The sequence below is a fragment of the Hyperoodon ampullatus genome, assembly GCF_949752795.1.
Source record: "Hyperoodon ampullatus genome assembly, chromosome: 9".
Classification (NCBI taxonomy): Eukaryota; Metazoa; Chordata; class Mammalia; order Artiodactyla; family Ziphiidae; genus Hyperoodon; species Hyperoodon ampullatus.
The window spans coordinates 95,538,598-95,782,525 of record NC_136922.1 but is presented as its reverse complement, the minus strand read 5'-3'; the positions used below and the strand labels follow the sequence as shown (position 1 = coordinate 95,782,525).

General features: G+C 40.2%; 4 protein-coding genes across 8 annotated transcripts in view; 2 read left to right on the top strand and 2 right to left on the bottom strand.

Annotated features, from left to right (window-relative positions):
• Positions 1 to 9,262: 9,262 nt before the first annotated feature.
• BRAF (B-Raf proto-oncogene, serine/threonine kinase) lies at positions 9,263 to 163,292 on the top strand (the record flags this gene model as incomplete). 3 transcript variants are annotated; one of them, XM_079710945.1, is made up of 20 exons in its annotated part: positions 9,263 to 9,385; positions 68,643 to 68,744; positions 80,562 to 80,825; positions 95,172 to 95,275; positions 96,131 to 96,233; positions 105,339 to 105,487; positions 106,417 to 106,536; positions 109,036 to 109,192; positions 116,356 to 116,392; positions 120,162 to 120,298; positions 121,284 to 121,401; positions 123,529 to 123,613; positions 124,628 to 124,804; positions 140,029 to 140,075; positions 140,879 to 140,997; positions 144,750 to 144,881; positions 150,934 to 151,068; positions 154,880 to 155,033; positions 155,858 to 155,882; positions 161,062 to 161,098. In XM_079710945.1, 20 exons carry the CDS (start codon positions 9,263 to 9,265, stop codon positions 161,096 to 161,098), a joined length of 2,325 nt encoding a protein of 774 aa, XP_079567071.1. The 3 variants fall into 3 exon arrangements, with proteins under 3 accessions (XP_079567071.1, XP_079567070.1, XP_079567072.1); XM_079710944.1 differs by lacking the exons at positions 155,858 to 155,882; positions 161,062 to 161,098 and adding an exon at positions 163,243 to 163,292; XM_079710946.1 differs by lacking the exons at positions 154,880 to 155,033; positions 155,858 to 155,882 and having other exon boundaries at positions 161,062 to 161,118.
• A 9,368-nt stretch (positions 163,293 to 172,660) lies between these two features.
• On the bottom strand, positions 172,661 to 181,513 carry NDUFB2 (NADH:ubiquinone oxidoreductase subunit B2). The gene is made up of 4 exons (XM_079710974.1): positions 181,373 to 181,513; positions 176,263 to 176,407; positions 174,924 to 175,022; positions 172,661 to 172,739 (listed from the first exon to the last, which is right to left on the bottom strand). The coding sequence occupies exons 1-3, from the start codon at positions 181,468 to 181,470 to the stop codon at positions 174,948 to 174,950; spliced, it is 318 nt and encodes a 105-aa protein (XP_079567100.1). The 5' UTR covers positions 181,471 to 181,513; the 3' UTR covers positions 172,661 to 172,739; positions 174,924 to 174,947.
• Positions 181,514 to 186,540: 5,027 nt separating this feature from the next.
• On the bottom strand, positions 186,541 to 202,039 carry ADCK2 (aarF domain containing kinase 2; the record flags this gene model as incomplete). Its single annotated transcript, XM_079711293.1, has 8 exons — positions 186,541 to 186,950; positions 190,346 to 190,399; positions 191,239 to 191,367; positions 192,739 to 192,990; positions 195,881 to 195,976; positions 196,981 to 197,109; positions 199,254 to 199,400; positions 201,107 to 202,039. The coding sequence occupies 8 exons, from the start codon at positions 202,037 to 202,039 to the stop codon at positions 186,810 to 186,812; spliced, it is 1,881 nt and encodes a 626-aa protein (XP_079567419.1). The 3' UTR covers positions 186,541 to 186,809.
• Positions 202,040 to 241,846: 39,807 nt separating this feature from the next.
• DENND2A (DENN domain containing 2A) overlaps positions 241,847 to 243,928 on the top strand; it is a gene marked incomplete at its 3' end in the record, with an annotated part of 74,066 nt that continues 71,984 nt past the window's right edge. For all 3 annotated transcript variants that reach the window (XM_079711929.1, XM_079711930.1, XM_079711928.1), the window contains exon 1: positions 241,847 to 242,895. In XM_079711929.1, the coding sequence (XP_079568055.1) occupies positions 241,862 to 242,895 (1,034 nt within the window). In that variant the 5' untranslated portion in view covers positions 241,847 to 241,861. The remainder of the gene's footprint in view (positions 242,896 to 243,928) is intronic.

Genomic DNA, 243,928 nt, shown 5'->3' with positions numbered 1-243,928 from the left:
CCACTTGGGGGAAACTAAAGAGCTCATGCCTTAAAGCCACTATCTTCTCTGTGAAGTAGGAAGCAAGATCCTGTAGAAAGGTTTCTATACCTAAGAATCAAAGACAAAAGCAAAACACAGATTTGAAAATCAGCATTAGAGACATTAAATACCAAAAAACAGTAATAGAAGTTCTGATGTCTCTAATTTTGGGTATTATTAGAGATTTGCTTTTTAGCAATCTACTGTATACGAGGCTCTTTCCGAGCGATGGTAAGTGTTAAAACAAACAAACCAAAATCTAAGACTCTCATTAATGTTCAGATTACATAAAAGCCTACTGCAGTGTTTGGCACCAAGTAGGTATGCAGTAAATATTTGTGGAGTGAATGAATAAATGAAGATATGAACTATGAGACATCATAAAAATATCTTAAGAACAAGAAGATACTAGGACAGGTTTTGCTGCAAATATTTAAAATAAAAAATATGTACTCCAAACACACACACAGATTAACATAACAACATTTAAGATGTGAGAAAATTCTCACTTGATAGGTAGAGGTATGTTATAGGGTCTTATTAAAACCTGAGCAAGATACAGCAGAACTTTGTTTCATGACTCTTATTGTCTATAAATCATGATACAAAATGGTTTAATTCCAGTGTAGCAGAAAATAAAAAGTATTATCAAACTAGATTTATCAGGAATAATCCTAGGCAGGTAATGTAAGAAGGTAAAACTTAAAGTAATATTATTAGATACCTTACAAGTTTTTAATTGCCTGAAAAAAAATTCCTTTGGAAACTTACCACAATGTTTTATTACCATAGGTAGGTATTCCTTTTATATAGAAAATGTTTCTTCCAATGTTTTTGGAAAAATTTCAGATGTACAGAAAAGTTAAAAGAATAGTATTACAAACACATTACTATATCCATCTAGGTTCCCCCTTTTCTTTATCTCTATCTCCATTTTTTTCTGAGCCATTTTAAAATAAGCTGCAGATATAATGACATTTCAGCCCTAAACACTTCACCACTCATCTCATAGGAATAAGAATATTAACACTAATTAAATTAATTAACTTAATTCACAATTACCATTTCATATATAGCCCATATTTAAATTTTCCCAACTGTCCCCAAAATATCTCTTATAGTTTATTTTCTTATCTGGGATTCAGTTAAGTTTCATGTATCGCATTTGGTTGTTGTATCTCTTTACTCTGTTTTAAACTAGAATAGTCCTCTGCCCTTGACTTTTTTTTTGTTTTTCACAATATTGAATTTTTAAAGAGTTAGAGTCAGTTGTCTTATATAACGTCCCACAGTCTGGATTTGATTGTCTCCTCATGATTACATTCAGGTTAAACCTATTTGGGCCCAAATACTACATAGACTATGTACTGCATCAGGACTTACATAGTGTTGAAGTGTTCTCCTATTGGTGGTGCTAAGTTTTATTACTTGGTTAATACAGTGGCTGCCAGATCTCTCCACTGTAAATAGACACTTCCCCTTTATAATTAGTAAGAGGTCTGTGCGGTGGTGTTATGAAACCATGAGACGGTCCTGTTCCCCAACAGTCTTTTACCCAATAATAGTTTTAGCAACTATTCATGGTCCTGACTTGGAGTAATGATTACACTGGTGGTTGCAAAATGGTAATTTTTCTAATTCTATCATATCCTTGCTCTTGCGTATACCAAGGCACGTCCTGTGCAAGCTCAATTTACACACTTACTTCCCTAGATCTGGATCAACCATTTCTTAAAGTCCATGTTACTTTTCGTGGAGAATGGCCTTTCAAAACCAAGCTCCAGGCACCAGATAGACTTACTACTACTCCTAGGCACTTCTTTCAGCAGGCAGAGCTAAGAACCTATGAATCTATATCTACGTCTATATCTATATAGACTATATATAAACACAAGTATTTATATATTATACTATTTATTATTTATATTATTTTAAATATATTAAAATATGTAATTATATATTTTATATAGTATATATATTACAATAATTATAATTATTATATAGTATATATATTTTTAATTTTTATTTAAATTTTTTTATTTTTTTAAATTTTTGGCTGCGTTGGGTCTTGCGTTGCTGTGCGCAGGCTTTCTCTAGTTGCGGCGAGCGGGGGCTACTCTTCGTTGTGGTGCGCCGGCTTCTCATTGCAGTGGCTTCTCTTGTTGCGGAGCACAGGCTCTAGGTGCGTGGGCTTCAGTAGTTGTGGCACGTGGGCTCAGTAGTTGTGGCTCATGGGCTCTAGAGTGCAGGCTCAGTAGTTGTGGTGCACGGGCTTAGTTGCTCCGCAGCATGTGGGATCTTCCTGGACCAGGGCTTGAACCCATGTCCCCTGCATTGGCAGGCAGATTCTTAACCACTGCGCCACCAGGGAAGCCTTGGATATATTTTTAGTACATTAAACTAATATATGAATGATATATTATTTATATTATTTTAATATATTAAAATATATAATATTATATATAATATAACAATACATTATTATATATAATATTATTTATATTATTATTTATAATACTGCTGTTATGTTGGCCAAAACGTTCGTTTGGCTTTTTCTGTTAAAAAAATATATTATATATCTACGTAAGTACATACATAATACTTAAGTACTTATATATATATATACACACACACATAAGTAGTTATGTAGTATACACATACATTCTACATAGGTATAGCCATAGATACAAATATATAGATTATATACTTATAAGTATGTACCGTTGACTTCTTTTGTTTTCTTTTTGGCCGTATGGCATTGAATGCAGAACTTCCCAGACTAGGGATCAAACTTGTGCCCCCTGCAGGGGAAGTGCAGAATCTTAACCACTGGGCCACCAGGGAAGTCCCTACAGTTGACTCTTGAACAATGCAGGGGTTAGGGGCACTGACCCGCCTCGCAGTTGAAAATCCATGTATAATTTACAGTTAGTCCACTGTATACACAGTTCCTCCATATCCGCAGTTCTGCATCTGTGGATTCAACCAACCTCGGATCATGTAGTACTGTAGTATTTACTATTGAAAAAGACCTATGTATAAGCAGACCCATGCAGCTCCAACCTGTGTTATTCAAGGGACAACTGTATACACTCTTATAGCATATGTACTTATATAGTACATACGTGTCCTTAACGCAATATATATACTTATTAGTATGTATTTTCCTAATTGTATCATTCCTTCTCTGTATATTAACTAGCATATATTCTTTTAAAAATTATACAGTATGTCTAGGTGTGTGTTTGTGTGTGTGTATATTTATAGTATGTGTATATATACATATATTTTTCCCCCTAAATCTTATGTTAATACTGCTACTTCCAATTCAAATCCAACACCAAGAACCACAGGGTTCTTCTCTAACTTCCCCTGTTCCATATGTATTTCTACTTCTTCCACAGAAAGAACCCCGATTCCCAATATCAACATATGTACTCATTTGCTCTATGCCACAATAATGACAAATTGTTTCAGAATTACAAAACCAAGATGACTACCAATAATAAATCTAAATAAAATTGAAGATTTATTTGTAGTTAATTTTGCTTTTAGAATCTATTCCAGTCAGTATGTAATCAGAAGCAGAAGCCCTAGGAAATGTAAATAACAAGGAATTTACTATAAGGATTTGATCTTATGCAGTTGTGGAGGTGTTTAAGCAGTCTCTGTGAGGCCGGTGTTTCTGGGTCTGCTGCTGGAACCTGTGGGGAGGGACTGCAGTATAAGTCAGACTCTCACTACCTGAGGTTCTCATGGCAACTCCAGTGATGCGGGTCCTGCAGGAGAAGCCAGTGCTCACCACCACAGTTAAAAGACCACTCCACCAAAATGGTATTGCTTATTGGCAGTTCTGTCTTACGGAAGGGAATCACCACAGAGCTCTAAGAGTTACCCTCACAAATCCATCTCTTACATCTTTGGTGAAGAGAGTGTGTTTTGGACCCTTTCATGGGATATATTTAAGGAGATGGTGAGCAGGTCTTACAGGATGGAAGAGGATTCTGGGAAACAAGTCCAGTTTAGCTAATATAACACAGTGTAAATCCACCATAGTCTACAGTCAGAAAACTATATTCAGAAGCTACTTGAATTAACCACTTTCTCTGTGTAGTTATGTTATCAATTTGGTGTACAATTAGGTTCATTTAGTTAGATTTTACTTTTTCATTTATTTACATGTCTTATAAAGTAAAACTATATCAGAGAAGTCTCACTCCCACACTATCTCCTCCACCCTGCTCTAACCCATCCCTTATCAGGTACTATTTTCACTATATAGATATACTTTTCCATATATATATATATATATATATATATATATATGGAAAACTACACCTTGAAATAAAAGCAAACTTTAAAAATTTAATACCCCAAATTACCAAATTCACAAAGAATATTTCAAAGAATTCTGTATCTTATTAACACACCCAAGGATAGTATAAGCAAGATGTTATAAGATGAAATAACATATTGATATAAACATCCTTTGGTAAATGTTAGAAATGTAATATCTAACAAATTTTGTGAATTAAAAACAAGGTCTTCCTTCAAGAATTAAAGTCTGAGAAATGTGAGTTCAGTGGAAGAGATGTCCAATGCTAAAAAGACTGAAAATTTAGACTTGATACACCAGCATTTTATTTAAAAAACAACAAAGGTTTTTTGTTCACTGTAACCTTCATATGTATCAATAATGGGTGCTTATATGATTTTTGATTATATTAACAAAAGCATGGTTCCTAGGTTATTGCAATGAGAGATTCTATCTTTGTTAGTTGGATCAAATCTGGAACAGTGTTTAATTCATGGGACCACGTTTTAACAGGAACATTGAAAAGAGTACACAGAAAGATGAGAAAATGCTTTGAGAGAACTCGCTTCAAATATCTGAAAGCAGTTACACAGAACAAGAAACAGACTCATCTTGTGTTCCTCTATAAGGCAAAACTCAAATCAGAATATAGATGTCATAAAGAGGAGGATTTCAATTTAACTTCAGAAAAAAAAAGTTACAGTTGAATGTACTGTATTAGTGAGGTCCCTACCACTAAAGTATTTGGATAGAGTTTAAAATTCCACAGAGGAGATTCCAAGTATCTCCCAGTGGGAAGATGGTGGGGAATCAACTCTATGGTTCTGTTTTCTATTCACACTTAATAGCTTCTGAGAGTAGCCCACTATTAAACAAGATAGAATGTGTTATTTGTAATGACGACCTTGATTCATAAAGAAAATATTAAAGTGTGATTAGCTCTACAGCATTGAACATGGTTGGAGCTATAGAAGCTTCCTAGAGGCTGCTTACCTGTTTTCGAGTAGTTGACCAATTCATATGGGATCAGACCTGACTGGGCAAGTCTGGCTGATGGGTGGGACTATCAGTGGCTATAGAATGCAGGATTCAGGTTAGAAACACCAGTCGGAAATACACTTATCTCCAGGGAAGAGAGGGTCAGGCCTATCAGCAAGGCTTCATAACAGTGTCTCAGCCATCATCTGGAGCAATGTTCGGAGTAGCGCTTCTCACCTAGATTTGTTTTCCAGCTTCCTGTGAATACATGAATGCCCTAGGGGAAAAGGGGATGGTAAGAAAAAGCTAAAAGAACTGTGTTGACTAAAATGTCTGTAAGACTTTAAAATGCAAGATAAGACTGCTTTGATGCCCATATGGCATGCTATAACACAAAAGGGAGGTGTTATTTCTGTTTCTGCTCAACACAAACTGGCTTGGCTCATTACAGGCTCTAAGAACACAGTGCCACTGTTTTGTGTAGAGGATTTCAGCACATCAACACTACCAAATCCCATCAGCATTGGGATTTGGGGGGAAATGCCCAAGAGGAGAGAGTTAGGATGTGTCCAATAGCCAAGGACCTGCATTTAGTTTTGCAGGCAGTGGGGGCCCCAGAAGCTAAAGAAAGAAGGTAAGGCCTTCTTCTGTACCATACTGAGATATGTCTTGGTGATTCTCAGTAATAAAAGGGGGAGAGTTTCAGTGTAGAATCCCCTTGGGAGAAGGTGAGGATAAGAAGCCATTTCTACAGAGTAGCTAGTCCATCATTCTAAACACAGTCTGTCTGTACGTTAATATGTCTGTAAATTCTTTGACACGTCTTTCATTGAGAGGTGGGTTCTATAGTCTCTCTCCATGAATTTGGGCTGGACTTTGTGACTTACCTGTATCCAATAAAATGCAGCAGAAGTGATGCTGTGTGACTTAGGAAGCTAGGTCATAAAATGCAATACAGCTTCCACCTTGCTTACAGGAACCCTAGTATATGGAGCCCTCAGCCGCCTTGTTACAAGTCTGACCACCCTGAGGCAGCCATGACAGGAGGAAGCTCAGGCCACGTGAAGAGAGTATTTAGGCATCCTGGCTGACTGCCTTACCTGAGGTCCCAGCTTCAACCACCTGATATATGAGGAAATCAGCCTCCAGGTGATTCCAGACCCCCATGACTGAGACACCTCCAGGCATTCAGTCTTCTCAGCTGAGGTCACAGACATCATGGAGCAGAAATAAGCCATGTCTGCTATGCTTTGTCTGAATTCTAACCAAGAGGGTAACTTTATATTTCACAAAGGGCAAACCTATAATGTTTGATCCTCACAATGATACAGATAGATAGGACTGGCATTATCACTTCCCTCGTTTTACAGATTGAAACAACAACAAACAGGCATTTGTGCTTACCAGCCTTGAGATTATATAGCCAAGATGTGGCGTGGTGACACTAAAATCCTGATCTTTGGAGTCCAAAGTTTATGCTTTCTCTGTATTTTCCCATGTGGATCCTGTGGGTCTTTAGAATGGCCTAGGGAAATCAGTAAGATGTATCCAGAATTTGAAGACGAAGTCAGAAAATGTTTTATTTATTTATTTGGCTGCGCCAGGTCTTAGTTGAGGCGTGCAGGATCTTTGTTGGAGCATGTGGGCTCTTAGTTAAGGCATGTGGGATCTAGTTCCCTGACCAGGGATGGAACCCAGGCCCCCTGCATTGGGAGTGCAGAGTCTTAATCACTGGACCACCAGGGAAGTCCCCAGAAAATGCTGAATAAATGAAAGCTAACAAGAATCAATATTAAATTGATGAGATCAGCCATCCTGTGGAGAAAAAAATCATGTAAAATATTGTGGCTGATAAAGAAAACTATACTTGTGGATACTACAGAATCCTTGCATCCTTGGGATAAATCCCTATAAAATAGATAACTAATAAGAACACAGGGAACTGTGTATAGCACAGGCAATACTCTACTCAATACTCTGTAATGGCCTATATGGGAAAAGAATCTAAAAAAAAATTTAAAAAGAGTGGATATATGTATACGTATAACTGATTCACTTTGCTGTATACCTGAGGCTAACACAACATTGCAAATCGACTATACTCCAATAAAAAATTTTTTAAAAAAAAAGAAGGCTATACTTTAAAATGAAACCAATGGAATAAAAATCTTAGGAGTTTTAAATGTTATGAAGAAGTGTTATAATGATATAATATTTCTAGGGGCTGATTTTTAGAAAATGAAGTAGGACTGTTAGGGAATTTTAAAAAACTCTGCTAATTGTATTTCTGATGGTATCACGGGGAAAAGGTGCCATGACTGGCTGCTGGTTCTATGTTTGTCTGCTTAGATTTCCTTATAGTGAAGAAGGGTGCTTCAGACTAGGATATCTTGATGACATTATCCCTTAGGATAATCTTCATGTACACTACTTTTGTCAAGCCACCTTTTGATTTAAATTTAGTGCCTCAAGGTGACTTCTCTACTTGGAAGGGAAAGTATAAAGAAATTAACAAAGCATACCATGCTCATTCTATAGGTGGTATTTTGTATTTTTCAAGGTAGGGTAATATTAATATCCTGATTAAACAAGCAGTCTCATACACAACTCCTTACCTTGGGAGTAAGGATCTGCTCCTGGGCTCATGGTAACTCTATCCTTACACAGACATTCTGCTTCAGAAGTCAGTAGAACGGCTTTCTATCTCTTGAATCATGGTGAATACAAGAAGGTCACTGGTGACTTTCCCCCTATGGGTGGTACACTTTAAGCTTCTCAGGACTTGATGTTTACGTTACTTTGTGATTAACTGCACACTATCTGGAGCTCACAGTAACTTCCACTGTTTCTCACTCCTATTTCTCCCTTCCTTAGATTTTTTTCCCTTTCCTTTCACATACATGTGTTTTTAATAATAAATTGGGTTTCTTTAACTAATTCCATTCTGTAATTGGGCCTCTCAAAGGTAATTTACCTCTCTTCTCTTGTTTTCATGCATATTTGGCATAAAGAAGTCCTTGGAATATTGTTTATGAGCAGGACAAAAGTATTTAAAATATTTTGAATGATTTTCTTAAAAATAAAAATGATTCAAGTTTGGATGCTTCAAATGTCTAGAATGCTCCATGCTTTGTGCAGGCCCTAGAACATAGAAAGCCACCCACTGACATTTGTTGAATGAATCTGGAAAATGAAAAATAGACTAAACATTTTATTCCTGAACGATGAAGCAAAAAAAGCTTTTAGACTTCTATTTAGACCCACTTTAACAGGCCAAATCCTTTAATGAAAAGGATCCAAGCATCATTCTCGTAACTTGGCTTTGCCTAAATACATTTCTATCAAATTCTGCTTGACTATTGCTACCTCGGGGTTTCAAGTCTTATTTTTATGACACGGAGACGTTCGTTATAATGGAAATAACACAAGTAGCATGGGCTTCCCGTCTTTCTCCCTCTAGGATTTCAACTTCTTCTCGAACACCGTCCTCCTCTTCTAGTAAATCCTACATTACAGAACAGGCTTAGGACGGAGGAGAAGAGAATTAATCGGAGCCATGGAAACGGCCGAGCGGAGGAAACGTGTGAGCTGGGAGGTGAGCAGAAGGGCAAGGTACCCTCCCGTGACGACGGCGCCAGGGCGCTCCGAGGATCACGTCACGCACCTCAGGTGACGTCACGACCGTGACACGCGGGTGACGCCGTTGCCGCGGCGACTTCTAGTCGTCTCCGCCCCCTGCCCCCGCCCCCCGCCTAGCGTCCTCCCCCCAATCCCCTCAGGCTCAGCCGCGCCGGGGGCAGCAGGCCGGTTCCCGAGGTGGCCCAGGCGTCCTCCCGCCGCAGGCGCCGCCCGGGCCGTCCCTCCCCGCCGCCCCCCGCCCTCCGCCTCCGCCTCCCTTCCCCCTCCCCGCCCAGCAGCGGTCGCTCGGGCCAGGCTCTCGGTTATAAGATGGCGGCGCTGAGCGGCGGCGGCGGCGGCGCGGAGCAGGGCCAGGCTCTGTTCAACGGGGACATGGAGCCCGAGGCCGGCGCCGCGGCCTCTTCGGCTGCGGACCCGGCCATTCCCGAGGAGGTGAGTGCCGGCGCGCCCTGCACCCCTCCCGTCTTGGGGCTCGGCTGGCTGATGTTTATTTTGGGGAGAGAGGTGGCGGTGGGGGCTCTGGTGCCCTCAGCCACCTTCCCTTCTGGGCGCTGCGGGCTGGGAGACGGGCATTCCCCTCCTGTGCCTCTCCGTCATGCAGCTCCTCGCTACGTAAACACACACAATGGCCCAGGGGGTTTTCCCTGGCCCGCACTTGGGGCTTGAGGGATTCGGGCAGCGGTGGTGGAGCAGGAGGCTATCAATAGGGGGCGAGACTCAGGGTTGGTCCGAGAAGGTCACGGCTGGCTGAAGGTAGCCAGCCTCGCGTCTGCTGGATGTTTTCTTTATTTTGGGTGGGGGGCGGGGGAGGCTGGCGGCGGCATCTGGGTGGAAGATGTCGGTCAGTAGCCGGGGCCGGGACCCCAGCCCGAGTTAGCGTTGTATGTAATTATTACACGGTCACGGTGATGATGGGGCGATCGTTCCCTCTCTGCTCTCCCTGACTCTGCCTCTTTTCAGGCCGCTGCCCTCTCTTACACTTCTCTACTTGTTAGGGGAGATTGCTCTTCACCTGTTTTAACCAGCGGATGGTCTTTACTTTTTCAACCCTAAATGCTACTGTTTACGTTCTTTCTCCCATCCCGGTCTCAGGCCCCTGATTCCTAATGTTTGTCAGTATTCTGTCGCCGACCGGTAACCCCCATCCCGGTTCCATCTGCTGCCCCGCTCCTTTGCCAGTGGTCGGACCTGCCTGCCTTCTAACCTCAGCTTCTACTTAAGACCATTTTTGCACTTCTCTTATCTTAGTCCTGTTGAGGCCTTCTACTTCATTTCACCGCTCGCTAACGTTGTTATCGTCACAAATCCTTCTGAACGCTTTGGAGCTACTTACTTTCTGAATCGTGAAGCTGTCAAGATCCCGTCAGGTTTCACTTGCACTTCCATTGTGCATCCACACCTCTTTGTTTATTCCTACCCTTTTTTTTTTAAATACGTGTGATTGATTTCTTTCCGTTGTCTTCCTTTTTGTCCCAATTTTTTTCTTTTACTTTTTCGTCTTCAGTCCTTGCTTCTCTCAGCCATTATTTAGCCTCTTATCACCTTGTCAAATGACTTTATTTACATTTTGGTTTTTGTTACGTAAAATTTATTACATTTAGTGTTTGGTATTGTATTACATAAAATAATACACTTCATTGTACTTTACAAATAATGAGATAATATATGGTATAATAACTGTGCTTTACAATTATTGATTAGATAATGTGACTTGCTCTGTTGACTTTGCTCAAAGTTCTTTCCTTTCTACTACAGTACTTACATTTTGTTTCCCAATTCTCATAACGTCTCGTTCTTCTGTCAATGCAATTCTCTTTTTCCTGCTTCATCAACTTTACTTTGGAAATTCATTAGATATGGTTGCTCTATTCAGTATCAGTTTGTTCACAATAATATTTGTTTTTCATTCTCTTATACCACTTCCATCTATGCCCAAGATGTGTTCTGTACCATCATTTGATCTCATATACATTTCTCATGTATACATACATATATATATATATATCTTTTATGAATATATATATCTTTTACACCACTTTCCGCTTACTTTTCTGTTTGCATTTCTGCTCAGATCAGTTTCCTCTAATATCTGTTCATTTCCCCCAACTTCTTGGATTTTAAGGATAGCAATCTTTCCTTCTTCCATTTCCTAGTTTATTCTGTTTTCCTTGTCCCCAGTTGCCATTCATTCTGCCTTGTTTCCTGGCTTTTGGTACTTACTTGCTGAAGCTTCCTCTTGTCTTCCCCACACCTCCACATTCCTTCTTATTTATAAACAGCTTTGTTCCGTTGACATGGAAATTTATTTTTAGGATACATTGTTTTTAATGGATAAATACTAGGGGTCACATCTGCTGTCTATTTTTTCCATGAATCGGATATGCCTTTGTCTTACTCTGCACAGGTGCCTCTAGGCTTGCTGTACTCTGTAGTGCATATGTGGTTTTATTGAATTGTATCTAGAAGAATGGGTGAATTAATGGGCATGGGTTATGAAATCGTAATTCTCTGATTATAACATTGTTTTCGTTGAGAACTTTGTTTCAGAGTTATTAGAACAGTTTGTAATGATATAGAGAAGCCTTTTGTTAAGTACAATGTCCGCTATCTTATTTGAAAGGGCCGGATTATATGAGCTCTACTGTCTGAAGATTCTGATTCAGTAGGTGAGAGCTAGGGCCATGAGTTTCTGTTATTTGGCACACTTCCTGGGCAGTTATCATGTATCAATACTTGAGAACCTCGAGGCTAGATGAATTTAAACCTCAAGTTTAAATTGGCAATAACTGGAAAGCATATTAGTATCTCTTGAAACCATAAGGATACTCAACTAATTTTAATTACTTAGAAGTGTTTCCCACTGCCTCCTCCACCCAGGTTTTAACGGTTAATGATGAGTAGTAGTTTTTCCTCCATATTTTCTTACACGAACTTATAATAAATGTATTTGACTGGGGGAAGGGGGAGTAAAGGGTTAAAAATGAATCTCTTCCTAATATAGATATCAGTGTTATGGATGGTAGAATAAAGTACTCCAAGAAATAATTTAAAGTTTGAAGTTGGTATTTGTTTATCCACTGGAAACTGAAATGTACTGTGGTCTTTCAATTGAACTGTCTTCTGTGCACTTAAAGAGATATAATTGTCAAGTGCATGGAAAGAAATGAAAAAAATGTGTCTGAAGAATTACCTTACTTGACAGTAAAATACAGGTTTTAAAAAGTTTCTCAGAGTAAAAGCACATTTATTATTGAAAAATTAGAAAAATGTAAGTACAAAAAGTTTTAGAAAATTATCTGTAATCTTGCCACTAAGATATAATTACTATAAACATTTTAGTGTATATCCATATACTCCTTTTTTATGCTTGTGTAATGTATGTGGTTTTGTAATATTTTTAAACTTAGCAAGGTAGTAAAACATTTTACTTATAAGATACACTGTGATTTTTTTTGTTTTGTTTTGGTTTGTTGTTGTTGTTTTTGCGGTACGCGGGCCTCTCACTGTTGTGGCCTCTCCTGTTGCGGAGCACAGGCTCTGGACGCGCAGGCTCAGCGGCCATGGCTCACGGGCCCAGCCGCTCCGCGGCATGCGGGATCCTCCCGCACCGGGGCACGAACCCACGTCCCCTGCATCGGCAGGCGGACTCTCAACCACTGCGCCACCAGGGAAGCCCTACACTGTGATTTTAACAATTTTTTTATATTAGGTTGTTTCTAATTTTTTTTATTCTTGTTATCAAACATCTTGAACACAGAATGTAGATTTAGTTTTTAAAATTACGTTGGTAAGTGAATAAATTTCAAGTCCTGTATTTGTAAGTATTACTTTGTAGATGCTCAAAATAGAATATTCTGAGCTTATTAAATGACAGGAGCTTATTAAATATTTATCAAATAAATGTGCTTATACTTTTGGCATTAAACATTTACTTCTGACCATTTATATTTCCTTGATGTTACCTCCTTTCTGTGACAATATGGTATAATAAGGGACAATGTGACTATACGGTATAAAAATACATTTATTGAAAAAAATGTGTTATGCCAGGGTGTGATGTTTATTAACTGTTCTTCTTGTATTTTTGTAGAAGGGTGCCTCTTAAAATTGCATTACAATTAAAATTGTATTGTTTTCAAGATCTCTTATCACCAATCTTAGTTAAGCTGTATAATTATAATAATGCATCGACTAAGTAGTATTCTGGGATGGAATGTCCTTTATAATGAGGTCCACTGTATTAAAACACATCTTTCTGAATCATGCCAAACCAGGTTGGAGTACATTATGCTTTTAAAAAGTGGTAAGCCCACTAAACTTTGTGTTTCTGTAGTTCTGGCTATTGCTGTTAATACTTGTTAAGATACATTCAAAGGTGAACAAAACATGCCTGTTAGGTAAAACCATAAAATAACTGTGTCTTTGGTGTTTCTAGCGTTCCCTCTCTGTAGTCTTTCTCTCTTATCATTTAATAAACTCCCTCCTTTAGGCATCTGCTCACCTCTTCCTTTATTTAGAAATTTTTCTGATATCAGTCACATATATATGCTGACTATTAAAGGAATTGATTGTCAGTAAACGGATTAAGAAAGGAACGTTGGAACTGAGTACTTGAATCCTTGAATGTAGTAGAACCTGAAAGCAAACTTGATTGAATTGTATTTAGATAATAGGCCAGAAAAATTATATTAAGATAACAGGCTAGAGAAGTCTGATTTATCTTGATTCCCTGTCTCTGGCTTTCCTGTTTAGGAAGCTGATCAGGTCTTAACAACTGGAAACCTATGTTCTGTGAGTGGTAGGGAAGAAAGGGAGGGAGCAGGCTACATTGCTTTGCTAGCATTCTCTAAGACTTGACGCTTACCTTGTTAAAGAATGCGACAGCTCTTAAGTGTTCTTCGTGTTTCTCCAGCCATAAAGCTGTTTTTCTCCTTTAGAAATGCAAACGTGCATTTTTAAAATTTGACATCTTGATATTAATTTAGCTGAGCACTTAGTGGACATTTTGTGTCATAATCCTCTTTTATGAAATTCAGTATGTTCCTATGCTTCCTATATTTCTGCCTCAAATTATCTTTGAAATAAGCCTTTATAGTCAGTGGCTCTTACTGGACTTTGTTTTCCTCAAAAGTTGAATTGTTTTAAGTCCTTCACTCATTCTTTGTCCAGTTCATCTACATTGGTTATTCTGTAAAGTCAGGATCAGAAATAGTTATACAACTTCTGAATTCAAAATAGATGAGCCTGTTTAGGAGCTTTTCTGTTTCGTAAGCAGTGCTTTCATAGTCATAGTGTTGTTGATACTTAATATAAGAACCAAAAATTTAGCTTCATTTCTTCCATTCCTTCCTTAAATGTTTGGTGGAGAGACATTGACATGTTCTGGGAGGTAGTTTTTATTTTTCAGCTTTCTTTTGTCTACCAACCCAATTTACTGTTACGCATAATTAGCAGGGTAGTCAGAAGAAACTCTTTAATACAGCCTCCACCCTAACAGTAAGCAGTTATTTTTTTTCCCCTCTACCCTCTGAGATTATTTTGGTTTCCATGTTTTCTCTTGGTCTTAAAAAACTATTATTCTTGTTCCTTCCCATTCAGAACTATGCTTATAGAGGGAAAGTGATGCTCAATAACATTACATTTCTTTCTGGGTCCTGGGAATGCCCTTGATAAAGAATATAAAAATTGCTCTGAACTTAATTAACTTTATATCTTCTGGAAGCTCTGTAACATCAAATGAAACATCATTTTCATTCTTGTAATGTAGCTGCAGTTATTGACAGCACTTTGGGAACAAATGTACTGTAGGGCGGTGGTCTTCCAATTATTATAGAGCTTTAGCACCGTTTTTAAAAAACACATTAGCACTGTAAGAAATACAGATTTTGAGTTGCTCTAATACCTATATACATGAAGCAGTTTTTGTCTGTTTTGTACATTTTTTTAATCCTCATCTGGCACATACATACTCAGATAGTTAGTGAAAGAGTTAATGTGTACAAAACAGAGAATATAGCCAATATTTTATAGTAACTTTATTTATTTATTTTAATTTTTTTATTTTTGGCTGTGTTGGTTCTTCATTGCTGCACGCGGGCTCTTTCTAGGTGCGGTGAGCGGGGGCTACTCTTCGTTGCGGTGCGCGGGCTTCTCATTGCGGTGGCTTCTCTTGTTGCGGAGCACGGGCTCTAGGCACACGGGCTTCAGTAGTTGTGTCTCGTGGGCTCTAGAGCACAGGCTCAGTAGTTGTGGCACACGGGCTTAGTTGTTCTGCGGCATGTGGGATCTTCCCGGACCAGGGCTCGAACCCGTGTGCCCTGCATAGGCAGGCAGATTCTTAACCACTGCGCCACCAGGGAAGCCCTATAGTAACTTTAAATGGAGTATAATCTGTAAAATTTTTCCATCACTATGTTGTACACCTGAAACTATAATATTGTAAATCAACTATACCTTAGTTAAAAAAATTTTTTTTAAATAATTAGTCAATGAAACCCTATTAGATATGGTGCACTCTGATTTTTCTATACCATTAAGTTCTCTTTTTTTTAAAGCTACTCATAAAATCAATTTATTAAATTGACAACCACCTAGTTGCAACAGACAGTTGCAAAAACAGTTTTGAGGCTATCAAGGACTTTCTTCAGACGTTACCTCAAGGCTCTATTTAGTCCCACTACACCTTAACTATTGAAGTTCTTCATTTATCTGCATTACATGTTGGTTTCCTTGGGAAAAAAAAAAGGCTTAATGGCTGTAAATATTTTAGAGCTACTGTGTGTGGAAGGGAGATTTGTGCTGACATGAATCTTCCTAAGTGTAATAATCTGTGTAGAAAATTTCAACAACTTGTGTTTAAGGCAGTGGTCAGCAGACTTGTGTAAATGGTCAAGTGGTAAATATTTTAGTTATTGTGGGTCTAACTGCTCTGTCTCTGTCACAAGGACTGAACAGACTCAAAAATGGTATTGCAGCGTAAAAGCAGCTAATAGACAATATGTAAATGAATGAGTGTGACTGTGTTCCAATAAAACTTATTTATGGACACTGAAATTTGAATGTGTCATGAAATATTCTCTTTTTTTTCATTTAAAAATGTAAAAACCATTCTTTTTTTTATTTTTTATTTTATTTTTTTTTATTTTTTTATTTTTTTTTGCGGTATGCGGGCCTCTCACTGTTGTGGCCTCTCCCGTTGCGGAGCACAGGCTCCGGACGCGCAGGCTCAGCGGCCATGGGTCACAGGCCCAGCCGCTCCGCGGCATGTGGGATCTTCCCAGACCGGGGCACGAACCCGTGTCCCCTGCATCGGCAGGTGGACTCTCAACCACTGCGCCACCAGGGAAGCCCTAAAAACCATTCTTAGTTTGTGAGCTGTACAAAAAACAGGTGGTGGGCCAGATTTAGTTCATGGGCCAAAGTTTTCAGACTCCTGGTCTAGGGGAGACTAAGTATATCATATTTGAGGTTCTGAAATTAAGGTGTGGGTTAGAGTTCTATAGAAAGTTCATAACTGCTTTTTAAAAATCGGGTTTATTGGGATATAATTTACACATACTATAATGTACCATTTTAAGCACACAGTTTGACGAGTTTTGACAAATGTATATAGTCATGTAACTACTGCCACAGTCAAGAAATAGAACTTTTGATGGAAAAGTTCCCCAGTTCCTCTTTGCATTCATTTTCCTCCCCACCCCACCTCCAGCCCCTGGCAAACACTGGTCTGATCTCTAGCTTTGCCTTTTCCAGAAAGTCATATACATGAAAACATACAGTATGTGGTCTTACGTATTTGGCTTCTTTCATTTAGTTTGATATTTTTGAGATTCACCCGTGTTGTTGCATGTATCAGTAATTAGTTTCTGTTTATTGCTGAGTAGTATCGTGTGGATGTAGCATGACTTATTTCTACATTTACCAGTTGATGAGTAGTAGGGTTCTTTCTAGTTTTCAGCAGTTATTAAGGTTGCTATAAGTGTTTGGGTTCGGGTTTTGTGTGGACACTCATTTTTATTTCTCTTGAGTAAGGACCTAGAGCTTGGACTAGTGGGTCGTATGGTAAGTATATATTGATATTTAACTTTATAAGAAAGTGCCAAACTTTTCTAAAGCAATAGAAACCATTTTGCGTTGCCACCCACAATGAATGAGAGTTCCAAACTCTCTCCTTGTCATGTCAGTCTTGTTAGTTTTAGCCATTCTAGTATGTATGCAGTATTGTGGTTTTAATTTGCATTTTCCTAATGACTAATGATGTTGGACATCTGTATATATGCTTATTTACTACCCATATATTTTCTTTGGTGCAGTATCCATTCACATCTTTTTATTCAGTATTTACCTTCTTATTATGGAGTTGTAAGAGTACTATATACATATTCTAGATACAAGTTCTTTGTATCAGATATGTGTTTTGCACATGCCTCCCAGTCTATGGCTTGTCTTTTCGTTTTCCTAAGTGTTCTTTGAAGAGTAGAAGTTTTATTTTTGTTTTTTTTTTTTTTTTTTTTTTTTTTTTTTTGCTATACGCGGGCCTCTCACTGTTGTGGCCTCTCCCGCTGCGGAGCACAGGCTCCGGACACGCAGGCCCAGCGGCCATGGCTCACGGGCCCAGCTGCTCCGCAGCATGTGGGATCTTCCCAGACCGGGGCACGAACCCGTGTTCCCTGCATTGGCAGGCGGACTCTCAACCACTGCGCCACCAGGGAAGCCCAGAAGTTTTATTTTTGATGAAATCCAATTTATCAATTTTTTTTTTTAGGTTTCATGCTTTTCGTGTCTTACCCAGTATATCTTTTTTTTTTTTTTTTTTTTTTTTTTTTTTTTTTTTTTTGCATTACGTGGGCTTCTCACCGCTGTGGCCTCTCCCGTTGCGGAGCACAGGCTCCGGACGCGCAGGCCCAGCAGCCATGGCTCACGGGCCCAGCCGCTCCGCGGCACGCGGGATCCTCCCAGACCGGGGCACGAACCCGCGTCCCCTGCATCGGCAGGCGGACTCTCAACCACTGCGCCACCAGGGAAGCCCTACCCAGTATATCTTTGCATAACTTAAGGTCATAAAATTTTCTCCCATGTTTTCTTCTAGAAGTTTTACAGTTTTAGCTTTTACATTTAGGTCTATCATCCATTTGGAGTTATTTTTTATATGTATTGTGAGATAGGGTTAAGGTTTGTTCATTCTTTTTCGTATGGATGTCCAGGTTCACCTTTCTTGAAGAGACTAACCTTTTTCTGTTGAATTACCTTGGCACTTTTATTGAAATCAGTCGATGATGTTTGTGAGTTTTATACTCTGTTTTATTGACGTATATGTCTCTCCTTTGGCTGGTACCACACTATCTTGATTGCTTTATAGTTCAGTCTTTTTTTTTTTTTTTAAATTTGTTTATTTATTTATTTGGTTGTGCCACGTCTTAGTTGCAGCAGGTGGGCTCCTTAGTTGCAGCTCACTGGCTCTTTAGTTGTGGCACGTGGGGTCCTTAGTGGTGGCATGCGAACCCTTAGTTGCAGCATGCATGTGGGATCTAGTTCCCTCACCAGGGATCGAACCCGGGACCCCTGCATTGGGAGCTCGGAGTCTTATCCACTGTGCCACCAGGGAAGTCCCTATAGTTCAGTCTTAAAATTAGGTAGATCCAGTTCATAGGATTTTTAGAACTTTAAAATTTGATTTTTACAATTTTTTGTGCTATTGTCTTTTGAAAGGACAGGGTTCATAATTTGCTTCCAGTTCTCAAAGTTGTCTTCTACTCAAAAAAAGCTTAAGACTTACCATGGTATATAGTTAACACACCCCTATCTTGAATCATTTGATGGAGAGGTTGTGAAAAGTGGCAGGTAAAGAAACATGTTTCATCCAAAATTAATTTTTTTATAAGAATTGAAGGCAATATCCTAATAGGTGGCACCAAAAAGTCAATGTCTTTTTCTTCCACCATATTTCAAAAATGTTAACTGTAATCAAGATACGTTTAGGTGAAAGTGAATATGCTAAGATGTTTATTCACCCAAAAAGTCATGGAAAATGTCAATCAAGTGGTGGGGGATACTAGTTTATAATACTAGCTGTGTCATTTTCCATCTTCAGCGTGAGTTTTTCCATTTGAAACCTATGTCATGTTCTGTGATGTTCCAGAATTAACACCTTTATTACTCTTAGAGGCATCATTAAATTGTTGTTACTAAGGATAAGCATATGATGGTTGTTGGTCATATTTCTGCCTTTTTCATTTGGACCGATAGGACCCTTTACCTTGTTTTAAATTACAGTGGTAGTAGCTTTTCACTGCTTAGCCTGGAGGGCTTCCCTACCATATAAAATGATATTTCTAGTTATGATTTTTGCTTAAGAATTATGAACATGTTTCCTGATTTTTTTGTTTTTTAAGTTTCATTATGAAGGAAGAAAGACTTCAGTCTTAAAAATGAGCATAAGTCTTGAATATCTGACAAGTACAGGGTCATGTGACAGTTGGGAAGGTAGATACTGTTCAGGCTTTTGTTCATGTTGTAAGTAGTAGTAGTCTAATTGTATTTGGCTACCTTGCAGATTTGGAAATGGCACTTACAGGGAGAGAGAACCATAACATTTTGGAGACTATTTTCAACTGTTCTTCCAAAATTAGTGTGTTTAAAAAAAAGTATGCATCTCCTTATTGTAAAAGATGCCTTGTGTGTTTTTTTTTTTTTTCTTTTTTCTTTGCAGTACGCGGGCCTCTCACTGTTGTGGGCTCTCTCGTTGCGGGGCACAGGCTCCAGATGCGCAGGCTCATGGCTCACGGGCCCAGCTGCTCCGCGGCACGCGGGGTCCTCCCGGACCGGGGCACAACCCGCATCCCCTGCATCGGCAGGCAGACTCCCAACCACTGCGCCACCAGGGAAGCCTGATGCCTTGTGTTTAAATTAAGAAATACTCTACTCTTCTTTTACGTTTTTTCTTTCACTAAATATATAACCTTTAAGTTAATAACACCAGAAAAATTTGACTTTTTATTTCCAGAACAGCTTAAATTAAATAAAAATTTAGGATGCTTTGAATTAGTCACTTACCTTTAAACAGGTAAGTATTTTGAAACACTTTAAAATACTGCTTGGGGTTGTTCCTCCATTGACCTAGGATTTTTAAACTGTATTTACTACATTACAGAACTTATTTTGCAAAGTAAATTTCTTTTTTAAAAAAATTAATTAATTTTTGGCAGCATTGGGTCTTTGTTGCTGCGCGCGGGCTTTCTCTAGTTGCGGCGAGCGGGGGCTACACTTCGTTGCGGTGCGTGGGCTTCTCATTGCGGTGGCTTCTTCTCTTATTGCGGAGCACGGGCTCTAGGCATGCGGGCTTCAGTAGTTGTGGCTTGCGGGCTCTAGAGCGCAGGCTCGTAGTTGTGGCATACAGGTTTAGTTGCTCCGCGGAATGTAGCATCTTCCCAGACCAGGGCTCGAACCTGTGTCCTCTACATTGGCAGGCAGATTCTTCACCACTGTGCCACCAGGGAAGCCCGCAAAGTAAATTTCTGTTTGAGTTTATAGAGGTGCTCTATTAAAGAGGATTACTAGGCCCAGCAGTAACATTGTAAATAGTTATTAGAACCTCTGTTTTTTGCTTGTTCGTTTTGTTTTGTCACCTTGGATCTAATCCCATTTCGTCTGTTTTAAAGTTTATACTCTCTACTTAGAAATCTGTCTGTAGCATAGAGGGAAAAAACTCCAACAGTTACTAATTTGAGAGTTTTATTTTTAAAGTGTTCTTATTAGCATAATTTCTGGTAATGTTGTATGAAGGTAATTTAATTCCCATTTATTATTTTTTAAAAATCCTATCTTTCTATGAATCCCAAACAATTATTGCCTTTGTAACTTTTTTTTTACTATAAAAAGTTAAAGAACTATTGTGAATTGTTCCTAAATAACTCAGAATTCATTTTTTACACATTATATTAATATAGTTCCATGGGAATGGTGTCAGAGAACTTCAGATAGTAAAGACATTATGATTCAGTATAGTCCTTACATTCCTGTTTTACAACCACTGAAAATGTTCATTTCATCTTAGTTTTTACATGCTTCTAAGATTTGAAATATTCTACCCATATATTCTTCCTGCACATGTCTTCTCATGTTAATAATAAATTACACAATCTTAAGTCTCATTATACAAGAATTTAGTTCATTGTAACTTCTGATAACTCTATTGCAGATGATTTTCTACTACTGAGTTTGGCACTTTTTAAGTTTCTATATGAATTTATGAATCAAACTTTTGGTTATTGGTTATCATGGATGGCTATTTGAGAGAAAAGTTTAATCATAAAGTCATAACTATTCTATGTCATAGCCATTCATATGCTGCTTGCTTTTCACTGGCAACTCTTGATCCTTCTCCTCCTGCTGCTAGGTTAAGTAAGATTAAGAATTTATCACTCTAATTAGGGTATTGGTGGTATTGATGCTTTACACAAGAAGATGCTGAGAGAGATATTCGATTGAGTGATATTAAGAGAGAAGAGGAGGGGAAATGAAGATAGTGAAGACTTTTCCTATAAAGGGAAAAGAGAAATGGGGCCATAGGTAGTGAAGGAGATGGGGTCAAGGAATTTTTTTTTGATGAAAAAAATAAGGGCATATATTGTAAGAATGAACCATTAGGGAGTAAAAATGTGATTTCAGGAGAGAGAGAGAAGAATTGCTGGAGCAATGTCTGAAGGGGCAAAAGGGAGAGGGATTTGGTGTACAAGTGGAAGGGTTGGCTCTCAGTAGGAGCATAGACACTTTATCTTTGATAATAAGTGGTAAGGCAGAATATGTAGAATAGTGATGCTGATAGGTAGATAGATGTGATGCTGGGAATCTGTACATGTTCTCTTCCAGTTGCTTCATTTTTTTCTTGGTGAAGTAAGACTCAAGGTTATCAGTGAAGAGTAAGTCTTGGGGATGTGGTGTTGTAAGGAGGAAGATGAAGGTGTTAAAAGTTGTTAGGGAGCATGTGAGAGTGAATGGACTAGGAACAAATAGTGAAATTGATAGGCAATATTAGGTTATGTTACTTAATATTTACTTGCTGATGTCCACACAGCATTGTGGGCCTCCTAACTTGTCCTCAGGTCAAAGTTCATTGTAACTTGCCAAAGCAATTTAATAATTGATATGAGTCATTCTCATTTTGACTCACAAACATAGAAGCATTGGGAAATAGAACATGAATTATTACTTCTTCATGAAGTATCTGCCATTATCCTGCTATGAATGTAAGCTAAATTTGGAGAGGTCTGGTTGCTAATTTTCTCTTTAAAAATAATTCTTTCTTTCTTGAAATTTTTTTGAATATTTATTGTTTTGTCTATATAGAATAGCATCCCCACCATTGTAGTCTAATTTTTATACTGTATAGTGAAGCAATTGCTATCCTGTTATTTTCTTTTAAAAACTCTCCAAATTTGACCTGTCTTTGCTCATGCTTTTCCTGCTGCCTGAAATATAGATTCCTTCCTCGTACCCATCCCCCAAACCTTTCAGACTTAGTTCACTTATTGTAGGAAGCCTTCCTTAACCTCTTTCCAAGGCCTAGTTAGGTGCTTCTACTTTGTGCTTTTATAGCATCCTGAGGTATACCTATATCATTTTACTTTCTACATTGTATTATAGGTTTTTTGTTGGTATCCGTCTACTCCCTCTAGACCAGCACTGTTCAGTCAAAATATCTGTCATCATGGAAACGTTCCCTGCTGTCCAGTATGTCCACATGTGGTTCTTGTGTACTCAAAATGTGTATAGTAGGACTGAGGAACTGGCTTTTAAATTTTATTTGATTTAAATTAATTTAAATTTAGTCACACTTAGCTAGTTGGCTACCTTGATCAGTACAGTTCTAGACCTTTTAAAAGTCAAGGCTTACTTATTTACAAAACAGAAACAGAGTCACAGACATAGAAAACAAACTTATGGTCACCAAAGGGGAAAAGAGAGGGGGAGGGAGGGATAAATTAGGAGTTTGGGATTAACAGATACACACTACTGTATATAAAATAGATAAACAACAAGGACCTACTGTATAGCACGGGGAACTATATTCAGTATCTTGTAATAACCTATAATGGAAAAGAATCTGGAAAAGAATATATATATATTATGTATATGTATACACATACACACATAACTGAATCACTTTGCTGTATACTCGAAACTAATACATTGTAAATCAGCTATACTTCAGTAAAATAGATAAGTAGTCAAGGCTCGTGTGGGATTCATATTTATTTTCTCACTGCTTACCAAGAGTACTTAATCCTACTTAAATGATTGCATTCTTTTTCAGTGCTCTTAGTCCAGATAGCTCTCGCTCACCTGGAATATGGCAATTTTCTTCTCTAGACTTGTGTTCTTAACCACAGCTTTCCAGTTTGTTTTCAGAATTATTTTGAAGCCCTAAGTTCTTCAGTCCTGTAAAACTAGGGTTTTTTTGGTTTTGTTTTCCTCTTTAGAAATGAACACCTGGGTGCTATAAGGTTACCTCAGAGACTTTCTCAGGGGTGGGGAGTGTGGCAAGGAAGAGCTCAGTGAAAGGTTTGGGGTGTTAGGGAGGCAGTTTCTGCTGCGGCCAAAGTAGTTACACTTCGTAAGTTAATGTATTGGAATTGTGCTTAAGATTCCTTTTGGAGGGAAAAGAAGACTTCTAAAAGGTAAGAACACTCTTAACTGTGTGTGAGGGCATGCACGTGGCATTATGTGATTAAGTGTCAGAGCGGGTGATGGAGAACAATAAATGCAGGAGGAGTTCAGACATGGAAGGTTATTATAGGCTAATAAGGTCTTGATGGAAGTTAGTGTTTAACCTAGGCAGGTAGAAGGAAGGAAAACGGATGTAATAGGCAGTGGGAATAGAATTTGAAAAAAATTAGAGATGGAAATAGATAAGGTAGTTTTGTTGAAGGAACAGAACAATATGAGTATAGTTGGGTGAATTGTATGAAATAAAATTTGGCTAAATTTGATGGCACTGGATTGTGGAAAATAGTGATAGACTGAAAAAAATTTTAACTTTATATTGTATGCCATGGGATGAAAGTGGAGATTTAAAATAAAAAATGATAAAAGCAGTGTTTGAGGATGATTGAGTTGGTAAGTGTTTGTAGGGTAGATTCAAGATGGGAAGAGGTCAAATAAAAAATGTTTAGAGAAAGACTTGGTAGTCAGACGTTATACTAGGCCGCTGTTGGGGGTTGGGTTCTTTGAAAGCAGATACTGAGACATTTTTTGCAGTGCAAGATGTTTATTAGGAATCAATACCTGCGAGAGGAAGAGGCACGGTGCAGGATTGAGTGGACAAAAAGTTGTATTGTGACGCAGGCTTCACAAAACCTTTGCCTATCAGCATGGCGCTCTGGAGTGAGAGATTGCCTATCAGAGAGTCCCACATTGAGCCAGAATGGCTGGGCCTTTATACCTCTGCTTGTTTGGTCACTAGATGTGGGCTGCAGTTGAGGTAGACCTTGAAGGAGGTGACATTTGGAGGCTGTCTGCTGACTGTACTCACAGCTGGGCAGCAATTCCTTCCATGAAGGGAGAGCTTGGTGGTACATCTCTGTGTTTTCTATAGCCAGAGGGTTTGCATATGGGCAGTTCTTCCCCAGAGGAAAGGTTTTAAATACTTGGAGGTGTTTTGGTTTTTACAAAGATGGGGGAAAAGGGTACTTACTAGCATTTAATGAGCAAGGACCAGGGAAGTCAGCCATCCCACACTGTTCCAGACAGTCTGCACATTTAAAAATTGTTCAAATGAGCACATGACTTAGAATGAGTTGCTGGACTTTGATGTAGGGAAAAAAGTGATCATAATGATCTGAGCTTAGAAACTAACTTTGTTTTATGTATGAGGCTTTTTTTTTTTTTTGAGGCATTATTTTCATAGAGTACACCAGAAGCTTCAGGAATTCAGTTGTCACGTAAATTGGAGGAATATTAAAGTTTTCAATCAGAACTTTATCAAGAGTTCTTTACCACTTCAGAAAATCACATAATTGATGGCAGTGCCACTCGTACAGTAATTGATGACTCAAACACTCTTCCCCTCAGTCTACAGTTGTAACCACCACAGTCACAGTGATTCTGGGTATAGACGCAAGCACCTGATGCCCTCATTGTGTTGTTTATTATAGTAATTGCTTTCACATTTTGAAGTAAATATTATTTATTATAAATTAATTTCTTTAATAGGATTGAAAGTACAATTAGGGAATTATATTGACTTAAAGTTGTGCTTATGTACGTTATCACTGAATTTCAAGAAGTATTACAAAATGGTTGTCATAAAAGGGGGAAATTGAATTATTTTCAGTAATGGTGGATTGGGTTATTTGGACAGACTCTTTTGATGAAAACAACTAAAAATCTTGGAAACATTATTTTTAAAAATCTTAAAGAATGAAGAGCTGAAAAGATGATGGAGAGTTGCCAGGCCAAATTATAGAAAAAAAACAGAAACCCAAAGAAATAAGTAGATGATGAAGTAGCTTTTGCCCTAGGGGCAGTTGCCAGTCTGTTTGAATTTGGGCTTTGGTTTTGGTGGACTTCATGGGGGTGAAGAGGACAGAATTCAAGGCCTAGAGTTCATCCAGAATGAGAGTCAAAAAGAGAACAGCTCCATTTGAAGATGGTACCCAAGAACTTCATCATTAGGTGAAGGGTGAAGGAGAACTGTCCACCAGTTCCAATATCTAGGGGATTGTAGGGTTGATTGGAGAAGGGCAAGAAAAAGGAAATTAATTAAAATAAACTCTTCAAGTTGTGACCACAGTTTTAGCCCTCACACTGATTGGCAGTTAGATTTGTCCTGCCTGGGTGATCCAGGGACCCTGTTATTATGGTTCCTGTTTCCGACTGGTAGTACTCCCAAGGTCTGGCAGAAGGAAAGGCAAATCATCTGTAGAGAAAGTCCCCTTCATTCTGAGGGAATTGCCACCAGTAATTTTTCAGGGACAAAGAACAGTCAGTACATTGTCACAAGTAACCAAGCATAGTTAAAAAAAAAAAAAAGAAACCAAAACTATATGAAATATGATGTAGAATTCAAGTAACATAGTTAAGATTTGTGTAGTTTTAAAATTGAAATATAATTGATATATAATTGTGGTTTTTCTTTATGTACATATACCTCGAGGTAAGTTTTTTATTTTTTAAATTTTTCATAAATTTATTTATTTATTTATGGCTGCGTTGGGTCTTCGTTGCTGTGCACGGGCTTTCTCTAGTTGCAGCGAGTGGGGGCTACTCTTCGTTGCGCTGCACGGGTTTCTCATCGTGTGGCTTCTCTTGTTGCGGAGCATGGGCTCTACGCGCCCGGGCTTCCGTACTTGTGGCACGTGGGCTCAGTAGTTGTGGCTCGCAGGCTCCAGAGCGGAGGCTCAGTAGTTGTGCCACACGGGCTTAGTTGCTCTGTGGCATGTGGGATCTTCCTGGACCAGGGCTTGAACCCATGTCCCCTGCGTTGGCAGGCAGATTCTTAACCACTGCGCCACCAGGGAAGTCCCTTGAGGTAATTTTTTTAAAAAGAAAAATATAGTAACATGCATGGAAATGGCACTGTGAGTAAGAACTAGAGAGCATGAATGGATCCACAAAATTCTCAGATATCGCAAATTTCGGAGTTAAAACAGTTGCTTTTTGTTATGTTTAAAGAATTAAAGACATATTTGAAGACAAGCAGGGAACGAGAGATAAAAATCAAATAGAAATTTCAGAAATGAAACTATGCCAAATATACCTAAGGGGAAAATTTAACAAATTATGCCTAGCTGAAGGAAGAATTAGTTACCTGGAAGGTAAGGCAGAAGAAACTTTCCAGAATGCACCACTGAGAGTCAAAGATATGGAAAATATTGGAGAGGTTAAGTGGCGTGCAAGACAGAGTGAGATCTAACATAATTAAATCAGGGCTGCAGAAAGTGAAGAAAGAGATTGATACCGAGGTAATATTTGTAAAGGTATTTCTGGCTGAAAAATTTCTAGTTTTGATGAGAAACCAGTTGATAGATTTAAGAAGCTCAGTGAATTTCTAACAGTATAAATAAAAAGCAGTCTGCACCCAGACAGATCACATAGTGAAACGGCATAAACCCAAATACAAAGAGAAAAACCTTAGAAGCAGCCAGAGGAAGAATTTCTTTCAAAGGAGCAACCGTGGACTGACAGCTGACTTCTCAACAGAAAATCATATATATTCTCAAAATAACTGCCAGTTTATACTTATAAATTCTATACTTAAAAAAAAATATCCCTCAAGGATGAGGGCAAAATAAACATCTAGTTGAACAAAATCCATTAGCCCTTTGTAAAGAAAATTGAAGGCAATTTAGTTTCCTACTTTAGGCAGAAAGATTCCAAATAAAGGTCTGAGGTATAAGATGGAATGAAGAGTAAAGAGAGTGACAAATATGTGGATACATTGAATTAAACATTGTATAAAATATTAGTAAGGCCTTAATTAAAATATATGACAAATGAAGGCTGTGTTCTGAGATCTGTTTTCTGGGAGAAAGACAGTGTATTAATTGACTTGACTGATAATTGCATGTTTTAATTTCTAGGCTAAATATGAGTCTAAAACCTAGACTTATAACTTCTAGGAGAGGAGAAACATGGAATAAAAAAAATCTATCCCAAAGAAAGCAAGAAAGGTAACAAAGAGCAGGTAGGACAAATAGCACAAAGTAAGATGGGTAGATTTAAATCTGAACATAGCACCAATTACATCAAGTACTAAATGAATTAAATGCTTCACTTAAAAGCCGAAGATTGTTAGACCAAATTAAAAAAAAATTAGTTATGTGGGGTTTATCTGGGACCTAAGTAAAAGTTGTAGTAAGATCATGCATATTTTAACAAAGTGAATATGGTACGGTTATATTAATATCAGACAAAGTAGACATTAAGGCAGAAAGCATTATTGGCAATCAGGAGAGTCCCATCAAAATGTAAAGTGAGCGATTCACTAGGAAGATTTAATAATCTTAATCATATAGGATAGCCTGAAATATAGCTTCAGAATACATATAGCAAAAATTAACAAAACTACAAGAAGTAGACAGATTTATAGTCTTAATGGGATTTTTTAAACATTTCTCTCATTACTTGATACAAGAAGCAGACAGGTTAGGTAGGATTTAAAATATTTGAACAATGCAATGAACAAACTTAACCCAGCTGATGTATAGAACCTGTTGCACCCAGTGGTAGAAGACTACACATCATTTTTCAGGCACATATGGATATTTGGGGGGAAAATTGTATACTAGGTCTAAAACAAGTTTCAACAAATTTCAAAAGATTGAAATAAAAAGAGCATCTTTTCTTTCCATAATGCATTTTTATTAAAAATTGTCAGTAAGGTAATTTTAAAAGCATCATGTGTTTATAAATTGTGTAACTACTTTGAATTAATCCATGCATCAAGGAAGAAATCACAGTGGAAATAAGAAAGTACCTTGAACTGGATGAATACAAAATTTTGATGTCAAGTTGTGGAATTTGATTAATCTCAGATCATTAAAAATGGGATAATCAGACGTTATGTTCCTCACATGTAAAGGATCTTGACAAAAAAAAGAGGTAGGAAATACCCAACACCAGGCTATGAAAGATTCTTGATTGGAAAAAAAAAGATTGAATCTCATCAAATCTTTAGATCAAACCTCTAGATCTTACTGGCTTATGGGAAATACAGGAACAAGGTAAGTGACCCATGAAAAAGCAATCAACCAAACCCAGAAAGTGGGACTTTCTACAGTATACATGATTTTTCCTAACAACTCAATGTCATAGTAAAGGAAAGAAGGACAGGGAAAAGGAAAAGGAAAGGATGGATAGGTGTACTATTAGAATAAAAGTTTTGATAAATATAACAGTCACTCCCACCAATGGAAGCAAAATTAAAAAGTTATAGAATGCAGCTAAATAGTGCATGGGGAGAAATTCAGTCTTAAATGTGTACAACTACAAAATAAGAAATCTCATTAATTGTCAACTTCAATATCCATTTATCACAGGAATTTAATTTTGACAAACACCTGGAAAATAAAGGAGGAAACAAATATTGCAGAGGAGAGTCATACAGTAGAGAACATTATCAAAGCCAGAATTGATTCTTTAAAAAGAAGAATGGATAAATCTTGAATGAATAGTGATCAAGAAAAAAGTCATAGAATAACCAAGAGCAAGGAGCAAAAAAGAAGGGGGCTCGGGGAGAACATCATTACATACCCTAAAGACATTTTAAAAGATCATAAGACAGAATTATGAATGGCTTTAAGCCAACTAATTAGAAAACTTAACAGAAATGGACAAATTCTTAGAAAAATAACACCAAAGCTGACTCTTAGAATATTCAGAAAACTCGAAAGTAGTATCACAGCTTAAAACCAGTAGTCAAGGGAGTCCAGTGGTTGGGACTTCGTCTTCCAGTGCAGGGAGTGCAGGTTCAGTCTGTAGTCGGGGAGCTAAGATCCCACATGCCTTGCAGCCAAAAAACATAAAACAGAAGCAATATTGTAACAAATTCAATAAAGACTTCAAAAATGGTTCACATCAAAAAAAAAAATCTTAAAAAAAAAAACAGTAGTCAAAGCTTTACCCCAAAGAAAACTAGTAATTCTACCATTCATTCAAGGAAGAAAATTTCTGTCTTGCATATGTTCTTCCAGAGACCAGCGAGAGAGAAAATGTTCTCAACTTCTTCAAAGTTAGCACAACTTTGATTCCAAAGCAAGACAAGAAGAAATGATAAAAGAAAATTACCAGGTTACTTCCATTCATGAACACAGATGTAAAATTTCTAAACAGGATATTAGGATATCTGTCTATCTAAATAAAACAATAGTGCATTATGACCAAGTTGGATTTATCCTAGGAATGTAAGATTTAATACTAGAAAAATAAATTTATGTTTGTGTTGCCATCTTAACAGGTTAGAAGAGAAGAAACATATGATCTGCTGAATAGTTGCAAACAGTGCTTGATGAAATTGAGCATTCATTAATCATAAAACCTGAGACAAATCTAATGTGATAAAGGGTATCTCCTTTAAAAAAATCAAGTTTCATAATTAATGTTGAAATATTGAAAGCTTTCTCTCTGAGATTGGGAGAGAGACAAGATTGTCCATTATAACTACTTCTAGTCAAAGTTATACTAAAAGTCGTGACCTTCACTAAAACAAGAAAAAGAAATTTTAAAAACCTGAGAATTGGAAAGGAAGAAATAAAACTATCACTATTCACAGACTTAACATGAGTGTGTATTTAGAAAATCTAAAAATATGTACAAATTGTTAAAAACTAAGAGTTTAACAAGATTGCTGATTAGGAAAATGAAAGATCATTTTTATTACTATATTCTAGCAAATAGGAAAGGAAAATCTAAAACAGTATACTTTCACAGTAGAATAGAAAATATGTACTCAGAGATAAGTCTAAAAAACAGTCTAAGACTTATAGGAGCCTTGTTGAAATAAATTATAGAAGACCTATTGTTTGGAGTAAAATACCATATATTTACATGGTTGATCAACTTGATATTGCATAGATATTATTCTCCCCAAATGGATTTATATATTACATTTCCAATCAAAACATTAGTAGGGTTTTTGTTTGTTTCGGTGGAACTTAAAAAACTGGTTCTAAAATTATATGGAAAATCCAAAAAGGGCCAAAGTAGCCAAGACACTCTCAAAGAAGGCAATATGGGAGGACTAACTTTTCCAGTTTTTGAGACATTACAAAGTGTAGTAATTAAGACATTGTCATCAGTAGTCTAGTGATAGATGGAGGACCAGTGGAACAAAACAGAATAAAACCTATACTTATAGGTTACTTGATATATGACAGATAGATGTTGGAAATTAGAAAAGACTGCCCTTTTCAATAAATGGTGCTGGAAAAATAAATTTGGATTTTTACCTCACAGTATTCACAAATTCTGGGTAGATTAAATGCATGGATGTGAAATGCAAAAACATAAAGATTTTAGAAGGTAATATGATAACATGTTTTTCTTTGGAGAGCTTTTAGAGCTTTTTTTTAAAATTTGGGAGCTAAAGTTACATTTTTCATTAAATTTAAGATGTAATTGATTCTTAGATTCACCATTACTTTTGCATTTCTGAAATAAAATATTGCTAGTTAACCATGATATGCTATTGATTGTAAAATGCATCCCAATTTTCACTTTTTCAAAATGCTTTAACATCTTACAAATGATGAAGTACAGTGCATTTCCTGAACTCCCTCCCATCAAATGTGGATGCAGTTTAGGTTCTTTCAGTTAGATGAATTCCCACAATTTGGAAGCCAGATTGGACAGGGAAGCTTTCTTTTTGCTGCTGTTCTGGCTGGTTAGCAGAGTTATGAAATCTGAGTAAATAGAACCAGTTGAGGTGTCTGGACTGAGCATTCCTGTGTTTACAAGCTTCATGGATATGTAGAGGCAGTAGCAGCAAACAGTTTTTGGACCTTTGACTTGCAGCGTATCTTTTAACTCCTTAGTTCAGTGGCTGCTCCTTATTCCCAGTCCTTCCATATGTTGAATGATAGGCATCTTAGTCCTTGTATTTAATGCTTTACTGGTTGCAATATCTAAGTGATATGTATTTTTTTCTTTTCTGCATTGGGTCCTGATTAATGAATTTTTATTGGCTCAAGGAATCATTTAATGTTTAATGTTTTAAAAATTTGTGTTAGCATATACATAACATAGTATTTGTCATTTTAACCACTCATAAGTATATATTTCAGGGGCATTCAAAATACTGTATCACCATCATCATTATCTATGCCCCCAGTTTTTCATCATCCCCAACAAAAACTACCCATTAAAAAATAATTCCTTCATTCTCCCTTCCCAACCCCTGGTAACCTCCATTCTACTTTATGTCTTTATGGATTTGCCTATTCTAGGTACCTCATATAAGTGAAATTGTACATTATTTGTCATTCTGTGCCGGTCTTATTTCACTAAGCTTAATGTTTTCAAGGTCCATCCTTGTGGTGACATATATCCAAAAAACCGCCAAACTTTTCCCACCAGCATTCCATTTACATTCTCACCAACAATGAGAATTCCAATTTCTCCACATCCTGTAAGCATTGGTGGTTCAGTGGTAGAATCCTTGCCTGCCAATTTTTCCACATCCTTACCAACATTTGCTATTTTTCTTTTTTTTAATCGTGGCATGTGGGATCTTAGTTCCCTGACTAGGATCAAACCCATGCCCCCTGCAGTGGAAGTGCGGATTCTTAGCCACTGTATCCAAAGGATTATTTACTTTTAGAATTAGATGATAATGCATCTAAGGACTAAGCATATTATTGTGCCCAGCACATAGAAGGTACTCAATAAATGGTAGTCCCTGTCCTTTAGAGGCTTATAGTCTAGTGGTAGAAGCAGACAAATAAATCAAGAATTAATGACAGTATACTATGTTTAAAGTGTGCCCCCGGTGCAGAGGAATCACAGAAGAGGAACATATAATCCAAAATGGTTGCGGGGGATAGAGGACAGAAAGATTTTCAAGAAAAGGAGATACTTAAACTGAATTCTAAATATGTAAGATGTGTAAGACCTTTATAAAGACAAGTAATTAAACTTTATTTAGAGACATAAAGGAAGACCTAAATAAATGGAGTTACATACCCTATACTGAGGATGGATTGGAAGACTGGATGGTAAAACTGTCGGTTTTTCTCAGATTGATCAGTAACTTTATTGAAATCCACACCTCTGTAGGTTTTTCTGTGGAATTTGACAACTTGGTTAACAGTTTCTATTGAAGTAAAAAGAGGCAAGAATTGCCATGATATCCTTAAAGAACAGTAAGATGAGACAACTTCTTTAATCCATTTTTTCAGTCAACAAATTTGAATGCTTGCTATACGTGACGCACTGCTGGGCCCTGGTTATTACCCTGGTGAATATGACGTGTGGCTCCCACCAAAGGTCACATTCAAATTTACTTCTAGAGATATCTGGGGGTTTTAACAGACCACTTCCTAAAATATCAGATGAGTGCCAGGACTACCAACAAACTTATCACTCTAATTTTAGTATCTGGTTTTTATATTTAAAAATTTTCCTCGTTGTATATGTTTTTTGTTTATATTTCCTTTTATTAATTTCTTTTAGTGGTAGGAAGCCTAGAAGTAGACAGGTTTTTCTTTAAATAGATCTTTAAGAATGTCAATTGGATTACAGTCTTGTTAGAAAGGCAGGAGAGGATGGGGATCTGCTGCTGAGTGATGTCCAGAGCAGTTACCTGACCTTGGTGAGCAAGGGAGAGTGACTTTGAGGGTTCCACAGGCGTGGGTTTTGAGGCCTAGCCAGCGGGGTGTCTTAGGAGCCTATAAGAAGAAAAGGGAAGATGAATAACAAAATGACAGATGATACTATATAAGTAGAGGTTGCTAATGAATTTTATATGCTTTTATGGGGGTAGGTGGGTGGATGCATGCTTAATGGCAAATTAGTTGCTTATTGTATTAAATAAATAAAGCTGTACCCCCACCTCTTAATATGCATAAAAATTAATTACTAGTGGACTGAAGGTTAAATACAAAAAGACAAACTCAGAAAGCTTTTTAAAAGAGGGGGCATACTTTTATGAGCTCAAGGCAGGGAAGGATTTCTTAAGACTGAAAAACACCATAAAAATTGATGAAGTTTTGACTATATTAAAAATAGAAACTCTATTGAGATCCCTGTAAGAGTCTAAAAGGCAAGGCACAGATGGAAGATATCTGCAAGACAAGCAGTAGCTACCTACTGCTGTGTAATAAACTATCCCTAAAGTTAGCAGCTGAAAACAACAAACATGTATCTCTCTGTTTCTGTGGGTCAGGAATCTGAGAGCAACTTAGCTTGGTGGTTCTTGCTCAGGGTCTCTCATGAGGCTGCACTCAAGGTGTCAGCTGGGCCTGCAGTTATCTCAAGGCTGGACTGAGGGAGGACCTATTTCTGGGATCCCTCACGTGCATGTTGCAAGCCTCAGAAGATCCACTTCCAAATTCACTCATGTGGGCCTCTTTATAGGGCCACCTCATAACATGGCAGCTGGCTTTTCCCAGAATGAAAGATCCAGAAGAGAGTGAGAGAGACTTTCTAAGGTAGAAGCCACAGTCTTTTTCTTTTTTTTTTTAAATCTGTATTCCCTGTGCTGATCAATATATCCTTGTAGCTTATTTATTTTATACATAATAGTTTGTACCTCTTAATCCCCTACCTCTATTTTGACCCCTGCCTCCTTCCCTCTCCCCACTGGTAACCACGAGTCTGTTCCCTTATTTCTGTGACTCTGTTTCTGTTTTGTTATATATATTCACTTGTTTTATTTCTTAAATCCCACATATGTGATAACATAGAGTATTTGTCTTTCTCTGTCTAACTTATTTCACTAAGCATGATACCCTCCAAGTACATCCGTATTGTTGCAAATGGCAAAATTCCATTCTTTTTTATGGCTGAGTAGTATTCCATTGTATATCTATCTATAGATATCTGTAGATATCTATATCTATAGATATAGACATACCACATCTTCTTTACCATTCGTCTGTTGATTCCATTGTATATCTATCTATAGATATCTGTAGATATCTATATCTATAGATATAGACATACCACATCTTCTTTACCATTCGTCTGTTGATGGACACTTAGGTTGACGGTCTTCTTAAAACTTAATTTTAAAAGTCACATCCCATCACTTCTGCCATATTCTATTCAGTAGCAACTCAGTAAGCCCAACCCACACTCAAGGAGGGGAGGTTGTACAAGGGCATGAATACCAAGAGGTGAGAATCATTGGGGCCATTTTAGAAGTTACATACCACAACATATAATGAATGGACAACTGTTATGAATCACTAAGGCAAAGAACACCAAGTAGAAAAAGGGCAAAAAAGTCTGAGAAGGCATTTGATGATAGAAGAAATTTAAATGACTGGTTAACATATGAAAAGATCGTTATCCTCATTAACAGGAGAATAGAAATTAAAACCGCAAGAGACCATTTTATACAGACTAAATTGACAGAAATAAATATGTGACAGCATCAAGCATTGGTAAAGATATGGAGCAGTGGGAGCTCTTCCACTGCTGGTAGGAGTGTGAATTGGAAGAATCACTTTGGAAATTAATAGTTTTCTACAACCTGCAATACTACTAGGCAGTTACCCTAGACCAGTGGTTGTGAGACTTGAGTGTGTATCAGAACCACCTGGAAGGCTTCTGAAGACAGATGGCTGGGCCCACCCCCAGAGTTTCTGATTCAGTAAGAATGGGGTGGAGCCTGGTAATTTGTATTACTATCAAGTTCCCAGGTGATGCTGGTGTTGCTGGCCCAGGAATTATACTTTGAGAACCAACCATTGTCCTAGAGAAATGTGTCAGTATGTGGACTAGGAAGCTTATGTATAGAAGAATGTTCATAGCAGCATTTCTCCTGTTAACCCCAAAATACACAGACACAAAATTCAGATGTCCATCAGTAGTGGATTGGATAGATAAATCATGGTATATTCACTTATGGAATAAAAACATTGTTCAGATAGATTAGAAAAAAACCACAGACGGTTCCTGCATCAATCTGTGTGAATCTCCCAAACATAATTTAGTCAAACATTAGAAAATCACAAAAGACTACATGCAACATGATTCTATTCATAAACAGTTCAAAAACAAATGGAATTAACTATATTGTTCAGGAATGCAAATTGTAGATACTAGAATTATAAGGAAAATCAAGGGAGTAATCACAAAAATAAAGAGTGATAGTGATTATTTCAGGGATGACAAAGTGGATGCGATTGAGGAGGACGCATGGAGGCTTTTAAGATACTAGCGGTGCTCTTCTTTGGGTTCTGATTATGTAAGGTTTGTTTTAATTTACAGTTATTCTTTAAGCTATAGATATGGTTTGTAAACCCTTCTCTACATAATTTTATAATAGAAGAAAAAAATTTATAATTTCTATCCCTGATTATTACTGAGATTGAGTATGTTTTTATATGTTTATGTGCCTTTGGATTTTTTCTTTTTGAATTATTTGTGGACATCTTCTGCCCATTTATGTATTGTGCTTATTTTGTTTTTAAAATTTATTTTTAAATGTTTTGTTTTTAAAATTTATTTTTAAGTGTTCTATTTTATATTATGGATATTATTTTTAATCTATTATATGTCAAAAATATTTTCTTCCAGGCTTTTGTTATGAAGGAGTTTGTTGTTATTGTTTATGTGGTCGAACTTATCCATCTTTTCCTTTTTTTTTTTTTTTTTTTGCTTTCTTGTCTAGAAATCTTTCTGTACCCAGGATTTAAAAAGATATTACCTTATTTTGTCTTCTGATAAATCTAAAGTTTTTAAAATTTTTGTAGGTATTTAAGTGGTCTGGTATTTATTATGTGGTGATATGAAGGTATTTGGGGGGATATAATTATCCAAACACCATTTACATACATGTGCATGGTCTTTTTTCCTCTTTCTGTTTTGTGACGCCATCTCTAATATATACCAGTTTTCCATGGGTCTGTTTCTGGACTATCTCTTGTTTGTCTGTAATAGCACTAGGTCTGCACTGCTACTTTATACTGTATCTTGCATTTTGGTAATGCTAGTCTCTTCTCTTTGTTCATTTTGTGCAAACATGCTCATTTACTCTTCCATGTGACTATTAGAATCAGGTTGTCAAGTTCTATAAAAAGTCCTACTGGGATTTTGATAGTGATTGTATCAAATTTATATATTAGTATAGGGACATGTATATTAGATATTTACAAATTGAGTTTTCCAGTTCATGAACATGGACTTTATCTTCATTTATTTAGGTCCATTATTTCCTTAAATAAATGTTTATAGTTTTCTCTATAATGTTCTCATACTTTGGGGAATGGGGGATTAGTTTTATTCCTGAGAATCTTTTGTGCTTTTGCAAATGGGATAAAAAAAAAACTTATTGTTTGGTATGTAAGGAACCTATTGTTTCTTTTGTACATTGATTTTTGTATCTGGTTCTTATAGAACTCTTGTTACTTCTCAAGTTCATCAGTGGATTGTCCTGGATTTTTAAGTAACAATCATATGTACGAGTAATGATTATTTTACTTTTTCCCTTCCCATGCTTATGTCTTTTTTTTTTTTTTTTCTTGTTCTAACACACTGCCTGGGGCCTTCCATACAGTATTTGATAGTTGTAGTGATCTGTATCACTATATTTTTATTTCTCCTGTCTTTAATGGGAATGCTTCTATATGCTTGTTGATTGAATTTCTAGTTTGAGAGGTTTGTGTTTTTGTTTTTTTTTATTACCATAAATGGGTATTGAATTTTGTCAGATATTTTTTCCTACATCTGTTGAGGTGATTGTAGGGTTTTTTCTTCTTTCTTCTACTAATGTAAGTAATTATATACACAGACATCCTAGTTTTGAGAAACTCATTGTTACTTATGGAATACATTTTATCACAGTGTGTATTCTTTTAATTTGTTGTTGAATTCCATTTGCTAATACAGGTTTTTATTTAGGGCTTTTCCATCTGTGTTTATAAATGAGATTAGTCTGTAGCTCTCTTGTGCTGTTCTACCCAGTTTTGGTATCAGGATTATTTGTGTTGTTAGAAAGAGCTGATTAGTTTTCTCGGATTTTTTATGGTCTTGAACAGTTTTTATACCAAACCAGAGAAAATGTTTCTTGAAGTAAAATGGTTAAGGTTTTATCATTGCTTATGATTCCCTGATTTAACTAACCTTCTCAATTAACCAACTGTTAGACTTTATTACATTGAATAAAGGGGCTTCTCTTGCACCCACTTCAATATTACAATTGTGATGATTTACTTTGTAGAGTTGGGATTACAGTTTCTCTCAGCACCCTACTTTTCTGGTCATCTAAACTCATAGCTGAATTATTAGACAAAAATTTTTCAAACTTCCTCTTTTGGAACGGCCATTTACTCTCTCAGAACCTTAACTTCTTCCTTGCTACCCTGCAGGGTTGTGGTGGGATATTAAATTGATCAGCAGTAGTTCAGACTCTCCTTACTTCTTGCTGATAATTGTAGCACGCTTTTCATGGGACTCTCTGCCTCTAGTACCTCTCTGACTTGTTAGTTAACCTAAACATTGTTGCCAGAGTAAGCATCCTAAAATATATGTCTAATCAGATCAAAATCCATTTATAACAACAAAAACTGCATTTAAAAAATTACGCTATGTGCTGGCTTAGATGTAGTCTCTGCCATCAGCTGTCCTTTACAAAATTATTTTTAAAATACATATATACACATAAATTCTGAAATGTGATTATCTGCTGTGAGAGTTTGAGTATCCAATATAGATTGGGAGGAGGGTAATGAGGAAAAGCCTCTGCGAGGAAGTGAAATCTAAAGATCTTTTCTATCTGAATAAGCTGTGCTAGTTTGGAAAAGTGCTGAGCAAAGAGTTTTCCAGGAAGAAGGAATAGCATGTGAAAAGGTTTGCTGCTGGAACTCCATTGTGGTTGAGTTTATTGAATAAGGGATGGAGAGAATAGTGCCTGATGAGGCAGGAGGTAGGCAGGAACAAAATCATTTAGGATCTTGTATTCTTTGCTAAGAACTTTAGGTTTTATTCTGAGTCATTGGGGAGCCCTTAAAGGTTTAAGCAAGGAGAATGATGCGATCAGATTTGTGTTTTAGGGATTTCACTCTGACTGTGGAGAATGGATGTGAGAGGAATGGAAGTAGGGCAAAGGAAGTGGGGCAACCAGTTAGGATGCCTTTGTAAGTAGTAGTTCAGGGAGAAAGGATAATAGTTTAGAGTAATGATAGTAAACAAGGTAACACATGAAATGATTGTCTCATAAAACCATTAAAATAACCTATGAAGTAAGAGCAGAATAAGATTTGGAATAAATTGATCCAAGCCCATCTAGTAAATGGTGGTATAGAATTGAAACCAAGGGTGTTGACCATTTGGCCTTGTCTTTAAAATAAAAGCCAAACTCCATTGTAGATTTTTCAGCCTACCTTTATTACCTTTATCTCCTCCTAAACTCTTATTCATTTATGCTGTAGCCAAACCAAACTGTTGCAATAGTTATCATTAACATACCTTGTACCTTGATGCCACTGATGATTGTTTACTATGACTGGAATACTCTTACCCCATATACTTAATAAAATTCTAACTATCCTTTAGGATCCAGGTCAAATATGAAGGCTTCCAAGTGTGCCTCCTGACACATGTTGTCCTTTTACTGTTTGTTTTTTGTTTTTCGTTTTTTGTTTTGCGGTACGCGGGCCTCTCACTGTTGTGGCCTCTCCCGTTGCGGAGCACAGGCTCCAGACGCACAGGCTCAGCGGCCATGGCTCACGGGCCCACCCGCTCTGCGGCATGTGGGATCCTCCCGGACCGGGGCACGAACCCGCGTCCCCTGCATCGGTAGGCGGACTCCCAACCACTGCGCCACCAGGGAAGCCCTTACCTTCTTTTAACCAGAGTAGTTTCTTTGTATTGTAGTATGTTAATTCAACAGATTTATGTGATGACTGTGTGCTGGGCACTATGTGTATACATTGTGGACGTTGAACAAAATCTGTGCACACATATATGTAATTATAAATCTTGAAAAGTGATATGAAGGAATAGTAAAGGGTGCCTGTGGGTTCTTGAGACCCTTAGAGGGTCCTTGAGGTCAAAACTATTTTCATAATACTAAGACTTATCTGCCTTTTGGCTCTCATTCTCCTGTGAGTATACGGTGATGTGATGTGTGATAGTGCAGCAGATTGAATGCAGAACATGATATGAGAATTCAGATGTCTTCTGTTAAGGTAGCTATTAATTAATATTGTAAAAAATGCCACTTTTTATTTTCACTGTTTTTTATTTTTTTGGAAAATGTAGTTATTTTTTCATAAAAAATAGATGATTTGTGTTAATGAGTTTGTTGTAATTTTTAAATGAACTAGGTATAAAATTTTCTTGGATATAATTTTTAATATGATGAATATTGATAGCTATAACCTGCATGAATAAAGGCTCTGTGACGTCCTCAGGAAATTTTAAGACTATAGAGGGATCTTGAAACTGGGAAGTTTAAGAATCTCTGTAATGGGGACCTGACTTAAATTGGCAGCTTCTGGAGAAGTAAAAGTTATCTTATGTCTCCTTTTAAATTCTCATGTTTTTCTAAAAAGTAGAGTCTGGTTATCTCCATATTTCTAAAGCCTATAGTTATTTGCATATAATGGGTATATTGGTTAAATTTCATTGTCAAGGTCTCCTGTAGATGGTCATTCTTTATTGGATTTGTGATTTGTCTGAAGCCTTTGTTGAAATACTGTCATTTCTCATTACTAAAGGAGATGGATCTGCATTCAGATCCTTCTTGTTATGAATATGGGCAAGTTACTTAACCGTGATGAACCTTACCACTCATCTGTAAATTGGAGTACATATTATCTTACTCTGTTGTAACAGTTTAATGAGTTAATGTATGTAACCTGATTAGTAAGTGATAGTTACCATTTTATTGCGTGCCTCTGTGCCTATTTTTATTTTACATAGCACATACATACTGGGCTTAGCTTAGTTAGTAGGGAGGTCTGTGAATAAATCAGTATATAAATTAAAAAATCACCATTTGAGTACATATAACAATTTATCAGGAGGGGAGAAAGCCAAAATAATATATTGTGTGGTTATTCATCTCTTTTTTAAAAAAATAAATGTATTTATTTTGGGCTGCATTGGGTCTTCATTGATGCGGGCGGGCTTTCTCTAGCTGCAGCGAGCAGGGGCTACTCTTCGTTGCGGTGTGCGAGCTTCTCATTGCAGTGGCTTCTCTTGTTGTGGAGCATGGGTTCTAGGCTCATGGACCTCAGTAGTTGTGGCACATGGGCTTCAGTAGTTGTGGCTCACGGGCTCTAGAGTGCAGGCTCAGTAGTTGTGGCACACGGGCTCAGTAGTTGTGATGCATGGGCTTAGTTGCTCTGCGGCATGTGGGATCTTCCAGGACCAGGGCTTGAACCCGTGTCCCCTGCATTGGCAGGCAGACTCTTAATCACTGTGCCACCAGGGAAGTCCCGGTTATTCATCTTTAGAAAAGGGAACTGAAACAAAATGTGGGCTTGGAATAGTTTAAGAAACTCCCTTAACACTATAAGGATAGGGACAGTGCCTCACATTTACGGAATATTTGAACAGTATTAAATAGCTACAGATACTTAAGAACACATTTTAGAAGCCTTGAAAAATATGTACTATAGATTAAAGGTTAAGCCCTGAAATATCGCACATGGCTGACTGGAAAAGTAAATAAGTACCATGGAAGAAAAATAGCATTGCCCTGTGGGAATAATATGATTTACAAGATGTAACTAAATACGATCTAGTAAAATAAGAGAACATAGGACATCCTGCCTGTGGTGGAATCCAAATTCGGTGGTTAAAATCCTAACTATATTAAAGGTAGGCTTCTTAAGATAACAGTGCAGAATGTTTGCCAAGGGATGACCAGGAAATAGTTAGGAAGATCAAGTGACTGCTTTGCTTTGCTTTTCATAGCAGAAAACTATAGGAAAATTATCCTTTATAGTATCCTTTGAAGCAGATAGTTCAGTTGTGCTTAAAAATGAAAAAAAAAGAAATAATACAGTTTTTTCTTATATGAGATAAAAATTTAAGTTGGTTTAAGTTCTAGGTTTGGACCTAGAACTTGCTTACATTTTAAATAAAAAGGGTTGTAGACATTCTGTTCTTTGTACAACTGTGAAGCTTTCTAGGATACGTGTGTGTGTGTGTGTATCCTAGATATACACACACACACACACACACAAATGTATTCATAGTATTTCTTTCTTGTTTGAAGATTTTATCAATTTAAGGTTTATTTGATTTTTCATTGATTATTGCTGTGTATTATCTCCATAGTTGTGATCTTTGAACTTACAGTCCATTAGGTTGTGATGTCATTTGTATTAAAAGCAAATGAGGGCTTCCCTGGTGGCGCAGTGGTTGAGAGTCCGCCTGCCGATGCAGGGGACGCGGGTTCGTGCCCCGGTCCGGGAAGATCCCACATGCCGTGGAGCGGCTGGGCCCGTGAGCCATGGCTGCTGAGCCTGCGCGTCCGGAGCCTGTGCTCCGCAACGGGAGAGGCCACAACAGTGAGAGGCCCGCGTACTGCAAAAAAAAAAAAAAAAAAAAGCAAATGAAAAGCTATCTTGCTATTTACGTTTGCCATTTAAGTTGATGCTTATATCATGCATTCAGTGCCAGTTAATTGAAAAAGGTTGTTAATTGAAAATGGTTAAAATGGAAAATTATTTAAGGAAAGAAGGAGATACATATTTCATCTTAATTGAAAGCATATAAATATATTCTCATATGACTATATTTTGATATAGGGCTTAGGTTTTTTGCTTGATTAATGGTACTCTGAGTGGAGTTACATGTTGTTTTTAATGCCACAACCATACCCATAATGCATTATCCACAATTTCTTGTTTTCTTTTTCTTTTCTTTCATTTTTCTTAATAAATTTGTTAATTAATTAATTAATTAATTAATTTTTGGCTGCATTGGGTCTTTGTTGCTGCACGTGGGCTTTCTCTAGTTGTGGCAAGTGGGGGCTACTCTTCATTGAGGTGCGTGGGCTTCTCATTATGGTGACTTCTCGTTGCGGAGCACGGACTCTAGGTGTGCGGGCTTCAGTAGTTGTGGCATGTGGGCTCAGTAGTTGTGGCATGTGGGCTCTAGAACACAGGCTCAGTAGTTGTGGCACATGGGCTTAGTTACTCCATGGCATAGGGATCTTTCCGGACCAGGGCTCGAACCCGTGTCCCCTGCATTGGCAGGCGGATTCTTAACCACTGCACCACCATGGAAGTCCTCTTTTTATTTTAGTCATCTGTAAGTTCAGTGAACAAATCGGTGGAGATTCTGGGGGAGAGATGATGGTAGTTTGGACTGGAGTGATAGCAGGGGAAGTGGTAAGAAGTCATCTGATACAGGGTATATTTCAAACATGGAGCCAAGATAATTTTCTCTTGGACTAATTTCCAAATGTATAACTTCTGAAGACAAACTGAAAAAGAAACCACTGCTCAGAACAGAATTTGTGTTCTGGAAGACCAAGTAAAATATTTTTTTCTTCACGTTCAAAATCTCTTCCAGTGAGTGCCATTGGCTCTACCTTTGAAATACCTCTTGAACCAGATCAGCTCTCACTATTTTCTTTGCCACCATCTTAGTCCTAGCTACTGTCATCTCCCCAGTTACTGCAATAACGTTCCAGCTGGTCTTGCCCCCTTATATTTTGTTCTCTACATAGCAGTGGGAGTGATTATTTAAAATGTAATTTATATTATGTTATTCCTTTGCTTAGAAAACTACACTTAAAACAAAAGCCAAACTTTAAACTATAGTTTCAAGGTTTATGTAATCTGGCCCCTGCCAGCCTCTGTAACTTCATCTTCTAAACCAGTGATTCTCAAAATGTGGTCCAGGGGCAGCTGGAGGTCCTTAGGCCTCTTTCAGAAGAGTCATAAGGCCAAAACTATCTTTATAATAATAGTGGGATGATATTTACCTTTTTCTTTCTCATTCTCCTGAGTGTAGAATGGATTTTCCAGATGCTACATTATATGTATCATTGCTACAGGTTGATGTAGAAACAGATATGAGAATCCGGCTACCTTCTGTTAAACTAGTCATTAAAGAGAATTGTAAAAATGTAAAACAGTGCCATTCTTCTCACTAAATTCTTTTTTTGTTTGTTTTGGACGGTGGACTTATTTTTTTATTTAAAAAGTTATTTGTGTTAAACATAATGGATTTATTATTAAATTAATACTTGAACAATTTCTCAGTCTTATTTCTTAATATGGCAAATATCATTAGATACAGCCCACGTAAACAACAGTTTTGGGGATCCTCAGTAATTTTTAAGAGGGATCCTGAGAGCAAAAAGTTTGAGAGCTGTTGTTTTGCACTATCTGCATTTTCTTACTTCACATCAGCTACACTGGCTTTCTTGTTCTCAGAGTACTCCAAGCATACTTGTAACCTAGGGCTTTTTTTATTAGTTGCTATTTTTTTTCTGCCTGGAGAATATTTTCCCCAGCTTTCTCACTTCATTCTTATATCTGTTCAGATGTTACCACCTCTTTGACAAGACCTTTCCTAACCACAAACTACTCTTTCTAAAAGAGCCTTCTTGGGACTTCCCTGGCGGTCCAGTAGTTAAGACTCTGCACTTCCACTGCAGGGGGCATGTCTTCGATCCCTGGTCAGGGAACTAAGATCCCACATGCCGTGAGGTGCAGTGTGGCCAAAAATAAATAAACAAATTTTAAAAATAAATAAAATAAAAGCCTCCTTCCTACTCTCTGTCTTTTACCTTGATTGAATTTTCTACAAAGCATTGATCACTGCTGGAAATTATACATTTGTTTTCTTGTTTGTTTGTTCCCCTAATAGAATGTATACTCCATGAGGGCAGGGACTTTGTTACATGCCTAAAGCCTAAAATAGTGTGTTTGGTACATAACCCGTTAATCAGTAAAAAAAGAAAAATACACAGAAATGGAATTCATTAGTAAAAATGTAAGTGACTTAGAAGATAGACTCAGGAACTCTAACACGAATTAACAGGTTTCTAGAAGGAAAAAAGAAGCAGAGAAGTAATAATTAATTAAATAATAGAAGACTGTATCTTGAGCTGAAGAAAGACTTGAATCTGTATATTGAAAGGCAGAATAACAAGCAAAAGTTACATTTCCTGGTGAAATTACTGAGTATTAGGGATAAAGATGATCATAAGCTTCTATATAGAACAGAAAGGAGAGATAATCAGGTGAACAGTGGCAACACTGAGAGAAAAATAAAGCTGTGATTAAGAATCCCATACCTGGCCAAGGTATTTTCAGACACCAAAGGAACCAAAGTATACATATCACCCCTATACACTATTTGTACATTCAAGAGATACGGTTAATAAAACTGGAAATCAACAATATCTATTGAAAACTGATCCCATATCCTTTAACATAGCTTTTTAGAAATTAAGAAACATTCTTTTAAATAAATTGTTCTCAAAGTGTGGTACCCATATCAGCAGTGGCAGCATTACCTGGGAATCTGTTTTAAAATGCAGACTCTACCTTAGACCTACAGAATCAGAAACTCTGAGCATGAGGCTCTGCAGTCTGTATTTTAACAAGCCCTCTGTGTGATTCTGATGCATATTTAAAGTGAGTTACTTGTAGACACCGTGTATTTAGGTATTTTTTCATCCCTTCTGATGATCTTTGTCTTTTAATTTGTATCTGTAGACCATTTACATTTAATAGTTATTGATAAGTTTGGATTTAGGTTGACCAGTTTAATAGTTTGTTTTCTTTATTTTCATCTGTTTTTCATTACTCTGTTTCTCCTTTCCTGCCTTCTCTTAGGTTATTTGAGTATTTTTTTACTATTCCATTTTAAATTTACCTAATGTGGTTATTTTCTTTAAATATGTCTCTCTATCTTTTCTTTAGTGATTGCTCTGGAGATTACATTATATGTATATATAATATACATACTAAAGTTTTCACTCTCTGCCTAGAATAAATTCTCTACTCCCTTAAGTGGATTATAGAAATATAGTTACCACTATATAGGTGTCTTTATCCCTTCCACCCCACCCCTTTCTGTTATTCTTGTCTTGCATATTACATTTTCCTTTATGGAAAGCCTCATTAGGAAATGTTATAAATTTTCCTTTCAACTATTAAACATATTTAAAGAATGTAAGAAGAGAGGATTCGTGTATTATATTTACCCAGATATTTACCATTTCTGTTGCTCTTCATTCCTGCTCTTTCAAGTTTTCTTCTGATATCATTTCTCTTCTGTGTGAAGAATTTCTTTCAGTAATTCTTTTAGAGCAGGTCTTGTTGGCAGCAAATTTCCTTAGTTTTCATTTATCTGAATATATCTTTATTTTACTTCATTGCTGAGAGATATTTCACTAGATAAAATACTAGGTTGACAGTTCTTTCAACACTTTGAAATGTTGTGCTACTTCTTTCTGCCTTCATGGTTTCTTTTGAGAAATCTGTAGTCATCTGAAATGTTGTTACCTTATAGTTTATGGGTCATTTTTCTCTGTCTACTTTCAAGATAATGACTTTGTTTTTAGTTTTCAACACTTAATGATGTGTGTGGGTGTGTATTTCTATATATTTATCCATTTGGGGATTCACTGACCTTTCTGAATCTGTAGTTTTATGCGTTTTGTCAAATTTGGGGAGATTTCAACCAGTATTTCTTCATGTATTTTTTATTGCTTCACTCTCCTCTCCTTTTGGAAGTTTAGTGACACAAATGGTAGACCTATTGTTGTCCCATAGAACCCCGATTTTTAAAAAAAATTTCAATCCTTTTTCTTTCTGCTGTTAAGATTGGATAATTTCTATTGATCTGCCTTCATAGTCACTGACTCCTCTATCTTCATTCTGCTGTTGAGCCCATCCATTGAGTGTTTAAATTTCTGTTATTGTAATTTTCTGTATCGTCTTCTCTTGCTTTGCTGAGACTCTCTAGTTTTCCATTTGCTTCAAGATTATTTTTGATTGCTTGTTGAAGCATTTTTATTACAGTTGCTTAAAGTTTTTGTCAGATAACTCCAACATCTGGGTCATGTTGGGGTTTGTAACTTTTGCTTGTCTTTTCCATGTGAGTTGGAGGTTTTCTTGGTTCTTTGTATTCTGAGTAATTTTGAATTGTTTGCTGGACATTTTGAATATTATGTTAAGAGAATTAATCTGACTAGGGAATGATAGTCATATAAGTTCACAGTGAAGCTTAGAAATGCTACTCAGATATTCATCACTGCCTTTCCATGCTCAGATGTGAAGATTCACATACAATGATGATTACTCTTCCCTTCCCTTTACCCTTCACCTCTGTCTTCCTCTCTTTTTCTTCTTTTTTGGTTGAATCTGTGTAAATGAGATCTATTGAATATATCAAGTTTCAGTGAAAGTTACCTTCTTGTGTTGAAAGTTTTGTCTTTTTTTTTTTTTTTTTTTTTGCAGTACGCGGGCCTCACTGTTGTGGCCTCTCCCGTTGCGGAGCCCAGGCTCCAGACGCGCAGGCTCAGCGGCCATGGCTCACGGGCCCAGCCGCTCTGCGGCACGTGGGCTCCTCCCGAACCGGGGCACGAACCCGCGTCCCCTGCATCGGCAGGCGGACTCTCAACCACTGCGCCACCAGGGAAGCCCCAGTTTTGTCTTTTTTAACGTATACTTGGTAACTTGATTATGGCTACTCGAATTTATAAGGCTTACTGCTGATCAGATTTTTAAAAATCATTAACACAGGTAATTTCTGTTCGGTTCATGTTGAATAGAACTAGTTATATAACCTTTTGCATGATCAGAAAGGAAAATTGGATACCTCTAGCATATGGATATTTCTTTCATATGTTTATTTTTCAGTGTTACTCAATTTGAGTCTTTTATCTGGGCTTTCTAGCCAATCTCAGAATTCATTATGCAGCCTGGATTAGATGGGCATGTTTGTAGCCAGATACATTTCTTCCTAGTTTTCATGCCATCTACAGGGAACCTGTTCTTCTGGTGTTCTTCAGCCAATGGACACTGAAACCAAATTCTTCTTTTAAATATATTATTTGGCAAAAACAGTGTTGGTCAGAACAGAAACTTAACTCAATCCAGCTTAATCAGAAAAAGGGAAATTTATGGGAAGTATACTAACTAGTTGAGCTGCAGGAATCAGTCAAGGCAGGACCTTAGATTGTCAAACACCAGTGGTATTCTATTTTCCACCTTTCTTTGCTTGTTTCTAAATATTTGCTCCTTTTTTTCTTTGTAGATAGGTTTTCCCCCGTGGTGGGGAGCATGGCTGTAAGTAGCCCTAGATTCATTTGCTTCCACTTACGTGACTATAGTCAAATGTATATAGCTAAGAACATATAGTCACACATATATAGTCAGGAAAGCTAAATTTCAGGAAAATTCCTGGGAAAATATTTAATTGTTTATGACTGGAATCATTTGCCCAATTGCCCAGTCTGGTGGGTTGATGTACGCGATTGGTCCATCCTGTATAACATGTCCTTCCTGTGTCCAGGTGGCAGTGTCTGTTATCAGAAGTAAGGTGTTACAGAATTATTATGGATCTCAAGGAACACCCTAATTTATATTTATAATTTCTTCTTTATAGATAGCCGTTTTACTTCCTAATTTTCCCTCTTTTATCATTGGGAGAAGAGAAGAAAACAACATTAAATTTCAAATCCTTCAGTTTCCTGGCCAAATACTGGAATTTAAAATTATATCCCAGGGGCTTCCCTGGTGGCGCAGTGGTTGGGAGTCCGCCTGCCGATGCAGGGGACATGGGTTCGTGCCCCGGTCCGGGAAGATCCCACATGCCGCGGAGCGGCTGGGCCCGTGAGCCATGGCCGCTGAGCCTGCGCGTCCGGAGCCTGTGCTCTGCAACGGGAGAGGCCACAACAGTGAGAGGCCCGCGAACCGCAAATTAAAAAAAAAAAAAAAAAAAAAATAAAAAAAATAAAATTATATCCCAGATTTCTTATGATTGTATTGTTTGTTTCTATATGAATCAGCTTAAGTATGTGCTAATCAGTGTGTTTGGGGCTTACACTTTTTGTTCACATTAAAGACTTTAGGGGAGGGACTTCCCTGGTGGCGCAGTGGTTGAGAGTCCTCCTGCCGATGCAGGGGACACACGTTCGTGCCCCGGTCCGGGAGGATCCCACATGCCGTGGAGCGGCTGGGCCTGTGAGCCATGGCCACTGAGCCTGCGCGTCTGGAGCCTGTGCTGTGCAACGGGAGAGGCCACAACAGTGAGAGGCCCGCATACCGCAAAAAAAAAAAAAAAAAAAAAAAAAAAAACTTTAGGGGAAAAAAACCTAGTTCCCTATTTGACTGTATTGTGGAATGGTGTGGGTAATGGAAGAAAAGACTGTTCTAGCAGAAGGGATGGAGTATTCAAAGACCATTAAAATGTGGATAGTGTTTGATAGATGGAATGCGTGTCTTCATTTCTTCCATGACATCTAGTAATCATTCTTTCTAAGCCAAAGTCTCAGACGGTTTTTCTACAGTTTTCTTGTATCTATGGATTTCTAGATAAATTAGCCTTCCCTGGTAGTCATTTGTGCGCCTTACCCATATCCAGCTTTCCTATTCTGATCACACAGAAGGCCATGTGACTAGTTCTATTCATTGTGCTATGAACAGATATGACCTGTGTCACCTCATGTCCTATGTCTAATTGACAGTGTCAGGCCCTCCAGAGTTTTTTTTTTCTATCCAGCCTGGTGATTGGCATTTTAAAAAATAGTGACTGCTGTTCTATCAACCTGCATCCTGCCTGACTACAACAGGGCTTCCCTGCCTACCTGAAATGGACATATAGCATGAATGAAAACTAAACCTTTTTTTTTTTTTTTTTGCGATACGGGTCTCTCACTGCTGTGGCCTCTCCCATTGCGGAGCACAGGCTCCGGACGCGCAGGCTCAGCGGCCATGGCTCACGGGCCCAGCCGCTCCGCGGCATGTGGGATCTTCCCGGACCGGGGCACAAACCCGCGTCCCCTGCATCAGCAGGCGGATTCTCAACCACTGCGCCACCAGGGAAGCCCCAAAACTAAACCTTTTTTGTTTTAAGGCAAAGAGACTGCGGAGTGTAATGTAGCCTTCCTGGCTGGCACACCTTCCCTGGAAAATGGCCCATTGATGGAACTTCTGTCATAAGCCTTTAAACATTTGATGATAACATAATTGTATTTTCAATTATGTCTTAAGCAATCTGCTCAGTGCTTTATAAAATATCTTACTAAATCCTAGCAAATTTCCTGTGAGGATAGAACTATGATTAGGTAGGAACTTGCCCTATCTCTTCTTTTCTCTATCTACTGTCACTTCCCTGGTAATCTAATTCATTCTTGTGATTTTAAATATCATCTGTCATTTTTCACTGAATTTAAGATACTGTTGCTTGTAAGATGCATTGTTGCTTTATGTACCACCAAAAAGTAGTCTATTTTAGTGCTTATTTTCACTTAACATTTTTATTTCATACTTAACTGTTGTAGCCTGTTGACTGATTGACGGAAGTATAGTTGATTTACAATTTTGTGTTAGTTTCAGGTGTACAGCAAAGTGGTATTCCTTTCCAGATTCTTTTCTGTTATAGGTTATTACAAGATACTGAATATAGTTCCCAGTGCTATACAGTAGGTCCTTGTTGTTTATCTGTTTTATATATAGTAGTGTGTATCTGTTAATCCCAAATTCCTAATTTATCCCTCCCCTCCAGTAACTCTAAATTTGTTTTCTATGTCTGTGAGTCTGTTTCTGTTTTGTGAATAAGTTCATTGGTATCATTTTTTAAGATTCCACATATAAGTGATACCATATGGTATTTGTCTTTCTCTGTCTGACTTCATTTAGTATGATAATCTCTAGGGCCATCTGTATTGCTGCACATGGCATTATTTCATTCTTTTTTATGGCTGAGTAATATTCCATTTTGTGTGTGTGTGTGTGTGTGTGTGTGTGTGTGTATGTGTGTATATATATATATATATATACACAGACATACACACGCACACATATATACCACATCTTCTTTATCCATTCATACGTTGATGGACACTTAGGTTGCTTCCATGTCTTGGCTATTGTAAACAGTGCTGCGATGAACATTGGGGTGTATGTATCTTTTCAAATTAGAATTTTCATCTTTTCTGGATATATACCCAGTAGTGGGATTGCTGTATGATACGGTAACTCTATTTTTAGTTTTTTTTTTTTTTTTTTTTTGCGGTACGCGGGCCTCCCACTGCCGCGGCCTCTCCCTCCGTGGAGCACAGGCTCCGGACGCGCAGGCCCAGCGGCCATGGCCCACGGACCCAGCCGCTCTGCGGTACATGGGATCCTCCCAGACCGGGGCACGAACCGACGTCCCCCGCATTGGCAGGCGGACTCCCAACCACTGTGCCACCAGGGAAGCCCTATTTTTAGTTTTTTTAAGAAAGCTCCATACTGTTCTCCATAGTGACTGCACCAATTTACACTCCCACCAACAGTGTAGGAGGGTTCCCTTTTCTCCAAACCCTCTCCAACATTTAGTATTTGTAGACTTTTAAAAAAATATATTTATTGATTTATTTATTTGGCTGCATTGGGTCTTAGTTATGGCACGTGGGATCTTTGTTGTGGCATGCGGGATCTTTCATTGTGGTGCATGGGCTCTTCGTTACGGTGGGTGGGCTTCTCTGTAGTTGTGGTGCGTGGGCTCAGTAGTTGCGGTGTGCGGGCTCTCTAGTTACAGTGCACAGGCTCTAGAGCGCTTGGGCTTAGTTGCCCTGCAGCATGTGAGATCTTGGTTCCCCAACTGGGGATCAAACCTGCATTCCCTGCATTGGAAGGCAGATTCTTAATCTGGACCACCAGGGACCACCAGGGAAGTCCCTTGTAGACTTTTTGATGATGGCCATTCTAACTGGTGTGAGGTGATACCTCGCTGTAGTTTTGATTTGTATTTCTCTACTAACTAGCAATGTTGAGCATCTTTTCATGTGCCTGTTGGCCATCTGTATGTGTTCTTTGGAGAAATGTCTGTTTAGGTCTTCTACCCATTTTTTGGTTGGGTTTTTTTTTTTTTAATATTGAGCTGTATGAACTGTTTGTATACTTTGGAAATTAAGCCCTTGTCAGTCACATCATTTGCAGATATTTTATCCCAGACATAGCCTTTTTAGGCTTATTTGCTTTATCAATATCAAATTTATGCTTGGCATCTCTATATGTCTTTCTGCATCTATAATAACTTTTGTTTCAGTATGGAGTCATGTTATAATCTTAGTGGCAGTTAATCTCAACATATGCAATACCAACAATGCACATAACTTAGTTGACTGACAGCAGTGTGAATAGCCTTGACCAAATTGTACATCCTCAGGCAATGGTAACTATATCATGCCCACCACGTGGGCAACAGCAATTTTAAGATGTCATCAATCATAAGATTGCATTCTGTTGTTATAATGTGCATGTGTGTGTGGTGAGGGGTGGTCTCTTAGAATGAGTGAAAAACATGTTATTTCTCAACTTCCAAATTTGTATCTCCAGCCCAGACATCTTATTTAATTCTAGATGTGAATACCCAGCTCCTATTTAATGTGTTTACTCTGGTTGTTTAATAGGCATGTCAGGATGTTTAAAATAAAATTTCTAATTCCATATGTGCCTTTTTCTCCTATCCCCAGTGTTCCCTCTGCAGTCTTTTTGATTTGGGGCTCCTATATTCTTTGACTTAGGTTAAAAACTGCAGAGTCAAAGATGATTGCTTTCCATCATACCCCACATTCAATTCATCAGCAAATCCTGTTGACTCCACCTTTATACTATATCCAGAATCTGACGCATTTTACCACCTCTGCCAGTATAAATTTGGTAAAAAGCACCATCATCTTTCCTTTGGCAGTCATCTCCCATCTGGTTTCTTGGCATCGACTCTTGCTCCCACTGTGGTCCATTTTCAATGTAGCAGCCATTTAAAAAATCTAAGTGATCATGTTACTTTCTTTTTAAAAAACTAATCTCTATAGATATATAGTTCACATACTATATTAATCACCCATTTAATGTGTAATTCAATGGCTTTTCATATGTTTACAGACTTGTGCAAAAACCCTCACCAAAATCAACTTTAGGATATTTTCATCACTCCAAAGAAGAAACCCACACCTTTTAGCTCTCATCCCTCAATCCCTTTATTCTCCCCAGTCTTAGGCAACCAGTAGTCTAGTTTCTGCCTCTGTGGATTTCCCTATTCTGGACATTTTATGTAAATGGAAATACACAATTTGTGGTCCTTTGTAACTGGCTTCTTTCATTTAGTATTTAAGGTTTGTTCATGTAGCATATATATTTATTGCCAAATATATACATTGAATGGATATACACCACATTTTATTTATTATCAGTTGATGAATGTTTGGGTTGTTTCCCCTTTTGGGTTATTATGCATAATGCTGCTATGAACATTCACATACTAGTTTTTGTATGTGTTGTTGTATGTCACTGTTCCTCTAACACAATGTATTATCTATTGTGTCTCAAGCCACCCCAAAGCTTAGTACTTAAAACAATCACTATGCGTCTATGAGCAGTCTTACTTTGGCTAGACTATGCTTTTATGACCAGCTGGTGGTTCTAGGTAGGCTGGCTGGTCTAGGATGGCCTTGAAGGGCACTTGGTTCTATCAGGCTAGCCCACGCATGTTCTCATAGCAAGGCAGGGGTGTAAGAGCAAGTTCAGTTGTGCAGGAGGGCAAGAAGAAGTGTATATTTGCATTTTAAGCCTCTGCTTGGATCATGTTTGCTAATAACCTGTTGCCCAAAGTGAGTCACTTGGAAAAGCCAAGGGTCAGAGTGGGAAGGGGACTACAAAGTTATGACTCAGAAGGTATGTCTACAGGGAAACCATTAATTGGGGTCTTGAATGCAGTCAGCCTGTCTATCACACACAGCAGTTTTGCTCCTACCTTAATACCTTTGCCTTTGTTTCCCCTCTGGTCTCCTTTTTATATAGCTGCATGGTGAGCTTGCTCCCTCACTTTTTCAGGTCTCTGTTCATACATCATCTTATCACTGACACATTCAAGTCTGACTACTCTCCAAAATTCATAGCCACCTACCTCTCTCCTGTTTCCTGGCTCTATTTTTCTTTGTAACTTTTTATCACCATCTGATATATTATGTATTCTCTTTGTTTAGTGCTTGTCTTCCCTCAACTAGAATGTATGCTCTGTGAGGTCAGGGACTTTGTTTAATTGCACTGTATTCATTGCCTAGAACCCTGCCATATAGTAGGCAATTATTAAATATTTGTTGAATGAAGGAATGAATCTACATTGAACCACTTTTACTTAAATTCTAATTTTCTCAAAAGTTCTCACCTGCCTTATGTTGGAGAATGTGTAAACGGTCAGCTGTTTTTGGTTAGAATATCTAATGATGGAATATTTCTTCTGCTTCTTATAAACACATAGACTGTGCAGTATATGAGTAGTTTTGCCACTTATTAGCTGTCTGTCCTGGGCCAGTTTTTTTTTTTTCATCTCTGTTTTCTCATCTGTAAATTAAGGATAACAATAGTTTCAATCTCATTGAGGCGTTGGGAGGAGTTGAACAATGTAATATATATAAAGTGTGTAAACAGTGCCTTGTTCACCAGTTACTGCATAATATTCCTGTCACCCACTTGTTATGTACATGGCACAGGGAAAATGGAACGGGAAGCTGGAGAGATCTTACACTGATGGAGAATTTGTGAGGTCTTTGAAAACTGGCAGTATATTTTTTTGGAAGTGGAAAGCACAGCAGAAAAAATAGCCGGGTGATATTTTTCCAGCGTGTGTATGGTTACATTGTATTCTTAAAACATTCACATACCACTAAGTGCTCTTCACAGAATATTATGTTTTGTTCCAGGGTTTACAAAAAAAATGCCTAAAACTAGTGAGCATTCGTTTTAACTCTTGTCTCACTTGGGAGTCTTCTAGGTACCATTCTAGATATATCGGAAACAGGGTAGTTCATTACTAACACTGGATGCCTTGGGGCATGAGAACTTAATTCTCTCATGGAACCCCAGCTGAAGAAGAAAGAAAATATCTTGACTAAGGTGGCTCCTACTTCTCTGACCTCAGTTGAACCCTCTTGAATGTGATTTAATCAGTCTGCTCTGAGCTTACCCAGAATATAGAGTTTTTATATTTTCGTGCAGCCAGCACCTATAAAATACCTGCTTCTTGCCAGTATACTTAAGTGCTAGGAATAAAACAGTGATCAATGTGTTACAGATCTCAACTTTACTGAACTTCCAGCCCTAATAGGCCATTATGGCCCCAGTTATTTACTTGTGACAGTGTTTTTCCACAAATCTTTGTGACAGTGATTTTAGAATTGTAGGATGTGGTGCTCAGAAGTGTTTCCCATGGTTTTGGAAAACAGAGAGTGACTTGGGATAGGAGAATACAATGGAAGAAAATTATGACCCGGGGGTTGTACCAAAATTAATAGCAGGAAACATGATAAGTTCTTAAGATGTGTAAAAATATTTGTAACTGAAAGTCCTGAACTGAAAGTCCTGAATCTGTACTGCATCTGTTTCACATGATATAAATCTGCACTTTCATCCAATTTTATTCCTACTCCAAATACAGTTCTGTTTAATTCAGTTATATGTATGTGACAAAAATTTGATCTGTTTACTGAAGACCCTTTTGAATAGTAGTGGTGAGTAGTTGAATTTTTTTAAGTTAAGTAAATTTAGTGGACAATTTTATGGACAGTTTAAAATGGTTCATTTATGGTGCTGTTTTCTTTTGTGTTTTGTCAGGATCCTTGAAATGTTAGGATTTACTTGCTCTTAACCAACCAAAAGAAATATTTTGATCCTCTTATTCCATTTCAGATAATTTTAGATTAATTTCCAAATTTAACTCAAAGTCAGGATATATTCTGTTATTGATTTCTTGAGTACCACTTTCCTATTTTTATTTATTACTGTCTACTGGCCAAAGTAATTGAACAACGATCAACAAACTCTTAAATCCTCAGCCTCTTTCTTAACCTGAAAGGTTCCAGACACTTGTCTGGCCCTTGATTATAGCTGTTCTTCAGCCTTCTCAAGTAAAACTGTTTCTTCACAACTCACAGACTTCAGGACTAAGATATTAGTAAGGAGTGACTATAAGAATTAATAATATCCTTGGGGAGAGGGTGGAGGAATTGGGAGATTGGGATTGACACATATACACTATTGATACTATGTATAAAATAGATAAGTAATGAGAACTTATTGTGTAGCACAGGAAACTCTGCATAATGCACTGTGGTGACCTAAATGGGAAGGAAATCCAAAAAAGGGGATGTATGTATATGTATAGCTGATTCATTTTGCTGTACATTAGAAACTAACACATCAACGTAAAGCAACTATAGCCCAATAAAAATTAATTTAAAAAAAAGAATAATATCCTTGACTCTCTAGTCCGCCTCCCCTTTTATGGGCAGAATAAATATTGATACCAGCTGCCCAGCGTCTCTCTGCCTGCACTCAGGCAGTTGAATGTACTGCTCTAAATTTATGCCGTGAACCTCAACAGGGCTTCAACAGTGTCTGGCAGTGCTGCTCCTTCTTCACTTTCCCTATTAAGACTGCATTTTCACTCATTGCAAACCTCTCACAGCCCCCATTCTCATCTGTGGACTTCACCTCAAACTTTATTGAGAAATTGGATGCGGCTTTGCATCACCATATCTGCAGACCTATCTGCATTGGTCTTCATGTTCTCAGTCTTCCTTTCTCTTGTTATCAGAGACCTTCCATGACAGTCTAATTCCTCTTCTTGTGACTCAGGTTCCATCTCTTCTTACTGTCTCTAGGGCTTCCTTCCTGCAGTTAGCTTCTCTTTTCCACATCATGAATTTCTCTCTATTGGATTTTCCCTTCAGCCTACAAACATACTCTGTTATCTGCCAGCCCTGATACATATGCAAATATATGTAAATATGACGATCAAAGATGTACAGTTATATAGATTTCATCCTTCCTAGTGTCTTCTATCCACTATTTCTTGTTCCTATCCTTATCCAGTAAATTATCTTCATTGAATAGTTTTTCTCCTACCTCAGTGTCTGTTTCTTCTCAACCATTTTTGTGGACTCTGTTCTTTACCAATCCTCTAAATATTGGTGGACTCTAAGGTTGAGTCTTCTTTGCCTACACTCTCTTGGAAATTTGCTTATTAAAGTACTGTGACACCCAAATGTATCTCTTGCCTCATATCTCTTCCTGAGTACTAAAATGCATAGCTAGCTTGCCTCCTTGATCATTTAATTATCCTCTCTTGTGGGTGATATAATACTTGATTTCTTCTCCTCGAGATTCCCCACTTCAGTAAATGGCATCACTGTCCACCCTGTTACTTAGTCAAAATCTTGGGGTGAGCCTTGATTCTTATTATTTCTCTCTCTCACCTTTCTCCCATGTCTAATTTATTAGTGAGTTTCATTTTCCTACCTCTAAAATATATACCAGATTCACCAGTTTTTCTCCATCTCCACTGCTTCCACTTTAGTGCAAGCTATCGTCTCTTGCTTAGCCTACAACTGTAGTCTCACTGGCCTTCTCTGCATCCATTCTTGCCCTTCCTATAATTTCTTCTCCACTAAAGTGATATTTGAGGCACTATAATATATACTGCTTTGGATTTACATTGTCTGGAATTAAATTCTGACTTCATTGTTTACCAGCTTTGTGGCTTTGAGCAAAATACTTAACACCTCTGTGCCACAATATTCTCATCTATAAAATGGGATGATAATTGTCAATAATAATAAAATATCAATCAGGTTATGTCACACACACACACACACACACACACACACACCCTTCCACTTTTGAAACTTTGAATTCTCATATCTTAGAATAAAATCAAAGCTACTTACCATGGCTTTCAGGATGCTTCATAACCTGGCCCTTTGCCTAATTGTTCTGACCACTTTTTGTTATCATTCTTGCTATCTTTAACTCTCTACTTTGAAACATGACTTTTTATGGAATATCTTTTTTTTGGTTGGGGAGCAACTTGGGTTTTTGTTTTGTGTTTGTCTTGTTGTATGTAAAGATAGTGCCAAATTTTTAAAAATCAGTTGATGTTTTTTCACCTGGTGAATCATTTATCTTTATAAATAGACCTACTGTGTTTTCTAGTTTTGTGGGAGACTGGTAAATTCCTAGCTAAGTCAAAAGATAGGAGTGTTTTCAGAACTATGAGTCCTGTTGAGGTAAATTTTTGAGACCTTACGTGACCAAAAAGTTTCATTACCCTCATGCTTGATTGGTAGTTTCCTGGAGGGTAAAATTCTAGGTTCAAATCATTTTTATTCAGGGCAATGAAAACATTATTCCATTGTCTTTTCTGTTCAAAGCTTTATTGAGATATAATTCACATATCATAGAATGCACCCATTTAAAGAGTACACTTCAGTATTTTTTAATATATTCCCAGAGTTGTGCAGTCGTTATCACAATCCATTGTAGAACATTTTTATCACCCCAAAGAGAATCCCCCAGATAGAATTCATTCCCCATTCCCACTAACCCCCCAGCCTTAGGCAATAAGTTAATCCATTTTCTGTTTCCATTCTCTTTTCATGTTGCTGATGAAAAGTCTGATATCAATTCTAGTTATTCATTAGGAAACATTTAGGGTTTTCTTCTCAGCTTTGAGTTTCTGAAGTTTATTCATGGAAACTAGGATTTATTCAGACATGAGTCTTTTTTACTCATCTATCTTAGCCCTCACTGAGCGTTTTCAGTCAGAATACTGATGTTTTTCCTTAGGTCAAAATATTTTAAAATTTTTATTTCTTCTATTTTCATCATTTAGAGTTTTTATTAAATGAATTTTGAACTTCCCGGATATGTTCTTAATATCCCAACTATTTACTTGTGTTATGCACCTCTGTTTTTTCCTTTGTTTTGCTTTGCTTTACTTTCTGGGAAGTTTCTTTAATTTTATATTGCAAATCACTGCCATGGTCTTTACCAATGCTCATTCTGTTATTTACCCCTTCTAAATTTTTTCCCCAATAATAATATTTCCATTTTCTCTTTACCCAGTCATTCTGTTTGTTCATCATGATCTTTCTCTTTCTTCCTGTTGGATTTTCAGTGTTTTTTAATTGAGATATAATTGACATATAACATTATATTAGTTTCAGATATACAACATAATGATTTGATATTTGTGTATATTGAGAAATGATCACCACAATAAGTTAGTTAACATCCATTTTCACACAAAGAATTTTTTTTACCCCTTAGGATGAGAACTTTTAAGATCTACTCTCTTAGCAACTTTCAAATATACAGTACAGTATTATTAACTATAGTCACCATGCTGTACATGTCTTGTGAATCTTGACTGTCTATTCATACTTATGAATAAAAGACTGAGTTAATTACAGTAGAGAACTTTGTAGTTATACAGATCTAGACTTCTTTTCTAAATGGGAAGTCTGATCGTGGATTTTCCATAAGTCTTTTGTGTTCATTGGTTGGTTTCTTTTAGGGCACAGGGATTGGAGTAGGCGGGTTTAGGGCTGCCCCAGTTACAAAAGTAAGGACAAGTTTAGTGTGGAAGGAGCTAACCAACTTACCAGGTCAATTTATTTATTTCCTTCCTTCTTTCCTTCCTTCTTTCCTTCCCTTTTCAAGCATATAGAAAATTGTAGAGAATAATATGACCATCCATGTATCCATTACCCAACTGTGTTGAATCATGTCTTTTTTCATATTTCCTTCAGATTTTTTTAATATATAAGAAAATTATAGAAACAATCATCAAAGAGATCATATAGAGATAATCAAAGATTACCTTTGAATCTATTCCCTGCCCTCTCTCTTTTCAGAGGTAACCATTATCCTGAATTTAGTGTTTATCATACCCATGCATGTTTCTATATTTTTGCTGTGGGTATATATCCATAAACAATGTCGGTTCTATGTTTAAAGCTGTACATACCCTGGAATTTGCTTTTTTCACTCAGTATTGTGTTTTTGAGATGTGTTCTTGTTGATATATTTAGCTTTAGTTCATTTTGACTTCTATCTAGTATTCCATTTCACAAATATATTGGAGTTTGCCCTTTTTTCTCTTAGGGAATATTTGACTTGGTTCTAATATCTTGCTATTATAAACATTATTGCAATGAATATGTCTTGTGCCTATGTTAATATATAATAGCTAGATGATAGCTTAATGCCCATGTTCAACTTTATTAGATATTGCCAGTTTATTCTCAGACATTTACATTATACCCACCTGTAGAATAGAAGAGCATCTATTGCTGTACATGGTTGGTGCTGAATTTTTTGCCAGTCCCATGGGTGTGAAATGGTTTCTCATTTTAATTTTCATTTCTTTGATTACTAATGAGGTTGTTTATTTTATCATGTGTTTATTGGATATTCTGAATTCTCTTTAGTGAACTCTTATTCATAAACCCTTTGCTCTGTTTTCTTTTGGATTATTTGACCTTTTCAAAAGAGATAACCAGTTACCCCAGCATTATTTATTATACAGTTTTGTTCCCCACTAAATTATAATGCCAACACAAACCATATGCCATGTATATAAATACCTGTGCCTACTCAGCCATAAAAAAGAATGAAATAATGCCATTTGCAGCAACATGGCTGGACCTAGAGATTATCGTACTAAGTGAAGTAAGTCAGACAAAGACAAATATCATATGATATCACTTATATGTGGAATCTAAAAAAAAAAAGATACAAATGAACTTATTTACAAAACAGAAATAGACTCACAGACATAGAAAACAAACTTAGAGTTACCGGAGGGGAGGGATAAATTAGGAATTTGAGATTAACAGATAAATACTGCAGGGACTTCCCTGGTGGCACAGTGGTTGGGAGTCCGCCTGTCGATGCAGGGGACGTGGGTTCGTGCCCCGGTCTGGGAGGATCCCGCGTGCCGCGGAGTGGCTGGGCCCGTGGGCTATGGCCGCTGGGCCTGCACGTCCAGAGCCTGTTCTCTGCGACGGGAGAGGCCACGGCAGCGGGAGGCCCGCGTACCGCAAAAAAATCCCAAAAAACCCAAAAAACAGATAATTACTGCTATATATAAAATAGGTAAACAACAAGGACTTAATGTATAGCACAGGGTACTATATTCAATATCTATAATGGAAAAGAATCTGAAAAAGAATGTGTGTGTGTGTGTATAAAACTGAATCACTTTGCTATATACCTGAAACAGTGTAAATCAACGATACTTCAATTAAAAAAAAATCCATGTTAAAAAAAAAATCCCTGTGCTTCTGAGTCCTTTATTCAGTCCATTTACTCTGTTTTTCTATTCCTACCATACTATTGCTTTATAAATCTTGCTGTCTGGTAACACCTTTCTTACTTTCCTTATTATTAAAAGGCTATCTTTTTACAGTGCTTCCATAAGAATTTTAGAGTTTGTCACATTCCATGGGAAAAAAATCTCTCTTGGGAATTTATTGTACTGCACTGAATTAATTTGGGGAAAATTGAGATTGTTATGGCATTGAGTCCTCACACACACACACACACACACACAATTTACATATTTGTCAAATGAAGAGGGGGCACACACACACATATCATGTAGTGTCAATGTGAAATCAAGTCTGGTGGAGAAAAGTATGTACCAGAATACACACAATCCCCTGAGCTCTTTTATTTCCACATATTTGTGTTCTTAGGGTAGACATAACTAGAATTAATTTACCATGGAAAGAGCTCCTAGGTAATAATTGGAGCTTTGATGTTGATGAAATGGCCTTATTAGAAAAGGATCCTGAGCTCTGTAGCTGTCCTCAGCCTCTTCTTGCATTGAGTAAACTCAGGCTGTTGAGTCAGCTTCTTGATAGGCTATAATAAGAGGGGAGGCAATTAGCCTCCAGAGCCATCTGAGTTTGTCTCTTATCAATATTCTTTTATGCACTTGTATATTATTTTGTTGTTTACGCCACAAAGATCTTGCAGTCTTTTGTTAGATTTATTCCTGAATTCTTTACAGTTTTTGTTGCTGTTGTGAACGGCATCTTTTTTTAATTGCCTCTGGCTGATGCATTGGAACACTATGTAATATTTGTATCCTTGATCTTACATCCGCCAGTCCCAGGCTTGCTGAACTCTTACATTAGTCTTTATAATTAATAGTTATTAGCCTAACCGTTTATAGAGTCTCTTGGGTTTTTCTATAGATAGCATGTTTTCTACAAATAAATTTTTATCTCTACCAGTCCAATTCTGAAGTCTCTTTTTGTATCGTATTTCCATGCCAATAACTGTAACGTCTTCTATATCACAGCAGTGATAACAGGCACCCTTATCTTATTCCTCATCTTTCACTGTGGTATTTTGCTGCAGGTTATTCTCAAATGAGAATAACTATGATTTTTCCCAAAAAGGCAGGATAAATGCATAATTCTTTTCCATTAATATTTACTTTTCTAAAGATGTCACAGTTACCTAAAGTCTCCCATCAAACACTATTTTTATGGGCTAGTGAATTTTTATTTTTTTAAATGTATGCAGTCTATTATAGTTAATTGTAGTCTTTACTCTTTTTGCTGAAAACCTCCCAAATTTGACCAGTAGGAGTCCCTTCAGGCTAGCTCCTGTGTTGTTTTCACATCTGTCCAACACAACAAGATGTTCCAGAACTCCTCTTCTTGAATAATAGATGGACCTTAAAATGCTTTAGTGCTGGCCATTTCTCCCATTAGTTGTAGTCATTGTTTTAGTTGTTATTTTATATAGTCTATGCTTATTTATATATACTGTCATGTTTATAGTTTCTAGGTTCCCCATTTGTATTAGTTTGCTATGGCTGCAATAGCAAATTGCCACAAACTTGGTGGGTTACAACAGTACAAATTTATTGTCTTAGCAAGTCTGAAATAGGTTTCACTAGGCTAAAACTAAGGTGTCAGAAAGGCTGTGCTCTCTCTAGAGCAATTTCCTTGCCTTTTCCAGCTTCTAGCGTTGCATTCCTTGACTCATGGCCCCTTCTTCCAACTTCAAGGCCAGCAGTGTAGCATCTTCAAATCTCTCTGGTAGGTCTCCTATTGCCTAATGCTCTGTAGTAAAATCTCCCTCCAGTTCCATTTTATAGGGACGTGATTACACTTAGGGCCCACCCAGATAATCCAGGAAAATCTCCCTAACTCAAGATACTTAATTACATTTGCACAGTTCTTTTTGTCATATAAGGTACCATTTATAGGTTCTGGGTTTCAGGATGTATACATCTTGGGGGATGTTAATTAGCCTGCCATACTGTTCTTTTATATTATTCTGGGTTCAGTTTCCTTCTTCTAGGTTGTTAGCTATTTTCTTTTAGCACCTTGAAGTCAATTCATTATCCTCTGGCTTCTTTTACTGTTCTTAGGAGTATGACATCAGTCTAATTTATCTTTCTTTTCTTTCTGGTTGACTTTAAGAACTTTTATGCATTTTCACTTCAACCTGGATGGTTGTGGATTTAGTTTTATCTGTCATGGCCAGGACTCATTTTGCTACTTTTTTTTTTTTGCGGTACGTGGGCCTCTCACTGCTGTGGCCTCTCCCGTTGCGGAGCACAGGCTCCGGACGCACAGGCCCAGCGGCCAGGGCCCACGGGCCCAGCTGCTCCGCGGCACGTGGGATCCTCCCGGACCGGGGCACGAACCCGTGTCCCCTGCATCGGCAGGTGGACTCCCAACCACTGCGCCACTAGGGAAGCCCATTTTGCTACTCTTGAGTATTTTTTATTTCCAACTGTTTTGGAAAATTACAGCCATCTTCTTTTCAAATATCTCTCCCATTTTCTGTTTACCTCTGCATTTACTAATTCTGTTCTTTATGTCTTTCATGTTTTCCTTTCATTTTTCTCTGCCTTTTGGCTAATTTTCTCTGAATCATCTTCTAGTTCTTTAATTCTCTTTTCAACTCTATTTACTTATACTGAGATTTTTTTTAATGACTATATGTTTCTAAATTCAGTCTTTGTAGTTTCTTCATGCTTCCTTTTTATATGTATGTGTTGTCTTTAAGCTTTGAGATCTTCCAGACTTATTTCAGTAGGAACTTCCAGTTTATTAGCTTTGATTTTTTTTGGTCAAGCTTGATTATATCTGTATTATTTTAGAGGAATTACTCAGAATTTTTTCCGGTGAATGACAGGTGTGCTAGTTTTCTTGCTTTCAGTACCATGATTCTTTTAACAATTTTCTTGGAATTTTAGGACAAAGTCTCTACTTTATTATTATTTATTATTTATTATCTTTGGTAATAATAATTTGTGTTTTGGCATCTATTAGACTAGTCCTGTAATTTTCTCCTTTGACCTAAAGTATTATGTTACTGGATTCCTAATGAATGACTATCCCCACATTAAAAAATACATATATAGTACTGAATTATGTTTAAGAGTTTGTCTTTCCTCACAGATTGGATTATTTTGTGGCTTTATTTTTTTGTCTTATCTTTGTCAAGGTTTGACATCTAGATTTTGCTAACTTCATAAAATGAATTTGGAAGATTTTCTTTTTTACATATATTATCACCTATGAATAACTGATAGTATATTTCCTTAAAGTTTTGATAGAAACCAATAATTTGGATCTGATACCTTCTTATTGGGAGGAGGGGAGTCAGTGGCTGTAGTTTTTTCTGCCTTTGCTACCCTTCAATTCCTCCCATAGCAGTTTGTCTGCATTATATTTTAACTTGGCTTAAAAAAAAAATTCAGTCCTTTTTTGGAGAGTGAATTTTGCCATTTTTAAAGTTGCTAGAAATGATAAGTTGTTTACTAGTATTGCCTGGTTTTTTTTTTTTTTTCTTTTTTTTTTTGTGGTCCGCGGGCCTTTCACTGCTGTGGCCTCTCCCTGTGCTCCAGACGCGCAGACTTAGCTGCCATAGCTCACGGGCCCAGCTGCTCCGCGGCATGTGGGACCTTCCCAGACCGGGACACGAACCCCTGTCCCCTGCATCGGCAGGCAGACTCTCAACCACTGCGCCACCAGGGAAGCCCGTATTGCCTGGTTTTAATTGCTGTGTTCTACTGAAGAGATCAAAAAAGGATAGGAAATCTTCTAGTACCTTTCTTGAAGTTTTTTGTTTTTAATTCTTTCATTTCCCTTTTAGAATTGTTGTAACCGTTTTTCTTGTTTTTCCAAGAAGACATTTTAAGGCCAAAGCTCTATGTCTACTGTTAACTTTATAGTATCTTATTCTACTTTTTAATATATCATCAAAGTATAAATATCATCAAAGTTTTTTTTCTTACTCTTTGGGGAAAATCTGAAAGAATTTCCTGTCCCAGACTCATCTTTTCTAATTACAACTAGGGCTCATAGTGATTTTTCTTCATTCTTCGGATATAAAGTTGCTTTTGTTTGGAAGTTAAGAAACCTGCCTTTCAGGCATTTGTGGTCAGGCCCTGCATTTTCTACCTCCAGCAAGAAAATTTAATTCTAATCAGTTCTAATCAGCTCAGTCTCCTCATTTCCCCCATGCTCTTTGCCCTCTCTAATTTTTTTTCTTTTCTCTTTCTCCCATTCTTTGGGGGAATGGTTCTTTACCCTAACTGCACATGAGTTTTATCTGTGGAGCTTTAAAAAAAAAAAAAAAAAGGAATGTACTTAATTTCCTGGACTGGAAAGAGCCGCTGAACTAGGATTAATATTTCTCTCTTATCCTATTCTGAAGACAGCTTAAATCTTAGCCTCCAGTACTAATTGAATACATATTATGACAAAGACACACCAAGATAAGTGATGGGGGAATAAAAGATGAATAAAACATGTTTCTGATCTCAAAGTAGCTAGTAGACATGAAAAACATAAGCAATTTTAGGATATCAAATTTTGACTATAAAGCAGTTCTGCCTGGGTGGTCAATGAACTCATCATAGAGGGAGTTTGTCATTTTCTGAGATGAAGAGACTTTAAGAAAAACAAGTTTTGAAGGGGCTCTGGGGGACAGATCAAAAGTTGACTTTTGAACATGTTAAGTTTGAGATGCTTATTGGTTATCTTAGTAGAGATATTCAGTAAGCAGTTGGACAAAAAGTCTGGAGTTGAGAGGATAGAGTTGGGTTTAAAAATTTGGGTTTCATCATTTCATATTTGGCATATAAAGCCACAAGATTAGGTGAGATCACTTGGGGAGTAAGTGTAGCTAGAGAAAAGAAGATATCTAATACTTGTTGTGGATATGAGAAATTAGCAAAGGAGTCATAAAGGAAAATATTGTAATATCTGACTGTAGAAGAAATTAGAAATTTCTGTCATTTCTTCTCAAACTTTAATAAGGATCACTTTGTTAAAGTTCGGTAGGTCTGAGATGGGGCCTGAGATTCTGCTACCCTAACAAACTTCCAGAAGATTATGCTGCTGGTAGTCTATGGACCGTGCTTTGAGTAGCAAGACTTTCTGTGACTACAGAGACATAAAGTAAAAAGAAGGAAAGACCGCAACGTTTGTAGGAGAATAAGGATTAATACCCAGAATATCCAGAATAAAGAGTATCTATAAATGAACAAGAAAAAAATAAATGGGGAGAAAGAATACAGATAGGGAATTTTCCATAAAGAAATTAAAATGGTCAATAAACATGAAAAATGCTCAACTTTCTAGGAAATACAAATTGAAACAACAAGATCATCTTTCCCCTTAAGATCAGGAAAAGTTTAAAAGTTTGAAAATATCCAGTGTTGGTGGGATTGTGGGGAAAAGGGTGGACTGATACCCCAGGAGGGTATCTTGGTACCTTTTTCCTTTTGGAAGACCATTTGGCATATTAACTTTTTAAATGTGCATATCCTTCAATCCAGGAATCCTTTGCCTTAGTATCTAAAAGGAAAACTTGTACCTTTGCCCAGAAGGGCATTTCAGAGCTATTCACTGAATTGTTTGAAGTTGAGAAAAATGAAATAATCTAAATGTCCTCTAGTAAGGAATTATTAAATAAACCAAGGGTCCTGAAACCCTTTGCTCACTTATTCTCCCTTGTACATTTTAAAATTGTCTCACATTTTTGGGACTTCCCTGGTGGCTCAGTGGTTAAGAATCCGCCTGCCAATGCAGGGGACATGGGTTCGAGCCCTAGTCCGGGAAGATCCCACATACTGTGGAGCAACTAAGCCGGTGCACCACAACTACTGAGCCTGTGCTCTAGAGCCCACAAGCCACAACTACTGAGTCCACGTGCCACAACTACTGAAGCTCACACACCAGAGCCTGTGCTCTGCAACAAGAGAAGCCACCGCAATGAGAAGTCTGTGCACCGCAATGAAGAATAGGCCCCTCTCACCACTAGAGAAAGCCTGTGTGCAGCAACAAAGACCCAATGCAGCCAAAAAATAAATAAATGAATAAAATTTTTTTAGAAAATTGTCTCATGTTTTTTCATTATAACTTTAATAGTTTAAAAGACCATAATTTCTAGTATATGTTAAGTACGTTTTGGTTACATCTTAAAATTGCAGATTCAAATCATTCAGTTTATAGAGAGTATCATATACCGTATGATAATTTGCAAAGCAGATTCTCACACCACTCAGATAAATTGAACTCATTTTTCATTAAGGAAAAAAAATCTGACTTCTTATTTATCTTAAAATAAACATGTAATATGTGCCTGTATTATGACTTCTGAATTCTAGACTTTGAATTCTCAGCTGGCTGAGACTTCTGAATTCTCAGCTGGCTGGCTGGTTAAATGGATGAGGCTTGGAGCCTTCCCAAGAATGTGTTTCATTAATAAAATAAGGTCTTGCTCTTAATTTTCCCCCCCTTTTTTTCAAGGGATTTTCCTTCTTCTTTTGTTTGTTAGGTGCTTTGAAGTTTATACAGCTCAGAACAGTGCACCTTAGTAGGATTTGAGATGGATAAGAACTTTGCCTTTCTTTTACAAAGTGGAGAATTACAAAGTGGTAATTTTAAAAGGAGAGGAAGAAAGGAGAGCTAGTTCTAAAGCAGATCAATTAGGAAGAGTACAGATAGACATTGAGGATCTGGAAATTGATTCTCCTAAAATCATCCATGTCGACCTAACCTTAGGTTACCGTTGAAGTTTGAAGACCGTTGAAATAAGCAGTGCCATAACAATATTTTGAAATGAATGTTACCTATCTATACTTAATTCAGCCATTTAAAAGGATGCTTATACAACCCTTTAAACGGAGTAAAATACATGTGTATTGACATGGAAAGAATTCTGAGGCATGTTGTTTGGTGAAAAAAGCAAGTGTTAAAAATATTTTAATATGTAATATTTATATTATATATAGTTGTATATTTTATATATGTATATATTTATGGTTTTTTTAGAAGATGTTGGGGGTAGGAGTTTATTAATTTATTTATTTTTGCTGTGTTGGGTCTTCATTTCTGTGCGAGGGCTTTCTCTAGTTGTGGCAAGCGGGGGCCACTCTTCATCGCGGTGCGCGGGCCTCTCACTATCGCGGCCTCTCTTGTTGTGGAGCACAGGCTCCACACGCGCAGGCTCAGTAGTTGTGGCTCACGGGCCCAGTCTCTCTGTGGCATGTGGGACCTTCCCAGACCAGGGCTCGAACCCGTGTCCCCTACATCGGCAGGCAGATTCTCAACCACTGCGCCACCAGGGAAGCCCTATATTTATGTTTTTTACTTGAGTGAAAAGGAGACATGGAAGAATGTATATCAAACTGTAAACAGCACTTACCTTTTTGGCAGGGGGCCCAGCAATGTGGGGAAAGTGAAAAGAGATTTTCATTGCTTGTTCCTGAATACTCATGTATTACTTAAATCTTTTATAGTTGAGAATATATTGTGTTACTAGTGTAGGAGAAAATTTAAAGAAGTTTAATAATAAAAGGGAAAAACCACTATACTAAATGATCTCTAAGGTCTCTAAGCTTTAAATTTCAAGGAACACTGACAGTTACTGCAATATTTTAATAGAAATGTTAAAATATTTCTAATTCATATTCTAAATGATTTGTATTCAAATTCTTTCAAAATATTTTTTAGGTGTGGAATATCAAACAAATGATTAAATTGACACAGGAGCATATAGAGGCCCTACTGGACAAATTTGGTGGGGAGCATAATCCACCATCAATATATCTGGAGGTAAGCTTTTGAGTATCATATATGTAGTAATTTTGAAAAGGAGAAAATGAACTTATAGAAAAGCATTTGTACTGGTAATATTGGTTATTTTAGGGAGTGGGATTAGAAGTAGATATGGGAAGAGAGAATTAGCTTTGTCTTTATTGTACTTTTTAATCTTGTTTCACTTGTTACAATAAATATGTATTATTTTCTAATTTGGAAAATATCAAAACTAAAGGAGAAGTTGTATATAAGCTTCAAAATATCACCCTGGTTTAAAAAAAAAAAAACAGTGAAAAAAAGAGAGAGAGAAAACAGTCTTTTCTGGAGGTCAGCAAACTAGTTACCATATTAGAAAATGGGGAGAATTTTGTGAAATATCTTTTTCCCAGAACAAATCCCCACAAAATAGGTTTTTGCTTCCTTACGGATAAAGTCTACAGTATTTAAATAGCTCAAAATTGCTTAGCCTTACTGTTTGATAGTGCCTTCAGGCTTTTGTATCAAGCCTTTAACATAATTGTAAATTTATTGATTAGTCATTGTTCTTACTCCTATGAGGTAGTAGTTACTGTTATAATCACAGATAGGCTTTCTTGGCATTAGTTTCCTATGTAAGTCACTCAGGTTCCACAGCTAGGAAGCTGTTATGGAATCTAGGCAGTCAGGCTCCACAGCCCACACTGCTTACCATTACACTATACTGGCTGTCTCTATAAAAGCTGGCTCCAACTGTAATCACTAGTCATACTGGGAGATAACCCTAAATTACAAATGATCAGGACCCTAAATTACAAATGATCAGGTTACCATTTGCCTTCAAATGCCAGAAATTTTTAGGCATGGATTGACAGACTCCTAAATGAAAATTCTAATTTAGTAATCTAATTACTTTTAAAGGGTAAGTTAAATCTTCAGTATTTCAAGAGAAAGTAAGCTTGCATTTCTAAAATAAACTTGGAAGTTTGGAAATAACTGCTAATAAACTGTTCTCTTCTTCATATGGCTTATCACAGAGCACACTGCCAGTTAGTATCGGTGCTAGGACTAGAATTCATACCTCTGAATATAGTTAGTGTACTTTTTCACGTCCCATGCTGTCTGTTTTACTTGTATGTATGAGGAGAACAAACAAAGGAGTCATAAGGAGGCAAATAGTCCTGGTGAAAATAGTAATTCTTTGTTAATCAGAATTAGACAACTTAACCAGCAGTTTTTCTGCCAACCAGTTTGTGTCGGGAAACTTGCCCCATCCTCAGATGTAATCCATTTGCATCGATCACCATGTCTCACTGTTGCAGGGATTTACTTCGCCTCCACACACATACGCTTCAGGCTTTTTACTATTTGAATTACATCTAACAAGGACGGTATACAGCAGACTGTACCTCATAGGTTATATCATTAGCACGTAGATTCTTACTCTCAGGGACTAACATTACACAATTTCTCTGTAGAAGGCAATATAGTATAGTGGTTCAGATGAACCATGGAGTCACACACACCCTGTGTTTAAACTCTGGCTCTGCCTTAATTTATGCAGACAGGTTACCTAACCTCCTTATACCTCGCCTCATTGGTAAAATGGGACTGTATCACACATATGGTAATTTAAAGATTAAATTGAGTTTATAATTATGAAATAGCATAGTTCCTGACACATATTAAGTGCTCCATAAATCTTCGATTCATTTGTTCAACAGATAAGTTTTGAGCGCCTGCTGATATTTGTACTTGTCTAAGCTCAGGGGATATAACAAAAAACAACCCCGCCCACCCCACCCCCAGCCAAATCTCTGCCTTCAGATAGCTTGTATGTTAATCAGGGGAGTGGGTTACAGAAAATAAACATAGAAATAATAAAACATTGAACTTACCACCATTTGATATACTGTGAAGAGGAGCCTGGCTGCAGATGACAGTATTCTTCCCTGAGGAAAGTTGACCAGGCCCAGGGAAAAGACTTGTGGGTATTGCTATTTGAAGGCCCTCAAGTGGGTAATCTACTGATCACCCACTGAGACCCACCATCCTCCTTTCTGTCTCTATGAATTTTACTACTCTAGAATGTCACGTAAGTGGAATTCTAACATATTTCCTGTAACTGGCTGATTTCATTTAGCATAATGTCTTCAAGCTTCATAGCATGTGTCAAAATTTTCTTCCTATTTAAGGCTGAATAATACTCCATTGTATGTATATATCACATTTTACTTATCCATTTATCTATCAATGGCTACCTTCAGTGGTTTGTTGTTTCCACCTTTTGGTTACTGTGAATAATGCTGATTTTACTTCTTTTGGGGGTGTATACGCAGAAGTGGAATTACTGAATTATAAGACAATTCTATATTTAATTTTTTAAGGAGTTGCCATTCTCTTTTCCATAAGCAGCTACATTTTGCATTCCCACTAACAATCCTTTATATGCTTGCCAAGACTTATTTTCTGTGTGTGTGTGTGTGTGTGTGTGTTTAATAATAGGCATCCTAATGAGTGTGAAGTGGTATCTCATTGTGGAAATGCAAATCTCCAACTTTGTTCTTCTTTTCTTCTTTTTCAAAATTGTTTTGGCTATTTGGGATCCCTTGAATTTCCTCATGAATTTCAGAATGGATTTTTCTATTTCTCCAAACACATTGCCATTTTGGTAGGGCTTGCATTGAATCTGTAGATTGCTTTGGGTAGTATTGACATCAAGAGTCCTTAACTCTTAAATATGAATGGACAGTTAAGAATAACCAGATAGGGACTTCCCTGGTGGCACAGTGGTTAAGAATCCGTCTGCCAATGCAGGGGACATGGGTTCGAGCCCTGGTCCAGGAAGATCCCACATGCCACGGAGCAGCCTGTGTGCCACAACAACTGAGTCTGTGCTCTAGAGCCTTCGAGCCACAACTACTGAGCCTGCATGCCTAGAGCCCGTGCTCTGCAATAAAACAAGCCACCTCAGTGAGAAGCCCGCACACTGCAACCAAGAGTAGCCCCCACTCGCTGCAACTAGAGAAAGCCAGCGTGCAGCAAGAAGATCCAATGCAGCCAAAAATAAAATAAAGAAAGAAATAATTTTAAAAATTTTAAAAATGATTAATAAGTAAATAACCAGATATTTAAAGAAAGCTATTAACAGGAAAGATAATGGCAGAAATGGTCAAAAGGAACTCAGAAACAGTGCAGAGAACAGAAGAAAATTTGAAAATAACTATAATTAACATCAAAGATAAGAGAAAATATAGCAATCTGTTCTTGTTTCATGGTTGTACTAAAGAAGCAAAAGTAATAGAGAATAAGAAAGAGCTCTTGGAAACTAAAATAGTAAATTAAAATGGCATAACAGAAAATTTAAATGTGTGTATCTGCATGTGCATATAAACAGACAAACAAACAACTGCTATAAAGTTAAAGACGTCTTCCAGAAAGTAGAAAAAAACAAAGATGGAAAATATTAAAGGAAAGATTGGAAAAATTAGAGAATAAGTCTAGGAGATCTATAAAAATTACAAATGTTTTTAATCTGCAAAAAACAAATAACAATTTGTCCAAACATGTAGGGGTTTTAATTTCTGCTCCCATAACAAGAAACATGGAGGTAAATTATTCAAAGATTGTTCTACAGCTCAAGGTTGTCAGACACTGGGGTAGATTGCTGTAGTCCTTTTGGTTTTTCTGTCATAACTGCAGCACATCTGAGAATCGTACTCTAACACAACACGTCAAATCAGAAAGAAGGGATCACAGATGTTCTCTGGTGTACTGAGCCCTTGCAAGGAGGAAAACCTTCCCCCCCAAATCCCTTACAAGTCTTTACATTTCACCAACCAGAATGGGGTTACATACACCCCTAGACTAGTGCCTGTGCTTACATTTCCTGAAATAAGAGGCTAAAAAGTAAAATTTTCCCAGTGTTCATAATTTGGCTTCAGATTAGTTTGTGCACTGGCAGGTAGAAGTTGTGCTATAGCATTTCGAAAGAAACCCCTTTGGTGTTTTCATAGAAAGATAAACCTTTACCTATCTCTCCATTTCTTCCTTTTAGCAGAACAGAATGGAATCACTTATATCACCATCAGAAATCCTTGTGGCTTTCTTTTTTCTATGTACTAATTTATTTAAAAACGAGCTTTTAAGTTCTAGATTTTCTTCAACTGGCATATGAATAATAATTAACATTCTGTTGATTCCCTTGATGATAACTGCAGTGAAATGAACTATTGTACTCTAAAGAATTTCAGGTTTGTCTTTTCAGTCTTTGGTTCCAGTCTTTTCTTTTTACCATCATACAGAGGAAGAAAAGATGAGTTTCCCCTAAAAGTCATTTCCCAGAATTTCTTATTTTTCTCCCAATTCTTCTGTATTTACTTATCCAATAAATTATTTGAATGCCTTCTGTGAGTAAGATATAATGCTAGATGCTTTTCTAGTAGTAGATTCTTCTTTCTAGTCCTGATATATTGGATTCCAGAGGTGAAGGGATAAAGTATCTCGAATAACCCTACATATCTAGTGTTAACACACTGAATCCAAGCTACCACCGAATTTATATGTATGCTGGAGTCCCCTGCAGACAGACAGATGATGACAGTAAAGCTCCTAACATTTATTGAGTGCTTGCTGTGCCAGGAACTGTTCTAAGCATACAGTAGGTCATTTAATCCTCAGCCTGCCCTGTGAGTTATATTTAATATTCTTATTTCCATTTTATAGATGAAGAAGCTCAGGCGCAGAGGATTTTAGTAATAACATGACAAGGATTACACAACTAGTAATGGGGTAGCCAAACTTTGAAGCCAGACATTCTGAATTCAGAACCTGTGTTCTTTTTCTTTTTTTTATGAGTCTTCTAAAACTGCTTACATTTTCCCCACGTGTATGTCTTCTTCTTTTTTATCAGAGCCTGTGCTCTTAATTGCTATATCATTATTATGATGCTGACAGCCTTTCTGATCTGTAGTCTGTGTAGAACCCAGAATAATGCAGAGACATTTATCAAAACAAATACTGCAATGAAAATAATACTGGGACTCCCATGGTGGTCCAGTGGTTAAGATTCTGTGCTTCTAGTACAGGGGGCACAGGTTCAATCCCTGGTCAGGGAAGTTCTGCATACCACTCAGTGTGCCCCCCCCACCAAAATCTGCAAAGAAAATAATACTGGGAGCTAGGTGCTTCCTTTGGAATGCAGAACAGTTCATTAATTATCACTCCTAGGCAGTTTGAAAGATTTCATTGTATCTTGTAAGATTAAGTTCCAAAGAATAAATATAATGAACTCTAATGATAAAAATTTTTTCTTCCACTGCCTTTTCCCATTATGTTTTAATTAAGTACGTCCTTAATTTTCTTCCCATTTTTATTTTTTTATTTATTCTTTTTTTAAAGTCTTTATTGAATTTGTTACAATATTGCTTCTCTTGTTTATGTTCTGGATTTTTTTTTTTTTTTTTTTTTTTGCGGTACGCAGGCCTCTCACTGTTGTGGCCTCTCCCGTTGCAGAGCACAGGCTCTGGATGCGTAGGCTCAGCGGCCATGGCTCACGGGCCCAGCCGCTCCGCGGCATATGGGATCCTCCCAGACCGGGGCACGAACCTGTATCCCCTGCATCAGCAGGCGGACTCTCAACCACTGCGCCACCAGGGAGGCCCTATGTTCTGGTTTTTTGGCCATGAGGCATGTGGGATCTTAGCTCCCCGACCAGGGATTGAACCCAAACCCCCTGCATTGGGAAGCGAAGTCTTAGCCACTGGACTGCCAGGGAAGTCCCCATCTTCCCATTTTTAATTGGGAAATAATTCATATACCATAAGATTCACTTTTTTTAAAGTGTACAATTGCATAGTTTATAGCATATGCACAGAATTGTACAGTCATCACCACCATCTAATTCCAAAACATTTTCATCACCTCAAAAAGAAACCCTTTACCCATTGGCAGTCGTTCTCTCCAGCCCCTGGCAACCACTGATCTACTTTTTAAATCTATGGATTTGCCTATTTGGACATTTTGTGTAAATGGAATCATACACAATGTGGCCTTTTGTGACAGGCTGCTTTCACCTTAGCAGAACGTTTTCAAAATTCAACCATGTTGGGCTTCCCTGGTGGTGCAGTGGTTGGGAGTCCACCTGCCGATGCAGGGGATGTGGTTCGTGCCCCGGTCCGGGAAGATCCCACATGCCGCGGAGCGGCTGGGCCCGTTTGCCATGGCCGCTGAGCCTGCGCGTCTGGAGCCTGTGCTCTGCGACGGGAGAGGCCACAACAGTGAGAGGCCCGCGTACAGCAAAAAAAAAAAATTCAACCATGTTGTAGCATGTAGCATTCATTGTAGCATTTATTCCTTTCTATGGCTAATATTCTATCATGTGGATATGTCACATTTTGTTTATCCATTAATCAACTGATGGACGTTTAGGTTTCCTCTTTTGGGCTATCATGAATAAAGCTGCTATGAACATTCATGTACAAGTTTTTGTGGTAGGCATATGTTTTCAGTTCTTTTAGTTATGTACCTAGGAATGGAATTGCTGTGTCCTTTGGTAACTCTGTGTTTTAACTTTTTGAGGAACTACCAGACTGTTTTCCAAAGTGGCTACACCATTTTACATTCCCACAAGCAATGTGTGAGGGTTCCAGTTCCTATACATCATCACCAACACTTGTTATTTTCCATTTATTATTATTATTGCCGTCCTAGTAGGTGTGAATTGGCATCTCATTGTGGTATTTTGATTTGTAATTCTTTGGTGATTAATGATATTAAGCATCTTTTTCATGTGCTTGTTAGCCATTTGAATATATTCTTGGGAAAAATGTCTATTCAAATCCTTTGCCCATTTAAAAAACTGGGTTGTCTTTTTATTACTGAGTTGTAAGAGTTCTTTATATATTCTTGGTAGGAAATTCTTATCAGATATGATTTGCAAATATTTTCTCCCATTCTGTGGGATGTCTTTTTTTCACTCTTTTGATAGTGTCTTTTTTGTGTGTGTGTGTGTGTGGTATGCGGGCCTCTCACTGTTGTGGCCTCTCCCGTTGCGGAGCACAGGCTCCGGACGTGCAGGCTCAGCGGCCATGGCTCACGGGCCCAGCCGCTCCGCAGCATGTGGGATCCTCCCGGACCAGGGCACGAACCCGTGTCCCCTGCATCGGCAGGCGGACTCTCAACCACTGCGCCACCAGGGAAGCCCCTGATAGTGTCTTTTGAAGCACAAAAGCTTTAATTTTGATGAAGTCAAGTTTATCGACTTTTTCTTTGGTTGCTGTGTTTTGGTGTGTCATCTAAGAAACCATTGCCTAATCCAGGGTCATGATGATTTACTTCTATGTTTTCTCTAAGAGTTTTCTAGTTTTAGCTCTTACTTTTAAGTGTATGATACACTTTGAGTTAATTTTGTAATATGATGTTAGGTAGTGGTCCAACTTCATTCTTCTGTATGCAGATATTCAGTTGTACCAGTAACATTGTCAAAAACCAGTTAACCATAAATGTAAGGCTTTTTTTCTGGACTCTCAATCTATTGTGTTTTTTTATATGTGTATCAATATCATGTGTTTTGATTACTGTAGCTTTATAGTAACTTTTGAAATCAGGAAATGTAAATCTCCAAACTGTTCTTTTTCAAGATTGTTTTGGTTATTCCAAGTACTTTGTACTTCTGTGTGAATTTTAAGATCAGCTTGTCCATTTCTGCATAGAAAGCCAGCTGGAATTTTGATAAGGATTGCATTGAACCTGTAGATCAATTTGAGGAGTATTTTCATCTTAATAATGTTGTGTTCTTACATTCTTTTTTAAGTTCAAAAACAAATGAACTATACTTCAGTTTGAAAAAAGAATCCAGTAAATGAATGAATGAATGAATAAATAAATAAATAACATGAGCTGTGCCCTCAACTACCTTATAGTTCAGTAGAGTCATTTTGAGAACTCAGCAAAGTAATACAGTAATAATGATAAGAACTAGTACTACTTATTACTACTAATAAAAGTATTTATTGGGTTTTTGCTGTAATAACTTCCTCTGCTAGTATTATTTCACTTAATGCTCACAAAGTTTTTTCACAAATGATTGTTTAAAAAGCCATATAAAGAAGAGTGTGGTAATACTCCAAAGGAGGTGAAAAGAAAATACCGATTTTGGATTTTTACCAAGCAGGTCTTTGAATTAAACTTTGAAAAATAAGTAGGATTTTGATGAGAAGGAATAGGGTTTTGGAAAAGCTGCCTCCTGAAGAAATATCTGGCTTCTGAAGCTTCTTGAAGCACCAAAGGAATTTTGTTGATGGTGGTAATGGTGCTTGAGGTGTATGTTTATGTGGGAGGACTTGCTCAAGTTTGTAGGGTAAGAAAACAGAGAAAAAGGGAAAGTTGGAAGATATGAGAGAAAATGGAGATAATGATGAACCAAGGCCTCCACAGAAGAGGCTCTAAACACCCAGTGTTAATACTAAATTGAGAGCAAAAGAAGGATGGGGAAAGATGGAGAGAATTGATTGGACAAAGAAAGAAGAGGAAGCTTTTATTTGATGGCTTTGATCTTCAGAGTAAATTTGAAGGTAATGCTATTTTCTTGAGTGAATTAAAGGTTGGGGGATGAAGTTAGGATCCAGAGAAGCATAGGAAAGGTGGGAGTAAGTATTGTGAGAAATGTAATACGAATTAAAAATAAGTACAGGGGCTTCCCTGGTGGCGCAGTGGTTGGGAATCTGCCTGCCAATGCAGTGGACACGGGTTCGAGCCCTGGTCTGGAAAGATCCCACATGCCGCACAGCAGCTAAACCTGTGTGCCACAACTACTGAGCCTGTGGTCTAGAGCCTGGGAACCACAACTACTGAGCCCACGTGCTACAACTACTGAAGCCCGTGCGCCTAGAGCCTGTGCTCCGCAACAAGAGAAGCCACCGCAATGAGAAGCCCGCGCGCTGCAGTGAAGAGTAGCCCCCGCTCTCCGCAACTAGAGAAAGCCCGCGCGTAGCAACGAAGACCCAACGCAACCAAAAATAAATAAATAAATAAATAAATTTAAAAAATAAATAAATAAGTACAAATTTTCATATAGTAGTGTGAAAGACTAATTTCCATGAATTGTTAATGGAACCAGTTGGCCTTGTTTTATTATTTTCTTCAGTAATGTGTGGTAACCTGAGAGAAAGAATGGAGTAATTGAATGATAGAATTTACCCAAAGTTGGTATTTTGACAAGCAAGTTGGTAAAAGAATAAGAAGAATTAACCAGACAATCTAAGATGTTACCATTGGCATTGTTGGAATGGTGAGCCACAAAGTATGGGAAGTAAAACAGCAAAGAAATCTGAAAAACCTTAAGGGATTAATGTTGACAATGAACAGATTAGTGTGGTAGTGAGGGTGACATTTAAGACAGTGGGATAAGTGTGTGTGCATAGGGGTATGGGAGGTTCCCAGTTGAGATCTTGTCATCATTTGGAACTCTTTGGTAAAGAACTGTTTGTATCTCTGGATCTTGAAGTTAGAGTAGAAACAAATGCCTTTATAGATACGAGGTTTAGAGAACTTCAAGGCAAGAGTGTTGTACGAGTAATCAGCATCCACACGGAATGCAGCAGGGATAATGGGGTGAAAAGAGTCAGACCAGGTTCAAAACAAGGTAGGCAAGTACCTTGGTAGATTGCAGCTATGAGGATGGAGAGAGGTGGAATAAGTAAATGTTTTGTACTTAAGGAAGAGTTATTGATAAATGCAGTGAAATAATAGATTGTAATCCACAGTGGAGAGAACAATATATTTTTAAAAATTAAGGCTAATATTTTGGTAAAGAAATAACATTCAGAAAATTTGTTTACATTTATTACTTTTCCTAAGCCTAACTTTGTGTAGTAAATGTACTTGCCCAGGTGACAGTAAATAAGAATATTTCATCTACGCAAGGAGGAATTTTTGTCTCCCAGGCTGCATGTACATAATCTTCAAAGTGTAGGAATTGTGTTAGTCTTCATTTTTGTGGTTTGAGCCCAAACACTACTAGGTACATGTGTGCTCAATATATATTTATTGAATGATCGAAATCTCAATAAGTGGATCATACTGAAAAAGATGCCCTTAAGTAATTAATCGAACTGAAAGCTAAATAGAAATACAGCTCAGAAAATTTTGGACTGATTTGGTTATAATGCCTGAGATGCTGTGAAACATTTCATGGTCAGCGTTGGACAACTATTAGATTGTAAAGGAGAGGGCATTTTGGTGTAGTTTAGGCCCTTCAGTAGCTCATTTTAGTATTTTCCCTCCCCAAGCCCCCAAACATTATATGGTAGTATCAAGCATATCAGGTGTGGCCTATATTGAAATGAAATTTCTCCTTTATTCTCCTCTACCTTAGATAATTCTCCCTTGCTTATAAAATGAAGTTCAGGCTTCATAACATAGTATATACATTCTCTACAAGCTGGTCCGTTACCCACTTTTCCAGTCTTATTATTTGTGTTCCTGTTCTTCACTTACATTTCACAAACATCTGTTGATCCCTTGATATGTCCCAGGTATTATATGACGTTCAGCTCTACTAGTCCATAGTTTTCCTCTATGTCTTAAAATTTCTTACCTCCTTACTCTGTTACAAAATTTCTTCTGTGCTACACAGTACTCTCTTCTCCCTACTTAACTCCATCTATCTAAATGCTAACCTTTTAAGACCCCCCTCTTTCCTTACTCTTGTCTTGTATCAAGAACATTCTTTGTTTATTTCTCATGTACAATACTTGCACAAATAAAAATGCATCCATCTGCTTCTTTGTAGCCTAATAAGTGATGGGAAATGCCATTTTTTAAAATCTTTGATTCTTTTAAATCTTTTTCAATCTTTGTAGCCTTTCATAAATCTTTATAGTGTTGCATCTATTTGGGGTGGTAGGGAGACATGGTGGATTATAGTGTGGGGGAAGGTGATTACTACTGCCTCAAAGAACTATGGACACATACATTCCAATTCATTCCATCTCTTTATTTTTGGTATCATTCTGTTTCCAAGATTCTTCCTACTTTTAGAATATGATATCTTATGTGATCATTTGACCTTATAGCTTTAGTAAAATAAAACGTCTAGAAAGATACCCTGATGGATAATGGCCTCAAAATTTCTTGACTGCAGGGTGTAAACTACCTTTTCAAACAAAATTCTATTCTCTAAGCAGTATTTGATGGGAAAGAGGAGGTCATAAGATATCCATAGTGAGTAAAAGAAGGTATTTTAACTAATAGCTGTTTCAGAAAAAAAAAAAAAAGTGGCAGTTATACATCCTCTAATCCCTGTTGAGGTGATTTTGGTGGTAATGGTGAGATCTGACACTGTCTACCTTAGTCTTGTTTTTTGACAGATCTCTCTAACACCTCATCTCCTCCTCAACCTCTCTCTCAGTTCTTTAGAGAGAGAGAGTCAGAGAGAAGTATAAACCTTATAATGCCCACAACTTTTCTGGAAAAACAATTAATAGAGAGGGTATTCATCGGTGATGTATTAGTATTTTATCTTATGTTAGATATGTAGTTTGGAATATAAATTGTGATTTGGCCAGAAAATTGCAAATACTGGTTTTTTTAAAATTAATATTCATTACTATTATAGACATATATGTGTGTGTGTGTGTCAGTTTCTAGATGTAGTGTCTTGTAACAAAAGATTTATCAATTTAAAGGTAAAAGTACTAATTTACAATACTTCCAGCACTTATTTTGTAATTTGTAATACAAAATCGTGTTAGCTAGGTTATAAAGAGATTATAATCAAAGACTTAAATTTCATATTTCCTTTTGTTACTGTCAGGAAAAAGTCCAGATTCAATGTAAGTCTACTTTATTTTATAGGCCTATGAAGAATACACCAGCAAGCTAGATGCCCTCCAACAAAGAGAACAACAGTTATTGGAATCCCTGGGGAATGGAACTGATTTTTCTGTTTCTAGCTCTGCATCAACAGACACCGTTACATCTTCTTCCTCTTCTAGCCTTTCAGTGCTGCCTTCATCTCTTTCAGTTTTTCAAAATCCCACAGATGTGTCACGGAGCAACCCCAAGTCACCACAAAAACCTATCGTTAGAGTCTTCCTGCCCAATAAACAGAGGACGGTGGTGAGTCAACTTTAATATCATCATTGCTTTTTCTTTGTATTTTTCAGAAAGCCTAGTTGTTGAAAATGAAATGTGATACCCAGTGGTCATGCAAATGTAAGCATCCGTTTCAAACAAGAATGGGAAAGACATAATTATTTGGTGCCTAAGTCTGTGTTCCTTAACTGGAACAAATTGCATTGTTTTTAGTGTCAGATTTGACATTTATACCTGTCTGTCAAACTTGAACCACACTCAAGTCTTGAGTCCTAGTGCCAGGGCTCCAAATAAAGGTTAAAGTTTCCCTTGTGAATTCTTAACTATAGACCTGTTCTTATCATAGCGTGTGGGGTTCATAATTATATTACCTGTATTATTCAGGAATTCTTAACCCAAGAAATTAACAACTGCTCCTGAAGTGGTAATAGCATTCAGGCACTGGGCAGAAACAAATGCAAACCCTCCCTTAGCCCATATAGGTCTCGTGGAATTCACATATGGAAGGCCTCAATGACAAGGTCAAAATCATAAGTTATAATATGCAAGGAAACAGTCTACCATCAGTGCATTAGAAGACTTAAAAATAGCAGGATTAGATTCCTAAGAAGGAACCAAATAGAATTTCTAGGTGGCCTTAAAATTTAAAACTCAGTGGATGAGTCATCATCTCTGAAGTATTATTACTAAAAATGATTGTGTTGAATGTTAAGCTTCTGGACTTTCCATTTTATAATAAACACGGGATAAAGGGAAAAGTTAAGCACCATGAGGGAGCAATTAGACAAATTCAGAAGGTGGACATTCTATAACACAAACCGCCTGGACTCAGTGTTGTGGAGGATAAAAGGTTGGGGATTATTCTACACTGAGTAAGACTAAAGAGACAAAACAGACAAATGCGCTGTGTGATCCTGGTTTGGGGCCAGGGTGGGGAAGAGCTGTAGAAGTCCTTCTTGAGATAGGAAATGTTGCGTGTTGATTGAATATGATGTGTTCTTATGGAATTATTAGTTTTCTTAAGTGTGACAATAGAGATATTTTTATGTAGGAGAATGTCTTTATTCTTAGGAAATACATGCTTAAATATTTAGGGGTAAATTGTCACGATGCCTGCAACCCCCCTCCCACCCCTTTTTTGAAATAAAACTTACATATAGTAAAGTGTACAAATCTCAAGTGTACAGCTCAGTGACTTTCTACATGTGTAAGTGCCTTGCAGACCAAGATATAGAACATTTCTAATGTGAGTGTTCTCTTGTGCTCCCTCAATTCAGTGACCACCTTCAAAAGTAACCACTATTCTGAATTCTATCTCAATCAGTCAATTTAGAACTTACTTTCACATGGTATGATGCAAACAAAATGTTAAAGAGAGAAAACAAATATGAAAAAATAATTTTAGGATCTGAGAGAACTTGGATGTTAATTGTACCACTCCTAATTTTCTGTGTTTAAAATTTTTCGTAGTAGAGTTGGAAAAATTCAAAGAACATAGAACAAAAGAAAAATAGAAAGTTAAAAAGAAACAGTTGCCACTAGGAAAAAAAACCTGATGAACATATTCATGCTGATTTGAGGAAGTAGCAACGGTTTAGAAAAGAACATTCATAAGGTTTTTAACTTTTTTATTTAGGAAACTTACTTATATGGAAAAGTATAAAGGACAATATATTAAACACCTGTGTTTAGTCACCTACAATGAACAAGTATTAATGTTTGTTATATTTGCTTCATATTACACACACAGACACACACACACACATACATATATAACATATATCCGTACATACATATATATATTTAGGTTCCTCTTACCTGTCCCATTCCCTTCCCAAACATCCTTCATCCCACCTTGTCCCCCAAGAAGTAGCCACTATGATAAATGTGTGGGGTACATTCAATCGATATTTTTATATTTTACTACATGCATATGTACCTATAAGCATTTTTTTAATATATAAAATAGTATGATACTGTATGTAATGTTCAACATCTTGTCCTTTTTATTCAAAATTGTAATTTCAAGGTATACATACGTATGTGTTGATACATATAGGTCTGATTCTTTTCAATTTAACATAGTTTATCCTGACAGACATCTAGGTTATGTTCAGTTTTTTTGTTATTACTAACAGTGCTAAAATATGAACATCTTTATACAGGACTCTTTGTCTACAAGTAATGGGGTATTTCCAAGTTGCAGACCTGTAAGTGGATCTCTCAATGGGAAATGCAGATTTGGTTCAAAGGCTGTAAATACCAGGTGTCTGAAAAAAAATATCTAAAACTACTAAATTAATTTTAACATCTGTGGGGAGGAAGCTCTCAAAGCAGCTTATCTTTTTTGATTTCCTCTGTGTCTAACAATTAATAGGTGTGATTGCATCTAACATAATGAAAAGAAGGACAGTGGGAACAGATAGGGCAATGTTGGATCCTTCAAAATCATGCCTTGGTTGTGTGATAATTAAAGCAAGAAATGTTTATGGAATGGAAGAGATAAGGAGAAGCTAAACAAGCTGTTCTCGTTTTAGCCAGTTTGAGGAAAAACATGTAAAGAGCACAAAAACGTGTAGGAAACTCTAACTCTCTTACTAGCACAAGTAAGTAGTTTTAATGGAATAGATTGAGTAAAGGGACATCATTAGAGTAAATGCTAGAACCCCAGGGAATACCCTCCCTCTCCCTTTGTTTTTAGCAAAAGCAAAGCAGAAACCTCTAAGATCTGCAAGTGATGAAAGAGAGTTACACATTCCACCCTTTTGTAGACAAGAAGAATACCTGTTGCATAGTGGTTTACAGTTTGTAAAAATGTTCCACCATACTCTCATTTGATCCTCATAGTAACTTTGTAAGACAGAGTACTATATGCAGCAGTATTAACTCATGTTGATAATTAAAATACTGTGTTTGGGCTTTCCTGGTGGCGCAGTGGTTGGGAGTCCGCCTGCCGATGCAGGGGACACGGGTTCGTGCCCTGGTTCGGGAAGATCCCACATGCCGCGGAGCAGCTGGGCCCGTGAGCCATGGCCGCTGAGCCTGCGTGTCCGGAGCCTGTGCTCCGCAACGGGAGAGGCCACAACAGTGAGAGGCCCGCGTACCGCAAAAAAAATAAAAAATAAAAAAATAAAAAATACTGTTTAATTTTAATAAAATAGCTGTGAAGTCTGGGACATTCTTGACTCTTCATAAATTCTATTAACTTTTGCCACAGTGAAAGGACTTAATCTGTTGCTAGATAAGTTTTCCTCCTTGGAGGTCTAATGAGGTAATTGATTAAATTTAGTTTTGGTTTTCGATTTAATTGGGACCAGCAATTTAGGAGTAAAAGACCTACCACCTTTATCACTTCTTCTTTGTCAGTTAAATACAACTTGACCAGGAGGCATACTTAATTCTAAAATCGCTTTCACTTTAGGAAGTTTTGGTAGTATATATAGTCAGCCTCTTTTTACTTTAAAAAGACCATATTATAAGCAGATCATATTAAGTTTTTCCTTTTATTGTGAATTGGTTTAACAGTCTATAATAATAAACTATATTATGACTGGTTTAACAGTCCTAAAAAAGGACTTGACATCAAGATAAATTATGATAAAATCAGGAAGCTATAAATTTAGGTTTATTTTAAAAACTCATATGTTAGCATGTATAATCTGTGCCAGTTTATACAAGGAGATCTCAGTGTATCATGAAGTTTACTTAAAGCATGTAATAAAGTCTGCATTGTAAAGAATTTAAACTACCAAATTGATCTACTAGCTCAGATAATTAAACATGTAGTAACTGTGATGGCCACCTGAATTTTGATGGCCACTCCTTTAAGAAGGAGTTCTTAAGGTTTTAAGAGAACATTTTATATGGAAAATTTTAAACATACACAAAAGTAGGGTAGTGTGGTGGACCATCATGAATCCATTGATAAAAGATGATTTATATTCACTTTAAAAACTGGTATGTTACAGTTTAGACTGATACATTTTGTTTTGGCCTAAATTTTCCTTTGGCAAATATTCAGATGATTACATTGACTATAGATCTTTGTTTGTTAAGGTAGGATGCTTGTTTTTAAATTATTTTAGAGAAAAGTTATTGCTGCTTTGACAGCCTAATCAGGGACATTTAATTTTGTAATTTGGAGAAGAGGCATTAACCTGGTTCTTTTGAAAATATCTTTTTAGTCTTTTCAGTCTTAAAATTTGAGACAGTGCTCCCATTCCCCTTCTCCTTTTTGAATAGGTAACTCTTTTTTTTTTTTTTTTACATCTTTATTGGAGTATAATTGCTTTACAGTGGTGTGTTAGTTTCTGCTTTATAACAAAGTGAATCAGTTATACATATACATATGTTCCCATATCTCTTCCTTCTTGCATCTCCCTCCCTCCCACCCTCCCTATCCCACCCCTCTAGGTGGTCACAAAGCACCGAGCTGATCTCCCTGTGCGATACGGCTGCTTCCCACTATCTATCTACCTTACGTTTGGTAGTGTATATATGTCCATGCCTCTCTTTCGCTTTGTCACAGCTTACCCTTCCCCCTCCCCTTATCCTCAAGTCCATTCTCAAGTAGGTCTGTGTCTTTATTCCCGTTTTACCCCTAGGTTCTTCATGACATTTTTTTTTAATTCCATATATATGTGTTAGCATACGGTATTTGTCTTTCTCTTTCTGACTTACTTCACTCTGTATGACAGACTCTAGGTCCATCCACCTCATTACAAATAGCTCAGTTTCGTTTCTTTTTATGGCTGAGTAATATTCCATTGTATATATGTGCCACATCTTCTTTATCCATTCATCCGATGATGGACACTTAGGTTGTTTCCAGCTCCGGGCTATTGTGAATAGAGCTGCAATGAACATTTTGGTACATGTCTCTTTTTGAATAACGGTTTTCTCAGGGTATATGCCTAGTAGTGGGATTGCTGGATCATATGGTAGTTCTATTTTTAGTTTTTTAAGGAACCTCCATACTGTTCTCCATAGTGGCTGTACCAATTCACATTCCCACCAGCAGTGCAAGAGTGTTCCCTTTTCTCCACACCCTCTCCAGCATTTATTGTTTCTAGATTTCTTGATGATGGCCATTCTAACTGGTGTGAGATGATATCTCATTGTAGTTTTGATTTGCATTTCTCTAATGATTAATGATGTTGAGCATTCTTTCATGTGTTTGTTGGCAATCTGTATATCTTCTTTGGAGAAATGTCTGTTTACGTCTTCTGCCCATTTTTGGATTGGGTTGTTTGTTATTTTGTTATTGAGCTGCATGAGCTGCTTGTAAATTTTGGAAATTAATCCTTTGTCAGTTGCTTCATTTGCAAATATTTTCTCCCATTCTGAGGGTTCTCTTTTGGTCTTGTTTATGGTTTCCTTTGCTGTGCAAAAGCTTTGAAGTTTCATTAGGTCCCATTTGTTTATTTTTGTTTTTATTTCCATTTCTCTAGGAGGTGGGTCCAAAAGGATCTTGCTGTGATTTATGTCATAGAGTGTTCTGCCTGTGTTTTCCTCTAAGAGTTTGATAGTTTCTGGCCTTACATTTAGGTCTTTAATCCATTTTGAGTTTATTTTTGTGTATGGTGTTAGGGAGTGTTCTAATCTCATACTTTTACATGTACCTGTCCAGTTTTCCCAGCACCACTTATTGAGAGGCTGTCCTTTCTCCACTGTACATTCCGGCCTCCTTTATCAAAGATAAGGTGACCTTATGTGCGTGGGTTTATCTCTGGGCTTTCTATCCTGTTCCATTGATATATATTTCTGTTTTTGTGCCAGTACCATACTGTCTTGATTACTGTAGCTTTGTAGTATAGTCTCAAGTCAGGGAGCCTGATTCCTCCAGGTCTGTTTTTCATTCTCAAGATTGCTTTGGCTATTCGGGGTCTTTTGTGTTTCCATACAAATTGTGAAATTTTTTGTTCTAGTTCTGTGAAAAATGCCAGTGGTAGTTTGATAGGGATTGCATTGAATCTAGATTGCTTTGGGTAGTAGAGTCATTTTCACAATGTTGATTCTTCCAATCCAAGAACATGGTACATCTCTCCATCTATTTGTATCATCTTTAATTTCTTTCATCAGTGTCTTATAATTCTCTGCATACAGGTCTTTTGTCTCCTTAGGTAGGTTTATTCCTAGATATTTTATTATTTATGTTGCAGTGGTAAATGGGAGTGTTTTCTTAATTTTACTTTCAGATTTTTCATCATTAGTGTATAGGAATGCCAGAGATTTCTGTGCATTAATTTTGTATCCTGCTACTTTACCAAATTCATTGATTAGCTCTAGTAGTTTTCTGGTAGCAAATTTAGGATTCTCTATATATAGTATCATGTCATCTGCAAACAGTGACAGCTTTACTTCTTCTTTTCTGATTTGGATTCCTTTTATTTCCTTTTCTTCTCTGATTGCTGTGACTAAAACTTCCAAAACTATGTTGAATAAGAGTGGTGAGAGTGGGCAACCTTGTCTTGTTCCTGATCTTAGTGGAAATGGTTTCAGTTTTTCACCATTGAGGACAATGTTGGCTGTGGGTTTGTCATATATGGCCTTTATTATGTTGAGGAAAGTTCCCTCTATGCCTACTTTCTGCAGGGTTTTTATCATAAATGGGTGTTGAATTTTGTCGAAAGCTTTCTCTGCATCTACTGAGATGATCATATGGTTTTTCTCCTTCAATTTGTTAATATGGTGAATCACATTGATTGATTTGCGTATATTGAAGAATCCTTTCATTCCTGGAATAAACCGCACTTGATCATGATGTATTATCCTTTTAATGTGCTGTTGGATTCTGTTTGCTAGTATTTTGTTGAGGATTTTTGCATCTGTGTTCCTCAGTGATATTGGCCTGTAGTTTTCTTTCTTTGTGACATCTTTGTCTGGTTTTGGTATCAGGGTGATGGTGGCCTCGTAGAATGAGTTTGGGAGTGTTCCTCCCTCTGCTATATTTTGGAAGAGTTTGAGAGGGATAGGTGTTAGCTCTTCTCAAAATGTTTGATAGAAGTCACCTGTGAAGCCATCTGGTGCTGGGCTTTTGTTTGTTGGAAGATTTTTAATCACAGTTTCAATTTCAGTGCTTGTGATTGGTCTGTTCATATTTTCTATTTCTTCCTGATTCAGTCTTGGCAGGTTGTGCATTTCTAAGAATTTGTCCATTTCTTCCAGGTTGTCCATTTTATTGGCATAGAGCTGCTTGTAGTAATCTCTCATGATCTTTTGTATTTCTGCAGTGTCAGTTGTTACTTCTCCTTTTTCATTTCTAATTCTGTTGGTTTGCGTCTTCTCCTTTTTTTCTTGATGAGTCTGGCTAATGGTTTATCAATTTTGTTTATCTTCTCAAAGAACCAGCTTTTAGTTTTATTGATCTTTGCTATAGTTTCCTTCATTTCTTTTTCATTTATTTCTGATCTGATCTTTATGATTTCTTTTCTTCTGCTAACTTTGGGGGTTTTTTGTCCTTCTTTCTCTAATTGCTTTAGGTGCAAGGTTAGGTTGTTTATTCGAGATGTTTCCTGTTTCTTAAGGTAGGATTGTATTGCTATAAACTTCCGTCTTAGAACTGCTTTTGCTGCATCCCATAGGTTTTGGGTCGTCATGTCTCCATTGTCATTTGTTTCTAGGTATTTTTTTGATTTCCTCTTTGATTTCTTCAGTGATCACTTCGTTATTAAGTAGTGTATTGTTTAGCCTCCATGTTTGTATTTTTTAGAGATCTTTTCCTGTAATTGATATCTAGTCTCATAGAGTTGTGGTCGGAAAAGGTACTTCATACAATTTCAATTTTCTTAAGTTTACCAAGGCTTGATTTGTGACCCAAGATATGATCTATCCTGGAGAATGTTCCATGAGCACTTGAGAAAAATGTGTCTTCTATTGTTTTTGGATGGAATGTCCTATAAATATCAATTAAGTCCATCTTGTTTATTGTATCATTTAAAGCTTGTATTTCCTTATTTATTTTCATTTTGGATGATCTGTCCATTGGTGAAAGTGGAGTGTTAAAGTCCCCTACTATGAATGTGTTACTGTCGATTTCCCCTTTTATGGCTGTTAGTATTTGCCTTATGTATTGAGGTGCTCCTATGTTGGGTGCATAAATATTTACAATTGTTATATCTTCTTCTTGGATTGATCTGTTGATCATTATGTAGTGTCCTTCTTTATCTCTTGTAATAGTCTTTATTTTAAAGTCTATTTTGTCTGATATGAGAATTGCTACTTCAGTTTTCTTCTGGTTTCCATTTGCATGGAATATCTTTTTCCATCCCCTCACTTTCAGTCTGTATGTGTCCCTACGTCTGAAGTGGGTCTGTTGTAGACAGCATATATATGCTGTCTTGTTTTTGTATCCATTCAGCCAGTCTGTGTCTTTTGGTGGGAGCATTTAATCCATTTACATTTAAGGTAATTATCGATATGTATGTTCCTGTTCCCATTTTCTTAATTGTTTTGGGCTTGTTATTGTAGGTCTTTTCCTTCTCTTGTGTTTCTTGCCTAGAGAAGTTTCTTAACACTTCTTGTAAAGCTGGTTTGGTGGTGCTGAACTCTCTCAGCTTTTGCTTGTCTGTAAACGTTTTAATTTCTCCATCAAATCTGAATGAGATCCTTGCTGGGTAGAGTAATCTTGGTTGTAGGTTTTTCTCCTCCATCACTTTAAATATGTCCTGCCAGTCTCTTCTGGCTTGCAGAGTTTCTGCTGAAAGATCAGCTGTTAACCTTATGGGGATTCCCTTGTGTGTTACTTGTTGTTTTTCCCTTGCTGCTTTTAATATGTTTTCTTTGTATTTAATTTTTGACAGTTTGATTAATATGTGTTGTGGCGTGTTTCTCCTTGGATTTATCCTGTATGGGACTCTCTGTGCTTCCTGGACTTGATTAACTATTTCCTTTCCCATATTAGGGAAGTTTTCAACTATAATCTCTTCAAATATTTTCTCAGTCCCTTTCTTTTTCTCTTCTTGTTCTGGGACCCCTATAATTGGAATGTTGGTGTGTTTAATATTGTCCCAGAGGTCTCTGAGACTGTCCTCAGCTCTTTTCATTCTTTTTTCTTTATTCTGCTCTGCAGTAGTTATTTCCACTATTTTATCTTCTAGGTCACTTATCCGTTCTTCTGCCTCAGTTATTCTGCTATTGATCCCTTCTAGAGTATTTTTAATTTCATTTATTGTGTTGTTCATTGTTGCTTGTTTCCTCTTTAGTTCTTCTAGGTCCTTGTTAAATGTTTCTTGCATTTATTCTATTTCCAAGATTTTGGATCATCTTTACTATCATTATTCTGAATTCTTTTTCAGGTAGACTGCCTATTTCCTCTTCATTTGTTAGGTCTGGTGGGTTTTTATCTTGCTCCTTCATCTGCTGTGTGATATTCTGTCTTCTCATTTTGCTTATCGTACTGTGTTTGGGGTCTCCTTTTTGCAGGCTGCAGGTTCGTAGTTCCAGTTGTTTTTGGTGTCTGTCCCCAGTGGCTAAAGTTGGTTCAGTGGGTTGTGTAGGCTTTCTGGTGGAGGGGACTAGTGCCTGTGTTCTGGTGGATGAGGCTGGATCTTGTGTTTCTGGATCTGGCCCCGCCTCTGCGTGTAGGTCGCCGGAGGGCGCCTGTTCTTCACTCAGACAGGACGGGGTTAAAGGAGCAGCTGCTTCGGGGGCTCTGGCTTACTCAGGCCAGGGGGAGGGAGGGGTACGGATGCGGGGTGAGCCTGCGGCGGCAGAGGCCAGCGGGATGTTGCACCAGCCTGAGGCGCGCTGTGCATTTTCCCGGGGAAGTTGTCCCTGGACCCCGGGACCCTGTCAGTGGCGGGCTGCACAGGCTCCCAGGAGGGGAGGTGTGGAGAGTGACCTGTGCTCGCACACAGGCTTCTTTGTGGCGGCAGCAGCAGCCCCAGCGTCCCACGCCCATCTCTGGGGTCCGCACTGATAGCCGCGGCTCACGCCCGTCTCTGGAGCTCCTTTAAGCGGAACTCTGAATCCCCTCTCCTCGCGCACCAGGAAACAAAGAGGGAAGAAGAAGTCTCTTGCCTCTTTGGCAGGTCCAGACTTTTTCCCGGACTCCCTCCCGGCTAGCCGTGGCACACTAATCCCTTTAGGCTGTGTTCACGCTCCAGTCCTCTCCCTGCGCTCTGCCCGAAGCCCGAGCCTCAGCTCCCAGCCCCCGCCCGCCCCTGCGGCTGAGCAGACAAGCCTCTCGGCCTGGTGAGTGCCAGTCGGCACCGATCCTCTGTGTGGGAATCTCCGCTTTGCCCTCCGCACCCCTGTTGCTGCGCTCTCCTCCGCGGCCCCAAAGCTTCCTCCCTCGGCCACCCCCAATCTCCGCCCACGAAGGGGCTTCCTAGTGTGTGGAAACCTTTCTTCCTTCACTGCTCCCTCCCACTGGTGCAGGTCCCGTCCCTATTCTTTTGTCTCTGTTTTTCCTTTTTTCTTTTGCCCTACCTAGGTACGTAGGGAGTTTCTTGCCCTTTGGGAGGTCTGAGGTCTTAGGCCAGCGTTCAGTGGGTGTTCTGTAGGAGTTGTTCCGGTAATTCTTTCATGTGGTATTTACATCAGGGGATCTTGTTTCCACCTCTACCTCTTTACATCCAGTTTCCCCTGTACCTTTTAGGTAACTATTTTTATTTGGGTAGGTGTGTGGGTGTGTTTGTTTTCTGGGTTTCTTCATGTAGCAAGAAGAAAATAGAAAGATATATTCTTATTTCTCCACTCCTCTTCATACACACAAGGTATCATACTGTATATATCATTCTGTATTTTGCTTTTAATGTTTATATAGGCTATCTTGGAAATTTTCCATTTCCACATATAGCATGCTTAAATATTCTTTTTTATAGCTATAGATTCCATTGTATAGATGTACTATAGTTTACCAGTTAAATTATGGTATACCAAAAGTAGGCTTCCTTGATCAAAGAGAAATTTACATTTGTAATTTTGATAAGAAACTTTCAAATTTTGCTTCACAGGTTTTGCTTAGTCTTGCACTGCTGTCAGCAGTGTATGAGATGCCTATTTACCATAGCCTCATCAACAGAGTATGTTGTCAGACTTTTGTATTTTTGCCAATGCGATAAATGAAAGATATTTTGGCAAGTTTGAGTTTGCTTTTCTCTGAGGTTGAACACCTTTTCATAAGTTTGAAGGCCGTTTATATTTCTGTTTTCCTGAACTGTCTTTCATGTCCTTTGCCCGTTGATCCTGATCTCAATTTTTCAGGAGCTCTTTATATATCATGAAGATTATATGCCTCTTATATAAGTTGCAAATATTTTTTTCCCAGTTTGCATTTGTCTTTTGACTTTGCTTGTATAGTCATCCCTCAGTATCTGCAGGGGATTGTTTCCAGGACCCCCTGAGGATACCAAAATCCTTGGATGCTCAAGTCCCTTATATAAAATGGCATAGTATTTGCATATACCTATGCACATCCTCCTGTATACTTTAAATCATCTCTAGATTACTTATAGTAGGCAAATTTAAGTTTTGCTTTTTTGGAACTTGCTGGAATTTTTTTCTGAATATTTTTGATCCTCAGTTGGTTGAATCCATGGATGTGGCACCCACGATATGGAGGGCTAACTGTAGTATGTTGTGTGTGTTTTGCCATCTAAAAAGTTCTTAGTTATGTGTAGGTGAATTTAACATTTTTCTTTTATGGCTTCCAGACTTTGCATCATAGATTTATCAGCCTTCTTCACTTGAGGTTATAAAGGAGCTTGCCATGTGTTTCTTCCAGTTCTTTTATGGTTTGTCCCCTCCTTCCTTCAACATTTAAATATTTGATCCATTTGGAATTTACCCTAGTATACAGTATGTAGTATGGGTGAACCTTTTTTTCCTAGATTGGTTCCAGTAGTTCCAACATCAGTTATTTAAAAGTTCATCTTTATCCTATTTCAGATGCTGCCTTTATTTGATTTTGATTTTCTTTATGTGTTGGAGTCTGCTTTGGTCTTTCTGTTTTATTCGTTGATCTGTCAGTCTGTTGAACAGGTATCATGAAGGAACAAAAATGAGCCTACAGAAGTGAATGAAGGACTGATAGGTGACTTCCCCTTGGTGATAAGAGTGGAAAACCAAATTTTTGCCTACATATACACCTTGGAATCAACCTGTTCAGAGAAGCATAAGGGAGCATAGCTATATTAGAAGATGGCATTACAGGAGTGCATGAGGGGAATTACCAAAGGAACTGGAAGGTTGATAGCCCCAGCCCATTGATGACCTCGTATGCCATATTAAGGAATTTGAATTTTGTCCTATAAATAACTGGAAAATTTTGAGAAGACTAATGAAATATAAGGTTATATCTTAGAATGGGATTCTAAATCTGAGTTCAGTGGACTCCTCAGCAGTCCATAATGGGCTTGAAATTTTATGTTCCAGAGAGAGTATCTAAGGCTTTCATCAGGTTCTCAGAAGTATTTGACACACACATGTTAAGAATGCCTTCTTTAGAAAGATTTCACTGATAACATGGGGATAGGATAGATTGGATGGGGTTTAAAACTAAAGATAAGGTTGCCAATCAAGAAGTTTTTGCTTTAGAGTAGGCAGAATATGAGTTGCAGAGGGAAAACGTAAGCTTTCCCTTCTGTTCATTATTTCTGGAAGGTACGGCCATTTCTCACGATTTGCAGTAGTTATGTTCTATACATTCCCTGCAAACACTGAATTAGTGAATACTGAACCACTGCTCCTAGGAGAAATGCAGAATTACTGTTATAAATGAGCCAAAGATGGCCTCTGTATATTGGCCCCTAGATTGTTTATTTCTTCACAGCCGACTGGGGTCCATTAGCTTAAAAGTCACCTGGCACTTGTCTACAGTATGAGAGCTAGAAAAAGAAGGCAGTGTCACCTTGATTAACCTCAGCTGGGAAAGTATGCCTTGAGCAACTCAAATTTTTCAGTCCTCTGCGCATGTCTGCAAAAGCACTGCAAGTATTGATTTTGGGGTTACAAATAAATTTTAGCAAACAGACAAATTTGCAAAGGCAGAGTCTATGAATAAAGAGGATCAACTGTACCAATCCAGTCTCTTGAATATTTCCAGTGATGAACCTACTCCCTCATGGTAAACTTTTCCCTTGCTGGATAGTTTTAACGGTTATATTGAGCTAAAATCTGCCTCCTGTGTTTTCTAATCTTAGGTCCTAATTTGGCTTTCTTGATTGTTCCCCTTTAATATACTGTTTGGATTCAGCTGTCTTATATTCATTTTCACTCCATTTTCCCCCTCTAGCATAAGTTTCTCAATTTCTTTGGAAACTTTTGGTTTTCTAAGTACTTTAGTGATTTAAAAGAATGAAACCTTTAATTTTGTTATTAACTAACATTTCCTCTGTCTGCACTCCCCTCCCCCCATAAAGACTGACCAACCTGAACTCCCATTGCTTCACTTTAGTCTACACTGTGTTTGTCAGTCCTTTTTCAGTTTAAAGTTATTCGGATTAATATCTGGGGAGATGGGTCACTGGCAGAAAAGGCCAGGATAGAGCTAACTTCAAATATACAGAAAGATTCTTATCTCTGTTGTCAGTGCCTCTTTTCTCCCCTCTCCTAATGTCATCTCTACTTCTCCTTAGGTTGGCTTCATTCTGTAGCCAGGTTTCCTCAGTGTACTAGGGAAGATGGCCGTTAGGGACTCCAGATTTCTGTCCTTTTGGATTTAACTACAGTAGAAACAGAAACTTCTCTCAACCAGTGTCCATCTGTCAGTTAAGGAAAGAATTCTGGTACTGTTTGGGTCATATATCTAGCCCTGGATTAGGGATGTGGGAAACTGATCAGCCAGCTTATATCATGTGTAGCCAGAAAAGTAGTGAGCCTTGTGATTGATGGCCTCTCCAGAACCCTGTGGTTTTTAGGGAAGGGTGGGTTCCCAGAGGAAATAGCAGTGCTAAACAACTAAACAGCAAATATCAACTGTACACATTAAGACAGGTATTTTCTTCTGCTATGTTTAGGATCAGTAAGACATCTCTTAGGGATCATCATTATGATTGAAGGATTAGAGTTTTCAGCTTTGAACAATGTTGGATCAAAATTGATTTTGCTTTAAATGTTGACATCTATTATTTCTCAGTGGTGAGCACATAAGGATCTGTAGTATTTTCTGTTCTTTTATATGTTTAAGATATTTTGTAATTTTAATAAAAAACTAAAAATTAATTTTGCTTTAAGTTGGTGAGTAATAATAGATACTTGAGTCATAATTTCCCATTAATATTAAGTTAGTGAAATAATTTTCTGACATAGTAATCCATATGACATTTTAAAGGTGTTATAAAGGTAAATTATTGGTTTTTTTTCAATGATGTGAAAAATATATAATTTATTTCCTTTACCTCATATCATATGTTTATGATACCATAGGTACCTGCAAGGTGTGGAGTTACAGTCCGGGACAGCCTAAAGAAAGCACTGATGATGAGAGGTCTAATCCCAGAGTGCTGTGCTGTTTACAGAATTCAGGATGGGTATGGTTTGTATGTGATGTGAAACTTTGTTTAAAAAAGGAAAAAAAACCCTCAGACATGAAATTTTGGGGTTTTCTGTAAGATCTTTACCCAGACCTAGGGTATTGAAAATCAACTTCAGGAAAAAAATATTAATACTAAGTTAATTAGCCTAAGGAAATCTTGTAGGCCCTTTGAGGAGTTAACATTAGATAATTCCTTGTGATGATAGTGTTTGTTTCTCTGATCAAATGACTTTGTTTAGAGTTTGAGATTCTTAAAATTTTTGAACTGTTTTTTATGTGTCTTATTTGAATAATGGACTCTTTCCCAGTCCTTTATTTTTAATATAAACTCATAGTTTCACAAAAGACTTACCAAAATTAACATTTTATATTGAATTATTTTTCAGAAAGCATCTAAAATTTTGCCATGAGCCCCCCAACCCCAATTTTGAGTCCCGTTTTTTTAAAACAAAAAAAAAAAGTCTCCTTTTTGGGGCATATTGTCCCTTGAGTACTCTTTTTCTTTGAATGGGTAGGTAAATCCGTACCTGTGATTTTTTTTTTTTTTTTTTTTTTTTTTTTGGACCCCAGGAACAATCCATTTTCTGCTGTTGTAGGTCTTTTCTGGAGCTGACTTGAAGAAAAGAGTACATCTCTTTACCCTGCTGTTTGTCCAAGAGTGATACATTTATTTGGGGTAAACTTAAAAATTAATTTATTGCCATTTAAATTTCTAACGATGGAAGACCAGGGAGCCAAAACTCCCTCACCATTACTAGCCCCTCAATAACCAATTTTCATATCTTCAGCATGAGGTTTATGAAGATCTTTAGGTATGATAACCAAGAAAGGCTGTGTCTACACTTTTCAGAGAGAAGAAACCAATTGGCTGGGACACTGATATTTCCTGGCTTACTGGAGAGGAATTGCATGTAGAAGTGTTGGAGAATGTTCCACTTACAACACACAACTTTGTATGTACCTTTATATTTTTTTTAATGTCAAAAATCTTCAAGTTCTTGTGAATGAATTTTTATGTAGAGAATATGAAGTATGGATGAATAATTTTGGCATTGATATTTTACCTAAGTTGAAAATCAGTTCTGTTATTTAAAAAAACAACACATATTTAAAGAGTTTTATTTTGATCATTATACTTTATTTTTAATTTAAAAAGTAATAACATATATGTATGTATATAATTGACTCACTTTGTTGTACACCTGAAACTAACACAACATTGTAAATCAACTATATTTCAATTTAAAAAAATTCAAAAAGTAATAGATATTCATTATTGAAAGAAAATTCTTAAAAATTTGAGTGGTACGAAAGTATATCAAGTAAAAACATGAAAGTACCCTACCAGAGGTAAACAGTTGTTAATTGATTATTGTGTAGTCTTCCAAAGTCTTTCTGTATATAAAACATGTGTCTGTGAACCCAAAGTTTTCTCCTTTTTTTTCTCCCTTCCCTTTCCTTCATTATTTTCCATTTTTTCCAACTAAAAAATGGAATCAAGTTTTGTATGATATTCTTCATTTTTTTTTTAAGTTAAACAAAACATCATGGGCATCTTTCCATGTCAGTACACCTAGCTTTATAATGATTGCATAATAGTCCATAAGAATATAAATTCAGTATATTTAACCATCCCTCTTAACAGACATTTAAGTTTTTAAGAAATCTGTTATATACATGGTAAATAGACTCTTTCTTCATACATCTTGACACACTTGTGTAAATGTTTCTGAAAGATAGACTAATGGAAGTGGAATAGCTTTCCTTGAGGACTGAAGAAAGATAGATGTTAAAGCTCTCCTTCAATACTTCTCCCTTTATCTGGTTTTGCATTTGCGAGAACCTAGCCTAAGCTAAGTGTCACCAGCATGAGGCCTGGAACAGTGGAACCTCTCTACCTCAGAGATAACGTAGAGGGTACAGTTCCAGAGCTTGAGAACCTGTCCTCTAAAAGAGTAGGCAGGAGCCAAGATTAGAGTGATCTGTAAGGCAGGAATGCACTTCTTACTTTTCTATATATGGAATTTGGACCACAGTTTATTTTTCTAGATGGATAGTTATTGCTACCCTTTTGGCATCAAGTGTTTTCCCTTGTGCCTTGTTCATTAGTACAGCTGGGCTCTTTTGATTTCCTGGGGGGTGTTAGTGTTTTGGAGGCTCCATTAGCGGTGAATAATGAGATCAAGTTTGTGCTTCAATAGATAAGGTATCTTTTGGAGGAGTGTAAGATAAACCTGATGCCACTCAGATTTACTGTGTAGCAGATAGTTTTATAATGATGAGATAAGGAGCTCACTACTATTGACTTTTTTTTTAAACCTGTAGAATTTTGAGAGGATAAATCTTAAGATTTTTTATTTAAGTTTTTAGGAATTAAAAAAAGTACTCTTTTTCTTATTCTTCTTAATTAGAAATTGGATATGAGGAGGTAAAAGAAGATCTAAGTTACTAACCTTAAGCAGTGCCTCAGGAAGGTCCTTGCCACAAGAGGGTAATGAAAGCAAACTGCAGGTTAGTTGCAGAGTATGGAAATCTTCACAACACAGTTGGAGAGCTGCCAGTTAATATTTGTTGAGATCTTTTCATTTGCCAATATTTTGTCTGATCTGGGGATATAACAATTAATAAGAAAACAGTATCCCTGCCTTAGAGTAGAGAGACAGATGATTTAATTAAAAATTTTCATAAGCACTCTTAATTACTGTGTATGTTTAAAGTGCTATAGATACACAGAGTAGAGATTCCTAACCTGGCCTTTGAGGAGTCAGGAAGTTTTCCCAAAGGAAGAAATATGAAAGCTGTGGCCTGATGGATGAGGGAAGAGCAGATGAAGAGTGAAGGGAAGAGTACTCTGGACAGGGACTTCCCAGGTGGCGCAGTGGTTAAGAATCTGCCTGCCAATACAGGGGACACGGGTTTGAGCCCTGGTCCAGGAAGATCCCACATGCTGTGGAGCAGCTAAGCCCGTGCACCACAACTACTGAGCCTGCGCTCTTGAGCCCGCACTCTGCAGCAAGAGAAGCCCGCACGCAGCAACGAAGAGTAGCCCATGCTCACCACAATTAGAGAAAGCCCATGTGCAGCAACAAAGACCCAAAACAGCCATAAATAAATAAATAAATATTTTTTAAAAAATGAGTACTCTAGACAGAGGGAACAGCAAGAAAGCATGTTACAGTTTTGAAAAGGAGTTTTGAAAGGAGTTCAGAATGGATGATACAAAGTTGGAGAGGTGGCTGTTAGAGTGTAGCGTGTATATGGGTGGAGTAAGCTCATGAGAGTTCTTGTAAGCTATGTTAAAGATTTAGACTTTTCCCTAAAATCATTGGAAATTTAATGATTATAATAGGCAGGGGAACAGTGTGATTAGATTTGTGTTTTGGAATGATTGCTCTTAGTGTCATAGAGAGGCAAGAGTAAGCCTGTGTTCTGCTTAGAAAGGTAAAGAAATCCTCTCTCTGCTTCTCTGGGCTGGCTTTTGTTGACTACTGGAGGAAGGCTGCTTATGCCTCCTGGTTTCATAGTCTGTTATAAAAGCGATTCCTGCATCCCAGGAATCCTTGAGAACTGGCAGGGGGCAGGGAAGGTAGAGAAACAAGATTAAAAACAGATGCCATGTGTCCAGACCTTCCCATTTTCTATAGGCACTAAAGTTAATGTCTTCCCTCAGACAGCCCCACACCTTACAAATTAATGCATGCAAATTACCTGTTCTATGGCCCCCACGAGTTTACCATCCATGTCTTGAATTCCAAAATAAGCATAAGTTGTGGCCCAAAAGAAAAGATATACCTTCCTGTACCCACCTTTATTGACAAAGGTATATTCACAGATAGAGGTATATGTCACTTACTCAATTTATGCTCAAATGCATACCCACTTTTTCTCCTGCTCAGGTGTTTTTCTCTCCTTTCTGCTTTCCTCCCTCCTGCCCTCCTTCCTTTTCTCTCTTTTTTCCCCCTTCCTTTACATACAGAAACAACCAGTTACACAGTTTTCACATATAATTCAGTGACAGGAAGAAAGACTGCAACTGAGTAGATTAAAGAAGGAAGAGAAATTAGGGCTTCATGAAAGTCTGCAGATTATTAGGCGATTGAGAGTATGAGTAGTTAGCAAAAAGGATAAAGTGACTATAAAATACTGATTCCTGTGAATACGTTTTGTATTTTTCTGTGCTCTAATTTCCAGAGATTATGCTAGCAATATGAAAAGATGCTTGCTTTAGTAAATAGTAGCCACATAAATATTAAAGAAGATTTTCTAATTGCTTTTATATCCAGAGACAAATGGAAAAGGAACAAAGCTAAAAACAGTCAGTTGCTTTCTTATATCCCCTAAAAAGTGATACATAGACAAAAAGGTGAAGAAAACAAGAGCTACTCTTAAAACTATTTAAATGTTCTCAAAAAGCCAGAATGGATGATGTGCCAAGATATCATTTTCTTGATGAAGTATTATTTTTAATAACATTTTATCGTGTTAAATATGTGTTTATTGAAAACAGTTTGATAAAGTGGGTGTTGAAATCAATTTAATGGATCATGAAAAGCATTTACATGCAGTAGAATGGATTAGAAAATTCTGATATGCATTATGTATAGTTAGAGTAATATTATTATATGAATACAGGTGTGTCCTGGATCATGATGTATTTTTCTCACTATTGTGTGTGATTAATGCTGTCTGAAAAACTGAGATGAATTGAGAATATACAGCAAAGAACAAAGGACAAAATAGAGTCACCCATGCTCTCATCACTCTCAAATAGCCATTGTTAACATTTTGTTATTTGTTTATCCTTTTTATGTTTTCTGCTTATATATACAAACCAAACAGTTTTAAACAATTTCTGGTTTTGTTCGTTATCAAGATAGAGCTTCCCTGGCACAGTTCTGTTTATGTGACCCATGTTTGGCTTCTGACATGGAGTTCTTACACGTTGCCTTTTAAGTTTCACACAGAGGAATGTTCACAGATACATTTAGGTGTTCTAATCCTCTAACAAACTGATAATTTGTTAAAAGTAGTTCTTACCTTCTTTTAGGTGATTTTCCTGTCCCTTGTCCTAAGTTAGCAAGTTTAGGTAGGGTTGATCTGATTTTCATATAATTATAAACTAGTTTTTTTCTTTTATAAAGTCTTTTTTACATTTTAATCAAAGTATATTACATTTTAATCAAATGTATATTGTTTTTATGATAGTGCAGAGGGGTTTACAAAAAAAAAAAAAATCACCTGTTGCCCTATCCCTTGTTAGCCTCTAATGCCACTCTCCAGGGGAAATCATTCTTTTTTTTTTTTCCTTTTTTTTTCTTTTAATTAGATCCCATTTGTTTATTTTTGTTTTTATTTCCATTACTCTAGGAGGTGGATCAAAAAATAATTTGCTGTGATTTATGTCAAAGAGTGTTCTTCCTGTGTTTTCCTCTATGAGTTTTATAGTGTCCAGTCTTACATTTAGGTCTCTAATCCATTTTGAGTTTATTTTTGTGTATGGTGTTAGGGAGTGTTCTGACTTCATTCTTTTACATGTAGCTGTCCAGTTTTCCCAGCACCACTTATTGAAGAGACTGTCTTTTCTCCATTGTATATCCTTGCCTCCTTTGTCATAGATCAGTTGACCATAGGTGTGTGGGTTTATCTCTGGGCTTTCTATCCTGTTCCACTGATCTATATTTCTGTTTTTGTGCCAGTACCATATTGTCTTGATTACTGTAGCTTTGTAGTATAGTCTGAAGTCAGGGAGTCTGATTCCTCCAGCTCCGCTTTTTTCCCCCAAAACCACTTTGGCTATTCGGGGTCTTTTGTGTCTCCATACAAATTTTAAGACTTTTTGTTCTAGTTCTGTAAAAAATGCCATTGGTAATTTGATAGGGATTGCATTGAATCTGTAGATTGCTTTGGGTAGTATAGTCATTTTCACAATATTGATTCTTCCAGTCCAAGAACATGGTATATCTCTCCATCTGTTGATATCATCTTTAATTTCTTTCATCAGTGTCTTATAGTTTTCTGCATACAGGTCTTTTGTCTCCCTAGGTAGGTTTATTCCTAGGTATTTTATTCTTTTTGTTGCAATGGTAAATGGGAGAGTTTCCCTAATTTCTCTTTCAGATTTTTCATCATTAGTATATAGGAATGCCAGAGATTTCTGTGCATTAATGTTGTATCCTGCAACTTTACCAAATTCATTGAATAGCTCTATTAGTTTTCTGATGGCATCTTTAGGATTCTGTATGTATAGTATCACGTCATCTGCAAACAGTGACAGTTTTACTTCTTCTTTTCCAACGTGTATTCCTTTTATTCCTTTTTCTTCTCTTGATTGCCGTGGCTAGGACTTCCAAAACTATGTTGAATAATAGTGGTGAGAGTGGACATCCTTGTCTTGTTCCTGATCTTAGAGGAAATGCTTTCAGTTTTTCACCATTGAGAATGATGTTTGCTGTAGGTTTGTCATATATGGCCTTTATTATGTTGAGGTAGGTTCCCTCTATGCCCACTTTCTGGAGAGTTTTTATCATAAACGGTGTTGAATTTTGTCAAAAGCTTTTTCTGCATCTACTGAGATGATCATATGGTTTTTATTCTTCAATTTGTTAATATGGTGTATCACATTGATTGATTGGCGTATATTGAAGAATCCTTGCATCCCTGGGATAAATCCCACTTGATCATGGTGTATGATCCTTTTAATGTGTTGTTGGGTTCTGTTTGCTAGTATTTTGTTGAGGATTTTTGCATCTGTGTTCATCAGTGATATTGGTCTGTAATTTTCTTTTTTTGTAGTATCTTTGGTTTTGGTATCAGGGTGATGGTGGCCTCATAGAATGAGTTTGGGAGTGTTCCTTTGCAGTTTTTTGGAAGAGTTTGAGAAGGATGGGTGTTAGCTCTCCTCTGAATGTTTGATAGAATTCACCTGTGAAGCCATCTGGTCCTGGGCTTCTGTTTGTTGGAAGGTTTTTAATCACAGTTTCAATTTCAGTGCTTGTGATTGGTCTGTTCATATTTTCTGTTTCTTCCTGGTTCAGTCTTGGAAGGTTATACCTTTCTAAGAATTTGTCCATTTCTTCCAGGTTGTCCATTTTATTGGCATAGAGTTGCTTGTAGTAGTCTCTTAGGATGCTTTGTATTTCTGCGGTGTCTGTTGTAACTTCTCCTTTTTCATTTCTAATTTTATTGATTTGAGTCCTCTCCCTCTTTTTCTTGATGAGTCTGGCTAATGGTTTATCAGTTTTGTTTATCTTCCCAAAGAACCAGCTTTTAGTTTTATTGATCTTTGCTATTGTTTTCTTTGTTTCTATTTATTTCTGCTCTGATCTTTATGATTTCTTTCCTTCTGCTAACTTTGGGTTTTGTTTGTTCTTCTTTCTCTAGTTCCTTTAGCTGTACAGTTAGATTGTTTATTTGAGATTTTTCTTGTTTCTTGAGGTAGACTTGTATAGCTGTAAACTTCCCTCTTAGAACTGCTTTTGCTGCATCCCATAGGTTTTGGATCGTCGTGTTTTCATTGTCATTTGTCTCTAGGTATTTTTTATTTCCTCTTTGATTTCTTTAGTGATCTCTTGGTTATTTAGTAACGTATTGTTTAGCCTCCATATGTGTGTGTTTTTTAAGTTTTTGTCCCTGTAATTCATTTCTAATCTCATAGCGTTATGGTCAGAAAAGATGCTTGATATGATTTCAATTTTCTTATATTTACTGAGGCTTGATTTGTGACCCAAGATGTGGTCTATCCTGGAGAACTTTCTTTGTGCACTTGAGAAGAAAGTGTAATCTGCTGTTTTTGGATGGACTGTCCTGTAAATATCAATTAAATCTATCTGGTCTGTTGTGTCATTTAAAGCTTCTGTTTCCTTATTACTTTTCATTTTGGATGATCTGTCCATTGGTGTAAGTGAGGTGTTAAAGTCCCCCACTAAAATTGTGTTACTGTCGATTTCCTCTTTTATAGCTGTTAGCAGTTGCCTTATGTATTGAGGTGCCCTTATGTTGGGTGCATAAATATTTATAATTGTTATATCTTCTTCTTGGATTGATCCATTGATCATTACGTAGTGTCCTTCCTTGTCTATTGTAACATTCTTTATTTTAAAGTCTATTTTATCTGATATGAGTATTGCTACTCCAGCTTTCGTTTGATTTCCATTTGCGTGGAATATCTTTTTCCATCCCCTCACTTTCAGTCTGAATGTGTTCCTAGTTCTGAAGTGGGTCTCCTGTAGACAGCACATATATGGGTCTTGTTTTTGTATCCATTCAGTGAGCCTGTGTCTTTTGGTTGGAGTGTTTAATCCATTCACGTTTCAGGTCATTATCGATATTTATGTTCCTATTACCATTTTCTTAATTGTTTTGGGTTTGTTTTTGTACGTCCTCTTCTTGTGTTTCCCACTTAGAGAAGTTCCTTTAGCATTTGTTGTAGAGCTGCTTTGGTGGTGCTGAATTCTTTTAGCTTTCTCTTGTCTGTAAAGCTTTTGATTTCTCCATCGAATCTGAATGAGATCCTTGCCAGGTACAGTAATCTTGGTTGTAGGTTCTTCCCTTTCATCATTTTAAGTATAACATGCCCCTCCCTTCTGACTTGTAGAGTTTCTGCTGAGAAATCAGCTGTTAACCTTGTGAGAGTTCCCTTGTATGTTATTTGTCATTTTTCCCTTGCTGCTTTCAATAATTTTTCTTTGTCTTTAATTTTTGCCAATTTGATTAATATGTGTCTCGGTGTGTTTCTCCTTGGGTTTATCCTGTATGGGACTCTCTGCACTTCCTGGACTTGGGTGGCTATTTCCTTTCCCATGTTAGGGAAGTTTTCAACTGTAATCTCTTCAGATATTTTCTCTGGTCCTTTCTCTCTCTCTTCTCCTTCTGGGACCCCTATAATGCGAATGTTGTTGCATTTAATGTTGTCCCAGAGGTCTCTTAGGCTGTCTTCATTTCTTTTCATTCTTTTTTCTTTATTCTGTTCCACAGCAGTGAATTTCACCATTCTGTCTTCCAGGTCACTTATCCGTTCTTCTGCCTCAGTTATTCTGCTATTGATTCCTTCTAGTGTAGTTTTCATTTCAGTTATTGTATTGTTCATCTCTGTTTGTTTGTTCTTTAATTCTTCTAGGTCTTTGTTAAACATTTCTTACATCTTCTCAATCTTTACCTCCATTCTTTTTCTGAGGTCCTGGGTCATCTTCACTATCATTTTTCTGAATTCTTTTTCTCGAAGGTTGCCTATCTCCACTTCATTTAGTTTTTCTGGGGTTTTATCTTGTTCCTTCATCTGGTGTATAGCCCTCTGCCTTTTCATCTTGTCTGTCTTTCTGTGACTGTGGTTTTTGTTCCACAGGCTGCAGGATTTTAGTTCTTCTTGCTTCTGCTCATCCTCTAGAGGATGAGGCTATCTGAGAGGAAATCATTCTTAACTTTCAATGGTTTCTGTTTCAAGTTTTTCTCGTGATTATTTTCATATTACTAAATAATAACTTTAAGCTACAATTTCTTACTTTATCAGTTTTAGACATTTACTTATGGCCAGTTCCATAGGGAATTAGATCATTTGTAACATTACAGCCTTCCTCCTCTTTTCTCTCCTCCTCTGAAGCATTTTTGTTTTTTGTGGGTTTTCTGGTTCCTCTATTGCATAACCTTTGTAACTTTAAGTATGCCATTGTTTCTTGTTCTGTCAACACCAGTAAGCATCTGTTAACTCCTTTCTTTGTAGAGTTATTGAAGTGTACCCTTATTCTGTCTTTCACCTGTTTCTTCCTTCTCCTGCCATCTCTGCTTTTACTTTTATGTAGTAAAGCATGATATTCGTTAGTGTTTTATTTATTTTCCATCTTCTTGACTTCTGAGTTTAATTGGTTAGTGGGTGGGAGATAAATACATGTAGTCCATCTGTTATCTTGAATCCACTGGTTTTCATTTTAGTATCTTAGTGTTTAAGTCAGTTCTCATGATGTAAGCATATTAAAGATTTGTTATTTTAATCAAGAGTAAATAAGTTGATTTCTAAAAAGATTCTTACTAGTTTTTGAAATCCTCTACGATGTTTTACTTTGCAGGTACGGAAAACTTTTTTCACCTTAGCATTTTGTGACTTCTGTCGAAAGCTGCTTTTCCAGGGGTTCCGCTGTCAAACATGTGGTTATAAATTTCACCAGCGTTGTAGTACAGAGGTTCCACTGATGTGTGTTAATTATGACCAACTTGAGTAAGTAATCAAAAAATTTTTCTTTTCTGTCTTCCACTTTACATTTAACTTTTCTTAATGTGAAACTAGTATGTCTTAGAGTCTGTGGAAGTTTTCTGCACAGAAGAGTTGTTACAGGGAACTTTTTGAAGTGTGGCTAGAGAGTAATATGTAGTATAGCCAGTACTTCTCTCTCAAATTATAATTCTGGTTTGCTGTACATTTCATTTATGTTTTATATTCTCTTTTAATTAATAAAGATCCCTTGCCCATAGAAATCACTTTTCGATGGTTTTTGGGTGTTTCAATTAAATTAACCATTATATTTTTGGACCGCAGATTGGGGAATCTGGTTCTGTCAGCAATTTTGTAAATTAAGTGCTCTCTCTCTCTCTCAAAGTTAGCGTGCCTGTCTGTCTGTCTCTATCTCTCCCTCCCCCCCTTCTTCTCTTACTCCTCCCTCTCTTCCCCCTAGTCCCTCTCTTCCCCCTATTACCTCTCTCAATAGATTGAGTCTATTTTAATCTTTTTTTGTGTTGTTACTGCTGCTAGTAAAACTCTTATTACTTTTTTTGATTACTTGAGTAGAGGGAATTCAACTCTGTATTTTAAAGTATATCATAATGATACAACCTAATTTTTAGCAGTAGATACATTTTCTTCTAATTCCTTAACCATAAAGCATGATTTTTCCCCTCTACTATGTAGAAATTTGCTGTATAGAGCAATTAGTTTTAGATTCTGAGCTTGCCTTTGAAAGTACAATATAATTTTTTTACAATAAGCCTTTAGACAAAAAATACAACTAATTGAATTTAACAATCCTTCCTGAAAATGGAATTTGATCTCAGACATTTTTGTTAATTCTTTAAGGTATTCTGGTATATGAAGCTTCTGGGTTTTGCACAAGTTAGGTTTGTTTTTGTTTTGTTTTTCTTTTTGCCTCACAGTTTGCTGTTTGTCTCCAAGTTCTTTGAACACCACCCAGTACCACAGGAGGAGGCCTCCTTAGCAGAGACGACCCTTACGTCTGGATCATCCCCTTCTGCACCCCCCTCCGATTCTATTGGGTATGATTTGATTCCTGCTGTTCAGTGACATGCTATTTGAGCTGATTTCTTTGGAACTTTTGGTTAATTATAAACCTTTCCAACATTTGGATTGTTAAATTAAGGATTTTTTTTTTTCAGGTAACTTATCACACCAGTCAGCTAATTTACATACATTTGGTACAGATACACAGGGTTAAAGCTGACATAGACTGTTTTAGGACCATCCTTGAAAAAAAGCAACAGATAATTGAGAGTCCCTGCCTTGTGCTCATTGCTTTATTTTTAATATCAGATATAGAAGTATATGATTTCCATTTAGAAAAGTAACATTAACGTATGAGATAATGGCCAACGACTTAAAAATAGTATATAATTATAATCTACAATTTATGATATATGATTTTAAGCTGTGTGATAAATATTATCATGTTTACAGGAGAAGAGAGAATAGTGAGAGAGGGCAGTCAACATTTAATCAAGAAAGTGGGATTTGAACTGGACCGTAAAGAATTCTAGAATCTGAATGAGCATAGGAAATAAAAGCATGGTGATGGTGGGGGCACGGGAGCAAGGGGAGAAGGGAGGTACAAGCAGCATATCTTCATCTTCTAGTATACCCATTTTCTTTAGATTTGCTAATAAAATATATTAGATTTAATCCAAGTTTTTGTTTTTCTTACTTAAAGACCAATGTCCTTTACATACATATTTCTGACTTATTGTGTACTACATGTTGCTGTCATAGTTTTAATTCAGTAAGTTTCAAGAATGACTTGCTATCACTACACCAGATCAGTTTTGTTAATTAGACTACCCTATTCAGTTGTAGTAAATTCAGGCTTTTTCCACTTCTAAGTTCTAACTTAAAGTATGTTACTGCTTTGAGACTTTAAATGACCTGTAAGTAGTGTTTAAAAAGTCAGTGCACTTTCCAAAACTTTTAAAAAGCTAATATTGTCACTTTTACGTTCTTCTTACCTGGCTCCCAAAATCCCTTGCCAACTGCTTTTATTGGCTGTCTGAAGCAAAAATAAAGACAGCTTTGTCACAAACTAAATATTTCTCAATTATCAGAATAAAATGGACCAGTAGAACATGCTAATTTTCTTAAAGGCCAGTTCCATCAGCCTTACCTATAATTCGTATTGGTTTATAGCAGTTTTTTGAAGTACATAATATTTTATTATTTTTATTTCCCTTCTAAGTGGATTCATTTAGATAAAGTCAAAATTTCTTTCCCTACCCTTAAAAGTGTGCTTCAAAGAAGCACAAATTCTTGTTCAGATTCTATTAACATATTTTATTTAGAAGCTTTTTGTCACTATTTGGCTTCTTTGGCTGTTTCAACCTTTATCTAGTCCTTTTCTACTGTATTTTCTTCTCATTCCTCTCTAAACCCTCTCCCGTCTTAAAAATGTCTTTTTATTCCCTCAACATTGTCTTTCTGGCTGTCTTATTAACCACTAGATAAGGCTGATTAGTTATAGCGTTTGCATAAGATGGAGTGCAACAATAACCAATCTCTGAAGAGAGGCTGTTAGCACTGAGTCATTCATTGGTCCTGATGGAGCTCACTAAGACAGTCACACCTCGTCAGTCAAGTGACACTCATTTCTTAGCTCCCTAGGGTATTCCTTCTGAGGGGCACAGACTTCTCACAGGTGTTTACAATCTATTCTCAAAACTTTAATGTGCTCTGTGAGTGCCAGGTTCATTTTGGGAGCAGTGAGAGATCATAGACTTTGTTATTTATCCACGGTACCAAAATAGGTCACTCTGTCACCTATTTTGATGGTTTCATCAAAAAGCAGTTGTTACAAATATTTACTTTAATGCTTAATATATTATTTTCCTGTGTGTCTTGTATCGATTATTGATCATGGTAAACATTTCAAAATATGAGAGATTGATACTCTGAGAATCATCTTTTGAATTTGGAAATGATCTTTTGCTATTATTGTTCAGGATTTTAATTCAACTCTTGTATAAAGCAATAGGTATATCTTTTAGGTCCTGAAAAACACATGTATGTTTTTAAAAGATTTATAATTTCCTAATATTGATACTTCCCATAAAAATTTCATTTTAGTAACTTCAACTATCAAGAAATGGCAAAGGTAGAAAAATTGGCAGACATTATTCAGTCAGTGCCTACCTAGAGCATTTTTGTATAACTTTAAAGGACAAGAGTTTCTTCAGCTGATTAACAACAGGTAATTTTTAGCCATTTGTAGATTTCTCTGGAGTTTTCTGGATAAGAATCAGTGTTCTTATCATTGATACTCCCTGGAGTGTCTGCTTGAGCCAAGCAGCTTTGTCAGTGTTAGTTGCAAGCACGTATTAGTTTTTTAAACTAACACTTTTAAAAGCCATTACTGCTGGATTTTTAATGCTTTATTTTAAAGATTTTATTTGAGAATATGAAAACAAGAAAATCTTTATATCATCCATTTGTCTATGTTATTATCTCTATAAAGTTGCTCTGAATCTTATCTTCCAATCACTTGATTTTTCCAGGCCCCCAATTCTCACCAGTCCGTCTCCTTCAAAATCCATTCCAATTCCACAGCCTTTCCGACCAGATGAAGATCATCGAAATCAGTTTGGACAACGAGACCGGTCCTCATCCGCTCCAAATGTGCATATAAACACCATAGAACCTGTCAATATTGATGTAAGTATCCAGCAGTGCTCGAACTTAGAAAATTCAAGTGTGTTTATTTTTTCTGCTACATTTATAATATAGATCAGAAATCAGTGCCATCTTTCATTTATCACAGTTATTATAAGTGATAGACTTTTCATGAATTACAAATCAGAAAAGCCTTTTCATCTTCTCTGATGGCATAAAATATTGAACTGGCACCAAATTATAGAGTTATTCTCATTTTTTTTTTCTTATGACACCATCTCTGTAAAAGTCTTATCTTCATTTATTTAACAGATAATCCACTTGACCATTTTGGGGTAAAGAAAAAATAAGAATACACTTGCATATTTCCTATTTAGATCAATTTGAAATCTTTACCTAAATTTCTAAAAGTTTAACTTTGAGTTAAATAACCCTTAAGGACTAATCATTACTCTGTACTTCTCATGCAAAGCTACCTTTTACCTTCTTTACTTTCTTGAGTATACCATTGGATTCCATCTCTACACAAATCAATTATTTTAGTCTCCTTCTGGGGCTGGTCACTCTTGAATTTTTTTACTTTCCCGGTTTATCTTACATACTATAAGTTAATTATGTACATTAGTGTCACTTCTTCGATTTGACCTTAACTCCTGGACAGCAGAAACCATTCCTAATATAGTTCCCTAACATAGGAACTATTAGGTGTTAGTTGGCATCTAACATAAGAGGTCATCAAAAAATATTTGTATTAGTAAAAGGGTTAGAAGACAAAACAGAGGTCTGTTTCCCGTAATATAGACCAGGGATCAACAAACTCTTAAAGGGCCACATAGTAAATATTTTAGGCTTGTGCGTCATATGATCTCTAATGATAGCTGTTGAACTCTGCCACTGTAGTGTGAAAACAGCCATAGATAATACATTTTAAACAAATAGGTGAGGCTTTATTCCACTAAAACTTAAGTAAAGCAGGTGGCCAGCCCATTGTATCTTGCCAGTCCCTGATATAGACAAAATAGAAGGAAGAGATGAGAAAAAAGATGAGATATGCAGGATCAGTCCAGAAGGACTGGTTCATTCAGCTATCAGTACATCATCTCAGTAACTGAGTTACTGAAGAGAATAAAGAGCCCTTGCTATCTGAGCTGTGGTGGGGTTGGGATCACTTCTCCCAGAATTTGTACTTTAGGATAAAAAATGTGGGTTATCCTCAGTCTCTGTCTGTAATAAGCAACAAAACAAAAAAGCCACCAAATTTGTTTGCCTTGGAAAGTAATTATATTTAAAAAGGAATTTGAGGGCTTCCCTGGTGACGCAGTGGTTGAGAATCCGCCTTCCGATGCAGGGGACACGGGTTCATGCCCCGGTCCGGGAAGATCCCACATGCCGCGGAGTGGCTGGGCCCGTGAGCCATGGCCGCTGAGCCTGCACATCCAGAGCCTGTGCTCCACAATGGGAGAGGCCACAACAGTGAGAGGCCCGTGTACCGCAAAAAAGAAAAAAAGAAGGAATTTGAAACTGTTTCCCCATGTAAGCAGGATACTGAAGTTACTGAGGGGTCATGTGTATGTTAGAGGACAGGGGTTGTTCTCCTTATACCAGCAGCATTCCTTATGTGAGTCCTCATAAGGTTGAGTAAAGAAGCAAAAATTATCCTAACAGGAAAATAATCACTAATTAACAGACTCCCTTAATATTAGTCTCCACTCACATATCCCTCCCCATTTAATACCAGCTTGCATTCTGGCCCTTTTCCATCACTATCCAACATTTCAGTGAAAACATAAGGCAGATTGATTGTGAATCTGACAACAAAAAAAAGATTTTAAGGATTTTATGAAGACAGTGAAAAAGTCACTTGGTAGAACTACTCAAATCTTATAAAATCATTGAGAAATAAGGGTACAGCAGAATTAAATTAGTCCAGTTAACAGTAAAAGAGAGAAAGTCTATAAGGATGACAAGAGAATAGGCTTTTCAAGTGAAAATGATTTAAATATCATAGGATTGATGAAGGCCTTTGAGGGAATTGATGAAGTCCTTTAAAATTTTTATAAAAATGATTATGATTGTGATGTAAAAGATGAATATGAAATTAAGAATTTCAATTTGTGCTGTCAAGTTTGATATTATTACCAATGAAAACGATTTTTTCTGTATTCTAAGGATTAGCATACTGTTGAAATTATAACTTAAAGTTTTGTTGAATGTAAAAGAAAATAAACTTTTTATAAATCTTAATTTCATTTTTCAAGATACATTCCCAAGTCAGACTTTCTTCCTGTTTTTTACTATGAAATTTTTTCTCTATTTTTATTGGATTCATTTAAAGTAGCCTTTTCTTAATATCAATTTTTCTCAACTAATAAGGCCTTCTTCTATCTGGCCAGACCTGAATACAAAGGAAAAAAAAATAGGAGAGGGAAATATGGAAATAAGGAGATTGTGTGAAATAAATCAAATCTTATTTTTACGTTAGATCTATTGTCAGTATGTTCAAAGTTGTTACCTTTGTATTTACTTTCAAAACTGATGTTCTTTTAGACTATTTCTCTTTATGTCTTAGTGTTATTAAGTTTCTCCTATTCTCTTAGGCTTGAACATTTGGAGTGTCATCTTTATATCTTGCTTCTTCATCTTCCCCTATAAGCAAATAGTCATAAGGTATCACCTTTCCTTTTGATATAAGTCTCAAATTTGTTATTACTACCACCATTTGGGCCCATATTTCTTCACTTGAACTACTTATTACATTAATCTCCTAAATAGATTTCCTGCCATTGATTTCTCGCTGCCCACTTCCATTTTTTTTTTTTAATTAATTAATTTATTTATTTTTTGGCTGTGTTGGGTCCTCGTTTCTGTGCGAGGGCTTTCTCTAGTTGCGGCGAGCGGGGGCCACTCTTCATCGCGGTGCGCGGGCCTCTCACTATTGCGGCCTCTCTTGTTGCAGAGCACAGGCTCCAGACGTGCAGGCTCAGTAGTTGTGGCTCACGGGCCCAGTTGCTCCGCGGCATGTGGGATCTTCCCAGACCACGGCTCGAACCCGTGTCCCCTGCATTGGCAGGCAGATTCTCAACCACTGCACCACCAGGGAAGCCCCACTTCCATTTTTTATTGCTATTATCAGAATAATTTTTTATAAGACCTCTATCATCATCTGTTCCTTTGTTCCAAAACTTTCATTTACTTCCCATTGAAAAATATAAACCTTTTAGCATTTCATTCAGTTTCAGTCATTTCATTCAATTTCAGTCATTATTTGTCATTTATTATTCCAGTAAACCAGATTTAATATTTAATCTGGGATAGGCACTGTGTCAGAATAGGGAATTAAGATGAATTAGCACAGTCTTTGCCCTCAAGGAGGTCACAGTCTAATGGAAATGGATGAATCAGCCATATAAATAAATAAACAAAATATACAGTGATAGTTTATAGAAGGGGATGGTAAACCCTACCTGGTTAAATCTAGTAATGTTTAGCAGAGAAGGGACAACATTTAAGCCAGACTGTAGAAGATGAATAGGAAGGAGTCGGAGTTTATTCAGTGCACTAGGTGGGGGTTTTAAGAAGGAAGGGCATTTGTTAAGGAAATGGTATGTGCAGAAATATAGAAGTACGTTTATGTGGGTTGTAATGAATACTTGGTATTGTAGGAGTTTAGGGTTCAGGAAAAGGGTGGGTAATGGTAGAGGATGAAACTAAGAAGGTAGAATCCACACGGAAAGACATTATGTTATTATTCTGAGGTCACTATAGTAGTTGGTAATAGGGGGTCTGATAAACTGAGTGGGAAAGAAAGTGATCAGCTCTTTACTTTAGAAAGTTCTTTTGAATTAGTGAGAGATTTGATAGGCACGATTGTTAGGATGGATACTGTAAATGGCTACTGTTAATGCTTACTGTGTGCTAGGTACTTTACTAAGTACTTTACATAAGTTTTCTTATTCTGTCCTCACAAACACTTGTGAGTTAAGTAGTAGTATTATCCTTATTTTACTGTTAAGAAAATTAGATTTAGAGATATCAAGAAACTTACCCCAGATCACACAGGTGATAAATGATTGAAATGGGGTAAAACCTGGCCTTTCTTTCTTATCTCAATCACTGTTCTATATAGTAGTAGAGGAGAGAAGTGAAAGAGATGAGAGGTAATAAAAGATAATGCCTAGGGACTTCCCTGGTGGCGCAGTGGTTAAGAATCCGCCTGCCAATGCAGGGGACACGGGTTCGATCCCTGGTCTGGGAAGATCCCGCATGCCGCGGAGCAGCTAAGCCTGTGTGCCACAACTGCTGAGCCTGTGCTCTAGAGCCCATGAGCCACAACTTCTGAGCCCACGTGCCACAACTACTGAAGCCCATACACCTAGAGCCCGTGCTCTGCAACAAGAGAAGCCACCGCAGTGAGAAGCCCGTGCACTGCAACAAAGAGTAGCCCCCTCTCACCGCAACTAGAGAAAGCCTGCGCACAGCAAAGAAGACCCAACGCAGCCAAAAATAAATAAATAAGAAATGGTAATTAAAAAAAAAAAAAACATAATGCCTAGAGTTGTCTGGCTTAAGTGGATAGATAGTATTTATTCTATCCATTAAGACAGGAAATGCCAAAGGAAGAAGAACAGGGTTTGTAGAAATGAAAACGTTAACTTTTATTTTGGACATCTCGACTTTAAGATGTCTGTGGAACATTCCTTGTTTAGAAGTCCTGTAGCAGTTGAAATAAGGATCTTGAGTAGAGATACAGATTTAGAAATAATTAGCCTATTTTTGTCAGTTAAAGTCATGGATGTAAGTGATATTACTCAAAGACTATATGTAAACTGAAAAGAGGGTAGACATGCAACCCCAGTAAACATTAACATTTGAGATACAGGCAGAGACTGTCATTCTCTGTCTCCATTTTAGGCTTCTCTTCCTAACTTTAGCTTCAAATAAGTAAGAGAAAGTAGTGTTGCAGAAGCTAAAGGGAGAAAAGGGGACTTCAAGAGTGCTTAAGTAGTTGATGTCAGTTGCCATTGAGACTCAAATGAGATAAGGACTGGAAATGACTATTGAATTGGGCAATTACAATGTCATTTTTACTTCATTGAGAGCTGTTTTAGAGGACTATTGGAGGATAGCAAAACCAGGTAAAGATGTGGGATTAAGTGCCAATTTTGAGAAGCTTGGCTATAAAGGAATGATGAAAGGGCCATAGATTGAAGCAGAGACTTGAGCATATTTATAACTTCAGGGGAAGAAGCAAGTGAAGAGAGAGGCTAAAAATAACAAGAAAGAATAACTGAGGTAGTAAAATTCCTTGAACTTGGAAGTGATGTTCCTCAGAGGCTATGAGGAATTAAAGATGAACATAGCTAGCTCCGCAGCTCTTTACAGGCAGTATGACCATGGGCAGATGACTTAACCTTGAGGCCTATAGTGTCTACCCCTTGTAGTGATTTGAAAATGCTTATTGTTCTTGGCACAAAATAAGAATTCAAAAATTATAGCTAATATTATTATACAAATGTTTGTAGATATAGAGGCAGAACAGAATGTTCCTTGATAGCTTCTGTTTTCTCTGTCATGCTAAAAAAGGGAAGAGATATAAGTAAGAAAGGAACCCCATAGGAGATTGGCAAAAAGTTTGAAATAGCCAGTATTGGAATGCTAGAAGATCCTATTTAACCTAGGTCACATAGATAAAGATTGTCAAGGAGCTTTAAGAACATATTTGAGATTGGAAAATATAAGTTTATGGTGGTTATTAGCAGTAGGCTGTCTAGAAGACTTTTTTTTTTTTTTTTTTTTGCCACACCTCTCAGCTTGCAGGATCTTAGTTCCCTGACCAGGGATTGAACCCAGGCCACGGCATTGAAAGTGTGGAGTCCTAACCACTGGACCACCAGGGAAGTCCCCCTCTGCTTTTCTTTTCTACATTCCTGTCTACCCCTCAAACCCCAACACTTAGATCATCTTCTTCAAATGCTTCACCAATGGCCAAGTTCTATAGTTATTTATCCTTTGAACTTACATAGCATGAAGAATCTTTTCACCCATACTATTTATTTGGCAATTAACTAAGCAAATTTGGCACCTTTTTTTATTGTTTTCTTAAGCTCTTATTCTTATATCACATAATTTCTATGTGTGTATATCTTTCTTACACTTAGATTATAAGCTCTCAAGAACACAAAGTTAGTGAGACCACCATGATTTTTTATATTTATTGATAGTCACACAACCCCTAACATTTAGCATCTTATTTGGAGATACGAGTATTTGTTGATTATTCTGTAGAAAATGTTAAAGGTTTTATATAATACATTGAACATGACAGAAATACATCTGTAAAGAATGTGCTCTTTGTTTTAGCCTATAAACGAAAAGCTGCCTGTTTGCAAAGAGACTTTGAGCTTATTTAGAGACCTCATATTTAAGTTATACTGGGTAGATTAAGTTCTGTCTGTCAGGGTCCAAATTCCATTGCATTGCCAGTAGGCTCTTCCCCCACTGCCCTGCCCCACGTTGTCTGTTGTAAAAAGCTGTATTTTAATAATAAAGACAAATTTTTTTTCCCCTTCTAGTGTGTCCTTACACATTTATATTTTTATAATTTTATCAGTGTACATTTAATTTTGCATTCTTTTTTATTGTAAACATGTTTTATGAGTCAAGCTTCATAATTGTTTTAGTAGCTACATAATACTTACTAAATTGATACACTATAATTTAGTTAACCAATATGTCAATATGCCTAAAATAGGGAAATAATTTCTGGTTTTTTAGTGTAATGGATAATGTTGCACTAAACATCTTTGTGCATATCATTTTTTCTTCTGAATTATTTCCTTAGGAAAAATTCCCAGAAGTGGAATTACAGGATCAAAGGGTATGAACATTTTATGGCTCTTAATATGTGCCAGTAGAATTTTTTTTAAGAATTAATGCAGCCATTGGTTTTGAATGGCCTGAAATGGATTTCAACATTTCATCAGGACTAATAATCCCTTCAATCTAGGGTTAGGTTGGCGAGTGCTTCAAATTTTTTATTTTATCATGTTCACTAGCTAATTCCATATTCTTTCTGCTTTGTGAAGTAATTTATAAGGCAGGTATTATTTTGAATTAACCTTTCTGTGAATGCTTAGTGGAAAATAAAATGTTATTACTTTCTTACCATATGCTTTGATTAAATATACATTACTATTTATTTGTAGGACTTGATTAGAGACCAAGGGTTTCGTAGTGATGGAGGTAAGTAGTGATTTCAATTTAAAAAAAAAAATCAGGGAAAAATGCAATTGCTTTGCTGCTTGTCTCCTTTATATTTGCTTCTTTCATGAAACACAGACACAGAGAAAAATGTGCAGAGAAAAACCGAAAATTGTTTGCTTTTCTTTAGTATTTATCATTTATCTCTAATAAAATTTTAGAAATAATTCATAGCCAGAGAAATGCATAGCCAGGGAAAAAGAGAGGACATAAAAGGGAGTCTTAAGTGTACTATCTACAGTTTTTTAGATGTTGTTATTGAGGAGAGATCCTTAATTATTTTACCCACTTTATTCCTAACCACCTCTACTAATACTTAAAGACTGAGCTTACAACCAGTTAAAACTTGACTCCTCTACATCATTCTTGGGGAGAATCCCTGGGGTTGCCTGCTACAACTTGTCAGTTTGTTAGACATTGTCAGCCACTTCCCTTCAGCTTTCTAGAAGGCTTTGGAATATATACTTTATAGCATGGACCCCTAAGAGAAAAGCCTAGTTCCCCTTTTACTAGTCCAGTAAATAAAATAAGCAAATGAGAAACTGAATTGAGATTTTTTACAGAATTTTCATCAGATGTTCACTCTAGCACACAGGGAAAATTGGGAGCATAGCAAAACATTACTTTAGAAAATACTTGTTAAATAAGATTTTACCCCCATAAGATTTTTCTAAGAGATGGTGTTTGAAACTATCCTGACGTTTTCTTCCAGGTGGTCCTTTATGCTTACCTCTTCAGCTGTCTTCTATTTAATAAGGAAGCCCTACAATACCTGCATATCTTGTTTAGAGTTGGTCTCTTCACTGTGACCTGCTTTATATTCAAAATATCTAAGCCCAGACTCAAAGATACTTTTATGTTGAATAAACATTGAGTAAACCATCTTTTGTTGTAATATTTATATATACCTGTGGACCTACCAAAATAATAAGCCTGCGCTATGTACCCTGGACTTAGTATTTACACATAGTTATAAAAGGGTTTTTTTTTCCTGTTTGTTGTTCCATGAACCCACCAATTAATGTTGCTGCCAGTTTGACTTTCATATGTCTTAATAGCTGTGGCTTTTGATAATTTTGCCCAATACATCCAGCATTTAAATGTTGCCATCATGTTAGCATCACAGAGTTAACTTAGTCATAAAAATTGCCTGCTTAGTACCAAAAATCAAATGCCATTTCTTATCCTTTTTGTGAATCAGTTTATAAAGAATCATTGGAATTTTATGAAAATAAGCAGATTTTTAGACATCCAGAATTATTTTGTGAAGCAGGCTTCAACTCATTTATTCCCCGTGACTTCTTTCATTTCTTCTGTGTGTCTGTCTGCCTGTGTTTGCCTGCCCCTCTCTTTTTCTTCTAACAGCCCCTTTGAACCAGCTGATGCGCTGTCTTCGGAAATACCCATCCCGGACTCCCAGTCCCCTCCTACATTCTGTCCCCAGTGAAATAGTGTTTGATTTTGAGCCTGGCCCAGTGTTCAGAGGTAGTTGGGCTCTTCTTTCTTGTTTTCACCCAAAGCAAACTAAATATAAACAACAGATACTATTTGTGCCTCACCCTCACAGTGTGTGTTTGTAAGTGTGAGAGTTTTCAGTACTAAATTTCTGCTTGGCCTGGCTGGAATGCTCTGAATGTGCGTCTCACACATACTCACTACCACAAGCTTTCTGTATGCTGTCTGTCATAAATTTTTAATTAAAAGCAAGAAAATTCTGAGCTTAGATTTCCATCTTGTTTTTTGTTATATTACTTACTTTTTGGTCTTGATAATTTCTTAAACTCAGTGGGTGACAGTAAATAATGTGGGGAGGGGCTTCTTCAAGTTGAATTTATTTTACTTTAATCCATTTAGGTGATAACCTTGATGGCTGCTAATAATGGTTATCAATTTTTTTGGTTTTTAAAAAAAGTGGAAATCCCTATTATGAGTTCTTACTAGACTTTTCACTTTATTTTTCTGTAGTATGTGTCCTTTTTTTAAAAACGTAGGACATGTATATTTTATATCAAAGGTAGGGAACCTTGTTATAACCTTGTTATATTCACTAACGAAGATTTGTAATATATTTGGCGTATTTTAGCATACTCCAGAAAATTAGGATTTATACTTTCAGTTATGCCCTCATGTGAGCAAAAAGTTAGCAGTATAATTTCACTCACCCATTTTATCTTTCCACTCACCCATTTTATCTTTCCATCCTTTCATTACTGCTTAAACTGATTTTTAAAAATTTAAGTCAAAATTTAGATGGGTGTCTTGCTGTAAATATTTTTAATGAATTATATTTACTGGCTTTTGCTAGTTAGTGTCTTTGAACTTATTCTGAATGTAATGGTGGCATTTCAGATTTTTGCTCTCTCAGCCCAACTTTCTCAGAAAATCCATGGAATGGGCTGGAAGTTATAGAGTACTGAGTAGTGTAATTAAAGTAAGTGATACAATACAGCACTGAGTAGATCAGAATTGTGAAGCCTGGGTAAGCAGTTAAGGCTTCATGATGTTGAAAATTATCAGTGGAAGGCAGAATATGGATTGTGCTCTAATTAATAGACATTCCAGATACCATTTTCTTTTAGAAAATTGTATGTGAGGTCATGGAAATTCCACATGATGACACATGTGGTATAGTAATGAGAAAAGTTCTACACAGTTTTAACATTTAAATGTTGCCATTAGTATTCTGATCCTTGTTCTTTGAAAGATAGTGACTTTTTAAATAGAGAATAGTTATCTCCTTTTTAAAAAAATTGAAGTCTTTTTTTTCTGTATGTGCAAACATTACCTGACATCTCAGTCCTACTTAGCTATACTCAGACCCCACTAGGAGTCATTGCCCTGAACCCCTCTGAACCAGGTGCTTTCTGTACATGAATTGGGATTTTTGCTCAATCAGCATTTGGAAAAATATCCATCAGAAAGGTATGCAACCCTGCCAACTGAGTCCATTTTCAAAGAGTGTACCCCTTGGACTCATTTGGCTGATAGAATTTTTCCATTTGTAGTAACTTGGCTGAGAGGCCATAGCGCTTACCTTGGCCTCATTTTATAGGCAGAGATTTTTCAGAAAGTCTTGAGAAACCTGCTTGGCTTTGTTTGCATTAACTTTGTTATGCAGGTAAAATTTCATCTTTGTTTACCAAAATAAGCCTCCAGGAACCAATGAAAGTGACCAGTATCTCTCACTCTTAAATAGTATATATAGTATGTAGTATAGGATTTTTTAAAATTTCAGTGGTTAATATGAAAGAGCCAGGTAATGTCAGCATTATGGCCATTATTAGAATGTTTCCATTTGGGGAATTTCTATCTTTTTTTTTATTGATAGGCTGTTAAGGTAACATAATTAAAAGTTTATTTTTTATATTCGCTTTTAAGTTGATTTTGCTTCTTGTTTTTTGATCAAAGAAAAAACTTGGGAGTATTTTTTAGTGTTTATCTCTTATTTTAAAAAGATTATTTTTCTCCTAGACTCTGCACCAATAAACAAAGTATATATCTGTAATCAGACGTTTTAAAGGTCATTAAATTGACCAGAAAGCTAAAAGTATAAAACTAAAAGAAATTATAGTTTTTTAATTTAAAGCTAGTCACCAAATGAGGCTCCTTTTTTGCGTGTCCTTTCCAAATGGTATTAGAACATATACTGCATTTTTAAAATAAGTCTAAATCTCCCTCTACCCTCTGCCCCCAATAAGCTAATGTACTTGATCCTCCTTTAATAGATATATTTTTCCTTTCACTAACTTAGGATCAACCACAGGTTTATCTGCCACGCCCCCTGCCTCATTACCTGGCTCACTCACTAATGTGAAAGCATTACAAAAATCTCCAGGACCTCAGCGAGAAAGGAAGTCATCTTCATCCTCAGAAGACAGGAATCGAATGGTGAGAGTATATGATATCTTTTTTCCTCTAAGTTCTGTCTTAGAAGTCATAGCCAAATGTAATGTCACCTTTTAGATATATGATATATAGTGGCATATATGTCCATATTTGACACAGAATTCCCATAATCAAATAAATTTAAGAGCTTATAGTTTTTCGCTTAAAAACACAACACAACACTGATTTTCGCTCTCAACTCTAATATAATTGAGTAAAAGGCAGTTTTGGAAGAGCAGGAATAGTGTTCTGTTTCTAAACTATGGGAAGAGAGTAAGCTGGTATTTTAGGAGGCATGATTAGGCATATATGTTCTAAAGAGTTGGTCTGAAACACAAATATCTACCAAAGGACATTCTTCCGTAATGAAAAATTAGCTGTCTGCTGTAAACTAAATCTATATTAAAAACTAATCATTTTAGCAATAGTATATGTTGGATATGTGGGTCCTTTATCATCCCAAAGTGATTGTATATGTTGATAATTTTTTTTAAGAGAGAGATTGGGTCAGATAAGATACATGAGGAAATTTAGCACTGACTGGGAGAAAGTAATTAGATTATCAACAGCCATAGTACGTTAATTTAACTTTTTGGCCTTTGGAGCCAAAACTAGTCACAAACGTATAGCACTTATCTTGCTCCTAGTAGTCTTCCAAATGGTAAAAAAGCTGCTTTATTTTATTGATTTTAATAATAAAATTTAATAATAGTAACATTTCTGCTCATACCCAATAAGTAATTTTTATTTTTTAATAAACTATTTCCACCCTAATACTGACTTAGGTCTTAAACTTAAGTTCTATATTGTAAGAATCATCCTTCTATTATTCCTCTAGAGTATGGGGTTTTTTTGTTGTTTTCTCCAAAGTTCTTGCTCTCTTCCTAACTTATGTCCCTTTCAGGAATAGGGAAATGTACTTAGTGTGAAGCATAAGATTTTCCCTTTTTGTTTGCCTTGCCTTAACTTTTGCACTATTTTTATCAAGAAAACACTTGGTAGACGGGATTCAAGTGACGATTGGGAGATTCCTGATGGGCAGATCACGGTGGGACAAAGAATTGGATCCGGGTCATTTGGGACAGTCTACAAGGGAAAGTGGCATGGTATGTATGTAATACGGTGACCTTGTCACAAATTATAATAATAGAATATAATAACTTTTATTAAAAAATATCAAAGGGAGTAGTCACTGTTTGCGTCATTAAGCTAATTTTGATCAGATGCAAGAGTCCTCCAAAGGTTTATAACAGAAATTATGGGAAATAAAAACTAGATTCACAGCAGCCAGAAGTTTAATCATTATACTACAGTAATAATTTTTAAAGATGATCCTCCAGATGAGCTAGTCCCCAAGATTTTTTATTTTTATAAGTCTTTCTGCTGGTAATTTTATTTGTATTATAAACCACAAGTAAACATATAAAAAGAGTACTTACCAAAGGAAAAACTGGGCAGTAAACATATTAAAAATGTTCAGTATCACTAGTTGTGAAAGAATTACAAATTCTAAAAATAGAAGTCATTATTGCCTCTCAAATGACTTATATTTCTTTGAAAAGATAACCAAATGGACAAAGTTTTTTTTTAATTGATTATATTTAGAGTTGTGATTGTAATGCTGCTGGTAGAAACATAAATTGCTCTGAATTTTCTGGAGGGCAGTTTGGCAGTATGTATATAGAGCCAACAATTCCATTTGTAGAGCAGGAACAAACAGATGTGTGTGCAAGTATATTCATTAGAGATTTGATATTAATGAAAAATGGAAATAACTTAAGTGCTCATTAATAGAGGAAGGAATAAATAAATTGATAACCTCCATATATGATTATATAGAAATTAAAATGGTATGGTAGATGTCTATTTTATGGAAAAGTGTGTGTGGTATATTTTAAAAGCAGCACGTATAATACCCCATATTATGCTGCTACATATAAATATATATAACATAATTTTTTAAATGACCATCAATATTTTAGTATATATCTTTTTAGGTTGCCTTTTTCATATGTATTTATAAATATTTATACTGCATACATATAAAAGCCTAGTAGGGTATACATTAGTAGGTTAACAATGGTCATTTCAGAGTGACATGATTGTGGGAGATTTTAATTTTATTCCTTTTGCTTTCAAAATGTTTTAAGTTTTTAATTTTAAGTTTGATTTTTTTTTACTATAAGCACTTTATTTGATAATCAGGAAAAATCAGTAAGTTAGTTTAATTATATTGAAATATACATGCAAAAAAGTACACATAAGTGTACAAGTAGCTAAAATTTCACAAAGTCAACACACTGTTCAATAAACAAAACATTACCAGCACTCTAAAAGTCCTCCTTATGCCCTCTGCCCCCAAGGGTAACCACTGTCCTGACCTAAACAGAAATAATACAGGATGTACTCCTTTGTATCTGGTCCTTTTTACTCAATATTGTTTATAAGATTCATTTATATTATTGTATGTAGTTGTAGGTTATTCATTCTCTATATAGTGTTCATTGTGTGACTGTAGCATGACTATCTACTGTGTGATGAGCATTTGAATAGTTTACAGTTTGGGGCAATTATGGATGCTGCTTCTATGAATATTCTTAGTACCTGTCGTTTGGTGAACACATGTGTCCAAGTTGGTTGGTATATACCTAGGAAAGAATTGTGGGGCCCGTAGGTACTGCCAACAGTGTTTCAAGTGGTTGTACCAATTTATACACCCTTTGGCAACGTGTAAGAATTGTACCTGTTTCACATGCAGTTTTGTGTTTTTTAAATAATTTTCCTAAGTAAAAAGTGACAAGTTATCCATGGATTTGAAAAGGTGTTAAATACTCTGATAAAGAAGTCTGCAGTTTTCTATTTTGGCCAAGTTCCACTGGGCCTGTCTACTGCAGTTTTAGCATTCAGTTAGTGAATGCATCTAATTTAGTGTTGTTAAATAACTAGGAAATTATCATGGGTGTTTAATTGGTTAAACTAAATATCCGGGGAAAAATGAGATTGGCTGTTTTTTTGGATTGGTATTTTGAAATACTAGTATAGGAATATTATTGTTAATTTAGTTTTTATCCTTAGAAAATTAATGCAGTTTAGGAAGTTAAGGTATAATTTATTTGCAGTTTTATAATGGTATAGTTTTAAGGCTGTGGTAATTAGTGAAAATACCCTAGGTTTTTTTATATTTTTAAATTTTAAAAATTGGAATGACATTTGGAATGGCAATTACCTTTTAGGTGATGTGGCAGTGAAAATGTTGAATGTGACAGCACCCACACCTCAGCAGTTACAGGCCTTCAAAAATGAAGTAGGAGTACTCAGGTGAGCTTGTGTGAATCACGTTTTCCAGAGAAGTTATCTTGATCAACTTGTGTTTTCCAGTGGTAGCCACTGTTAGCTTTACAGATTTACTTAAAATGAATAAAACAAAGTTTGTCTGAGCATATTTTGTCTTTAACTGTATTCTTTTAAGTGGTATGCAATATTATATAGTACAGCTGATAGAAATATTAATCCTAGAGTGAATTAATGGAAATATAGTGTTCTGATTACGAGAAGTAATACTTCCACTTATGGAGACAATGCTCTCAAAATTCTAAGCTTATCAGAACACATTTAGAGATTGTATCAAGCCCTGGAACTTGAGGAAAATTAACAAACTAGAACATGTCCAGGCAAGGACAACTTAGGTGAGGAGGATTCTGGAACTGTAACTTAGGGAGAAAATAATCAACAGAACTGAGAATATTTGGGTCCATAGAAGGCTGTTATGTTCAAGAGGATATAAACTTACTCTGTTTCATTGCAGAGAGCAGAACAGGGAATCCAGTGGCGGAAGTTGTAGGAAAATGATTTTTTCTCAACCTAAAATTTTACTAATACTAGAACCACTTTAAAAGAAAAAAAAGAGGGCACTTTCCTGGTGGTCCAGTGGTTAGGACTGCAAACTTCCACTGCAGGGAGCGCAGGTTCGATCCCTGCTTGAGGAACTAAGATCCCACATGCCACGCAGTACAGCCAAAAAAATTTAAAAAAGAAAAAGAGTAGTGGGAACAGGCTACAGTCTCAGTGATAAACTTCCCATAATTGAAGGTATTTAAGGAATCTCTAGTTGCGTATCTATGAGGTATACTAAAAAAGATGTATATGAAAAGGGTAGGATGTTAGACTAGGCAATTCCTAAAGTCTCATCTAAATTTATCCTTCTGTTGGCTTTTTTAAAAACACCTTTTTCTGACTACATCTTATTAATAAGTAGACTGCTTCGGCCCTCTTTTTTAACATTTGCTAAAGTTTATCAACATTTACTATTTACTGTCACATTTCTTTTTACAGGAAAACTCGACATGTGAATATCCTACTCTTCATGGGTTATTCAACAAAGCCACAACTGGCTATTGTTACCCAGTGGTGTGAGGGCTCCAGCTTATATCATCATCTCCACATCATTGAGACCAAATTCGAGATGATCAAACTTATAGATATTGCACGGCAGACTGCACAGGGCATGGAGTAAGTTCCATTCTGTTAAATCTCTTGTAAGTTACTTTTGAAGACCATTGAGGATATTTTAAAGGTTTTAGCTATTATACTTTTGACTTACATTTTCAGTTACTGTCCAGCAACATGTAGACACTTTTAACTAATGGCTAGCAATATGATATTAAGAAATAAAATAGTCTCTCTCTAGTATAGTCTTCAGAACATATATCAAATATTTGATAATAAATATGTGACTACAAATTTCTGTTTAGCATGCTCTAATTTAGCTAAGCAATAAGGGTTCAAAAGACAAAAATAGGCCAAAAAAAAAAACCCCACTAAAAAGTCATTAACAATTATTGAAGTATATAAAATGATTGTTAGTTATCCTTTCAAATTTTTTCCACGTACCCATATTTTCTATTGCAAAATGATCATCTGTGTGAAATAAAGTAAAAGTAAAGTAAAATGAAAGTCCGCATTTTGATCCTTTTTGAGGATTTCAAGTTGACTTGTTCATATCCATTGAATTTTGCTGTGTAATTTAAAAGATAAAAAGTTACTCTATAAAATTTATCATGGGTCAACATAGGAAACTGACTACGAAGGATAAATTTTGCATGCAAGTACAAATAAACAGGTAAATCAAAAGGTAAAATTAAATAAATTTTGAAAGCACTTTGATGAAAAAATTTAAGTAAGTAAAATATGTTTGAAAGTTCCATAGGTAGTTTAAAAATATGCATGTGTCTTAAGTTAATTTAACATTTTATAGTATACAAATGGCTTTCACATGCATAGGCCATTATGTCATTTAATCTTTGTAATGTTATGAAGTAGATATTTTTATTTTATGTTTACAGGTAAGGAAACTGAGGCTTCTAAATGACTTGTCTAGACTCCACATTTAATAAGCAGCAGCAAAGGTGTTTAAGTCAGGACTTTTGACTCCCAAACCATTATTCTTTCCCCATAACCACTATAACCACTATACTGCTTTTACATTATAAAATTAGAATAAAAAAGGTAAAAGAGTATACATGTACTGATGCCTAAAACTCTGACTCAGGATCATTTGTAGCAAATAAGCATAGAACCAAGACTCAAAACCAGATCTAGCTGTTAAATCTTCCCACTGTCCTACCCTCTCTGTCTCAAAACTAGGCAATATATCTGTAATTTAGATTGTTTATAAACCTGTATTCAGCCAAAATCCTTATTGCAGCAAATTATTACCTTATTCAATAACATTACCACTTATCCAGTAGACTTAAAACATCCCACCTCTGAATCTGAATCTGTTCAAATCTGAAAGATTATATTAAAATCTTGCAAAGAGGGACTTCCCTGGTGGCACAGTGGTTAAGAATCCGCCTGCCAATGCAGGGGACACGGGTTTGAGCCCTGGTCCGGGAGGATCCCACATGCCGCGGAGCAACTAAGCCTATGGGCCATAACTACTACTGAGCCCATGTGCCGCAACTACTGAAGCGCACCTAGAGCCTGCGCACCTAGAGCCTGCGCGCCGCAACATGACAGGCCACCACAATGAGAAGCCCGTGCACCGCAACGAAGAGTAGCCCCTGCTCGCCACAACTAGAGAAAGCCCGCACATAGCAACGAAGACCCAACGCAGCCAATTAATTAATTAATTAATTAATTTAAAAAAAAATCTTGCAAAGAGTAAACCTTGGCCAGAATGGTAAACATTGAGAGAGAAACAGAGCTTGTTCTGCTCCCACCCCACCAGTCTCTTTGCTGTTTCTTCAGCAGGCCAAGCATGCTCTTTCCTCAGGGCCTTTGTACTTGTTATTTTCTTTTGGAGATAAGTACTCATGCCACAAATATTCATAGAGCTTCTCTCTTTTGTCTCTGTTCAAAAGTTGCCTTTTAAAGGAAGCCTTCTCTGATCACCTTATATAACATTTTCCTGCCCCACTCTGTCACTCTGTACCCCATTCTTGTTTTTAACGCCCAATTCCATATAACATATTTGTTTATTGTCTGTCATCCCCACTAGAATACAAGCTGTACAAGAGCAGGGGTCTTGTTTTGTTCATTGTTTTATCTCTAATGCCTAGAACAAGGCCTGGCCTATGATAGATACATATTACAAAAATTTAAAAATGAAACCATGATTACACACAACTGCATATTATTGATAGATTTACCTTCCAGAAGAGAAGGTACATCCTAGTCATATCAAAACTGAGAAATGTCAAGAAAAGGAAAAATAGTCAAAGAAGTAATAAAAGAATAACAGAGGGGAAAATGCTTTTGCTATACACAGAGGCAGCAGAGAATAGTATTAAAAATTGTTTTAGAAACAGTAAGGAGGCAGTGAAGTGCCAGTGTCGATTAAGGTAAGAAGTGACAGGAGAGAAGAACACTATCAACTTGGAATCGTTCTGTGGTCTGGGGGGTAGTTAGTTAAGAGGCAATATTTTCCCATTACTTTACAGTTTGGGATCGATAAGTATAAAGCTTTACAGTCAATTAAAATACTTTGCTTACATTTTAAAGTAACACTTACTGTATGATGAGTATGTCTGGCTATGAATGTAGATCATCCCATCAGTTTATCCTATATTTTAATAGCTGAAAAAGTATTAATTATAAAATGTAAGCCTTCTAACAGATTATATTTTTTATTACCAGCTTAAATTTAATCAAAGAAGATACATTTCCCTTCGGTTCTTTATAAGACAATATATACAACTGGGGTTAAATGTACCAACACATCTTTAGTTTCTGAAGGCTTTGGCAGATTGCAGATCCTCTTATTAAAGTGGCTATGTGATTTTCAGGTTAAGGTGACAGGTTTTTGCTCTCTTGAAACGCCACCAAAACTATAATAATGAGAATTTTTTTGAAGCATGAACATATAAAGACGGAGAAAACAAAGAGGAAGAAAAGAATAGCAGTAACATTTTAGAAGCTAGAAAGCAGATGGAGAAGTGATAATGGACATAGTACACCCAAAAAAACTAAATTATTAACTGACTGTGGAAAAATGGAAACCAACCTGATTTGTACCACAGAATTCTCAAGTCTCAAGAATTGGCACTGTGGGGTTATCTCTGGAGGAGAAAGAGTACATAAATGAAAAGGCCTGTCTGAAATGTTTCTCTAAATCCCTTCTGCTCTGTGACACTGGGTAGATACCCGATCCCTACCCTGGCAGTACACTGGAAATGTATTCTCTGGAGAGGGGAGAAACTCTCTGGACCCAGGACATAGGGGGAAATGGGGGTGGGGGGGAGGTGAGTGACTGCTTACTGAGTGATGAGCGGAGAGTTCCCCTGTGCTCTTTTCATTTGCTTCCCGGACTGCTGGCAGCCAGAGCTTCCCCTTCAGGCAGGAGATTGGAAGAGTTTTGTCTGAGGAATCTTACCAGCCAAGAGTAAAGACCCAAAGGTAGTGACATCAGGGACTCCACCTAGACGGGAGTACATGGGAGTTCAAACCCAAGAAGCCCATCTGCGTGCTCAGAGCTTTCTGTAGCCTTTAGTCTCAATCTGAGTAAAGACAAATTCTCTCTCAATTACCAGATATCAGAGGGAAAGTCTCTGATGCCAGTGAGAGAGAACAAATGGGGGAAAAGGTAACTAGGAATAAACAAACACAATGCAAGGAGAAGAGATACCCGCCCCCCCCCAAAAAAAACCCTATCACTTTTCTCAGAGATAAAAGAAGATTTTCTATCTATGAAACAAGAACAGATGCTTTATAAGGAACATTCAGATAACAATTTAAAATGTTAAAATGCTGATATTTACAGTACACTGGAAATTACTTTCCTTGCAATTATTAAACTTTTAAATGTCGGGTCCCTCTTCCCTTGTCTTCCACCATCATTGCACAAAGAACAGAACCAGCTAGATGTAGCTGACCAGTAACTCCACAGACTATTTAAATAGCTGCTTAATAATGTACTTCTGCACAGTCTCATTTCAAAATAGTCTGCCCCCTGCATGATTTCCAGATGCTGTTGAAAGTGATCTTTTCTACTTTGCAAAATTGACTCTAAAGTCACAGGGTATAAGCAGAGTAAGAGCATCCTATCTCATTGTATAAAGTATTGAGGTCACAGTCATTCATAAGATAAAAACTTTAGTAATTAGGAAGGTTGAATCATTGGGACTTTCAAATATGTCACCTTTATTGGATTATAGAATATAAGCACACGGTGAATGAGTGACATTTCTCCTGTGTGGTTCTGTTCTCTCTCTTCAGTAAACGATCATTTCTGATTCCTAGGTTAACTTTAAGAGAGCAGAGCTATTCTAGTAGATGATTAAAGACTCACTCTTAGGAATCAGGGTTCATGTAGTGTGTTTATCATCTTCTCACCTGATAGTCATTGATTCAGCCTAAGGGCCAGGGTATTTTAAAGAATAATGTTACTAAAGAAATTTCAGGACTCGTCAGTCTATCATGCTGTTTCTTTGCAGGACTTTTCATTTCAGTCTAATATTTATTTATAATTTTAAATTTAGCTTTATTATAAAATTGACTAAATGTTAAATCAAGGAGGCACAAAGAAAAGGTTGTGGTCTGTTGTTTACTCACAGGAGTGTTATATTCTGTATATAAGGTGATTAAAAATAATTTGGGGATAAATGCTCACAGTTTACTTTTTAAAATAATGAAGCGTATGCCTCCTTTTACTCATAAGTAAACCTATTTATAGGAAAGATAGAAGGATCAATTGAAGCTGAGAAGTTGGTGAACATGTATTAATGATTGAAAATAATTCTAATTAATTGAAGAATAATTCTAGCAAACGTCATTTTCTGGTAGATAAAAACAGTAATTGAGACGAGGATGCTGATAATCACAAACAATGCAAATTAAAAGAAGTACACTATTTTTTACCCACTGGAATTGGGCAAATTCCTAAATTCTGGCAAGGTTAAGTGTTGATAAAGTTTAGGGGAATTGCTTACTGGGACACTCCTGATGCAACCCAACCACCCTGGGGACATTTTGGAAGTATCTGTTAAAATGTAAAGTGTCTGGTCTACCCACAAGAAACACCAGCTTTTGCTCCAAGAGATGTGTATAGGAAGAGATGTATTACAGGAAAATATATAATAGTGAAAAATTGGAAACATAAATGTCCATCAGTAGAGGACTGATAAAGTTTGGCACATATGTGCAGGGAAAGAATATATAGCAGAAATGAATAATACATGTATCAACATCAGCTTTACAATATGTCCAGTGAGAAAAGCAAGCTGTAGCATGAGACCACTTAAAATTTTAAAAACAAAACATTATATATATATATTTTTAAGTCTTACATATATGTATGTAGAAGTATTAAAGCAAAGATTAGAAGGTATATGCCAAGCTCAGTAGTTGTTTTCTCCAGGAATGGCAAAAAGGGGTCAAGATGGGGATAGCTATCAAGGAGAGAGGGGCTTTAGCTTTACCTATATAAAATTCTTGTGGTTTCTGGCTTTTAATTAAAAAGATTCTACAGTTGTGTTTTACTTTCACAACCTTTTTACAGGTATAAATTTTTTAAAAAGACAGGAGGCAAATGTGTAAAAATTTAACTGGGTTAAGTATGGTGAGAATAAGTGATTTCTACATTAGCCTTTGTTGCAGTTTTTCTTCATTTCAAAATATAAGGTATTATAAGGAAATGCATAATCATTATAGAAAATTTAGAAAATGTAAACATAAATAAGCACCAATACTCCACTGAGAGAGAAGTATCATTAGTGTTTTGATGTGTAGTATTATGTATCTTTTCAGAATTCTGTATTTTAATACTGTATACAGTGGTTTGTTGTGGTTTTAAATATGGAATCACACTGGTTTTACCTTTTTTTTTTACTTGCTCTTATTTTAGACATCTTTACTGATCAATAAATATTATGTTCTGACTCCAGCTCTGATACTACTAGTAACTCACTCTTTTTTTTATACCAACTATGTTTTGTGGTTTTTTATATATACAGTGATATATTTAGCAATTACATAATACTTTGTGCCAGACACTGTTCTGTGTACTTTATATATACTATCTCAATTAATCCTCAACAACCCTGTGAGGTAGATCCTATTATTACCCCCTACTTACTGATGGAGAAACTACAGTTTAAAAGGCCAAGTGACTTGCCGCAAGCCCTTTGGCTCCAGAGTGTATTTCCTTAAACTCTACACTGTTCTGCTTCTTGAGTTTAGTCAATCCTTTCAACACCTCAAGTGAGCCCTTAATGCCGTGCAGCAATCACACTTTCCCTTCCCTGGTTTTTTGCTCTTCCTCTCCTGTAGACACTGTCATACTTCCTTTATCCTCAGTTCTCCAACACCTCTTCTCCAAGAACTGTCAGCTGATAACCTTGCTTGCCATTTCATTAAGAAAATTAGAAGCACCCACCATAATATCTACCTACCTACCTACATTCATGCTCAGTTTTTCTGTTTTATCACTAAGAGTAAAAGCCAGTCCTTCAATTTGTGCACTAGATTCCATCCCCTTTCTCCTATTCACTGACATCTTTTGAGTGGCTCTCTCCTGTACATCATCAGATTTTCCTTTTCTACTGGATTTTCTCCCATTTTAAAACATCTTTCTTATCATGCACATTTGGAAGAATGCTGACAACTGTTGAACCTAGGTGGAGGGTACCAGGGTATTTATTGTACTCTTCTTTTAATTTTTCTCTATGATTAAACATTTTCATAATAAAAAAGTTGTGGAGGTCCCTTCCTTGATCCCACTTCCCTCTGAAGCTATCACCTCATTCCTCGTTTCTCATATAGTAAAACTTCTCAACAGAGTTGTTGATACGCACTCTCTAATTTTCTTCCCTCCCCTTTTGTCTTGGACTCCACTCCAATCAGGCTTTTTTGCCCCTGACCCTTCACTGAAATATCTCTGAATAAGATAATTACCATGTTGCTAGATCCAGTGGTTAACTACTCAGTCCTCAATCTTTTTGACCCATCAGAAATATATAATGCATTTGATCACACTCTTTTTCATGAAACCTCTTCTTAATCCTTTAAACTCTACCACCTGGGAGCCTTTTCAAATGACACATTTTAGGCAACCACCCCAGATCTACGGAATTGAAAGCTGCATTTTAACAAGATCCCTAAGTGATTTGTATGCATACTAAAGTTTGAGAAGCACTACTTTAAATCATATTCTGATTTTCCTTCTTACTGTCTGTTCCTTCTCAGCTAGTTCTTTTTCAACTCCTTAACCTCTCTAAGTCTTGGAATAGTCCAGGGATTACGTTCCTTTGGTAATCCCATCCAGTTTCGTGAGTTAAAATACCATTTAATTACCTTTTCTATGCCAGTCTCCAACCAGTTCATTTCCTCTGAACTCCAGACTGTCATATCTAACTGTGTGCTCAACATCGCTTGATTGTCTAATGGACATCTCAAATTTAACATGTCTAATTCTGAGCTCCTGATCTTCTTCCTCAAGCCTGCCCTTCCAACAGTCTTTCCATCTCAGTAACTGACACCTGTGTTCTTAGGCTGCTTATGCCTGACATTTTGTACTTAATTTTTGACTCCTTTCTTTTTCTCACACCATACAACCAATCTATTAATCAACTCCTGTTATCTTTCTTTAAGTTATCTATCTTTAAAGTGTATCTAGACTCTTACAACTTCTCATCACCCATTCTGCTATCACCCTGATTCAAGCCACAGGTATCTCTTGGCTGGATGAGTGCTTTGCTTCCACCCTTACCCACCCTCAGTTTCCTCTCGGCACAGCAGCCAGAGTGGTCCTTTGAAGACTTGGGTCAGATTACGTTGCTCCTGTGCTCCTCCAGTGTCGTCACTTTTCACGCAGAAAGGAAGCCCAAGCCCTTATAATAGTCCTTGTCATGTGACCACCACCACAACCCTCCCTCCCCCACTGCCTGTTTTACTCCCTCTCTCAGCTCACTCACTACTCTTCTCCCTCTTGCTCTTTCTGTTCCAAGCCACTTTGCCTTCTTTGCCATTCTTAGAACATGGGAAGTGCACACCTGCTGTAGGACTTGACCCTTGCTAGTCCCTCTGCCTGCTGTGTTCTTATCCCATATTTGCATGACTCCCTCCCCTCCTTTGAATCTTTACCCAAAATGTCCTTTGTAAAGAGGCCCTCCCTGGCCTAAAATGACAACCCCCTACAACTTAGCATTTTCTGTCTCCCACCTATAGAATACAGTATATTCTACTCATGCATCTTTTTTATTTTCTATCTTCTATACTAAAATGCAAGCCCCTTGAGGGTAGGGATTTTCTGCCTTATCTCCAAGACTTAGAACAGTTGTTGCTTAGCACATGGTGGGCTTTCAGTAAATATGTGTTAAATAAATGAAAGAACCTATGAAGGTGAACATAATTATTATCTCCATTTTACAGGTTAGGAATCCAAAGCTTAGAGAAATGATGTCATGTACCCAAGGTCGTATGGCTAGTAAGTGATACAGTTGGAACTCAAAGCGAAATCTGTACACTCAAAACCCATCCCCTTTCCACTATGCCTCTCTGGTCGTGTCACTTAGGTCCTCTGGGCTCTGGTTTTCCCATCAGTATAAGTGGAATTATTGCCTTTTTGCTTGCCTCACAAAGAAACACAAAGGTCATAAAACGAAGTGATGTAAAAATATCCTGAGAACTTGAAAATGCTTTACATGTACAAGAGGGTGATAGTAATTCTTTGTTTTCTTATAGAAGGTTTACAGTTTTTGCTTTTAGTTTTAGTTCTTCAGCCCACTTCAAGTTGGTATGAGGTAAGGGTTGAAGTTTTTTTTCCCTCATACGGGTATCCAATTGTCCCAGCAACATTTGTTCAAATATCTATCCTTTCCCACATTGAGCTGTCTTGCTCTTATAAATAAACAAATATCATGCTTCTGATTTTATGTATTTGGGCTTATGAATGTTTGAAGTGAACTTAAAAAGAGAGAATAGCATAGTTTTTGCTATTCCATCAATATCATGATATTCCATGTTTACAATACATTCTCATTTATTCTCTTCAGGCCAGTGTTGTACTTAAGAAACTATGATGAGAATATTTTCCAAAGAGGGATTATACCCCCTCTAATGCAGGTCCCAGATAGGAAACAAAAAAGACATACAAATATCATATTCATGGACTAGAAAACTCAACATTGTTAAGATGTCTGTTCTTTCCAAATTGATCTATAGAATCTATAGGTTCAGTGCAGTCCCAGTCAAAGTCTCAGCAGGATTTTTTGTAGAAATTCACAAGTTGATCCTAAAATGTATATGGAAATGCAGTGGCTAGAATAGTCAAGACAGTTTTGAAAAAGAACAAAGTTGAAGGACATTTAGTGTGAGATTTCAAAACTTTCTATAAAGCCACAGTAATCAAGACACTGTGATATTGGCATAAGGATAGATGTGTGAGTCAACACAGGGAGGAAAGAAAGCCTACAAATATATCTATTATGTCTATGGTCAGTTGTCTTTTTTTTTTTTTTAACCAAGATGCTAGGGCAATTCATGGAGAAAGGATAGTCCTTTCAACAAATGTTGCTGGGACAACTGTATATCCATACAGGATAAATAAATAGCCCTTTCCTGATACAAGGCATGAATATTCATTCAAAATGGATCACAGACCTAAGACTAAAAGGTGAACATCTTAAACTTCTAGAAGAAACATAGGAGAAAATCACTGTAGCCCAAAGATAGGCAAAGATTTCTTAGGACACAGAAATTAAGAACCGTAGAAGAAAAAATTCGTAAATTGGACTTCATCAAAATTCAAAACTTTTGCTTTTTTGAAAGACATTGTTAAGAAAATGAAAAGACAAGCCACAGTCTTGAAGAAAATGTTTGCAAGATACATTATCTGGTGAAAGAATTGTATCCAAAGCATATATAGAACTCTTACAACTCAGTAATAAGACAAACTACCCAGTGGAAAAATGGGCAAAAGATTGGAGTAATTTATTAAAGAATATAAAAGAATGGCAAATAAGCAATGCAAAGATGTTCAATATGTGAGGCATTAAAATAGACGAGGTTCCCCTGCACACCCGCTAGAACGCTTATAATCAAAGCCAGCAATACCAGGTTTATTAGCAAGGATGCCGAGTAACCAGAATTCTTATACATTGCTGATGAGGATCTTAAATGGTACAACCACTTTGGCAGTTTCTTTTAAAATTAAAATTACCATATGAGCAATTCTAATCCTACTGATTTCCCCAAAAGAAATGAAAACAAATCAGCAACAAAGATTTGTACATGAATGTTTATAGTATGTTATTCATAATTGCCAAAAAACACAGCAACCCAAATGTCTGACAGGTAACTGGGTAAGTTATGGTATATCTGTACACTCTTAATACTGCATGCAGCCAGTGTGTGAATCTCAGGATCATGCTGAGCCAAAGAAGCCGTATGTTTTTGTTTATGTGAAATTCTAGAAAAGGCAAAACTAATCACTAGTGACAGAAATCATTATCAATGGTTGCCTGAGCCTAGGGTGGGTGTTATTAATTGCAGAAATGTGTGAAGAAACTTCTAGGGGTGATGGATATCCATCTTGATTGTGGTTGGTCTTTAGACAAGTGTATATATATGTGTTTGTGAAAAACCCTTTAAACTGTGCATAAAAATTGGGTGCATTTTGTGTTGTATACTAGTTATACCTGTCAACAAATTTGATTTTTTTAACGCAAGAGAAACTGAAAAATCTAAGTAAAAATAGAATTTAGGCCACTATAGAGCACAACTGAAAAATGTGTGAACTCCATGTATTAAGGATTTTAATTATTTTAAAGTGGTAAATGATTACTGACTAAACAGGAGTAGCAGAATGGCATTCCCTTTGGTCTTGCTCACTTCCCACATTGTGGTTATGAGGGCTTGGAGGGCAACAAAGTAGAAGGGAGACCAGAATTTGAAACTGTATTTGGGTAAAATAACACCTTGTCACCACCGTCATGCATACCAGTCCAGTCAACTGCTAAATTCTCTATTGGTGTCAGGGGAGAGATTTAGCCTGCTGGGTGAAGACTGATGAACTTTTTTGAAATTGTGTAGCATTAGATGAAAGAGGACTGAAGTGCTAATGTCTGTGTAGGCCAGTCATTTGGTTTTAGAAATAGTAGAAAATACAAGAAAATAGCAAACTTGAGTGAGAGATACTTGAGGCTTTTATAAATAGACTAGACTGGTAAATGCCTGCACCTACAGATGATGTAGGCATAGTATTTGAATTTCAGCAAGGTATTTGAATAATATTTCTCATGATATTCTTGAGGATAAGATGGAGATATATAACAAACGAAGAATTTAACTAGGTTCATAATTGTATTATTGTCATACCTGAAGCTCTTAAGCTAGGAGATTTTTGTCCTCCTTCTCTTGAATATGACTGCGTATTTACAGATAACTTAGATGAGGGCATCATTAGCATGCTGATCTTTTATAACTTATTTTTTAGTGAAAACTAAAATTTTAATAAGCTGAAATTATAGGTCATGTCTACAAAATACGAAATCTTATCCAAGTCCAGAAAAGAGAAGTATACAAATGTTGGATGAGGGAAATGGTTTTGTAGGAGCAATGCAAGAACAACAACTCTCTAGGGTTGTAATTGAATATAATTTTAATAGGAGCCAGTAGAGTGACTGTGGCTGCCATAATAATAATGGCTGGTGCAATAAACATTTTTTCCCGCTGTAAGGAAGATGAAGATGAATTTGGGTTTTGTTTTTGTTTTTTCTGTTTTTTGAGATTCCAAATGTAAGTGAGATCATACAGTATTTGTCTTTCTCTGACTTATCTCACTTAGCATAATGCCCTCGAGATCCATCCATGTTGTCATAAATGACAGGATTTCCTTCTTTTTTTATGGCTTATTCCTGTGTGTATGTATGTGTGTGTTACATTTTCTTTATCCATTCATGGACACTTAGGTTGTTTCCATGTCGTGGTTGTTGTGAATAATGCTGCAGTGAACATGAGAGTGCAAATAACTCTTTGAGATCCTGATTTAAATTCTTTTGGATATATATATACCCAAAAGGGGAATTGCTACATCATATGGTAATTCTGTTTCTAAGTTTTTGAGGAACCTGCAGTCTGTTTTCCATAGCAACTGCACCAATTTATATTCCCACCAACAGTGCATAAGTATTCCCTTTACTCCTTGCCAACATTTGGTATTTCTTGTCTTTTTGATAATAGCCATTCTAACATATATGAGGTGATATCTCATTGTGGTTTTGATTTGCATTTCCCTGGTGATTAGTGATGTTGAACACCTTTTCATGTATGTATGTACCTGTTGGCCATTTGTATGTCTTCTTTGGGAAAATGTCTATTTTTAAAACTAGATTGGGTTTTTTGCTACTGAGTTGTATGAGTTCTTTATATTTTTTGGGTATCCCCTTATCAGATATATGATTTGCAAATATTTTCTCCCAGTTGGTAGGTTACCTTTTTATCTTGTTGGTGGTTTCCTGTGCTGTGCAGAAGCTTTTTAGTTTGGTGTAGTCCCACTTGTTTGTTTTTGCTTTTGTTGCCTTTACTTCTGGTGTCAGACCCAAACAACTTGTCATCAAGTCCAATGTCAAGGAGCTTACTGCCTATGTTTTCTTCTAGGAGTTTTATGGTTTCAGGCCTTACATTTAAGGGGAGGATGAAGATGAGAATCTCACTCTAGTTTGTGTTGATCAGATCAAATCTAGAGCATTGTATTTCCTTTCGGGGCATCATATTATGGTCTAAAAAGAATGTTGAAAAGCTGAATCTTGAGTAAGACCTTGGAAGAAGCAGTGTAGAGAACAAATTTTACTGGATGATTTGCCAGCTTTAAGATTAAATTGAGTCTGTAGATGGACACTTTTTCTTTTACAAGGAAGGAGGCTCCTAACAGAAACCTATCAAGAGAATGATATTCATTTAGTTTATAGCATGTTTTTTCTTTCCTGCTACTTTTATAAACTTATAAGGTTCTACTTAACATCTTCAAAAGGTAAGAAGGAGGTCCAATTTAATTGTCCTATGTAATGGATAGACCTTTGCATCATCTATAGCAAAGTCAGTTTATTCTTGTTCCCTTCCTTACCCTCAATCAGTTATGTGGTTTTTGGCGTCTTCCATTGTAACTGGTTGGTGCTTAGGAAATTATGGTTTAGTGTCAGCCTAAATAGAATTATTTAGGGTAGTAATTACTCTGGAATATTAGGTAGGGATTGAGGTATGATACCTATCCCATTTTTCCAGCTGGGGAATTTAAGTCTCTTTTCTTTCCAACCTTCCATTATATAGACCTGGATTTGTGTTCTTTTGCTGCTTTTGTTATAGAAGTGTTACAGAAAGAGTTTATTAAATGAGATATAAGTTAGTAAAGCAATTTCTAAACAATAGAGGATTACACAAGAATAAAGTAGTGTTATTTCAAGTTGCAACTATATGCAACTTTGGCCTATAATAGATTTATGCTGTTTATGGTTATATCACTAGCTCAGCCATCATATTTATATCTTGTTAATTACCTAGTACTTTCCTGGGCAGAAATTTTCTCTCTTCAACCCTCTAGTTACATTTCTGTCTACCTTATTCTTGCTGTATTTCTTTGTATCAGATTTGTTGAAAGGATTGACACTGTCCATCAATACCTTTATCTTCCCATCTTATAACTTCATCATGCCTTCGTATTTTCATGTATACCATCCATTTGTTGTTGTTATTGTTGTTTTTAATTTCAAAGAAGACAGAATGTCTTTTCAAAGACCAACACCTTATCTGTGCACTAAATACCAGACTGAAGCACTGTGCTCCACCGCCAGCACCATCACCTGTCCCCTTTTCTTTCTAATGAGGATAAGGTCTCCCCATCTTGGAACAGCTTTTGATTGAGACTCATTTTTCTCCATCTGTTTTTTTACCTTTGTTTGCCACTGCAGAACTTTTTAAGCAAATGAGACCTATGACATCATGTTTTTTTTCAATGGAAGAGTGACAGTGTGATGTCGTATATCAAATGCTAGGCCTAAAAAATCATAACAGCAAGATAAGTTCAGATTGTGATAAATGCTGTGAAGGAAGTAAACAGTATCATGTAAAGAGTAATTGGAGGAGAAGGAGTTACTTGTATAAACAAGTAATTTTAAATGAAAATTTGGTCTGAGAAAAAATTTCGAGATCTTGATGTCTGGATGAGAAAACTTAATTGAAGGTGAGAAAGCGTAAATAATAAACTTAATTATTTGCAAGTCTTTCATTTTTAAAGTGTTCATTACATAATTTTGATTATATCATTTGAATTTTAAGGTTTTACTTTAAGGCAAAATTTATTTCCTAAAAGTCATTGTTAGATTTCAGAAGTCTCATATGTCTGTTCTTTCCAGTATTAAATGAAGAAAAATAACCTTGATTAGGACATTATATGCATCTCATTGTAGTTGAGTCAACAGATATGTATTGAATACCTACCACATGCCAGGCACTGTACTAGGCACTGGGGATAAACAGAAATAAACTAGACACAGCTCTTTCCCTCAATAAAGTCAACTAAGACAGTTCTTAGGGGTATCAGATGATTTAAACTTATCACTGACTTTGAAATAGATTCACTGTGTCCATTACATTAGAAAGTTAGCTCCTCACTAGTTTTAAGAAGGTATTTTAAGAATATGTAATTCTACTTTTAAAAATAGTTTTATTTTATCAAATGGAGTTTACATACCAAATAGAAAGTGAACATAAGCAGGTGAAAAAAATACATGAATCAAACTGTTAAAATAATTACTACATAACTGAACAGGGGAAAGAAAGATCACTTGTGGTTGAGTCTTGGGAAAGCTTCACTTAGGAGTCATAATGTATATTGAATCTTAAAGAAAAAGTATGATTCAGTAGAGAATAGAATGAAAGCTAATTTGGTGTGAGAGGGGAGCATTGGTCACAGAGGTGGGATTAAATACCAAGGTATAATTAAAGGACCTGGATAAATAGGCTTGACTGGAGTGGAAGGTTTGTATTGGTAAATAGTAAAAGATAAAGCAAAGTCTTTCAATAGAAAAGATTTTGGTTGTACCATAATAGTAATATGGTCCTAAAATCCTTAGTTCACTTGCAGTCTATTTTACTATTTCTTATTTAAAGGGGTTATGTACAGTTTGCAGTTGTATCATGATTCTAAATAAATCTTTATTTACACCCCTAAATGTGTTCTATAGATACTGAGGCCAGAGTCTTTAGCTCTACTCAGGTTAAAATGATGTTTTGTTTTTCAGTTACTTACACGCCAAGTCAATCATCCACAGAGACCTCAAGAGTAATAGTATCCTTCCTGAATTTGTCTGCGAAGTTTGAAAACATCCTGACCTTTTCTCCTGCATTTTATCTTCACATTATGTAAAAACAGTTTTCATGCTAAGTTCAATAATACACTGTAAAGGGAATTAATAAATGGGTTTACACAAGAGTATAGTAGTACAAGGTACTACAACCTGCTTTTGGTTTTTGAACAATTGACCATTACAAAAAAACCTATCAAGTCATTATGGTAGTAGGACTCTTTGATTGCTTGTTTATGTTCTATAAGCAGTACAAAATGCATAGTTTTGTAGCTATCTACTAGTTTCTTTCAGTGCTCTGACCTTGCTCAGTGGTAGTTGAGATGTAACTGAAGGCTCTACGTTATATAACAATGAGGTGAGAAAAACGTAACGTTTCTTCTTCCATAAGCCCAGATTAAGATCCTGTCTGCCAGTTGACCTCCTTCATTCCAGTGAAGAGCCTTTACAGCTTTCCCAGCAGTGCCAGAAAGATATTTGGGCCTACATTACTGAAATCTAATGGGAAAGTTTCAATGTCTCCTCCCATAAACTTAGGAAAACATCTCACCTCATCCTACCACATTTCAAGCACCAGATATCTTAAAAGCAGGTCACAGAGTCCAAATAACACTATTTTTAAAACATATTTATTAACTTTAAAAGGAAATATGAAGTACTATACTTCTTTAAAGAATATCATAATATATAGAATTATAGAAATTAGATCTCTTACCTAAATTTTTCACAATGGTTGCTTTGATAGGAAAATGAGATCTGTTGTTTTCCTTTACTTACTACACCTCAGATATTTTTCTTCATGAAGACCTCACAGTAAAAATAGGTGATTTTGGTCTAGCCACAGTGAAATCTCGATGGAGTGGGTCCCATCAATTTGAACAGTTGTCTGGATCCATTTTGTGGATGGTAAGAATTGAGGCTATTTCTCCATTAATTAAATTTTTGGACCCTGAGATGCTGTTGAGTTATTAGAAAGTCACTGAAGATTTCAACTACAGTATTTTCATAGTTCTCAGTATTCACAAAAATCAATGTTGATCTTATTTTATATATAAATAGATTTTAACTTTTTTCTTTATCTTTAAAAAGATTATGAAACCAGTTTCAGTATATTTCAAACAAAAAGTGTATTTTATAAACACTTTAAATTTTATTCAGATTGTCTCTTTAAAATATTTTGTGTTCAGAATGTTCTGTGTATCCTGTTTCAAAAAAAAAAGTATGCAATTTAAGCAGGTGTGATCTGTAGCCATTATTAAGGTTTCAGTAAAAGAATTACTCCCTTTAAGAGAGAGGCTGTTTCACAATCTTATTTAAGCCTAAATTGGAAAGTTACTTTCTTTAGACTAGAAAAAACCATATAATTATGTGCAGCTGGGAAAGGAAAGACAAAAACAAAAATGAAAGGTAGATTTTTAACACTGTCAGTTTTGTGTGCCCTGCATAGCTCTTTCTCTTTCTTTATTCCTATTTCTGCTTTGCGGAAAATAAGAAAGAAGTTATAAGAGAAGGGAACTAAAACTTCTGTGCAGTTACTTTCAGCAGGCTGTGAAAAGGGCAGCATAGGATCATTTTCTTAAGCCAGCTGTTCTCAGGAGGGTCCTTAAGACCCTTTTAGAGGTCCCCAAGGTTGTCCTGTGTGAAACTAGATTTTTCTTCATATTCTTCAACACATCAGAGCAGATTGAATGCATAAGCAAATATGTGACTCTAGCTGGCTGCTGTTAAACCAGTCAAAAAAAATTGCAGGGACTTCCCTGGTGGTCCAATGGTTAAGACTCCACGCTTCCACTGCAGGGGATACGGGATCAATCCCTGGTCGGGAACTAAGATCCCACATGCTGCGCAGCGTGGCAAAAAAAAAAAAAAAAGCAATACTATTCTTCTCACTAAACTTTGTTTTTGAAAATACAGTTACTTTTCATTAAAAAATGGGTGATCTATGTTAACATCTAATGACTGTTTTGTTATTTAAATTAATAAATATTTTAACAGTTTCTCAGTTAAGTTTTAATATGAATATCCACAGGTATAATCCACATAAACAGAAGCTTCTTGGGGTTGTCCATAATTTTTAAGACTGAAAGAGAGTCCTGAGACCAAAAAGTTTGAGAACGTCTGCTCCAGGCTGAATACAGGGTGTCCCAGAACTCTTAGTGCAGTTTTAAGCTTTAAATAACTGAATCTGCAGTAAGACTTTGAGACACCCTGCTGGAAATAGAAAAGCTGCAAGGGCTTTCAAAGCCACATTTGCCTAAATTCCCTGAACTTATCTGTAGCAGTTCCATAAGGAGAATTCCAAGGTAGGATTCTGAATTAATCAAGATACGCCTAGGGTTAAATTTGGCCATGATTTCTTGTAATAATAACTGGCATTAGAGTGGCAAGGTGGGAAGGGGGCGGCATTGGACTTGGAGTCATAAGGTCTGTACTCTCGTGCTCTGTTTGACTCTTAACTTGCACGTTTCTTGACCTCCTCCAAGTCTCTCCATCTTTAACATTGGGTTGAACTAGTGGATTTTGAATGCATTTTCTCAGGTTTAGTAATTAGAGTTAGCTGTATTTTTTTCTTCAATATATGTTTGTTTTAATAAATAGTTATAAACAAGAAGCTAATTAATAATTGTAATCTGGATCTCAGATACCTTTAAGGCATATACCTTGTAACAAAGATATCAGTGTATCCTAAGGGGGAGAGAAATTGCAAAACCTACAATTATAAAGAAACATTGTTACATGTTTTAAAGGTGTGTTTATTTTAACTACTGCAGGGAAAGTTAGGCTCAGTTAAGTCTCCAGATTTGTCCTTTTCCAAAAACCTTAGTTTATACAGTTTATAGACTACTGTTATACATGAAGGTTTATATTCTCTTTTAATTTCTTTTTTGTTGATACCTGGGTAGATGGGTTCATCCTTTATTCCATCAAGCTGCGTTTTAAGACAAGAGATTAGTCAGTAGTACAATTAATTGTTGAGTAAAATCCTTTTTGGGTTGATATTGCCTTCAGAAACAAATATGGTATATCCATAGACTAGGAGAGAAGAGTTTGTTCAGAACCAAAGGTTATGTAATTCTCTGAATTATTTACAATAGTATTCTCAACCTTGCTTTATTTATATCTTAAAGAAGAAAGAAACTTCTGTGAAAATTGTTACAAATTACTAAATTAATTGAAGATAAATCATGCATTTCTTATAAATAGATCCCATACGACCTTTCATCAAACCATCTACCAACAACAGTGAGGTAAAACTAAATTTTAAAAGGGTAGTTCTTACAGTGTCCCTCACAGAAATTGTGTTCTGGCTTTGAAAATTATGTCTGTATCATAACCAGCCTCTTATATTCTGGCTTGTTCATTACATCACAGTTGTATGTGGTTTATTTTGCGCTGTACTACCAAGAGCAGTTATCAATAAAATAAATGACAAAAGCAAATAGATACAACCTTCTTCACTGCACGCCCCCCCAATCCTTTACTCTCATCTGGATCTCCCACACATCTTTCATCAGTGGTTCTCAACCTTGGTTGGACATGAAAGTCATCCGGGGAACTATAAAAACTCACAATTGAAGCTGTTCCCGTCCCCAGGCTCTGATGGTATATTATTGGGCTAGAATGTAGTCTGGATGTTGAGAGGTTAAAGGCTGCACAGGTGAGTCTGTTTTGCAGGTGAGGCTGGATGCTGTTACTGCCTGCCTTGAGAGATAGCCTGACCTGCCTTACCCTGACCAATAACCAAGAATCTTGTCCCAGGTCTTTCATTTTTGCAGTTAGTCCTGGTTTGGGTATCAAATTAATGTTTTCACAAAGTTTTTTAATACCCTGCAGTTTCTCTAATTTCTTCCAAATGGAACAATACAGAAGATGCAAGGTGAAAGAACTCCTTTAAGCTAAGATTTAATCAACCGTTTATTGTATTTCATGTAAACAGCTAATAAGAAATCTAGCTGTAGAATACAGTGACTGAAATGTGTAAAGATGTAACAAATATGATTAGGTCTGTATCTTTGCCCAAGAAGCAGCAGCCAAAAGATTCTTTATACCATCGTCTACTAAATCTACCTACTGTCTATTGCTTTTGTTATTAAAGCATCCATAGCATATTTATACCGCTTTTGGAGGCAAGAAAGGAGTTTGAGTTTATCAGTCTTGAAATTTTACCATTATTGTCTAAGGTGCCCTGGGATAAGTAGAATCATTTGTACCAGTGGGAAAACTTAAATTCTAAGGTGATTACCATAGTGGTTGTGCTACTTCCAAACATCTCATAACAACAGGTCTAGTATTTCTTTCCTGAATCAGGAATGGAAGGTAGGAACTCACTCTTGATAGGGTAAGTCATGGGAAAAATGCAAATGGCAGTGATGGTATTTTGTACAGAAAGAGGGCAGCTGATAAAATGATAAAATCTTAATAATGTATATGGAATCTCAGCTAGTACTGCCTCTCTCAGAGTTTACAGAGCATTTTTTAAAATTTATCTTTCATAATCAGTTTTATTTCTTTGGCCATAAATAAGAATTGATTACATATTACATGGGTTATTTAATGATAAAAGCATTGTTCTGGGAATTATAATAGTTTGGTTTTCAGTCTTTATTCAGTTGATGTGAAGAATAAACAAGAATATTTTTCTTTTTATGTTCTACCAGGCACCAGAAGTAATCAGAATGCAAGATAAAAACCCATATAGCTTTCAGTCAGATGTATATGCATTTGGGATTGTTCTGTATGAATTGATGACCGGACAGTTACCTTATTCAAACATCAACAACAGGGACCAGGTAAATATTTACCATCTCTTGAGGTTCATTTTACTGTTTGTAGAAAGGCTCCAATTCATTGTAGAAAAGAGGTATTGGATCCTGGGTAAGCATGAAAGATAGATGTCTTGATCTTTGTCACCAGTTTTAGAACCTTTTGTATACTTTTGGCAGTAATAGCAGCATGTAAGGCCTTTCCTGGAAATATCATGCTTAAGTCTTGTAGTGGAGTAAAACTCCTGATCTTCTGACTAGAAACTAAAGATGCAATAATGATTATACCTCATGCCTCTTGACCATGGCACAGTTAGAAGAATGAGCTCTGCTGCTACAGCATCTGGGCTTATCCCTTTTACTCTATCACGGATTGTGGTATCTGAGCCAGGCACTCAGCTCTGAACTTCTTTATATCAAATCCTTTTAAAATTATTAAGATTTCTCCATACTTCTTAAATTTTTAAAACTAGGTAAATGAAAGGACTGTTACATCATGCTTTCATTTTTCTGTGGTGAGAATTCAAGTAGGAGGGAAGTTTTTACTTCTCTCTTCCTAAAAGCTCCTGTTCTCTGTTCCTTACCTTCCAAAGTATCAACGTAGCCTCGTGCAGCTCTTTGCCTTTTCGATCCCAGCCATATTAAATTCACCTAGTCTTTTAATACTGGCCAAGAAAAATGAATTGTCTTTACTGAAATTACCTCATATACCTCAACATTTTAAAAGTGCGTGTGCCTGTGTGTGTGTGTGTGTGTGTGTGTGTGTGTGTTTGTGTGTATAGAGAGAGAGAGATTGCAGCAATTACAGTTAATATATTAGAAAACAATAGTTGACCATATAAACTGATTAAATAATATTTATACATTATACTGTGATGCACATGTGAATCACCTGGATAATTTGTTTAAAAAATGGAGATGCTGGAGTAGATTCTGATTCAGTGGGGTGGGTCCAAGCATCTGCATTTTTAATAAGTTTGCTAGTTGTTTCTGATACATACCAAAGTTGAGAATCACCAGTGTAAAGAATCTTCAAAAGCGTGAGTGTTTTATGTGTTTGATCATAACCTCCCAACCTAATGAAATGATAGTTTTTAATGTATAAATATATTACTTAATTTAGTAGTGTTTTGGTCAACAGTTCAACTCTCAGTCTTTTTGGTGATACTAAAGCTTTCTGAAGATACTGAGGAGCTTTCTCACTAAGAACTTATAACTATCATGTGATATCAGAGAAGTAATCTAAGTTGTCATATACTTTGCATATGCTTATTGAATCACCATATGGCCCTTACCCAACAGTGGTCTTGATTCTCTATTTTGAGAATTTTAAAAATGACTGCCTTTCTATATAAGTCAGCATAAAACTAATTTTTTAAATTGCTGTTTGGTCTTTCTAACTACTTTCATAGCTTTAGAATGTTGGATTATAGCTTTAAGTGTTAAAAAGAGATCTATGACCTGGCTTCTGATGATCTGATCTTTTAAGCCTCCATGAAACTTCGATTCAGGATGGACCAAGATAGTAGCTAAAGAACATAAAAACATTGAAACATTGCACTTAGTGTACTTGTGACAGATCCTAGATCACGGAGATGATTGATTTGATGATGGCAGTCTGAAGAGCAAGATTGTCTCTAATTTAGCAGCTTCATGTGCTCTGCCTTTTACAGTCTTATTAACTCAACCATACAGCATAATACCCCATGCCGTGTTTAATTTTCCTATGCATTCTGTTCTTCTAGAGGAATTATGAGGGAATTTTAGTTTAGTTTTAGTTGATTTATCATAGAGACTACAAATAATAAAAATTTATGAACCTAAGATCTGGATGAAATCCATTTGTCAGTAAATAAGTTTATTTTAATAAAATAATAAAGTTATATTATGGAAATAAGTAGTAGTGTCTCCAAAATATGGAAAAAGCCTCCCAGAGTTCTGCACTCATCCACTTCTTGGCATTTTAGATGCTTTGTCCTCCATGGGAGTATAATAAATGATGTGGCAAGGGCTTACTCTCCATGAGAGAAGTAAGTGAGTGACCAACAGAAGGGTAAGGCCTTTACTAGTTAATTCTTTCTGGTAGTATAGTTAGAGCCTTCTGGAATATGCCAGTCTGAAACCAAGTATTTGATGAAGAAAAAGGATATGAAAGAATTATATACTCTTCCCATCATCCCCATTCTACTTCATTACCTTCTAGTCTGCTTTCTTCAAGTGGCGCTTTCCATGGAACTCCCTCTTTTGAACCAGTAACTCTAGTTATCCTCAATGAAGTAACCCCCAGGTACTGTTCCATCCATCTCCTTGATTTGATTTTTCTTTCTCTCTTACTTTGATCTCCATGGCTCTCAGATTGGACTTCTATTTGAAAATCTAGGAATATTCTTTTTTTTCCATGGGAGATGGGACAGCTGCTTCATTACCATATAATATGGTAATGACCCATGCCCCTGCACTCTCACCCCCCATAGTCTGAGGTGGCAGGTTTTGCCTGTAAATTCAAGGCAGGACTCTGGTAAAGCAGTGTGATGTAACGGCAGACCTTGGACTCATGACCTGCATGACCTGGCCACTGTACCTCTCTAGGTATCTTTTTTTTTCAATTATTAAAAATCAGAGAATGAACTAAAGAATTCCTTACAGTTACAAAGATTGAGTTCTTTCCTAAAACAGGTTTCTTAGCTCCTTGAGGGATGACCATCCCTGTGTTACTTTGCAGAGTAGCATGCCTTTGTACTTCACTTACCCTAGTGCTGAAAGTCTGAGAAACTGCTTTGTCATTTTTTCCCCCTCTTTATCATTCTGTTTTGCTCTCTTTCAGTGCAGCTTCTTTACTAAATTGGGATTAATGATGTGCTCAGTTAAGCTAGGTATATTGGCCTTTATTTTATTGGAGCAGACGTGCTGTGTCATCTTAGAAGAAAATAACAGATAACATTCATTATTTCACGTGAATTCCAGTTATCATTGCTATAACAAACCACCTAAAACATAGTGGCTTAGACAAATTGTAAATCTGCAATTTGGGCTTCTCTCAGTGTGGAAGGTTTATCTCTATTTCACATGGTATTATTGGCTGTGGTAGATTCACTGGGTGTTAAAGGATCTACTTCCAAAATGGCTCGGTCACATACCTGAGAAGGTATGTGACCAGTTAGCCGTCAGCTGGAAGCTTAGTCTTGGCCAAGGGCCAGGGGTCTCAATTCTTCTCGACGTGGGTCTTTCTGTGATGACTTTTTCACAGGAACCTTGGACTTTCTCACAGTATGGTGGCTGGGTTCTAAGCACAAGATCTCAAGGAGACAGAAAATGATAATAAGTACCAGTGTCTTATCAACATGCAAATTATTTTATTTTAATAAAAAATTTTTGATATCTACTGTATGCAAAAGCTGTGAGATATAGAAGGATGCGAAGGTGAATAAAACACAGGCTGTGCTCTCAGTTCTGTTGAGGCCGTGCCGGGGGTGGTGTTGAGGATGAGCAGACCTGTGCTCCAACAACACAGAGGAGTGAACAAAGGGGTAGGGATGCCAGGAGTGCGGCTGTAGATTGAGAATGAAAATAACCAGTCCCAGAATTTCAAACTGAGCTATTGATTTTGTAGTATAAGTGCCACTTGAATTTTCTATCCATGAATTACATCCAGGAAAGACCTTTGCTTTAAGCTTAAATAGTTGCAAAGAATGTAATTTCCAGTGTATTATATGGACATTTCAAAAAAAAAAGCATTATATCATTCTTTTAAATGTACCAAAGAAAATCTAAACGTCATACCGATTTGATTCTTACCATCATCACTTGTTTAAAAAACCTCTTTATTAATTTTTGGAATTTTACATGGCTCTTTTTTTGTCTCTAAATTATTTGTATCCTACTTCCTCCACAGAATTTTTTCCCTAATGTAACATATTTGTATGCTCTAAACCCTTTTATTGATCATTCAAATTATATCTCTGCAACAAAAAAATGTACTTAAATTTAGAACTAAAAAAATTTTTCCCAGTGACTTTAGGCTGCTAACTTTTTAAATTCCAAATGATGCTATTAATAATTACTAAATATATAACTGATGAAAATAACATGAGTTTTGATATAAAGAAACAGGTAAAATTTTATTGGAAATGTGTTTCTTAATGAGCAACATGGGGCTTTTGTTTTCAGTCATTTATTTGTGAAAAATATGACTTTTGCTAGAATAACCTGGGATTTAGCGTCAGTCCTTCTCCTAGTTTTATTTTTAAAGAAGTAAGTGCTGAGGAATATGGTTCAAATAAATAAGAATATGGGAAAGTCAGGAGTTTTGTTATAACCACATGCAGAGTTCAGCAGACCACCTTCAGGTTCAGTAATTCATTAAGTCTTATAGAACTCACTGAAAGTTGTTAATACTCACGTTATGGTTTATTAAAGCAAAAGGATACAGATTAAAATCAGCCAAGGGAAGAGGCACATAGGGCAGAATTCAGGAGAGTTTCACATATGGAACTTCCAGTTGTCCTCTTCCCGTGGAATTGTGGCCAGGACTAAATTCTCCTGGCAGTCATGCATGACAACCTGCAGGAAGTATTGCCAACCAGGGAAATTCACTGGAGCCTTGAGTTATTGTTGGGCCTCAGTCACATAGATAACAATTGACCACCTCTGTTGTTGACCTTAGTTTTTAGCCCCTACAGAGGTCAAGCTGATACCATATAACTTAAAGCCCCCTTTGTAGAATCACATAGATAGCATAGACTATCTGACATGACCTTAGACTCCCAGATAAACAAAGACACTCTTACCAGGCAGGACATTCCAAGGGCTTAGGGATCACCTCCCAGGAGCCAAAGGCAAAGGCCAGCCCTCTCTTTGGGCAAGATTAGTTCTTTACCATAACCATATCACTGCTTATTTGAACTCATTTCTATAGCATGCCAAAAATTATATAACTTGTCATTTAAAATTATTTTAACAATCAGCTGACAATTCAGTTAATTTTGCTGAAAGCAAAGAATTGGAAACCAACTGTCTTGCAAAGGGATTTGCTACCCATTCATTAGAGTCCAGTTAGACCAATATTTGGAAGCATCCCTTTGGTACCCTCAGCAGTGTTACACCCTGACGCAGTGTGCATGGTAGTTAAGTTCCATATAGGTAAAAGGTGTGCCTTTTGTGAAGTGGGAGGAGGGCAGTTGTGACAGAGGAGATGGAAAGGAGGTTAAACTTTACACCTTCACTTTAGTGGTGCTTGGGCAAATCAGCTTATAGTTAAATAAGGGTTATTATAGCACCAAACAAGAAATAACATAAAATAGGATATCAAACTTGACTGTTCCTAAAATTTATCAGTTCTACCCTGTAACCGGGGATCTCTGACTGCCTCTCTCCACCTTAGCCTCTAGTCTGTCCCTGTTGAACCTATTCCCTCTAAGATCAAAACCCCTCTCTCTTCCGTGACACCTAAGACTGCTAACATCTGTCTCTGCCCACTTTCAAAAGAACCACAAGTCAGAAAATTAGAAACGTAAGAAATCAGAAAAATTATAAATCTCTGTACCCAGGGAAGACAAGGCTTTTTACTTTATTAAACATAAGATTTTAGTTCCCAGTAGCTTTACCTTCCCTCTGGAGGAGGCTCTGATTCTCAGACTTATATAACTAAATGCCCCATTAGGGTTTCCTCAACAAAAGAATTTAAAATTCAGATGCGAAAACAGCTGTTAAAAAGGTTAACTATTTTGGTTGAGTAGAAGAGGCACGATCCCCATCTGTGTTTCAGAATGATTACTATCAGTGGGAAAATGGATTGGATAAGGAGAGACTGGAAGCATGCGGAGCAGTCAGGAGCCCTTTGCAGTAGTCCAGGGGTCATGAAGATTTCGCCTTGCAGCACATTAAGTATTGATTCCCCACAGTCTATGGTATATAGGAATCAGAATACTAGTAGCATTGTGTTTTTTAACTTGCTATTGAAGTGTAACGTACATACAGGAAAGTACATGTCATAAGCGCACAGCTTGTTGAATTTTCAATGTTCATATATTTTTCAACTTATCTACAAGGTTATATGATTTGCCTTTTTTTTCCTCCCCAGATAATATTTATGGTGGGACGAGGATATCTATCTCCAGATCTCAGTAAGGTACGGAGTAACTGTCCAAAAGCCATGAAGAGATTAATGGCAGAGTGCCTAAAAAAGAAAAGAGATGAGAGACCACTCTTTCCCCAAGTAAGAAAAAGCTTTATGTTACCTAGAAGGACAGACTAATATTCTGATGCAGATTTTTAAGCACTTTTTAGAGCACAGTTTGTATTTTACAGATTTGGATTCCATGTGATTATGTGCAGACTCCAGATAAGTAAACACATAAAGGTGATTTTATAAAGGTTGAACAGTGGTACACCTAAAAACTTAGGATCCCAATACAAAATATTCAGAAAGATTTTGCTTTTGTCTAGCAGTTCTCAAACTTTTTGGTCTCAGAACTGTTTTCTACACTTAAAAATTATTGAAGAACCCCAAAGACCTTCTGTTTATGTAAGTAGTAATTCCCATTTTAGAAATTAAAAATACTTTTAAAGTATTTATTTATAAATTTATTTAAACATAATAAAACCATTACATGTTAAATAATGTTTTTATGAGAAATGATTATATTTTCTGAAACAAAAAATATTTAGAGAAAAGTGGCATTGTTTTAGACTTTCCGCGAATCTCTGCAAAAAGAAGATAGCTGGATTCTCTGCTTTGCATTCATTATGTTGCAATATCCTACATTATATAGCCTCTGAAAACTCCACTTACACTTGTAAAATGATGACAGTAAAAAAGGCAAATAATATCTTAGTGCTAGTATAAAAATAGTTTTTCTACAGACTACACTTTGTGCACTGCTACTTTTATTCTTCTTGATGGTAAAATAAACAGGTTGCAAGCATCCCTTTAATGTTAGTTTTTTTTGAGGGGCATTTTTACCTGGGGCAAAAAGAGAAGGCAACTGTTGGTACTGTCTGCCGTTCTCTGATTCTTGGAAACTTTCCATTGTTTTTTATCTTTTCAAGTTGGAAGGCTAAAGCCCTCAATTTAATAATCTTTCATAAGCCTCATGAGCTGGAACTAAGTACCTGAACAGTCTTAGAAAGTTTAGCTATAGTAGATATTGTAATATAAATTCCATGTTTTATAATGCCTAGAAAATCATGATAGCGCTGTATAAATCTGTCCCGATGAGTCAGTACAGTTTTCAGGTGGGAAGTGCTGACTCCCATAACTCAGCTACCGTAATTTACTGACGTGGTCCTTTGTGAATGCTATCAGTCCTAGCTCAGTTTCTTAGAAGTCAGTGTTACAGGAATGTGTGAATCTTTTATCCCTATCTAAAGAATTAAAGATAGAATTTTTGCTTTTAACAAGTCTCTCAGGGGCTTGTCCCAGAGCAGGTAGGGGAGGCTGAATGGCTGCATGGGTAGTTATATGTTTTACATATTGGAATTCTACGTTACTATTCTTTTGAGGAAGAGTTGTGTTTTTTTAAACCCAGAAAACCACTGGGTTAAGACCATCAAAGTAAACGACCTGTATTGTTGGCCATTGTGAGCAGGACTCTGCACCGTGTTCTCTTTTCACATCCCAGGTGCTAGGGTTTCCTATTTAACATGGTTGATGTACATTAATAATGCAGATTATATCCTTAGGCTCACTTTTCCAATGGTATTAAAAGGGACAAAATGGTCATATTTCTTAATATAAGTAATATTTTATTCTTTTCATGGTATCAGAAAGTGAAATACATATATGAGTATTCCAGATTATTAAAGGCTGCCCCTTTTAAGTATTATTTTTAAATTTTCATTACAGGATGTCCCTTCACACCATACACAAACATAAATTTCAGACGGCTAAAGGTTTATATGTAAAAAAAAAAACTATAGGGCTTCCCTGGTGGCGCAGTGGTTGAGAGTCCGCCTGCCGATGCAGGGGACGTGGGTTCGTGCCCCGGTCTGGGAAGATCCCACATGTCGTGGAGTGGCTGGGCCTGTGAGCCATGGCTGCTGAGCCTGCACGTCTGGAGCCTGTGCTCCGTAACGGGAGAGGCCATGACAGTGAGAGGCCCGCGTATCGCAAAAATAAATAAATTAATTAATTAAATAATTCAAAAAAAAAAAAAACACTATAAAATAACAAATCATTTTTATAACCTTAAGGTAGGAAAGGCTCTCCTGAGCAAGAGGCAGAATCCAGAAGTTATAAACGAAAAGGTTAGCAGGTATGACTACATTAAACATTTTTAAATTTCTATATAGTAAAAATAATATTGAAAGAAAAACACTGAGAAAAATAATTGTAGCATGTATAATAAAGAGTGTTTATGTTATACAGAGCACTCCTACAAATCCATAAGTAAAAGGTAATCAAAAGAAAATCAACAAAGAATATGCACTGGTGATTCACAAAAGAAGTACAAATGCTGAATGAACTTAAGCACAGGATGTTAGGAATAATAACATCAGCGATAATCAGTAAAATGCAAAGTCACAACTGTGAAATACATTTTGATTTTGTCTCTGAGATTGACAGTATCCAGTATTGGGAACAATGTTGGGAAGTAAGGAAGGAATGTTGGTAAGAATGTAAATATTTTGTCTCTGAGATTGACAGTATCCAGTATTGGGAACAATGTTGGGAAGTAAGGAAGGAATGTTGGTAAGAATGTAAATTGGTTTGACCTTTTTTGAAAGGACTTGGTAGACTCCATAAACTTAAAATACATATACCTTTTGCTCTGGTAATTCCACTCCTGAAAATCTATGCTATATGCTACAGAATCTTCCCCCACAGGTATCCGGATAAAGACTGTTAACTGTAATTGGAAAAATTAAAGACATAAAGATCAAGGTATCTCTCTGTAGTTGGCTTGGATGTCAGTGAGGGAAAAAGAAAGCAATGCAGAAAAATGTGTACTGTGATACCACTTTAGATGGTGGTGAGGGAGGGGATGGGCTCTGTTTTCATATGTGCATGTTTATGCATAGGAAAGGTCCAGAAGAAAGTATAGACTCTTTAACAGTGGTTACCCCTGGAAGGTAGGATTCATACTTTTCTGTATTATTTGAATTTTTGTGTGTTATGCTTATAATTTTAAAAATTTTGTAACATTGCTTCTTTGCCTTCTTATACTAATCATTCTACAGATTACAGTTTAACTTTAAAAACATTTTTGGTAGCTGAGAAAAATAATAATAGTAGTATATAATGTATATAATACTACTATATAGTATATAATCATAGTAGTAGTAATAATGGCTGCTAAAGTTTTATTGAGTACTTACTATATACCAGGCATTGTGCCAAGCCCTTTATATGTATGTTTCATGCATTATCATACTGTATGCCTTCAAGAGTCATAACCTGTTTCTTTGTACCTTAAAAATGTGCTGTATTTCTACATTTTGTGCACTGGTGTCTACTTGTAGAGTTTTCCTATCTTTTCTTTCACTTATGGGTATTCATCTGTCACTTCTCATTCTTGTGGCGCTGGCATTCTGGGTCATTGGGGCCCTGTTTTTAATTATGTGTGTGTAAGACATTTCCCATTACTAATTCTTTAAAGAATAAGTTGCTCTAATGGTTCTGTTTATGAAGTTATATAGTGCTTTAGTTATTTATGCTCCATCTTCTTCCCAAAAGGGACTTGTGGTCTGTGAGAAATAGGTATATAATTGATTTTAAATTTTTTATTATTTACTGTTTCAAGGCTGGCAAATGATCTAAAATTATAAAATGTAAAGAAAAGCTAACTATGGGTTACTTTTCCCATTCAGTTTATAGAGAGTAAAGCTGTAATAGTTTGGTAATTTTCTCTTCTTTTTAAGGAAAAGTATCAGTTTCTTTAGTATTTTCCAGGCATTTGGGATAATAGTGAAAACAATGTATTATAAGATTTCATATGCTTTCTTGTAGAGTATGATGGGGCTCTTAAAGATTAACACCACCTAGATTTTCATCATTCTTTCTTTTTTTCCTTTTTTTCTTTTTTTAGATTCTCGCCTCTATTGAGCTGCTGGCCCGCTCATTGCCAAAAATTCACCGCAGTGCATCTGAACCTTCTTTGAATCGGGCTGGCTTCCAAACAGAGGATTTTAGTCTGTATGCTTGTGCTTCTCCAAAAACACCCATCCAGGCAGGGGGATATGGTGCGTTTCCTGTCCATTTAACAAACTAAATGAGTGACAGAGTGTAGGACGGTAGGGACAAAGGAAAGTGAACATATGTTTGCTTACATATTTGTTAAATTGAATAGGATATTCTTTTTTTTTTAAGGTGAACAAAAGAACACGTATGTGTTTTTAAAGACTGGATATAATTGTTTTGCCAATCTAAAATTCATACTTAGCATTAGAGTTTCAACATCGAAGGGTTTTTGAAGTTCTCAGACATTGCTGAAAATTCACAGTACCTTTTCCAGAGGTTTTACTTCCCGTTCCAAGTTTCTTTTGTTTACTTGGTTATTCTAATTATTAAACTTCAGTTAAACTTTCCTCACTCACCTTTTGCTGTTAGTTGTCCCGCGTCCATTAGGGGCTCCAAGAACAACGCTGCACCTGTGTGTGTGATAGCAGGTGGGAAGCTGACAGTACATTAGGCTGTGTTAGTGAAGGTAAACTGAACAGGTCTAATTAGGAGTCACTAAAATTGAATAAGCTTATTTTTATTCTTAATATTTTTTCTTATAACTATTTCTTTATGTTAATACAGTTTGGAAAATATAGTTGTCCTTTATTCCCTTAGAGCAGTATAAATTATGGGTGCAGGTAACCAGAGGTATTGCTGAGTGGCACGTTTGACATGAGTAACATGGTTTAACTTTGGATTTTTAGTTAATATTTCTTTATATATTAAGGATGTCTTACACAATGCGGAAGTCGAATTTCCTTACAAATGCATTACCTCCTCTTCCTTCCAAAAAGTTCCACAGAATTCTGTGAGAACTTGTAGGTTTGTTTTGTTGTTCTTTTAGATAACTGTGGTTGCCAAACAACCAGGTAATGGATTTTTTAAATATTATTATTTTTTTAGGTTATACTCACCTCTCATGATGCATATTAGCAATGACTTATCCATGTGTCTCGTAAAATATCTGTCCTCCTTATTATGAATGTATGAATTGTTTTTTTTTATTCCACGGTGTGTGTGTGTGTGTGTGTATACACACACACACACACACACACACACACACTTCAGAGTCAACCTAGGGACCAAAACCAGCTTCTTAAATACATCTTCATGTACTCAGTTTGGAGTTGTGATGATATTAAATATAACTGACAGTTCCAGGGTTATTCAGGGGCACACAGATGGTGTCTGCATAAATGCCATCCTTCTTGGAAGCCAATAAAGAAGAAAATCGGGAGGACTTTAGTGATAATTTAGTCTTGTAAGTATCACAAATAAATTTTTGAAATATTTTCTTTATTTGAATAAGTTAGATTTCATCCAGGGAAACCACTCAGTGATAAGTTTGGCATACCTTGTGCCCCTCACTTGGGTATCTTAAGATAAATAATGCCATTCATGTTTTTAGAAATCAATTCATGACTTTGAATGTAGGAAGAGTAGTGAAAAAGAACGTTTATTGTATTTTTAAAAATGAGAATAAGAAAGTCATAAAAGAATGTGACTTATTCAGAAACATAAAAGTGTGTGATTTCTAAATCTTACAGTGATGCTAAAGATGTGATTATTAAACCCAACTATTAGATTGGGTTTTATTTATTCACAAATTGAATAGCAAGCATGTAGCTAACAAAGTTTTTATTTACAAATTGACTTGGTCTGTGGAATGCTCAAAGGTTTGGGCATTTTGAGGCACAAGAGTCAAAGGATCTTTTTATTGACAGAGCTCTTTCATAATTCCTCAGCATACTTTCTTCACTTTTATCTTCCTTTCTTTGTTCACTCTCTTTTTTCCCCCCAACACTACCCACACTAAATACTACCCAGCTCCCCACATCTGCATTTGACACTTTTCCTTCCTTTCCTTACCAGTCTCCTTTGCCAGAGGGCATTTGCTAAACTCTTAGAACTGCTCAGAAAACTCACTATACCAGGGGTCCCCAGCCCCTGGGCTGCACAGCAGGAGGTGAGTGGCAGGCTAGCGAGCGAAGCTTCCTCTGTATTTACAGCTGCTTCCCATCGCTCACATTACCACCTGAGCTCCACCTCCTGTCAGCATTATGGTGAATTGTATAATTATTTCATTATATATTACCAATGTAATAATAATAGAAATAAAGGGCACAATAAATGTAATGTGCTTGAATCATCCTGAAACCATTCCCCCGACCCCGTCCGTGGAAAAATTGTCTTCCACGAAACCGATCCCTGGTGCCAAAAAGGTTGGGGACCACTGCATAATACCATCCCATTGACGTTTGAACATGCCTTCAAAGGACTGCATAGTAATTCTCTTCTTTCCAAATTGGGCCCACTGGAAATGTTATTGGGAGAACATTAAAAATAGAGCAGGTGAAATACATAAATAACATGAATCTGGAGAAGTAGAAAGCATTAGAATGATACATGGTAGTTTCCCTTTCTGTTTGTCTGTTTGATACTGAGTTTTAGATGTATTCTCCAAATAAGAAAAACATTATTTTCCTAACCATATGTAGAGTTAATCTTTTTGACTAAGGAATTGAAACAGAAGGACATTCATTCTCTTGCAACTGACGGCTTCTTTCCTAAAACCTGAAGCCTCAGATATTTTCATTAAAGTTGATATCCTTCTTCAGAAGCTAGCCTTTTTATAAAATTTGTTTTACATTTTAAAAGTTTTACTAGTCAGTGATGAGGAATGAGGTTTGTCTCCTTGATTTTAAGTAGTTTAGGGATCACAGCATTTAACTCAAATACTTCAGGTTTGTTTGTTTTCAGATATTACAGGATTGTACCAACCATTTAAATACTAAACCAGTAGTTAAAGTCATTCTCTCTAAAATAGTGACTATTTAACACACTTGCTTATTAAATGGCCTTTCTCTCAAGTGGATCACTCTCAATTTAAGGAAATGATCTGCCTTTTTTTTTTTTACGTGAAAAGAGTATTTCATGACTAAAACGTTTTGTCAGTTATAGTCTTATTTGAGAATTACTGAACATTTCTATGGTACTTTTTCTTTTACTAAATATTTCATCTCTCCTGTGATCATTTCTCTAAGAATTTTAACAAGTCCAGTGTGTCTCTGCCAGAATGTTTCCCATCCTTTAGAAACTGCCTGAAAGGTCACCACAAAGAAAGAATGGGACTTATTCTAGTTTCAAATGACTGCCCCCCTACATCTAAGACGGGGATTTATTTACGTACAAAATAACGTGTTAGGTTTTTCACAGCATATTTAATCTTTAAGGAATTTTTTACCAAATTATATGTGTAACAGCCACTGAAATACATTTAATTCTAGAATTAAGGGTGATTATTTAGTAATATCTTAAAACTAGTTAATCAAGTCCTTAGCTTTCAAATTAACAAAGCATGATATTTGAGGTGTCTGAAATCTTGGGATCTTCCCAAGTGTTCTTTGCCCCTTTCCTAAATAAAGTCAAATGGAAAATAGAGCTTAGGTTATTCTCAGCCAAAAAGGAGGTTATTTTAAAAGTTTCATTTTGGCCTCTGATTGATTTTTTGGTTAATAATTAAATTATTTTAAAGTCAGAATATCTAGATGTTTCACTTCAAATAACTTCACACAAGCAGAGTTGGCTCTTACCTCAAATGAAATAGGGTAGGAGTTGGGATAGTAGAGATTTCCTGATATGCAAGGAGGAATAAACAAGAAAAAAAATTTTTTTTTTTCCAATAGCAGATCCATCTCCTGTTACCCCTGTCTTTTCCTTAAATTTTCTGTGATTTCAGGGACATATGTAGAAGGAGTTTTATTTTATTGATCTCTAAACTATGAGTCCTTTTTGTCTTTTTTTTACCCCCCTGGACATGAAGTATGATTATGAAAAGAACCACATTCCATTAGAAGCAGTAGACTCTGGTAGCGTGATCTTTAGTGTTTGCTTTATTGGTATTTGATTTGGAGTTTGTTGGCAAGATTTTGTGCTTTGGGGGGTTGTTTTGTATGTTTGTATTTTTAAGGCTAATATTTGTTTGTAGAGAACACTGTTCAATGAAATGGAGTGTCTAATTGTAATAATGAGTAGGAAACATCTGAAGATTTTTTTAAGTTATTTTTAACATGGTATATAAGATTTGGGCTTAGAGTTTATCATTTTCTGATATTTTCTCACTTAATAGATGAATTCTAGCCATTTTTTATAAAGATTTCTGTTAAGCAAATCCTGTTTTCACATTGGCTTCCTTTAAGGAGTTTTAGGTTCTGTTAGATACAGTGACTACTCATAAAGACTGTTGAAAATTGCTTTTAAGAAATGTATTAAAATACATTAACATAGCAACCATAAAACCATAAGCAAAGGTAGTGAGGATGTTTATGTATTTCTAGAGTCTCTGTTAACATAATAGCCTCCTGTGATTATGCTCTAAATGTTTTACTCTCCAAGGTCTTAGTAATTTGACTTTTTTTTTCCTTCCAGTCAGTGCCAATTTCCCCAGTTCTTTTAACTTTAAATATGAAGGGTAATAAATCTTTTACCCTTCCTTGATCTTTTGACTCAGAATACCTTGGTTAATTGTTGAAAGGAATCCTTAGATGGAAAGAGATAGTATCACTGTCTGCAGTCCAATTAGTAGTTGTATTCAGAACAGGAAAGCAAATTATTAATTATTGAAAATCATTTAGGGGGTCTGTTAATTGTTAAGACCTTGGACTTTGGAGTCAGCACCTTGCTTTACATTCCAACTCTGCCATTTTCTGGCTGTGAGATTTCTGGCAAGTTACTTAAAATCCCAGCTTGCTCCTCTATAAATTAAAGAGAAGTAATAGTACCTGCTTCATAGAGTTATTATGAGGATCAGATGCAAATGTGTATAGTGTTGAGTGAGGCAACTGGTATACTATAATAGACACTCTGAGATACACTCAGATGTATCAGCATACAATCTGAGGGTTCAGTCAGCCAGTCATTAGCAATCCGTTGTTTGTTAGAACATGCCAGTGTTCTCTAGTACACCAGTTGAAATCGAATAGCAATCAGAAAACAGATAGATTATTCCTCGATTAAACAGTGTATTCATATAAGTGATGCTTGGATCCTCATCAGAAGCTATATTATGGAAAAATGATGTTAAGGCTCACTAAATTCTGATAGCTGTCAGTTATCAACCAACCCCCAGAAATTAACTGTGGCGTATTTAATAAGAGGAACCCTAGTTTGAAGTAAAAGCTGTGGACAAAATAGTAGGTGAAAAATAATGGCATGGGGCTTCCCTGGTGGCTCAGTGGTTGAGAGTCCGCCTGCCGATGCAGGGGACACGGGTTCGTGCCCCGGTCCGGGAAGATCCCACATGCCGCGGAACAGCTAGGCCCGTGAGCCATGGCCGCTAAGCCTGCGCATCCGGAGCCTGTGCTCCGCAACGGGAGAGGCCACAACAGTGAGAGGCCCGCGTACCACAAAAAAAAAAAAATAAATAATGGCATGAAGCCCCCAAATTCAGTAAGCTAAAAGAGTGTAGTACCTCAAAGGGTCTTTGTGGTTAAAAAAAATTTTATGCTGAGAATAATGTTCATTGACATGTGCCTATGAGTAATTTTTTGGTAGTTTAAAAGGTGAAATGAACTACAAATGGAAGAGGTCTGAACTTTCTTTCCTTCATTCAAATGTGTGATGTGGACAGATCATTTGACCTGTGAATTTTGTCTTTTACAAAATGAGAATAAGTCCTGCTTCTTCCTTCCTAATCGTGGCATTATAATAATGAAAATGAGTTGATAATTTAGGGGGAAAGTGTTCTACAAATCAGCCTTACTATTTTACCGGCAGTTACTGAGAAATTATGTTCATTGGAACTGTTTCAGCTTGATTTGAATCATAGCATGTAAAACCCAACTGGGAAATTATCTACAGACTTAATATCCTATGTAAGTTGTCGTCTTTCATGGTTTCAGCCGTTTTTGCTTTTAAATTAGTAATGTCGTTGCTAGATTTGTGACATATAGCTAGTCACCTTTCAGTGAGTTTTCCATGACGCTTTTCTGTGTCTCTAGGTTATTTGAGATAACGTTTTTAAAATTAGCTCTTGTCCTCCCTCTACAGGAGAATTTGCAGCCTTCAAGTAGCCACACCATCATGACAGCATCTACTCTTATTTAAGTCTTGTGTTTGTACAATTTGTTAACATCAAAACACAGTTCTGTTCCTTAACTCTTTTTAAAGATAAAAATTTTCAATGCATAAGCTGGTGTGGAACAGAATGGAATTTCCCATCCAACAAAAGAGGGAAGAATGTTTTAGGAACTAGAATTCTCTGCTGCCAGTGTTTCTTCTTCAACACAAATACCACGTGCATACAAGTCTGCCCACTCCCAGGAAGAAAGAGGAGAGACCCTGAGTTCTGACCTTTTGATGGTCAGGCATGATGGAAAGAAACTGCTGCTACAGCTTGGGAGATGTGCTCTGGAAAGTCTGCCAGTCAACTTTGCCCTTCTAACCACCAGATCAATATGTGGCTGATCATCTGATGCAGTTGCAATCACCAAGCCTCGTTCTTTTTCCTGTTCTGGGATTTTGTTGTGGAGCTATTTCCCCTAGCCACCACTGGTTAATTTCTGAGGGATGGAACAAAAATGCAGCATGCCCTTCCTGTATGGTGCATGTTCAGTCCTTGATAAATTTTTACCAAAATGAAGCTATTTTATTTAAATGGAGGGTGAGAGATGAGGAGGTAGGTTTTGGTGTAGAGGAAAAGGGAATGCTGCATCTTTTTCCTGACCTGCTGGGTCTCTGGCCTTTGTTTCCTCGCTCACTCAGGCTCTGCCTGGCGGGCAGACTGGAAGCTCTGGCGCACATTGCCTTCTTTTCCCATTGGGTCCAGCAATGAAGACAAGTGTTTGGGGATTTTTTTTCTCCACGATGTAGCAAGTTCTCAGGAAAATACAATTGATATCTTCCTCCTAAGCTCTTCCAGTCACCAAGTACTTATGTGGCTACTTTGTCCAGGGCACAAAATGCCTGTAATCTAATTAAAAGCCTACAAAACTGCTTGATAACAGTTTTGAATGTGAGACATTTATATAATTTAAATGTAAGGTACAAGTTTTAATTTCTGAATTTCTTCTATTATATTTTTATTAAAAAGAAAATAATTTTCAGATTTAATTGAATTGGAATAAAATAATACTTCCCACTAGAATTATGTATCCTGGAAAATTGTATTTTTGTTATATAAACAACTTTTAAAGAAAGATCATTATCCTTTTCTCTACCTAAATATATGGGGAGTCTTAGCATAATGACAAATATTTATAATTTTTAAATTAATGGTACTTGCTGGATCCACACTAACATCTTTACTAATATCTCATTGTTTCTTCCAACTAACTCCTGCACTACATCCTACATTTTCTTTCTAGTCTTTGATCTAGCATATGCAACCTCAAATAAAAATGGTGGTATCTCCATTCATTCTCCTCCTTCCTTTTTTCCCAAGCCTGGTCTTCAAAAGGTTGGTTAACTTTGGCAGCCGAGTCCCCCAGGCGGAGAATAGAGCAATTTTAGGTGTATTGGGACTGAGGGAGGATGTGAAAAGCCTAACATCCGTAGTTTTTATAGAAAGAACTGCTGTGGTGTTAAGAACCTTGTACCTTATCTTTATAAATGGGGAATATAACCTAGTCATAACTTCCCTTGACCTTTACTAAAGTGTGGTATAAATCACAATAGTAGCAAAGAAGGTGACTCTGGATGTATTAATGGCAAATAACCCCCTTATCATGAATCTGGACTCTGTTATCAAGATTTAGGAATGTAAATCAAATGTCCCTAGCCCAACCAAGCTATGTAGTGAAGGACCTGAAAGAAATTAGACAGGACCTATAAGATAAATCAGGGAATTAGAAATTATTTAAAATTTTCAAATTGTAAATTGCCCCGCTATTTTTCAGCCTACTAAAGCTTACTGTCATTAGATGATTTCTTGCTACGTTACCTATATTCAAGAGGAAGGCCTGTTGAAAATTCCATGGACTTGTAAAAGATTGTCCCAGGAAAATGGGAAATAATCCTCAAGTTATTAACGAGTTTAAAAAGCAGTGTGTTCTTAAGTCTTTCGTGAGCAGAGCAGTATCTTACAAAATTGAAGAATGAAAATGATTTGTGCTGATTTGAAGAGCATCTTGTGTGCATAATGCTGCCTCTCTTTTAAAAGCATTGTTTATTTTTCTTTTAAAATATGTCCCCATAGATGCTTTTGAATATGCTTGTGTTACCTTTTCCTAGATTGGAGAGAGCTGGGCTTGAACAGTAGGCGTGTCCTGCCGGAGGTCTAGTGCAGGACTCCCTCCCTGAGCACGGCAGGAGCCAGCGCAGGAGCTAGTTATGGAGGGAGCTTAGCGTTGGAGTTTCCAAAACAAAATTCAAGGTGATACACTGTTTTCTTCCCTTTCTTTTTAGAATAGACGGCTATCTCATTTGAAAAATCTCATTTCTTAAATGAAGCTGTGCCCAGAAGCCAGGCTCAGGGTATTCTTGAGAGATTTGTATAGAGCCCTTAAAAAATAAAAATAGAATTTTAGCATTTCCCTTTTCTTCCTTTTCTCCATTAAATGCTTTTTCTCTAGTTTACAAATGGCATGGAAAAGGAATTTCCCCTGAGTTTTACATGCTTTTTTTGATGCTTAGACTACAGATAGACTTGAGCTCCTAAGAAAATACAAGGGAAGAACTCCTTGTTTGTTGTGCAGTGCACTTTATGAGTAGTTTGTATCAATATTTTGTGGCTGCTTTACTGACAAGCTTGTAAGGCTGTACTTATCTGTCTTTCCTGTAAGGCGGCTGCAGTGCCTTCTGTAGTGTGTTTTATTTTGGATAAGGAGAGGTGACACCTTCTGAAAAATTTCAGAGTAACCATAAAAGATTGTTTTAAAGTATGTAGTATTCCTGATGGACTTTTTCATCATTAAACTAGTCTAGAGTCTAAATTTTTACCACTGAAATAATATTGACCAAAAAGTAATTTATAAAAGGGATTTGTGAGTAGAAAATCCACTGTAATCATTTGTACTTAAGTGCACTCTTAAAAGAATATTCTGTCTCGCTGTCAAATTCTGGTTCCTTAACATCCAATCCCTGGTTGTGTTTTCGATCTGGGGGGACATGCTAAGGCAAGCTAGAAGATAAAATCCCATATACTTTAGTATACGTGTTATATTTATGTCAGTGTTGGAGAAGAAAGAGCAGTTACTTAGTAATAAAGATCCAAGACTTCAACACTGTCAACCTGAAACTTTGTAAATATTTCCTAAACTCTTGTTTGGTGCGGTCACAGCTCTTTATCACGCAATGTTGTCTTTTACTCATCAGGCAGTTTTGGAACTGCTGCACACTCCTCCTCAGATCTCAGCTGCCCCTCCCGTACATTCACCTCTCCAGCCTTGTGCACACCTCATGTAGCTTTACTTTGAAACACATTGCAGGGTTCAGGTGACCTCTTCAAAAACTACCTCCTCAGAATGAGGTAATGAATAGTTATTTATTTTAAAATATGAAAAGTCAGGAGCTCTAGAACATGAAGATGATTTAAGATTTTTAACTTTTATGTGTACTTGTATTTGAGCCTTCTCATTTTGTCCTAAAGGGCATTATACATTTAAGCAGTAATACTGAAAAATGTAGCTCAGAGTATCTGAATGTTGTTGAAAGTGGTGCCAGAATCTGTTTAGGGGTACGTTTCAGAATTTTTAACCTTATATCGGTTGCATGAAATTAAATAGTTAATGGTAACACTTCACTAACAGTGATATAATTTTAATTTTCGGTAGGCTTAGCAAGACAGTACATCTTCATAATGAGTTAGCTGCAGCTTCGTCACATGCACAGATGCTCCTGTAGAGAGACTGCCCAGTTCAGAGGGTAGAATGATGACCCATTTTGCAAGTTTCTCTTCTTTGTCCAAATCGGCATTCTTTGTGCTAGAATATCAGCACTTTGAGACTAGCAATTTCAACCATTAGACTATTAAAAAGCAAAACAAACAAAAAAAACATAGCCAGACATGGAAAGTTTACTGTGAGTATAAACAGCAAATAGCTTACAGGTCATACATTGAAATGGTGTAGGTAAGGCTCTAGAAAAATACCTTGACAATTTGCCAAATGATCTTACTGTGCCTTCATGATGCAATAAAAAAGCTAAAATTTTAGCAGAAATCAGTGATTTGTGAAGAGAGCAGCCACCCTGGTCTAACTCAGCTGTGTTAATATTTTTTAGCGTGCAATTTAGACTGCAAAGATAAATGCACTAAAGAGTTTATAGCCAAAATCATGTTTAAAAAAATGAGAAAACACACAGGTAAATTTTCAGTGAACAAAATTATTTTTTTAAAGCACATAATCCCTAGTATAGTCAGATATATTTATCACATAGAGCAAATAGGTCGAAATCATAATTCAGTGACATTTCTAGAGACACTTTTTCTACTCCCATAGGTTCTTCAAAGCATGGAACTTTTATATAACAGGAATGTTTGACAGACATTTTAAGAAATTGCTATAGTTTAGGGTTGAAGTACTATATGCTGGGCAGCAGTCATATGTATTAACTAGTGAGAAGGGTGAAATTAACATATAGGACAGAATTTGATTTTCTCAGTTCCCATAGTACTGCTGCCAACCTAGACACTGATTTTCCAGAGTTTGAAATATAAACTTGCCTCTCAGGATTTGTTTGCAGATTAAGTGGGACTGTCTTGCTAATGCTGTTCAAGGTGCTCTGGGGGCCAGGTGGAATCTCCAAGGGCTCCTCTATGAGGGGACGTATGGCTGGCGGCTGTGGACTGGACACACTCCATGGTGTGCTTCTAGTATCTTGATTCCTCGCCACCCCCAAGAAAGGCTTCAGCAAGTTCTCTAGACGTTTCACTAAGGAGTATTACTAATGCCCATAGGTTGTTGAGCACCCGAGGGGTGCAGTAGCATCTCTGCCTGATTGTATATTGGCCGCCAGAGGAGAATGAAGTGGCCAGTGTACTCATATTCCATGTTGCTAGCTCTGGTAAATTGAAAATACTGGTAAGATTTTTGTTTTATTAGTACACTAGAGAGTAAGCTTTGTTTTGTTGTTTGAAGATAATCAATTTTCACTTCTGTTTGGGAAAACATTTAAATTGAATTTCAGTCCTCAATTTTGCCAGTTGTGGCAATTAACAGTTTCTATCAGGTGTTTTTAAGGTAGCAGAGGACAGAAACATAAGTCCTAAAATCTTAAATTAAGGTAACAGTGGTTTATTTTAGAATGCTTAGGGGTGGTTAGTCTCTACCTCAAAAAATTGATTGAGTGTATCTTTTATTTCAGTACCACAATTTCAACTGTTGTTCTTGTAATACTTTTTTTAACCTTTTGACCCCCTTTACCCAACTGTTAACTTAGTCTTATTAATTACTAAATCAATTTCATTAAAATGTTTAATTTTATTTAGCGGTTTTGACTAATTACAATGATATAACCAGTTGTGCATGAGGACACAGCCAGTGAGTGTATCTGAGTTTTTTTGTGATGCTTTTTTTTCTTAAGAATTCTGTAGGTTGAAGTAGTCTTTGAAAACAAAGAACTAAAATACGTTGATTCATGTTAGCATAAAAAAAAAGATTTGTGCAAAGCATCTGCTTCTCCTGGCAGGCTGAGCACGTTGCCCAGCACCCACGAGTGGCTGGTTCTCATCACAGAGTCTATGTAGGGAATCGGGCATGAAATTCACTGAAGAGATAGAGCAGAGGAAGTGTTGTTTACAGGAGTGGAGATAGGGCTTATGAGCAAGTTGCTTAGTAAGTTGGTTTTGTTTTGAGAATTATTGTGTTACATTTGTGTGTTAAGCTTTTTTTAACCCACTTGTGTTTTGGTGGAGTATGTGTTACATAAGAGGAAACGTCAGACTAGCATAAGCAACAAAGCTCACAGTCTAGGCACAGGTGTAGACAAAATGGACCAAAATGGGAGGGGGGAGGGTATGGGAGTAAGTCTAGGGGTAGGGAAGAATTGATGTGAGGGTGGGAAATAAACTATAATTACCTGAAATAAAATGTAAGAGTGCAATAAGTGTGCTTTTTATTCTAAGCTGTGAACGGGTTTTTTAAAAAATCATTCCTTCCTAATACATTTGCCTGTGTTCTGTAGCTGATTAAAACCAGCTATGTAAACATATAATGCCTTTTTATTCATGTTAATTACCAACATCAATGGCTAACCTTTATGTCTTATTTATCTTCATGTTATGTTAGTTTACATACAGGGGTGTGTAAGTGTGTATGCTGTAAATTTTCCCTCCTTCATTTGAAAACGCCTTTGTTGGTCCTCTGTGTTTCCTTTGGCCATGCCACAGGTTATAGTCTCGGCTTGGCCTTCATATCGCCTGATTTGAAGGACTCTATCACAGTGACATCGCTCATTCATTTGTTGTACACTCTGACCCTTTCCTCACTCAGCAATTGCTGTTTCTTCTAAAATAGGAGTGTACAACTATGAGGAGATTTAAATTAACTGTTTAACATATGTCCCTTTGAATTCTGTTTAGTAGTTATGGTTGCTCTTTGGTTTGGACCAAGAAAAAGGAAATCCGCGCCCCCCCTCCCCGCCCACCTTTCACTTATTTCTTGGTTTGAGGACAATTCTTCTGTAAGAGAGAGGAAAGGGAAATCCTTCATGTTTTAAGTGCAGTGAGTTAATGGCCCCTGGTTTACTCCAAACCTTATGGCGATTCACATTCACATTCCTCTCCTCTCTTGCTGCCAGAGGTTTGGGTTTAGTTCACTTCAGTTCCGCTCAAGCATTGAAAAGGTTCTCATGGAGTCTGGGGTGTGCCCAGTGAAAGGATGGAGACTTTTTAATTGTCCACAGACCTCTCTATACCTGCTTTGTGAAAATTACAAAGGAGTAAATATTTTTAAAGCTTATTTTTCAATTCATAAAAAAAGACATTTATTTTCAGTCAAATGGATGATGTTTCCCTCTTGTCCCTTAATCCTCAGTGTTAGCTTGAATTTTTTTTTTTTCAATTCTTCCCCATCCCCGCTTCTTGATACTTTGGGTTCTCTTTCCTGCTCAGGTCCTTTCATTTGTATTTTGGAGTTTTTCTCATGTAAATTTGTACAATGGAAAATATTGTTCAGTTTGGATAGAAAGCATGGAGAATTAAAAAAGGTAGCTGAAATTCAGATTGAAGAAATTTATTTCTGTGTAAAGTTATTTAAAAACTCTGTACTATATAAAAGGCAAAAAAGTTCTATGTACTTGATGTGAATATGCGAATACTGCTATAATAAAGATTGACTGCATGGAGAAGTCTTTATCAAGATCATTTTTCTAGCACTGTCACATTCAATAAGGGAAGTAGGGCTTTTGACGGTCAGTTCTGTCAGGCAGTGGAGGGACCAAGAAGTGTACATTGTTTCCAGTTACTGCTTGGTGGGCAGAGGTACTTACATGAGAAATATTTTAAAAGTAAATTGTCAAGATGAATACCTAGTACATTGCACCGGCTACACTCTTGTAGTAGAGAGTTTTTTGTCTGGTGTTGGTGATTATCCTCAAGCATTTTATGATGCTGTGATCTGACTGTTCCCCTCCAGTGGTTCAAATGAAGTGTGTGCTGTAATAGAGTCATTTAAGTAGTAGTCCGTAGAAGTTCCCTTTTCTGAACTTTGGTTATCTTTCAAACTTTTTTGACACAACTTTCAGTAATACATTTTCTATAGGAACACAGACAGTACACACAAATACATGTATTTGAAACTATGCACTCCTGTTTTACATTTTTTTTTAATGCTGGCTACCTTCCCCCATGAGTTGATTTTATGCATTTGATTTCATAAAGCTTGAAAGACACCTAGAATATCATCAAGGCTATGTCATATTACCAGGCAGTTTCCAGAAGAGAGGTAAACAATTTTAAGACTTTACCTGGAAACCCTATGTCTGAGAAAAATATAAACAGAAAGTTCTTCAAGATGGTACATATTTGAGGAATCTGGTTTCTGGTCTTCATGCCTCTCCAGCGAATCATAAAATGCTGTTGAGACAAGTGTTTTCTCTGAACTGCAGTTTTCTCATCTGAAAAATGTAATTCTGTAATAATTACTGAAATTCATTTTTAAATAACCTTCATACATGATTACAGTAGGGTAATTGTGGATTCATTTCTTAATGCATTATTCTGTAAGTTTTCCTTAAAATTTAGTCCAGAATTATGAATCCTTTAATTATTGTGATAAAATTCTATTATAAAGAACCCTACCATACTAGCTCTTCTGAAATTTTGGGCCTACTGTCTGGGCTCTGTAGTTCTCCTAGACTCGTAAAATGTTAGAGCCAAAAGAGTTCTTGAAGATTACATGGTTTAGGGACTTCCCTGGCAATCCAGTGGTTAGGACTCTGCACTTCCACTGCAGGGGGCCCAGGTTCAATCCCTGGTTGGGGAACTAAGATCCTGCAAGCTGTGAGGCACGGCCAAAAAGTTTATATGGTTCAGCCTTAAAGATTTCATGGTCCCCTCATCAGCTACTGAATATGAATCCCCAGGGATGACTTCCCTAGGCTCACGTAGCCAGGACTCAGTCAGGACTTTGGTTTCCAAGATCACTACTATGCATTTTATATATACTGTATGTATAAAATTTTGTTGTGGTTGTGATGATGGCTGTAGTGAAATTTGGATAGAAATAGGTGTTGACTCCATGACATTGAGTTTGTAGCTAGAAAGGGATATTGTGCCAGGTGTATTCCACTTGCTCCTTCTGTCTTCTCCAGTCAAGCAAGCCCACTGCTCATGTAGGTGATAAAAGGTAAAGGCCCAGTTGCTGAGGCAGGTCAGTACCAGCTCGGGCAGCTCCCACTTCCTCAACTGTACACTGATGTCCTGCTGAAGCTCCTGATGAGACTGGTGGCAAAAGGTACCCGGGTCAACCTCTTCTACAGAATAGTTCTAGAGGCAAGTGGAACCAAGATGACTTCTGTACCTTCCCAGAACAGGCACAACAGGTTTCCTTACACAGTACCTCCCTGGTCTCATAACTTTATTAGGTAATCAGTTGTGTTGACACTCAAGTTTCCATAGGAAACTTAGTAAACTTAAACTTACAAATTTGTATGTTAAAATTTGACACTTGATATTCTCTGTTGCCGTCAATAATTCTTTCACTGCCTACCTTTCCATTTATGAAGGTACATCTGTCCATCTACCAGGCTACACACTAAAACTGACTTAGAATGTACTTTTAGCTACTCAATAGGAAGGAAGGAAAGGTCATCCTAAATGTCTGTCTTGCTTTAGGCAGAGGAGAGGGGTGGTACCGCATCTGCTGAAATAATGTTTACAGTTTATCTCCATATGGAGGCTTTTCTATAAAAATCAATCCAGGATTCAAGGGTCACTATAAACTTAGCTTAGACCCAATGGTCTAGAAATAATAGTTGCTTCCATTCCTTCATGCCAGATGCAGTTCTGAGGGCTTTATGTGCTAACTCATTTAATCTATTTAATCCATTTTACAAATGAGGATATTGAGGCACAGTTCAAATAAGTAGTCTGCCCAAACTCACAGCAAGTAAATAAATGGTAGAACTATGAGTCAGACCAAGCAAGTTTGGCTCCAGGGCCTGAGTTCTTCAAGCACTGTGCCAGTTTTTCAAACTGCAGGTTGAAACCCATTAGTGGGTAGTAAAATCAGTCTCAACCATTTTTTTAAATGTAGAATAGAATATAAAAGAAAATGTAACATAAGTTTTCATAAAACTTTTGTTATCATTTATGTACGTATGTATACATACACACACACACACACACTAGGTCACAATGTAAAATTACTTCTTAGAGTAGGTAGGTCATGATCAAAAAGATGGTGTAAACACCATCTACCTCACTGAGACCTACAGCCAGACAACCAGGATTTGAACCTCAGTTCTCTTAACTTGTATCTTGGGTAAGTTACCTATCTACAGCTCAACTTACTCATCTATAAAATGGAAAGAATGTGAGGAGGGTGGAGGCCTATTCCTTAGGCCGGGACAATTTCTGCATCAGTGCAAACTGATTTCACAGCCCAGGTACGGAAAAGAGGATCCAGCATGTGGAGGCCACATTGGCCAATTTTAGAAGACTGCTAGTTTTAAAGTTATCTTTTAATTCAAGTCAAGCAACTCTGATTGATTTCTAAGGAAAAAAGCTAATGCGATTATCCTACTTGAGTTCACTGTTACAGATTGTATTCCTTCCCAAAACAACTTCCATCGATTGGTTGGGGCAGGGGTGGCGGCAGTGGAGAACAACAAAAAAATGAAACCTAAAAAGTACACAGAGATCTAATGGTCTTTTAAAGACCATAAATATTTATCAGGTGAGACAGCATACTTCTACACAGGTGAGTAAACACAAAACCAAGGAGAGCCTCAGACACCCTGTGCAACAGGCTCAGGACTGCTGGAGCTGGCAGGGGGGAGGGTGAAACTGTTCCACTTAGCTTTTGCTGCCATTATGCCCACTCTGACACCTAGGGAGAACCAAAGTGGGGGGTGAAAAACCTAAGAACTAGGAACTCGAATTGGACCACCCCCTGCCTAGAGCCTGTCAGAAGCTTTCTCACTGCATTTAACATAAAATCTAAACCTGCAATCATGACCTATTAATCTCATCTAGTCCCACCCTCTCCTCCCCTGCTGGAACCCCACTGGACTCTGTCCCTTAAACATGGTGACCTTGGTCCCTCCCTAGACCTTGGTTCTTGCTACTCCTTGTCCCTGGGGCACTCCTCCTTCAGACCCCACACAACTGGTTCCTGCTACTTGCTCAGGTTTCAGCTCAGATGTCTTCCCCGCCCACCGAAAGGATCAGCATCAACCATCTCCAGCACCCAATGTTATTTCCTTCACAGCAACGAGTAAATCTCACTTAACTACTTGTCTGCCCTTCCTAAAATCTACGTTCTCATCTGTCTTGTTTAGCATGGTATTCCCAACACCTAGGTAGCCAAAACCTAAATTAAAAATATGAATAGTTATGCTTCTGGGCAAGTCATTAAGCCACTCTACTGCATATTTTTATTGGTAGGTAGAAGAAAATTCTGTCCTACCTCCTCTCAGAATCGTGATGCTACAGAAGGTTGAAAAGTGCTTTGAAACAAATTTTTGAAAAACTGCATCATCCTATTTCACCCTTATCTCGCACTCCTCTGGCCCCTAAGAATTCCTAGTTAGACGTGTGCCTTAAGAGTTCCACAAATGGTGACAACACAATGCCCAGCCCACAAGAGATACATAAACACAACAGATGGACCACACCGACTTCTAACCTCTGTATACTTGGGCAAGAATACACTAGCAGTAGAGAAATGGCAAGAGTTTCACATAAACTGTCAGTGTACATACGACTAAGACATCCGCTAAGCAGGCAGGCAGCAGGGCACTGTAGGTAAGCGTGGGGTCAGACCTAATGTCATCAATCATCAGTGTGTGACCCTAAGCAAGTTACTTCATCTCCTTGAACCTCGATGTCCTCACTGATAAATGGCACTGAGGCTTATCTATCGACGCCATGGGGTACCCAAGAAGACCCACCAAAAGGGCTATAACCAGTTAGCACAGCAGTTGGGAGCACAGGAAATAATCCATAAAGGGTGGTTGTCATGATCAGAAACATCCATAACTCAGTTCCTCATTCCTGACCAGAACTTTAATTTACAACTTAATATACAATATGGTGTCTGTAACTTCTTGAAATTCTCACCTGGCTCCTGCAAGGAAACAAAAGTGAAAAGCTTTAAGAACTTTTATTTTCAATAATTCAAATCCATCATGCTTGTTCATTCAGTTATTCAAGCATTCATTGAGCACCAGTCATGGGAGTCGCCTTGCAGAAGAGTCAAATCACCTTGCAGATTTCTCAAAGGGATTACAGTCTAGCCATTAAAATGTTAATGACTGTGTACAGGAATACTGGAAAATAGGTAAGAAGATAGGAAGAGGCTAGTGCTGGCAGACCCGTTAACACTGGGGAAACAAGAGGCCTGGTAAGGACGTTGTAAGGCCTGGTAAGGACTCTTGTCCATAGGAAAGCCAGTGACAGGAAACGAGCTATAAAACAGCTTCACTGTTTGCCCCACCACCACCTGCCCCCATATACACAAAACTGCTGTAATTTTCGTGTCAATAAGCTCCTTCGAATTAAAATAACAGCAATACTAGTAGTATAGGATTTAATGGGAACATTTAACTGTCTCTTAATGCTTCCCATCCTTTAAAACAATTTCCAAGGTATTTTGAATGATGGCAATTATTAATGTGCAATGGTTAATTTTTTTGTTTTACATTTTTATTGTGGTGTAATTAAAGTTAAAATGCGCAGATATTAAAGGTCTAGTTCAACGAATTCTGACAACTGTATGTACCCACATAACCCCAACCCCCCACCCTACCTCTATAGATGAGTATCACCAGTTCGCAGACTTCATATAAATGGAATTATTCATTATTAGTACTTTTAAGTAACTCTTTTTGCTTAATATGATGATTTTGAGATTTACCTAAATGACTGTCTTGTAACTTGTTATTTTTAATTGCTGAATTATTACTCAATTGAATGAATATACTGTAATATGTTTATCCATTCTCTCACTGATGTACAATTAGGTCTAGTTTGGAGATACTAAGAAAAAAATTGCTAAGAAAAATTTTGTACAGATGGCCATATATTTTCATTTCTCTTGACTAAATGCCTAGGAATAAAGTCGTTGAATCCTAGGATATATGTGTTTACCTTCATTAGAAACTGCCAAATAATTCTACAAAATTGTTGTACCTTTTTACCTTCTTACTGGCAAATATTCCAGCTGCTCCACATTGTCACCAACATTTAAAGCTGTCAGTCTTTCTAGTGGGTACAAATGATAACTTATTGTAGTTTTAATTTGCATTTCCCTGGTGATTAATGATATTAAGGGCCTTTTTTCATGTGATTATTGGCCATTCATATATCTTCTTTTGTGAAGTATCTGCTCAAGGCCTTTGCCCATTTTTTAATTGGGTTGTTCATCTAATTTGTTGATTATAGAGGTTCTTTACATATACTAGATACAAGCCCTTTGTTGGATATATATGCTGTATTTTTTCCCAATTAGTGGCTTATATATTTATTTCCTTAATGGTGTCTTTTGATAGCAGAAATTTTTGATTAGGCTAAATCAAATTTATCAAGTTTTTTCTTACATCAGTGCTTTTGTGTTTTCTCCAAAAGTTTTTTGTATGCCTTAAGATTATGAAGATACTTTCCTGTGCTTTCTTTTAGAAGCTCTAAGAGTTTGGGTTTTATTTTTAGGTCTATTATCCATGCAGTGATTAATTTAAAATCATATTAAATGAGAATGTCTTCATCCCTGAGGGATTTGTGAGGAAAGGAACTCCTCCTAGTATCTTCCTTTTGAAAGAAAAACTCTCTCTGACTTCCTGATTTGGAAAATGAAAGGGCCACAGCCTTTTACTGTTTAAAGAGTTAATTCCATGGGATTCCATATTGTAACATTCCCATATGCTCGAATTTTCCATTAAAACGCTGAGGGTAGAACACTGTATTTTTGCAACTACAAACAAGCTCCGTATCTATCTTGTCCATCACTTTAAGCCCTGTGCATTGTTGGTGCTTAAAAACTCTTTGATCAATAGATAGATAAATGGGACCCTAAACTGTAACATAGCAAAACATGAAAAGGAAGATGAGACTAAAAGTGTGTATGGTGAAACGGGGGCAGAATGACAGCAAATGTGAAAATACCAAAGGCAGAAATTAGACATGGTGTGTTAACTGTTCTTCATGCTGTTATAAAATGCACTGTTTCTTTGAGACCATCATAGGTGCAAAGTCAAAACATGTTTATTGACAAAAGTTAAATATAACTTAAAAAAGAAACTTGGGGTATACCCACTTGGAAAGAGTTGAGTCTACATTTTCAGTCTTCATCATCAGGAAGGATACCTAATTCTTCATCCGTCCACTGGGAAGGATCTGGATATGGAAAGTGACCCTAATGACAACCAATTAAAAAAAAAGTTCATGAATCTATACTTCACGCAACGAAAAGCATCTACACTCCATACAACTGGTTACATTTGAAAAGAAATCTTGAAAAAAAAAATGTGATTAAAAAAAAAATCCTTGACATACCACAGGAATAAATTCTCCTTCAACTATCTGATGGTCCAGCTATTCTTCAATCCGTTCAAAATGAGCTGTGGCCTGAATTTTAAAAGCCTGGCCATTTTGGAGCTACTGGCCTGAGTCAGCATTTGAGTATGTGTTTGTGATGGAGTGTGGGCGATACGGAGACAACAGATTTCAAAGATACCCCGTGTCACAACAATCTCTTGAATCCCTGACAAAACATAAGGTCTCGAACTGTCCTGTCATTCCTGCTGGGAGATTTGGAAGCCCCAGGTGGACTCATTCCTTGTCTATCCTGATCTAGGGCATATGCGGCTGCATCATTATCTCATGCCAGACAGCCACACAATAATCCTGACAGCTGACCTACAGTGAGATAAAGGTGTCTATGTGCTGCCACAGACACCATGCAGCTCCTTACTGGGTGACAAGGGCACAGAGAAATTGTAAGAGAAGTGGGATATTAATCAACCTGATGCTTCTCGAACTCACTGTATAAATTTAAGATTTTTCCCTATCCTAAAAAAAAACCAAATTTACTAAAATTCAAAGTATTCTGGATTCAAAGTAAGCATGGATTTCAATGGCTTAAAGGTGTAATTTCCTAGAGAAGCATCTGTGCAAATGTGATTAAAAGCTCCTTTTGAGGCCAATGACATGTTAGAAAGTCACTTCGCTCCTGAGGGAAATTAGCCCACATCCATCCCACCTCAACCTGGCTGCCTTGGGCCTCTGGACAGACTAAATAACATTTATCATTTAAAGGCATTTAACTGTGAAACTTAACCTGCTGATGAACCCCTACCCTAGCTTGGAAAGTAAGAGAATTAGCTTCTATAGTCTCCCTTCCAAATATGGCCACCAAACAGAAACCATAAGACATGGGCCACCTACATGTAATACATCCCTGAGTGGAAAAGGTCAGAGACGATATGTTTCATAAAATAAAAGGATTCCTGCATATACATAAGGACAATGTGGTGAAGAGATACATCCAGGTTGAAAAACAGTCTACAAACAGAAAAAAGAAACAAGGTAAAGCTATTAAGAGATCCTCCCTCCCCACACCCAAAGAAGGACAAGAATTATTCTCCTGCACTTACCAGCACGGCATCTGAGTCATGCCAAAAGCGCCAGAGAATCCAGAACCACATGGTTGCACTGAAGAACTCTGCCTTGATCACCTGGGATCTGGTCAGCTGGGGAAACTGTCTGTACTGGGGCTCGATATGCACACCTCCACCAGCACTACATGACAAAACGAAAATGTTAAGCAGCTTGCTATATCTTCAAAGTATGAACTCATCCAAAACTTTGAGTTACATCCAGAAACTGAACCTTTCTCATCTCCTCCACGAAATGCAGGATGGCAGTGCTCCACAATCCCTCGAAATACTTTTTCAGAAGCCTGCTTTAAACTTGTGCAGCAGCGAAAACTGGCCTGAATTGACAAGAGGCTAATTATGATTTTCATTTAGTGAATATTCGTGTATTTTACACCAGAAATATGAATGTGCTGATTATGGGGTACTGGCCCCAAGGGTTTTGATTAAGGAATCATAAACCTGTAGTAGTAAGTCACTAGCTTATCCAGAAAAACAAATCAAATTTATTTTGTCTGGTTAGCCATCTATTTCAAAGGCAAAGTATGTCCTCTGCGTTATTACAATCTTTATTAAAAGACCACTTCATGGAAAAGAGGACTCAGCAGATCCTTTTTAATAAGCCAAAAGCACTGAGCAAAGCAAAGAGTCTTAAACAGTAAGTTTGAACAAGTTTTCCTCGTTTTTGTGTTTTCATTTAGATACTGTTGACAAGGTGTGGAATATAATCCATACGAGCTATACTCATTTTATTCTGTTGGACTGTAATTATTACAGGTTGAATCTAATTCAAATAATAGAATTTGTACTTAATGGGGCTACTTTCAAGTCCTATTCAGCAGCTATATGTATGCTATTACATACAAATGGATATAGAAAATTTAAAGAGAGGGACTTCCCTAGTGGTGCAGTGGTTAAGAATCCGCCTGCCAATGCAGGGGGACACAGGTTCGAACCCTGGTCTGGGAATATACCACATGCCGCGGAGCAACTAAGCCCATGCACCACAACTACTGAGCCTGCGCTCTAGAGACCGCAAGCCACAACTACTGAGCCCACGTGCCACAACTACTGAAGCCCGTGCGCCTAGAGCCCGTGCTCCGCAACAAGAGAAGCCACCGCAATGAGAAGCCTGCACACCGTAATGAAGAGTAGCCCCCATGCGCCACAACTAGAGGAAGCCCGCGTGTAGCAACGAAGACCCAACACAGCCAAAAATAAAAATAAATAAGTATAAAAAAGTTTCCGCCAAGCATCACTGCTTTACACCCTGAATTTATCATACTGTTTCTGTATGCCAATTATATTTAACAGTATCTATTCAGGATCTATCTGCATATAGATACTACATTATATAAATAAACCATGGGGGTGGGAATTCAATATATTGTGACAACAGGCTTCCTCTTTGATAGGTTTTGGATATAGTCTAGTAATAAGTACCCATCAGTTAAACTCATTTAAAATAAGATTTGAGAATTATAGTTTAAACCCATTCCCAGAAACTCTCCACATTTAATTACTGCTAGAGTGACATGTTTTAACTATGACTTGAAATAAGTGGATCACTGACTGCAAGATGGAAATCTTTTTGAACAAAATTTGAAACACTGCAATTAGAGAAAAGGAATGGATGACATAACAATTGCCATGATTAAGGAATATAAAGATTCCACAAACATCTAATGTTATGTTCCAAGACAGGTTGTTAACTGCACTATGGCAAACTAGACAAGCTGAACAACCCTCCAACTTGAAACAACTACAGTAGTAGTTGAGATTTTTTTTTTTTTTAATAAATCATTGACCAGACACAAAAGAAAGGAATCTACCAAGGGCAAAACCCAAGTTAAAACAAGACCTGGAAACTACATGAGTGCTGAAGCTGGCCTTCGCCCTGAGGGTTTCTGCTGTTCCCCAGACTCTGTGACCCTCTACCTGGACAGCTGTGGGAGACAGGAGAAGCCTGGGGCCCACCCAAGATGAGAAGTCTAATTACTAGACCCCTGAAGAAAGCTGCAGCCCCACAATGTAAGAGTGAATGGGACATAAACCTGCCAGGGAAGGGAACAGGAATTTGTTACCAGTAGCCAGTCCTCAGGTGGGTTTGCACCCAAATTCACACTACCTGGGTTTTGGACATTATGGTCCAAGAGAAGCTCAACCCAAGAATTTAAAGTGGTCTTGGATTCTCTGAACCCTTGAGAAGCAAGACCTCAAAGAATTCTGACAGATAAAAGTTCCAGGAAAAGCTCACAGTCAAAAATTACAAGGAAATAAGACACTATGAGAATCAGCAAAACAACAGACAGCTGTATCAAATATACAAGACTTGAAAAATGGATAACTACAATTTATAATACAGAAAACACGTTATTTTTAAATAAAAGTTTGAAAGTAAGAGCAAGGAACAAGAAACTATAAAGATCGAGTTTGAAACAACAGAATTTCTAGAAATAAAATGTAATCATCTGAAATAAAAAGGATTAAAGCCAGGATTAGACACAGCTAAAAAATATGAAAAGAGGTTAGAAGGATGAGAAAACCCAACATATGCCTAATTCGTGTCCTATAAGAAGAAAACAGAATGGGGAAGAAACAATATCCAAAGAAATAATGGCTGTTCCAACCCAGGATTTTTAAGTGTCAAGTTTAAAAAAAAAAAAGAAAGCACCATAACTCTCCGTGAAAGTTACCTTTTTAAAACATAAACAAAGGATGAATTGGGAGATTGGGATTGACATATATACACTAATATGTATAAAATAGATAATAAGAACCTGCTGTATAAAAACTAAATTCAAAAAAGAAAAATTAAATGCAATAAAAAAAGTGTAAAAACATAAACCAGATCATATTACTTTCCTGCTTAAAGCCAACAGCCTGCCATCATTCTTAGAATAAGGCCTCGTCCTACAAGGCCCACCCTAATCGGGGCCCTGCTTGTCTCTCTACCACTGTCCCCTCACCAGCTTGCTTGCCCATTATCAGCACTCAGAACCTTTTCACTTGCTGTCTCCTTCGTCTGAGAAGCTCTTCCTGGCATTTTTGCATGGCTGACTACTCATCACTTAGGTCTTAGTTCAAATCAAACTCTCAGGCCTGCATTCCCACATCATCCTAAGTATAATAACCCACCCACTAACCCCAGACACTCTCTAGATTAATCCCGTTTTATTTCCTTCATGCCACTTAATAGTACCTAAACATGTTCTTTTCTACTTGTTGTGTCCTCTCCCCAGAATGTAAGCTCCATTATCTTTCTTGTATTCTGCTCTATCCCCAGCACCTAGAAAGACTCTCCAGAAAACCTACTGACTTAAGTATTCACATACTGTGAAATACAGTGTGTTACGGAAGTACCAAGACATCGGTGAAGAGGAACACCCCCTAGTCTTCCCATGCAGGTCAAGGGCTATTGTTGGTGGCTCTCCATCTCTGTCCTTGCTCAGGTCACACATGCCTTTTCCTTCTCGCCACCCCACACCTGTCCCAGCTCCGTATCCTTAATAGACACATGGCTTTAGACAAGTCACTCCTTTAATTTTCCTGGTCTCAGTTCCCTAATAATAACAGTTAAACAATACTTGTATGATCCTTAGTAGGCATCAGCAGCTCTCAAAACATTTTAGAGATTTGTTATTCATTTACTTACCTGGAAGTCAACATTATTATCCCCATTATATGGGTGAGAAAACTGAGTTATTAAGAGATCATGAAACTTTTCCGAGCTCATACAGCAAGAGTGTGGCAGAGATGAGATTTGAACAGAGGCACTCTGGGGGCTGAATCCTGCTTTTAACCACTACTCTGCACTGCCTCTTGGTGAAGTGTAGATCATGGTGTAAGGGGCCTGGCCCATTACTTGGAGAATTCCAATGTACTACTTTCAGTCCTGCTCTTACTGAACCTCTCTGCACTACCAACTCCTTTTTGGTAGACGTGCCCTCCCTTGGCATCCCAGCACTATGCTCTCCAGCCGGTTTCTTGGGCTACATCATGGGTGACTCTGCTTTTGCTCACTCTCTAAATTCTGGTGTTGCAAAGGTGAACTCTATAGTATGGGGCTTTGGGTGATAATAATATGTCAGTGTAGGCTCATCAACTGTAACAAATGTACCGCTCAGGTTGGGGATGTTGATTATGGAGAAAGCTATGCACGTGCGGGTCAGGGGATTTATGGGAAATCTCGGGACTTTCCACTCAATTTTTATGTGAACTTAAAACTGCTCTAAAAAATACTTTAAAAAAAGAAAAATTCCGGGGCTTCCCTGGTGGCGCTGTGGTTCAGTCCGCCTGCCGATGCAGAGGACACGGGTTCGTGCCCCGGTCCAGGAAGATCCCACATGCCGCGGAGCGGCTGGGCCCATGAGCCATGGCCGCTGAGCCTGCGCGTCCGGAGCCTGTGCTCCGCAACGGGAGAGGCCACAACAGTGAGAGGCCCGCGTACCGCAAAAAAAAAAAAAAAAAAAATTCCGATATTGCCCAAGCGTCCACTTTTGGCTCTCTTCTCTTCCCACCCTTCGGCACTCTCTATGGGTGATTGCCTCTACGCCCGTGCCTTAAAGAACTAATTCTCTAGTCTGCAACCACAGTAATTTTTCAGAATTAAAATCTGGCCGCATGACGTCTGATTAAAACCTCTCAACGACCGATTATCGCCTGTGTTCGAAACCCCTGAGCCAGGAATGAGGACTCTCTACCATTCCTTCCCTACGTCCCAAGGTCTCCTGTGTCACCTTGCCTCGAACTTGACGCTTCAAACTACACCGTACAGGTGATTTCCTCTGCCCGCAACGCCCTCGCCTCCCCAACTCCTGCTCTCGCTTCCAGATTAGCTCCAGCCGTCTCCACTTTCAACTGTCAACTTCCCGAGGGCAGGCTCCCGCTGGGGCAGGGCCCGCCCGAAACACACTTCAACCTGCCGAGCGAGCAGAGCTCTCCCGGGCCCCTGGGTCACGCCGTCAGACTACGAGTCCCAGCATGCCTCGGGGTGGAGGTCGCTGGAGACCCGATCTGCCCGTGGTGCTCGGCGTCAAGGTGAGGGCGTCCGGAAGAGTGGCACTTTTCGTTAGATGCAAGCGAAGCCCCCGCCACAGGCAATACTCACTGGCGGACTCCAGCGCCTCCAGCCGCCCGCACGCGGCGGCCCCTGAAGAAGTGGCCTCCAACGCGCGCTAAAGGGGCTAGGCGCGTCAAAGCCGACATGCCAGCCCGCGTTCGGACAGCAATCCCCAGGCCGCACCGCCGCCTCGCGTCACTTCCTTTTGGCGCCCCGCCCAGTGACGTCAATGGCGTCGCCCCGCCCATCTCCCGGAAGGGGAAGTACGGAGGCGGGCGGGGAAGCAGGAGTTCCCGCCTCAAATTAGTGTCGGAGGCCATTCCCAGGTGTGAGGACCGTGGGGCTGCTAGCTGAGCTAGCCCTCCGCACGGAGGGACCCGGCTCGCCGTGGCTGGGATGGTCAGGAGGCGCCTCTGAAAGGCGAATGGTGTAGACGGCCCTGGAGAACTCGGCTAGGTGGAGCCCCCGGATGGGCGTACCGCACCTCGGCGCTCCGCTTCAGGAGCCCCTCTTCGTTACGCGGGCGCTAAGAAACTTAACCCTGAAACTGAGCTCGCTCCTCCTTACCGGTGCTTATCTAGATGCTGTTACCCGACCTGGACCCGCCTCCCTGCCTGCTCTCCTGAATTAACTACCCTTCCAGACCGTGTTAGGCGGCCACATCCTTTCTGAAACAGTATGTCCTTCCCAAAGCTAGTCCACTGTACTCTTCTTTCCTGCAAAGCCTCAACGGTTTCTTTAAAGCCTTCATGGTTGTATTGTTCTGCAAACTTGAACTTGATTACCAACCCAGTGGTTCCCAAATGTCAGCACCTGGACTGGTGGTATCAGAACCCCCTGAGGAGCCCGACCCCAGATATTACGTCTGGAGCAGGGCCAAGGAATCTGCGTTTTAGCAGGCCTCCAATTTACGCCTCCTTGATCCTGAGCCAGCCCTGGGTTCTTGGCTTTTGTCTCTTAATATTGCCTTCTATTAAGTCCTGGACAAACTCCAAACTTCTGTAGACACCCCTCCCCCCAGGACCCAAATTCTTTTTTTTTTAAATTTATTTATTTAATTTATTTATTTTTGGCTGCGTTGGATCTTCATTGCTGCGCGCGGGCTTTCTCTAGCTGCAGCGAGCCGGGGCTAGTCTTCGTTGCGGTACACGGGCTTCTCTTGTTGCGGAGCACGGGCTCTAGGCGCGCGGGCTTCAGTAGTTGTGGTTCGCGGGCTCTAGAGCGCAGGCTCAGTAGTTGTGGTGCACGGGCTTAGTTGCTCCGCGGCATGTGGGGTCTTCCCTCACCAGGGCTCGAACCCGTGTCCCCTGCATAGGCAGGCGGACTCCCGACCACTGCGCCACCAGGGAAGTCCCCCCAAATTCTTAAGGTCCCCACTTATGGGTTATAGTTTTCCTAAGAACTTCCAGATTTGATTAAATTATAAACTTAACCTGCCAGCCTCACACCTTGGAGATTTCGATTTGAAATGGATCACCTGCCAAGCACTGAAGACTTCACACTGAGTCATAAGCATGAAAAATAGGAAACTTATGGAGAGAAATGTAGACCTGAATTTAGGAACTTGAGTGCATTGAATATAACTGACACTACTTCTGTGGCAAGATATGGGCCTCCATGTGCCCTGTAACTGGAAACCCCTCTCCCTGGAGAGAGGCTTACATAAAGCTATGATTACTATGATGCCCTTCTGAAGAACTTATTGACTGACCTCTGGCCCTGTAGGACTCATCCCCCGCACACCCTGCCTTTTCCTGCCCTCCTAACTTCTAAGTATATAAATTATAGGAAAGAATTTACTATTTTCTGGGTGCAAGTTGACTTCCCAGCTGACATGCTTTCTCTAGGCTACCATTCACCGCTTACCCTTCCTAGTGACATATACAAATCACTAAGATAGGAAATTCACGAATTGGGAGGACAGGGCTTTCCATCCTTCCTAAGGGAGCTCTCTGCCCATATTATACAGCTGCCTGCCTTGCTCCCAGGAAAGAACAATGCTGTGATTCCTAGGCCACCAAAAAAGAAAAAAAAAAAAAAAAAGCACAGCGTAAACACACAAACAAAAAAGCAGAGAACTTGAGTCTGAAGATCTGGAGTTCAAACCTCAGCTCTGCCAACGATTAGCTCTATGAATTTGGACAAGTCACTTCTCCAAGCCTCAGTGCCCTTCATCAGCCATTTAACAGAGTACCTGGCCGACAGCGTGTGCTCAGAAATTTTTTATTGCTTTGTTAATACTTTCCTTTCCTGGCAGCAAAAGCTTTTCAGGTACACTAAAATTCATTTACCTTCCCCTTCTTGCTGAGTTACAAAATAAAAAGTTTTAACTTTAATGCTGGCTTGTATTTAAAGCAATATTGTTCTATAGACCATTTGTGGGGTCCTTAGCTCTAATGTTTTGCATCACAAATTCTGATTTTTTGCTATAAAAAGTTTAGGGTCCCAATCAGTAAACTATTTTGACTATGTAACAGCGACACATAGTTGTTTTGCAGACATGCTCTAAAAACTCCAAGGGCAAATATCCCTGACTGCCTTTTGCAGGTTGCATGACGACCCTCTTTTTGGTTCTCAGATAAGCACACTATTTGAATGGATGCATTTTAGAAGGTGAGGGAAAGGATGCCAAGCCCAGACACTGAGCTCTTAGCTTCGACATGCATCAGATTCAAACTGTGAGAACAGACTCTAAATGGCCCAACATTATAGCATCTAACCCCAAATCAGAAATCTGTCCCATAGCTAGAAATAGAGAACACTGCAGGGGGATGAGGAAGGAAAAAAAAAAACTTGTTTACACAACTTCATGTTTATTTAATTTTCTACTTTTTTTTTTTTTGGTTTTTGGTTTTTGGTTTTTGGTTTTGGGGCGGGGGGGCTTTTTTGGCCTTGCTGCAAGGCTTGTGGGTTCTCAGTTCCCTGACCAAGGATTGAACGTGGGCCACAGCAGTGAAAGCACCGAGTCCTAACCACTGACCGCCAGGGAATTCCTTAATTTTCTACTTTTAAAGGCTTGCTTGATCTCCCTTTCCCTATAAGCCTTGTAAAGAAGAAAGGAACTTATCTTTCCAGTGGTTTTAGTAACACAGAAATGAACCTTGTTCTTTCTACTTTAGTGGGATTGAGCTGTGATCTTCCTTCAGAGAGATGCCCTGCTGGCCACTTTATCAACTTATACCCAAGAAGCAGCCTTTTCTCCTTATGAAGATGAACGTATAAATCAAGTTTAGCATTTTAAAGATACTTATTTTAAAAATCAGCAAATTATCTGTATTAAAGCACAACCATTAACCATTTTTCTCCTCTTCAATCCAGCCTGTGTTTGTTTTCTGTTGCTGCTGTAATGGCTCCTGAGGAACTGAGGCCCTTGGTCCAACAGCCCACAAGAAACTACATGAGTGAGCTTGGCATCAAACACCCCAGTGGAGCCCCAAGATGCCTGCAGGCGTGCAAGACTAAGCAGAGGACCGGCTGAGCTGCACCCACATTTCTGACCTGTAGAGACTATGAGGTAACAAGTATAGTCGTATTAAACTGCTATATTTGGGGGTAGTTTGTATGCAGTGATAGATAACTAATACATGTCACAGTGGGTTGATGGAATCCATTGGCTTTAAAGGAAGGCTCAGTGGTGCTGGTGTTCGCTCAGGGAGACACCTGCTCTGTGTCAGTGGCCCCTTCTCTCGCCCCACAGTGTAAGTGTATGTGCCTTTGGCACAAGGGCTGAATGTCTGGCTGGCTTGCCCATGAGAAGGGAGCTGAACAGGGCTGCCTGGAGCCCCCCAGCACCTCACTACCTGATTCGAATGCCCTCCCCTCAAGACTTGGAAGGCACAAACAACATCTCCACCCCTCTGAAAAAAAAAACTGCGCCAAAGGAATCTGTCCAACTAAACCTTAGTTGTTCCCTAAAAGACAGAACCTTTATCCTTAAGAAGGAAAGAATGAAAGGATCTAGTCCTGTGGTCAGAGCAGGACTTTTAGAGAGCAGGGAGGCTTGAGCTTCCACTCACTGTCTAGAGCCGTGGTCTCCAAAACAAGCAGGAGAATCCACTGGAATGTGGGGAAAATATTATTTTTATCAAAAACAGGAAATTAAGCTTTACTGATATCCACTCTACAAGCTGACCCTGCGACCCTCAACGTCCATGTGGGCCAGACACACGTCAGACCAGCTTTGAGAGAATAGTCCGTAGATGAGCCCAGTGCAGAGGGCGGCAGTGGCCGCCACCCCTTCCTTCACTGCTGGAGTGTCACTAGGTGCTACCGTGGATTTCCAGTCCTGGTTAACAGGATGTACTTATTATATTATCTATATATTAATATTAACCGAAATTAACCCTGGGCAAATGCACAAGGGCCTGAACATTGCTCAAAAAACCCAGAATCTAAATGCTAATATGTGAGCGCAGGGGATCTTTAAGAAGAACGGCAGAGCTGATTCTGTTCCTATCTCTAGTATGTCACATTAACCATTAATCATTGTGTTTTTTTTCCTTTTACCTTATAATACAACTTAGCAAGAGGTTGGCAAAAAATATTTTAAATTGTCCAGAGGATAATTTGAGATACAGTGAAACTTGCCCTAAGTGAAGGCTGTGCCTCCACAGATTGGCTAGTGATGGTAGCACCTGTATAAAACTTATAAATTATATATGTGCATGTATATATAAGTATATGCAACTTTTTACCAATAGGGCACATAATCAAAACATTTGGGGGCTTCCCTGGTGGCGCAGTGGTTGAGAGTCCGCCTGCCGATGCAGGGGACACGGGTTCGTGCCCCGGTCCAGGAAGATCCCACATGCCATGGAGTGGCTGGGCCCCTGAGCCATGGCCGCCAAGCCTGCGCGTCCGGAGCCTGTGCTCCATAACGGGAGAGGCCACAACAGTGAGAGGCCCACGTACCGCACACACACACAAAAAAATTGAAACAAAACAAACAAAAAACACAAAATACTGTGGGGAATTCCCTGGCGGTCCAGTGGTTAGGATTCTGTGCTTTCACTGCCAAGGGCCCGGGTTCAGTCCCGGATCAGGGAACTAAGATCCCGCAAGCAGTGCACCGAAAAAACCAAAAAACAAAAAACATTTGGAAGCCATGGGTCTACAGGAGTCTATGACATTTTCTAACCTAGATATCAGAGTCTGGAAACAACCAGCAGGACCCACCTGATCCGGGAGTATAGAGGGTTAAGATGAGAAGAGGGAAATACCAGAAAACAAAGTAAGTTTATTCGTCCTCCTTCAGAGAACATTGTCTCCCTGACACCAGGCCCAGCTTTCACGACTGAACTGAGAGGACCTTCTTTCCCTTTACTTCCCCAACTAACCCAAAGCTTTTAACACAGATGCTTGAAACCAAATCAGAGTGAAAAGCAGTGGCAGGTCTTCCACAATCCCAATTTTAGAATGTTCAAGCTGCTACAGGAGAGGCTGTTGGGAGTGGCCTCCAGTTGAGATGAAGCACCCACTGCTGCAGTCAGGGGGAGGTCGCTAGTCCTTGCAGAAGGAAGGGCTTTGCTGCCTCCAGGATGTCCAGGTTAGGGTCCAGTGAGCGGCCAAGCCCCTCCAACACCATGATGGCAAACACAATTGAGGCAAAGTTGCTTTCAAGCTTTACCTGAAACAGAAAAACAGTGGTTCTTTCCAAAGCCCATTGATATACAGAGTGTCCTGGGTAACATGTCACCGTCCACTCCCGGCCTCGTCTACCTGCCCATGTGATTTTTATCATCTACCTAACATTCTTTTCCCTACCCAGTCATTTTTCCCACCATCTGATCTACTCACCCAACCCCCGACCTACTAGAAATATTAAGGAAAATATAGGGGATGCAGTGTGTACAGCTCTTCTCTAGGGGAAGTGTGTAAGCGTGTGAATGACTTAAAAATACTAAAGTGAATAGTTTACAGCTACACCGGGAACCAGAAATCTAAATAAGTGTCATTCTTCAAAATCCACAGTAGTCTTTTTGAGACTAAGCACAACCGGCTTTGCTCAAATACAGCAGAGTTTCTTCCCCTTTGGAGCCAGGTTAATAGTAATAACAATTTACGAGGATTACCCAATTAATTCTCAAAAGTACTCTCATTATCTCCATTCAGTAGATAAGGAAGCTAAGGCTCAGGGTGGCTCAGGTGGTGACTTGCTCAAGGCCTCTAGGTGAGGAAGAGTAGAGCCAGGATTTAAACCTAGAACAAGAATCTCTTTTCAGGCGGACAGAAGGTCAGGCAATGGAAGGTTGACTCATGGGGAAATAATCTTTGTTAAAAGTAAAGGGGGGCTTCCCTGGTGGCGCAGTGGTTGAGAGTCCGCCTGCCGATGCAGGGGACACGGGTTTGAGCCCTGGTCTGGGAAGATCCCACATGCCGTGGAGCAACTAAGCCCGTGCATCACAACTACTGAGCCTGCACTCTTGAGCCCGCGAGCCACAGCTACTGAAGACCGTGCGCCGAGAGCCCGTGCTCCGCAACAAGAGAAGCCACCGCAGTGCGAAGCCCGCACACCACAGCAAAGAGTAGCCCCTGCTCGCCGCAACTAAAAAGAAAGGCTGTGCACGGCAACGAAGACCCAATGCAGCCAAAAATAAATAAACAAATTAATTAATTAAAAAAAAAAAAGTAAAGGGGGCTTCCCTGGTGACGCGGTAGTTAAGAATCTGCCTGCCAATGCAGGGGACACGGGTTCGAGCCCTGGTCTGGGAAGATCCCACATGCCGCGGAGCAACAAAGCCTGTGAGCCACAACTACTGAGCCTGCGCGTCTGGAGCCTGTGCTCCGCAACGGGAGAGGCCGTGACAGTGAGAGGCCTGCGCACCGCGATGAAAAGTGGCCTCCTCTCTCCACAACTGGAGAAAGCCCTCGCACAGAAACAAAGACCCAACACAGCCAAAAATAAATAAATAAATTTATTAAAAATAAATAAATAAATAAATAAAGCCCGTGAGCCACAACTACTGAGCCCACATAACACAACTACTGAAGCCTGAGCGCTTAGAGCCCGTGCTCCGCAACAAGAGAAGCCTGCGCACCACAATGGAGAGTAGCCCCCTCGCCGCAAGTAGAGAAAGCCCGCACCAGCAACAAAGACCCAATGCAGCCATAAATAAATAAAATAAATATTTAAATATTTTAAAATAAATAAATAAATAAATAAGGGGTATTTGTCCCAGTTAAGGCCCAAAAACTTGTCTGGGGAGTCAGATGGCTGATCAGGAGAAAGCAGCATGTTACAAATGCACACTCATCGTGGGAATGTAAAATTGTGCAGGCTGTGGAAGACAGTATGGAGCTTCCCCAAAAAACTAAAAAAAAAAATCTGTAAATCAACTGTACTTCAATTTTTTTTTTTTTTTTTTTGCGGTACGTGGGACTCTCACTGCTGTGGCCTTTCCCGTTGCGGAGCACAGGCTCCGGACACGCACGCTCAGCGGCCATGGCTCACGGGCCCAGCCACTCCGCGGCATGTGGGATCTTCCCGGACCGGGGCACGAACCCGTGTCCCCTGCATCGGCAGGTGGACTCCCAACCACTGCACCACCAGGGAAGAACTGTACTTCAATTTAAAGGAAACGATGTGATCTAGCAATCCCACTTCTGCGTAGATATCCAAAAAGAATTGAAAGCAGGATCTCAAAGAGACATTCACACACCCGTGTTCATTGCAGCATTGTTCTTAGTAGCCAAGAGGTAGAAGTGGCCCAAATGTCCATCAAAGGATGAACGAATAAAGAAAATACAGTATATGCATACAATGGAATATTATTTAGTCTTTTAAAAAAAAGGCAATCCTATCACCTGCTACAAAGTGCATGAACCTCACGAACATTACATCAAGTGAAATAAGCTGGTCACAAAAGGACAAATACCATATGATTCTACTTATGTGAGAAATCTAGAGTCATCAAAATCATGGACACAGAAAGTGGAACAGTGGTTGTCAGGGGCTGGGGGGAGAGAAACGTGGGGAGCTTTTGTTCAGTAGATACAGAGTTTTAGTTTTGCAAGATGAGAAAATTCTAGAGCTCTAGAGATCTGTTACACAACTTTGTGAATGTGGTTGACACTGCTGAGCTGTGCACTTGGAGATGGATAGGGGTAAATTTTATATTATTTTTTTAACCACAATTTAAAATGTTTTGAATTGTTTTAAATTAAGTGCCTGGTGAAGCACTTGAATAGAGTGGCTGTACTCGATCGGCCCTCTCTCTGCTGTCCTGTCCTGAGAATCACAATGACAACAGCAAACATCTAAAGCACTGGTAACCGTTGTGTCCCACGCAGTGTGTGAGGAAGGCTGTGTGCCAGTGGGAGCACCGGAGGCCGAAGAACAAAGCAGCTGGGAGTGGGGCTCCGCAGTCGGGCTGCGGGCACGGGCACTACCATGGGGGCCACCTGGCCGGGGGTGAGTTGCTCGGTGCCGGCCTCGAGGAATATTGCGGGGATTAAATCAGGTACTAATAAATGTTACACAGCTAAATCAGGTGCGTAGAGGGGAGTCACGGCACACCGCTACCATTGTCACGGCCTCATCCGGCCCTCCCAGCGGCCCCGGGGAGACTTGGAGAGACTTAAGCAGGTTAGAGCTGCTTGGCGCAGAGCTGGCTGTGAGCCTCACCCTCCAGCTCCCTGTCCCGTGCAACTGAACTCCCAGGAGTGTGTATTCATTCCCGGTTCTCTCCAAGCCAGCCCCCTAGCAATGATTAAAGCTTTCCCCAATCCTAAGGTGATATTTAAGTCATTTTTAAAACGGAACCTGTCAAAAGTTTTGGAAAGCATAAAGTTTTCACCAAAAACCCCACCAATGTGGGATCACAACGTGACCAAGGAAAGATCTTGCCGGACGTCAAGAAACAGAAACAGCACCCTTCACCACAGGGATGGGTGCATGCAGCGTTTTCAAAAAACTAGATCTCACATAAGAAAAGTACCTGTCACCACCCTGAGGCCACCCGCCTTCCCCAGAGCCCTGCCCTCCTGCCTGACCAGAGGGCGAGCTCTCCACCCAGGCCTCACCTTGTGAGTCATCAGCAACTTAAAGACATTCGAGAGAAGGATGGAAACTTGAAGCTGGAAAACAGAATAAAGAGGCTGCAGAGGCTGCAGAGCCCCCGGGAACCCCTTCTCCCTTGCCGGCCCCGTCCCACGTCCACACACACGCACGCACACACACACACAGCAGTGAGCAGAAGCAGACTGCCTGACAAATCCCAGAAAGGACTGCACGCACACACGCCCAACTTCCACCTCACAGCTGAGTTCAAAGACCCCTCGGAAGGACCAGCCTGGAGGCCTCTGCCCCCGCGCTCCCGGCACACACACACATCACTTCGGAATAAATAAGACAGGCAGTGCCGGGGGCCCGCTGCCGCTCCCCACTGCCAGGGGGCCACCTCTTGTTCTGACTCGCTCCAGCTAGTGTGGACTTGGGAATGAACTTGGGAAGAAAACTCAGGTTTGTCAGAACTGTGTGCAGAATACCAAGTGGGCTCTGCTGCAGGTCTAAATGGAGGGCGTGAACACTCGGTATGTCCTCTGTCTGCTCAGGGGCCTCCGTCCTCCCTCGCCCCACCACCATGCTCCGCTGAGCTCCACGGAGATAAGGCAGCAGAACAGCTGACCCCCGGTCTGGGCGGGGCAGGTATGCAGCACTACATACGTCACCGTCCCAGCAGCCGCCCACGAGAGCCTGGTCAAGGAGCCACTCTTGAAAGCTGAGATTCCAGAGGGCCTCCTCACACCTCAAAGATGTGGGCAGAGGAAAAGCTTTGTTCTTTATCTGCCTTAAAACCCAAGCCCCTCAAGACCTCCCCCCATGAAGAGGTCTCCCTTAGACCTGTGGTTTGCTGTGTCCAAGGGCAAGGTCAGTAAACACCCCGAGGCCCCTGCCCCTGGAGTGGCCTGCTCACCTTTTCCAGCGTGATGGTGTTCTTCCTGGCCTGGGTCACCAGCCTGGCCATCTCAGCCTTAAATCCCTCCACATCCTTGCACTCACTGGCCCGGGCATGATGCAGGATGAGCTCAGCCACTCTTTGGCCCTGGAAGACGCAAAAGAAAAAAACTTGGTAGAGTCAAGAGGGCACAAAACTAGATGCTGTGCCCAAACTTCTTCATATCCTAGTTGTTTCCGCCTCAAATTTTCTACCACCCTGCTTTTGGCCACCCATCCTTTTTTAGCTTTACCTCCCCGCCCCGCCATACCTGGTAAATAGTCAAGGTCTTTTGCAGCTTGTCTTGGGCAGTGGGGCCCCACCTATGCTCAGCACAGTCAAGGAAAGGAGCTGCACTGTCTCCTTTGCCTCCAAGGCCCCCCAGGCCCAGCAGCAAAGCCAGTGCCTGCTACGCGGCACTGCCAACCAACCTGCCTGCCCCAGAGCCACCAGGACCTGCCGCCAGGCTGGACCAGCCACACCATCCTCGAGGGCGGTCTTCCCGCCCGAACAGAATTCCCTGCTCACGGCTGACCCGGCCTCTGTGCTCCAGCCGTCTCGCCCCTCCTCCACCCAGGAAGCCCCTGATCAAAGCCTCCATGGTCTCCCCAGCACCCACGCAGCCCTGGTGGTCACAGCCCAGGAGCCAAGCTCCTCCTTCTCGGCTGTGACCTTCTTCTTTTGCCCAAACCTGTGCAGAGGAGCACCTCCCACCCCCTCACCAGCCGCTGCACCTCAGTGTTGAACCTCGGCCCAGGAGATGCTTTCAAACTGGCTCAGGCTCAAGCCTCTGGTCTGCCCCCTCAGAAGCCTCCTAAGCAGGGGTTCCTCTGAATTTCGCCTTTCCTTCCAGCTTTCTCCTTCCCAAGGTCTTTCTTGCTGGAGACTTCACTGTCACCCTTGATGTGGCACTTTAGGTTGACTCACTAGAGGCTTCGCTGAGTCCCTTTTGCTAAATAATAATTCTCAACCACTGGAGCCCCTCAGAGGCACGGGGTGAGGGGTTAAAACCACTTATGTCCCCCGCCACCCGCCCCAATCACGTGTTTTCCCACACCTGGTGAATAAGTTCCCTGAGCTGCTGCTTCTCACCAGCCCCACCTTCTCGCAGCAAATGGCACAGACCAGGGCGGCTGTTATTCAGTCAAGAAGCTAGCGTTCCCAGGGCCCAGCTGCACACTTACTGAGGAAGGAAGAGAGACCACCAGAACAACAGCATTTGGGAAGGAGGCGTGTCTTCCCATCATTCCAAACCATGAGCCGCTCGAACAGGCCCGTTCTGACCACAGAGCCGTCAGCAGCTTCATTTTCCTGCTCCCCTTCCTTCTCCCCCCTTCTTCCCTCTGCTCCACCCATTTCCATCAGGAGCGTCCTTGGCAAACACAGGCATTTACAAGAATGACAAACGCTGAGGAGCCCCGAGTTTCCCAAGGGCCTAAAAAATTCAGCCCCAACTCCCGAGGGCCCAGCGGGTCTCACCTGCCCCATCACCACGGCCATGAAGACTGCCCGGAAGTTCCTCAGGTCGGCAGCCTGCAGCTCGGCCACAATGCCGGCGTCCAGAAGCACCAGGCACAGCGGGTACTGGGCAGGCGTCACAGCCACCGCCAGCGCGTCACAGACATCTACCTGCTGAGGCTGCGCCTCTTGGCTCTTGGGAAGACCGTCGGCGCCCTGGACCAGGATGTTCCCAGGGTGAAGGTCCGCATGGACAAAGTTGTCCACAAATATCTGGGAAGAGATCAGAGCTACTCTAGGCTAAGTCAACCTCACCATCCCATCACCACGAGGCCACACGTGGAAAAGCTTCCAGGGTGACGCGAGTTCCCGATGATGAATTACAAGGCAGAGAGGTGTGCGTTTATAAAGCCTCAGAGCTTGATATCATCGATTCAAAATTTGTACAGGGACAAGCCAGGTTGATGTTTTCAAGAGAAAATTTATTTTCAAAGTAAAGAGCATTAAAAATGATCATAGGGGGCTTCCCTGGTGGCGCAGTGGTTGAGAGTCCGCCTGCGGATGCAGGGGACGTGGGCTCGTGCCCCGGTCCGGGAAGATCCCACATGCCGCGGAGCAGCTGGGCCTGTGAGCCATGGCCGCTGAGCCTGCGCGTCCGGAGCCTGTGCTCCGCAACGGGAGAGGCCACAGCGGTGAGAGGCAGGCGTGCCGCAAAAAAAAAAAAAAAAAAAAAAAAAGATCATAAGGGAACATGATGAAAGACCAAACCGCAGTTCAAGAGACTTATTTTTACTCTATGAGTTGAGCAATTAATATTCAGATTAAAAATTATCTAGTCATTGTTGACAGATTTTCCCCAAACCTCTCAGTTCTTACAATTCATGTAACTTCCTTTCTTTAAAAATATTTCATAAATCAGACTTCGTCTCCATTACCTCCATCCGTCCACATAATGAAGTCTAACAGTGATTCTGACAGCGGTACTGGCACATGGAGTTGGGGAGGCTGGGAGAAATGGCTTTGAACCTGCTAAGCAGGAAAGAAAGCCCCAGGGACTGTGATGGAGGGAAAGTCAGACGTGACTTTGTGGAACAGGAATCTGCCTGCTGTGAAAGATCATAGAAACCACCAGCAATCCTTCTATGAGGGGAAGGAGAGACCCAGGGCAGAGGTACAGAACAGCTGCTGCTGGAGGGGCTCCTGGGGGACTCCTTCCTGCCAACACAGAGCCCTTCCTCCTACTGGATGCAGGCTGAAGACCCCATCCCTCATGGTGGTCATGGCAGCAGGTCACAGAGGGACCTTTCTAGTCCAGATCCTGGCTCTGCTGGAGGTAAGGGAGGCTGCTATCCTGGTGAAAATCCCAGGAACTGAGGAAGCCAGGGCCTGCACACCTGTAGGATACGGTCACCAAAGGCTAGCTGTCCCCCGACCCTGGGACAGAACCTCCTGGCACCTTGCTGTTAGCTGAGCCCCTAGGGTCCTTGATCCCACAAGCTGGAAGCCCCCCGTGATCTCCCGACTCCTGAGCGCTGCTCAGCACTGCTTCTCCCCTAGCTACTCCCCCCTGCACCCTCCCCTCTGGCCCACGGTGCGCCTCGGAGCCCTGTTACTGGGGACAAAGTCCTCTCCCCGCTGAGCTTCCACTGCGCTGACAGTGGAAACCCGGATCTCCGGCGAGAACCCCGCTTCTCCAGGAGCCCCTTGGGTGAGGGCTACCTATTCTCAATACCCACGCACCCCAGGGCTGGAGGTGAAGTCAGAGCCACTCAACCACCAGCCCCTGTCACCCTGAGCCCTCTGCAGGTGTCTGGCTTACAGCCTCCCGTGCTGTCTGCCTGCGCCACACCACCGTCCCGCTCGGCGCACCCATTCTCAGCTCCGCCCCACTTCTGCCACCTGCCTGGGCCTCACGGCTCCACCTTGGTTACCTGGTTTCTTTCCTCCTACTCTCTGACCACACGCCTGGTTCCTTCCTACCCCGATTCTGCACCCCCAGACCTGGGCACTCGTCCTCACTATGCATCCTAGACCAGCCGTCTCTGCCTCGACCACTCTCTTCTGTGCCAACCACCAGGAAGAGCTCAGACCCTCAACAATATCAGTATCTTTTTTTTTTTTTTACTTATTTATTATTTTTGGCTATGTTCGGTCTTTGTTGCTGTGCGTGGGCTTTCTCTAGTTGCAGCGAGCAGGGGCTACTCTTCGTTGTGGTGTGCGGGCTTCTCACTGCGGTGGCTTCTTGTTGCAGAGCACAGGCTCTAGAGCGCGTCAGCTTCAGTAGATGTGGCACGTGGGCTCAGTAGTTGTGGCTCGTGGGCTCTAGAGCACAGGCTCAGTAGTTGTGGCTCACGGGCTTAGTTGCTCCGTGGCATGTGGAATCTTCCCAGACGAGGGCTTGAACCCGTGTCCCCTGCATTGGCAGGCAGATTCTTAATCACTGCGCCACCAGGGAAGCCTGTGTATCTTCTTTCTTTGCTCCTACACGTGAGCTGCTAACAATGCTGGGTTCCTGCTGTTACTACTGGTGATGAAATAACTGATATTGCTTTGGGCTCACTGTAGCCTTTTTTGAGTGTCAACTCATTAATAATTATTGTCAGGCCATCCTCTCCAAGGAGACAGCTAGACTTCCTTCACATCCCAGAGGAGATGGCGCCACTTCCTGAACAAATCCTGGGGCTGGGACGGCCCATCCTAAGTGACCCTCGGGTACCCGTACTTAACCACTTAGCATTGCCTGTCTTCCCACTGAACGGGAATATTCCCTGAACACTGTTGTCATGTCTCTTTTGCTCACAACTGTAAATCCAGCACTTAATTCAGTGCCTGGCACATAGCAGGTGCTCAACAAATACTTGCTGAATGAATGAATGAAATAGCATGTAACACCCGAGGTTGTCTTTGGCTGTTTGTCTAAACTGTAGGCAAGTCGGGTGGGGCCTGGGTCTCCCTCCCCACTCTTGCACAGAGACACAGCGCATGACACGGAGAAAGTGCTCAACAGAAAGCTGCAGAAGAAGGCGCGTTTGGGTCAGCTCAGCTATCTCTAGAGCTGACCCTCTCCAGCCAGCAGCCGTTTGCTTGGCCGAGCAGGGTCCCCCGCCTCCCACACACAGTTCCACCGTGTGCCAGCTGAGCGCCCGCCCCGCCGTGAACTCACCATCTTCAGGAGCATGTTGATCCCCAGCCGCGCAATCTTCCTCTTCACGTCCCCGGGAATGCCTGCTTGCTGGTAACTAGACACAGGCACACTCTCCTGGGGGAAGATCGGGGAGAGAACAGCTTTAGCCTGCACAGCCCGCGACTGCCCCGCTCCTCATCTCCACGGGGACACAGCCGCACGGCCTTCCCACTGATTGGGAAGTGACCCGGAGAGGTTTTCCTTTCTTAGAGACCCTATGAATCTGTCACCCACAAGATAACTTTAACCTATTTACCCTTCCCTTCTACAACACGTATCAACAAGTCCCATAGGTTTACTAGGGAGGAAATCCCATGACTGCCACCCACAGGTAAGAGAGGCTTTGCTGTCAGGGTGAGCTTGTTTCTGGTCAAGAATCAGCCAATGGGGACATGAATGAGCTCTGTGACCTCACAGGAGGGAAAAGAAAAGGAAGAGAGAAGAAAGGGGAGCCAGTATGCCTTTCGCGTTTCGTATAGGTTAGTTATTTAATTGTCAAAGCAGCCTATTGAGATAGATCTTGTTATCCCTAATTAACAAATAAAAGAACTAAAGCCCAGAGAGTTTAAGTAACTTGCTCAAAGTCACACAGCTAGTAACAGTGGGTCATTCAGGTCACTCCTCTGGATCTCATCACCATCTTTACAAAGGAGACTGAACCAGGAGACAGCTAAGGCCATGACAGGAATACTTGTTGAGCACTTTCTCTGTGTTGAGCACTTTCGCTGTGCAGTCTCTGTGCAGAGGGCATTTTGCATTCAATGTGTCATTGACTCTTGGGACAACCCTACGAGACAGGAAGGGTTGCCTGCTGTTGTACAGGAGGGAACTAAAGCCAGCCAGCAAATCCAGTGGCAGAGCAGACTTCCAAATCCAGAAAGTCTGAGGCCAGGGCCTGGCTCTCAGCCACCTTGCTACACTGCCTTCCACCCTCAGGCACATCCAGACCCCTCTCAGTTTCACAGGCAGTAATCACATGCTCTCTTGGCTTTTGTCTTTTCCAACTCAGGCCTTCCTGTGAAGGGGAGACGACCTGACTATGAGTAAAAGGCGCGGCCAGGGGAAGCTCTCAGTCTTACTTCATACGTTTCCACCAAGACATCCCTGGTGACAAAGGGACGCAGAGGGGTGGGGAATTTGACAGAGTTCACATTCAGGAAGTTGCACTGGAAGTGTTCTAGATTCCGAGCTTCATAACGCAGGTCGATCTACAGGGAAATGGAGAGAAGAGGTGAGGGAAAGGGTAGTCTGGGCCCAGGGACAGCAAAACCTGAACCCCCCAAGAGCTAGCAAGTCCCGAGATTCACCTGCCTTCCCCACCTACTCTCCTGCAGAACTCCCAAGAAACTCGGGCTGCCCCAGAAGTCTCGAGCCCCATCCCTACCCCACGCCGTGAACTCCAAGCTGCAGACAGCAGACACGCTGGAGAACTTGTCTAAACTGAATTTACGTTCACCCTGCCCCCAGTCACCTGCGAGTCACTGCAGATTACACCTTCTCTCTCTTACCCTCCATACCCGTGGGAGACTCGGTGCCATCAACTCTGCAGCCCTCACCACTCTCAGTTCTGTTCCCCTTTTCCATCCCACTGTTCCCCCCACGGTGACTCAAAACCAGTCACCTGAACCCTAACAGAGGTGTCCTAGTTGGGCTCCCTGTCCCCCATCTTCCCTCTCTCCAATCCATGTGCTGGTGTCCCCACCCCACCCCACCTGCAGGACGGAGTCTGCATTCATTAGGATGACGTCCAAGGTGGGCCGTGGTTTGGCCCCTGCTTCTGTCTCCAGGTCCATCTCTCGGGGCGCCTCCTCCTTCCTCTACTGCCCCAAACTCCAGCTGCACCCAGTCTGCAGAGTGCCGGACATCTCAGCCTGCCAGATGCCTCCCCTCTCAGTGCCTTGCTTACTCCCCCTGACTGGAATGTTCTTCCCCCATTTGGGCCAACTGCAAACACTCCCCTTTCGCGAATCAGTGCAAGCCTAGGGAGCCTGGACTCTCAGGGTGGAATGACCACTTCCCCTCTTGAGCCTCAGCTGAACCTGACTGAACCTGTAGAGACTCCTGTTGTAACTCATGCTTTTTCTCCAAATATTTCACATCAGCCGTCCTCCTGCTACTATATTGTCCTTGAGGACAGGAAAACCTCACTTGTTTTCTTAGTTCACCAGCTTCTAACACAGTTCTTAATACATGTTACATGAATTTATAAATGAACATACACCCCCTACATACACCCAGACTCTAAGATTTCAAGGCTGGGAACGTGATTGGACCACTCAGAGCTACAGCTGCTAGGAAGAGTTGATTTTTGAGATAAATGGGGTGTGCTATAGAGGTCTGAGCTTCAAGTGATGAGATCCCATGATACCTATCAGACTTCTCAAAGGGGAACTGAGGCTCAGGTGGGTGGTAGAACTGAGAGTGATTAATGCCAAGATGGGTGTCAGAAAAGAAGTTATTTTTCTCTGTTTTAATTTTCTTTTATGATCAAAACTACACAACTCCATAGCATAAAGCAAAGCTTTCTAAATGTTAAAATGCATCCCTGGGGCTTAAAACCCTAAATCAGAGGACATAAATGAAGACTTGGTACACTGCTTCTGAAAGCCTGCCAATTTCTGTGCCAACCGCCAGGAAGCCAGCACAGATGCCTCCTCGGAGCCCTGAGAGCCTCCAGCATGTTTACCAAGTCTGGCTACTTAAACAGGTGTCCCAAGGGCCCTGGACAAGGAGGAAGTCCTTGTCTACTCATTAACCCCGGAAACAAAGCAAACCAAAGGCACAGTGTGTGACTTCGCTAATTCTTCTTCTCCTGCTGGAGTTTGGCCATTGATTGTGGCACAGATAATGCTTTATGTTCCACCAGACTCATTTCATTTCCATCCCAGACACTAAGGAAGACTGCCTTCCCCAAGCTCCCTCGTAGTTACACTGGGCCCGTGTGATTAAAGCTCTGACCTGTAGACTGGGAAGAAGTGATATATATCACTTCCAGACCTGGCGACAGAATCCTTTACATGACTCTCCGTGGTCTCTCTCCCCATTCCACACTGACCCCAGATGACAAATTTGGGAGGAAACTGGGTCCCTGAATAACATAGAGTAGAGCTCCCACTCACTCCCTCAGTTCACCTGCAAGGAGCTTCCATATAAGCAAAAAATAACATTGTTGCATTAAGTCACTGAGATTTGGATATTCTTTGTTATATCAGCTAGCATCACCTATCCTGACTAATATACTACATTAGCCACAATGCACTGGGGAAATACTCATCCATTCAGCATTTACTAACCAGCTGCTAATGGCAAAAACTGTTGTGTGCTATTTACAACTGAGGGAAAGAGAATTTACCTGTTGCACCATGAGCTTCTCAAATTCCTCCACAATCTCAGGCAAGCTGAGCCACTTGATTCCTGGCAAAAGTGCAAGGACTCGGCTGCCCATTTTCATCAGCATCAGGTCCATCTGCACCTGAGCAAGCAGGCCAGGGTGCAACACCTGCCAAAAAGAGGCACAGTGAGACAGGAGGGATCAATCAGGAGGGCACGTTCACCCCGTCAAAGGAGAGTCAGCAGGCTTCTCATCAGAGCAAAGGGGAAGCAGTCCCAACACCCAGGCTGCTCCTGCCTTCCTCCCTTTGTGTCTTCCTGAGGAGACTCAGAGGGCAGCTCCCCTGCACGGTACTCAGCTTTGCTGGGAAGAATAGGTGGGCTTCTCCTTCCAAATACATTTTAAGTTTAGACCAGTGACTCCTAAACATTAGTGAGCATAAAAGTCACCGTGGGTTGCTTGGTGAAAATGTGGACTCCCAGACCTCCTCCAAGACCTACTGAGTCAGGGACTTCCCTGGTGGTCTAGTGGTTAACACTCCACGCTCCCAAGGCAGGAGGCCCGGGTTCGATCCCTGATCAGGGAAATAGATCCCACATGCTGCAACTAAGACCCAGCACAGCCAAACAAATAAATAAATAAATATTTTTTAAAAAGACGTACTGAATCAGACTGGCTGGAAGGGGAGCTGGGAATCTGCATTTTACTGAGTGTACAGGTAGCTGAGTCAGGTGGTCCAAAGCCTGCAAAATACTGCTCTAGAGTCACAGAACTCCAGAGGTGGGATGGAAAGAGTTCAAACTCCAGTTCTGCAACCCATTTCCTGTAAGAAACTGGACAAGCTGCGCAACTTCTCTCAGCCTCCTGTTCTATCATTTAAAACATGAAGATAGGGGACTTCCCTGGTGGTCCAGTGGTTAAGACTCTATGCTTCCAATACAGGGGGGCGCCCGTTCGATCCCTGGTTAGCGAACCAAGATTCCACATGCTGCATGGAATGGCCAAAACAACAAACAAAAAAACCCCATGCAGATAATAGCCCCTACCTCCACCTCAAATCCTTTTAGGAATAAAGTGGAGTATAAATAAAGATATAAGAAAAACAAATGCCTATCTTGGGCATCTAATAAAGATTAAACAACGCATCTGACGTGACGGGCATGTTTCCTGGTATACAGCAGGCATCTACTCCTTTTGTATCCCACAGAGCAGAGGGAACCTTCGAGATATTTTGGACCAGTGTTTCCTAAATGTGCCTAATGATGAGAATCATTTGCAGCATTTATAAAAAGCCAGGCCCGGGCTCTTCCCTTGGAAAGTATAACTCAGTAGGTCTGAGTGAGGCACCCTTGGAAGGGTTTTATCTGAGGGGGTAAAAGAGAGCACCGGGGTATTTGCTACTAGCATCTGCCAGTTCTCCTGGGGACGTGCTCAACAGGGGTGGAAAGGTGTGGAGAGAAGAGTTGATGGAGCCCAGGAAGGGGTGATTGGAAATAGAGAAGGAAACCACTTCTGTAAAATGAACGCCACCCTCTTGGGCTCACCACAGCACACCTAACACAGTCTGTCTCGGATCTATCCTGACCCCAGAGCAGGAGGTCAGCTGAATGGTGGGTCCTCCACCCACAGCGGCAGCCAACTCCAAACCCTCTTCATTTTCCTCTTTCAGACCATTCTCATCACCACTCCTTCAAGCCAAGAAATCAAACAGCGTGCACATCATAGGCACTCAGATAATGGTCAAGCTAAAAGAAATCAATGGAAGGCAATGTGGGGTGACTTGCAAAGGGGGACTTCCTGATCTGGGCAGCTCCGTGGAGTTGGTGAGATCTTAGAGATGGGAAGGGCCTGGCTGCAAACATCAGAACACTTACTTTCACGGCCACGGGGATGAGGTGATCTGGCTGTGGTCCATGGGCGAGTCCTGAAGCCTGAGACAAGACTGCATTCGATCCAACCAGGTCAGCTTTAGGGAAGAGCAGCCCTTCTAGAAATGACTGGTCGGCAAGACTTCCTTGAGGCCTCCAGTCCTTCCCCAAGTGTCCAAGGAGCTCTCCCAACCCCCGGACTTTCCCAGCTTCCGAAGAAAGCTGCAGTCTGGAGGCTGTGGCCAGTCTCCGGATGCTGTCATTCTCCAGGAAGGCAGGATTGGCACGTGCTTTGTACACTTGGGCCACGCAGCCGGAACCCACAGGCTCCTGCTTCTCAAAGCAAAGGACCCTCCCCCAGTCCTCTCCGAAGGCCTGCCGTAGGAAGTGTTCAGTGTGGGTCCAAGGATGGGGCGTCACCTGGACGTGCAGCTTGGAGAACTGTGCACAGAAAGCCTCTGAGAAGAGATCACGTCGGGTGCTGGCCCACTGGCCGAGTTTGATGTACGTTGGACCGGAGGTCTCGGTGGCTTTCAGAAGCAGGTGGAGCCAGAGCCTGGAGACACTGGGAGCCAGGTAGGTAAGGGGGTAGAGTAGAAGGAGGGGGAAGAATTTCACCAAGAGCGCCCCCGCCCGGAGCCAGATCCGCAGGTGCAGGAGGAGGCAGCCTAGCCGCTGCTCCGGGGGGACCCTCTCCAGTGGCCCGTTTTCAGCCAGGTCACTCCAACTGGTCCTTTGCCGACACAAGCTCTCAGGGCCCCCCTTGCCAATGTCCTCAGAGGCTGAGATGAGTTTGGGCAAAGTGCCAAGCAGAAGCCAACAGAGTCTAGCCTTGCGACAGCACCCAGAGGGTCTCAGAAGGCCGAGGCCCTTTCTGAGCTCCAAGCCCCTTAGGTGCGACAAGCAGACCCTGACAGAGAAGCGCCAGGGGGTCACCATGCTCTCCCAGAGGTCGCGGTCCAGGCTGCCTGCCTCCACCTAAGGAGCACCCATCTTCGTTCCTTCTTTCCGCAAGGCTGGTCTGAGTCGGGGCCCCAGCTGAGTATTCCACTTGAAAGCGAGGCAGCTGTGAGACGCGGGGCGCTCAGACCTCGCCACGTGCGTGCAGCCTCTGCCGGGTCCTGCTGCGAGTCCTGCCTCCGCAGGGCCGCCCCGCCCCACGGGCCCGCAACCCTGCCCCACCTCCGTCGCAGGAGGGCTGGCCCATCCGTCCCCGCTCCCTCCCGGGTACCTCGCCTGGGCCTGAGGCCCGAGGGCTTTCAGAACTGAGCCCCGGAGGGACCAAGCCAGGCCCAGGTCGGGGACGTGACCCGCGCGAGGTGGCCGCGCGGGTGGAGACAGAGCCGGGCCGCCGCAGGGTCACCGCGCACGCCGGCCGGCGCGCGGAGGGGCTGCGCGGGGTGGGGCTGGGGGGACCATGCGGAGGGCCGCGGCGCCGAGAGCCCGGGTGGGGGTGAGGAAGGGCCAGGCGGGGCGAGGCGTGGAGGGCTGGGGCGGGGGGCGGGGGCAGTGCGGACGGCCGAGGACCCGGGCACCGAGTACGGTGTGGGGAGGAGTCGGGTGGGGTTGTAGAGAGCCGAGTCCCCGCGCGCGGTGGGGGTCCGGGCGCCAAGGGCGTGGAAGGGGCGCGGAGGGCCGAGGATCAGAGGGTCGGGGATCGGGGCGCCGAGGGTCGGGAATCGGAGGGTCGGGGATCGGGGCGCGGAGGGCCGGGGATCAGAGGGTCGGGGATCGGGGCGCCGAGGGCCGGGGATCGGGGCGCCGAGGGCCGGGGATCGGAGGGTGGGGGTGCCGAGGGCCGGGGATCGGGTGCCGAGGGCCAGGGATCAGAGGGTCGGGGATCGGGGTGCCGAGGGCCGGGGATCGGGCCGCGGAGGACCGGGAGTCCGCACGCGGAGGACCCGGGATCCGGGCGCAGAGGACCGGGGATCCGGACGCGGAGGCCGCGGGATCCGCACGCGGAGGCCGCGGGATCCGCACGCGGAGGCCGCGGGATCCGCGTCTTCCGGGACCGCCCGCCCGCAGGCTCGGGGACCGCCCCTTAAAGCCGACGCGAGCCGGACTGCGGCCGAGGCTCACCCGGCCCTCGCGTCTTGGAGTCCCAGAAATAGAATTAACCCAAAACGCCAACGCGCCTTCCATGCCCCTTTTCCCCGCTGCGCGTCTGTCTCTCCACTGACATCCTTAGCTTTCGTTACAAAGAGCGCGGAAACGAGGAAACGCTGGGCGAACTGAAAGCTGGTTCCTGAACACGGGTCTGGTTTTCAACTGAGCGAGAAGTGGTGGGGGGGTGGGGGTGGGGTGAGGGCGGGGGTTAGGAGCGTTGTCCTTGGACGGCTGGAGTCCCTGTCTGTCCCGATTTGGGGAACGTGTTTGGACCTTGGGGAGTGGCTCCGGAAAGAACATTCATTCATTCAACCGATACTTTTTTTTTTTTTTTTGCGGTACGCGGGCCTCTCACTGTTGTGGCCTCTCCCGTTGCAGAGCACAGGCTCCGGACGCGCAGGCTCAGCGGCCATGGCTCACGGGCCCAGCCGCTCCGCGGCATGTGGGATCCTCCTGGACCGGGGCACGAACCTGTGTCCCTTGCATCGGCAGGCGGACTCTCAACCACTGCGCCACCAGGGAAGCCCCAACCAGTACTTATTAAGCCCCAGTATTTCTTAAACTCAGTCCAGTATTAAGCCCCCAGATGGAAGGTATTTGGTGTGAGATTTTGGGAGAGTTTGTTTTTTTAACCTTGAAGAACCAAAGGAAGGTCAGCTACCTCTAGAGAGCAAAGGAGAGCAGAACAGAGCTTGGAAATCAGCCAACACAGCCAGGGAGGGCCCAGTGGTCTTATGCTCTGCGTTTTGGGGCTTAGGAGGCTGCCCTGTGCTGGGGTACCACAGTCACCTCTACATACATGACCCTTTATCTCCACGAGGGTGACAGGCTTCCACAGAAGTCTGCCAGGGCCTCACAAGTGGAAGGGCCCTGGGGAGGGAAACAAGGTCGTGGCCCATGCCTGCTCCTGGAAGTGTGACCGCCACTCACAGCCTAAGGAGTGCTGGAAACCTGGGAACTCCTGCACTGCTAACTAATAATCCATACCCCATTTCCGCAAGATGCGGCAGACCCTTTTAAAGTTCCCTAGACAGAAGTCATACCCACCACCACTGGTTTCAAATATGGCCAGCTATTAATTATGCCCTCCCAGCTTCCTCTGATTTTTTTATCCACTCTGTCCCAAAGGTGTAAAATATTCTTGTATGACTCTGATTCACCAAAGGGCTTATTGAGGACTTAATCTGAAACCAGAGTCTCTGGGTTCTAGCCCCCTAATTAAGAGGTAACCACATGAGTGGACACCTCTCTGTGCTGCAGGAGGATGGCCGAACAGGTGACCAAGTCGGTGCTGTTCGTGTGTCTGGGTTACCAAAGAAGACTTTTCCACATTTGATGATATGCTATGTATGGATGACAGCAACCTGAGAGATGTGAATAGAAAAAGTAATCAAGTTAAAAACTGCAGAGCGAAAATTGAACTACTTGGGGGCTATGATCCACAAAAGCAACTCATTATTGAATATCCCTATTATGACAACGATGCTGACTTTGAGACCAACTACTAGCAGTGTGTGTGGTGCAGCAGAGCCTTCCTGGAGAAGGGTTGCTGACCCGGGTCCAGTCATTTCACGGCCCAGGCTCATCCCCACAGGCCCACATTCTCCATTGAGTGTCACAGTGTCACCACTCCCTAGCCAAGGCCACAGCCCTTTCTTCAGTTGACTCACTGTTTCTTTTTGGCTGCGTTGGGTCTTTGTTGCTGCACATGGGCTTTCTCTAGTTGTGGCGAGTGGGGGCTATTCTTTGTTGTGGTGCACAGGCTTCTCATTGCAGTGGCTTCTCTTGTTGCGGAGCACGGGCTCTAGGTGCGTGGACTTCAGTAGTTGTGGCACACGGGCTCAGTAGTTGTGGCTCGTGGGCTGTACAGCACAGGCTCAGTAGTTGTGGCACACGGGCTTAGTTGCTGCACGGCATGTGGGATCTTCCCGGACCAGGGATCGAACCCATGTCCCCTGCATTGGCAGGCGGGTTCCTAACCACTGTGTCACCAGGGAAAGCCCCGACTCACTGTTTCTTACCTTAAAAAATAATTGTGGATGGAAATCAGTTGTGTTTGGCTGAAGAATAAATAAAAATTTTTGATTCAAACAAACAAAAAGAAGAGGTAACCACATGACCTCAGGCGGTCTCTCTGGGCCTCTGTTTCTCCTTAAGCAAATTGGGGAGGGGAGTCTGACCAAAGCTATACAAATTCTCTAGACTTACATCTATGATTCTGGCAATTAGTATCTTTAACAGTAGTTAAGGGACTTCCCTGGTGGTCCAGTGGTAAAGAATCTGCTTTATAATGCAGGGGACGCGGGTTCGATCCCTGGTCAGGGAACTAAGATCCCACATGCCGCAGGGCAACTAAGCCTGCAGACCACAACTACTGAGCTCGCATGCCTCAACGACAGAGCCTGAGTGCTGCAAACCACAGAGCCCACACGCCCTGGAGCCTGCACGCCACAACTAGAGAGAAGCCCGCATGCTGCAACGAAGAGCCCGTGTGGTGCAACTAAGACCCAACGCAGCCAAAAATAAATTAAATAAATAAATAATCTTGGGGAAAAGAAAACAGTAGTTAAGAACAAAATTCTGGAGCTAAGTAAGCCTGGCTTCAGTTCTTGGTTCTGTGTAACCTGTATAACCTTAGGGACACGTTACCTTGCCTATTGGAGCGTCTATTCCTCACTTGTCAGATGGAGGTAAGAACAGAACCTCCCTCTCCGGCTGTTGAAAGCAGTGAGTCAAAACTGTACATGACGTGCGTAATACCAGGTGTCACTAAATGTTAGCAAATATTGTCATTTATATTATCTAGATAAATAAAAGTTGTTCTGTTTTACAAATTTGGAGGAAACATCGTGGAAGGTCTGACTTCAGCCCTTTGTGGCATCCTAGAAATTCACCTAAAGTGGTGGCTCTCAAACTTTAGCATCCATCAGAATCACCTGAAGGCTGGGCCCATCGGCAGTGTCTGATTCTGTAGGTCTGGAGTGGAGCCTGAGAACTGACAATTCTAACAGGTTCCCATGTGCTGCTGCTGGTCCTGGGAACACACTTTGAGAACCACTGACCTTGTGGTGGTGGTGATGCTGGTGGTGCTGATGGTGATAAAGGTGAACCATCTCAAGGAGTTAACAGTCACCCAAACAGGTGAAGCTGAGGATTCCCGGGGCTCATGTGGATTTCAATTAGGAGAACAAAGTTATACATATTAAGACACCATGGGCAGCAAAATCAAACAGTGATATCAAACATGAACCCTAAATCAAAAATTGTAAGGGCAGCCTTTAAAAATTAGAGTTGTTGATTTGTAGTCAAGCTGCTTCTCACATGGGTAACTCTATGTAATGTTTCGTGATTAGTAACATTAGGAATGTATTTAGAATGATTAATGAATTAAGAGACTGAATATATAAACAGACACTGGCCAGACCATATATGACAATAGAACTCTGACCCATAGCCTCGGCAGCAATGGGCCCCGAATAGTCAGGACTTGGTCCCTGACTGCAGCTTCTCTAATTTTCGTCCCCCACCAATTATCAACTCAGGACCAATCAGAGAAAGCCAAATAGCCTCTCCAAACCAATCACACGCGATGCCCTGGCCTCCAGCCTCCCCGTGCCAATAACCTCCAATTCAGGGCACCTGAAGCCTTTTCTTTTTTCTCTGTAAACCTTTTCCGCTAGCATTTGATTCTCCACTTGTGCTTGAGTCTCTGCCAAATGCAGTTGATTGTAACTGACTCCCTTGCTATAGAAAGCTCTGAATAAATAGCCTCCATTTTTTCTCATTTGGGTGGTCTTCGTTTATTTCCACAGAATCTTCACAGTGATAAGTAAGCCCGTTAATAATCAACAGTTTCCAGTTCTTGGAAATGTTCCTGCTGGTATTAGCTCTAGTACCACTAGGTGGCACCAATCGCTCGTGAAGTGCATCCAAACCTCCTGCAGGATGGGAGGGGGACAGAGACGCCAAGACCCACCTGGCTGCGCTGATTTTTTCGCTTGAGCCAAATGGCTGTGATTTTAGCATCTCCCACGTCACATTGTTACATAACAGATGTGATGCAGAGCAAGTTTATATTCAAGATCCTGGAGAAGGGGTTGGGGATGGGGACTTGGCTGGTTCTGGGCTTTTCAACCTCTGCACTTTGGACCTTTGGGGCAGGATAGTTCTTTGCTGTGTGTTGGGGGGAGGAGCAGAAGCTGTCCCAGGACGTTTAGCAGTATCTCTGGCCACTACGCACAGTGCCAGAAGCACCACCCCGCTTTCCCAACTGTGACAATAAAATATGTCTTCAGGGACTTCCCTTGTGGCGCAATGGATAGGACACCACGTTCCCAATGCAGGGGGCCTGGGTTCGATCCCTGGTCAGGGAACTAGATCCCACACGCATGCCGCAACTAAGAGTTCGCATGCCGCAACTAAGGAGCCCACGTGCTGCAACTAAGGAGCCTGCGAGCTGAAACTAAGACCCGGTGCAACCAAATAAATAAATAATATGTCTTCAAACATTGCCAGATGTCCCCCGGGGGAACAAAGTTGTCCCTAGGTGAGGACCACTTCTTGTGGAGGACAGTTCTCTGCTGAGACCCTTTCAGCATGCTTCTCCCCTCCCCCATCACACGTGCTCACTTTCTTCAGAGCAGATGCTGGGAAGGGACACCCCTGCATACCCCTTCCACAGCCTCCACTTCATCCCCACCTTGGGCAGGCTCTACACCAGTGTGTCTCCAGTGGGGACTTGAGCCACCTCCACCAAAAACACCTGGGGTAGCTGTAAAACTGCAGATTCGCGGGCCCCATCCCAGTCTCCCTGCATTAGGATCCCTTTGGGGAAGAGTGGAATCTGCTTTTCCCCCCACAAGCCCAAGGGGATTATCAGGGAAGGAAAAAGTTTGAGAAGCACCGACCCCACCCTACCCCTAGGTCCTGCTTGGTACACCTAGCCTGCAATTAGCTCCTCAGGGAGTTGGACCCTGGCATGAAAATGCTGGCTCTGGGCCACCCACATACATCTACTCCCTAAGCCGAGAGAGCAGAAATATCAGAAATCATACTGGAAAAGAACACTAAGGGAGAAGGCCCCTGCCCCTGCCCTGCCTGCTGCAGTGATTTTCCATCCCTTCCTCCCTCACGTCGGCCCCTCCCCAGCCCCTCCCTTTCTCTTTCCTTCGCTTCAGCTGAATTGTCTCCATTACCTCTTCTCTTGAGATTTCTCCTCCTCCTGGGTGATCTCTGGGAAGCCTTGACACTCCCTTGACACTTTCCTGTGCGCTCAAACACACAGGAAAGAACAGAATGAGAACAAGCACAGGCAGCTGCTTTGTGCTTTCTCTGCCTACCTGAGAGGGTGGCGACTGGGAAGGACCTGAGGGCCATCTCACTCCATCTCTCCAGGAGCCCGAGACCCACAAACAGGAGTTGCCTTGCCCAAGGTGGTGCTGCCATCTGGGGCGGTCAGAAGCCACCCTGGCTTGCCTTTGGCCAATATATATATATATATTTTTTAAGGTGATGTATAGTTGATTTACAGTATTACATCTTTGGCCAATATTTTGATTTTGATTTGATTTGATCTGAGAGATATAGGAAGTGGATCAGATATTAGGGCCTTCCAGAAATATGTTCCCCACCCCCGCAAGGTGTGCCCTCTGAGAGGCAGCACAATGACTTACAGCCATTTGGAGGTCTGAAGGCTGAGATCAGGGTCTGGGTGGGTGTTAGCAGAGGGGACTAGCTGGCAGGCTTTAAGCCCAGAGGTGTGGTGCCCAGACCCTAACGTGTGATGAAAATGTTTGAAGGGGATTCTTGCCGCCCCCTTATGTCTGAGGAGATTGCCTAGTTGGTCGGGAAATAGAGGGGAAGGCTCTGAGAAGCAAGAGGTGGAAGCCTTGTGTCCTCAGCATGGTCCAGAGCTGGTCCGACTGCCCTACTGTGTTCTGAAATCACAGTGCACAGAAAGAGTGAGACCTGCTTAAACACAGAAATTCATGCCCCTAGAAGAGTATCTCAGTCACCATCCTCTAGTTCCTCTCCCTGAAGTTTAACTGGATCTTCCAGAAGGAACAGAGAAGAATATAAGTGTAGAGGGTACTGGGCATTGCAGGTATGATAGTTGAGACTTTGCCTAATGGTGAAAGATGCAGGCCTTCCATGACTTGGTTCTCTCTTTTTGTCATAGACACACTAATCCTTGTAAAGTTATGAATGCTTTAACTCTGTGGAAAAAAAAACCATGACCCTTCAAAGTAAGCTAGGGGCATAGGAGTGAAACAGGTGGTGCTTATGCAAAAATTACAGATGATTGTGATATTTGCCAATTCGGTGCTTCTTTGAGATTTCCAGTGGTACCCTGACAATGTCAGTGGTGATCAACAAATGCCCCCTTCTCCACAGCACCCCATAAAGGGCCCCCACAGCTTCCAATCTCCCGGCCCCAGCACAGGAGGTAGAAGGCAGGAGAGCATCAGTTGGGGCAGGGCGGAGGGCAGCAAAGACAGGCCCTTCGAAGCTGGGGAGGATGTCGGAGCACCAGGGCCCTCAGTCCGGGCTCTGCTCACCCGTTCCCCTGGGTGGCCTCCACTTCCCCGCCCCATACTGCCCCTCCCATCCCACACCTCCTGGATGACATCTGATTGGGACCGAGAACAAACCCAGCCTGGGTTTGAGGTTTGGGTGGGATGCTTGGCTTGGTTTTATTTCCTCAGAGGGAGGCAGCTGGGGGTTGTGGTGGGACTGCGGGAACTCGCATCCGGCTGCCTCTGGGCTTGGGAGAATGAGCCACGGGTGCAAAGCGAGTAGCATGGAATGAGAACGGCAGGAAGGAGATGGCTTCCTGGGGAGGAGAGCAGTAGGATGCCTGCGAAAGACTGAGGCAGCCCTGCCGCCAGCCCAGATGGTTCCGTGGGCTCAGGCCCATTCTCAGGGGATGAGGAGAATCTTCACCAAAGGCATGTCAAGGTGAGGCTGTGGACTTTCCCTGCCCCTAAAGTAGGCTCCTTCTTTGCTTTACCTCACCCAAATGTCACGGCCCCAAACACAGATAAATGATTCCTCTCCCCATCCAGCCTTCTAGATAAAATAATAATAATTTAAAAAAATAACCAAACTTCTCATCTATCATCTACTGTGTGTATAACTTTCAACTATGCGCTGGCAGGCCAATGGCCTTGAGATAGAAGTTCCTGCCGGGCAAGGAGTCGAAAAGGAACAGGTCACAGTGACCCAAGCAAGGGGTAGCCAGTCTCTGGGGAGCGGTGTCAGAGATGCCTGTGGCTTCCAGAGCAGGGAGCATAGCCAGGATGAGGGTTGGATGCTTATCCAGAAACCCCCCTCCAGAGTGACTGGCGCTGGGCAGAGCCCTTGCTCTCAGGCAACTTGGTGTGACAAAAAGGCCTGGGCCCGTGTGACCTCAAGTAAGTCACATAACTTCTTAAAACTTGGCTTTCCCACCCATAAAATGGTAGGGATGATATGTAATTACCCAGGAGTGTGGAGTGGATCATGTGCCATGACAGAGGTGAAGTGCCTGGAACTGAAAAGACACTCAGGATGTGTTTAGCATCCCAAAGGAATTGAAGCGGACATTAAACAATTTGGGGGAGAGGAGATGTTCAAGGATCCTTCTCAGGCTCTCTTCTCCTCTTATTCAGACTAGCCTCCTTTCCCTGGTCCCGCAGTTCTCCTTCATTTGGCTTATAGAGCCGGCTCTGTGCTGCTAGCCATGCTCTGGCAGAAGGCCCTGGACCTAAAAGGGTTGGGGGGAGGGGGAAGCTCAACTCAGAAGAAAGAAGAAACACTGCCCGCTGCCCTCCTCCCTCCTTGAACCTTTGCTCCTGCAAAGAAGAGATTAGGAAGAAAATAACAAACAGGAGCTGAGGGAGCGCACCCACCACAGGCCGGTCCAGGTACTGCACCCTTTCCTTGACGATCTGCTTTAATCCCCACACCATGAGGTCAGTTATAACCGCTTTTTCCACCATACGGATGAAGACACTGAGAGTGAGAGGCCAAGCAACCTGCTCCAGAGCCGGATTTGGCCGTTTGTGCCAGAGCCTGTGCTCCTCAACAGGATGCTGAAGGAAGAGGAGGGTGTGAATGAGAGATGGTCTGCAGTGCCTCGTGGTCGCTCCAGGTGGAAACAGCAGCATTCAAGATCAAGAATCAATCATTTAGACATATATACACTACTAAACGTAGGGCGGATAGCTAGTAGGAAGCAGCCGCATGGCACAGGGAGATCAGCTCGGTGCTTTGTGACCACCTAGGGGGGTGGGATAGGGAGGGTGCAAGGGAGGGAGACGCAAGAGGGAAGAGATATGGGGACGTATGTATATGTATAACTGATTCACTTTGTTGTAAAGCAGAAACTAACACACCACTGTAAAGCAATTATACTCCAATGAAGATGTTAAAAAAAATAAAAAGAATCAATCATTTAAATGCTTATACTTAAAAAAAGAAAAAAAACCTGCTTACACCTTGCAAATTTGTATTCTAAAATTTTACCGTGTTTAGTTGAAATGGGTGTGGTATGAAGGAGTTGAGGAAGGTTTAAGGAGGTCTACAAAAGCTTCAAAGATCTTGTAGGATGAGCAAACCCCTCAGCAAAGAAGATGGAGCTTTTCTGTCTTTGTGACTTTGATATCTGAATAAGCCCCTCAGAGCTCAGGCCCCCAGTCTGCAGGAACTGCCTAGGCAGTATCTAATGTTCCCCAGGTTCTGCAATCCTTTATTTTCTCTTTCCCCTCTCTCCTGCACACCCCTTTTCTGAATTTGTAGGCTAAGCCTCTCTCTCCCCTTTTCACCCCTTGCCTAGGCTGTAGGTCCCTCCTTCTAGGAGCCTCGTGGGCGCAAGACAAGAATGACTTTCCCGGGGGTGTAGACACGGGCCTGGAGCCTTCCCCCAACACTCATCAATCACCACCGCCAGCTCCATCTCCCTTTCAGCAGGGCACTCCTCTGCTCACAACTTTCCATGGTCCCCAGCTGCCCTCAGCATCAACTGCCCACAGCATTTTCACGTGTACTTTGGCAGTCCTAAATCATGCCGATCTGTGTTCCTTGATCCTTTGTCCTACGCAAGTGGGGGCAGCAGGCACCATAAAGTCACTTCTCCTCTGGGAAGCTTTTCCTGACCCCCGCCCGGTTTGGGAGTCTTGTGCCCCGCGCTCAGGGCCCCTGGGCTTTCACTGATAGTGCCAGGGTGTTGGCATCCCAGCCAGACTTGGAGATGCAAGGGGCAAGGGTGGTGGCTGACTCGTTGCCTAGGGTGTCCCAGCCCCCAGCCCTGCGCCTGAGCCCTAGTAGGTGCCCCATAAACGCGTTAAAAGACTGGAGTGAATTGAGGGCCGGGAGTGTCGCCGCCACTCCGGTGCATCTATCTCAAGGTCTCAGTCGCCGGCTGAGCGCGTCGCGCGGATAAACCCCGGGCCCGGCGGAGACGGAGCCTACCACTCGGTGGTCTCCAGCAAAAAAAGGGTTAAGCCGCCATCTCCCCACCCCCCAAAAAGGGCGAAGGGAAGAGTCCGGCAGAAGGTCCTGTTTACTGGAGCCGCTCGAGTCCGCGCGGCCCTGGGAGAGGCGTTGTCGTGGCAACGGGCCGGGCGCCCGCCAGCTGCGGATGAGCTCACTGAGCGGCGGCAGGCGGGGGCCGGCGGGGCGAGCGGCCCGGCTCAGAGCCGCCGCGCCACCGGGAGAGGAAGGGGCCGCCGGCCGAGCCTGCCCTCCACTCGCCCACAGCGGCGGCCGGGCGGCGGGGACGCGAGCGGAGGGCGCCGGGAGAGGCCCGGCCGACACGAGCGCGGGGGGCTGCGGGCCATGGCGCCCCGGGCCCTCGCCGCCCGCCGCCCCCGCCCGCCCGGGCGCCCCCGAGCTGCGCCTCGGAGCCCACGGAGCGTCGGCGCGCCAGGAGGTAGGGCCGAGCCGGGGGACCGAGGAGGGGACGCGCCCGGGGGGACCGAGGAGTGGACGCGCGGGGGTGTGGGTAAGAGAGGAGACGGCCGGAGCTGCCCCAACCCGGAGCTGGGAAGTGACTCTTTGCAGACCAAAGACTGGGTTTCCCGTGTGCGGACGTGGGGACCGAGGCGCTCGAGCCCGACCTGTGGGACTGGAGCAAAGTGCTGTCCGGACGTCCTTCCGGGAACTCGGGAGGCCGTGGTCCCGCGCCTGGGAAACCTGCAGAAACCGGGCAGAGCCCCCGCCCTGCGCCGTGCTTGTCCCAGGGGCGCGGGAGAGAGAGAGAGTGTGTGTGTGTGTGTGTTTACCGAAAGAAATTTGCAGTGTTGAGAAAACAGGGAGGTAAAGATGACTGCATGATCTTATTTCTCCCACTTTCCCCTCAGGATGGAGTTGGGACCAGATGGAGCCCAGGGGTAGTCTCTTAACACAGGATATAATGATATTTAGGAGGGTCACAGGGAACTGGCTTCAATCCACTGAGGAGAGGTGGACCTCAGCGGGAGGGATCCTGTCCTTGAGGGTATCGGGTGGGAAAGCCGGACATTGCCTCCAGGGGCAGAGATTGGGATAAGGGAAGTGCACTGACTTTGTTTTTAGCCAGCTGGTGCTGGGGAAGGAGCAGACGAAGTTCTAGCTGGTGTTGAGATGCGCTTAAGGAATGCAACTTCTCTAGTGTTCTGAATGACAGAGTAATAACAGCCCCAGGGTTATAATAGGCACTCTGCAGTAATTTTGCTATTAAACTCTTACACCTGCAGTGGTTACTACATAAAAGAAAAGAACAGGGCTTCCCTGGTGGCGCAGTGGTTGGGAGTCCGCCTGCCGATGCAGGGGACGCGGGTTCGTGCCCCGGTCTGGGAGGATCCCGCATGCCGCGGAGCGGCTGGGCCCGTGAGCCATGGCCGCTGGGCCTGCGCATCCGGAGCCTGTGCTCCGCAACGGGAGAGGCCACAGCGGTGAGGGGCCCGCGTACCGCAAAAAAAAAAAAAAAAAAAAAAAAAAGAAAAGAACAAAATCCTTTCTGCTTGCACCATCAAGTATCAAACACACCAAAGGAGTGGAGTTGACCCTCTTTGGGATGGGCCGCCTAGGATGAGCAGAAGTCTACAAGAAGTCAAGGGCAAACAGTAACTGTTCTCAGGAAGGGCAGTGTAAAGCCTGGCCTTCAGTCCTCCTATTCCGGAAGAGGTGAACCCTGCCTGTGTCGTGCATTTATTCACTTAACGGTTCTACAGATCGACTTGCTAGGCGTTAGGGACAGAGAGATGAATAAGATATCTCCTTTCCTTCCAGGCACTCACCATCCTTGCTGGGCAGTCAAACAAAAAATTAACTACCGTCTGCATCTGGCCTGGCCATCCATGTGTGCTGTGTGCTAGGGGAAACCAGAGCAGGGCTGCCCAGCTCAGGGGAAACCCACAGAATAGGTAAGGTCAGGCTGAGCCCTGAAAACCTTTTCACCAAGACAGCAAAGCAGAGAAGGTTGTTTCAGGCTGAGGGAACAGCGTGTGCAAAATCACCAAGCGGGAGGGAGGAGGACAGGCGAGTGTGGGGAGAATTCATGGTTGCAGTTCCCAGAGGGAAGAAGGCTCTCGCTGAAGCAGGGGCCATGGGATTGGGCTGTATCTTAGAAAGCTCACTCTGCTTGCTGGGTGGAGGCTCAGAGGAGCATGAGGCCAAGGCCTTGCAGCACCCAGGCTGTAGTTACTGATGCGCAGGATGACGGCAGTGGTGACGTGGGATGGAAAGAGCCAAGAGATAGAGAGGTGGGACCTGGTGACAGACTTGTGCACAGGGTCAGATAACTTAGGACTAAATGCAGAAAAGCTCAGGAGAAAGCAAAGCAAAGCAAAAGGAATGAATATTTTGAATGGCCTGAATTTAGCAGATTACAACACTTGGACAATGAATTTGGCTATAAGTTTTCTGGCAGCTTAGAGACAAACAAAAATACACTAGATTGCACAGTTTTGGATTTTGGACAAGAGAAAGCACACAAATTCAGCACAAATTTTTTCCTGGAATTGAACTCAACTGGGAATTTGTCATGTGGAAGTTTGTGTAAAGACTAAAGAGTGACATAGAAAAAGAAACTTCATGGTCAGTGTTATAAAAGATGGGAAGATACAATTCCACATGACTCTCTTCCTATATCATCTTCCTGTTATGACTTGAGGACATACTGCATTTCTGTGGGGGGCTGAGTGCCAGCTCAGGCCTGTGGGCCGTCGTGATGCAGGGCAGTGAGGGCCTGGGGAATCCTGTATGGAGGAGCCCATGGGCTCTCACATGTAGGAAGAGGTGATACCTACTTTGATGAATGTAGAAAGCACAGCACCCCGGGTGCCCACCATGAAGGGGGAAGCAGGCACATCCTAGTGTAGCCCACAGACAGGTGGGCTGAGACTGGTCTGGAGAAGGGGTCTGGTAGGGCAGAGTATTGGGAGGGTTGCCATCGGAAATCCTGACTAAAGAGAAACAGAGAATGGGAAGAGCATTTCAGGATTCCATTCAGCTGGGTGGGTCCACTTTCCCTAGTGGTCCAGGTCTTTCTGCCCTCAGACGTGATGTTAAGGCTGCTTCTAGGGGTGGGGAAAGGGTGGGACTCAAGACACCAGAGATCCATTCTACTGAGGTCAGGGAGGGTGGGAAACTTCTTCACTGCAACATAAGGAACATTGCAGAAGAACCGGGAGTGAGGGCTGGGAGGTAGGGTTCTACACTCAGTCGCACATCTCCTGACCAGGCCCTTCCCGTTGGTTTCTGCAGAAGGGTGAATCTGCAGAATCTATGTCAATGCATTTCTTTTTTTTTTTTAAAGGGTTTTTTTAAAATAAATTTATTTATTTATGTATTTATTTATTTTTGGCTGCATTGGGTCTTCGTTGCTGCACGCGGGCTTTCTCTAGTTGTGTCGAGCGGGGGCAGCTTCTCGCTGCGCTGCGCAGGCTTCTCACTGTGGCAGCCTCTCCCGTTGTGGAGCACGGGCTCCAGGTGCGCGGGCCTCAGCAGTCGTGGTGCGCGGGCTCAGCAGTTGTGGCTCGCGGGCTTGGTTGCTCCGTGGCATGCAGGTTCCTAACCACTGCACCACCAGGGAAGCCCTATGTCAATGCATTTCTGATGTGCCCTCTGAAGTTTAAACCACTTCTTGCCAGCTGTAGAAGTCTTAACACTGAATAGTTGTGATAATCTACTCCATGATGCCTCCACATCACAGTTCTTAGCATTTTAAACCCAGGGAACACATTATACATTTAAATGCTGGGGTCAGGGGGCATTTTTTAAACAAGTGATGCCTGGGCTCTGCCCCAGGCCAAGTAAATCAAAATCTCTGAGAAAGGGCCCTGGGCATCAGTATTTTTATAAGGTGCCAGGTGATTTTAAGGTGCAGCCAAGATTGAGAGCAGCTGCTTTAACAATCACCTAGAGGGCTCATTACAGCAGGGGGCAGAAACCTCAGATTCCAAAAGCAAGGACCCCATAGAATTTACAATTTGGAAGCCTGTTACAATGAAATCGATTGGCTAGTCAGCCTTCAACATCAAGATCTAAAGCCATCTTGAGCAGATACTGATAAGGAGGCTAGTAACAAGCACATTTATGTGAAGTTTTGTGTGTATGTGTGTGAAGCACTTTTTTTGAACAGAAATTCTAAAAGCATAATTACAAGCCTTCTACAGTTAGATCTGTCTGGTCTAATACTATCATATGCAGTGCTGCACCATAGCCAAAACTGAAAAGCCTCAGAACCTTTCTCTTTTTGCCTAGGACCCACATAGGTCTATCTTCTTTGAGCGCTGAGCCTCTGAGTTTTCTTTCTACTTCCCTCCTGATATTCAAGTGTATGTGTTCTCTGACCTCTGTCTTCCCGATTGGAAAGAAGCTGGGAGAATTCATTTGCAATTTAACTTGCCTAAAGTCTCAATCAAAAGGAGTGAATCTCTAAGAGTTGAATTTCAGTAACTCTGACAGGATAACGGGAAATATTTTGAGGCTCCGTGGCTTTCCCAACAACCCTCAAATATACCTCGTGGGCAGTTACTTCTTTGGCTGTGGGTAAAGTTGACTCATCCTCCCCCACTATCTCTGGAATCCAGCCCCCTTATTTTGCTTCCTGAGGGTCTGTGGAATGTCTGACAGTTACTCACAAGTGACAAAGACCCCTGCTGTGCCTCATGTCACTCCCAGTTTCCTGTGTCCAGGCATGGTCCCTTCTTCCTTCACCAGAACCAGACAGCTGTCACAGGTACCCTGGGCTCTCTTTGAAACCCCTGCACTGACCACCCAACAGAGGGACTCACAGGCACCACTGCCCGTTTAACGATGGGAGGCAAGTCAGTGGCTGGAACTGAGGTGAGTGATTCTCTACATTTGACAAATGTAGAGAACCGAGTTCTCTACATTTGACATCAAAAGACAGCAATATGTCGGGAAGCCAGAGTCAGACCATCTTTTTCCCCTCGTGATAAAATCATTGTCTGATTTGGGCAAAATTTATCCAAACTCAGTTTGCCTAGAAGTTAAGCCCCTGCCAGCTGGAGCCCAGAATTGCTTTCTCTTTGGCTTCTCTTTGACACGTTCATCCTTGGCCTGTGGTCGGTTGAAAGAGGGATGAGCCCGAGACCCCCTTTTCCAACTGGCTAAACTACTAAAAGCCAAGTTATGGTTTCCCCCGCCCCCAGCCTTAGGGCAAGAAGGGGTGAGTCACCCTCGCAGCAAGCTTAGGGAAGAGGTTAGCTTCCCTCTGTATTGGGGAACCAGGAGGTTCCATGCTTCCCTTCAGAAGGAAATGAGAGCAGGATTGAGCTGGAGAATGGGGACAGGACAGGAAGCTGTGACCGTGACCGTGACCGTGACTGTTCTTCCATGGTACCCAGGCCTTCCAACGGCTGAGTGTCTTATCAGGAGGGCTGTCAGACCAGTTCAAGCAGAGTATCAAATGCATTTCCTTTTGTTTTCTTTAAAAGTGTGCTTTAAAATTTTAGGATTACTTTTATATACATACTTTTATATACACATATATATTTATATGTAAATATGAAAGTTATCCTTGTTATAAAACATTTGAACAATACATAAAAAGAACACAATGAAAAATGAAAGTTTTCCCCATACTGACTCCCTCCTCAGAGGCCATCACTGTTTGATGATGTACCAAATCCCACTAGACTTCTTTTCTTTACATGTAACATGTTTGTTTGTTTGCTTGTTACAAAAATGGCAGCATGCTATCATAACTGAACAGTATTTTGTGAGAATAATTCTATGTGGGACATACATAGTTCTCTCCTTTCTAACAGCTGCCTAGTCTTCCTTTGTATGGATCGATTTCATTTGTTTAACACATTATTTATTGATGAGCAATTAGTTGTTTCTGATTTTAGCCCCTGCTAAGGCTCCCCAGCACTCGTTCCAACATTTCTATAAGATGAATTCCCGGAAGTGGAATTGCTAGGTTAAAAGATTTCAAAGCCAAATGCATATTGAATATATCTGTGCCCAGTGATGGATGTTTTAAAAATGAGATTCTGATACTCAGTCTTAAAAAAATTATAAAATATTATTACTTCTCTCTCCTCTAACCCAAGTGTCCCCACCCTAGTTCCCCACTGAATTTACTATGAATTTCTATTTAAGATAATATGAAAATTAAAATTCATAGTGTGATAATTCATAGAGACAGTCTATTATTTTGAGTTTTGTTAAATTTAAAAAGGCAACATATTAAAACTAGAGCTTCTGAGAAATTTTTTATGGTTTATAGATTGTCATCCAACAAACTGTCCCAATATTGTCTCTTGCTGTTGGTTTCGTGTACCCAAAATCTTGATCCCATGTAACCACGATTTCACATAATTGTGTAGGCTGAAACCTGGGATCGGTGGGCTGGGTTATACACAAGAGCCAACCCAGGGAAATCATCCAAGGTGTCTCCCTCTTTCTCCCTCTTTGTTCCTCACTTTTCAGAAGGGAAGATGTCATAGGGTTGAATTTGATTAAGCCCTAAGTTCTCTGCAGATCCACTGCGGATAATGGATAGGGTGACCATATATACAAAGTGCGACACTTGTAAAGTAAAAAGGGAGCACTAAAGGTAATTGATATACAGCAGGCCTCTCCTGGGACTGTTCCTGCAAACTGCCACCTGGTGAAGCATTGGACATGCCCATCCATTGTCCCTGCTGGTCCAGGTGCATTGACCTGGGAACATGGCTCTGTGCCATCCCTCTGACCCCAGCCTTTCTTAGCCCCCCAGAGTAGAGGTCTGAGTGCAGGGAACAAGGAGGCGGGCATGTGGCTAAGCCAGTGCTGTGTGTCAACTCATTCACAGGTTGACAGGCCCCACTTCCCTGCTCCCCGCAGCTCTCCTTGGAAAAAGTAACAGCTGCCTGTGCCCAGCACACTGGAACCATTAAAGCAGGACATTTCTATGATTTCATTTGTGCTTCTCACGTCCCTGGGAAATACATGTGCCACCACCCCAGATGACCGAGCAGAGGTATTTGTATGGAATCACACCGCAAATCAGGATTAAAACTGACCTTGCGTGGTCAGGAGAGAAGTTAGCTGGGGGAGAAGCCATAGAGCACGAATTTGGTCACTGGGCAGGAGCAATGGGACAGCGTGAGACACAGAACTTGCATCCCCTACAGCTGGAGTGGGACCAGTTTCTCAACCACAGACTTGGTCGGGGGGTGGCTGGGAAGACACGGTGGAGCTTCCCACCAAAGCAGCTTGCCGGTGCACTGGGCTTCTGCCAGGGCAACGTCTCTAGCTCACTGGGGGCTCAGAGGGATTTCTCCATTTGATACTCTGAGCTGGAGGTGAGAGTTGTTCACATGTGAAATGAAGTGTGTGGTCATCCAACCCCAAGTATATCTCCCTGGCAGCCTGACATCCTTTACATCTGGTCCATTTCATTATCTGTGTTTGTGACAATCAACAAACATACACAAGCTCCCAGGACATCAAAAAGGGACCAGTGTTCTGTTTACCCACCAGCCAAACTGATGCATATAATGGGATAGAAAAACATCAGAGAGGAGAGGCTCCTTGATGCCTCCCAAAACGATAAGACTTGGAGATTCCGGCACTGCAGAGTCAAGAGAGGCTCCTGTTCCAGGCTCTCCTTTCACCTGAAGGCAGGTCAGTCAAGATCCCTGGCCTAGGACAGGGGAAAGAGCAACAGGGAAAAGAGTCAGAGGCTGCTTCCAGGCACACACACAGCCCAGGTTCAGGCTGCCTGTTGACTGGAGGGCAAGAGAAGGGGAATGCTGCTTTCAGGACGGGGAGACGGAGCACCTTCAAGAGCTCCTGGGGCAGGTCCACAAGCTCCTCTTCACATCCCTGAGGTCTGGCCTCCATCCCTAACCATCTGTGGAGACTCTATCCCGTTACTCATGATGCAGTCATTGAATAGCTAGTTTGCTGTTCTCACTGTTTTTGAGCTTCCCAATCTATGCAACTCTCCTGACCCGGGTCACAGTCGATATAAAACTGGTATGGTGACATATCTATGCCACTTGTCAAAACGCTGAAATGCTTCTCTACTGGTTGGTTAATAGTCACTCCCAGTGTCCCACAATCCTGGGAGCCCCTAGACCAGATCCAGCCATTAAAGGGTCAACAGTAAGGCCACTGCGATTGGCTGGTGTCCGAGCCCCGCCTTTGTGAAGTGATTTGAAGAATCTCCTCCCCTGAGACACCACACCACCTAGGTTGTCCTAATTGTCTTTGGAAAAGGAGATCTTCACTGATTTCCTTTTCTTCTTCTCATTCAACAAGCATTCATACCACACCCAGATTAGACCAAGATCTGATCTAGACATTGCAGAGGAATAAAAAGAAGCCCAATGCAGGTGTTCTGCCATCAGACCTCCCTGTTCTGTTGGAAGGCCCGGATGAAGAAACATTAAAAAGAACTGAGTCAAGAGCTGGGGAACAGGGGCAAAGTGATAGTCACCCCTACACCTCAATTCTTCACTCTCTTCTTTTGCTTCACTTTCTCAGAGAGCTCGTTCACGCTTACTGGTTCTTCGGCTGCGTCCCCAGTTTACACCTCCAGGGTTGTGCTTTCGCCAGACTCTTAGATCTCTACCTCTGACTGCCTGCTTTACACATTTCCTCTTTTTTTAAAAGGTCTATTTTAAAGATTATTTTTATTTATTAGTTTTTTTAAAATATTTATTTATTTATTTATTTAGGTTGCGCTGGGTCTTAGTTGCGTCTCGAGGGCTCCTTAGTTGCGGCATGCAGGATCCTTAGTTGCGGCACGTATGTGGGATCTAGTTCCCCAACCAGGGATCGAGCCCGGGCCCGCTGCATTAGGAGCGTGGAGGCTTACCCACTGGACCACCAGGGAAGTCCCTACACATTCCCTCTTGAATGTACAAAAAGAACACGTATGTTCACCACGTCTCCTCTTTATGTTCCACGGAGAGCAAACCTTACCTCCTCTTTCTGATTCCAGAACGTCTCCAAGTCTCATCCGCCAGCCCCTTCCATCGTCCTCTCTGTGTTTCCCCATCACACGTCCCAGAGTGGCTGTCCCGCCAACAGTCTTATCTGGGGCAGGGTGCACCGTCCCCTTTTCCTCATGCCCTTGCCTCGCCTAAACACTCTCTCAGCTGTCGGAACCCAGTCTATCAAAGGGCCACCAGATTCTACCTCTTCTCTGAAGCAGTCCACAGACTCCTGACTTTCGTTGCCCGCCTCTAAATTCCTCCAGTTCTATTTACTTCATAACATTTACCACTGTAGTTTGAATTTAGTCCCTAAGCCACTTTCACATTGTGGTTTTTGTTAAACGTGTTGTCAGGCATTCCCTGGACTGCTCTTGTCTTTTCGTCTTGAACAGTTGTAATCTTTTCTTGCCGGTGGTTGATCGGGTTTGCATCTTTTATCCCTGGCTCTAGGGCAGGGACCATTGCATGTATTTGTGAATTTCCCAGCAGCACCTCACACTGAGTACTCAGCTCCTTGATTCATCTTACTAATTAATTTCAAATCCATCCATGCTGGCTCCGATTAGCTAAATAAAATCATAGGGGAAAGACCATTGCCCATATCTCAAAGCTTAGCTAAATAAAACCGAGCACATTCCCAGGCGTTGTGCAACTTCTAAGTATAAAACACCAAGCACAGATAGTAAACAAACAGAAACAGGGCCTCAGCTTATAAGAAGCCAAAAAACAGGGTGGGAGGGAAGAGGAGTCAGGGCGAGCAGGCCCTGCGGATTGGTGTGGGCCCCTCCTCCCGTTCATGTCTGGCATCAAGGCTGAGCACTGACTCTACTGAAAAGGGAAGAGGGTCAGCTCCTTACCCGATTTCAAAACCAACTTTTACAGATTACATTGTAACAGTAATGATATGTTTGAGAGGTCTTACAGCTGTACCACACTTGCAAACAATTGTAGCTGGGTAAGCAGCCTTGCAGACGAGTTGAGCAGGTGGATGATGATGATTATAACAAAGTCCTGTATTTTTACTTGGATTATTTGGCAGAATTAAGTTCGGTTCATAATGACAGAAGCCGTGCTGAGCACTTCTTATAGGACACGCACTGTGCCGGAAGTTTTACAGCTGCGATCTCCTATAAGCCTTTCAAAGCGAGCCTTTCTCGCTTCTGTCACCATTTTACAGAGGCGAGAACTAAGGCTTAGCAAAGTAACTTGCCCAAGGTCCCACAGCTCGCAGGCTTCAGAGCTGGAATTTTCATCTGGGTCTGTCTGCTTCCAAACCCTTTGCTTTTCACGCCCACGATGTGCCATCTCTCAAGCTCGTTCCCAGAACTGGGAGCCGGGCGGGAATGGCCGCAGCCCCCTGCTCCCTCTCTGGGCTCGGGGAGCCACGGTGCTGGCCCCGGGAAAGGGGATGGGAGATGACGTCTCCCTCCAAGACTGCTGCCTTTTGTCCAAATGTGCTGGCCGGGAGCCAGGCTGGAAACTCTCTGCTCATGGAAAGAAAGAGAACAGAAGCCAGCAAAAGAGGGTGGGAAAGGGTCTGAGGGGGAGGAAGGGAAGAGGAGGGCAGGAAGGCGAGGGGAGCGGAGGTGGAGAGTGAGGACTTCGGGGCGGCACAGCTGGAGCCAGGGAGGGCTGCCGGGAAGCAAATACAGTACGGCCTTCAGGTGCATCCCCTGCGAGTGGCTGCTTCTGGTGTGCTGTGAGCCTCCAGGTGTCCGGAGGCCAGGACCCAGGACAGATGCCACAGGGGACCCTTCTCCCCCTCCTCAGTACTACCTGTCAGTGAGGCCAGGTTAAAAGAACATGAGGAAACCCTTCAGGGGGAAAAACAACCCCCAAAATGGCAGCCCAAGGGCTGCCTCTGGAAGTGGAGGGCTGGCCAGGTGGTGCCCTGGTGCCACGGTGTGCCTGGAGAGGAGGGAGGGGATGAATAAAACCCAATTGTAACAACTCCCCCAGTAGCTAGCCTGTATCTGGGAGGGGAAGGCCCCTTGCCTTGCCCCCAAGGCACTCAACTTGGCATTAGGCACCTGGACTTGAATCTGACCACCTGGATTCATTCAGCATCCATGTGGCCTTGGGACAAGTTCATCTCTCCAGGCCTTGCTTTCCACATCTGTAAAGGGGAGGCAATTGTAGGCTTGGTGTGGAGACTCAGTGACACAATCTGTGTAGAATCTGGCCTAGAAAATATTAAGCGTTCGATAAATGTTAATCATTCGTTCATTCGTTGCAGTTTAATTTGAGGTGTCAAACATAACTATGTGAAATCTTGGGACTTCCCTGGTGGCGCAGTGGTTAAGAATCCGCCTGCCAATGCAGAGGACATGGGTTCAATCCCTGGTCTGGGAAGATCCCACATGCCGCGGAGCAACTAAGCCCGTGCGCCACAACTACTGAGCCCATGTGCCACAACTACTGAAGCCCATGCACCTAGAGCCCGTGCTTCACAACAAGAGAAGCCACCGCAATGAGAAGCCCATGTTCCGCAACGAAGAGTAGCCCCTGCTCGCCACAACTAGAGAAAAGCCTGCGCGCAGCAATGAAGACCCAACACAGCTAAAAATAAATAAATTTTAAAAATTAAAAAAAATAACTATGTGAAATCTTAAATAAATAACATATAAATAACAATCATGAAAAAGCCAACCATGAAAGAGATACCACATGGTTATGCACATTTAGTAGGACTACCAAATGTAGATAAGTTAAAAATATCCAGAGAAATTCAGAGGAGAGAGGAAGAACTTCAGTTTGGGGTGGCCAGGGCTAACCCCAGAATTCTCTCTGGGTTTCTGAAAAGGTGGGCTCCTAGCTGACAGAAAGGAAGAAAAGGGAATAAGTGGACCCAGGTTCTCCTGGGATAGCTTCTCTATACAAACGTCCATCTCTACATTTCTGGGAAGGGGAAATGAGTGTAGAGGAGGTGAATGAGCCTTGGGTCGACAGATGGGGTGACAGGAACCTTGGGTCCTGCTCCTGCCTCTGCCACACCCCCAGACAGGTGACCGAAGCTAGGTGAGCCACAAAATCCTGGGCCACGGTGTGGTCATTTCCAGCCCTGACTTCCTCGCTGCTACCTTTGCCTGTTCATATTTGGCAGCTTCTCCATGCCAGGGGCTTTTCTAGCTTCATTATGTACCTTTTTTTCCCCCTTTTCTCTTTGAATTTCCACAATAGACTGGGGACTCTAAGAAGCACTGTCGTTTACAGGCTGGCTTCCCAGTGACTGACGGGGGTCAGGAGGGGAGAGCTGCCGAGGCCAGGAGGAGGATGTGGAAGGCTGGGTCAGCCAGCGCAGGCGTCACTCCCAACAGGGTCCTGGGAGAAGGGGCTCAGCATTTCCTGAAGGGAAATGACTCCCATAAATAGACAGAGGGATGGGAAAAGGATTCGTCCATCCCTTTCCTACTGTCAACTCAGCTCTTCTTCTGGTGTTCAGACAATGCAACCTCTTGTAAATATTTTTTTTATTCAAGTGTGTCCCTGCTAGTGTATGTGGGAGAGATGCGAGATCTGCTTTCTCGTATATTGTAGATCCAAATAAGAGCTGAAGAAGGCAGACATTCCTTTATTTGTTCATTTACCCACAGTAACCTTTCATTGTAAGAGGCCCAGTGTAAGGCCAGAGTTTTTTCAGTGAGGTTTTATTGGGAAGGAAGGAAAGAAACTGTACACCTTCTGATACCATGTCCTATTTAAGTTCATCCAAGAGTTCAGCAGATCTTCCTGTACTAATGCTTATAATATGCTGTTCAGGTCCTTAGAAAGATTAGGTCTCATGACATGGCTTTACTAAGACTTCACATGTTCCCAGCACCTCCAGTGTCATGATGACTCTCCCCAGAAAGGGAAAGGGACTTCTCAATAGGGTAATAGGAATGATTAGATCACAGACAACCTTCGGTGCCACGCTGGAGGCGAACCTAATGGGGGTTTGGTTTCCTTAGTAGCTGCAGTTGGCTCAGCTTCAGCCATATGGGTGCAGATTCATGTTTAAAACTCACACGCACACTAGCTTTCTTTTTTCGTTTTGGGAAAGTAGTTGAACATAGATTGAACATGACACTGTGTTAGTGGGGATTCTTTTGGTTGCTTAAGCAAACAAGGGTCTAAAGATATCTCGTGGAACCCGCGGGCAGGAATGCAGCCTGGCCTTAAGCGTGGATTGGATCGAGGGAGTGCAGAGCCCTCTTTCCGCCGGCGTCACTCTTTTCCCCCACAGCCCAGCTCCCTCTGCTCCCACGTCCACAGGCTAGAAATGGCAGCCTCACAGCGCCATGTTTCCGCGTTCCAGCCGCACTACCTGGAAGCAGAACCTGATTGGCCCGACTTGAGTTAGGCCTCCTCTAGAGCCAATCAGCTGTGGCTGGGGGTGGGATTATCATTCCAACACGGCTGCCCGGGTCTCTGTGACCTCCGTGGAGGAGGGAAGGGGCAGGTTTCAGGAAAGGGACCCTTTTGTGAGGTAGGCAAGCCCTGGATAGTGCCTGTCAGATCTACTACCTGTTATGTTTCTGTAACCGTTATGTGTTCATTTGTCTTAACCACGGTATTCATAAGAATCCTGGTTCCTCAGATTCACTCGCTACTTTGCTAGAGATAGTGCTTGTGAAGGAGGTCATGGCGTACTAGAGCGAGGGCTTTGGGGCTAGACACATCTCTTAAAATCCCAGGGATACTATTATAACTTCCAAATGTGTACCTGGTACATGCTGCCAGATGCTTAGTTTGTCTCTCTCCCTCCCTCCCTCTCTCTCTGTCTCTTCTACCCCTCTCCTTCCTGTCCCCCTCCTTCTCCCTCCCTCCCTCCCTCCCTTCCTTCTCTCCTTCCTCCCTCCCTTCCTTCCTCCTCCCCTCCCTCCCTCCCTCCCTCCCTTCCTTCCTCCCTCCCCTCCCTCCCTTCCTTCCTCCCTCCCTCCCTTCCTTCCTCCCTCCCCTCCCTCCCTTCCTTCCTCCCTCCCTCCCTCCCTCCCTTCCTCCCTCCCTTCTTTCCTTCCTCCCTCCCCTCCCTCCCTTCCTTCCTCCCTCCCTCCCTTCCTCCCTCCCTCCCTTCCTCCCTCCCTCCCTTCCTCCCTCCCTTCCTCCCTCCCTCCCTTCCTCCCTCCCTCCCTTCCTCCCTCCCTTCCTCCCTCCCCCCCTTCCTTCCTCCCTCCCTCCCTCCCTTCCTCCCTCCCTTCCTCCCTCCCTCCCTTCCTCCCTCCCTCCCTTCCTTCCTTCTCCCTCCCTCCCTCCCTCCTCCCTCCCTTCCTCCCTCCCTTCCTTCCTTCTCCCTCCCTCCCTCCCTTCCTCCCTTCCTCCCTCCCTCCCTCCCTCCCTTCCTCCCTCCCTCCCTTCCTTCCTTCTCCCTCCCTCCCTCCCTCCCTCCCTTCCTTCCTCCCTCCCTCCCTTCCTCTCTCCCTTCCTTCCTCCCTCCCTCTCTCCCTTCCTCCCTCCCTCCCTCCCTTCCTCCCTTCCTTCCCTCCTCCCTCCCTCCCTTCCTTTTCTTGTAACAGTTTTATTGAGGTATAATTCGCATACCAAAAAAATTCATCCATTTAAAGCGTACAGTTTAATGGTTTTTAGTATATTCACAGAGTGTGCAGCCGTCACCAATTTTAGAACATTTTCATCACATGGCAAAAGAAACCCACACCCCTTAGCCATCACCCCCAACGCCCACTCCATCTCGTCCAGCACTAAGCAATCATCAGTCTACTTTCTGTCCTGTAGATATCCCTGTTCCAGACATTTCATATAAATGGCCTTATACAATATGTGGCCTTTTGTGACTGGCTTCTATTCGTTTAGCATAATGTCTTCAAGGCTCAGCCATGTTGTAGCATGTGTCATCATTCCTTTGATGGCTGAATATTATTTCATTGTATGGGTATACCACATTTTGTTTATTCATCAGTCGATGGCATTTGGACTGTTTCCACTGTATGACCATCAAGAGTAATGTGCTCTGAATGTTAGTATACAAGAACATATGTGGATATATGTCTTCATTTCTCTTGGGACATGCGTTATTTCTAAGATTATGTTGGTAAAGTGCTTAATACAGTGCCTAACAGGTCATAGGATGTAACAGCGTTCATTTCCTTACCCTGGCCTTTCCGAAGGTTATGAATGAAAGCTATTTCCTGCTTGCTGCCCTTGGAAGAAAAGGGGTCAGGCCTTCAGGTTACTGTCCCCAGGGGTACTGGCATCACTGAGCAGCAGATTCTTGCATCAGGCTTGTGAGAGGTGTTGATCAGGTGGTTCTGGTTGAAGGTACTAAGAGAACAGATAACAAGGTTTGGGGGCGAAATATAGAATTCGGAGTAGAAAGATACAAATCATAAGATTCCCTATTCTGCTCCTTAAACACTGTGATCCTGGGCAAGTCTCTGAACCTTAATCTTCTCTTCAAAAATAAGCATAACAAGAATTACATCTGGAAACTGGCAGGAGGCAGGGGGCTTACATACGTTATAATGTGTGTATGATGCAGAAATCAGGTGCTGTACAAACGTGTGATAAGCTCTAGGGCTGCCATAGGGGGGAAAATCAGAATTTTGAAATTGCGTTCAAATCACAGCAGGTTCAGAGGGCATTTGAAGCTCTTTAGGGGATATGGCAGATACTGGTCAGGGGCTACTGTCAACCCCTCAGGGCTGCAGCCCCTCTGTGGAGCTGGTTCTTGCCTGCGGCTGGTTTTCTGGCTCTGAGAAAGACCCAAGTCATTCTCAGTTCACCAGGGCTGCAGGCACATCAGATTCACAGTGTGATCTTACTTGAACATCTTGGGGCTATTCAGTTATTCCAGCACCATTTATTAAAAAGTCCATCTTTTCCCTAGTGATTTAAGACGCCACCTTGATCATATATAAAGTTCTATGAGTACTTAGGCCTATGTCTAGACTTTCTATTCTATCAGTCTATTTATCTATTGTGGCAGTACCACACTGTTTTAATTATAGAGGCTTTATAGTATGTTTGAATATCTGGTAGGGGCAGTCACCTCTGCCCCCCAGCTTTTTTTAATTTTTCTGTGTTTTCCTAGCTCTTCTTACACGTTTGGTAATCTGGTTTTAAAGTGTTCTGTGTCCTCCTGGGAGGTCCTGGTGGAGGGTCAGGAGTGGGTTGGGGCTGAGTTGTCTTTTGGACCTGGGTGTGCTTACTTACTTCACTAAACTGGTTTTGTAAGATTCTATTTTCTTTTAGATTCATGAGCACTGAAGGCTTCTAGTGGCTGGATAGCACTCATTTTCCCTGAAGCTCCAAAAGCATTTTAGAATACTCTTTAATTGAGAGAGAATATTAAAACGTGGTGAATGTAGTTAAAGAGTATATGAGTTTTCTGTACTGTTCTTGCGACTGTTCTATAAACTTGAAATTATTTTGAAATTAAAAAACTTAAGGTCGCCATGCTTCTGGTAACATCTTGGTAAAAGCTTTCAGCAGTCTATACAAGTTGTGTTCAGATTCTGTCTTAGTTCACATCTTGATTGACTCCTGCAAGGAAATCCAGCAAATCAGTTGGGTGTAATTCCTTACAGAATCAGTGCTGCTTTTCATTCAGTGGTTTGTCCTTCCTTAAGCATTTAGCCATTTTGAGATTATGCAAACATCTATGCCTTTCACCCATACACCCCAAAGGAAATTCAGCCCACCCTTTGAGCCCAGATCCGCAAAGGAATCTGCTGTCACCTGTTTTGCTTATCATATTGTGTTTTGTATTAAAGACATTTGTTTGCATCCCTCAGCTTTATTGAGATATAATTGACATATAACACTGTGTGAGTTTAAGGTGTACACGTGATGATTTGATATACATTTATATTGTGACGTGATTACCATATACCGTTAGTGAACACATCCATCACCTCACACAGTTAACTTTTTTTTGTTTGTGTGGTGAAAACATTTAAGATCTACTCTCTTAGCAACTTCCAAGTATATAATACGGTACTGTCGTGCGCATCTTATTTTCTGTATGAGAATGAAAACTCTCAGAGGGCAAGTAAATGATTTAGTTTACATTTCTCCCAGCTTCACTCAGTTCCCTGTGTGATGTAGACACAATTATTAGTTGGAAGAATGAATTACATGACTATTTCCCTGTTAGCCATAGGTCCCCATATAATCTCTCTTTGAACCCATGGGAACATCTGTACTGGGAAGTGGTTACTGGAGACCAGGATCCAAGCCTTGGTGGTCACTAAGGGAAAGGAGGAAATGAGAATAAAGTATCACTTACCCTTTCGTTCAGGAGATACTGTGGCAAAGCCCAACAAGTAGTGGAGTGACGGGCTTAGCCGACCCGATACCCTGCAGCTGTCGTTGTAGCTGCAGAGCGACCATGTGGCCTGTTGGGGGCGCCACAGGGCAGACCCTGACTCCCGCAGGTAACAGCTGAGTTTGTATTTTCCCCTGTTATTTGTGATAGTAATAATAATGCATGCTTATTACAAAAAAATTGGAAATCTATTTTTTGTTGTTGAAAATATAGATAAGTAGAACAGAAAAAAATAATTCCAAGAGTCTTACTCGATGACAGCTACTGTTAATCCTTTGTTACATTTCCTTCCAGTCATTTTCTTATGTGTGAGATTTTGAGTAGGAATAGATTCATTCCCCCTGCCCCCTTTAAAAACATGTTTTACTCATACAGTATGCAAGCTTTTGGATCCTGTTCCTTTTGGCTAACATTACAACATGAGCATTTTTTCCATTTAGTAATAGTCTTTTTTTTTTTTTTTTTTTTTGCTGTGCCGCACGCATACAAACCAGGGATCGAACCCGTGCCCCCTGCAGTGGAAGCTCAGTCTTAACCCCTGGACCGCCAGGGAAGTTCCAATAGTCTCTTTTTTTTAGCTTGACTTTTTAATTTACTTTTTAAAAATAACAGCTTTATTGAGATATAATTCACATATAGTACAATTCACCCATTTAAAGTGTACAGTTTAATGGTTTTTAGTGTATTCACAGGGTTGTTCGACCATCACCACAATCACTTTTAGAAATTTTCATCACTCCAGAAAGAAACCGCATACTCATTAGCAGTCACTCCCCATTTTCCCCACCTACCCACTTCCAACCTAGACAACCACTAATCTACTTTCTATCTCAATAGAATTGTAGTAGTCTTAAACATAATTTAATTTGCTATATAATATTTCACTGAAAGCTGTATTATAGTTTATATTACCGTTATATTGCTTGACATTTGAGTTATTTGTAATTTTCTGTATGATAAATAATATAGCTATGAACATTTATGTATACATTTTTCCATATTTAGGATTATTCTTTAGGATAGACTCCCAAAGTAGAGAACTGTTTAATCACAGAACCATAAAAAGAGAGACCCACAAAAAAACCTTCAGTCTCCCTCCCAGCTCACTCAATTAGCAAGTGTTTATGAAATTCAGCATGGTGTAAAAGAATAAAACAATTGCTGATCTTGAAGAGCTGAACAGCACTAAAAATAATCAGCTAGAGTCTAGTTCTCGTCTAGATTAGAAAATGTAATATGAAGCCACAGTGATACTGTATAAGGAGCACCAGGCTTGGGCTCAAAACATAGACTCATTCCTGGCTCTACCACTTAAGAGTTGTTATATGTACTTAGACAAGTGACTTAACTTCCCTTGGTTTGATTTCCTCATCAGAAGAATGGTAGGAGCATTGACATTGACTTCTGCAGAGGTTAGAAATAAGAGGTGGCTTCTGGCCTAGCCAAGAACAGAGAGAAGGAGGAGTAAGTTTAAATGTTTGAGAGTTGAAAGAAGTTAGAACCTGACTCCTCCAAGTTTGGTGACCTGTAATACCTAAAAGAAACAGAAGGAAGTGTACTTTTTTACTTAAAAGAAATATTTACCTGAATTCAGATTTTTAAACCATATTTTGGCAGTATTAGCATATTTCATACCTCTCATAACTCCTTTCATGATTTATGGCAAACTCATAGTAACTTTTTCCAGAGAGGTGACTCTAGTAGTTATCAAGCATTAACGTGGGAGGGCTGACACCACTAAAACCTTACACACACAGTAGTTTAGTGTTCACATGCAAGATGGCCACCTAATTGTACTTTCTTGCTTTTTATTCTCCACAAAATGGTGAACCGAAAGGCAACATATGGAAGTATTTCCACACTGCAAGTGAGTGAGGGGAAACACATGATTTGCGAATATTGTCAAGTGAAAAATGTGTTTCCATCCTACGAAGGTGGCCAAATACATCTCTCTATGTAGGATTGTTCTGCAGGTGTGAAAAAATCCTTCCTGGGTTTACGAAAAGTGAGAATAATAAAAATCTTTCTCTATCTCTGGCCTCAGGAGCATTAAAAAGTGTGGTCCAGGCTACAGCCTCAGGCTGCTCAAGCCACAGATTCCCAGTGGCTTCATTTGTCAGACAACTGACAGGTGTAGGTCAAGAAAATACTGATCAGGTTGTTCAAAGAAACTGTTATTGTCAGTAACTGGGTATTCATACTCACAGAAAGTCTTAAAATGACTCGGATTATGCTCTCGGTCTTGAGGCCACTCCTTAGAGTGAAAACGAGTCTTGCTGTTGAAGCCTGCCTGTGTAGGGACGATCTACGCAACAGCATCTTGGAGCATTTACACCTGGGCTTCAGGGACAGGAGCAACTCACTGTGTGCTGGTAACGCCTCCATCGGATGTCAGAGATGCTCTGAAAAATAGGAGCAAAGAGACACACTGGAGTAAAAGACTGCCTTACAAAGGAAGAGGGCAAAGGAGAGTAGATCGGGTGCTGACTGACAATACCAGTGACAGGAAAATAAACTCTAGGGTTCAACTCTAAGCCTATGAATTCCCGGGGGAACTTATAAATGCAGATTCATAGGCCCTCTTCTAGCAGTCTGATTCACTCAGTCTGGGGTGGGGCCAGCACTCCTCACTTTTAGCAGCTGTCCCTGCTGATTAAAAAATAATAATCATAACAGGGGACTTCCCTGGTGGCAAACGGGTTAAGACTCCATGTTCCCAAGGCAGGGGACCTGGGTTCGATCCCTGGTCAGGGAACTAGATCCCACATGCATGCCACAACTAAGAGTTCACATGCTACAACTAAGGAGCCCGCCTGCGCAACTAAGACCCGGTGCAAGCAGCTAAATAAATAAATAAGTAAATATTTTTAAAAAAACAGCATTATTGAGATATAATTCACATACCATAAAATTCACCCCTTTAAAATATACAGTTTTTAGTGTTTTTAGCCTATTAACTATTTTGTGCAACTATCACCACTAATTTTAGAACATTTTCATCACTCTCCTCCCCTGGAAAATCCATACCTATTAGCAGTCACTCCCCACTCCCCGTCACACAGCCCCTGGCAACACTAATCTATCAATACTTTCCATCTCTATGGATTTATCTATTCTGCACATTTCATGTAGATGGAATCATGCTATATTTCTTTTGTCTGGGCTTTTTTCCACTTAGTATTTTTTTATGGTTCATCATGTTGTAGCATGTAATAGTCCTTCATTTTTTTAAATGGCTGAATAATATTCCATTTGTATGGCTAGACCACATTTTGTTTATCCAGTCATCTGTTGAGTATAAGAAAATGGTATATGTGTTCGCTCATTCAACAAACATCTCTTTTCTTTTTTTAAATATTTTTTTACATTTATTTTTGGCACGGGCTTTTCTCTAGTTGCAGCGAGCAGGTGCTACTCTTCTTTGCGGTGCGCGGGCTTCTCATTGCGGTGGCTTCTCTTCTGGAGCACCGGCTCTAGGTGCTCGGGCTTCAGTAGTTGTGGCACATGGGCTCAGTAGTTGTGGCTCGCAGGCTCTAGAGCGAAGACTCAGTAGTTGTGGCACGCGGGCTTAGTTTCTTTGCAGCATGTGGGATCTTCCCGGACCAGGGCTTAAACCCGTGTCCCCTGCATTGGAAGGAGGGTTCTTTTTTTTTTTTTTTTTTTTGCGGTACACGGGCCTCTCACTGTTGTGGCCTCTCCCCTTGCGGAGCACAGGCTCTGGACGTGCAGGCTCAGCGGCCATGGCTCACGGGCCCAGCCGCTCCGTGGCATGTGGGATCTTCCCGGACCGGGGCACGAACCTGTGTCCCCTGCATCGGCAGGTGGACTCTCAACCACTGCGCCACCAGGGAAGCCCCAACAAACATTCCTTGAACACGCTTATTTGAAGGGGGAATCTTCTGGGCTTAAAGCAGAACTCCTAGAAATAGGAAGACTTTGGTTGTTACCAGAAAAGCCATTAACTTGGCTCTGCCACAGGCTTTACCTGGCGTGTGTACTGAGGACCTGGGGTCTGGTCGTGGTGTGCAGGCACGTGCAAGCACTGTTTAAGCATTTGGTCTGAGAGTGCAGGCTGTGATTTTGCCAAATATGGCCCCCGGGTGTGGTTCTGAGGCGGCACGTAGCCTTTGGCTTCCGTTGTTACTCACCTGCTTCAGGATCCCCCATCGTCTTCCAAATGTGAAAATATTGCTGTTTTTGTGAAAATAGTCCACCCAAAAAGCTGTTACGTAAAGAACTAGAGTGGCCTGTTTTAATTTTAAAAATTATTTTTGTTTGAAGATAATGAAAATGAAGCATCAAGAGGCTCAGGAAAGAGCTTCACTAAGCAGTTAGATGCAGCAAGAGTTGTGTTATGTGATTGTGCACTGTTTTGTTTTGTTTTTTCCTTCTCAACATATTTTCTGAAAACAAACACCTTCTGGGTATGCTTGCTAATAAGAAGAATGCTTAGGGAATTCCCTGGTGGCCTAGTGGTTAGGATTCTGGGCTTTCACTGCTGTGGCCCAGGTTCAATCCCTGGTCAGGGAACTGAGATCCTGCAAGTAGTGCAGCCAAAAAAAAAAATGCTCAGTTGAGAAAATAACTATTTTTATTCTACCGTAATTGTTATAGTTTCTTCTCAGTTTTGTTGCCTGCTCTTTACAAGCTGATAAAACTAAGCTATTAGAATCATTAAAGCTGAAAAGCTTGTAGTTTTTTTTGTTTTTTTAATTTATTTATTTATTTTTAAAAATAAAAAAAATTATTTTATTTTATTTATTATTTTTGACTGCGTTGGGTCTTCGTTGCTGCATGCAGGCTTTCTCTAGTTGCGGTGAGCAGGGGCTACTCTTCGTTGCAGTGCACGGGCTTCTCACTGCAGTGGCTTCTCGTTGTGGAGCATGGCCTCTAGGTGTGCAGGCTTCAGTAGTTGTGGCACGTGGGCTCAGTAGTTGTGGCTCGCGGGCTCTAGAGCGCAGGCTCAGTGGTTGTGGCTCATGGGCTTAGTTGCTCTGTAGCACGTGGGATCTTTCCTGACCAGGGCTCAATCCCGTGTCCCCTGCATTGGCAGGTGGATTCTTAACCACTGCGCCACCAGGGAAGCCCTTGTAGTTTTATTTGCAACACAAATAAAAACCACTCAAAGTTTAATTTTATTAGTATGTAATCATTTATGATCTAAACTGTATTTTTCATTCAGTATTTCAAGTCTGACCATTTTATGAATCAAGTTATGTATCATATACATTTACCTATATTTCAGAACTAACATACTAGCCTTAGAACACTAAAGGGCACTGGAAAATTATAGTTATGTATTCCTCACTCCACCTCCTCCTCTGCCCAAATTTCATTGAATATACTTATACTGTATTTTCAGTTGAGATATAATTCACAGAAAATTCACCACTTAAAAGTGCACAATTGGGCTTCCTGGGTGGCACAGTGGTTAAGAATCCACCTGCCAATGCAGGGGACATGGGTTCAAGCCCTGGTCCAGGAAGATCCCACATGACACAGAGCAACTAAGCCCGTGAGCCACAACTACTGAAGCCCGAGCACCTAGAGCCGGTGCTCCAGAACAAGAGAAGCCACTGCAATGAGAAGCCCGCGCACCGCAATGGAGAGTAGCCCCCGCTCGCCGCAACTAGAGAAAAGCCCGCGCGCAGCAACGAAGACCCAACGCACCCCCCCCTCAAAAAACAGTGCACAATTTAGGGACTTGTAATGTATTCACTATGTTGTGCAGCTATCATCACTATCTAATTCCAGAACATTTCTGTCATCCCCAAAAGAAACCTTTACCTGTTAGTAATCATCCCAATTCCCCTTCCCTCTATGGATTTACCTATTCCGGACATTTCATATAAATACAATCATACAATATTCCTTTTGTGTCTGGCTTTTTTCACGTAGTGTGTTTTCAAGGTTCAGCCATGCTGTAGCATGTAATGGTCCTTTATTCCTTTTTAAGATTGAGTTGAATAACATTATACTATATGGCTAGACCACATTTTGTTTGTTTATCCATTCATCCGTTGATCGACATTTCCAGATTTCATTTTTTATTTAAATCACTGTTTTTGTTTTAAGATTTGGGGAAAATCAGTTCTTCTTCCTCCCACTCCCACCACGTCCTGTGGCTTAAACATGTCCTGGGTTTTTTTATAGCAGCCCCTAAACCAGTACTATCCAAACTTCTTCTTGTAAGTGACCTTGATTGCAAAATTTCTGTAGACCATGTATCACCTCCCTGTTCCCAACATAAAAACCCCACCAGAGCTAATAGGAAGAAGGTTATTACTGTTGGTGATAACAACAATCAATGGCATCCTATATATATTTTTTTTTTTTTTTTTTTTTTTTTTTTTTTTTTGCGGTACACGGGCCTCTCACTGCTGTGGCCTCTCCCGTTGCGGGGCACAGGCTCTGGACGCGCAGGCTCAGCGGCCATGGCTCACGGGCCCAGCCGCTCTGCGGCATGTGGAATCTTCCCGGACCGGGGCACGAACCCGTGTCCCCTGCATCGGCAGGCAGACTCTCAACCACTGTGCCACCAGGGAAGCCCCTCCCACCATTTCTTAACTTCACCTGATCCCTCCAATCAACTTGACATTGATGCCCAAAGAGAACCTTTGAGTCAAGAACAGATTTTACAGTATTCACTTTAGCAGGAAGAAAAACAAAACTTGATTATGGACTAGACTGATGAACATAATAAGCTATAGATATCGGCATTTAAAAAATATCTTCTTCAATTTGTAAGAGTTTAAAAAACTTACGGGAATGTTCGAATATTCAAAAAACATATGAACTTTCATGGACCACACTTTGGGAAACAGCTCCATCTTGTATTCCCAGACCTATAAAGTGATAGAGAAGTTTATCTTGGTAATTTAAGTCACAGAGTTCTCCCACCTAGCAAATTAGGCTAGGCTTGTCACCTAGTAATGACCTTTAAACATCAGAGACAAAAGGGAAGTGTCCAAGTTTTGTGGAAGCAGCATTTTCCATTCTTCTGTGAATTTAGAAATGTTGGTGAGCTGATTGCTGAGTGTGCCTCCGGTTCTATGCCCCCTCAGTTCCAGCCCCTTAAGCCCACTTGAACTTGCTTCTCAGACTGTGGTATCAGCAGTTTCTCTAGAGACTGTGGTTTTCGGACTGGAAGTTATTACTGCCTGATGGGAATCAAGTTCACTTAAGTACCGTGTTGTTTAAGTGCTTCTCGGGATCTTTAACCTCAGAGTTCATACATGGTTCTCTGTGCAGTAGACACAGGGCGCTTTGTGCTTTTTGAAAAAGCTATGGCTTCCTAGGAAGTATAAGGAAACCGTTCCCTTGAGGAGAGACGGGGTTATGGGGCTGATTGTGACCCAAGCACAGTCCCAGTGCTCTCCCCGGGGGCAGACACCATGTCTTACTCATCCTTGAGTGCCCAGAGCATCCTGCACAGGGCCTGGCACCTATTCACAGAGCCAGTGAAAGAGGATGCCAGCTCGAAAGAAGAGGGTGAGTGGGGAGAGTTGCGGAGCAAGGCTGCATCACTGTGGGCTCGGTCTGTGTGGAGGCGGAGTGCAGACGTGCGGAGGGCAGCGGGGAGTGGCTGCTACCCTTGAGTCCCATGGGGCCTCTGCCAGACGCAGGACAGAAGAGCAGTGTCTGTCAGCCCAGCCGCACAGAGAGGCTCCAGAAGCTTTGCTGAGCTTAGGAGAGGGGCAGTCAGTTCCTTCCTGTCCCTGAAAGGCCTTTCAGGGCTCTTTTCCCTAACGGAGGGGAGAGACCTGGGGCCTGGCTTCTTTAAAGAACTGGGCTTGCTTTCAACACTGACATACCCCAGAATGCAGGGTGCTGCTCACTGGAAAGGGGGACACCTGGGCTCCGCGGGCTGGCCCAAGCTCCGTCCTCCTCCTGCAGTTTCTCTAGAGGTTTTTTCAGCTCGCTGTTTCCTAACCTCCCTCTTCTCTAATTCGTTGCCCATGTTCACTCCTCTCTTTTTCTTTCTCCCTGTAGCCTCCCTCTCCTTGTCCCCAAGAGGTACACGCATGTCTTAAAGCCTAGCCCTGCGATTTCTTGGGGGGAGGGGTTGCCTAGGCCAAGAAACTATAATTAAAATACCTGCACATCCTCGTAGTTAGAAAACTACTAGGCAGGTAAACCTTCCTGAGCGAGGGGATAGGAATCCTGGAAGCTTGAGGAGGAGGCGGGAGAGGGATTCCTGGGAGGTTCGGTGGAAAAGACGTGGATCTCTGTACAGGGCTCCAAAGACAGTGTGGGTTTACACCCAGCATGGGGGCAGCAGAAGAATAGAGTAGCTCTGGGTAGGTATTTCCACTTTAGCAGGTGGTTTATTTCTTGTTTCAAATAAAGTAATAGCTCTTCTCTTCTTTAGGGGCTGTTAGCTCATCACAGGTTCTTACAGAGCCTTGAAAAAGTGTCAAGTTGTGCTGGTATTTATGTTTTACTTTCAAAGGTTATACGTTTTCTTAAAAATTTTGGTTACATTATCTAAAAGACACACACACACACACACACACACACATATACACACACATACACACGTGAGATGTGCTGGCATGGGGTCTGAATCTGGGTGGACCTCAGGATTCTGTGCCTTTGACCCAACCCCTTCCTGGGTCAGGGATCCTGTATGGTGTATCTCTGTCACCCCCTACTCCTGGGTGGAATCCACCAGAGATAAACAGTTCGGGGTGTGGGCCCTAGAGTTGCTCCCATGGCTCACTGAGTGTGCATCCCTGTTCCCCGAGGCGACTTGGAGCTCCTCTTGGCGCTGACATGATGACAGTGTGCAGGCCAGCCAAGGGCAGCCACAGCCAGACTGAAAACCTGGGCCACAAACTGGCTGACAAGTAAGAACTTTTCTCCCCCAGGAATGCAGAAGCTGGCCCGGATTCTCAGTCTCCTTCCTTTTAATACTGCCTTTCCCTCCTCACTAACCCTGCCTCCCTGAAGTAAGGAGGCATTCTTTTCTAAGTCTTAGTGGTGAGCCTCCTGTAAATCATCTCCATGCACTGTATTCAGTCAGCAACCCAAGACCAGGGTGGTCAAGGAAAGGGCTTCCTGGTGCCCAGTGTCCACTTCAGGCCCTACCCCCATGTATGCCTTCCAGTCCAGGGTTTATTTGTCTAACTACTAGGATGCGCAGGTATTTCAATTATCGTTGAGCCCTAAAGCTTTGCAGCTGCATCTGTCCACATAGCGTGCTTTATATTAGCAGGGTGTTTTCTCCCCAGATGGAGCCCTTTCCTCTGATACCCTCTCTCACATTCTGCAATGGAATTAGCAATTGCTGAGCTGTTCACAGATCACTGAGCTGTTCGCAACTATGCATCCCAGTCCAGAGCCCCTTCTGGGGCCACAGAATCCTGGAAACAGGAACTCGAGAACTTCTTGGGTGCAGCGACCATGTGGAGAAGGCGCTCTGCCCCTGGTTTCATCATCCTGGCCGCTCTTGCTTGAGCTTTGTAATTCCAGCGTGGTTTTCTAGCAAGCTAGCCTTTCTCCTCTTCAGCTTTTAGATGGGGCCTCAGTGATTGTGAAGCCGCTCCAGATGTCTGGGATCTTAGACAATAACTACAATCATTATAATAACACTAGTTACCATTTATTGCCATCAAGACTTACCATGTGTGCTGTGCTCTGGGCACATTACATATATTAACACAACCATTCATTCATTGACTACCTACTATGTACTGGTCACAGCAAACAAGATAAATTTGGCCTCTGCACCAATAAAATCCAGTGTTCTCATTTTAAAGTGAAAAAACATGAAGCCAAGGTCCACACCCAGGTCCCTCTAACTCTAAAGCCATATATTTACCTACTGTCAATATTTTTTAACAGTACATAGGATATTTATGATTACATATTATATCATCAATTCTCACTAAGTGTGAACTAACCTGAATTGTGTTTTTATGTGTCCTGTCTCTTCATCTTGCCTCTAGCACAATGAGAGCAAGGACTTAAATTTCTGTCTTTTGAACTCTCAGTAAAATAACAAACTGATTCTGACTGATTCTGACTAAAATTTGAGTTCATGCTGATGTCCTCAGTGGTGACAGGACCATTACAAAAGGGTTTCTTTTTTATGAGCACTCTGTTATGAATGCTAATTGATTATTTAAATAAGGAATTCTGCTTTGATAGCCATATTTAACATATGAAAATTTGTTTGCAATTTCACAAGCTTCTGGTTTATGCTGAGCAACCAAGAGCAACAACATAGTTTACATGTTAATGTCCCAATCCGGGGAGAAGTCTTTACATAAATAACCGTTAGTCTCTGGAATAGAAAGCTAGCTAGTAACAGTATGCATGAAATTGCTAATTATTCATCCCTCATGTGAACCTTAACTGGAGTTTCCATATAGTCAGATCTATATATTCAGAAAACATGCACCATGAAGTCGGTCCCTGCGTGTTTGCTAATCTTGGCACATTTAAGGTCCCTGTGCTCCATCATGACCTTTGCTGGTGGACGAATGCTTTGCACTTCAAAACACAGATACTCCCATTCTCATTAGAATAGCTTCAAATGTTCTGTTTTTCTTTCAAAATAATTTTTAACATCTTCGTGGCACTAACTCATCTCCTAAAGTCATGTATGGAGGCCTATATCCCCACACGTATGTGCTAGGCCAGAACTTTCTGCAATGATGGAAATGTTCTTCTGCATCCAATACAGTGACCGTTAGCCACACATGGCTACTGCATGCTTGACATATGGCTGCTGCAACTGAGGAAGAGAAGCTTTAATTTAATTTGATTTTAGTTCAGATAACCACGTGTGGCTAGTGGCTACTATATCGGACAGTGCAGTTCCAGGCTATGCGAGAAATCTGAATCTGCTTGTTTACTCACTTATTCATGCAACAAATATTTATTGACCACCTACTCTGCCGGATGTTGTTCTGGGTGCTAGAGATGTAGCAGTAGCCAAAACAGGCCACAGTTCAAAACAAAACAAAACACTCCCTGTCCTCACGGAGAGACCAGTAGGGCTCACATTCTAGAGGAGGTTCCATTCAAATGCAGCCAATCATTGTGGCTTTACCCACTCAGATCAGGACAATTTATCAAGCCCAGTATTAGGAAAAACTTCATGACTTGTGGCATTGTTTTAAATAGTCATTCCAAAGGATCATCTGTCGGTATAATCTTCTATCTCGTGAAACTTCTCCTATTTTCATCAGGGGAAAAAGCAAATATGGGACTTCTCTAGTGGTCCAGTGGTTAAGGCTCCACGGTCCCAATGCAGGGGGCCCAGATTCGATCCCTGGTCCGGGAACTAGATCCCACATGCCGCAACTAAGAGCCCGCATGCTGCAGCGAAGATCCTGCACGTGGCAACTAAGACCCGGTGCAGCCAAATAAATAAATAAATACATAACTAAATAAATAAAATACTAAAAAAAAGCTAATAATAATGACAACTACCATTTACTGTACACTCACACCATACTAGATGCTTTATATGAGCTAGCTTATTAAATGTTTACAGCCACCCTGTTAGATATGTTTATTATTCCCATTTCACAGATGAGGAAACTGAGGTTTAGAGAAGTTAAGCAACTTACCCAAGGTCAGACAGCTGGTCGGTGGTTGAATTAGGATTTAAACCCAAGTCTATTGGACTCCACAATCCAGTAGCTCCTTTCATTTCACTGTGCTGTCTCCCCAAGAAAAACATAAAGTGATTTTTTTAATGGTGGTTTCAATGTGTGTGGCTTGCAACTAGTATGTAACATTTATATCTAAGTTCTAGCAAATCTGAATGACTAGTTAAGGACAATAACCAAGAATTCCTGCACTCAGTGTTTGTCTTTCTTGTTCAGGGTCAAGGTGGAAGGTCCAAAGGCTGGGGAAGACCCTCAAAGGCAGCCGTTTAGGTCCTGCATTCCTTTCCTAGAGACTGAGCAGGACTCACCCTTCCGAAGAAGCCCACTGGAGAGCCTCTATAACCTGATGCTAGAGCCAAGAGTGGACTGTTTTCAGCAGAACATGTTCAGCTCAAATATGATCATCAGCGACCCAGCTTCAGATCTCGGCACTAAAGGAGCCAGCAGGGCCGGCAAGAGGCAGCTAAGCAGCGTTCAGAACCCCTGCCCTCCTGCCCGAGGCGGGGCCTGGCACAAGTCCCTCAGCATAAAGGACAAGATATCAGAATGGGAAGGGAAAAAGGAGTTGCCCATTCCTGCCCCCGGCAGGAAAGCAGATGGGCAAGAGGATTACGTGACGTCATGTGTGACGGAGAGGAGAAGCAGCGATGGTTCGAGGACTCGGGTCGCAGAGGCTCAGAACGGAACAAGGCTGGACGCAGAGAGTAGAGAGGATGAGAGGAATAAAGGGGTAATGAAAGTTGGGGCACAGGATGCAGAGCAGAGGCAGGACCTGAGCCAGCCAGCCCGGGAGCTGGCTCCTAGCTTGGGAAGAGGCCGGGAGCCCAGGCTTGGCAAACAGCGCTTTCAGAATGATAGCCTCTCTGTGCTGAAGCAGGTGGAGAAACTTGAGCAGGCTCTGAAGGATGGGTCTGCAGGGTTGGATCCCCAGCTCCCTGGCACCTGTTATTCCCCACACTGCCTGCCGGACAAGGCCGAGGAGGGGCCCACCCTTCCTGAGAACCGTGGGGGCGGGGGTGTCTCGGAATTCAGGGCCCACCGCTTGGACCTGGAAGGCAGGGAGCCCGCCCCTGAGGCCGCAGAGGAAAGGAAGGGCTTGTGCGGGAGGCCCTGCGACCAGAGGCTGGAGAGTGTGTACAGGGGCTCGGAGGACTCCCCCGCAAGACCCTTCATCAGCCCCCCGCCCAAACCCCGGAGAACTTTCAAACATGATGGCGAAGGGGACAAGGATGGGAACTCAGGCATCAGCTTCCGGAAAGATAAAAGGAACCTGCCTCCTCTGCCCTCTCTACCTGCCCCGCCCCTGCCCTCCTCTCCCCCGCCTTCCTCTGTGAACAGGAGACTGTGGAGCGGGAGACCGAAGGCCAGTGCTGACCACAGGTAGGTGACTGGTGGCTGTCAGCTGGAGCCCTTTAGGCCGCACTGCAACTGTCTGTTCTCAGCCTAATTATTTATTTTATTAAACTGTTGGATCTTGTAGTTAGTTGAGACTGTTCGTAGCTTAAGATGGTTCACTGGGCTTCCCTGGTGGCGCAGTGGTTGAGAGTCCGCCTGCCGATTCAGGGGACACGGGTTCGTGCCCCGGTCCAGGAAGATCCCACATGCTGCGGAGCGGCTGGGCCTGTGAGCCATGGCCGCTGAGCCTGCGCGTCCAGAGCCTGTGCTCCGCAACGGGAGAGGCCACAACAGTGAGAGGCCCGCGTACCGCAAAAAAAAAAAAAAAAGTTTCACTGATTAAACCTGAAAAAGTGGTAACTGATACAGGTGTTTTGTGTTAGTTCCTTGTCTTCAGAAAAGAGTATTGGCTTTGAAAAATCACCCTTTAAATGTGATGAGTGCTTGTAATTCAGACAGTAACCAAGAGTTAAATGAAAACTTGTATTGACACTGGTCATCTACTAATTGGTGCTAATTGATGCTCATTCTGCTACTATCATCCCCACCTGGTGCGTGGTGCTCGGAGTCTTTCCCGGCTCTTCCTTTCATGTTTTTTCGTGGTATGGGCTCTAGAAACACACTGCCTGGCCTACCCTGGCCCTATCATGGTCTATCTAAGTGACTTTGAACAAGTTACTTAACCTCTCGAGGCCTCAGTTTTCTCATTTATGCGTATAGATGCACACACGGTAAATATTTTATAATATTAAAATAATACCTTAGATAATAAAACGTGAATGCTTGAAGGTAAAATCTGTGCTTTGGAAACAATTTCTTTTCTGTTTTGAAACCTAATTTCTTTTCTATTTCTGTAATGTGCTAATTGGTTTGATACCTGCTAATCTGGAAACCAGCTACTGAGAAAAACTCCTCAGAACATTTGCCTGTACCTACTGTCACCACTTCTCCCCCTCCTGTGTTTATCTTGACTCACTGCAGTTGGGCTTTTGCCACTTATGCTGGAACTGCTCTAGGC

Bases quoted from the DNA above. Each gene is read 5' to 3' on its own strand.
- NDUFB2 (XM_079710974.1), bottom strand. From the start codon at position 181,470: ATGTCGGCTTTGACGCGCCTAGCCCCTTTAGCGCGCGTTGGAGGCCAC. The intron at 176,408-181,372 runs GTGAGTATTGCC...TTTGTCATGTAG, and splicing joins GGAGGCGCTGGAGTCCGCCA to TGCTGGTGGAGGTGTGCATA. The intron at 175,023-176,262 runs GTAAGTGCAGGA...GGTTGTCATTAG, and splicing joins ATGACTCAGATGCCGTGCTG to GGTCACTTTCCATATCCAGA.